General features: G+C 38.0%; 11 protein-coding genes across 19 annotated transcripts; 5 read left to right on the top strand and 6 right to left on the bottom strand.

Annotated features, from left to right (window-relative positions):
• The first annotated feature begins 8,085 nt into the window (after nt 1-8,085).
• On the top strand, nt 8,086-26,524 carry LOC145787159 (neuroligin-4, X-linked-like). The gene is made up of 13 exons (XM_082598888.1): nt 8,086-8,425; nt 9,336-9,530; nt 15,135-15,296; nt 16,397-16,582; nt 17,630-17,795; nt 17,985-18,117; nt 19,253-19,497; nt 19,994-20,133; nt 20,364-20,538; nt 21,828-22,023; nt 22,659-22,753; nt 25,176-25,350; nt 25,472-26,524. The coding sequence occupies exons 1-13, from the start codon at nt 8,086-8,088 to the stop codon at nt 26,522-26,524; spliced, it is 3,261 nt and encodes a 1,086-aa protein (XP_082455014.1).
• An 18,252-nt stretch (nt 26,525-44,776) lies between these two features.
• Nucleotides 44,777-49,014, bottom strand: LOC145787158 (uncharacterized). Its single transcript, XM_082598887.1, has 5 exons — nt 48,876-49,014; nt 47,487-48,559; nt 46,978-47,142; nt 45,538-45,714; nt 44,777-45,162 (listed from the first exon to the last, which is right to left on the bottom strand). Exons 1-5 carry the CDS (start codon nt 48,976-48,978, stop codon nt 44,800-44,802), a joined length of 1,881 nt encoding a protein of 626 aa, XP_082455013.1. The 5' UTR covers nt 48,979-49,014; the 3' UTR covers nt 44,777-44,799.
• Nucleotides 49,015-58,102: 9,088 nt separating this feature from the next.
• On the bottom strand, nt 58,103-63,089 carry LOC145787848 (paired box protein Pax-3-A-like). The gene is made up of 4 exons (XM_082599682.1): nt 62,952-63,089; nt 62,569-62,712; nt 58,993-59,050; nt 58,103-58,737 (listed from the first exon to the last, which is right to left on the bottom strand). Exons 1-4 carry the CDS (start codon nt 63,087-63,089, stop codon nt 58,103-58,105), a joined length of 975 nt encoding a protein of 324 aa, XP_082455808.1.
• Nucleotides 63,090-69,597: 6,508 nt separating this feature from the next.
• LOC145787759 (serine/Arginine-related protein 53-like) lies at nt 69,598-78,945 on the top strand. 2 transcript variants are annotated; one of them, XM_082599579.1, is made up of 9 exons: nt 69,598-69,721; nt 74,034-74,132; nt 75,053-75,253; nt 75,332-75,368; nt 76,106-76,157; nt 76,231-76,287; nt 76,859-77,016; nt 77,806-77,979; nt 78,635-78,945. In XM_082599579.1, the coding sequence occupies exons 1-9, from the start codon at nt 69,687-69,689 to the stop codon at nt 78,734-78,736; spliced, it is 915 nt and encodes a 304-aa protein (XP_082455705.1). In that variant the 5' UTR covers nt 69,598-69,686; the 3' UTR covers nt 78,737-78,945. The 2 variants fall into 2 exon arrangements, with proteins under 2 accessions (XP_082455705.1, XP_082455704.1); XM_082599578.1 differs by having other exon boundaries at nt 76,231-76,290.
• Nucleotides 78,946-80,222: 1,277 nt separating this feature from the next.
• LOC145787650 (uncharacterized) lies at nt 80,223-101,606 on the bottom strand. Of its 5 annotated transcripts, none has more exons than XM_082599441.1 (4): nt 101,467-101,606; nt 92,099-92,418; nt 83,791-83,877; nt 80,223-81,004 (listed from the first exon to the last, which is right to left on the bottom strand). In XM_082599441.1, the coding sequence occupies exons 2-4, from the start codon at nt 92,362-92,364 to the stop codon at nt 80,887-80,889; spliced, it is 471 nt and encodes a 156-aa protein (XP_082455567.1). In that variant the 5' UTR covers nt 92,365-92,418; nt 101,467-101,606; the 3' UTR covers nt 80,223-80,886. The 5 variants fall into 5 exon arrangements, with proteins under 5 accessions (XP_082455567.1, XP_082455565.1, XP_082455564.1 ...); XM_082599439.1 differs by having other exon boundaries at nt 101,542-101,576; XM_082599438.1 differs by lacking the exon at nt 101,467-101,606 and adding an exon at nt 100,406-100,782 and having other exon boundaries at nt 92,099-92,518.
• A 3,263-nt stretch (nt 101,607-104,869) lies between these two features.
• Nucleotides 104,870-114,629, bottom strand: LOC145787073 (uncharacterized). Its single transcript, XM_082598788.1, has 3 exons — nt 114,526-114,629; nt 108,140-108,226; nt 104,870-105,197 (listed from the first exon to the last, which is right to left on the bottom strand). The coding sequence occupies exons 1-3, from the start codon at nt 114,546-114,548 to the stop codon at nt 104,999-105,001; spliced, it is 309 nt and encodes a 102-aa protein (XP_082454914.1). The 5' UTR covers nt 114,549-114,629; the 3' UTR covers nt 104,870-104,998.
• Nucleotides 114,630-127,904: 13,275 nt separating this feature from the next.
• On the bottom strand, nt 127,905-152,199 carry LOC145787157 (uncharacterized). Its single transcript, XM_082598886.1, has 7 exons — nt 151,808-152,199; nt 150,661-150,750; nt 147,764-147,841; nt 141,704-141,802; nt 140,080-140,160; nt 137,943-138,023; nt 127,905-130,001 (listed from the first exon to the last, which is right to left on the bottom strand). The coding sequence occupies exons 1-7, from the start codon at nt 152,197-152,199 to the stop codon at nt 129,797-129,799; spliced, it is 1,026 nt and encodes a 341-aa protein (XP_082455012.1). The 3' UTR covers nt 127,905-129,796.
• Nucleotides 152,200-169,237: 17,038 nt separating this feature from the next.
• LOC145787519 (uncharacterized) lies at nt 169,238-172,388 on the top strand. Its single transcript, XM_082599277.1, has 3 exons — nt 169,238-169,947; nt 170,244-170,385; nt 170,472-172,388. The coding sequence occupies exons 1-3, from the start codon at nt 169,554-169,556 to the stop codon at nt 171,994-171,996; spliced, it is 2,061 nt and encodes a 686-aa protein (XP_082455403.1). The 5' UTR covers nt 169,238-169,553; the 3' UTR covers nt 171,997-172,388.
• Nucleotides 172,389-173,326: 938 nt separating this feature from the next.
• LOC145788005 (alpha-(1,3)-fucosyltransferase 4-like) lies at nt 173,327-176,828 on the top strand. Its single transcript, XM_082599848.1, has 4 exons — nt 173,327-173,430; nt 174,262-174,447; nt 175,279-175,510; nt 175,808-176,828. The coding sequence occupies exons 1-4, from the start codon at nt 173,387-173,389 to the stop codon at nt 176,387-176,389; spliced, it is 1,044 nt and encodes a 347-aa protein (XP_082455974.1). The 5' UTR covers nt 173,327-173,386; the 3' UTR covers nt 176,390-176,828.
• Nucleotides 176,829-210,813: 33,985 nt separating this feature from the next.
• Nucleotides 210,814-230,381, top strand: LOC145787069 (uncharacterized). 4 transcript variants are annotated; one of them, XM_082598781.1, is made up of 22 exons: nt 210,814-210,996; nt 218,733-218,859; nt 219,015-219,091; nt 219,523-219,600; nt 219,708-219,833; nt 221,017-221,194; nt 221,280-221,327; nt 221,436-221,459; nt 221,841-221,870; nt 222,257-222,271; nt 222,657-222,677; nt 222,913-222,966; nt 223,092-223,136; nt 223,347-223,388; nt 223,778-223,816; nt 224,527-224,841; nt 225,088-225,135; nt 225,527-225,623; nt 225,915-226,012; nt 226,165-226,266; nt 226,577-226,664; nt 229,260-230,381. In XM_082598781.1, exons 1-21 carry the CDS (start codon nt 210,994-210,996, stop codon nt 226,645-226,647), a joined length of 1,638 nt encoding a protein of 545 aa, XP_082454907.1. In that variant the 5' UTR covers nt 210,814-210,993; the 3' UTR covers nt 226,648-226,664; nt 229,260-230,381. The 4 variants fall into 4 exon arrangements, with proteins under 4 accessions (XP_082454907.1, XP_082454908.1, XP_082454910.1 ...); XM_082598782.1 differs by having other exon boundaries at nt 226,577-226,674; XM_082598784.1 differs by lacking the exon at nt 224,527-224,841 and having other exon boundaries at nt 225,091-225,135.
• A 7,702-nt stretch (nt 230,382-238,083) lies between these two features.
• LOC145787363 (G2/mitotic-specific cyclin-B3-like) lies at nt 238,084-244,775 on the bottom strand. Its single transcript, XM_082599093.1, has 8 exons — nt 244,683-244,775; nt 244,132-244,233; nt 243,655-243,833; nt 242,992-243,298; nt 241,194-241,337; nt 240,486-240,794; nt 239,950-240,057; nt 238,084-239,531 (listed from the first exon to the last, which is right to left on the bottom strand). Exons 1-8 carry the CDS (start codon nt 244,722-244,724, stop codon nt 239,385-239,387), a joined length of 1,338 nt encoding a protein of 445 aa, XP_082455219.1. The 5' UTR covers nt 244,725-244,775; the 3' UTR covers nt 238,084-239,384.
• Between the last annotated feature and the right edge of the window lie 9,305 nt (nt 244,776-254,080).

Genomic DNA, 254,080 nt, shown 5'->3' with positions numbered 1-254,080 from the left:
TGTCGCCTTTGGCAAAGATGCCGTCCGGCTTCGCCGGCCGTCAACCCCCCCCCTTTTACAATTCCTGGCTACGCCACTGCTTTGAGAACTTTGAGGATGCGGTCGCGCGCTTTCAAAATGTTCACTATTTTGAGAGAAAAAATCTGGCAACCCTAAGTGCGGGTCGACTTTCAACTCTGCGCTTCAAATGCTTTGAACCTTAGGGAACGTTGAAATATTATGTAACGCTTTTTTTCCGAATTTTTGACCCCCCCCCCTCCCACATGTAACGCCAACGTAACGTTTTTTCAACCCCTCCCCATGTAACGCTTTTTCACTACGAATTCACAAAAAACTACCATTCCGTGCTCGAAAACGTTACATAACGTTTTGCTTGAACCCCTCCCCCCCCGATGTGACGCTAACGTAACGCTTTGCATAAACCCCCCTCGAAGGAGTTACGTAATATTTAAACGTTCCCTTACGGGGATGTGGATCAAAATGTGTTATTCTAATCCACTTTTAATGCATCCTGCTGTGTTGGCTTTGAAAGCTATACAAATCGCCGAAGTTGCTCAAGTAAAATCAATATCACATTAACTTGTAGCATCCAATGCTTTTCAAATCAATAGAGGAAAAGCAGTTTTCTATGACTCAGACTTTTATCTAGGCGTAGGTTATTTTATTTTGATTAACCTCTTAAGTGCGTATAACGACAATTGTCGTCCGAGACAGTCGCTCTTGCTGTGCGTAAGACGACAATTGTCGTTTTCGTGATCGCAGCTATTCATGGCACTTTTTATTTCGCTTTCCTCTATTCGCTTTGTCTGGAAGCGCAATTGTGACGTGTGAAGAAACATAGATGCATTGTTTACACTACAATAATGATTGCAGCCTGATGGAATTCATTAATCCCTAAATCACTCTATTACAATATTAGGTAGCTTCTGCACTCACCTACAATATAACCACAATTGCAAGAATAATAAGATTTCGTCCTAAATATTTTTTTTTTCTGAAATGGCTTCCTTCCAGTGTATAAAATTCGAACCACATCATGCGCGTTCATAATAAACGATAGTGTCAGTCAGTGTGAATTCATTTTGATGTAGCCTAATGTTGCAAGCAGTTTCAGAAATATTTTGTTGTGTTCGAAAACATATTTTCTAACATATATTCAACAAAACAATAGGATTTTGTGTTGCTGCTAATGTTAGAACAAGCGTCAGAAAATGGTAAGCTACAGTTTGAATATTTCCAAACTAAATTTATGTGTACTTTGTTTAGTAACCTATAAATGCTTAGAAATTATTCTGTTCTGTGAATTGATGTATTTTTTTCTTCGTAATAAACAACTAGTTAAATAATTTCAAATTGGTGAAAGGTATAATCACTTGAGAGTAATGCGATTACACCAGAAAACAATAGTCCTGCCGGAGACTTCTTCGCAATAGTCGATGAAAAAGTAAAGCAATGGACACAAAAGGAAATCGAACAAAAGCGTATTGTGCTGCGTCATGGGGGTTCCCCAATATCCTAGCAAGCAATACTGCGACGAAAAATACTGCGAGTGATCAAATTAAATACGCACAGTAAGGAGAGTTTCGAAAATTTAATTACGCACTTAACGGGTTAATAGTTTTTAGCGTATAATTTTTTATTTTCATTTTTCCGCAAGAACGATGTTATAGTGTTTTGCACATATCGTAAGGGAACGTTCAAATATTACGTAACGCTTTTTTCCGAATTTTTGACCCCCCCCTCCCCCATGTAACGCCAACGTAACGCTTTTTTCAATCACCCCCTCCCCCATGTAACGCTTTTTCACTACAAATTCAGCACAAAAAACTACCATTCCGTACTCGAAAGCGTTGCGTAACGTTTTGCTTGAACCCCCTCCCCCCCGATGTGACGCTAACGTAACGCTTTGCATAAACCCCCCTCCCCCTCGAAGGCGTTACGTAATATTTGAACGTTCCCTAAGAAGTGGTGTGGCCTTGTTGTGTTTTTGGTTTTGTGTATTAATATCATGGTCCATAGCGATTTGTATAAAAGTCGCCATGTCATCAACTTACTTTTTACATCAGTTTTCCCATTTTCAATCTACATAAAACTTGTAGCCATTAATATCCAACATCCATTTGTAATGATCACATGTTGTGATTTAACGCAAATGCTCTTTTAAAATTGCATTGATTGAAGTGTAGCTGCTGTTTAGAAAAGTTTCGCTATTTCTCTATAAATATTAATCATGCTGTAATTTGCAGGCAGTGTTGGGCTTTAGCGACAAGTAAAATTCTAATTACGCACCAGCTTTCTTATATTCTGCTAACGATTTATTTTCAAATGCAACTCTTCCGATATTTCCATCCTTAGGCCTATAAATCATTAATAATACATCAAGGTTGCCCAGTCTCAACAGAGATAGAAAAAAGGCTGAAATTACTTCTTCAGTCCTCAAAACATCTGAACAAATAGGTCCACAAGAACTGTTGATAACATATTATGCAAAAACAGACGAGCAGTGAGGACCTCGAAAGAAGAAGAAGAAGAAGTTCTTTTATTTTGCATCATCAGCACATGCGAAAAAACAAAACAATACAAGATTACAATGTGAGCTAGGTTGTTTGCTGATGACGATGGGAGTGACAGAAGGACCGAACTGGTCATCGAGTCTTTCACACCCGAGTGGTGTCATGGCTTATTTAAAATGGAACGGTGTCGAAGTTGAACGCAAATATTGATTGATTGATATATTGATTGATTTGATTGATAGATATATTGATTGATTTGATTGATAGAAAGACTTTTTTGATAACGCGATATTGTGATAGAGAAAAGATCCCGTTAAAGTGGCTGCAGGTTGTTATTGATGCTAGAAACTTCATTTTAGAACTACAAAAAATGACTGTTTTGAAGAGAAAGGTTTTGTATAAAAAAAAAAGTACTGTAGTAAATTTGACTTTTGAAGCTACTTATCAAAAGCTTTTTACAGTATTTTTTTTTAAGTTTAGTCTGAATAAATCGAATAAACATTTAACCTGAATGAACTGGTCGATAACAGGGTATCATTTGATCTCAGACAAACATTAGGCGTCCCTTCATTTTGAGTTTTTTTTTTTTATTCGTACTGAAATATAGGCTACACGACATCACATTTGGAGGGTGGACAAACCTCATGGGCTTGATCCGGCCTGTGGAGCGTAGTTTGATTTCCCCTGCTTTTAATTAATCGTTTGAGGATTTAATTTGCTTTAACATAGCTTTTGCATAGTCTACAGTAGGATTCAAGTAACCATAAGCCCTGGACAGGGTACATGGCATGGAATGGAATGGAAGACGTTTTTTCCATCTTCCATTCCATCTTAGAAATGTTCCATTTCATCTCAGAAATCTCTTCCATCCTCCATTCCATCTTCACATTTTGTGATATCCGCGTTGAATATGCCACAAATAAACCTAAAAACCATAGCTTTCTGATTGGTCAATTCTGCCTAACGACAGTAGGTTTGACAAATACGCGTCAGGCAACAGTCCCGTTGGTTTAATACGAACCGAAAATCAAACTATTTCAGCAAGCAACGTAATAGTTTGCATGTCTTGATAAAGCGTTAGAAAGTTAATGATGGAATTGGGATGGATTGATGGAAGATGGCGTGGATGGATTGATGGAAGATCTTCCATCCCATCATCAAGATCCTCTATTCTTTTTCATCCTTGACATTTTCCATCTTCCATCCCAAAATTTGTCTTCCATTCTATTCCATCTTCCATCCCATTCCCTGGCCCTGGATAAGCAACAATAATTGGACTTGTTTTCTCAAAAGACTGAAGAAGCTCATTTTTGCTTTATAAAATACAGCAAAAAGTTGCAGTTTCTGTGTTTTTGTTATTTAGGCCAACTTGATCGCTAGTTAGTTTCTTTTGCCTGCTATAAAGCGTCCCGTCAAATCCGCAGGAGATGATCGTCTTCATTCGCCTAGCAAAGTGGTTCTCATCCTGTGGTACTCGTACCAGGGAGGATGAGAAACTGTTGCTGAGTTATTTGAGCCAACTCAACAGTGAAAGGAAATTGGTTGAACGGCGTTCATTACATTACTATTGCTGTACAATGTGCAACCACATCACTATTGCTGGAGAAGAACTTGTAGATCACCTGAGATCAGTTAGAACGGAACTGATGCATTATTTTCCAGGCACACAATGTTGTTCATACATACAGTGTTAATCCTTTCTCCGTCGACCCAGCACTTCTACCTTATACAAACTGGTGAACAAGTAGAGATAATTGACATCCAAGCTGACGAGACAGCGAAAACATAGCACAAAGAATCTTCACCAATCAATGCTTGGCTAAGCATAGCCTCTGCTTATCCGACACTGGCCGGGAATACTGTTCCTCAGCAATACTGGTTTTTCCCTACACATGGGAGTGTGAGCAGGAGCTCTCAGCCATGATGACAATTAAAACCAAAAGCCGGAATCGTCTTGATGAGCAGGGACATGAATTCCGTTTACACGGCGTATACAGGAGCAGCTTGTAGAGAAAAACAATTGCAGCACTCGCATTCAATTTTTTTTTTTTTATTTGTTTGTGGTGTTTTGTAATAATCAGTAGCCTACATTTGAGAAAATTAACTCTTTCTTAGACTAGGTGGTATATGCAGCGATAGTAAAAGTGGCTAGGTGGTACGCAATCAATAAAAGGTTGAGAACCATTATAGCCGATTTGGCTTGAGGCCACTTTAAAAAGTCCGTGTTCAACAGGGGGCGTACTTACGAACTAAATTGTGAACTATACAAAAAAAATAAAGCATATAAAAAAATTGCTAGAATTGTTCTTGTACAGTAAGTTCACTTTTCAGCCCAATCAATTCAATGAGACAAATTGTGTTTCCTGACACTTCTCAAAGAGGCTCAAATTTGAAATTAGTAAAGAGTCTGCTTGTTGGCGTCTTCATCAACGCTTTCAACTTTACGTGGGTCAGAGAAGAGATTCTTTTTGTAGTTTTCATGTAGCCTAAAAAAACGTTTGTGTACAGATGTAGGCTACATAGAGAAGGAAAACACTTAGGCTACCTTATAAAAAAAGCGAACCGTCAGTTTTAAATTTTGAACTTTTGAAACTTATAAATATTGCTTTCATTATTCTTACAACCATTTTTTTTCTAAATTTTACTCGGATTCGGTTGCAATTGCTTACTGCGCTGACGTTGCAATTTAAAAAAATCAAACGACTAGTTTTGACCTTGTATGGGAAGTGAACAAAGCCCTTGAACGCGTTTCTAATTTCCAGTCTAGATTGTCGTAAGCACTTTACAAGCCTTGTCTATTTCTTGCTTCTGGTAAATTGAACAAGGAAAGTTGGTCGCGTTCAACCTAAATGGACTTATAAAATCAATTTTTCAGAAACATGTAAAGTATTAAACTTAAATATCTATGAGACAAACAGAACAAGCGGCAGCACAAATGTTTAGGGAGTTCTTTCTGCTCAGCCTCTTGTAATTTAAAAGTTTTCCAAAGCTTAAATTGTGGAAGGAACAGCAGAAAACTTTCCCTAAAAACAATCTGAGAAAAATAAAATTCTCGAACACTCACAGTAGGCCTATACGATAAAATTTGCCAGTTTAAAAGGCTGACAGTTTTGGTTTTACAAGGTGCCTACCCGTTTTCAGCATCGTTTTTATTTATCGTTCAAGCGTCGTGTAATTAAAAGCATGTTATTAGTCCCAAAGTGACTTGCTGCTTTGCAATGACGTCATCGGGTGTCTTGTTTTCAGCAAAAATTGCGTCACTTTCCTGCAACAAGTCAAGACTTGTGTTTGTGAAAAGATCGATGCGGGATTTTTCTGCGTTGTTTGAAGCTTGGGGACATTTTATTGACTTTTGAGACAATAATTTATTTATTAAGTTCTGCACAATCTCCGCTAGTATTCCCAAGAGTCCAAAAGAAGTGACAAAACAGTTGTACATAATTTTTAATTGGGATGGCATTAAATTTAGCCCGTGTCCCCCCTGCATCTAGCAGTTGTACGAAAGTCTTTTCTGGAAACGGGTAAAGCGAAGCTGAACAACATTTTCCAGCTCATTCACACAATGAAACATAAGCAGTGAGATAGCGTTAGATAGAGATAAAGAGTTTCAGTATTGTCTGACTATGCCTACCTGGAGGTAGGCTGTCTTATACATGAAGCCCTGGTCTGATCAAGACATACACAATTACACATGAGCAGTGTAATTAAAGATTTGTGTCACTTTTGTAAAATAAATTGGAGAAATTTAGCTTTTTTTGTTTCTTTGGCATGAAAATTTCAATTTGACATTATTTTATATTTGATCGGGTTCTCGGGTAAAAATTTCGAAATAAAAAAAAATTTCTTCCGGAACAGCGTGGATGCATGTGGAATTGAAAGCGCACAAAGTAATTAGCCAATCAACTTCCCAACTAGAAAGTCACGATGACTGCTTCATTTACCTGTATCTGAATACCTCGCTAACTATTGCTTGACCATGTGAGAGGCAAATTTGCATTTTTATCAGATAATCTGAAAAAAATTAAGAATTTTTTAACGTCGTTGGTGTGAAATTCTAAATTTGATATTGTTTTGGCTTGATCAAGATATTTGCTACAAATTGCGTTAAAAGGAAAAAAAAACTTGATTTAAACTATCCTGAATACACGCAAAATTGAGAACTCCTAAATTGAATAGGAGGAGGCTTTAAGAGAGGAAGCAGGAGAATGCCTCATTCTCTTCTTCCTAAATCCGCCACTATGGACAGCTAAAATAAGCAGATTGGCCGCGTTGCTGTTACAAAATAATAAAAACATAAAAGCTTATTGTGTGTGTATGTTGAGCTTGCTAGAAAACAGTTTCCCTTTATTTGCTTATTCTTTGTCACAACTGACATCCTGTTTCGCACCCATGGGTTTCTACAAGCAGATGTGGACAGCTTATCCGTGTTTATGAGTTTACGGCACAGGCAGCTTCAGACACTTTATATCTAAATGCTGGTAAAATCAGCGCCTTGAGAAGTAATGTTGCCTCTTTGATAACCAATAACTTTGGAATTTATTTCTTAATGTTTTTTTTGTTTGTCGTATCCAGGCTTACACCTGGTGGTTGAAAATTTAAATTAAGTGGACGGGAAGGCAAGGAAGCAAATGTTCATGTCCACCTTCAGGCACGCTTTTAAGTGTCCTGCCAAAGACACAACCGCATGCCCTTGAGCGGTGTCGAACCTGCTCCTTTTCCCTTTTCTATTGCCGTTTCAGGGCTCTTACCACTCCGCTATACAGCCGACATAGCCATACATGATAGCGAACTATCTTTTATTGAAGATTAGTGTTGGTTTTGATGTTGCAAAAGTTGAGTTCAATTTCAGTCGGAACATACTGGAGCTTGATTAGAAATTTCTAATTTTGTGTGCGAAACTACTGTACAAATCGGGATCCGAAAGCTTTCGAAACGTTTAACCTTTAAGTTTGAAAATTTGGATGAAATACCTCGAATCGACAAGTGACTAGCATTCCGTAAGCTACCGGTTTTGAAACTGATGATAGTGGGATAAAACTTTCTTCAAGAATTTTCTGAGGTTAAGCTGGTGACGTACTACACCCGTGGTACGGCATGCTTGATTAAATTCTGAAAGCCATTTTAATGACTTGAATGTTTTGTTACCCGGAATAGTTTAAAAATCGATTGCAAGCAGATACTCGCCAATAAATTATCGTAAACTAAAATTAATTACTAACGAACGGGTGGCTGACATTCGTTTAATCAGCGACATAGCCTAGATTCCTAGAACGTGATTAAAAAAAGAACAAGGTCACGAACTCTTTGATTGTGCTGCAATTTGGTAACATTAAAAAGATAGAATGCATTTCAAAAGCAGACTATACAAAAACAATAAGAACGCTTTTTTTAGTTTTGTGTCGGAAGTAACATCTTATTGTTTACAAGAACTCAAGAAGGATAAGATAACTAGGACTACAATTCTTGAACAGTTGTAACAATATCAAGGCAAGTCCTTAGGAAATACAATCAATCAATACTTAGAAGTCAAGTTCAGTGGTTTGGTGTCTTCAACAGGTTAAAGTTTGACAAAATGGTATTGTTTAAAATTGTTTATACCTCCATCTGTTTGGTAAGTATCCTCTCACTTCTTCGAAGCACTGAAGCTCAGTCAAAGAATATACAGGATCATATTTCTTCTCAAGATTCCAATCCACTGAGAAATAGAGGACGTTTAAAAGTAGACACATCAAATCTTCTTCCTCCAGTAATAACAATACCCTTCCTTGGATCCATTATAGGCAAAAAAGCTCCAGTAGATGTAGACAATGAAGAATATGGTCCAGTCATACAGTACCTGGGTATTCCGTATGCAAAACCACCCATTGACAACATGAGATGGAAGAAGCCGGAACCAATGAATTCTTGGAAAAGTAAATGTTTTTAAGCTAAAGTTTAATTTTTCAAAGGCAGTAACCTACCTGTAGTTAAAACTAAGATTCTCTCTTTTCACAAAAACACGCTTTCTACTAACTTGAAAAATGTTTGCCCTCGATAAGCAGCCTAACTAAAAAAAAACATGAAACTTTCTTCCAGATTATAATCCAGGCGAGTGAATTTTATATACGGTACGCTGCAATTAAATTTATAAGGTCATTTACTTTTTATATTACTGTAAAACAGCTGTGCCCAGCCTTTTTGGCCTAAAATCTAAAGTAACCAACCTCTTGAGATCTACCAGATCAGCGTCAACATCGCAAAGTGACGCAGATCGTAATTATATTTATGGTAACGAGTAATTATGGTAAATTAATTATGGTAACGAGGTAATTTTCTTAAGCCATGACACAATCAAACTTAGCATCGAAACAAAAAAGTGCCATTAAAGACTATGAAAATGCTAAACTTGTTTAAACAACGAGTCATCTGCAAAATCCTTTAGAACTACACACAAATGTTTCACCGAACTTGATATTAAAATCCACGAGGCTTTGCTCATAAAATCCTGAAATCTTCGCCTCAGCAAGCAGTTGTTTACCGTAGGTACCTCCTATTTACAAGGCGTTTTTACTTAATTAACCGTCATGTGATGTGCCTCATCTCCTCTGCCTTGTTAGTTTCATTCTTGTGCATTTCTTTTTCAATTCAAGCATGTATCAGTGGAGGGCTAGCATGTTGCATCGCCAAAAAGGTTTGCAATTTATAGTTTATTTTCACTTTATTTTGTTGTGTTAAATGTCGTGTCGTTGCTAAGTTTTAGGCTATCGTCGTATGGTACGAAATAGTTTATACGAAAATCTTTTATATAATTTATAATTATCAGCATTGACAATCTTGTTTTAGATAGCGGAAACAGCATTTTGAACGCCACAACCTTCAAAAATGTTTGTCCTCAAGCAAGGGAGGGTCCTCTCCCAAGTGTTCTCCTCCCGGTTTGGTACCGTCCTAACAGCAACTTCATGCGGAGTAAAACAAATTTGATGGATGAAGATTGTTTATATCTCAATGTTTATGTTCCAGCTACATTTTACGCGAAAGGTAATCAACTTTTATCCAAATAGAGTTAAGTTGACTGGATAGGTATCGTGCGGCTTCTTTTGATATGTTCTTTCGTTTCACTTAACTTTAGTAGCTACTTTACGCATAGCAGCAGTGGCCGAGTGGTTAGCGCGTTGGGCTCGCAGCGAGAGCCTGCCTGTTCGACTCCAGCCAACCGCACTTGCTAGTGTTTCTCTGGGCAAGAAACTTTGCGATAATTGCCTTTACCCAGTGATCGATTTCGAGTAATGGGTAGTACCAAATTTAAGGCATAAGTAGAGTAGACAACAGGAAACAGACATTGCAGTCGGCTGCAGCGTGAGTCAGGTGTACGTCGGAAGGCGTATACCGATGCTAGGGATGGTAAAACATAGGGATGCGAAACTTCATCCGCTTTTGGCTTATCCACAACACTAGAAGGGTTAGGTTTTTTTCTAATTTACAAAATATTTTACTTTTTATGGGTCATATAAGAAGAGTTAAGTTGGTTTTAAAGTAATTTAAGGTTTTTAGTTGAAAGCAAGCCTGCAGTAAAGCGTAAAAAAAATGTCAAATTGGCAATTGACCCTTCTAATGTTGAAGGAACAACGGAGTTGCGCGTCCCGTAATATACCGTCCCTAACCGATGCATAGCGCTCATGTCCGCTTTTCCGCAATGCAGGATAAAGATATGAAAAACAAACAAAACAAATACTTTAGTAGGTGCCACACACCTAGGTCCGTTGAGAGGACAATCTGGGCCGGGCACCAATGAGATCTTTAGGCCCAAAATCAAGGCACTTCGTACAAAAACGATCTATACCTAAAGAATACGAGGTGAATTTGTCAAATTTCCAGGCTTCTTGGAAAAGTTAAAGTCTAGTAAAATCATCCCGGATCCAAAAGTACCCCCTGGACCCTCCTGTTAACTCTATTGCACACACATACGTTGGTGTATGGGCTGCCTACCGAGCAAGCATTTTGCAAATTACTGTGTGTTTAAAAAATACTCTACCTAAAAATTAATATGAATTGCTGTAGAAACGTGGATGCAGAAAATAAAAAAAAAACTTCAAAATAACTCATTTTTACAACAATGTTTTATGAAATTGTTTTCATTAGCCTACTAGTATTTTGTAGTTTAGTTATATTGTATTTTTGCTTTGTACGTAGTAGGCTAATCAACATTTTTCTAAAATTTCTTGTTTTTAAATTTCGTGAATTTGTTTTGCTAAAGAATAATATTTTGGTAGGTTTCTTAATGGAAAGTAAAAAATTTTACTGAAAGATCAAACACAACAATACGCACTGGTTATGACGAAAATTATCGATTACATCTCTTGCAATCGAACCATTTTTCCGCAAGCACGCATACAATATTAATAAGCCCCCTTAAATCAATTATTACGGAACCAAGCAAGTTTATTTCTGGGAAAGCTCGCAGCTTTTTGGAAACAATCACTTCCCCTTGGCGTAAAATTGGTTATTCCCAAGGGATTGTCTAATGGATTGATAAATGTGGGGCTCTTGAGTTTGAATATAAACACATCTAGCATGTTGAACTACCCTCCTTTTGTCTCATATGCACATTGCACAGTACAGACGAAGCAAATCTCTGTCAGCACCAAATCACTGGGGAGATAATATCATAAAAACAAATTAAAAATAAATTTAAAAACATTTTCAAGGCACTTTTTTAACGCACCAGTAAATACGGTAGGCCTATTTGTTCTCATTTGAAAATAACCTTGTAGCCTACAAACTCGCAGGGCAGTAGTAACACTTAAGTCTACTCCGAAGCGAGGAAATTTACTATTCGTACCAAATCTTTCAAAAGCTTTTTTTAGCCATATCATGAGGAAGGAAAAATTGGAACACACTGCTTTTTGAAGAAGAATAAAAAAAACGAGCACGTGGAAAACGGCGTCTCACTTTTCTTAACAACTTCAAGGACCACCTTCACGTTACAACCAAAACAATTTTAAATGCAGTCAAATACCTGGATATATGTAAAAAACTATATGGACGTTCTAGGTCTGGGACATGGTACACAATGAAGACACTTGATTTTACCCAACCAGTAGATCAGTCCTTTTTAACATTGATTGGATGTTTGCAGATAAAAGTAATAAAGGACTGAACTGCTAACTGGGTAATTTGGCATTGTAATTCTTAACCGAAACAGCGTTGGTGTGTTTACTTGTTTCATTTACAAGAATGGTCAACATTGATTGATTAAGCTTGGCCGAAAATTCTGATTTTTTTCGTCATTATCTCTAAATACAGTATATTAACTGCAGTGGGGTTAGTCGATATTCAGACTAATGTGCGACTTGGCTAAAAATAGATTTGATATTAATGTAATCTGTGTTTTTTTGTACCATGCTGGTTGAACAAAAAGCTTTTTTCATCAGAACACGTCAGCACGTCATATCAGAATCCACATCAGCCATACAAGAATTTGTTTATTCTAAAACAGGGACACTGCACTACACCCCTCAGGACCTAGGATCCGGCCCAGGAGATTCGTCCGCCTACTGCTCTATGCAAAGAAAGTTTTATAGTACTATACAAAAATGATCATCAAACGTTTAAACTGATTAATTATATGCTATGAAGGCGAAGTGGGCAAAATGTGTTGAGTATGCCGTTTCATGACCCATGCATGACCTCATTTTTTTCAAAACGTTTTGAAAATAGTCTTGCGAGATTAATAATCGAATCTATAAATTGTTGCATACAGCTGGATATTTCACGCGGTGAACAAAATAGTAATATACGCTCTCGAGCATCTTTTCTCGCAGTTATCCGGCCCTGTCAAAAAGTCGAGTGACTCTTGTTCTAATCTAGAGTCTTTAGATTCTAGACTGTTATTTATTCATTCAACATTTGTAATGCTTCTCAAAAACTGTAAAATGAGCTTAGTCCTATGAAAAATCGACCGTCTGACATGACAAAAAATTTTGTATTTTATTATCTTTTTTTTTGGGTTACAGTAGGATGGCGTAACGGATAAGGCGTTGGCTTTCCAATTATGCAAACCTGGTTCGACTCCCGGGTTCAGCTGGTTGTTGAAAACACCGCTCACCCTTACTCAGGGTGTAATAAATTGGGCGGGCGTAGTTGCTGAAGGAAAGGAGGCTGAGAAAAAGGAACTGGCCACCCTACTCTCCTTAGTGCGAAGGCTTATTACAACGAGAACTTTATCTTCTCATACCCGACACTTGAATCAAGTATGGGACCCTCTTTACAATTTTACAGAAGACAAATAAATATTTACTTTCCATTTGGGCAGTTCATCCATGGAGTAGGACTATTTCAAATCAAATTTCAAGGTCAAACATATGACGCCTTTATGAGTTTTTTTTTGTGATGCATTTGTGCTTTAGACAGATTCAAACGATCTTTAACGTTAAAAGGTAATCAAGATTAATTAAGATAAATTTTGTTACAAACAACACAAGCTAGTGCTTGGACCAACGATATTACAGTAGATAGGCTTACACTCAACTTAGCCTGGGGAAAGGTCACCACGGGGAAGTGGTGGAACAAAAGGCCTTGGATCGAAAACGCTCAAGCAACGACACGGCCAAAAGTGGTTTGATCAATTGTAGCAAAATCTTTCCGTTAACACAAATAACAGAGGAGGCTATAGCCGCTATAGATAGTGTTTACCATGGCTACCTCTAGTGATACGGTACATAAACTGTAACACAACGACTGCGAATATTTTAAGCACCATTTCAAAAACCTCAGTGGCAACTTTATGATGACGATTGTTGTATTTACTCATGAAAGAAGAAGTATAGACATTGACTGACATGTCAGGCAAGCTGTCGTGTTGAAACAGTTTTTGTAGCCATATAAACATAGAATTTGGAAAAATACAGTAAAATGCATGGTTTGAAGATAGAGTTAATTCTTCACAAAATCAGCACACTTTCTTACAATACATTCGTTTGCTTCTCGTGAGACTACTTCTTGTGATAATCTGTTATTCATTTTTTTTTTGCTTAACTTCTATTTACAGCCACAGCTCTTCGGTAATTTAAATTTATGCGACAAAGTTCGGTCAAAAATGCATCCCAACCAGCAAATAAGTCTTTTTTACATTGATTTAACGTCTAATGATGTTGAAGCATTGTAGCAAAGAATTGATTTTCTGGCATAGATGGCACTTCAACTGACATTGCTGTCCATTCATTTTTGATGCAAAATTTGAGCTGTGGTAAAATTGTTAATTTATCATAAAATAATAATGCTTAAAACTCGATAATTATCGAATCAACCCATTTAGCTTTTATAAAAGCATTATAAAATGTTGGCAATATTTTTAGAAGTAATTGCATGCATAATTAATCAATAATAAATTTAAAATTTCCAACTATATTTTGAAGATAGGAGCTTTCTTCCTGGCCATCAGCACAAGGCTGAGCACTCACTAGTACAGCGAGCAGTTGCGATTCGCTAACCATAACGGTGTAGCTTCCACGCTAGCCGTTTAGACCATCCAATCAAATATAAATCTCCCTCGGCGGTCGAATACCCTTGTGGTGTGGTGCGATACTAACGAGCCCGGCCTTTTTGGCGAAACATGGTGTCTACCAATGTCAATTCTTGCTACAATCGGCTGCCGAGAAACATTTCTAATTATATTGCAATTTTTGCCTTCCTAACTGATGCATTATCTTGCCAGTAAGATGTAACGTTGCACAAAAAAATTCAAAATTAGAGCCAACCTATCCAGAAGTTTCCTATTAGTGTACTTAGAGCATTTTAAGGGACTCGTTGAAATTTATAAAAATTTCTGCAGCTTTTTTGTTAGAATTTCCTTGTCAGGACACAGTCCGCGCTCAAGTGTTGAACCAGGCGCGGATCTAGGAGTTTTTTTTGGAGGGGCCAGAAAATTTGAAAATCAACTAAAAAGTAAGAAAAAGAAAAAACAGATATGAACAACCAGTGGCGTAGCCAGGAATTTGGGGGGTTTGACGGCCGGCGGGCGAAGCCCGACGGCGTGTTCGCCAAAGGCGACACCCAGCGGCGGGGGTCTGGGGTGCCTCCCCCAGAAAATTTTGAAAAATTACTTTGAATTTGGTGCATTCTGAGAGCATTTTCAACAAAAATATGGGTATAAATATTCCTGTGAAATAGTGCTGTCCGGTGGCATAGCAAAAGGATAAGATCATGTTTTCTTCGGCATTTTTTCGGTAATAAAGCTAAGTCTCTATGTTTTCTTGTTGCTAATTCCTGGCTGAGATGTTTGAATGTGGTTTGGTATTGGCAAAACTCGCTCTTTTAATGCAGTTTCGCTTAAAATTAGGCAAGCTTTGTTTTAGAGACATGGAGACTGAAAGCACCATTCTCAATATCGTGACGTCACACGCGTGCCAAAGGGGGGTTGTAAGTCCGCTGTGGGACTAATATCAGCTGTTTAGAAGCATATCAAACCATGCAACAATTTCTCACAAAATTTCGGGGGGGCCCGGGCCCCTTGGGCCCCCCCCCCATAAATCCGCGCCTGTGTTGAACCAACTACTTTTAGAACGTCGTGCCAGAGCTCTCACCACTCGGCCAACCAGCTACTTTTCACGACTTACAACTGAATTTCTTTTTACTTTACTTCAGAGACCAAACACCCGGATTACTATAAGAAGCGACTCCCGGTTTTGATTTATTTTCACGGTCACACCTTTTCAGAAGGGTCTGGTAACTTTTATGATGGAAGTGTCTTGGCAAGTTTCGGGGAAGTCATTGTGATTACATTCAATTACCGACTCGGAGCTCTTGGTGAGTTCAGTATTTTTTTTACTTTTTCAATGTTTTTTTAGTGTGAGGCTACAACGCTTTCTCTATGACGTCAATTTAATATTTGTTGTCAAGTCTTTCCTGTAGGCTATTCCATAACAGCTTGCTGGATTAACTTTGTTTCGATTAATTGCCGGCTAAAAGTTGTTTTCGATGAGATTTTGCTAGGAATGAAATCTTATTTGATGAAGCGTTGGATCAAGTTTGCGATATTTTATTCTGTACTGCTTGTTTATCTGCCTTTGTAGTGATGAGAAATTTATGCTTTTAAGTGCAAACATTTTTAATATGAAACGCAGATCTATTTATTGATTGTAACTGAAATCAGGTACTGCTATTTTGCATTTATTAGTCATTGCGTCATACCTTTTACGGCAATTGTTTTGTTACCGTGAAATGTGACACTCGGATTGTAAAAAATGGCTAAATACATCAGATAAATTGCGATAGCTAAACAAGTCACTAAATACATCATTTGTTTAAGGCAAATGTACTATAAATGCATCCGAAGCAGAGTAAGTATTGATTATACGTATCAACAGTGCCATATTTTGTTTCAGAGGGCTTCAAAACTTGAAATGGAAAAGTGTCATCACATTTTTGATTCAGAATTCTACAAATGTGAAAACATTTTTATTCAATCGAAACAAATGCATATAGGCTAAGAGCCTAGACCAGGGACAGGGCGAGATGTAAAAAATAATATTAATAGAATATAAAACGAGCAGTTGTGAAATCACTTTCAATCGATTGCTTGCGAGCAGATTGAAATGAAGGTATAGATTTTGGCGTCATCTTGGCGACTTTCTCCTGGAAAAGAATTCAAAGTTTTATTTATATCTTTTAGGGTTTTTAACTTTTTTTGATTCAATTTGGTTGTAAAGCTGCAATAAAAACCATTCAACAGTAGCCTGCGTAGGTTACACCACAAAAAGATATGCGTTTGAATAAGGATGCATACATCATAAGAAGACATCTGTACACTTTTACGTTTGATTGCATTGTTTATGGTGCCTCTCAAAACCCATACAGACTTTGCTTCGCATTGAAACTAAATTCACTTTTTGTAATTTCTTTGCAAGGTTTTATGAGCACTATGAATGACGCAGCGAGGGGAAACTACGGTCTGTGGGACCAGCGTATGCTGCTGCTGTGGGTCTCTGAAAACATCCAATATTTTGGTGGAGACAAGCAGCGGGTAACAGTGTTTGGATCGGGGTCAGGTGCTGCCAGCATAGGCTTGCTAATGCTCTCAGTACATACGGAAGGTAATCGTCAAGGAAACATCACAGGAGGTACATCAATCACTGATTGTATGTACGGTGTTCAGACTTGTTTGTTCAGAAATTGTACCATTCAATGTTAAATGTAACAGTGCTGCACTTTAGCAGTTTTGTGCTACTGTTGTAACAACTGCCGTTTGCATTGTTCCTTAGCTAAAAGCGAAGGCAATAACTGCCCATCCATGATATACTCACTGAAAAAGGTGCAATTGTGAATTTTGATGACAGCAATGTAAATAGACTTCGAACACTTCATATTTTGTTTTTCACAAACTTTAACTTTGTTTTTGATAATAATTAAGAAGAATTTATCGACTAATCGAAACTTGTTTTCCTTTTAGGTTTGCAAATTTGAATGTTGGGTAGTTCGATGACTGGTTGTGTTACGTAGCCTGTATGTTGTTTATTACGCTGCTTGGTATGCGCTCGATAACGTTCAAAAAATAATCGTCCTCTACTGGTGATAACGTCAGCCTATACCAAGTTTTGTTGATGCACGCAATTTAACTTAAACTTACATTTTGAAAACGAGCACTTGTTGTTTATTCGTTGTTTTGTACATAAAATTCATTTTTAAGTTGGTTTTGTTGTGACAGTTTACTGCTATAATGCTAAAATGTGATTTAATGAAAACTATTTGTCATGACTTAAAGCGCAAAACGATATCTCAATTTGAATTAAATGCACATCTATAGTTGATCACTGTTTTTAAAGCAACTGAAAATTAAACTTATAATTCTTTTTCATCACTTTTGCTACAAATTAGAACGTTTCTGAATAAGTGTGTCAGTTGAGTGATGACTACACTGGGTAGGCTACTGTTGTTGCAATGCCACTCTTCACCAAACTATTAACATTTGGTCGCCTTCGGTAATGCTCACCAAAGCTTATAGTTTCATTGAGACGAAAAAGAGAATATTTTCCCTGACTAAGTAATCCTGTTTTGTTTGTTTAATATATTCACACTTATGGGCATGACGTAAGCTACATCTTGCAAGCTAATGTTTAATGTTAGAAAATGTTGTTTTTCAGGATATTTTCAAAGGGCTATTTTGCAAAGTGGGTCTGCTCTTGCTCCATGGAGCATTGTTAAAGAGCCAAGACAATACGCAAGGTCTTTGGCTGGACATAGTTCCATAAGATGTCCTACTAATCTATCTGCTAAAATGTTAGAATGTCTTCGCTCAAAAACCTGGAGGTATTGCAGTTTGTGCACTTTATAGTTTAGTGTGCATTCAAATTGTTGGCAATAAGCTAAACAGTTAATACGATGATTGATACCATAATCTGTTTAACATATTGATAACAAGTAATTTTATCTACACTCTTATTGAGGCCTGCCGTGATATACCCTTCTATCCTTTTGCAATACTCATTTGTGTTTCAGAGAAATAATTTCAGTTCCAGTGACCCCGCAGCAATATGATTTAGCTTTTGGTCCCGTGGTTGACGGAGGAAGCATGTTTTTGAGCGATGAACCTTCTAAGATTTTGGAGGGAGGGGAATTTCTCGACTATGCTGTGAGTTATTCTGTTTCTTTTTAATTTCTTTTCAATATTTTTTAAACATCTTCTTTATATCCGAACATTTGTTTTTTTACCAAATCTTGAACGTTAAAAGAAGCCAATGAAATACATGCAAATCCTCAATATGAATCAGTTCATTGCAAAAGAGTTTTCTTTTTCCAAGAGATAATAAAAAAAAGTCTAATATGAAATAATTAATCGATATTGACTTGTGGCATAATCGATATATGGTAATATAAAACTGGGCTACTTTAAAGTTTAAATATTGATGTTTTGAAAACAATACGATCAAAACAATAATTAAGCTTAGTCTTTACACTGGTTGTAGAAGATTTCTTCCGTGCGGTGATGTCGCATTCAGAAATCCATCTCTTTTTGTGTTACTTTAACACCTGTAAAGGTTAAAGCAATGTAAATAAAAACTGATTAGCTGACTGGAATAGCACTGAAACTTAAACACAAAAAGTTGAGAAATATTTAAAATAGGCTACATAGTAGCCTATATAGCCTACGCGTTTTTGGCACTTGAAAACATTTTAAAATAAATCTGTTTAAGTAGCAATGATCGTTTCTTTGTCCCTTAATAGTAACTAAATAAAATTAAATAATAGGAGACATACTGCTTATGTTTCCTCACACTTCTTAATAGCCAACAAGACACAACCGTGAACGTTAGACTTGCAGCTCATATAGTGCACAGACAGGCATTAGATGTTAGGCTTGTGAAGGCAGGTGAAGTAACTATTTTAGGCCTACAGCTGCTCCTTTCGTGTGTTCGACAGCTTGTAATTATTTCTCTTTTCAGTAATGCCAAAAGATTGTTACAGTTTCATTTGCATCAGTAAATTTCCGTGGGCAGTCGTTAGACAAGTGGCATAAGTTAATCGACTTTGCAACTTAAGGCTTATATGTCATTACGTTATTTTGTATTAGTTTTAATTTCACTGTAAAATAACTCAATTCAGCAAAAAGCTACTTTATGCTAATAAGTCAAGCTCAGCTGAATTTTCCAAAAGTTTGTTACAAATTCATTACGAAAAAGTAACGTATGTTGCAAGCGAAAAATTGCTTTCACATGATCGATTTGCCAATTATGCTTTCCGTATTTTGCCAATTTCTTTTATTGCAGGTAATTATTGGTGTTTCGCAAGGAGACGGATTTGGTTACGTTCGCAATTCCTTGAAGGCTGCGTCTTCTCGCAAAGGTTTTAACGATGATAACTTTTCCTACTTTGCATCGAAAGCTCTGTACAAGAGAAAGAATTTCGATGTGGACATTGCGTCTTTCATAGACACGTTTTACAGCGACAGCATCCCATCCACTTCTTATGTCAGAGAGATTGTAAAGTTTATGTACACGGACTGGACCGATCAGTACGTTCCTACTAAGAAAATTTGTTTCAAGTGGCTACTTTCTAGCAATTAACAACTCAACAAGGCTAACATCGTGTGTTCATCTAAGACCCAAATCTATACAATAAACTCATTGCACGATAGGGCACAGCTTTAATGAAGAAAGCATTTCGATGAAGGTAGTGCATTTTTGAATTGCTTTATCCCGATGCAATTTGTAGTTTAGCGTGCAATCAATGCCAGTAATACCCTAACACTTTTAGTTATTGCGCTTCCAGATTGTAGATAGATTAGGCCTACTTGTAGACATTGAGTGCCAAAACAAGTGTATTCCTGCGTTTTCAATTAAAGCTACGCGCAAAATATTTCAGGCCTCTACAAACAATGCATTTGCAATTAATTGTAAAGCTTCTAATATCATATAAATATTTCAAGTGGTAGCGATGGAAAAAAGCAATAGTTTAAAATACAGTAGAAATTGAAAATCTAACGTAAAAATTGCTTTATATCATTCTAGAAATGATCCATCACGGCTGAAAAAATCCTTGATGGATCTTTATTCAGACAGACAATGGGTAGAACCTGCTATAAAGAAAGCTGACGTCCAAGTCTCATATCACCATCCAACTTATTTCTATATGTTCAATCACCATCCAGGTAGGCCATGTTAGGCCTAATATTTCTATTTTAATATGACGCCCGTCTACAAACAGTACACGCAGACTGTGCAGTAACAGACTACCGAGGTGCAGGGAAAAGTGACTTTTTGAAAAAGAGAAAGAGAAACCTTTGTTTGCTGAACATAAGTTTAGTATTTTACATTTGAGGCTCCTTATTTTTCAAGTAATATTGATTGATCTTTAACATTAAGTTTCTTGACTTTTCAGGTATTGATACCGATAGACCTTGGATTAATTCTGCACACGGCGAAGAAATTCCATTTGTTTTTGGTGCTCCGTTGTTAACAAAACCGTACGGATTGTTTCCTTACAATTACACAAAGACAGACTCCATGATGAGCGAAGCTGTGATGACGTACTGGACTAACTTTGTTAAAAATGGGTACGGTATGTAAAAAGATGGAAAACTTTCGGGTTAAAAGAATCATGCAGTTTAGAATGCCATAGCCTCAACGATGGCCGCAGGCATTTCTCTCCAGATCTGCTTTCCTTGCTAGGTCGAGCATCTCTCCAATCGAGAACTTTGTCGTTCCATTCTGGTCGTCTTCCAGGTGTTTTTTGTCAGGAACCTTTTCTTCGGTGGTAGCCAAAACCAATTTATTTCTCCTTCATTTCTAAAGGCCATATTTATGAAACTTCCTCTCTTTGATACCAATCAACATGACTTCATTTTCCTGAACTCCGACCTTGTTTCTCACTCATTCATTTGTGCATCTTTCAGTCCAACTGACTTTTAGAACTAATTTCCATAGTTACCTCTCAAAAGCATTGATCGTATAGCCTCTTCCGATTTTCTTAGTGTTCATGTTTACTTTCCGAAAAACGCATTTAAAAGAGCAGATATATCAAGCAACCTTTGGATTTATTGAAAGGGTTCCGTGCATTGACCACCTGCTTTAACAGCCAGATTAAGTGTTGAAATATATTCAACTCCGCTAATATAAACCATAGTTTGTAATCGTTCCTTGTCGTAGTAATCTTTTCCTTGTAGGAAATATCTCTGTTGGGCGTCTTTCATGGGGAAGGCACTTTAACATGCAGATATCCAATCCAACTACAAACCAATGAGATGCTGCGTTGTCTGTCCAATTGTGACCATTCCAGCATTCAGCCAGAGAATTAATTATTACTTTGAACTTTGTTTGGTAATTACAGAAGAAAAAAGAGCTATAGCAGAGGTGGGAATCAAACCCACGTCAGTGTAATGACTACCACCCTAACCTAATGCGCCAAGTCAACCGATGGCAAAGCGATGATTTAATTTAGCTAGGATTTGCGTTTTTCCTTTATTCTTCCTAAACGCAACCTTGATGACGTCATGAACAGCGTAGCTTCTGATTGGTTCGTGGTTTATTAGAAATCTGCTTGTTAAAGTGCCTACCCTTTTATGGCAAGACCCAGCTTTGCTATAGCCTACTGTATATGTTTTTGCTTATTTTGTTGATGATGCGATAAATCGTCTTTGTGTCACTCACATTGTTTGCCGCCTGGCCTTTAATAGTTCTATCTCTGCACCATTTCTTTTTTACTGGTCTTATGCAGCCTTAACTTTGTTTGATGAATTGCTGTGTTCGTGGATATTAGAATCCGGATGTTGTTTAAATGAAGCAAAATAAATACCGGTACCAGTTTCTATAAAAAGAATGTAGCCTACAATTGTCAATTTTTCAGGGATCCAATGGAAGGAATGCAACAGGATTCCAGTTATGTTGGGAAAACACCAAACTCATTTAACAAGATATTTTGGCCGCGATATGATTTGGACACCCGTCCATATTTAGAAATTGCACCAATCCCTAAAATTGGGAATCACTATCGTGCAGAAAAAGTTGCATTTTGGAACACATTTTTGCCAAGACTAGCCTACGTAAGTTAAAATTCGACCAAGTATCCATGTAGTCTAATTGCAATCATAGACCAATATCAAATCAACATTAATATAAACTATTATAAAATTAATAATTTCTATATTGCGTCCATTACGACAACATGCAGTATAGTCTGCGAATCACAGCGACAGCACAATAGATAGCTGAAAGCAAAGAGCATATGGTCATCGAGTCTGCTATTCCCATTTTTTGACATGTCATTAAGCGTCTTGCCAAAATACAACCTCGTGCTGATACGGTGTCGAACCGATGCCCTTTCGAGTGCCACTCAAGCGTTTTTACCATCTTTCGTTGTGTTGCACAAGATTTATAATAGAGGTTTATTTATTGTCGCTCTGCAACAGTTCTCTAAAATCAACCGTCATATTTCTTTACTAAATTAGCAATATACACTCCTGTGTAGCTGCCGTAGGCTACCTATTTCTTGTAGAACATTTTTGGAGTTTTATTGCTTTACACGGTTGTCTTATACAGTATTATTATACATCACACTAAATTACAGTTTTATTGTGGTGCGAAAGATAAATCTGTGCTGTTGTACTGTATTAATCAAAATTCTAAAGCTGCTTATAAATAAAAGTAGCCTATTGTCAACTTATTTATATCTTTCTAGGGCTTAGTTAAAGAAAAATCTTCTCCAATTGAGCCAGCAACACCTGTGCCGACTGACTACTATGCTTCAACAACTCCAAAACGTACACTCAACCCGTACGCATTACTCCTGGTTTTTATTACGTAATTACTCACATATAAATCCATTATACATTTACTTACATGCTTACCTATTTACATGCATTTACGCTCAGCTATTACTATATATAATAATAATTACGGCAAATTGTGAAGGGTGAGCTGATGATTAATTATTAAAAGTTTAAATATCTGAAGTTCTAGTCCATTGGTTCCCAACCGGGTGGAATTCCCCACTGGGGGGAACTTTGCAATTTTCAGGGGGGAATTTGGTTTTAGGATTGTAAAGCTTTTTAAGCCCAGTAAGTTGGCCGAGACCAGAGCTTCAAAGCGTTAAGAAGGAGCCCTTAACTTCCAATTATTATTTAAGCAACTGTGCACTGACATGGATGCATACAATCACGTAGGCCAGTAGGCCTACTTCTTTTTCATGCAAATACTCAATGGCTTTCAAGAGGAAACGTAACCAAGCGAGTGTTTGAGCTCAGAGACGAGCTTAAATTATTTTTTGATCTTTAAATAAAATTGAAATTTGTTTCATTGCTGAATGATGACAGATGGATTAGATTCTTTGCTTATTTGGTTGATATGTTTGGTCCATTGAATAAACTGAATCTGGAAATGTAACGGAAAAAACCAATATACGGTATATATATTCAATCGCCATCTCCGTTTGAAGCAGATTGCGCATCAACATGGGTTATCTGTATCCATGCGCCATTGACATATTGATATTACAGTGAATTTACAAACTGTAGCCTACTGCTTCCATGCTGGCTCAAGGAAGGTTGTAAAAAAGTGATTGATTGATTTGGCCATTAACGTGTAATTCCTATCCCAAAGTGGCAGAGAAAGCTATTCGAAGTATCCTACCGTTTGCTTTCACTTATCTATGTAAATATGGTTTTCCAACTCTTGCAGATGAAAATAAAACACAGAAACAGATTAGACGTGGAGAATGTTATTCGTTATGCTCTTTCCAATACTCTTCCACCACATTCATGAGTGGTCGAAACAAAAAAATCACAGCTTCACACAGACTGTTAAATGTCTTGACTCTTGTATTTTGAATGTCGTTAGCTCCAGCTCGTGTCCGATCGAATTTGGCTTTGGATGGTGATGTCATATGTGGCTTTGGAGGCCCAGTCTATGATGAGAAGGACGTAGGAAAAATCACATTGTATTGATGGTGGGGGACTTGGTAGTTTTAGCTTTTCTTTTCTAGTGTTTCGTTTTTCATGGGCTTTTTGTATCCTGTTTCTTCGAAAATTTTCGTGCTTTTCCTAATTCTTTTTCTGCAGAGTGATCTGTCACTAGCAAGTTGTTCCCATGAATCCAGATCAATGATTGCATTGTTGAGGGAGACTTTCAGCTGGTCTTTGCATCTCATTTTTCTTTTTTTTTTGAATAAAATACTTTTCAGCAACGTTCTTCATTAATTAAGTTAGGCTATTCCTAGTGAAAGTTTAGTTTATCTTACAAGACTTAGATTAAAATATTAATTATATTAACGTAAACGAGTTTTTAACAAACTAAATTTATAGGGGGGAATTTAGATTTAAATATTGACTAAAAGGGTCCACCGGATAAAAAAGGTTGGGAACCACTGTTCTAGTCTAACCTTTAATGACAGATGTACCATCTGTCCGAGATCGTGGAACAATTAGCTCCAATAACATGCTGGGTTTCGAAAATCTGACAACACCAAGACAAAATTCAGCCTAAATTCAATGATTAAAATATCGAATGTAGGAGACGAGAACGTTTATCTTGATGATTAGGTTTTTCTTGCTGGACACAGCCGCGTACTTTTAAGCGGCTTCAAACCGGCGCTCTTTTGAGCGGTGCTTGAGTACCCTCATTTCTCGGCTGTGTAGCCAACATAAACACGGTGATGATCAGCCTTCAATTAAGTTGCTCATTCACGGTGTAATTTGCCTTTGCCTCTATGGTAAATAAAAAGTCCTTATATGCAGTAAACGCGCAGGTAAAGGTGTTTTTCATACTTCATTCCAAGGATCGGAGGACGAAAAAATTCTCGTTTTAGCACTGGTACGAACCAGAATAGGCTCAGAATTAGCTCCGTTCTTTTATGCACCTTCAGCAACTATTCCTTTCCAAATTATTAGTATTACACACTGGGTAGGCGTGAGCGGTGTTTTTCAACCACCAGCTTAAGGCGGGATTCGAACCAGATTGATCGGCTGATTGAAAAGTGAGCGCCTTATTTGCTACGCCAATCCATCGCAAATCCGTGGAGCAAAAGAGTAGGTCACAACATTAATTTATAACCAAATTCACAAACTTTAAAGTACGGTAACTCAAAAGGTGCTATCCAGCTCAGTCCTACCTGAAATGGATAAATGAAACGGTTTTTCTTCGGTAATTAGTTTCATTTTCACGAAATATCATTTTTGTAATGTGTGTATTACCTTTTCAGTAACCTGTCCAAAAAATGGCAAGGAGCTAACAAATCGACAGAAGCAAATGAAACGAACACAGTTGGCCTCCAGCTCATCATAACATTGGCTGTTGGCTTTGTGCTGTTGCTCGTCAATATTATAGCCTTTGCGGTTGTGTCTTATCAAAACGAAAAGGACAAGTACAAGATTAAGGTGAGAGGCTTCTTTTTGACAAACTATGGCTTTTTTCGTGAAATGAACTTTTCTACTCTAAGAACGTAGGCAGATAAGAGACAACTACCATGCTACCTGATACCACATACTTTATATGCAGAAACTTCAATCGGAGCTTAAATTGTTTCGGAAGTCTAAGAAGGCAAACACGAAAAAGGAAAACCAGAAAATACCATCTGAAGAAGTTGACTTGGGTATGACGTCAAATCAACAACCGGAACTTAATCATGTCACACCAGAAGGTGTTATTAATGGACCAAATGTGGGGCAAGATCATCCTTCTGCGTTACCTATACCGAAAGACGACTTTAGAACTAAAAATGACTCGATGTCTCCTCAAAGTGATCCGTCCTCTCGGACCTTGGATTTTGCTTCCCCTAATAGAGGATTCAATGGAGACCAACCAACGTCATCATCTAACGCGTATTCTAAATCTTCCAAAGACTTTGATTTATTGGCAGCAGGTTTTCTTAGTCCAGAAAAAAATGGAATTGGGCCATTTACAAACACGAAGCAAGAAGATTCAATAGGAGAAGTTGGATTACTCTCTCCGAAAATTGGAACCAATTGCAATGAAAGCGACATAAACTACTGGTCTCGGAGTGAGTTTGGAGACGATAGCGGAGCTAGTGGAAGTGGAAATTTGGATCAGGCGGAAAAATCTTTTTCTGATAAATATTCTAGCACTTTGCCATTTAAAAAATCAAGTGTGTTTTCGCCAAGCAGGCCCATTGCTAATAACATTGACAGAAGAGGGCCCAGATGTAGATCTGCCTTGGGAATATTTTCTCGTGCCGACAACGAATTTTATGCACCTGATAACAGCACCAGGGGTACTTATTCTCTGCATCGCAACGATAATACAGCAAATGCTGATTTGAGACAAAACAACAGTAGAGATGACATACAACAATATCAAACAATTTCTCAGACCCGTTACCACAGTTCTGTACATAATTTACCACCTAATCACGATGGAGACGTGCTGTCTTTCCGTGGACCATTCAGTGTCCCAAGACCTTGTATAAAGGAGACCAAGTTTCCAAGACCTCAAAGTTTAGTTTCACCAACCAGCAACACATTCACTGCAGCAAGGAATGGCCGACAGTATGTGCCAACTGGCACTTTGAGTTCTGTCACAACTAAGCTGTAAATAAATTAATTGTTGTTTTCCAAAAGCAAAGAACACAGTGTGACTATCTGTGTAAAACATTTTGATATTTTTGCAAGCTTTATTTGTTGTTCTTATTAGTCTAACGCAGAAACATGTTCTTAGTTTTGCTTCCTTTAAAAAAACCAAACAACAACAAGTTGCTTATTTATAATGATGTCAATCATCAATATAAAACATTGACTGTCGTCTGATTCAGCAATCAGTTCCAACAACTGACAATGGCGACACATATAGCCTACTAACTGAGGAATAGTGGCGTATGGCGACCATTTTTGTGTGCGGACACTTTTTTTTAGAAAGTTTCAATAAACCTAGTGTGTGTTTAAAGCCTGCTGAATAAAACGACATCCAAAAAATTGTCACCGTAGGCCACTGCTGAGGAATAGGCTACTTTTTTGTTTTTGATACTTTATGTGAGTGTAGGCTACATGCCTAAAGAGAGAATTTGCTAGTAAATCGTGTTATATTTGAGTAAAATGTGCAAAAAAGTTAAAAACCTCTGATGAAATCCATGGGCGTGTGACGTTTTCGTCTCGAACCAACAACGAGAAGCTACTGAAAAGGCTCGGATTTTGTTCGTGTGCGGCCCACATGAAACCAGTTTAAATGATTGCAGAGCCATTCACAACGCGATGTCTATCCATTTTGCGTCTACAGAAACTAGGGCGTTGCAGGCACAAGACTCGAAGTTGTCGTCTGAACGCAGCTTAACAATGCTATTGGGAACGAAAAGTAGATGATGCAGGCCTACTATAAATGCGTAGCTAGGCTATAGCTCAAGTTGAAAACTCTCCATTGTACTTTGTGTGCATTATCACACCAACAAAGTTTCTTTGCAAACTATTTAAAAAGCATGAAGATGATTGTTCCTGTCATAAAAAAAAAAAAAAAAAACGTTGAGAATCAGAGAAGAACGATCAGCAGTTTCGAGAGCGATCTTAGCAGGTCAAACTCCAATAAACCTATACCTTATACTTTCTAGACTTAATACGTCGGCCAAACACAGAGGCCTCGTAGACTTTAGCAGTTTAGGCTAACACAATATTTTTATGAACTATTTACTCACAAATCGTTTGAAAAAAAGTAAGCGATTGTTGAAATAAAAAAGATTGACGAACTCTACTGAATTATGTAATGTCGGTTTGACACCGCTCCAAAGTTTGCGGCTGTATCTCGGCAAAGACACTTGGCAATTGGCATGCTAAAATAGGAGTAGCACCTGACTCGAAGACTGGGCTATAAGTTATAACTTATCCCTTCGCTGCTTCCTATAGTGTTGCATGTTTAATTGCAGTGAAGGCTACGTACTCTATATTATATTGTCGCAACGGGAGCAAAAAAAACGTTATCAGGCTAGCCTATTACTGCATTGGACCCAGGGGCGGGTTTAGCTGATGGGGCCCAGTAGGGGCACTTTTAGATTGGGGGGCCCCCGTGCAAAAAAATTTTCGCGTCAAGAATCACTACGTCTACACATCATAAACTGTGTAATAGGCTACACTTAGCAAATAGGAATAATCCAGTAGGCTACTGCACTGAAATGAATTTGAGACCATAGGCCTACAAGGCAATATTATGTCATAGGCTGTTAGGCTATATAAGTTAATAGATTAAGTTTCGCTATTAACAGCATGATCGTTGCTTACTTCACAATGTAGCGACGACCTGTTCTATGTCAATCTCGGTGACCGGGCCTGCGTCAGTGATTCAAAGCCTCTACAAGCAGTGATGTACGCGCATACAAAAAATATTGACGCCGTCAGCGTAAACGCAAACGTTCGAAAAAACATAGGCTACGCCGCAGTGGCGTATCCTGATTGATTTTCGTAGGCATGCAATGGAAGGAGGGTCATAGCCAGTGTAGGGGGTCTGGGGGCATGCCCCCCCCCCAGAAAAATTTTGCAAATTTGCCTTAGGTTTTATAGCTTTTCTTGCAATCTGAGCCTTACTTAGCTGATAATTGTTTGAACTGTTTTGCAAAAAATGAGGTTTGGAACGCACCATGAATCCAATGTCTTAATTTTATATCTTTATCCTGCATTGCAGGAAAGCGGACTTGAAGCGCTATGCAGCGGTGTATTGCCTTCAGCATAGCCTACACCCGACCCGTTTTTTTGATCTTTTAAACTACTGCTGTGCTTAGGTTTCAAGTATATCTTACTTATCTACAGTAGAAAACCGCAATGATTTAAACTATGAGGACCAAAAGAAAAAAGGCCAAACAAATGCCAATGGGAAAACTAAAAAACACCAAACGTCCAAACAAAAATAGTCTGGCCAAACACTTTTTAAAAACCCCGAATTTCTGAAATTTGGCCTTAAAAAGACCAATCTGGCAACTCTGTCTCGAGATCGTGATTTTTGTTTTGCATGCAATTTCAAATCTGCATGCCTTAATTGGTTCCATTTGCGCCACGCTGTTGTAAAAGAGCGGCGAATAGGCAAATTGTAGCATCAACGCATGCTGAGCTCGTCTCAGCATGCAGAGTTGCCAGGTCAGCAAAGTTTCCAAATTTTGAACACGAATATTGAAATTAAGAGAAGCGAGGTGGTTCTGCTATTAACATTTTCAATTTCTACGCATAAATTCGTTGTTTCTGAAAGATTTCTGATTTCATCAGAATTGTAAGGCATGCAGTGCATGCCTTGCATGCATGGAGAATACGCCACTGATACGCCGTATGCGTCAACGCAACTTGTAAAAACAGTTGGCGGCGTCAACGTCAGCGCATACACTAGCGTAAACTAATTTTGTTCGCTAGGTGCAAAACATTCACACGGTATAAACCACTCGAAACAAACAAGTTTTATTTTGAATTTCCACGAAGAAACACAAGCATCTGAAAGTGTTCATCTGACATTTTGCTGTGTTTTGGTTCCAATATGTCTTTGTCCATTGAAAACATTTTTTCAACTGCAGCGCTGGAAGGTATTGGCGTGTTGTAGCGAAAAAAATACATTAAAAAGTATGCGTTGACGCTAGGCGCTAAAAAACCGCGAAAACTTTACGGCGTAGCCGCGCAAACTATCCAAAAAATGTGGCCGCAAGCGTTAGCGCAAACAAAAAGTCTATGCCGCAAGTATGCGGCGTAGAATTTGCGGCGTATACGTACATCTCTGTCTACAAGTATGCGAAACTGCCAGGATTAAGCTCTGCAAGAAGCTTTCCCAGTCCGAGGATAAAGATTCAATCAATCAATTCGCTGTAGTAGACCAACGAGATATAACACAATGAGTGGAAACTCCTCTTTTTGCTCCGTTTTACGTGTCGGCCGTCACGCTTCACTACAGACACTTGCGCAGTAGATTAAACGGACATCACAAGAGTTTTAGATGGGATGTTCCTTCGATTTTATGTGCGTTGAGCTCTACCACTGAGCTATCTCACCGCCTAAGGTGCTTGGCTAATTAGTAATATAGTTTTGTACCATGGGTAAGGTGCTATCCACATGTTAGGCTATTTTCAACCTATTATTTAACATTATGTTATTGTCAGAAGCCTAAAATTAAACTCTAGTGCAGCCCTAAAGTTAACCCAGCCAGGCTACTGTTAGCCTGTCAGCAACTTAATCAATTTTGAAGGACCTGAATTTCTAATAAGCCGTCTAGACTAGCGTCGTAAGTCTTACAATGTTTTTAAAACCTTAGGCTATAGTCTTGCACTGTTGCTAGTTGAATCGTGAAATTATAATAATAATAATAATGATAGCATTTATATCCCGCTCAGATTTACTCAGCATTTATCTCCCGCTCAAAGTACTTTCATTTACATTTTATTGTAAAACAACGAGCAATATTCCGTACATTAGTGTCTTTACTGTAACGCTTTACGCAGACTGATGTTGTTTTTCTGAACATCACCAATGACTTTGAGCTTTAAAATCTTCGTTTTTTGATAGGTACGAATTTTAAAATATAGCTTGCAAATGTGGTTTACAATATATGACACAATGTCCCAGTCGTTGGTTAATAAATACAAACTGTTTATATCAATCTCCTTAAACACAGTCTGCATTGTATTACAAAAGCTGAAATGTTTTCGAAAATCCACTTCCAGCCTCAGCAAAATTTTCATCAGAGTAGGACTTGGCTTCAGTAATGTTCCGTATTCGTCGTTTTGTAGTGTGTCAATCATAGATGAACCCGCTGTGCAACTGGTGTCACTTTCTAGTTTAGACAAAATGCCTTGTTGTTCATCTGTGGCACTGCGCTTCAATTTTCGTAACACGTATCCCCCAATATATTCTATTATGTGTATTTCATCAGTTGTAAGCACCGTATTAGTCGTTTGTTGTTGTTGTGAAACTTTACTATTTTCATCTCTGAAATGTAAATTTCAAAACGTTAATGTTTGTGTATTGAACATAGATGCTGGCAAGAGTATTTAATGGTATACAAATCGTAAATTCGTGCTATTTTTTACGGTAATGTAGGCAAAGTTAAAATATGCATCTTGCCCCGTTTTATGCATCTTGAGTATGTCTCATTTACTGGCTGGTATAGACAATTGCGTTATCTATTTGGCGACTTTATATGAAGTTTTTGGATATCAACCAATAAATACAGACTGAATTAAGACAAGTTTCGTACTTGAAGATAAGACGGAGAGATTGGGATTGGCTCAGTCAACAGCAATTCCACGAGATCACTGGATAAGCATATTAATCATTGAAGGCAGTTTCTGAAATCTGGCAGAACTGTCGTTCGTCGTACCAGACATGATTGAAATAAATGTAAATCACTGTTGATAAGCTACATTGGTTAAACAAGCTATAGCATCGGTATAGAATGAAAATGCCACTATATGTTTGGTTTTTACCTCAGAAACACATCAAACAATTTTCTTGTTTGCTCCACTGCTTCCATACGTTGAAGTTTTCCGTGAAATAAACCTGGGATCACTTCAATTGCATCACAGCTAAACTTGTGAAAAAGTTCGCTCCCATTTGTGGTGGATTCGAATGCTGTTCCCGAAATTTTGTTCACCAAATCAAACGTCATATAAAAACCGTTATGGTCTACTTAACCTAGCTGGCATCTTACGTCATGGAAATTGCTAGAAAATGTCCAAATATTGCACCATCGGTCGTAAGACCTGATGAAATATTGCATCACTACCTTTGAACACCGGTTTGAATTGCGTGACAATGTCTTTCACTATTGCGTCACAGTAGCCTACTGCGTACGTGCATTTGAGATATTGCTATCTATTCTGGTCATTCGTAAAATTGTTTGTTGGAAGTCAGTCGCAAGTTTAACTGTTTGCTTGGTGCTTGCTAGCTGGACAAATTTTCCGTCTTTTATCTAAGTAATCTGTTCTGTAGTGACAAGTTTTAGTGGTGTACGGCGTTGCATCCAATTTCGACAGCTTTGAGGCTATTTTTACGGAAATACAATTTTGAATAGACGTTTCGAAGGAGTGTTTCTTTTTCGGTCATTACATACAGACGAACGGATCCGGGAACTTCATGTTACAATTTTCCCACGAAGAGATTATGGTTTACCGCTGTGACCAAATGCACGAATGTAATATTGAAGAGCTGCATCAGTGAAGTTATCAAGTGAACCACCAATTTGTAACCACATCTTCTGTACTGTTGATTCAGACACTAAAAACATATAAAGTGTGTAATGAATACTACATGTAGTGGCGGACGTCCCGGTAGCACCTACGGTCGCAGTCTGTAGCCTTCCATGTGCAAGCAGTGAACCATGAAATGAACGACGTAGAGAAACGAGAGAGATAAAAGAGAAACACTAAGAGAAGAGTGAGTTTCCACTCATTGTGTTATATCTCGTTGAGTAGACTTAATAGCGAATTGCACTAGCTTTCGGAACACAGTTCTCTGATCACATGACTATAGTCTGTGGGTAACTATATAATCACATGACATTGTGAAGTAGCCTAAGTCGTATTAATCATAAACAGTACAATAACACGAATAAAAAATGAAATCAGCAAACCAAACAATCTCTACGTAATCTAAATAACTTAGTAACACACAGCTGACGGGAATCCTACAACTACATCTATGCAGGAATATCTAGAGAAGGGGATATGAAGGCTTTTATTACGTCTGACAATAAAAGGGCTTCTATTTATCTTAAATAATCTCTGTTTATGGTAAAATGACAATTTGCACATAAATTCGATGTCATCAGATAGCCGAGACAAAGACGTGTTATCCCAAGTTGTGTCAATTTGAAAAGGACGAATATTGCCATGCTAGTGTGTTTTATCACCAAAATATTCATACGCCGGTGCTGCCAGGCGCATTGGAAATGAATTAATAAAACTTGAAACAGTTGAATTATGCTAATAATATTAAAACTTGAAAGTAGGCTAAACAGTAGAATTATGAGAACGTTGGACTGCACTGCAGAATAATGGCTGGTGACGAATATAAGACAGCAGTCGGTACAAGCTTACAACTAGGTATGGACATTCAGTGAATGCTCATAATCACTTTTTAATTCAACTACACGTAGCCTATACTTGCTTTACACCTCGCCAACTGCAAAGGTTTTGTCAAAAAACAGCTAAACTGGTTACCTTTCAACTGTCTTTTCAAACACTTGCTAACTGTCTTGTGTAGTTAAGTGTAGGCTAAGCCTACCACCTGCACTACAAAACTTTCTGCAATTTTAAAAAGAACCGCATGTTTAACGCGGTACCAACTACCGCCTTTCTAGTGTCATGAGAATCAGCAATCGCTCTGAACCTTCGTATCCCCTTCTTTAGATATCCCTGATTTATGTTCAACTAATCAACAACAAAAATACATCTATGGGCAGGGCCTGATTAAGGCTCACGGGGGCCCGAGGCACAGCTAAGTTTAGGGGCCCCTATTGGCAATCGCTTTCGATGCAGAGTGCTCAACTGTTACTGCAAAATCGTTCCACAGTTTGAAATTGTTACTCAAAAATAACAAGTGTGCACACACTGGCACAACAACTTTCACTACCTACGCCTACAGTAGGGGAAAGTGCTATAAAGTGGACCGGCTGATAATTTGAACCACTGCTGTTTTTTCAATGACTGAAGTAAACAATTTCATGGTTTGTGAACAGCTTGAATTAACCTTTCTTACTGACCTAGTTTTTACTATTTCAGATTCAAAGGATTCTTCTTCTCTCGTGTTGTCTTTATTTTAGCGTTGGTGATGCCTTCAACATTTAGTTGCAGAATGGTCACTCCTTGACCTACAACAGCTGGTGCTGTTCGCCCTGACAAGGGCGCTGTGCTTGGTCTGGGGGTACCATTCTGATGATTGTTCTTCCGCATGTTGACTTTTATAGCGACAGTTGTAGCAAGTTTAGTTTCCCAGAGTAGGTACTTGCGGGGACGACCACGTGGAGGTACTTGCTTTCGTCCCCATTCAAAGGATTGAGCTGGTTCTTTGTTGTTACTAGAGGTTTGCAATGTTATTTTGCTGGTCTAAACTATTGAGGATTTTTCAAATATTGCTACAGTTACAAAAGATTATTATATATACAAAAGTAATCTGCAGGAGAGGAATTGCTAATGACTATCTGCCAAAATCTTGAAGAAATGTCCACTGTCTAATCTAATTCTAAATGACACCAAGCATTGAAGCAACATAAAATTATGCTAACTGTAATATGGACCACATAACTGTTTGGTAATATGGACCAGTGGTCCAGGTTATGGTCAATTGGTAAAAATTTGTTTCTCAGTAATGAAGACAGGCATAGAAATGAAGTTCCATGAGATTTATGCATTTTTTTCAAACTTTCTAGAGTGCATCATAAAATATACTTGTAACTTGCTTTCTTATAGTGATAAAAGCTACCACCAGTAATTTGCATAATCACTTTGACATTATAAACAATTTGATTAAGTTCTGACGACATGTCTAAGCATGGAAATTGGATTTAAAATGGATTTAAAAAAGCAGGAATTTACCCCATTAATCCTCTTGAATTTGATGAAAGGGGCATTACACGTCAATCCACCAGGCCATGTAACCCACCATCTCATTTTTCTATATAAAGTTTACAAGCAGGTAGAACATTCTATTCTGAATCCAAAAATGCTTGTTGGAATGAAATTGGTCAAGCAGAACAGAAGTTACAGTCATTTGAAAATTGATTGTTTTTGTGACCGTTCATCCGTGACGAGACGCTCTTTAATTTTAGTGTATTTTTAAATGCTTGGTATATACATTCTACTCAATGAAATAAGTTGCAACTATGTAAGATTGATGAATTTGTTGTTGTGACTCCAAATGTACACCTAATTTGTTTTTATCCACATGGGGGCAGTATGTATGGGGGAATTTATAGCTGGATGCACTAAAAATCACTCAGGCGTAACGGTATTTTCAAAAGGTTGTAACTCAAAAGGGACAGCACTTATGAACTTAAATTTAGTGTTGTTGGAAAGCCCTGAACCAGGAGATTTAGCTGTGAAAAACTTGTTTTGTATATTTGATGATATGGAGTGTATATAATGTGATGGGTAAAAATTCTAAAATACTGATAAATTGAACTGATAGCCACTCCTATTAGAAGTGGTCTATACTGTACATGGGTCAAAAATACTTTTTTTGTTATTTTTTACTGCAGGGACAGTTTTTTTCTATTCTATTTAACCTATCTCAACATAAAATGACAAAAGTTTTGATCTTGTATCCAAGTAAAAGTGCGCAGAGCAAAAATCCAAAATGGCCGCTATTTTCTATGAAAAATCACATTTTTGGCCATAACTTCACTATTTTGGGGTTGTTTTCACTGGTTCTGGTGCCCAACCCTATGTTTGTGGGGTTAGGCAATATATTAGTGCATATCAGAAAAAGCCACTGACGATTGGAGGTTGACTTAATACTAATTTTTACCAAATTTGTTGTTTATTTCACCTTTGTTGAGTTATTTCTTTAAACACACTTTCAATCTCCAGCCCCAGGGCATTGTTAAAAATGTAACATGGTTTTCTCCGAGAAAAGATCCAAGTTCCTGAAACTGTCACAGGGACAATCTGTTGCTTTATAGTGCCCTGAATGTCATCAGTGCCAGGTGGTCGCTGCCAAGTTTCATCTTCTGTGGAAGCACGCGTCAGATGATCTACTTGAAATGTTGCATCCCCATTATCGTCAAGGTAAAACCCAATGACCAACGTACCATCTTTTGTTTTCTCCCACATCCCATATGACAGCAATTAACTGGTTTGGCTGGAACACTTCCTTATCCTGACCCTCTGTCTCTTTAGCTACTGAAAGTGTTTGCACTATTTCCTCTTCACAAGGGAAGACCACTACTTCCCCAACTTGGAAATCATCTCCAGGGAGTGCATTGAGATTCTTAATAATCTCCTCTTGGGATACCTTGTTGACCCGGTAAAGATCTCTGGGGACATCTGCATCATGTTGGTGGGTGACTCTTTGCTTTCTCTTCTTTTTCTGCTTGTTGCTCCAGATCACCTCCATTTAATCTAGTTGTTTGAGAATAGTAGTGGCTGACCGCTCAACTTCATTGATTTGTCTTTCTGGCAGCATAAAGTCATCTTTGATCCTCTTAAATTTACCTTGAACATCCTGTTTGAGTGTTTGGCCGATTGTGAAGAAAAATAACCAAACTTGGCCAAGTACCTCTCTTCAGTCAAGTTGTTTTTCAGCAGGTTTTCCGTTGGTCTGATACCAGTGTATGGAGAGGATTTGCTCGAACAGCATTAAGATCAACATCCCAATACTCAAGCTTGTACTACAGTTCTACTCCTTTTCCAGCCTGGGTACACATTTCTCCAGGAAGAAGATGATTGATCGCTTTGTGAAACATTGTCTTCCATTTTCACATGCCACAGTCCATTCTATATGGTAGTCCTGGAAGGTGTGTGTCTTTTTTCAGCAAGGTCACTGCAGGGCTGAGGAAGGATGTCAATTAACAAATCGTGGTTTGCTTGTTCCACACAGACAAAAAAAGGGCATTGTCACTTGGTATGTAAAATTTGCAAGAGCTTTGAATCCTGCTATGATGAAATCATTCTCAAGGTAAATTTTACAAGCTAGAACAAGATTATTAAGCGGCGTCTTGGCAAGTAACTGCTTCATGTACGGAATGCAATCATAGACTGCACCTGGTTATGTCATCTCAGTCTCTGTTTTTATCTGAGGATATGCAGCATGATGTTCCAATGGTATTCCAAACCCAAAAGCAAATCATCGAATACCTAAAAATGAAAATTCCTAATGTCCAAACAGTTGAGTATTTCACTGGTCATGGGTGTGCACTGTGCAGCCCAATATAAAAATTGCAAATCCTTCCACAATCTTTGCCTCCACAAGGATGACTGTGGGATTGATGCTTCGTGGTCATTTTTGTCACAAGTCACAGTAAATCTCCGTACGATGTCATTGACGGAACTGTTAAAAGATCGACAGCAATGGAGAGTTTGAAATCAAATTACTGACACACATAAAATGTTAGAACATTGCCAAACAAATATTCCCAGCATTCATTTTCAGATAATATCTACAGATGTCCTTGCTGACACAAGAGAGCAATTGAAGGAAAGATTTGCAATTGCAAGCACAATCAAAGGAACATGAGGGCTCCATTATTTCAACCCACTGCAAGGATTGTCATAGATTGGGATAAAGCGCGTGAGCTGTGATTCAGAATATTCACTGGTGGTTAATCTGCATTGTAAAGAAGCGCAACAATCTCAAAGAATTGAATGAAGGGAAGTTTGTTTGTGTGGTTTACAATCATAATTGGTGCATCGGGATAGTTAGCACAACAGACCAAGATAATGAGGATGCAAGCATAGATTTCATGCATTCACATGGTCCATCGACCTCTTTTCGTTGAGAAAGGAAATACAACTGTTGGGTTCCTTTTGATCACATCTTATGTGTCATTGATGTACCAAACTTGATATCCATACATGTACAGTACAATTGGTCACTCGGCTCATTCACAAAGATTCTAGAAGAATGGGCAAAGCATTCAAATCATAATTAAATTTGTCACTGTTGAACTCCTGAAAACATTCCCTTTTCTCATGCTTTATTCATTCACATTTGTTGCTTTGTCTGCTTGCTGGAGGCTACACAATTTAGGATTTGTGCTGCTTACAGTAGGATACTCTCTCATAATTCTCCAAGTTCGCAAAATGTCTATGGTCTAGTCAGACTCTCCTGGCTTAAGTTATAAAGGGTTAAGAAGTATGTATAATGGAATTGAGAGCAAAGTATTGCCAGTGAGTCATTGAAATACATTTATTCTTGTAACTTTTCATATTGTGAGGGACATGGTCGAATTAAATTATTACGAAGGGTCTTATTTCTTCTGAATTACCCTTATTTGGGCATATTTTTTTTCGATTTTTAAAGCGCTGAATTGAGACTCTCAATGTGTAATATACAAAACAATATTTTACTAAGTAATTGATCTGTTTCAGAGCTTTCAAATGAGATATTACACAACTTTTTTCGATTTGTCCCTTTAAAGTTATTATCATTTCAAGTATGCGTCATGCTTGAGTGACTTCGATAGTGTATCGTATGTGATGACCCCTTATGACCTCAACAGAAATGACAATTGATTTTTTTCGACCATAAATTAATTATTGATACCTAATGAGTATGTGCTTCAAATTAGACTATTGTACATAATCAATTGTGCAAGTGAAAGCTATTACAAAATTTGACTGTGATTTAATCGATTTGGATACGCTTGAATGACCACGAAATGCATATATTTTAAATTGGCATAACTCGACTTCCACTCGACCGATTTTCTTCAAACTAACTTTATTGGAATCAGAATTGATTGGTCTTCCAGAATACCAAGTTTCAACAAAATCTGCCACCATGGGTTACATTTGGAATTATTTTGGGTGGCTTGACGTGGAATGACCCGAAAGTGATTTTCACTCAGCTGAAGTTACTGACAAGCCTCATGAAGTAGACACCTCTCCAAACAATGTATCACCACTGATAATTGATGATCAAGATATGTCTACTCAAGATGTAATTTCTCGAAACATTTCACCTTTGTCACAAGATGTGGTAAACATTGAGAAAGTGGCAAAAAATTCTATCATGTCAACAGAATTAAATGCTGGAACTTTAGCTGATGCATCGTATGAAGCAATTTCACAAGCAACAGGACCATCGTCATTGAGTGTTAAGAACTTACAACCTTGTTTAGTTAGCATTTCATGCAGGGTATCTGTCGAGGACACAAGCCCACTTCCAAAACAAGTTACAAAGGAAAGAAAACGTAAAAAAACTACAAAGGCTACTGTGCTGACAGGTACGCCACACAAACATAAAATCAAGTTCACAGAAAAAGCTAAACCAGCAAAACAAGTGAGAAAAGGCTTTAACCTTTAACTCTTCAAAAAAGAGTTATTCCAAGCAATGCTGCTTCTGCATGCACTTGTCTTGTGTATGACGAGTCCACTGATGAGGATTGGATTCAGTGTTGTCAGTGCAAGAAATTGGCCCATGAAAGTTGTGCTGATATATTAAATGCTCATTTTTACTATTGTGACAACTGTGCCAACGATCATTGATTTGAAACTTGTTTGAGATGACTATCATGAACGTTTCAGACTATTTTTATTTATTGAGTGTTTGTGTTCTATTTCATGTCTTTGAAGTTTGACTTCCTTGATATATTTACTTTCACATGACAACGGTCCATATTACAGTATGGTGGTCCATATTATGAAACAGGGTGGTCCATTTTAGAAACTGAGTTGATAATATGGACCACTATAATAAAAAAAATAATAATGTTGTTTTCTTTGTTTGTGTTATGTTTTTTTGATTGGAATTGTTTTTGCAAACCAACTAGCCTGTAACTAATCAAATAAAGTTAGTTGCACCCCAATGTTGTGGATTTTGTTAAAAATATTAAGATTTTTCATTAGGTGGTCCAAATTATAGTACTTTCCCTACTAATGTAAAAAAAAATGGGGGCCCCCAAAGCCAAGGGGCCTGAGGCCTGTGCCTCGTGTGCCTCATGGTTAATCGGGCCCTGTCTATGGGTAAGAAAGCACACATTAGTTTCAGGAACTTAGTAGGTTATCTGGGATGGAATTGGTGTCCATTATACAACTGGAAAAGAGTCCTAGCATATTCATTTCGCCATAAAGTCCCGGCTTAAGATGACGCGGCGCTGCGGTTCGACTCTCAGAGTATGCTCTTGAGCAACGCATTTCAGGACTGCTCTCCATTCAGCGGCACCTAGTGAATGGACTAATTCCCCGGTAGCAACACTTCAACAGTCAGACAACTTCACTCTGCAAATCTCAGTAACCGGCCCTGCGCCAAAAGCCTGTAGAAGTATGCGAAATTACCAGGGATAACCTATTAAGGCTTCGTCAGTCCGAGGATAAAGATTCAGAAACCAAAACCTTTTCATCACCAAAGAAGAGGGATAATCACCTGGTCGGGTGTGTTTAATTCACTATGTTTTTTTTGTTTTAAACGCGTCTAAACGTATGTGTTTTATTGCTTTTACCTTTTTCTAGACCTTTGCCATGTTGGCATGTATCGTTTTCATATGATGGTCAGAAAAAAAACAAGCAGGGCATATCTGAACTGAACCCACAAAAAAGCAAAAAATTTTAAACGTTTACTGAACTATAGGGATTTTCCCTAAAGTGAGCTCATCATTTTTGTAAAATAATTTTTGGTTCGGCCTGCCGACAAGGGCTCTCACTTCTCACTTAGTTTTAAGCTTTTCAATTTAAGGAATTACCTTTAATTTAAAACTATATTATGTCCATTTTTAAGATTGAAGGAATTTTGAGAAATGTTTGTATTTTTCAGGCAGGGAGTTTTCCACAATGTGGTGTTGTTGTCATAGGCCTACCATATTTACATCGCCTAAAAAGAGGACACATTTCGACAGCAAGTAGAATTTTACGCTTGAAGAATCTTTAACATGTTTTTAGATCATTACAGTATAGGCCTACGCAGCAAAAGTTACCAGAAAAAAAACAAGTAAACAGATTGACTGAACGTTTAACTTATTTTTTCTCATTTCTAGTGCTTCCTTAACACAACAAATGATTTTAGGCTATATTTTCAAGAGTCAGCAAAAAGTGAAAAAATACCAAATTTTTTTAAGGCAGTGGCTATTTGACCGGCTTCGGTCTTTGAATCTGAAACACTATTTGACCGGTCATGACGTCACTACGTCACTACTTTTTCTCTTTCAGAGCAAAACACGAGAAGCGCCTATATAAGTTCTAAATTTGACAGTTTTAATCAACACGTTCTGTGGCGCGTGCGATACGTCTCCTGCTCCCACTCTAGAGGGAATGAGTTCGATACTACGCGGAAGCGTTCTTTTTCTTTTTTTTCTTTTAACTAAATTTTGTACAGCGCAATTTTTTATGTCTTTTCAAATGTGAGTAATAAAGTTAGAGTTTTTTTAATTTGCTTAAATTTGAGAATTTCTCTGGGTAATTTTCCGTTCGTCATAAGAGGATGTGACTGTGTTTGCCGAACGACGCATTACATTCACATACCATTACCATTATTAACATCCTCTTATGACGAATGGAAAATTACCCAGAGAAATTCTGAAATTCAAGAAAATTAAAAAACTCTAACTTTATTACTCACATTTGAAAAGACATAAAAAATTGCGCTGTAGGCAACTCAAATTAAAAATTGACTACAAAAATGCACTTCCAGTCGAAATTTAGTTAAAAGAAAAAAAAAGAATGCTTCCGGGTAGTATCGAACTCAATCCCCCTAGAGTGGGAGCCGCAGACGTAGCGCACGCGCCACAGAACGTGTTGTTTAAGACTGCCAAATTTAAAACTTATATAGGCGCTTCTCGTCTTTTGCTCTGAAAGAGAAAAAGAAAAAATAGTGACGTATAGTGACGTCATGACCGGTCAAATAGTTTTTCAGATTTAAAGACCGGAGCCGGTCAAATAGCCACTGCCTTTTTTTAACAGTTTCAGTCAGACAGCCATGATTGCAAAATCTGGAAAATGTGACAAATCAGGTACGACCTCCAGGTCAAACCTTAATATTTTTCAACAAAGAATGGTCAGCCTTAACGAAATTGTTAAATTATTTGCAAGAAGTATGACTTGGCTGCACAATACCGTTAAAATGCTAAAAATGGCATGAACTAAAAAGCTGTACCTTTCCTTGCAAAGCTGTAGGCCTATCCATGCCACGATTTCTTTGGGTCCACGTCTTTTAGGCGCAGACAGTTAGACGCCGGTCAAATAGGCGCGCACACTGTGGCGTCTGGATGTTTAGGTGCGGAGCACTGTGGCGCCCGTTCATTTAGGTGCTATTTCTAGTAAAGTCTGCAGACTGTATCAGCTTGGCAGGTAGAGCAATGCTTTTCACACAAAATGTTATATTGAACAGAAAAACATGTTTTGTTAATGCGCGTGTGGAGATGAGGTGCGAGACAACGCTCTACTACTCTTGATATTAGTACATTTCTACAGGACATTTGCTATGCATCCTGAACACAGGTTGCAGCCAGATGGAACCTTACTTAATCTGTTATCTTTCGCAATTACTTCTACTGGGGATGGATTGGTCGTGTGGCGAGTACGTATGAGACAACGCTCTACTATATGAATACACTTCTATGGGGCGTATGAACCCTGGCTACAAGTTGCAAGCATAATGGTGCGACTTTGCTCGTTATTGAACCTAGTCGGGGTTTTGACGGAAAACTAAGTTACTCTTCACTCAAGCATACCACCCGCTTGAATATAGGCTACGATATATTTTTACTGATGTTTAGTGTAGTTATTATTTGACTCACTAAAAGTGAACTCAGTCATGTTCTTAAACTTGAATAATTTATTGATAAAGTTTTCGCCGACGCAAACCTGGACTAACAACAAATAAATACCGAACACGCGCATTAAAATACAATATATTTTTCTGTTCAATATAACATTTTGTGTGAAAAGCATTGCTCTACCTGCCAAGCTGTTACAATCTGCAGACTTTACTAGGAATAGCACCTAAATGCACGGGCGCCACAGTGCTCCGGACCTAAATATCCAGACGCCACAGTGTGCGTGCCTATTTGACCGGCGCCTAACTGTCTGCGCCTAAAAGACTTGCTCCCATTTCTGTTGCTTTGGTTAGGTGTTATATGTATATAATACATTGCACTTTTAGACATTCGTTTTGACTTGTTTCAAGTAACAAACGAACCAAACTGAGTTGGTAATCAACAACGTCTACCAGCGTTCGGAGCTGGTATACAAGTCCCACCCCTCCCCCCTTGGTAAGTCATGACAAAGAGGAATTGACCAAAACATGTGCATTGAAGTGTGTGAGCAGTAAAGCAAAGGTAAAGTAGTTTCACCCTATATGTTTGGTCGAGTCCTGTCATTGTCATGAGTTACCAAGGGGGTGGGGGGACTTGTATACCAGCTCCCACCATTTTATCAATATAAAGCATATGTAGGTAAAAGAATAATTTTTGTGAAAGTGTGAGCATGGTCTTTGAAATGTCATTTAGCCTAATATCTTACAGTGAACCAAGGAATGAACGTTCAACAACAGTTCCATAAAATGCGCCAATTTCTTAAAGAATTTATAAAACAGCATGTTACATTGGTATACAAAATGTTTAGAAAACAAATAGCCTGCAAGCCGTCGTTGAAACATCATCAAGCAATATAATCCCATTGAAAATATAAGTATGAAAACCCAAACTGTCAAAAAAGAGGATATTTGAGCATTTTTAGTGTACTCGGAGGACAAGTGTTTTTTCTTGAAAAAAGAGGACGTATGGTAGCTCTATGTTGTCAGCCATACAAGGTCAAGAGACACTGACCAGACAATAAAACAGAATTCAAAAGTCATTTTCTTGGTGTTAATCAAGTTCGAAATCATATCAAAAAGTCGTTTATTCTATATTTTTTATACCTATACTGTAGTAACAAAACTTAGCTCTGTGAGATTGAACCATTAGACAAAAGTAACAGCAGAAAAATGATTTTCTGTCTTAAAAGACACACTTTGATTTTGTATTGTTTTTCGAAATCGATACGTAATGCAACAAATACTTAAATCATGCTAAGTCGAGAAGAAATAAGCTGATCAATATAAATACCTGATAACTATGTTACTGTTAAAACACTGCAAAATTTACTATTCAAATATCTTGATAGTATTGTAGCTGGAATAATTCGGCTGTTCAATCTATTTTTCGAAAAGTTAAAATGTCAATGAAAAGATGAAAAACCACCATCAAAGCTTTGAATTTACTTCATTTTGCCCATCATGTCCAAACCTTTTTTGACATGTACAGTAGTTGCAAATGTACTCAAGAGATACAGACAGACATTAGGTATATCATTAAAGGTTATTTATATTGATTCGGCGATAGTCACAAATAAAAGATCTCAACAGGTCAATATATAATATATATATTTAAGTGATTAAAATTAGCTGGCATATATATATATCCTCAATTAATTTTTTATTTTGTTTAGGACAATTGTGGAATCATAGTGTTTGGTGGTTCTTTACGGAATGGCCCGTTTCGGCGAGTCCGATTCGGCGAGTCCAATTCAGCTAGTCCGATTCGGCGAGTGCCCTATTCGGCAAGAGCCCTTTTCGGCGAGTTCCCTATTCAGCAATTTTTTGAATTTTTTTTTAAATTATCAGGTACCGTAGTCTAATTATCATTGCCGTTTTAGGGGTAAGGGTTAAGGTTGGGGTTATAGTTACCGTAGAGGTTAAGGTTAGGGGTTAGGGTCTTATTTCAACGTTTAGCGACGTTAAAACGATGGAAAAGTGGCAATGATAATTAGGCTACGGTACCCGATAATTAAAAAAAAAATTGCCGAATAGGGAACTCGCCGAAAAGGGCTCTCGCCAAATAGGGCACTAGCCGAATTGGACTCGCCGAATAGTAGCAGACCCGGTTCTTTAATCTGCAGTGCTGTTTAACATTTCTTCAGATTTGCTTTATTTGTGTGATTAGGAAATTTAGCAAGTTTGCCACTGTTGAAATCATATTTGAAAATGGTTGTTTACTTATCTATATAATATGGAACTGGAAATACAGTATATATCATAATATATATACCATATTTATTCGAGTATATATATATATAAAAAATTTATATCAAATGTTTAACAAAAATTTTATATCAAAGTCATAGTGTAACTTATATATACACGAATTAATGTTTAAAAATTTTTGCAACTGGCCTGAGTTAAGGGTGACATAGCCTACTCAAATAAATACATTACATTATAATTATTTTACGATTAATTTAGATACTGTTTTTTTGTACTTAAATCAGGTACATTGGTAACTTTATCTCCATTTTTAAAAGTTGTTACTTTTGAAGTTGGTGACTGTATGATTGGAGGCGGTGTTTTTTCGCTGGTTGTTACTTGGTTTTTACTATCAGTGTTTTTCAAAAAAGGAGTTGAAACTGTTGGCATAGATTTTTCTGTGGTTTCTTGGATTGCCATAAATGTGCTCATTTTTGGACTGTTGAGACTGTCAGTAAATACGGAAGATGTCGATGAGTTGTCATCCTCTGCAAAGTCTGTTATTTCATCCAAAGTACTTCCACTTCGCTTGTAACCTTCATAGATGTTTTGTGCAAAAGAAGGACTTCCCATCTGTTTTAAGAAGCAAAACTTACCACATGAAAATCCTTGCTAGAAATTACATAGGCCTACTATACAATTCTTTTCATTTAGTTTTTTAGGCAAAGTGCTTCTATTTTGCATATTGCAACTTCGCAAAATATGTCTAGTTTTTAAGTCATAATTTGAATCTATGTAAAGTTGTATAATGTATATATATATGCTAAGTGATAAACCAAGTCCAAGGGTGGCAAAACTTTTTACACTACACTAATAGTACAAGCATTGATTATTAATTGTCCATCTCTTTAACAGATTAACTGTGAAAACTATTGCTTTTTATTAAAAAAAAGAACAATAAATACATTTTCAACTAATTTTGTTTACTTAAGACATTATTAGACCCACCTGGCTGTGAGGTTTCTTTATCTTTGAGGTTTTAAACATGCTTGTAGCATCAGTGCTGGTACTTTTAAAAGAATGGTGCAAACCCTTGCTGCTAGTTGACGTTTTGGTGCTGTGTCTGGTGAGATGTTTTTTCGGACTTTTTGTATAGCCTTCATTGTCCATTGCAAACACATTGACCTGACAATTACATGTGTCATCGACTCACTGTATATACCATTTTTTCACCATTTCAATATTTTTGTTGCAAAATGTAAATTGTAAAATGTCAACTTTTTAAGCTTGGTATTTCAGATAATATAATAATAGTTGTTGTGTTTTTTATTGTATTGTATCCAACTCATGTATATTGTTGTTAGCACTTTACACTTAGTGTTAGCACATCTGTGTGGTGATGCAACTAAGTGCCACTGCCTTAAATCAAGTGAAGTTGGCTCCAAGTCAAATTAGTCCCATCAAAATGGTGTCAGTTGAGGTATTCAAACATATTATGGTGCCCTTAATGGGGGTGTCTGGCACTCTGGCTATATGTACGTTTATGAGTGACCAATATGTTATTTGGCATGATATGATGGTGATGCAAGCGAGGCAATAGTATTCTATGGTATTTGAACAGTTCTCAAACTCTGAAGTAACATGCAATTTATGTTTAAAAATTTGATTTTATTCTTGGCTTATCAACACTATTGAGGCACGCGGTGTTAATTTGTGAGGATTTCTCTGCATTCAACAACACCTGGTGGATGGAATAATTTACTAACAATAATACTTCAACAAGTGAAAATTTATCCCTGGTCAATCTTGGTGACAGAGCCTGCATTAGTGGTTCAAAGCCTCTAGTCTACAAGTATGTGAAACTTTCAGGATTAAGCTTTTAAATAAGCTTTTTCAGTCCGAGTATAAAGATTGCCGCAATTAATCAGCATGTGCATCAAACATTTAAATTCAGATTTATCAGAAGCAGTAGCCTTATCCAGGTAAAATAGTCATTGTAAAGCTATTTGTGTGGTGAATTATTTTCCTTTCAAAAACCCATGAGCAAAGCTTGCTACAATTCCAGAATCCTTTTTGTGCTGTTTAATTAACAAAAACTATTATGCAAGTGTAGAAGTTTTTTATTCAGGTTAACAAAATATTTATATATATACATTTGCAAATTCTTGTTTTATATTTATGTTTGATGACTTTAACTTTGTTTGTGATGTTTTTCATACAAGAAACACATTTTTAAGTTTATCTTATTAATCCCCACTATCTTCTTTGTTGGCAGCCACTCTAAACTATTGTATTTTATTTAGTTTTACTTCCTTTCCAAACTATGTGCCCTTGGTAGATTTATGTTTTACTTTGAGTTTAGATATTTTTACTTATCAGTCATTGCAAAGACTATTTAGTTTAATTTTTCACGGCTTCAGTAACACAGCAGCTAGACATCTTTCTTACCTCTGCAGGTTCTACAACGTCTACTGATAAGTTGGTCTTCTCTAGATTGTTTGATGAGTGCCATGTTTGGTCTGCAGTCTTCATGCAAATTGATTCGACATTGGCCTCTTCAGGCGTCACAAACCAAAGATCCCTCACATTCTTCAACTTCATTTTTTTCTTTTTCTGCAGAAACAAACCGCATTATTATGAATTATTTTTATAGCAACGTCGCTTATTCATCAAACACACTTTGTGCTATGTATGAGTATAATTTGATACTGAGTAGCGGCAGTAGCCATTAAAATATATTTTAACATCACTTTTTAGTCAAGATTCTTCTTACATAATTTCCTATACCGAAAATAAATTGCAGAAATTTGAAAACAATAGTGTTTAGTGTTTCCCAATATCACAACTACCAATATTCTTTCTCAGTTGAATAAAAGTGCAAAGTTTTCTCACGTCCGTAAAGGTGCATGGTTGAAAACATAATTAATAACATTTTAAAACAATAAAATCTCTATTACCCTTTTTCTGCAGCACAGTACCAAACATATTATGAATGCAATGACGAACGCGGATGGTGCTCCAATCCAAAGGCCGAGTTGTGCAGTAGAGCTTAGAAACGAGCCTGGCTGTGTAATATCTGATGCTGTATTGCTATAGAAAAATGCACTGGTTGTCATCGGTTGGGAGTTCATGGAAAAGTTTGTTACAGTGGTAAACTGTGTGGGAACATACGGAATTGAAGTAGTGTCATTGGGAGTGCTACTAGTTGCGGTTTGGACGGTAAAACTACCCTGTGAAGTCATACTAATGTTGGTAACCTCTTTTACAGTCGTGTTTTGTGATGGTGTTGGAAGGGGAGATTTAGCAAAATCTTTTGTTGTGCTTCCTTCAATAGTGGCATTTGTCGTAGGAAATGTCAGCTCTTTCGTCAATGTAGTTTGTTTGGTGGCGAGATCAGTTGTAACGTTTAAAGAAGTCACCGTCTGCTCATCACCAGTGATTGCTGTCTGATTGGAAGTTGCAACATTCGGCTCTGTGAACACCTGAGTTGCTTCAGACCCTGTTGTGGTGATATTTAAGTTTTCTGTTGAAATTGCAGTCGTTTGAAAGGATAAATCGGTTATCATATTTCGAAAAGTGACAGCCATGCCACTGCCAGAATACGTTGATTGGTGTGGAGTATTGATGCCACTTGTAGTAATATTGTCTGTTTTTGGAACTAATTGCGTTGTTGTATCCGAAGAAGTAGTAACTTCGCCATCTCCAGAAAAGAGCGACTGGTAAGTTGAGTTACTTAATTTTGTAGATGCCTGTGTGGTTGCTTCAGAAGTATCTGTATCTTCTGAGTAAGTTTCTTCTGAAGTCAAAATTATTTGAGGGGCAACATTCGTTGTATCCGCAAAAGTACTAGCCTCGCCATCTCCAGAAAACAGAGACTGGTGAGAGGTTGTATTGTTAGATGTTGGAAAACTTTGTGTCGTCCACACTTCAGAATTGGCTGTATTCGTTGTCATCTGTTCTTTCTCCGATTCATTAACTCGAGGGGCAACACTGGTTGTCCTGTCCGTAGAAGTTGCATATTCATCATCGCCTGAAAATAATAACTGTTGACTGGTGCTGATTATGTACCCGGTTGTCGTGTCATTCAACCTTGTGCAAGACTGTATCGTTTGCACGAAAGAAGTCAAATATTCTGTTACAGCTGCACGCCTGCACTTGACTCTAATTCCGAAGTTGTAACTTCAGAACCAGATGTTGCAAAAGAAAATGAACACTAGTTTTTCGGTTTTTTTTTAAGCATGATAAATTATACTGCTATGATGAGATCAATCGTATATTCTTTGCTGACTTGATAAATCTGACGCGAGCTGGTATAATATTTTTATTTAGATCATATAATATCTTACCTTCATAACTACTGGATGAAGTGTTTGAGTCCAAAGTTATGACATTAGTTTCTTGTGTGCCAAAGGACGCCACCATGGTGGAGAAGATTCCACTTGCATTCATTTGTTAAGTTGTTAGATTTTTTATCACTGGCTTGATCATTCAAACACAGTTAATTTACAGGTTTGCGGTGGTATCACGAAAAATCGTGTTAGTTTACAGCTTGCTTGTAGCAATCAATCGTTAAACTGCAACGTTGAATGGTGCGAAATAATTCGCTTTAGAAAATGGTGCTCAACTGCTCATACAATATATATAATACACTTTCAGTTTTAATAAGTTATTGCAAGAAGCACTCGCCTTGATACTATTTCTTAGGTTTTTTATTGCCAAGCTACTCTCAATTTGCTTGCCTCAGTTATGTCTTCTTTGTCTTGTGATCATGCTGGAAATTGCGTTGTTTCCCACGCATGACATACAGTTTTGCGACGTTTAAATTGCTCATTATTTTTTAGTATCCTTATGCTCCACCTCTGCATGTACAAACTTGTACAGCTCTGTCAAAAAACACAAAGGATACGCCCAGCAAGAGCTTGAAAATGGACCGTTTAGCTATTTGCAGCATACATGTCAGTCCAAACATTATTTTGTTCATTTCAATTCTTTTTAAACAATTATATACCTACATTTTTCTCGAGTTTTACCGCTGTCTTTACGTGTTTTTTGTATTATTTTTGCAACCATATCAAAAATGTTGGCTCAGTTTTATCTTTATATCTTAAACGGTTTTAAGGAGAAAAAACACAAATTGCACTGTTTTGCAGAGCTGCGCTATGACCCAGTCTGACTGTGTTTTTACTTGGGTTTACGTAAAAAACGCCATAGCTTTGGTCTTTGGAAGTTGTCATAACGGCTTATCAAATTAAAGGTTTCCACAGTTACATCCAGAGTAAAACAAATTTAACAACGATCCAGCGGAAGATAAAGAAACAATAACATGAGTATTTCCGTTGATAATGCGGAGGTTTGATTGTGTATTTATGCCTTTGTTTCTACAGGGACGTAATTAGCTCCAATAACATTGGAATGTTTATTCTATTCATTGCGTGATGAAGTTCGCACGGCAAAAATGAAATTCAGTATAATATATGCTTTTTGTTGTACTGTACAGTATTCACTTTCCTGCAGTTATAAACATACTTTTATACTCACCAACTATATATACATAATTTAGGTAGTGCTGACGTCAGGAAGATCGCTCCTTCTCAACAACATACTTTTTGTTAACAAGTCGACGTCCTTTCAAAACAAAACATCGACGTCCAGCAGTTCTATTTAAAAGATTTTTATTTTAAATAACATTAAAATGATGTAAACGCTGTACGGTATATTAAGCATAAGCTTGACAAGGGGCACTCCTGTCAATACTTCTGGTAATCGCAACTCCTGTTTTCCAAACTCAACCCCTGATTTACATACAGTCTATTCCTTAGTACCGAAACACTGCCCTGTGTTGTATTTGATCGGCCTGTTTGCTTGGCTGACGTGATCATCCTGAAACTACTTGTTTCATGTTCTTGGTATTGCAATGAAATTACCAAAGCATTATTAACGAATTCTTTTGTTTGGAAACTTATGTTGCGTAGATGTTTTGCAATATGTAGCGTAACTGCCACAAAGTATGAGTTATCGTTTACCACAAGTTTGGTTTACGATGGCAGATCTGTTCACTCCCACACTGGCTTTGTGCAACGTTGCAATACTTGTTGATCTAAGTGTGGTATTATCACTGCATGTCATTTTCCTTTTATGGATTGTAAAAGAACTTTCCTTAATGTTAGTGTCTCTTTTTATCCTCTCGTTTTCATAAACTACACCCGTGGTTTTCTCTCTTACTGCTATTTTTTCTTAAATCTATGACCATGTTTTAGCTTTTACCAGATTTTGCAAGGTGTTACACCATTTTGTGGTGAAAAGAGGATGGGATATTTCCCGCGTGGTGGTGTTAGAGTTGCGTCCCTTCAGCGTTTCGTTGTCCACCTTTCGTACAATGCAAAAGCCTAATTTGTACTTTTACGAAAATGAATGCGTTGAGGAGGTACAAAAGTGATTTTCACTGCGACAGCTAAAATACAAGAAACAGCAAAAAATACTGATGCAAGTTATGACGCAACTACGCGTGCGGCAGACAATATCACACCGGAACTCTGAAACAAGGTATGTTTTGTAGGGTTGTTCATAATGACAATCTTTGCTTCTTCGTACAATTTTAATGCTACCGAGTCCTGTTGAGTTTGATTTTAATCAGAAGATATGTTGGTCGCTCAAGTTTTGTTTAAGTTTTGGTCTAATTCATACGAAACTGTCCAGTTGAAAGCAAAAAAAAAACGTGTGGATGGTGATGCCCTTACTTAAAGTTTTGCACACTCCATTGTTACCGCAGTACAAGTATTTTTGCTACTAGCTTACGGTAACTGAAAATAGTGTTATTCTATATCAAGTTGTCGAGCTAACCCGTGCGAGATAAATTATATTAAAATGACTGACGATCAATGCCGTACAACTTGTTCGGTTTTGTGCTTTCTTCAATGCTTAAAACAGTGCTTCTCAACCTTTTTCTGTTTGCGACCCACTTTGATTTTTTTTTTATGCCACCCACAATGAGATGTTATAACCAAACGAATAATGATGATGAGAAAACACGACGTATTCTGAAAACAACGAACAGTTAATGCGTAAATCTTGAGCTTGTATATTGGATATCTTCAGATGTAGAGCAAGTTGAAGCTTGATAGGAGACAAGCTCACACACACTCAATAAATATTAAGAGTGCCCATTTTCAGGCCTTTCCAAGCATTTGATTTAGTTTAGCTACAGCCAAGTGAAATTTGGTGGCGCGCTCTTGAAGTAAACTGAAGGGTATTCCTTGCTTGCATGGAGCCAAATGAAGTAAGAACTGCTTTTTGATATTTAAACTTGAGTGTGCTGTTCAGAAAGTTTGATGAGTATATATAGTGTTACGTTCTACGGGCGCAGATACAACTCTGACTTTGCCTGTAAAAACTTGAAAATAAATGAATGGTGAAAACTCAGTGTGCTGCGTAGCTCCTGCAGGGTTTCCGTATGTTGTTTTTACCTTCTCTGACATCGCTTCCCATGCTTATTGTTGTAGAATGTAGAGCCTGTTCATCCCCCCTGCAGGCTCTCCATAGGTTAGTTTTTTGCGTTCTTTGCGGCCTCTTTCTTTCCTGCCATTTTTAGAATTCGAAATACTATCGTGTGACTAGTCACGTTCTTGGCATCGCTATCCAATATCCATACGTATTTTTGCATCTCGATTGTGTCGTACATCCGTTACATGTCGCACTACAATCAATGTATTGTGAGTAGAACGCTCTGAACGGTACACTTATATCAAAATAGGATTCTTTTAAGTCGAGGTATATATATACTGTATATAACCAGCGTTTAACAGTAGTATGTTTTAGCATTCTTGGTATTATTATTACTGTTAGTTTCAAGTATGGTTCTTTGCTTTGATGTTTTCTACAGCCTTGCCCCTCGTTCTGTGCAAAACAATTGATGGCTTAATTTCGGTGTTGGACCTTCTTTTAGTTACCTACACTGTGATAGTGATGATTTTTTCCACGGTTTCTTAATTCTGGTTGAAGTCGTGTTAAATCTGGTTGTGTAGGGTGGAGTGAAAAAAATAAAAATCACTAATTCAAAAAACGTCCCCTCTCAATAGTTGCCTTTGGTCCCAAAACTAAGTTTAAAAGTGGTTTTGGGAAGTTGCCTCGAATACTCAGGTGACAACCTTGACGCAAAGGTCATGCGGGGGTCAAATCCCATAAAAATGCCATAACTCTGTGAGCGGTGATGCTAGGGAGCTAATTTTGATGCCAAAAGAAGCAGAATGTGCACTTTCCTATCTGTCTCAAAAGAAGTTTTTTTCGAAATTTCACTAGATATATGGTTATTTTCACAAAATGTAATTTTCGGGTCAAATATGAATAACACATAACATTATGCACAGTTTAACATCACCATAACATAATCACTCCACAAGAAATCAGCACAATGAGTATGATATATCTCTAACCAATGAAACACACATTTGAGTGGTTTTAGAGCAAGCACAAGCACAGGATGGTAACAACAAACAAATATAAAATTGGGTTTCATAATATTACAATAGCCTAGAGCCCTAGACGACAGACGTTAAATGCCAGTTTTATGCAGGGGGAAATGGTATTGGCAGGAGGACCTAAGATTGAAATTGCTTTTTAGTATTGTATTGCTTCATCAGTTTTCGTGACCGAATCTTTAGCCTGATCAGACCGTCACGTCTGTTGAAGCCAGCTACTGCTCACGAAGCTTCGGTTACAAGCTTTATGTGGCGCTCCACAGCTTAATTATGACATGGGTCGCGCATAATGAGCTTTTCTTCTCTGATTTTTTCGATGTCGCAGTTACTCAGGTGTCGAATTTCTGGTGGTTTGTTGGTTTGGTCAGAATTTAAGTTCACAAGTTTTTAGTAAGATTTAGCATGAACGTTGATTGCTGGAACATTGAATTTTCTCACATGGACAGAAGCTACGGATTCTTCCCCATCGGCTGGCTCGTTTTGGACTGGTGCTGCTTCGCTTTCAGGCACTTCATTTTCGATTGAAAATTGTTCAATGACCCTCTCAAACTAAGGATTTTGTTTACAGCTAAATGACAAACTGTCTCATCATCATCTGCCAACATCCCCAAGAGAATGTTTTCTTGGTGCGCAAAGAATGCATTTCGCTTAAGGACATCCAGTGCAATCTTCTTGATTTTATTGTTCAGAAATTTGACGACTCTTTGTAGCATGTTGAAGAAGTTTTTCGGTCCATCTGTGATCGAGTAGTAGTGCTTGATTTCAAACCATGCCGGAAAGTAAACTCTAATGCAAAGTTCTACGATTGTTGTCAATGTTGTGGTCGTTGTACAGAAACATAGAAACGGGGTAAGTGACAGGCCAAGGTCAGCCACCTTGCATGGGAAAGTCCTCCAACTTCGAGAAGCTCGAGATCTTCATCAACAGTGCCCAACATTACGGCCATGCAGATTCTGTACCCATAATATTCGTCATTTAGCTGTGAACAAAATCCTTAGTTTGAGAGAGGTCATTGAACAATTTTCAATCGAAAATGAAGTGCCTGAAAGCGAAGCAGCACCAGTCCAAAACGAGCCATCCGATGGGGAAGAATCCGTAGCTTCTGTCCATGTGAGAAAATTCAATCATGCTAAATCTTACTACAAACTTGTGAACTTAAATTCTGACCAAACCAACGAACCACCAGAAATTCGACACCTGAGTAACTGCGACATCGAAAAAATCAGAGAAGAAAAGCTCATTATTCGCCACCCCTGCCACAATCAAGCTGTGAAGCGCCACATAAAGCTTGTAACCGAAGCTTCATCAGCAATAGCTAGCTTCAACAGACGTGACGGTCTGATCAGGCTAAAGATTCGGTCACGAAAACTGATGAAGCAATACAATACCAAAAAGCAATTTCAATCTTAGGTCCTCCTGCCGATACCATTTCCCCCTGCATAAAACTGGCATTTAACGTCTGTCGTCTAGGGCTCTAGGCTATTGTAATATTATGAAACCCAATTTTATATTTGTTTGTTGTTACCATCCTGTGCTTGTGCTTGCTCTAAAACCACTCAAATGTGTGTTTCATTGGTTAGAGATATATCATACTCATTAGTCATTATGCTGATTTCTTGTGGAGTGATTATGTTATGGTGATGTTAAACTGTGCATAATGTTATGTGTTATTCATATTTGACCCGAAAATTACATTTTGTGAAAATAACCATATATCTAGTGAAATTTCGAAAAAAACTTCTTTTGAGACAGATAGGAAAGTGCACATTTTGCTTCTTTTGGCATCAAAATTAGCTCCCTAGCATCACCGCTCACAGAGTTATGGCATTTTTATGGGATTTGACCCCTGCATGACCTTTGCGTCAAGGTTGTCACCTGAGTATTCGAGGCAACTTCCCAAAACCACTTTTAAACTTAGTTTTGGGACCAAAGGCAACTATTTAGAGGGGACGTTTTTTGAATTAGTGATTTTTATTTTTTTCACTCCACCCTACAGTGGTTGGATCTGCAATAAAGTGGTATACATCATCAAGGAACATAGGCCTCGTTTTTGGATCATTCTCACCCGTGCTCGGATGTCGCTGTCATGTTAACAACTATATATGAGCGGATTGCTAGTCATCGCGTCGCTGCAGATGTTTTAAAGTTGGGTGTGTAACACTCAGAAGGAATTAGTTAACTCTGCGGTCACGTGTTATTCTGAAAAGTTTTCAAAGAAAATAACAAATTTGTAAAGATATATAATAATGCAAAACACCAAGAACGCTCTTCAGCATGAACATTAGTGAACTTAGCAACGACATCGTTGTATTTATATTAACATTTCTAATTTATTAACTTTAAAAAATTAATTCTCAATTTTTTTTTTATAGCGTTAGCAGCAGTGTTCATCCAATAAATACGAAAATAAACGGAGAAACACATCAATATAACGTTTTGTTCCAACCCTATTTGCAACTGACTTCAGTTTAACCCTTTATCCTCCACATAGCCTTGTGTTGACCTCGAATCGTTACGTCGTATTTGATCACGGTAATTGCAATATGAATATTCTATTCATGACTTGGTCCTTACTCGACAGCAATAGGACATGTAGCGTTAACTTTGACAGCTGTAGGGACATTGTGGTTGTTTGCTTCCAGCAATAAAGGTTGTTATTTCTTGTTAACTTCTCATGACAACAAAGTATCATTGTTTATTGTAATAAACAAAACTATGTATTGACTCAGACACATCTTTAAGTTTTGTAGCAGCCTAAAGTAATACGTGTCCTAAATTAAAAAGTTAATATGTGTTCGAACTGCTTTGTCATTAATATACTGCGATATAGCTATGTTTTCTCTAATTCTGGCCAAAAAATTTGCCTTATGTTTATGTGTTTGTTGAATACTATTTCAAGAGACAGATACCTCGTATTCGTTACTTTAAGACAGGCATGTGCAACCTTTATCACTGGCGGGCCAAATACGAAACTTTGAATGATAACGCGGGCCCCATCAATTTTTTTTTTTTTTGGAAGAAAATTTGCTATTATTTTCTTATGAAAGTAGTTTATGTCGTGAAACAGATTTGGCGCAGTCCACGACAATGTGCACGACAACTGTTGTGAAGAAATCTATACAAATGAAAGAACTGCATGTCTTCGCCGTCAGGGCAGGTTTTTTTTATACACCCTGCCTTGTTATTACAATTTTTTCCCAAAGACCTGTAGCTAAACTCCTGAAACGGTGATGGCATATGCTCTCTGCACTGTATGTATACTGTAACATATTTTCATGCAACCATTATTTAAAAAAAAAAAAGAGAAATGGCGGAATATCAACTACAGTAAAACATTTTCAATTTTAGTCACAAAATCAAGCTCGAAAACTAAAATAACTAGTTGAAAAAAATCAAGCCCACAAAAAAGCAACCTGCAAATCTAGAAAAATGCACCAACTTAAAAATTACAAGCCCAAGTTTTGGATAAAACCGAAAGGTTGGCAACACTGTTCATCACACTTCTGAGAGTTAAACCAACGTTAAACTCGCATTGTGAAATCGCAAGGCAGCATTATTGTATCACGTAGCTTCAACGCAACATTACACAGCGCGCAGAAATTAACACTTGGTTTGATGTGAACCACATCAGAAGTGCGCTCAGCTATTCACAAAGTTTTTACGATTCATTTGCTCGTCTCCCTCAATCCGATTTTACCTCCAAAGCTGAAAACATTGAGATAAGATTTGTGATGGCTGGTATGCAATATACACTTTCAGGGGCTCTATCCACTTTCAAAATTCGGGGGTGGGGGGTGATTTTTAGACAGTGGGCTAAAATCGTCTTAGTTATTCCAAACCACTCCAATAAGTGGTGGGTGATCACCCCCCTTGGATACAGCCCATGTACACTTTCATTATTATGCTACCACGCGGGCTGCTGGCATGCCTGCTCTAAAATATTACCATTTACTCAGACTAGTAGCAATGGTTGCAAGTGAGAAATATCTTGCTATGTTAATTATGGAGCTGCTCTTAAAGTTGGTTATTCAATTGGGAAAAGTTGATGAACCTATTGTTTTCTTAAGCTGTCTGCAATCTTAATTTTGTTCGGCAGCCACAAAAACTATCGACCCCATTGTCAGAGTCATTGGATAAATATGGCATAATGGACGAAGGACGACGCCTATGCGTTAATATAGTGACAAAATTAGATAAGATAGTACTTTATATGAAATTTCCATGAGTCAATAAAGTTTGCTTCTCCATAAGTTTCTACGTTTTTGCCACTGAGTAATTAAAAAGCATTTTTTCTACTTGAGCGTTTTGTTACTTTATTTAGTTCTTTGACTTGGGTCAATTTATTGATGTTCTTACAGACTTGATTATATCAAGAAGCAATTTCAAAATCAGTGCATTATTTTATATCGACAATCCACTATCGTGGTTTATCCGGTAGAAAACTAATCACTGTCGCATGATAATATTTTTATCATAAACGTAAGATAATTACACTAAGTTCCGCGGCATCAGCCATAACATTGTTGGCAAGATAAGGGCTTATCCACTACATTGAAAATTTATTGCCTATTGTTAAGATAGTTATCCTAATAGTTACACAAAAGCAATGTTGTTTGCATGCCGCTTTACGTTCAATAAGAACCACATATGGTGAGTACTTGGCTGTGCTATCATGCCATGTGCGTGTTTATTGTTTTGTACATTATGTGCTGTAGTGTGTAGTGGTTATGAAACATCACCATTACCAAAGATATCTCATGGGTTATGAGACATTACGTTTTTTATCAATACTCAATAACAATTTCTTGGGTAAATTTTTTCTCGTTGTATTAGTCTTTCAGATAGAGTGATAGACAGTAGTTTAAACAGTTTCTTGATGATTGCCAATTAATCTTAGAACATAGACCAAATTACCGAACAACGTCCACGTGCCAATGACACAAGTTTCAACACGGGGCTACTTTCATTCTCATGCTGAACTGCAGTGTTGATCTGTTCAACAATTGTTTGTCTCGATGACCCTTCAAATTGTAATCGCTTTCTTACACCGCTCGATTTTGATTCAGCATTTAATTCTTTTTTTTTTTGCTTCTGGAATATTATTCGCTGCATTCTTTCTTTGGTTTGTCGAAGTTGCTACTCAAAGAACTGCTTCTCCGTCCACAAGATATAGTAGACAAAGATCTTAAATCATCATGGTTGTCTGTAAAAGTGTTTGGTGTTCTTCTCGTATTATATGCCGATGCCAACTTGGAAAAATACATGAGTTTTTCAAGGTCCTGCATTTGCCAACTTGCTTCTCTTGCTACGTCTCGAAGAACTGCTTTCCCATCATAAGGATTAAGAAGAGGCGTTTGATTCTGCAAGTGCATGTTACCCATTCCTAATGAATAGCTAAGAGTTTGTCGTTGGCGTATCATAGACAAAAATGGGTTCATAGGAATAGACCCCACCGTAGGGGAAGGGCAAATTGTGGTGAGGTTGAAAGGATTTACCAACAAATTGTCCGATGAACTCAGTTGAGGATATAAGGCCGGCATGACAGGCATACACAGAGTTGGGTCGATTCTGGGATTGAGGCTGCCTGTATAAACGGTTAGTGCGTCGGCCTTTGGTTGTTTAGAAAGATGTGTTGATGGAACTGATGATGTTTGTGGTCTTAGTCCTCCTATGTTGATATACGGAGCCACTCTGCACCCTCCTATCCCCACTGCGTTGCCTGCAAATAGCATACCTAAAAAAAAAAAACGGTTTCGTTTGTCAGTCGGACCCGGTATATATTAACATAAAAAGAATAAAAGCAGATTGTCACTGTATACATCTTGTGATAGTTTAGCTTAATTTGCACCAGTAGAACATCTCATATTATTTAATTTAATGCCTGGTGAACAGCCTCATTTAATTTTCAATAAAACATCGTATCGGTTAATTTTCTTTTACCAATGCAAATCAGTTGTTAGTTATGCTGCTATGAAAAGTCATTTTTTACCTTTTTGAAGTTGATTTTCCTGTTTTCTGCACTTTGCTCTTCGATTCTGAAACCAAACCTGCAACAAATGGTTGACATTACTGACAGAAATTAAAGGATTTTATATCAAGTGCTAAATAATGTGAATTAGTTTATGCCATTGTCAACTTGCATATATTTTATGGCCGTAAATTCTGTCATAGTGCTGTCGAAAACATTTTTTCAATGCGAATTTAATCGCGAATACTTCTGTTCATATCGAATCCCATTATGTTTGTTCTACGTCGGCTGATCTCTTATTTGTATGTGTATACAGCGAATTGACATCGCAGCAGCAAATAACGGATCAATATCAAAATGAAAATTTATCTGAACACATCAATCCGAACTCGGAGAGAAAATCGAAATCTAAACGCATTTAACGCTGATCTCTTGCAATAACCGATTACAAATTTATGACAGCTACAAAATCAAAATGAAGCCTTTAGTGCGCTATTTCGATTTGGCTCAGCGTAATGGAATTAACTGTCGTTCCTTTGCAGATGAAGCTGGCCCGTGGGGCATCCGAATATAATTAACAGACAACTTCGTGTGTATAATACATCCATGTATCTTCCGTCTATTAGCGTTATATCATGTTTTTGTAACAGAACGTGCGCTAAAATTATTGCTCTTTGTTTGGAAATGCATTGCTTTCGGGTGTGTTTTGTGACTGCCTCTTGCAAGACTTTGGCTGAGCAATGAAAAAAAGAACAATAATAGGTTGTGTCTTTACAGTTCGTGAAAACCTGTTGTCAATCATGCTGCTGTGTGAAGTCTGTAACATGTTTCCAATCATGACTATCGATTTCGACAAACCATAGCAGGCTATTCCCTTTGCATATCATCACTGACAGCAGTTCAAAGACGTATGTATGTTCGTTTTGTTACACTTGATTTATGATATGTAATCAAGTCGACCACGCCTTGCATGCAGGGGATGATGGATTTTTTTCTTTACCCTGTGGCAAGTATTCTCTTTTGGGACGTTTTTGCATTCGTATTGCCATCGAGGTAGGAAATTCGGTGCTGATTTGCATAAGAGATTATTCAAAAACCTTTCGGATGTTTCGGTTAATGAAGAATAAGCTTGTCAGCAGTTTTGTAAGCAAACACCAAAACCTTTATGCATCTTTTTAATTGTGCATTGGCCGACAGTTTTAATTTCATTTTACACAAAATTGAGTTTTACTGAAAAACATTGAACATGATTGGTGAGTTAAAAGTTTTGTCAAAGCAATAACAGCTACAACAGAAGCCTGGATCTCGTCTGAAACGATTAATGTGTTGATTTTCCATGTTAAAACGACCATTTTTCCATTATTATTGTATTGTCGTTAGCTATTCAACACCAAGATTCGTCTATCTGGCACAGGGGCATTCTACCATCGCAATAGGCCACAAAGTATGATTCTTGGGACAAAAAAATCCAACAACGTATAAAAAACAAATTTTAATTAATATTTATTGTTGGACATTCTATCAGTCTGCTTATTGAAAACGGAATAAGTGAGATGTCTGAAAATATTTCTTTGTAGATAGCCTGTCTTGCCAATGTGAGCTTTTGTAGAAGTGGCAACAACAATGAGCCACAGAAATAGGTACCTCCGGTCGCATGGTGCCCGCCGCTGATGTAGCACAAACATTTTCTCAATTCTAAAGCTTACTAGCAAAGTGGGTCTGCTACTATTCGGTGAGTTCCTAACCCCTAACCCTAAAACGGCAATGATAATTAGGCTACGGTACCCGATAATTAAAAAAAAACATTGAAAAAATCACCGAATAGGGATCGGACTCCTCACCGAAACCGCCATTCCGAGCAAAGTAACACTACAGTGTTAATTGTTTAGTTGCTCCTTTATTTTTAGAGCTTGTCTAAAGTGATTGGGTTGTTTTTACGGATAACCTTTTCATCAGAAATGCAGGACTGGCCCTTTTGCTTATCTTACCGTGTGGTCGAGATATTTAGTAGTCGCCTAGGTTTTAAAATTTTGATTTTATCGAAAGTCCGCGTTGCTTTTGCTTTTAGATTTTGTCAAAAATAATTTCACTTCACAAATCTCCTTATTATGCGATAATGTGTCTTTATGGGTAGTTTACTTCTATATTTATATGTATTAGTGATTAAATTTAAAAGCTTCGATTTTCTATCCTTTTATTTCCATCTATATTTCCAACATCGATCTGATGATCCCAATCTCTTTTTTACATTTTGTTTTCAATCAGTCATATTTAAGATACTAGCTGTTTTAATTAGCCCATTCTGAAAATAAACCCGATAAAAAATACTTTTACAAAGTTAAGAAATGCGTAAGATCTCCTTAAAGTAGGCTACTCTGCAATCGTCGAAAAGTCTCAATTGACTAATATATTTCTATTTGTTTCGTTGCTCATGTCAGGTGCCAAGTATTTTTTCAGAGTTGCTGATCAATTTCCTGAAAATATTCCACAAGCTCGATTTTGAGATGACACTTTTTGATAACGCCTTACCGCCGAATGTACAGTTTACATTTGTCAGTCCTTTATTTAAAAGAAACTTAATTTTTTCTTTGATTTTCCTTATTCTACTACCGGGTTTTTGCTGCAAGAAAAATGTATTAAATTTTATTAGCGCTACATTAAAATACTTAATCCGTCGAAGTTTCACCAAAAAACTTTTCTGCAAATTAATTCGATTAGTGCGGCTGTCAGTGAAATTTTTAAAACATTTTGCTGACTATATTCCCCATAGAGTCTTTCGACTGCATTTGTAAGTGTTCCAAAAGATTACGCACACTGTTAGCTCAGTTTCAGATAAACACGTGCTTTGATCGAGAGTCTATTTTTCAACGCGACCTGTATTTGAAGTTTTACTCTACTTATGTTATCGTTTTGCATGGTATCGTCAACGGTTGATGCTTATTGCACCATACACACCAGTTTGTGAGTAGGTTTTATGTCTTAAAATGCCTATCGTCCGGTTTTTGAGTTGTTTATGATAGCCCAATTTTTTATTTCAAATTTTCGTATGCTTTATTGAACAAAATCATCGTCTGTAGCCTATAGATAGTTTTTTTTTTTTTTTCAGAAAAGGTTGTTAGTGTGAATCTAGTCCGTGAATTACGACTGTTGGAAGGAACAAGATTTCGTTTTGACGCTAAATAGCCTATGTTCTTAGTTAGAATTTTTTTTTCGAAACGAAATCAAATTTCTTTTGTTGTCAATTAAAAATAAATTGTTTTTCAAAAACCGAGTGTTTTACTACACGAGCAGTAAAAACAAAAATTTTGCAGCTCGATAAAATTCGATATGTCATAAAATGTTACGTCATAGTCTACTGATGGTGCGAGAATATATTGGACGAAATTCATAAATTTTCTCCATTCCTTTGCTTCATTTCAGCGCAACAATTTGAAAAATTAATTACCAAGAAGTAAAACTTGCATAAAAATGTATCATATTGTCTCTGGTAAAGTAATGTAACTTCAACTCAAGGCTGGTCGTTTTCATGAAGCGTAGAAATATTGCATTTAATCATTACACTCTTTTTTAATTTTTGAAAACACATTATGCAATGACCTGAACCCTTCCTTCAGATAGGCGGAGTCTCTTGCTTAAATCTTCACGCATGAATGCGTCTGGATAATGTGTTTCTTCGAATAGCTGCTCGAGCTCATTCAATTGCTCCATTGTGAAGTTGGTGCGACTGCGTCTTTGCTTGTTCTGCCCAGAAAATTTTACACTATGTCGTTGACTGATGCTTTAAAACCGCTTTCATCTCACATTTAAAACTGGTAGACTGAAATCCAACTGTTAAATACCGTTTTTAATTAACTATTGATTGTGTTCTCTTTAAAATGTATTCACATTAATTTGCAAATGAAAAACTCTTTGAGACGACATACGTTACTGTTAAATTTCAAGCACAAAGGGTAATAATTCACGCTCTGTTAGTTTCGTACCTTGCAGTCTTCCGTAGGACTCGAACTTCTTTCTGATCCTTCATCCGCATTGATGTATTTCATTTCCGGTGTCATTTCCGCATTGATTGCACTTTCTGCGTGGTAAATGCTTGATTGTTTTATTTCAATACCAATCATTATCTTTTGTCGGTATAAATAAGAATTTTTCATGTAACGTCATTTTGGTTTTAACAGAAATCTTTTTGTACAAATTACTCCAACGCTTTCATTATTGACATTCAAATTACTAAATACAGTATAAGCGTTTTGGTTTGCCAAAATGGTAGCACACTAAAGTGCTACATATGTTTGAGTAGAAAAAGTATCAGTATTCGTTTTTTTTAATATTTACTCGTCATGTTGCTATTACACTACAAGACCTTGTACGCTACTTTTTGTTTTTGGCTTACGTTGGGCAATAGTTTGCTCTTGATTTTGGTCCTTTGGTTGATGTCTTTTCTCTGACTTCAATTTACTGGAGTTCTTTCCAGGTACAAAAGGAAAGGGAAGAACATCGTTACTGAGGAAAGTTTGCCTTGTGGGGGAAGAAACGCTTCGGTCTCTCAACCGTGTTCGACTTTCACTATTCTGTTTGGACTTGATCGCTTTTTCTCCCGGGCTAGCAAAGGTTAAGTTGTCGTTCTTGTTTGATAGAGTTGGAAAAAAATTGGTTTCCATGTTTTCTCCGACTAAGTGAAATGTGTCTCTTGAAAAGGTCTCATTCAAACGATCCAGGATTCTACTTTGCAAAAGATTAAGTGGATGCTGATGCTTTGTAGTTTCTATGTCCGCTGTGGATGATTCTTCTTTGTTTGCATCTGGCTCGGTTGTTTTTCCAGCATTGTCGGCTATTTTGCAATTCACAGATGAGCTATTTTTATTTTCTTTGAATAGTTTTATTGCTTTGTTTTCATGTGAAGACGAAATCTTTCTCTTACGCTGCGGTGGCCGACTTTTCCATGATGTATCAAGAGTTTTCATCGAAACCATCGCTTGGACAGAAAAGGGATGAAGAGTTTTATTTGATTCACGATTTTTTTCTGAGTTTTCCATAACATTTTTCAAGCTATGAGCATCTTCAAAGTTATTTTTTTGAAGTTGTTCCTGTGTTAAATTTATGTCAACAACGTGTTTCTGCTTATGTAAACTTTTGCCTTTATTCTTACTTCTCGCATTTTTGTCTTTTTCTTGTGAATTCTTCTCTCCATTGATTGTTTTTGAGGAGTCAGACAAAGGGCAACACTGCTCTATCTCCTTAACCCCTCCTTGCAGGTCTTGGTGGGGTTGATGTACTGCATTGAGTGTTTGGGGTTTGTGTACAGACATCATTTTCATTTTTTTATATATTGACTTTGTATAAAAAACCAGTGAACTTCTACTTTCACCCATTCATAAAAAAATACTTAATATATTTCAAATTTTCTATTTCTGTTGGGCAACACTGCTCGTGCGGAATTGTTTATGAAATCTTCTGAACGTGCTGATAACCTTGCTTCTCTGCGCATCGCTTTGATTCTGATTCACATCTGCCTTCTCCTCTTGGTTATAAATGGGAATTTAGTATCGATTTTTTATTTTCTGTCCAATCTTATACGGCGTTTTCAATAGATTACACTGATCACTCTATTCATTCGTAATTAAATATCCCCACAGGACTAGGAGACAGCATGAACTCCGCTTTGTTGCTGCCTACGAGCGGGGCCTATTTTGTCACCTTTAATCGGTGTTTCTCTTCCCTTTTCCCCTGGGATCATCATTCAAGTGACGTCCGACGTAGTTATGATCTCCGCCAGTTATTATCTCCCTAACTGCTCTGTAAATATGCATTCAGGAACTGATTAATTGATTACCGCAGGAACGTTTCTGGCATGCTTTATTTGAACGTTTTGCATTGTTATAACGTCGCAGAACGTTACATCAACAAAAACAGGTCTCGATCAACGACAATTAGGTCAAACTTCTCGTTGTAGTTATTTTTGTTCAATATACAATTTTCACTATTATTTTTATCTTTTTCTTTGAGTAATCGAATAGGCTGGCACGGTTACTGACTGCCAGATTCCATTATGTCCGAATTAAACACGCTGGCATGGTTGCAAAACCAAAACAAAGCTCCATAAAATAAATTAAGCGTTATCACAACCATCAAACATTATTTGATTTTGCTTCTATAAATTTAAGAACTTGGCGCGTCTTGGCTTAACAAAGTTAAATGCGTACAAAATTATTAATCATTGTAAATTAAAATGGATTCCTCGCATTTTTGGATTAATTGATGCCACATATGAAGTATTATTGTTGTTGATAAATGGGTTTTTTTTTTTCCTATATTGGGTTTGAATCGTAAATGTACTATCTAAAAACTATAAATTAGAGTGCAATCGAAACTGGAGTTTATATAATGATATTAGTGGATTCAGATTAATGTGATTATCTAGCGACTGATGTCATCAAACTTAAAGAAACTGTATTTGATGCTGTGAATATTCTAGTGCAGTGGTTCTCAAAGTGGGGTCCGCGAAGCAATATTCTGGGACAGTGAAGCACTTTCGAAAAAATTATGTAAGTTTTTCTTGAGCAAACTTTCAGACGTCATTACAATATTCAAGCTAGCAAGCTTCTTACTAGTCGCCTTGTCACGTTGTTTTTATTACGGCAGGTTGAACGGTGGACAGCCTTTTTTGCTGATAAGTGATGTCATAGCCCTAAGAGATTATTGGAATCTGCTTTAGCATTCTCAGAGACAAGCCACCACACGTTTCCATATAATATGGACATGAAATTTGCCATCACTTTCCCAACCTACAGGACACAGGTTCTTCAAAGATAGTTTCATCAACAATCCATTTGGAACTTATAATAGCAATCTTCTTTTGGAAGATAATTTAGTTCAAGAACAGTTTATTGGTTTGCTGAATGACTGGAATGCAAAACCTATTTTCTGGGGCCATGTCTTGCGACTTTTTTGGGTTGAAATGGCGCAGTTTATCCTGATATCGCAAAGATAACTCTAAAATTGCTGACTCCATTTCCAACAACTTATGAATGTAAAACAGCATTTTCAACAGTACTTGCGCTATCAAAGCAAAAACTCCAAACAGGTTGGATGTGATGCAAATGAAGGTCGCATTGTGCAAAACTATGGGTGCAAAATACAACCTAACATAGAACTGATAACACCCAAGCGTGTGCACCCATCTCATTGACGAGTGAATTTCTAATTGCATGTAAAAAATGAATGATTAGGCTATTTACCGTTTTTGTGCAAATGTGCCTTAATTTTATGGTGGGCCGTAAGTCAATGAAAAAATTGCAAGGGGACCTTCAAACAAAATTTTTACAAATGTTTGAGAACTACTGTTTTAGTGAATGCGGTTCATTTAAAAAAATCGAATATCAGTAGTTTTGAAGGTGTTTTTTAATCACTATAGAGTTAATTCGCATAAAACATAACAGCAAAAAATACGAAAGCTATGATCATTCCAAGTTCTTCATCCACCTTTGACTTGAACGTAATTCTTCTACCCAGACCTTGAGTTCGGAGGGCAAGAAAACCCATAGCGCTGACCCCAAGTAAAAACTAGTTGATTTCCGTTTGATACAAAGTATCTGAAAAGTTTTATTATCAACACGTTCGATTTTCAGCTGGTGTCGTGTGCGAAATTCAATCCGGCAATGTATATCCAGTATCCACATGATCAAGCAATCAAACGTTGTCTTTACCATCTTGCTTGTTTATTCATCATGCAATTAGCAATGATACCAGCGCCGTGAAGCATAAATTGATTGATTTTGTTTGTTCATTCTTTTTCAACATCTCTGCCTGTTTCTGATTAGATGTAATTCTGTTGAACTTGCTCGTAAATTAAAATTTTAACGCTGTTGTGTAGTTGTGTGACAAATTTTTGTTAATTTTCAAACTTGCTTCATTTCTTTTTGCATTTTTAAAAAGGTCTTGCTCACCGTGTTGTGAAATAGTTCAAATTTTTATAAATTTCAATTGAAAAAATGCATTCCAGCTGTTATGTAAATCCATCTTCCTTATGAGAAATCTAACGTTAAATGCTTCTTCTGTCAAAACTTCGTCAGGAGACATGGCACTGATGCAATAATGGAATTCATTCGTTTTGATCTGTAAAAAAAAATAATTAAAAAAAAATCTTTCCTGTTTCAGTTTTAGCGGAAAAATGTCACTCTCCCCCACTCGGCCGCGAATTTCTTGCATTTTGCGTGAACGTGTTGTTTTCTGTGACGAATTTGACTTTTATAACTGCTGTTATTTCTTCAGTTTTCCTTTGAATCTTTGTTTCGCCCGTGTCAAATACTAGGGCCAAAATGCATTAGCTTAAATATCGTCTATGTGTCGACTACCACATTTTTCGCGAGACAATTCCGTCAATTATGTGTCATTTTGCAATCGATTTTCTTAAAAGTATGAAGAAATACTACACGAATTGGGCTTTGCTGCAGAGCTTTTACAACTTAGAATCTTCTGTATAATCTTTTCCTTAACTGCAACACATGTTTTTCTATTAATTACACTGAATTACGACAAGAGTTACAGATGTACGGTAAAATCCGCAGATCTCAATTGACTTTAGCGTTTTTAAGTGAGTTAGTTGTACTTCTATTTCAAACATGTCATTCTTAATCTATTTACTGCTTTCTTGTTGCTCCACACATGTAGATTTAAACTTGTTTTGTTGTTCATTTGATCAGGACATGATCGATTGGTAGAATGATTTGTTCAGGTGTCCCCAATAGCGTTGCCGGCTTCGTTTTCAATTTCCTTTAATTTTTTTTCATTCTTTGGTCTTTTCCATTTTAATTGCAAGCCGCCGGGGCAATTTAGCCGGTCACTTTGCTCAAGACTTAATTAAATTTCCTTCATTTCGTTTTGTTAGAGTGGGAAACCGAGATAAAAATGCGGTCCATTTTTACGTTAATTTAATGTATTCGGATGTTGATAAAGGAAAAATGCTTTTATTGTATCGTATTCGCTTCAAAATATGTCTATTAATTTATAAAGTTTTCCATGGTTTTGCTCCGAACTATCTGGACACTTTGCTTGTTCATTATAAACCTGCCAGAACTTTGCGTTCTCAGCATCAATTGCTCTTGTGCAACCCTTCATGTAAGACACAATATGGAAATCGTACCTTCCCAGTTGTTGCTGCCAGTTGCTGGAACTGTTTGCCTATTTGTGTGAAAGAAGCTGAAAATTTAAATGAATTCAAAGCTCGCTTGAAAACGTTCTATTTCAATGAACATTATGACTGAATGTACCGTATTAATTATCACCATTGTCATGTACAGTGCCAAAGAGCATAGTTTGACTGTGGATGTGGCGCTATATAAATATTGTTATTATTATTATATATTTGGCAAATTTTCATTTCTCTCTCATTTGAATACCATGGTTTACAATTTACATATCCCATCCAGATTTTAGTTTACTTCCACAGTTTTTTCTTCATTTCAATGAAAAATCGCTTAATCTAAAGCTTGTAGTGATATCAAGTTTTTTTATTCGATTTTCGTTCCTTTCTTTTAATCCAATCAAAACGTATTAAAAGCGTGTTTTACGATACATTGGTTCATCTTGATTTCGGGGTGTGTTTGAGTTTGTAAAGAAAAAGGAACTTTTATTCACTGCACATGTTTTTTAATTAACGTTTATTACAAAGCGCTGTTTAAACAAATTATTATCGGCTTGATTTTTAAATATCCCATTAAACGCGAAGTGTTTTTCCTGAATAAAATAATCTTATTCCTCAAGTATTTACAGTGTCTCAAGCGTGTATTTCAAAATTAAATAAACTTCGCAGGATGTAGTTTTCTAGATTTGTGCGCTTTAAGCTTTGTGTAATTTTAAACTTCAGGTAAGTTTTAAACTGACAAGCTTTTGGCGACCACTACTTTAAAAATGCCATAAAAATATTTCTTCTAAAAATATCTGGCAGCACTTTTGCCTCCACTTGTCAGATATCGCAGTTAAGTTGGTCATCCCATTAGTATGAATCCCTGCCTCTACACTTCTAAAGATATTTTTAATCTTTCAAAGAGACTATTCATCTTTTCCCTGCAGACGATTTGACACATCCATATGAAGACATCCATAATCCCATATGTCTCAACCTATTTTCAAATTTCTTAGCCAAAATTTGCCTCTATTGAAAGCTTTGCGCTCAGAATATTTCCATAAATAAAAATAAAAAACTGCAGTACATTGTTAAAATGGGTGTCCGACGTTTTCTTCGTAAAACAATTCTTCGTAAAATTAATTCTTTGTAAAACAATTCTTCCCAAAGCATCATTTCTTCGTGCATGCAATTGAGATTTGATGTATACGAAGAAATGCTTTATACGAAGAATTGTTTTACGGATTTCATTTCACCAACCACTGTTTACGAACAATTGTTTTACGAACAACTGTTTACGAAGAATTGTTTTACGAACAACTGTTTACGAACAATTTGCCTATAACCGTTAAAATGATAGAAGTGTAGTCGTAATAATTTTTGAAAGTTCAAGGGTTAAGTTCATGCGATTTTTCAAGCGAAGATTGCTTCTCAATTTTTTTTTTTTCGAAACTCGTAAGGTAAGCTTACAATAGTCATCATTTTTCCACTCTTTATTTTTTCAGATTAAATGTAATTTAGTAATCCAATTAAAGAGATAAATATATACTCAAAGGAAAGTGTTTGGTAAATTCATTTCAAAGGATCTGTGAAGATGGGAAGAACTTCCAGCTCCGATTCAGATTACAGGTAAATCGAATCATGTCATTGAAAAAATTATACTATTTTTTTTTCACTTGATGAGCTTCACCGAATCTCAGCTACCTTGAGCATGCGTCACTGCACGAATTTCGTTGCAAAAATATTTTTAATTTTAAAACAGAGAATAATGCATGACAATAAATTTATAAAAAATTAGCCAAAGTTTATAAGTCAATTAAAATTGATCGTTAAAAATTAAACGACTATTTCTTTTTTGACTTTTTAATCAGTGAACAGTAAAAGCCAAATATTTGTGAAAACTTTTTCCAATGCAATATAATTACGCAACCAGTTACGTCTTTAACTGTGAAGACGACGGCGAAAATATATTTAATTCAAATCGCTAATCAGTCCTGTTTCTTCTCAGGCACTGAAGAGGCCAAATTTATTTTTATAGGACGTACTTTACCATATAGGTGCTGTTTTATATAGAGATGTACCGATATATCGGCATCGGTATCGGTGATATCGGCCATTTTTTGAGTATCGGTATCGGCAAAATTTGGCCGATACTGTGGCCGATACTAAACATGTAATAAAAAGGCGTTTGCTGTGAATTTTCTGCAGAAGCAAAGATATAGATTTTTTAAAGTAGTAACTAACGTCACATTGATGTAGAAAAATAAAAACCTGTTCAAATTTTTGATACCTCACACTCCCAGGCCTCGAAATTCACGGCGGACATGTCCGCCGTCACAGCATGTGATGTCCGCGGGAAGTACCCTCTAGATCGGTCATATTTGTCCGCCGAGAAATAACGCAGGAACTAGCGATGCAAATCGTCATTCATAGCACGAGCAACTGTTGCAAGAATATAATTTGCACCGGGAATGCGAAATTATCGCATTCTCAGCGCGCATCTAGAAAAAGTTAATACTGTATCTGTATCCCTTAGCTTCCATTCAAGTAGGAAAACTTTCGATTTTTACGTTGCTTCTACGATTGATGACATTGAATCAGCGTAACAAAGGTGAATTCTTCGCTAAGAATCGATGGGAGTACCGACCGCTACTTCTACACTAATCACGCCCAACTTAATTCAAGTCTTATGTCACAATGTCTGGCTTTGATCTCCGACTAATATTGATAAGGCAATGTTGGTTACAAAGTTAGATAATACGAGTAGGTTACTACAGCAAGATGCAGCAAAACTTAAGTTTTGGTATTACAGTAAGAAAGAAAAGACCCAGAAAAAATTCTGAAAGTGAGAATGAGGGCAATGAACCTACTACTAGGAAATTTAGTGGTGATAGGAACATATATTAAAGGAACAACGAATGTAAGGATTAGCTCTGTCAAAGATCACAACACATCATTACCTCATATGGCTGCAGCTTCAACATATCTGGCCGACAATACCCCAAGCCATCAATTTCCGATCACCAAGGCCCTCGACAATATGAGTGACAACGAAAATAATCAAAATGAAGAGGTTGTTTGAAATCGCATATTTTATCGCTAAACAAGATCGCGCATTTACGCTTTTCCCTCAATTAGCCAGTCTGGAGAGAAGACACGGAGTAGATCTCGGTATTACGTATCTTAACGACAAGCAATGATCGCGTGGAGATTGGCGCACGTTTTTGAAGATCGATACTATTGAAGCTCTCATGCGCATATGCCTGGACGGCCCTGACTGCGCTGATTATAGCCCCAAGCCTGTCGTGATCTCGTGGAATACTGATACTATTTTGGAGAAGCAACCGCAAAAAATAATTGCGCTTTTTCTAATGTTTTGTTTGTTCTTTTTGTCACTTTCGCTCACATGACACGCAAAAATAAACCTAAAGAAAAAAGGCTAGTGAAGCTTCGCACAGTAGAAAATAGCGTTAGTGTAGAAGTTTTCCGACTCGTGCCCAGAGCATTGTGACGCAAGAAGCCATACGACCTCAGAGGTGGAAGTTAATCAGTTATGCGGCGTATTATTTTTTATTATTTATTTGCATCAGACACAAAGTCCATAAAATTCAAAATTTTAACAATCATCATCATCATATTTAGCAGCTACACGGCGCTTTGACTCTTCAAGCGCACCTCGTTGGTTTGATGAAAGCCTTTTAGACTGACTTCGCTGAAATTTTAAAAAGCCTAAACCGTAACTATGGTTCTCAAATGGCGAAGACTTATCAAGATAATGTGATTAAGTATGACGATCGACGTTAAAACTGGTGTGTCCGCCGTGAGACTTAATTTGTCCGCCGAGATAGCTGCTCAGACCGGACACGTTTGTCCGCCGTCAACAAAAACGAATTTCGAGGCCTGCACTCCCATGACTTCATGCGCACACCTTTTGGCATTGTTTGCTTACAGTGATTCTTTCACTCAAACAAAACGTTTTGTTTCAGAAGTTTTGCGTTGTTCGACTCTTAAGTTGTGAAGGAGACTCAATTTCTCCAATATTTATCATTTATATATATATGTTTCTTTTTTACTCTCAACAGAGGATAAAACCAGGCCAGGACTGCCCAGGTGGCGGAAATGTGTATAATTTTGCATCGTTTTTGCGTTGCTGGACGTTTGGGAGACCCGTGTAACTTGGTTCTTTTTGGTGGGCTGGTTCTGTCGGTTTATGATTTGGTTTCCGCATTTAGTTATGGTGGACTCGCCAAGCTTGGGCAATGTCGTGGCGGAGTGGGTGGGAGCGGTGAGACTGCGAGTTCTCGCTGGGCTGGTCAATAAGTGGTCTTGTTGCACCTGGGATGGCGGCCTCGTTGTGGGGGGAGCGTTCTTCTCGGCTGTCGGCGCGGTGCTGGGCACTCACTGGTGTGGCGGGCTATTGCAATTCGCTGGCCATAGCGGTGTGGCTTCCACGCTAGCCATTTAGACCATCCAATCAACTATATGTTTCTCGGCAGCCGCTTTGCAGCAAGAATTGACATCGACAAGAATTGAAATGGCTAGTGTGGAAGCTGCACCGTTGTGGTTGGCGGGTCGCAGCTGCTCGCTGTGCTGGTGGGTGCTCGGCCTTGTGCTGGTGGCCGGGAGGGGCGCTCCTTTCTTCGCAGTGGGGTTGTCGTCTTGGGCGCGGCAGGACCGTTTTGATTGGTTTGGTGAGGATTCGTGGTCCCATTGCTTTCGTGTTGGGCCTGCTAGTTCTGCCGTGGAATTGTTTGGGCTTGGTGGGTATGTTGCAGCGAGGGGTGGAAGTTGGGTCGCGGACTGGTGGAGCCGGCTTGCTGGGGGCAGCCGGGTTGCATAGTTTTTTTGGACGTTTAGCAGCGTGGGGGCGATGCGGGATTGTGCATTTTTGCTGCCTGGGTGGTCTTGGCCTGGCAAAAGCTTTTCAACCAAACGACAAGCGCCCTTAGGTTGCATATTACTTGTCGAATAGTTTTTGTACGACTACACAAATCATTTGGTTTACATTTTACATCTTATTATCAATTATGATAGCCTATTTGGAGAGTTTGCGCAAATACTTTATTTAATTTTTCAGAAACCCCAATTATGATGTAATGTTTCTTCCCTTATACCCTAGTCCTCAATTATGGTGGCCTTTCATTACTAAAACCTACTATTATGACACAAAAATGCGGTTGAGATTGGATTCTTGAATCTTTAATAAATTATACCAATTGAAAGCTTTTTTTAATAGTTTTATGCAAATAAGGTAAAACTTAGCATTTGATATAATACCTTGCAAATACCAAAATTGCATCTTTTTGTAACACCAAAGTATCGGCCAAAATATCGGTATCAGTATCGGTATCGGCCTAAAAAAGTGATATCGGTATCGGGATCGGTATCGGCCACAATATTGGTATCGGTACATCTCTAGTTTTATATTTGGTTATAGTCGCAATCTTAGCTGTTGTATTTGAATGAAAGCTGTTTCTGATATTGGTATCTACAGTACATACGCATTTTCATATTTACCGCCATCAAGTGCTCTTTTGAAGTGTAACATGTAAGAAAAAGAGTGTTGTCTGCTTTGTTTTTTATTCTCACGAGTTTAGTACAAACACTTCACATTTTAAGCAAACCGCAGTATTGTTTGCCTCTGGTAGTAGTAGCTGCTATGGTGACCGTCTAAAACTCTAAAGTCGTGTTATGTAACTGACGGTCCGTGAGCCTGTGTGAAAATCACATTATGTTGATCAAACTAACTTGTTTGTGGTTCGCTGTATCACCCCGTACTCACTATTGTTCCTGATTTATTAAAAATCCCATGTTGTGGATTCACGAAGAGAGTATCATGCCAGACAGCAAACTCTGTCATTTTCAACGTCTGCACACGTTGAATCAACGTTAAAATGACAGATTTTGCTGCCTGGGATGCACTCACAGACGTACATTGCAGCTCGTCGTCAAAGCGTAAACGGAAGAGCCGAAGACGAAGATCACGAAGCAGCAGTTACGAAAGATCAAGAAGAAAACGTGGAAAATCGGGCCGCAAAAAGTACTTGTTCTTACACTTTGCGTATTGCTAAATTCTCCACTTTTTACCATGTATTTTTCTTTTTCAATACTAGGTTGTTTTTTTTCCGTTACTAGGTTTGTGAAACCAAACTTACGTTTTTGCTCATTAGCTTAAAGTTGCAATCACCAGTTTCAACCAAACTGTTGTGCTGTATGAAACAATGACGATTGTGTTATCACATTTTTTTTAATTTTTTTTGTTGAGTCATGTTGCTTTACACCACAAATGATACTACTAAGCTGCCCTCTATTGTTGCGGCCCACAGGAATAAAATTCGCACGTGACAATTTCGCTACTTCACACCATGAAACGGTACCCGTGGTTATAATAAGTGCACGCCTCTTTTTTAAGCCTTTCATAGTTTTTTTGTTCTCCCTGTCATGTTTTATTGTCGTATCCGAATTTGGGTAATGATTTTAATTAAGTGGACGGGAAGGCAAGGAAGCCAATCTTCGTGTCCACCTTCAGTCATATATTTAAGTGTCTTACTAAAATCACAGCCGCATGCTTTTGACCAATGTCGAACCGACGCCCTTTCCAGTGTCGTACCCACCACTCAGCTATGCACCATGCAGCCAGCAGTTTTGGTTCATTACTGGGAGCGTATATTACAACTAGTGTCTTTCTTATTTTAAAACCAATCAAGTTAACCAAAGATACAAACAAGTGGGTTTATACAGGCAACAGTGAAAAGCCAAATGCAAGACCATCCTCAGTAAACCAATCTTTTTTTATGAATAAAGAAATGACTGATTTGCTGATTGGAAAATGTTCCCTAAGATCTAGAAATCGGAACTGTTCCGTTTATTTAGTTAGCTACGACAACTAGACTAGAACTCCAACGCTTTTTTAGCAACGGCATTTTCTCTTTCACGCATTATCATTGAGATATTGCACAGACGAAGCCGGAGCAGAAGTTACAGTTCTGACCGGAGCAACAGTGCTTCCAAGCGAAAGCGGTCACGTTCCCGATCACGTGATCGATCTCGTCACTTCGAGTCGAAACCAAGAACCAAAAAGTCACGTGACAAATCAAAAAGCCCCATCAGGCGAAAAAAGCATGTGGACGCGGTGTTGGGGATTGGAACAGGAACGCTCAAGTAAGATTGACGTCATGCTGTGCTGAGTCGCTTTCTGATGAGTTCTTATTTAAGCTTCGTAACTTCTTTTTTTTGCAGAGATGTGATGGATATCTTACCTGGATTTTCAAAAATGGTAGGTGCTGCTGAGGATGAGTGAGTTACAGATCCGGTGATGTGGTTTTCTAATGTAGCTGTACAAAACGCATAGCTTTGTTCTGACGATACAAAAATTTGTATGTAATTGAAAATACTTTTAAAGGAGCAATCTACCTGGCGTCAGCACAACCTGACTACTCACTATGTAGAAATGTTTTCGGAAAACAAAAACACTAAACTATTGTATTGGAAGTAAAAAAAAAAAAACGATGTCTTTTGCTTGGAAGATTTTTTTACGTGGCTAAATTTACCGCGCCTTTCAACATGATTGTTGCCAAATAAGGAATTTGATCCTTATTTGAGAAAACTTCAAAGTCGTTGAATACAAAAATTTGTCAAAAAATAAAGAGCCCAAAATGTAGATACTAAACTCATGTTCAGCAAACAAGCAAACAAATCATGTTCAGCAAACAATTGTTTGCTGAACATGAGTTTAGTATCTACATTTTGGGCTCTTTATTTTTTGATTAGATTAACCAGACGTTCCAACAAAAATTTGTAATTTGGGAAATTTTGAAGTCCTGGGCAGAGAGTAAAATCCTAACCCAGGCAACACTGTCACGAATCAAAACTCTTTGATCGCAGACAAGGGCGAAAAGGCGCTGTATATACGCTATCCAGTCAGTGAAATCCGTCATTTTTACATTGATTCAACGTCTGCTCGAACAAGCATTGTAATTTCTACGTTGCTAAATGTCCTGTGTTTGTTTCAAGACCCCAGCCGAGCAAAGTCGCATTCGGATTCAACGAGCTTTAAACGCTGCAGGTGAGAATATTGACGTCACAATGCATGGTCCCTGTCAGAGTTGGCAATCGTTAACGATCCCTTTATCTTTCAGTTGAAACTTCAAAGAACGAAGAAAACACAGATTCCGATGAAGACAGTGTCACTGCAGGTGGTAAATATTTTCACTGTGTTTTTTTTGTTTAGTGTTTGGTTGGTTTTTTTTTTTGACGTTTCCCAACAATTAAAAATGCAGTTGGCTAAACTAACTTATCTTGAAAATATTTCCATCACCGGCAATGAAGATCATAAAGCGGGGTTTGCACTTCAGCGGCAAAAATGTATTTTGCCAAAATCGCTTTTGTTTTGTCATTTACAACCATGCACGGAAAATGAGACTGATGCTATTTTAATACCTAACTATCCTACCAACTCACATTTTTATTGCATTGAAGCAAATGTCACTTCATTAGTAGAAAGTGGATCGTTTTAAGCCGCAAGTTGTGTACAAGGCTGGGCAGTGGGCTATTCGAATCAAAAAATATTACGAAACCTTTTATACAATTTCTTCATTTGATTTTCTTTTCCAAATGTTTCCTAAATTAACGGAGAACACTCGATCGTGTCCCATAACACTTGAAAGGCTCGTTTTGCTCTGTAAATACTGCAAGCAAAAGATAGTGCGGGCAAGTATGATCCTCTACTCAGACATTAACTTTAACGTTGTTGCATTCACAACGTAGAGGAGAGCTCAATGAAGCTACAGGTGGATAGAGCCAAAGCTATCCAGGCCATTGGAGACGATGAGGATGACGATGATGGTGACTTTCTACCTTCTCATTTCCGATCTTCAACAAAAGCGAAGAAAAAGGCTGAAAAAGCAAATGAAACCGCCAAAAAGGTATTTTTTTATTCGAAGTTTTATATATTTGACAGTGTGGCCAGATAAAGTAAAGGTGGTCCCATACTTGATTCAAGTGTTTGGTGTGAGAAGATAAGGTTCTTATTATACTAAGCCTTCGGCACTAACGAGAGTAGGGTGGCCAGTTCCTTTCTCTCGGCCGCCTTTACTTCAGCAACTATGCCCACCCAATTTATTACACCCTGGGTAGAGTTGAGCGGTGTTTTCAACAACCAGCTGAAGCCGGGAGTCGAACCAAGTTTGCATGATTGGAAAGCCAACGCATTATCCGTTGCGCCATCCCACCACCCAGCGGCCAGATATGTTTCCTAAATAGTTTCAAGCGCTGTCTGTTGAGTTTGAGAGCTGTTTTTGGAAAAAGTTTACAACAATATTTTCTTTAATGCAATGCAAGGTTAAAATAAATCCCTTTTAGAAGCTATGTTTCCATTGCAAGAAGTGGATGCCATTTTAAAACCCCAACCTAAATTTGATTATGGTGACGTTGTTCGACCAGTTCCATTAGTTAGTTGCTCCTTCTCATCAGTACGTATGTTGACTTCATCCTTTTTTGCTTGATTAAACACCTGACCAGTAGGCCTATTTCAACTACGCTTGCCTCTCAGGTGCAAAACTTATACCAGTCATCAAATCAGTTCATTTTTACCTTGATTCAACCTCCGAAGACGTTGAATCAATAAAAAATCGGGGCAGTTGATCACTCTTCGCGGTTTTGCTTTTTTTACTCAACCGTGAAACATAAAGTGTGGTTACATTTTCATTGATCAGTCTTACATGGAACGGGAAAGTACACATGAAGCCGCCATATTCGGTTACGGGAGCGCTCTCAGCTTAGATCAAGCTCTCAACAAGAAGCAAGAAATTGACGAAGATGCTTTATTCAAGGCCAAAAAGATCATTGACTACATGCAACGTGACCCGAAAACCTTGGTTGCCGATCAAGTGAGTCAACTCCTGTCCATTCCAACGCATCGTTGTTGTTCAGTTTATTTTTACTTGATTTAAGTAAAACTAACGTGGTCCCATACTCAGTTATTGAGCTTTAAGGAATGAGAAGACAAGGTTCTCATTACACTGGGCTTTCGACACAAACGAGAGTTAATTGGCCAGTTCCTTTCTCCGGCCACCTTTCCTTCAGCAATTACGCCCACCCGAAGCATTACACCCTGATGGTAGAGGTGAGCGGTGTATTCCACAACTAGCTTAAGCCGGGTGTCGAACCAAGTGCGCCTTATCATCTACGTCATCCCACCGCTTATTTATTTAATTAAATTTGTGTTGTTAAGTACTTAACTAAAATCGTAATGGTATCACAGCCGGCTCTGTCTTTAGTTTCACCATCGCCACCTGGATACTTAGGTAGCCATGGTTTCACTGATTTTAATGCCGTTTATCTGAAGAGAAGATTTTTAAACTAAGTTATTTGTGTTCACTCAAAGGTTTCAAACGACTTGTGTTTAGGTTAGATGTCCAAGAATGGATAGACTTAAATCATGACAGTACACGAATTTCTCTTTCGTGAAATTTTTATGCGAAAAAAAAGAGATGTCAGCTATTACATTTGCACTGACTCAACTTTGGCAATTGTGTTCTACAGTTGCTTGTCACACCCGAAGAAGCAGCCGCAAGGTGGCGCTCAAAGTTGCTTTCGCTCCATCGTCGCTTTGCACAAGATTTGTCATCAGTTGAAGACACTTGATCTCACAAGAGGTGATAATAACACAAGGAAGGCAGGCTTCGAGGTCCAACGAAGCATGACGTCGGTAAAGGACAGAGCCAAGCTCTCATATTACGTTGTTGTTGTTCAGTGAATGGATGCTTTGTCTAAGCATGATGTGAATGAAAGATTTTTCGTGGCCAGTACCTCTGCTATGCGAAGTAGCGGTATTTCAAATGTAAACCAAATAAAAGGATTTACATCTACTCAGTGTGGAGCTTTTATGATTCCGAAAAATAAGAAATATTCATACTAAAATTTTAACTTGTAGTTCAGCAAACATTTCGAATTTAACTGTTTTCATCTTTAAACTTGAATGCCATTCGAGTTTACAAACGGAGATGGTCTGTTTTCGAAATGTTTGCTAAATCATGAATTTAACTTTCGGATTTCGGAGTTTGTGGTTTTCTTCAGACTTATCAGGCTCAATCCATTGTGAATGACCTGATAACTTAAATCGCCATGAAAATCCCTCATGTAGGCTAACCTATAGCCTAGGCCCTAGGCTACATGCGAGTCTCTGAAATTAGGGACATTTGATATACTGCAATAGGCTATATGCAAACATGTATGTTGCGATTCATCTTCCCATGAGGCGATCTGGTTGTTCTCGAAATCAGACATTTGGCTCCGTCATCACATTGATGAAATACATCACATGACACGCAGGGCCGTTGGCAGGATTTCTCGGTCCCGGTACCAATTTATTTTCGGGCCCCTTTCATCGACAATGTTATGAATATAAAGGTTGCTGTTAAAATGAGGATGACACATGCCGTTCATAGTTGAAAATTAAGAGGAATAGAGCAAACCCGATGTGCCAAAAGCATGGTTGTTTAACAAATCTTGCGCAATCATAAAATTTTCCGAACCGCAAAACTTACTATCTCTATCTAGCGGTTGCATTTTTGAACTTTTATTTGTCACATGGCGCTAGAGTATTACTTCCCGATTCCATTGATGTTTCACTGGTCATTCTAGGCTCACCAGAAGATAATTTACAGCAGACGGTCAGAAAGTTTTCAATTTGATTTGGGAAAGGTTTTTGGGCCTAGGTCAAACATTTGATGATTGCTGCAATCTAAAAAGTGTTTTCGTCGAATTTTTAGTCCAGAAATAGGGATAGCAATCTTCTTACCTGTGCCATTTCAGTTTTTGAGTTTAAACAAACATTAGCTTGTTTATTTTGAAATTCGTGTTTCGGGTTATATTTCACTAAATATTCGTGGTTAGGGAAATAACTATACTAGATTTTTATTTTACTGTTTGGTGGCTGAAGGGGGCCCGGTATTTTACCATCTGATCGCTGAAGTGGCTGTTTTAACCTCTGATGGCAATTCCTTTAGATCTGATTATATTAAGATCTTGATAATGTTTGAAATCTCGGGGAATCTTTTAAATCCGGGCCCCTTAAATATTCTGGGTCCAAAAATACCACCTAGACCCCCCTGATGACACGCGGTACATTGCATTTACGTTTATTGAAGTCGAGGTGTCAACTAGTTACTCAAGTTGTCTCTCATTCTGCGTTGTATGGAAGCATGTAGAAAGGTTATAAAACGACACAATACTGCAAGTAAGTTAGGTAGCTGTAGGCTATAATGTAAGAAAAACATAAAATATGCCACTGCACTTTGATTTGAATAGCAAAAACATCTTGTTAGGCTATAATAAAAAGTTGCTTGGTTTGATATAATACGCTGATGAGAAAAGATTTTTTCGACAAAACATTCACTTATGATTGAAATTGCATCAAACAATAACGAGTATTTCGTTTTACAATTGTATCATTATAACAAACGCAATACTATGAATCAACAAACTAAACGCGCACAAGCAATATGAAAAGACAGACACTGCATAACGTACACTGTGGACTTACTGTAGGCATGGACCACCTTCAACTTTAAGCTGCAGGCTACAATCGAATTCAGACCTTAGTTGTTTTGCTCAAGCCCTCGATGGAAATTAGGCTATCCAGAAAAACTTTTCATTTAATTGGCATGTAGACTAGCTTAAATAATTCTGTGCAATTTCTGGTGCCGCAGCTTACTTTAAAATTGTTGTTTGTCAAGAGCGTTTCAAGAACTTGATTGACCAATGTAGTTCAACAGTAACTTGCTCACTGTAAGCTACAAGATGTTACACCATGAGTTACATTTACACACGGGTTCTTCTTGTATTTCTGGGATAGGGATTATCACTGGCTCTTTAGATGGGGACCATGTTCTCTGGACTTTTTTCTCTGGCCTTCAAACATAAAAGGGTTGAAGCTTTTACTGTTGACTTTATAGTCTAACAAATTGCATTTAGGTATGAGCTATTAAAAAGGTTTTTATTCACGATAAAGTAATTAGGTATGAGCTATTAAATAAATAAAATAGTAGTTGTTGAAATAAATAATAGTTTTAATGGATTGACTCAACAAAACTCTCAAACTTACAAAACAAACTTTACTGAAAACAAACTAGAATACACAATAATGGAGTTATTTCACTGTCTAAAAACTTTTTTGAAAATAAGAATTTGTCAACACCATCACACTGTGTTAGGGAACGTTCAAATATTACGTAACGCCTTCGAGGGGGAGGGGGGGGTTATGCAAAGCGTTACGTTGGCGTCACATCGGGGGGGAGGGGGTTCAAGCAAAACGTTACGTAACGCTTTCGAGCACAGAATGGTAGTTTTTTGTGCTGATTTCGTAGTGAAAAAGCGTTACATGGGGGAGGGGGGAGTTGAAAAAACGTTACGTTGGCGTTACATTGGGGAGGGGGGGGGGGTCAAAAATTCGGAAAAAAAGCGTTACGTAATATTTGAACGTTCCCTTATATAGGCCTACATGTTGCACGTCCCAGGTGGACAAACAAATACGGCCCGAGACAATTTTCTATGCGGCCCGCGAAAGCCTGAATCAATTATATAAAAAAAAAAAAAATTGCTTGAAAGTTTTAATTACAACAATGACTTTATTAAACTTATTATTCATATATTTCCTCTTGATAAAGAATAAAGATACTCCATAGACTTTTTATCGCATTATAGTGGTTTGTTACCGCAGCCACGTTGTGTTCTTTAGTGATGGGCAGTTTTAGGAATATGCATCTTGTCATTTGTGTACTCAGCCATCTTGCATGGCGAATAGTCTTAAAGCATCCGATTACTAAACAGCCGATTACGTTACAATAAATATTTCTGATTTCGGCTTGCCGCATCACGAGACTTTTTTTTCGTTTTAGTCTTGTATCAAGGCTAAGACTCTTAGTAGAGAGGAGCGACGATTGCGACAGTTTTTCTGATTTTGTTAATTCGCTCAAAGTGCGTCTGGCAACGTGTGATCTTGATGTGGGTTGTATTCAAATAAATAATTGAGATAAACGTTTTGTATATTTTTTATGTAGGCTGCTGTCTAACATTGCCATTTTTTGGTCACTTTACAATTAAATAAAAGCCTGTGGTTTGACTATTTTAGATTTTATGTTTTAGCTTATAATCTTAATTAAACTATAACTTAGTGCGGCCCTCGAAAAATTCAGATTCTAAATGCAGCCCCCGAGATGTTTGCCCACCCTTGTTTTACGTCTATGAATAATTGTAGGCTATAGCACGTTTATACTGTCCCACAGGTCCTTGAACAAAATGTCCCACTGGTACCTAAACCCTATTTTGAAATATTTTTGCCTCTTAGTCCAAAACTTGAAAAAAATTATCTTTTCAGCTGTTGCTTTTGTTTTGTTTTATTATCTTTATCCTGCATTGCGGGAAAGCGGACTTGAGCGCTATGCATCGGTGTACGCCTTCCGTCGTACACCTGACCCACGCTGCAGCCGACGGCAATGTCTGTTTCCGGTTGTCTACTTTACTTATGACTTAAATTTGGTACTACCCATTACTCGAAATCGATCACTGGGTAGAGGCAATTATCGTAAAGTTTCTTGCCCAGAGAAACAACAGCAAGTGCGGGTGGCTGGAGTCGAACATGCAGGCTTTCGACTGTGAGCCCAACGCGCTAACCACTCGCCATTGCCAGATACTAAAGGTAAAACCTGACTTGGCTATTTTCCACGTTCTTTGTGTTTAACATGCCACCTTAAAACAATTTTCAATAAAATTTTGCCCCATTGCGGTCTAATCAGCATTCCGCGCGTGCTTTTGTCAGAGCTTTCAAAACGGGACTGGGCGTGAGCAGCGAAGCGTGCGACTGTACAGCCTACGTCACTATAGACTAGCAATCAGCTAATCGCAATAGTTGTTACTGCGGGCGATTTAACTGTAGGCTATGTATGTATGTACATCAAAACATCACACAATTTGCTCAAAACATCAGATCTGATGTTAAAACATCAGATGTGGTAACGTGGCTTTGTTATTGCTGTCGATAGTGACGTATTCTCGAACAGTTTTCCACTTTTTGGTCATTTTAAAAAAATGAAAAATAAATAAAACGTTGGACTTTAAGCCTTGCTAGTGCCATTGAAAACAAATTTTATTCGGTAAGTTGTTTTTTTTAATGTGTTCTTGAATGTTCAGTTTACGCATCTTAATGCTTCATTTAAATCAAAAACACGAAAAAATCTGATTAGGCCTACTCCAGTTTACTTCAACAAGTGAAAGAACTCTTTTTGATGTCAACCTTGAGCTACAAAAAATTTCGCCATGTATAGGCCTATATAGTGGCTCTGATTTAGCTATACGCTAATCAACATTAACCAGTAGGCTACGGTAGCCTATCTCGCTTCTACAGGCAAAATTTCAGTCTTTTGCGTTCATCAGGGTTCAAAAAACGGTAGTGTCCTACACTAGTAAAGCGTCCCACTTGGTCACTGATCTCTTCTAGCGTACCGTATGTATTGTTACCGTGATTGTTATCTTAGGCTATAATATCTTCCAGCCGGAATTGGGCACCAGATAAAAATATAGGCTATGGGCAGCCTAAATTGTTTAGGCTAATGTGAAATATACTACGTCTTTCTTGAACTTGTAGAATGGTGCAAAGTAAACTGTAGACAACTTGTAAGCCTATGCAGCCCATAGCTTACAATGATTCATTGACAGGTGTATGGGTTGCTGGTATTTCAATCGGCCTGATAAGTTTTGGTTTCGGATTTCGATATTCCGTCAGATCTCTGCAACAATGTAGCCTATTTGTTAAATTACACATTATGTAGGTGTTAGGCTATAGACCAGGGCTACTCAACTGGCTGACCGCGGTCCGAATCCGGACCTTCTTGGTTATGATGGTGGACCTTGAGCTTTTGGAAAAATAACCTCATTGCCACGTTTCAGGGCTTCATTAATCAAATTTCTACTGGGAGGAAGCAATTTTTACTGTGATTATCCCAGTTGCTGCGAGGCTTCGCGCCTTCGCCCCCCAGACTATCCAACATTTTCTCAGAAATCCAAGTCGAGTTACATTTTACTTAAAAAATTGGTTTGGTGAAGATAATTTAACTTTCGTGGTTGCGTGTGAAATAACCTATTCACGGAACCGCTAAAAATATTCAACTTGTGAAACTGGACCTTTGTTAACATTAGTTGAGTAACCCTGCTATAGACTCAGACTAATAAAAAGTAAAGTAGGCTTAAGTAGCCTATCACGCTCGCAAAACAATGGTTTGGTTTTTGAAGTTAGTAGCCTATAGCCTGTGTCCAGAGGTGGACAGTAACTAGTTACTTTTTGAGTAACTGTAACGGTAACTTCGTTACTATTTTCCCAAAGTAACGAAACGCGGTAACTAGTTCCTATTTTAGCACTTTTTCAACAGTTACAGTTAGGCTACCAGTTACTTTTGTATTGAAATTTCAGTTTTTAATTGCCATTGATTTCTCTGCACGTGGTTGTGTCTTGCTTAGTGCGTGTTTGCTGAGTTTTGCGCAATAATGCATTTTTCTCGCAGATATATCGGCGATGCACTGCGCATGCGCGGTTCTACTTTTGTTTGGTTGTCTGATGGAGAAGGGTTGCCATATTGGCGAATTTATCGCCAAAGTCCAGAAATCTGGCAATTTTTTAAGACGTTTAGCTTCATATTTGTAATTTGGCTTTTTTTTGGCGATTTTTGATAACTAATTTGGCTAAATTAGGCTAATTGTTTTTGGCGATTAATCAATATGTACCAAAGACAGGCAAGACACAACAATACAACAGGGTTGAGCATTATAATAATATATTTTACATATTTACAAAAGAGTTTAACAGTCAAACGTTTTCGGTTTAAGTTAAGCCCTCATCAGGAACCTGAAAATATTTATAAAAATGCAGTAAATTTCAACTTTTTGAAGGTAACTATAACTAACTGTCTATAAGCATCAAGAAACATGCAGCGATTAAAAGCAATTTGTTGATGCATATAGTCAGTTAGTTAGTTACCTTCAAGAAGTTGAAATTTATTGCATTTAGTGTAACGCTTGCAATGCCTCTAAAAAGATTGTCTGACATTAAAACCAGCAACAGCATTGCTGTTTGCTTGCCGTTGGTAGACGTTCTTGTGGAAGCAATACAAACCAGATTTGGTCATTGGTTCGAGGACAGCGACTTTCAGCTTGCGAGTGCATTCCACCCACAATTTAGACTTAGGCCTATCTGTGTTTAATGCCTGATCATTAAGCGACACTGCTGAATTGAAGACCAAAATAAAACAGAACATGCTTCAAGCAATTGAAGAAGCAAACTGCTCTGCTGAAGAGGGGAGTAGCAGCGACACTGAAGTGGATGGTGGTAGGTAGAGCCACGGAAGACTTTTTGCACCACTTTACGCAAAAACCAAGAAAAGAAAGTAATGCGCGTTGAATCTGTTACAGGAGTATTTGGAAGCGGACGCAGAGGACAAGTTAAGCGGATCCAGATTCACAATTGAACCGATAAAAAAACTGTTTTAAAAAGATAACACTCCCATTCCGTCAAGTGATGCAGTAGAAATATTGTTTTCATTGCAGCACTTGTTCATCACCAGACTTTATTCGTTCATCCCCGACGTCGACACACACTCCATCGACCTGACACTACCAAGACAGGCATGGGTGCGCCTCAATCGTCTCCGTACGGGCGTCAGGCTTTTCCGCTCAACCATTCACCAATGGGAAATGGCCTCTTCCTCCTCCTGTGAATGTGGTGCCGAGGAACAGACCGCAGACCACATCATTGATTGATTAAATCTTTATCCTCGGACTGGGAAAGCTTCTTGCAGAACTTAATCCTGGCAGTTTCGCATACTTGTAGACTAAAGCTTTAAATCACTGACGCAGGCCCGGTCACCGAGATTGACAGAGTGAAGTTTCTGATTGTTGAAGTCTTGTTGCCGGGAAATTATTCCATCTATTAGATGCCGCTAGATGGAGAGCAGTCCTTAACGTACGTTGCTCAAGCGCATGACCTGAGAGTCGAACTAGTGCCGCTTGATCTTGAAGCTTCTTCGTTCCAGAAGTGACGCACTAACCAATTGAACTATCGGGGCGGACATCATCAATGACTGTAACATCTTCAAGCCACCTAACGGAGTGGAAGGTCTGCGTGTCATGAATGATGAAACCAAAGACTGGCTGCTCTCTAGTAGCCTTCCAGTGTAGTCCGGAAACATTGTGAATCTGGGGCGGTAAAAGGATAGACTCTCGGCCCCAGAGGCTCACACGACGACGACGATTGGGCAAGGACATTTTAAAGCCCAAAAGGGCAGGCCTGAGTGACGAGCACTTTGAAATGCTCGTATTTCTTAACGAAAATAAACATATAAGCCACTGATTATTTTTTTTAAAATAAAACCTTGTTGGTTTTGTACTTGTGCTGTTATGTTAGCATGGATGGCTCTAACACTATATATCAAACATTGCGGTTAAACTGGACTTGCACGCAGAGCTGGCCAGGTGCAGAATTTTATGTTCAGATTTGTGAGTAACTGAAAGTAACTAGTAACTGTAACTAGTAACGGTAACTAGTTACTTTTTAAAGTCGGTAACTGTAACGGTAACTCAGTTACTATTTTGGCCAAGTAACTGTAACTGTAACCAGTGTTGTACGTTGACGGCGTCAACTTTTTATTGACGCTGAGGCTAGCGCCGTCAATTTATTTTTCAGTTGACGGAAGTGATAGCGCCGTCAACTATTTCGCCGATTTTAAGCGTCAAGCGCTAAGCGTCATTTTTTGTTTTCATGGAAAATCTCGTTTCACAATAAGAGTTTCACAATGTATTCTGGCCAGCGCGACTCATCCGAATTACCGACTTTTGCGTTGGTTGGAATGGCTCCCTGGAATACATGCGGAAGAAGTTCGCCAAATGGTGATCACCCATGTAGGGGAGATGCAGGACCTATTATACATTTTTTTCTTTTTTGCTCTCATTTTTTCAGCTCATATCAAAATTAGACAATTTTTTTACAGAATACGGCCAAGGTCAATGGTTATTGACTGTATAAATATCTTGATAATCGGATTTATTTTTGTGAAGTTAGAGCTTATACAAACTTTTTTGAAGAGTGTATAATAGGTCCTGCCCCTGCAGGACCTATTATACACAAGCGAACATTGAAAAACAAAACATGTTTTTTCACTTTCACAGTAAAAACAAGAACATAAAAATGTGAAATAATAATACTTAGTGTTTATAAACACTTTAATTGCCAAAGTAAGATTGATTAGCATTACATCAATAGCTCTTAATTGGGGGAGAGGCGTCTTCATAAGGGGGGTGTTAAACTCTTTTCCGCCACGGCCAAAATTCACTATTTTTGTTGAAATGACTTTTGGAGCTTACGTGTAATATAATGTTGCTAGAAAAGTAAGGCTTAATTTTAAAACATACAAAAGTTAATTCTTCAAGTGCCTTAACTCATTGTATAATAGGTCCTGGACGTTACTGTATAATAGGTCCTTCAAGGAATCATTTTTATTTCTTAGTTAATACAAAAGTATCTACACAAGCAATCACTCTGAAATTTTGTGACAACCTAGGTTAATCACCACACAACCGTAAATAAATGCAAACTTTTGCAAAGAGCTTTAATAACAAAATTTATCGCGTTATTGCTGAACTTCCAAAAATTTACATTTTGACCCAAAAATGGAAAAGCCTGTGTTTCTCTTGAACCGAAAGCTTTTATCACACGAAACTTCATATAACTAAGTTGGACTAAAATCTCGATCCAAAACCATAAAAACCGAAAACATTCATTTTGAAGTAAAGAAAATACAGCGCTGTATAATAGGTCCTTCTGTATAATAGGTCCTGCATCTCCCCTATTGAGAACGATGGATTTGAAACAGAAAGCGAAAAATGTATGAATGGCATCGCAGACGTTGAATATACTTTATTTCAAGAGCTCTATGCCCCTGAAAAGAGCGATGTTGGTGCAGTGGACCTCGTTAAAAGATTTATACATGCTAAACTATCACAGCACGCTTGGAACAATGATACCTTTCCACTAAACGTTTTCAACTTGTTTTTGAAATACAACACACCAATACCAACCAGCGCTGCTGTGGAACGCATGTTTTCACTTGGAAAGGAAATATGCGCAGGGGCGCCGGAAGCGGGGGGGAGCGGATGTTTCCCTGCCCTCAAATTTCTGTGGATGGGGAGGGAAGAGGGGGCAATGGCGCCCTTTTAAGGTCATATAAGCTACTGCACACTTTGCAATATAACAATTTATGCTATTCGCTTTTAGCCTAATTATAATGTTCTATTTTTGCCTCAAAATATTATTCACGACACAAAATTCTCCATCACAGTAAGTTACATTACATCATTATAAAATAGCATGATGCCTTTCCGTGCCATTGTTCTTTGTATAGCGGACACTTGTATCATTACTCGATAATGAGCTGATACATGGCCACCTGGAGATGCGGCCTGATTTGTCACATTTTGCAGATTTTGATTACAGTTACTGCTAGTGCTTGACTGACATTTTTTGAGATGTTTTTACTTTTTGCGGTTTCCTAATGACATAAAACTTTTTAGTTGCCTTGGGGAAGCAGTAGCAAACGAGAAAAAGTAAGTTGAAAAACGCAAAATCAGACTGTTATTGAAAATTAACAGTCTGACTAAAATCTTCGAAATCAAATTTACTTTGCTCTTCAACATGTGAGGATGTTAAAACCTATTGTGTCATCTGGGGAAAAGAGTAAAGAAAGCGTAAAAATCTAATTCTTAGAAAAATTTATTTAAACGTTCGCTCAAAGTTAGAAAAACCTGGAAATTTTTGCAAAATGTGACAAATCAGGCCGTAGCTTTAGGTGGCCATGGCTGATAGATGAGCATTATCGCTATATATTATCTTAAAACTTACAAAAAAAATTGGCCTTTCAGCAACAAAAGTGCCCTTTTTTCATACTCCTGCCCTACCAGTCAAAAATCGCTCCGGCGCCCCTGAATATGCGTCCCAAACGAAGCAGATTGTCAGACAAACGTTTTGAAATGCTTGTTTTTCTGCAAGGAAATAACTAATAGTCTGAGCAGCTAATTACAATACAGTCTCAAAACATAATACCTGCTCTTCATTTATAGCTATTGTTAGCCTGAACTTGGTTGAAATATTTCCGTTTTATGAGACGCTGGCAAAAAATAGCGCTAGAAATTAGCGCTGACGCTGACGTCGTCAATTTCTTTAAGAGCTTACGCAGTCCTTTACGCCGTAAAGTTTTTAGGCAATTCGCGCTGACGCTGACGCCGTCAAATTATTTCAATGACGCGTACAACACTGACTGTAACTCAGTTACTTTTGAAAGTAACTTTGCCCACCTATGCCTGTGTCATAGTTGGATCAATTGCAATTGAATGTAAATTAACTACACACTTTCATGTAATTATAATTGAAACTTTTTGTTGCTGTGTGATTGTAATTTCAAAAGATTTTGCTCTAAATTACAATTAGCCTACATTTGGTCAGTAGGCCTATAATATAGTAGGCCTACTTTTTGTTGAGCTGCTAGTTGTGGTTCAAAAGGGATTTCTCGCCTACATTGCAAACTAATCTTTATCAAATGCAATTCTACTTGTTTTTGATAACATGAAACTACAAAATATCTTCGATGAAAATAAATGCTGAAACATGTAATTTATTACATTTGGAAGTAGGCTAATGGTAATTTAAAAATTTCAGAACAATATATTTGTAAAAAGCCAATTAAAAATTTTGATGGTTGGCCTACCGTAATTGTAATCAAATTGAACTGAAAATTGTGTAATTGATCCAACTCTGGCCTGCATATTATGTTACTCTTTAAAATTGTGTAAGCCTAAGCAAAATACATCCATAGGCTGCATGTGTAGGCTAATTGTAAATTTATCCCGACACTAAAAAGATTAACTCGAACCAGGCATGGAGGAACCATTTTAAAAGTAGGTGGGCCCAAAAGGCACAGCAGTTAAAGTCAATCCGACCTCTGGGGGGCTTTTCTCCCATACACCCCATAACATTGTTGCATTCCTAATACTTGAAATCGCTTATGCATTGTTTTTCATGATTGCCTTTCGTGCCAACAAGCGAAAATTTTCAATTTTTGGGCCCAATTTGGCCAAAAAAATTACAAAAGTGTTAAATTGCTCCTTAGCGCTGTAGGCTACAAAATATGGCGATGTACACACAAACAGGTGCTCCGGAAGCGGGGGGAAGGGGGGCGGATGCCTCCTTTCGCATCCTCAATTTTTCTGCAGATGGAGGGGCAGGGGGGCAATGGTGCCCTTTTAAAGTCATGTAAGCTATACTGCACATTTTACAATATAACAATTTCTGATATTCACTTTTAGCCTAATTATAATCTTTCATGTTTGCCTCAAAATAATATATACGGCACAAAATTTTGCAACACAGTACAGGTCTTAAAACTAGTTTTTTTTTTCGGCAGCCATCGTGGCCTACCGGGAGCTCATTCTCGGCGGCCAAATCTGCGTGCTTGGAGGCTAATATACAAAATAAAAATAACGATAGCACAAGTAGGCCTAAATAGAATTAGGCTAAACTTGCAACAATGCTAAAATGATCACTTAGCGTTGTTGAAGTCTGGGCCTGGGCGACGTCCTACAATAGAATCGTTGCACCACGCAATAACTGCTTTATCGGGATTGTAATCCAGTACTGCGGGACCATCTAACGACACTCGCACGAGTGTCTCCAATGTGACTGATTTTAAAGAAGTACGCCACTCCCCTAGACTTCTGTTTAGCAACGAAAAACAACGTTCGACATGTGTTGACAATGACGGCAAGGTAATAAAATAAGTATTTCAATGATGTGACGGACATTAGGCTACTAAAAGAAGCATAATTTTTGCAAAATATGATCAAAAAATTTTTTCCCCTCGGATGTCAACTAACCTAGTTCTCCTTTTTAACAACGATTCAATGTCCGACAACATCGAATCGACATAAACACGACAATATTGCCAGCCAATGTAAATTAGCACTTCGGATTAACACTTTGTTAAAATAAACGTCGAGAATTACAAACAAGACTTACAGCGCTGGTGATCGCAGCTGGATATATTCCATCAATAACAAATATTCCCGCACAATGCAACAGTGGCGATTATGACGCGCTGACCTAATTTTTCGTCACTCTTTGATACTACATATTTTTAACAGTTAATCCACGATCATTTAAATAATTGGCTAGAAGAGACCGGCGGCCAAACTTGGCCGATTGAGGAGGTAGCACCGGCGGTCGTTCAAGCACTACTTAGCGGCCATGGCCGCAGGCTGCTTTAAGGCTTGACAGTAGGTTACATCATTATAACATAGCATGATGCCCTTCTTTGTATACCGGACACTTGTAAGCTATCATTACTCAATACATAGTGAGCTGATAGATTAGCATTGTCGCTATATCTTAAGTGAGTGAAGACGTTTTTTTTTGAACTCCTTCTCTGATTTGCCATTTTCACTGCCTTTTCAAAAAAATTTAGCTTTCAAAAGTGGGTGGGCCAGGTCCACCGAAAAAATAAATTAGTTGGGCCCAGGCCCACGTGGTTCCTCCATGCCTGCCTTGAAATCAGAATAAAATGAATGAACAAACAATAAGATTCTGGGAGGTCGGACAAAAGGACAGTAAATTTCATCTTGTCTATTTTCAACATTAAACTTTTAAAAAAAGAAAATCAAAGTCTTTGGACATATAATTTTATGCTTGCAAAATGCACTCAGACTTGTCATTCTCAAAAATTCTACGGTTTTAGCCTATTGCTGTAACGATGATTTTCATCAGTCATTGTGTTGACAGTCATGAACCTTTCCAAACACAGAATTAAAAATTGTGAACCCCATATCTGGTTGTCAGCCAACAATCCAACATAAAGTGACAAATAAATTTTTAAAAGTAAGTTAATAAAGTAGCCTAAACTTAGGCGAAACACGTACTTAGCCAGAGTGCTCTTCTTCGTAATCAAAGCAGCTTTAGCATGGAGCCTAGTACTGTCGCGTCGTACTTCAATGGATCTTCCATAGTTTTCTGTTGTGCATTTGTTCAGTGCAAGAGAGGAAAGTGGGACTTCACGAACTTGAATTCTTTTTCGAACACCTTGATACTCCAGCACGCGAAACACATAGAGTCTCCGATTGTTAAGACTGTAAACCTGATTGTCAAATCTCACAACTTCTAAAGGCAAAAGAACATCTCCATCCATTCTTCCTCGTATAATGTCATCAATCGTGCGGTTGACCCATTTTCTATTTCGGAACTGAGGATGAATTGTGTCATGAATAAAACGTACATCCGAAGGTGTCACATCATAAGTGTTGTAATAAGACATGTCAAAACGCGTTTCCTAATTCCACGTTCTGCAATGAATCAAACTGTGCACTGTGCAGTAGGGTGGAGTGAAAACACTTTTTATAAAATTTTTATTAGTTTGGGGTTGGAAAACTTGCCAATTACTAATAAAAACAGTTGTGCAAAATTAGAATGTAATCTGACGACATCTTGATCTGCCACCAGCCACTTGAAAATTTACTATTTCCTTCTACATTAGGGTGGATCAATTTAGGGGGGTGTAAAACTTTTTTCCTCATTTTGCTTAGCTTGGGTAGCCAAAACTTGCCATTGGGCATATAGAACACTGTGCTAAAAGTATATTTCGATCGAGCAAATTTTTCATGTGCAACCAGGCCATTACTTATCGACGAAAAACGCAAAAATACAAAATTACATGCAAATGTATTTGAATTGGACGTTAGCATAGAGATTTATTGCAATGCAACGGAAATGGTAATATGCATCAAACTTCCTCGCTTTAGATGAAATAGTCACGTTTCGATTCGAACTTGGGCATTTCTTGTCGTGATTCAATGCGTGAGCGTATAAATCTATCTTGTGAATTAACCTCGCACACCGCCGCTGAAGCTTCCGTCACCAACTTGACGCACCTTTCTACCACCTGTGTGTGACATGGAAATCCAGGGAATAAAAGTTTGGAGTGTCCTTAGCTGCAATCATCTTTCGCAGTTCTTTGTCCCCCATGTTTCTTGTTACAGGAGGCTCGGTGAGATCGAGAGCCTGCCAGTCAACCATATCGTAGTATTCGTTGGCGTCAAACTTTAAGGGCGGAATGCAGAATCGTCGCATTGTTCTCTATTCGTGATGGCTTGATCGAGCTTTCTAAATTCGCTTAAGTCCAAGCTCACGGATATCACTACCAATGGCAAATTTAAAGTGGTAAATAAGAAGCACGCCCATGCAGTGAAGCAGAAATGCAGGTGGCTCTGGAACGCCACAAGCGTAGATAGTCATTTGTTAGCCCCCTTCAGCAACAGAGAACTTGCATTTGTCATTAAACAAGTTAAAAGTGGGAAAGCGCAAGGGCCCGATAATACCCCTCCAGATTGCTTAAGGCACTGTGATCTCAAATGTTCGGCATGGTTGAAAAGCTTCTATTCTGCTTGCCAGACCCTCCAGGCCATACCTAAAATCTGGCGAAAAGCAACTGTAGTAGCACTAGGCTACTTAAACCAAACAAGCCAGCTGATGATCCTAAGAGCTATTGTCCAATATCACTACTCTGCGTTCGATATAAGATCCTGGTACGGCTCCTGCTAACTAGACTCGAGCCAGTTGTTGATTCCCAGCTACCAAAAGAACAAGCTGGACTTCGGCGCGGACGCTATACGACTCATCAAGCAGTCAAGCTGACCAAGGATATTGAGGAAAGTTTCGAGAAGGGCAACGAAGCAGGAGTTATCTTGGTAGACCTCACTGCTGCCTATGATACTGTGTGGCATCAAGGGCTAACCCTAACGCTTCTCCGCATGATCCCAGACAAAAAGGTAGTGCGATTTCTCGCCAACATTCTGGCAAATCGGACCTTTTTGCTGAAGACGAGTGATGGGAAGTGCAGCCGGCCCAGCCGCTTAAGAAATGGTATTCCACAAGGATCATGCTTATCACTTCTACTATTTAACATCTACATCAGTGACATGCCAGAGACTACGTCACGCCAGTACGGCTATGCTGATGATCTGGTACTACTCCATTCTGACAAGTACACTGGCATGTGGTAGAGGAAGCACTTACAGATGACATGGCCCAAATCGCAGACTACCTGAAGCTTTGAATGCTAAAACTGAGCCTGGCAAAGATCACTGTCACACCTTTTCACCTTTGCAAATGGAATCTACGCGCCAATTGTCAGTCTCTCTCAACGGAAACCCACTTCCACACAACCCATGCCCCACCGACAAAGGAGTGAATCTCGACCGACAATTAATCTACAAACACCATGCTGAAGCCCTCCATGCTAAGCTATTAGCACGCAAAAACTTGCTGAGATGTTTAGCTGGAACATCTTGGGGTTCTAGTACATCTGCACTCGGTACAAGTGCTTTTGCACTTGCTTACAGCACCTCGGAATATGCTTTCCCCACTTGGTGCCGCAGTGCACACACTAGCAAAATTGACACTGCCCCCAACACCACCATGAGAATAATCACTGGTTGCCTGCTTCCAACTCCCACCGACTTTTTGCCGGTGCTATCCGGCATCGCCCCAGGTAGACTGAGTGGGGAAAATCACGTACACAGTCTAGTTTTACAAGCTATGTCAAGGGATGACCACCTCCTCAACCAGATTGTCCTAAATTCGCGCCCTCAAAAGCCCCAGCGCTTGAAATCTCGACGCCCCTTTTCCCGACATGCTGCAGAAATCTGCAAGTCTTAGTTCCACTTTACCGAAGTTTGGAACAGTGAATGGAGAGAAGTTGCGAGACCAACCCAATTCACAGTCCCTCCCAATACTAACACACTACCCGGAGCAGAACTACCTCGGAAGGAATGGGTGAAGCTCAATCGCTTGCTGACTGGGGTGGGCCGTTTCAACAGCAAAATGTTTCAATGGGGCCTCATCGACTCACCATCTTGTGCATGTGCCTCAGAATCTCAGACTCCAAAACGCATTATCTAACAATGTCCTGTATATCGACCCCAGGACAGATAATATATTATATGGAATGTGGACCTCACAACGCTCGATGAACACACAATCCATTGGCTGCTGTGCCTGGATGTAACAACGTGATCTGCGGCGGTCTCAAACGCAAGGAGAAGAATCTTCTCGAACTTTTTGGGAAGATGCTCTATACACGAAGCAAGAGATTTTCCAAGAAGACCGGAAAATTCACACGGTCCAGTTGTTAGTCCATCCAGATGTGCAAATACATGTCTCATGAGAAACGAGTTCTCCAGAGAAATGGATACTTAGCACACTTAAAAAACATTACGTTGGCCATGATCACAGATGAGAGGCAAATAATCCGTGAGCTTGGACTTAAGTGAATTCAGAAAATCCGATCAAGACATCGCGAACAGAAAGCAATGTGACGATTCTGCACTCCGCCCTTAAAGTTTGACGTCAACAAAATAATACTACGATATTAGGGCGTGTTGATTTAAATTATTTTGAAACTTTGCTAGGGAACGTATACAAAAACATGTGTATAGATATCAATAATTGAAATCCAAAATTATTATTCAATTAAACAAGATTTAGCTTGGTAAATTTAGGTTTATTTAAAATACAACAAATAAAAAAAATTTGTTGCGATTATGGTCATTTTTTCGTCATAAGTTCTTCAATTCCATATAAATATGACTTTAAATTGTTTCTAACTTGTTATAGTCTTCATTTAAAGATACTTTTTCAGCTTTCAAGATTTTTTTTATATCAGATGCCAGGCGCGGATTTATGAGGGGAGGGGCGGGTCCCCCCCGAAATTTTGTGAGAAATTGTATGTTTCAGCATCAAATGGTTTGATATGCTTCTAAACACCTGATATTAGTCCCACGGCGGACTTAACTTATCCCGGGGGGGAATAATTTCTTGTTATTCTTATGGTTGAAATTATCCATCGATCAGACTCCGTTATATTCTTTCATACAACTTTTCAACATGGACAAACCAAAATTTTGAAAACCTAATAAGAGCTATGGACAATCGATCGTTGTGGAGACTCACGGTAGCCGACGCTTTATTCAGGCATGGCCGATGATGATGATTGATGAAAATTGCTGTTTTAATGTCTATTTTATAGCATATCGTATATGTCGCAGTATCATTGTTCATATCTGTTTAGCATTTTGTTTCTTTTTAACTGATTTTCAAATTTTCTGCCCCCCCCCCCCTGAAAAAAACTCCTAGATCCGCGCCTATCAGATGCCTATTTTTGTAAATCTATATCGTTGTTTTGTACTGTTGTTACCACGCTATTATCACGTTGTTATCACGCTGTATTTTACTTTATTTTCAAGTTTAAAATATTTCGATGGCTTCTAAGAAGAGGACAAGAGAAGGGACTTTGACGCATATGAGCAATCTTATTGGAACAGGTCAAGAGATGTTGCCTTCTGAGCTTCCCACTCTGCGATGTCTTCTGAGATATGGGCTACTGTTGAGAGAACGAAGCTGTGAGGAAGTGAGAAACTACCCTCTATCCGATCTGGCAATGGACATATACCCTGAACTATTGAAAAGATGGGGCCGAGCAAGTTTTTGTTTTGTATACCTAATTATTACGTGCCGACCTGCAATCTTAAAAAAGATTCGTTTGAGCTGGGAACAGGCAAAAGATATATCTCTTGAAAGAGGAAAGATTCAAGTCAAAGAGGCATTTATTGCAAAACTTGACAGGCTTTTTGATATCCTAAATTGTAAATGCAACATTATTCCGTGTTCCGAGTTTGGTTGCTCAGCAGATATTTGCAAAATACAAATTCACATAATATGTGCGTGCCCAAAGGAAAAGAAGATTCCATGGAAAGAGCTTGCTTTTATCAACGGCCAGAGAAATAAGATCGGATCAATTGGGCCACATCAGATTGCCTTGCCAGATATACCTGAGCACAACAGGCAGGTCGAAAGACAGAAACGACAAGAAGATGAGAGAAGACTGATTGTGGAGTATTTTGAAACAATTAGGGAAGAGGTTTCAATATCATCTAACGAAACCATGTCCTCCGATGATGAAAACATTGATGATGTTCAATATGTGACATCAAGCACAGAAATGCCAAGCAAATCTTGTAATAAATTACAATACAATATATTAGAAATACGTAATGTGGCTATGACGAGCATTAGATATGGTCTTGGCCTACATGCAGCGGCTGCTATGACCACTGCTGCCTTTATGGATGGTGGATTGATCACACAAGAAGACAAGAGACTTGTAGTTGATCATAGTAAAGTCAAAAGAGCCCAATTAAAAGTCATGAACGCTTTGGATGCAGAGTTTGATGAGTTTTGCAAGGATGGTAACATTAAATGCATCTTCTTTGACGGCCGCCAAAACATGACAAAGGTTCTAATAAAAGCAGACAATTCAGACAGACAATTCCCGAGCATCATCAAAGAAGAGCACTATTCAGTATGCAGTGAACCAGGAGGAAGTTATCTTCATCATTACACTCCTGTGAAAGGATCTTCCAACAAAAAACTGGCTGAAGTGATTGCAGATAACCTCGTGGATTTTTTCGTTTATAAAGAGATTGACAAAAGTCTGCAGGTAATTGGAACGATTGCACGAACGCTAATACTGGCTGGGCGGGTGGTGTTATCCATTGGGTAGAAGTGAAGCTCAGACGCAAGCTGATATGGTTGATTTGTGCCCTCCACACCAACGAGTTACCTTTAAGGCATTTAATGAAAACAATCGATGGAAAGACCTTGTCTAACAACAAGTGGACAGGTGACATTGGGAAGATGTTAGACATTGCCACAACACTTGAAGTGGATACTTCATTTGTTCGGAATGGCCCGTTTCGGCTAGTCCGATTCGGCTAGTTCGATTCGGCTGGTCCGATTCGGCTAGTTCCCTATTCGGGTACAGTCTTTCTCAGCTAGTTCCCTATTTGTCAAATTTCTAAAAATCCAACCATAATCCTTCTGTACTCCAACAAAATTCTTCCGTAAATCCAACAAACCAGCCGAAAAAGACTGCAGCCGAATCGGACTAGCCGAATCCGACCAGCCGAATCGGACTAGCCGAATAGTAGCAGACCCTCATTTGTTAAACTTCCCATTGGAGAACCCCTTATTGTTTTATCTCAAAATGTTATAACGGATCTGTCTACTGATCAAGCTCACAGATATAAAATTACCGAGGCCATTAAAACAGGAAAGCTTCCTGATGATTTGACTCTCCTTGAGATTAGTCCTGTGAGCCATTCCAGGTGACTGGCAACAGCAAATAGGGTTTGCAGAATATGGATCTCAAACCATGGCCTTGAAGGCAATACTCTTCATAATTTAAGAATGTTGATAGAATTTATCATCGGGGTATATTATCCCTGTTGGTTCAATATTAAAATTAAGCATTCTTGGGTCGAAGGGCCACGTCACAAGTCGTCACATTCTGCGCCAACTCTGGATGCAAAACAAGACAGTAGTGGATGCTGTCATGCCAACCATCAAACGTTCAGCATGGTATGCATTCAGGGAAAACATCATCCAGACTCTTTTGTGCTCAGAAGACATTGAGAAGAGAAAAGCTGGAGTACAAAAGATTATAGATCTGAGGGGAGGAGATGATGACAAACTCGGAGATATTTCAGTACAACCCAGAAAGACACCTTTCATTAACCCAGATGCTTCATCTCTAATTGAGCTAATCGACTGGTCCGACAGAGTGTTTGGACGAGCCCCCAGTACGAACCACCTTTGACTTGCAAACTTACAATAGCGCAAGTTAAGTGCTTGATTAACGAACCTATGAAAGTTCCACAGTGGCCTTGTCATGGTCAGTCCATTGAAAGGTGCGTTAAGCAAGTCACTGAGGCAGCTGGAAAAGTGTACACGCATGAAAGACGTGAGGGTTGCATCAGGGGCCAAGTAGCAAGTCGGCGCATGACGTCAAGGAATGAATCAAAACAAGACTTGATGAAAATTGTTGGTCAAGAAAATACCATTATTTTGTGTTTTGTATTGTCATTTTATCGTTGGTTATTGCTGTTGGTAATCGTTAATGTTAGTTGATTTGTTAGTTGATTTGATAGACGACTTAATTTTGGTCTACATGTTTTTACATTAGTTCATGGAAAAAATTACATTCGCAAATTACAATAGCATGCTTATCTTCATGCTATAACACTAACGATTATAATGTTAAATATTGAGAAACAACTGTAAAAATTTTCAAAAATGTGAATCTGGGAAAAAAATAGCTTGTGGAACCTGAAAAATGAACTTTAAAGGGAAAAAAAGTTCCTAGCAATTAATAAACACCGTATTATTATGGAATTAAAGAACACATGTCTCATTAGAAACAATAATCAGGGAAAAAAATAAAATGTTTTTATATTTGTGGGTTTTTTATCACTATTTAAAACAAACAAAGATTTACCAAGCAAAATTTTGTTCAATCAAAAAAAAAATTTGGATTTGGCTTATTCACGGCCATACACATACTTTTAAATAAGTTCCCATCTGAAATTCAAAATAATCATTTTTTCTCTTCAAATTGACACACCTTACTACGATATGGTTAACTGGCAGCTTCTCAATCTCACCGAGCCTACTGTGACAAGAAATATGAGGGACCAAAAATTACAAGACATGATTGCAGCTAAGGACACTCCAAAACTTTTATTCCCTCGATTTCCGTGTCACACACAGGTGGTGGAAAGGTGCGTCAAGTTGGTGACGGAATCTTCAGCGGCGGTGTGCGGGATCAATTCGCAAGATGGATTTATACGCTCACGCATTGAATCACGACAAGAAATGCCGAAGTTCGAATCGAAACGTGACTATTTCATCTAAAGCGAGGAAGTTTGATGCATATTACCATTTCCATTGCATTGCAATAAATCTCTATGCTAACGTCCAATTCAAATACATTTGCATGTAATTTTGTATTTTTGCGTTTTTAGTCGATAAGTAGCCTAATGGCCTGGTTGCACATCAAAAATTTGTTTGATCGAAATATGCTTTTAGCACAGTGTTCTATATATGTACCCTATGGCAAGTTTTGGCTACCCAAGCTAAGCAAAATGAGAAAAAAAGTTTTACACCCCCCTAAATTGATCCACCCTAATGTAGAAGGAAATAGTAAATTTTCAAGTGGCTGGTGGCAGATCAAGATGTCGTCAGATTACATTCTAATTTTGCACAATTGTTTTTATTAGTAATTGGCAAGTTTTCCAACCCCAAGTTAAGCAAAATGAGGAAAAAAGTGTTTTACCCACCTAAATCGATCCACCCTACTGTGCAGGTCACACTTCAAAAGTATTGAAGTTCTTCTACTCAAATATTCCTCTTTTCTCGAAACTAGTTTTTATAATAGCTAAGCTTATTTTCTCTCTAATAAATTCTGAAGTTTAAGACAATTGCAGCTGGTTGTAATGCTGATCATGCAAACTTCAAGTTCAAGATAATTGAAGAAACTGCAGCTTTCAATTGCTTTGCAAAGAATGAACTTAAACGTTTCGTGGACAGCAAAAAAGATTTGGTTGTCAATTAATCGTGGAAAACTCAAAAATTATCTTCAAAAACTTGCAAATTACTTTCAAATTTGATATTGAATTTAAACTCAAATAAAAATTGATCGAATTTGCAACCTTGGTAGACATGTACCCTGTTATCAGAAAAAAGCAATAGTAAATAAGCTTCATAATACAATAATAAGCATAGGAATTACATTATTATAGTTATCGAAGTCAGTTGCTCTTGCAGGCCCGGATTTAGGGGGGGGCAGAGGGGGCAGTTGCCCCAGGCCCCCCGACTTTTGAAGGGCCCCCCGACTTTTGAAGGGCCCCCCTATGTGGAAAAAAATGTGATTTTGTGTTATTTTTTTCCTTTTGGCCTTTAAAGTTTTCTGCAAAATGCTATGCAGTACTGGACTGATACTACTGTAGACGTAGAGATGGTTTTTCGCGCCGTAGGCTTGAAAAAATTTTTTGCACGGGGGCCCCCGATCTAAAAGCGCCCCGGGCCCCCCATCAGCTAAATCCGGCCCTGTGCTCTTGCGAAGACAACAACTGATTTAAGTCTACGTCTTTAGAGAAACACAAGCACAACTATTCGAAAAGACGAATATCTTTAGTCTACAGTTGACTAGTGATGAGACTCTGTAGCATACACGGTAATTTTTAGCTAATTCAGTTTAGCTTTTTATTAAAACTGGAATTTCAATGTTGAATACCGTTAAATATTCATTTTGTACTCTGGTCTAATTACACTTTAATAAACATTTGAATTAAACTATATACGATAATCTTAACTTGAAACTTCTTGCTCATAAGCTTACATCTTATAGCCTACGCAGCATAGGCTACTGTCCATTTCAAAATTGGCTTTTCCTGGTTTAACTCGGCATTGTTACCTTGCTAGCCAATCCGACTTTTTGCATTGATCCAAGTTTTCTATGTGGACAAAGGCAGATTTCGTGCATGGTTGGTTTGATTCACACTTCACAGGTTGCACGGAAACATGAACTTTTGGAAATTACGTCATGTATCACATGATGCTAGTTGCCACCGAAGGGGAATCACTGCACAACCGCATTTGGGAAACTCCCTAAAGCAAAAGTAAAATCTTGATTTCATGCAGCAGACAAGATGTGTGTTTAACTCGCTTTACTTTCTTGGCAATGAACCCACACGCAACTATGAGTTGACTTACGATTTTAACAAACTTGGTCTGGTACATTTTCAAAATTTCATTTTGTTTCGCTTGGAATCGCTTTTCATAGAGTGAAAGTTCATTTTTGTCCAAAAATCATTTTTTATAGCCTTAATCGTTGAACTTATTTTAGCTGTCTAGGTTGATGATACACAAACCTGTAATTAGATTACACTACTCTAATTATCGTAACGAATACCTTCGATTGACGTAGAGAAGCCGAAATTTTATTGTAATATGGCGTAGTGTAAGAACGAAATATATTATTAGGCCCTATAATAAACTTAAACACCTTCAAAGTACATGTAATCAGTAGCGTTGGCATAGGGGTCCAGGCAGGGGCGGCGCCAGCCAAAAATGAGTGGGGTGGACAAACATATTTCGAGGTAATATACTACTGTAAAGTATGGTCGCTAAGATTACCGATTGCGATGTGACTCACTGCAGCTCGGTTGCGAAATTTATTGAAAAATAAACAAAGGAAATTTAAAGGAGGCAAAAGCTGGTTTTCCATTGAGCGCCCTCTAAATTATGAACAAAATAATAGAATGGGACCAAACGCTCCCATACATTTCATCTGCGGTCCATAGAATTGCCCACTACGATCTTGATGTTAGCAAGCTTGTCGTTATTTTATGTCATGGAGGTGCTGCAATGATAGGCGGCTTCATAAAAATTTATTGGGTTGTCCCTTTAAACATAATTTTTAAAAACCTAGCTGTTACCCGATATTACCCATAGCCATAGGTTAAGAAACACTGCACTAAAGTTTTTATTTTGAGCTCGCAGGTCAGTTTAAAAGCTTTCACCAATTTTTGAGGACCAGTGTTATCGGCAATGTCTCGCTCACTGCTGATCTGCAGCAGATGTTCAAGTCTTTGTGATGACATGGCAGGCCGCAGATAATAGTTTATTGTCTTAACTTTGCTGTGGATACGTTCACAAGATGCCACAGTCATGGGCAAAGTAGCAACAGTAGCAATAATGTAAAAAAAATTGCTGTAGCCTACAAATGATTTAAGATCGTTTTGTCCACACAATTTCAAAAGTAAAGGCGAACACAACCACGCTGTCTTGGTCAATCCACTTTGGTGCTTTTCAAATTCTAGTTTCCACTTGTGACAATTAGCTGACCTCAAAAAAGGAAGATCCTATTGCTGCCCAACCTGATTTTCGTCGAAATTATAAAATTTGACTAAATATTCAACTTTAGGCAAATTTGATGGAGACATGTGCGTGAAATAAAATGCAGTTGCATTTGACATTAATTCACATGCTTGATCCGAGTAACGCTTTTTAAGTTCATTTAGCATTCTGTCAAAGGATGAAAAAAAATCTCTTCATAACTTTTCTGTAATGGATTCAGATTCACTCCAAGGAAGACTCTTGTAATCTATCAATAATATCTTACCATCTCGGAAATGGCTTATAGTGGGTAGCGGCATCGCTTAGCCGGGGTGGTGGTTTCACTAGTAATTTGATTTCTATCCGCAAACAGCGATAAGTTGAAAACCAATTTGTTAATATCTTTCTCTGAACGCAGTGAGTCAAATGCTCTTGTCAAGTCGTTGATAGCAATAACCCCAGTGGTGAGATCCATTTTTTCACTTTTTAAATAATCTGAAGCCTGTTTACTTAACGAAAAGCATTTATGAAGAATTAGACTAGCAGTAACAAATTCAGATTGCTTGATGCGGAACAACAAACCAGTAGCTACATCATTACCTTCGTTTGACATTTGTTGGAGCATTGACAGCAGTGCTGGATAGAGGCTACATTAATAACCCCATCCAGATAATCTGAACGTGCAGACCATCTAGTAGCCTATCAGATAACGAGTGCAATGCAATTTTTTCAGACGTGATTCCCTGCTTTTTCAAATGTTTTTCATACAAAAAATCTCTCTTGGTAGAACAGTCCATAAAGTGGTAGATGTTACCAATTGTTTTAAAAATTGTTTTGACTGTAGCTACGTTTTTAACACTGCGCCCAAGCACAAGATTTAATCGGTGTGCAAAACAATGAAAATATACCGACAGTTTTTGGCACTCGCTGCAACTAGGTGTTGCTATACACCTTCATCCTTGCCTGAAATGTTGGTGGCCCCATCAAAACCTTTGCCTATTAGGTCTTATAAAGCTTGTGTTTCAGCTGTGATAAAAGCCATCACCTCAAAATGGTAAAATTAGACTACAATCAATCAATACAACAGAGCGATAACAACTGAAGATTCTTCATTTCTTCGTATGTCAATGCTGCAAAAGTAATTCATACGTAAGAAGTTGAAATTAATTTATGACGCAGTCACTAGACCCCCCTAACCCCCTGCATACACCCCCCAAGTTTTTTCATCGGATCTCGACGAATTACAAAATTGACCCTAAATAGGAGTGGAGTGGACATGTCCACCCCGTGGCGCCGCTACTGGGTCCAGGGGTACTTTTGGACCTGTATTGTTTACAAACTATTGTTTATTTTACTAACAAACTATTATTTATTTTACTACTTAGCCTAAAATTTTACAATAACAAATCGTTCAAGGTGACACGTCACGATGGTAGGCTATTAGATTATTTTCTACTGACATGTTATCGTCATTGCGAATTAAGCCTTTTGCTTTTTGCGAATGTAAAACAAATTGCGGAAACAGAAAGAAATGAAAAATAGCAAGCTAGTAATAACAGAAATAGAAAATAGCAGGCTAGTACACACAGAAATATAAAATAGCAGGCTAGTACAAAGAGAAATGGAAAATAGTAAGCTATTAGAAATAGAAAAATCACACAGACTATCCCCTTTGTTAGGCTACATGAAAGTAAGAAATCTTCAGGCAACACGGCACATGCGATAACAACAACAATAGGCTAATTTGTCACTAGTGGTAGCAATAGATTGAAGAAACATGTTCGAAAATAATGAAAAACAATCAGAAATGATCGAAGCGAATTTGTTGTCGAAATGAAATAAAATGTTTTAAAAATATTCAACATTTAAGAATGAACTTGCGCGACCCAAAGTATAATCACTAGAAGGTTAGAGCCTCAAAGAAGAACTAGGATAGTTTTATTTAGAATTTTCGTTTAAAATCAATAAAACTAAGATGACTTTCAATCATCTATGGTCCAGAGAAGCATGAAGCCCCATCAAAGAAAAAAGCTTTAATACTGGAAGTGTTGCCAGATTTGACCGAATATTCTTGAAAAGAGGGTGCCACACCACAAAGACGACGTTTCTACTTCTTCTGCGGAAGTGGTTGTTGTTTTTTCTGGATGAGGCGAACTTGATGTTTCTAAATTCCCAGGAATAGATATGTTAACATCTTCAGGTTCAGGTGGTATCTGAGAATTGTGAGCTGTCCTGTAAACAAATAGATGTCAGGAGTCACATTTTCATCTCACCGCACTGCGTTACGTTGTTATGCAATCGTTTGAAACATAAGCATTTTTTGTAAAGTAAAAAGGACCAAGGTCGATTGATTCATTTAAAATCGTCAGGGTTTTCTTAACCAACAAGAACAAGGTGTGCGTCACAATAGGCCACACCAGGCAATTTCAAGTCGCTAGCAGGGTTGTCAGATTGGAATAATTGATTCCAGATCTGGAATCAAAACGAACTGTCTAGTAGGGAAAAAAAATGTCTGGAATCTGGAATAATTTTTAGAAGCAAATTGGGATTGTTTAGACAAGTCTAGATTGTTTCGGTAATTGCCTTTTTTTCATTGCATTTAGTAGCTGCAATGCGTGCGCGTAACTTTCTGCCTTAGTTCCGTCTCTTTGATTGAAACTGTGTTGCTGAATTGCACGCTATCTGGCACGAAAGCCTGTGTGTGAGAAGTGTGACGCAACCTAGTTAGCTGACAGGACTTTCCGCTCACTTAACACTGGGTTGTATTTCCATGTATGTTAAGTTTAGGCTACTTTTAATCTGTTATGTTTTTAGGTTGTTACAGAATGCAGTACCGTAGTTACTGTTAAGTACCGGTACGATATTTATTGATTTTCATATTTTGTTGCATCGAAGCAGTTAGATAAGAAGTTCAAAAATCCAAGCGTATGTGAAGTTTATTGTAGGAAGAATATGGCTCTACGCAGTGGCGTATCCTGGTGGGTTGAGCAAGGGATTGAAGGGAAGCAATAAAACTCGTAGGGGGTAAGAACGTTCCGAAGGCATGCGTATTCTAGGGGGTCCGAGGGCATGCCCCCTGGAAAAATTTTGCAAATTTACACTCAAATAATGGATTATATGTAGTGCTTTCTGGAAACACTTTTAGGGTAGGCTAATATTTGTATGTACGTACGGTATGAAATTTTTTAGCAGATATACAGCGATTACCTTATTAAAGGTAGCTCTTACACAAACGGGCAAAAACTGGGCAAGGCTTCTCAGCAGGAGGCAACCCTACGTACATTTTTCAAGAATTCTAATGATATAAAGAAAAAACAGTTGCTCTTTCGCTTGCTGTGTTCATTTGTCAGCATACATCGTTTACACTGCCAATCATTTGACAAACTTAATTTTTCAACAAGCACGCAGGCACAGACATAAAATTGGGGTGAACAAAGGCTACAAAACTTGATAAAAAATGTGCTGGCATCATCTTATCTTAGGGATATTTTTATTTCAACATGAAGATTCTCACCACTACATATTGTAAGTTATATCATATTTACAATATACACTGCGTATTTAATGGTATTTTGTTTTAGACTTGAAATGAAATGTCTAGAATAAATTTAGAATAATTTAGAATCAAACTGGCATGCAATCTGGAAGGGAAGGCTACAACTAATCTGACAACCCTGGTCGCTAGTGCGCCAGTTTTCGAGCAAAACTTCGAAGAAGCCAACTAAGCGCAACAGTGGTTGGAAATCGTACAAAAACCCTTCATTCTCGCCCTTCCTTATAATTAGGGCAATTTTTTGTCACTAAAAGTTCCTTTTTTTGGTTGTACCAATTAACAAAAGGAATGTAGAACCAAAATTTCATGGTTGTGGTGTCAATATTTAAGAAGTTATAAAGTTACTAAAAGTCACTTTTTGTGCATTTAGGTTACTTTTCATTTGTTAGGTCACTTTATTTTGCTTACTTTTTGCCTAATTCCCCTATTTATTCATCTTTCATTGCTACTGAAGAGATGAATTTACATTCTATGTAGCCTAATGCCAAGACTTTTAATATATCTTCTACTATGGTGCGGATTTTAGGTTTGCACAAGCCCATGCTTGTTCAATGTTCATATCACGTTTCACGTTTCATGTTCATAACCGTTTGCTCACTGGTGTTGGACGCTATGGTGCAGACATGTTGCGTTGGGGCTTGGCAGAGAGTGCTGCTTGTGAGTGTGGCGAAATGCAGACGGCAGCCCACATTATCAAGGATTGCCGGCTATATAGATCACCTCATGGTATGGAAGGCCTAATTTCCATCGATGACGACACCAGGCAGTGGCTAACCAACGGATGCCCTGACATATAGCGACAATACGAGAGAAGAAGATCACGTGTATTCCCGAAAATTCGTAAACGTTAAGTAATTTTTTTTTTTGATAAAATAAATTGTGTTAACTATATTTAGCCACTTGTTTTCTCTGCAACCGCTAAAGTGTTTGATTGACAGAAACTTCCTGCCAGAGAATGTAAAACATTACATAATTACGGTATGTCTAATTTGAATGCGTAATTATAATTTGAGCACAAATTGAAACTACTTTAGATGCTTTTTATGTTGAATTGCTGCTATTTCTTTCGCTTTCTTGTTTTCGTTGAATAAAGTTACTTTTTGGTTACTTTTTTGCAAAATTAAAGTCACCTTTTTGAGTTTTTTAGGTTACAAAAAAATCGCCCTACTTATAATTCAGATGGTAGGCTACAGCCCCCGACTTTGTAGAAAAACAAACGTCCAAATCAAGCGGCACTGGTCAGATCTACAGATCAGGCTATAATATCTTCCAGCGGGAATCAGGAACCAGATGAAAATATAGGCTATAGGCAGCCTAAATTGTTTAGGCTAATGTGAGACATACTACGTCTTTCTCAGTGCTGTATTCGTAGGGTAGGCCTATACGGCGGTATACTCTCTGCTTTTTCGAGCAACTATAGTATACCCTCTGGGTTTCCCAATAGAGTGCCTATGCTATTCTTAGGCTACTGATTCTTGACAACTATCCTACTAACTAACTACTTAAGCAGAGAGTATACTGCGTATACCGCCGTATACCCTACGAATACAGCACTTCTTTCTTGAACTTGTAGAATAGTGTAGAGTAGACAACTTGTAAGCCTATGCAGCCCACAGCTTACAATGATTCATTGACAGGTGTATGGGTTGCTGGTATTTCAATCGGCCTGATAGGTTTTGGTTTCGGATTTCGATATTCCGTCAGATCTCTGCAACAATGTAGCCTATTTGTTAAATTATACATTATGTAGGTGTTAGGCTACAGACTTAGACTAACATAAAGTAAGGTAGGCTTAAGTAGCCTATCAAGAAAAACAATAGTTTGATTTTTGAAATTAGTAGCATATACAGGGCCGTAGCCAGACCGCAGAGCAAGGGAAGCCAAGTTTTTTTAGAGGGGCGGAAAAAATTGAATCATTATAATTGTAGCTGTTGCTCGAGAATGTTGGGGCCCCCGGCTGGCTATGGGCCTGAGCATATAGCCTGCGTCAGAGTCGGATCAATTGCAATTGAACGTAAATTAACTTAACATTTTCATGTAATTACCAGTAGGCCAATAATTGAGACTTTTGTTGCTGTGTAATTGCAATTTCAAAAGATTTTGCTCCAAATTACAATTAGCCTACATTTGGTCAGTTGCACGCATGATAAGCAGGGTCCACAAAAGTCAATAAAGTCAAAGATTTTTAAGGACCTCGTCTATCCACGAATCAAAGAATAAAGTTGTTTTCAGCACCTAGGGGACTGTTTTTAAGAAGTTTATAGGTCAAATGAAGTCAAAATTGACAATAAAGTCAAAATTTTCAATAAACTCAAAATTTGTCAAATTATCGCTTTTGACAAACTTTTTGTGTTACTTGAGAGTAATTTTTGTCAAAATCCTCGAGGAAGCATTGTAAATCAGGAACTGCGATACAGTTAAACCATATTAACCCATAAAAGCAGGAAATATATCACAATGCCCAGTGCCCACTTGGATTATCAGTAACTTTTATCGCAAATTGTCCATTGTTTATTCATTGTTACGTCTTTAAATATTTTTTATAAAATATTCCCTCTTCACAAACGTGATCTTTTCGAAGATCAACCGTTTGGATTTTAGGAATAGCCTATTCATTCACTTATAGCTTGTCACGCCAGTGTCGGAGCCAGGTAAGAGCATTGTTTGTGATGTTTTTGAGGTCGTTGTCATCACATGAAGGGCTAAGGGGGCAGTTGGTGAGGATGTGCTTCATCGTCTGATTGTCTAGGCCGCAATCACACGTTGGGTCAGGAATCATCTTCCATCGGAAAAGATTGCTTTTATTTCTCCTAACTCCGCAGCGGGCTCTATTTAGGGATTTTAGGCACACAGCACCAAATAGCCTACTGACATTCTGTAATACAAAAATGCCTTTCAAGCAAGCTAAATCATCTTCAGCAAAAGTTAGACAGATTTGTCGAGATTTTCCTATCGCCAAAAAACACGACACACTTCTTATAATCCATAAAACAATTGACTTTTCGACAAAATATTACGTTTAGGTCTGAAATCGACAAAATATTATGTTTGAGTAACTGGTATCAATTCAAGGAAGAACTGTGCCCTCTGCAAATAAACAAGTTCGTTAGGTCAAAATAAAGTCAAAATTTGATAAAAATAAAGTCAAAAAAAATTTTTAGATCAAAATAAAAATGGCCCTAAATCAGTGGTTCTCAACCGGGGGTCTGCGGACCCCAAGGGGTCCGTAAAAGTTTCCGAGTTTGCAGCATGATTGATGAATTACTAAATTTAAAAATTGGTTGATTGTGCTTTATTTGTGTATTACCGTGATTTCCAAACTGTACTTCCCAACGAACTGATGCGATCTCCTTTGAAAATTCAAAGGTTTGGTTTCTCAACTAAAAAAAATATCATATAAATGAATTAATTTTTTAACAAGGCTATGTTCAACTTAATTATTTTGAGACAGCAGTCTATCTATTGATCAATGCTTAACTTAGAAATGCAAACGTTAGTCAGCAGTCTATCACCACTTACAGTTTTGCAATGACAAAGATTATAACGAATTAAGAAAATGAAGTATCTTCTGACAGGTGTTCTTTGCATTATAACGAATTAATATTGATTAGAAATGAAAAAAGGGAGAAATTATTTGTAACGGGCGCAAAATTCTACTGATTTTTGATAAAAGATTACTGATTTTTGATGTTGTGTGCCAACATAATGCTCATAACATAATTTTGTCAATGCCATCAATAGTCATAAGTGCGTCGCGAATTCAGCAAATTCTTCTAAGTGTGTCGTTTCGAAACTTATGTAAAATTTGATTCCATTATAGGAGAAGCGATATACCAAAATTTCACATAAATTTTTTTAAGGGTCCGCGATCGCTTCGAAGGTACCAAAAAGGGTCCGCCAAAACAAAAAAGTTGAGAACCACTGCCCTAAATTGATAAGCTATCGGTGCTTTTTGTTGAGCAGCTAGTTGGGGTTCAAAGGAGACTTCTAGCCTACATTGCAACCTAATCTTTATCATATGCAATTTTACTTGTTATTGATAAAACCGTAAAAAAATTTCGATGAACATTACATTTGGAAGTAGGCTAATCGTAATTTGAAAATTTCAGAACAATGTATAGGCCTATTTGTAAAAAAGCAATTAAAAGTTTTGATGGTTGGCCTACCGTAATTGTAATCAAATTGAACTGAAAATTGTGTAACTGATTCAACTCTGGCCTGCATATTTTGTTACTCTTTAAAATTGTGTAAGCCTAAGCAAAATACATCCATAAGCTGCATGTGTCCTAATTGTAAACTTAACCCGTCACTAAAAAGATTACCTCGAACTCAAAATAAAATGAATCAACAAACAATAAGATTCAGGGAGTTAGGACAATAAACTTCATGTTGTGTATTTTCGATATTAAACGTTTTAAAAAAGAACATCAAGTCTTTGGGCATATAATTTCATGCAGTGGCCGAGTGGTTAGCGCGTTGGGCTCGCAGTCGAGAGCCTGCAGGTTCGACTCCAGCCACCCGCACTTGCTGTTGTTTCTCTGGGCAAGAAACTTTACGATAATTGCCTCTACTCAGTGATCGATTTCGAGTAATGGGTAGTACCAAATTTAAGTCATATAAGTAGAGTAGACAACAGGAAACAGACATTGCCGTCGGCTGCAGCGTGGGTCAGGTGTAAGGTACCCTTCCCTAATAAGGCCTTTTTGATTTTGTCGCAAATTTATCATGAAATGGAAAAAGCGTGTACCAATGTGTGTTTTATTGTGTTTTAGCATCTTTAAAGCACCTCTCTAGAATAATTTTAATAACATATTGACCACGGTTTTAAAATTATAGTTGATTTGCTAATTACTTCTGAGTGGGCCTTAAAAGGGCACCATTGCCTTAATAAGGCCAGCCATCTAAACTCAATTTTTTAAACCATAAAGTGCGGAAAAAAAACAATACACAACATCAAAACCGCGAAAAATCCCAAAAACAATTTCGTTACCATAGTTTATTACAAAAAGAAATGTTAAACTTCACGTAATGAGTTCAAGTAAGTTCTTTTCCAATCAATCGTAAGTTCGTGCAAACAAGGTTTTTTTCAATCACAAGTTCAAATAAATTTCTTCAAAGAAATTCTTTTTCAACAATAAAACATTTACATGTCACAATCAGGACATGCAAATTCATCATCACCTTTTGTTAAACCAATGCAGTCTTCATGGTTGCCTACCACATTTTGCAACTTTCACGTTGCCTCATGTCGGAGACTGTATTTTCTAAACATAGGCTACTGGGCAACACCAATTTCCTACACTTGGACGTCTTTTCATAATTACTGTTTTCCCCTTTCGTTTTGCCTTTTCTCTCCCTTTTCCATACGTGTCAAACAGAGACTTCGATACAGTTGTTGCGCGATAATTAATGCTCCTTTTTCTCTGCCCCCGCTTCTTGCTTAGAGTATTTTCTGACGGTGTAGCCATAATGCTATGACATGGTGTTGATATGGGGGGCTGTGTTGAGATCCCATGACTTGTTGATGGTTGAGGAGAGATCCCATGACTTGTTTATATTTGTGGAGACATCTCATGACTTGTTAATGGTTGTTGAGACATCTTATTACTTGTTGATATTTGTGGAGACATCTCATGACTTGTTAACGATTGTGGAGACATCCCATACCTTGTTGATATTTGTGGAGACAACTCATGACTTGTTGACGGTTGGGGAGACATCCCACAACTTGTTGGTGGCTATGAAAACATTTCATGATTCGGTGATGGCAGCTGAGATTGGTCACCGACTGTATGGTCAATGTTGGTGACATCAATGAAGCAAAGACATGGTCAGCAGTAGACATGCTAGCAAATGGAAAAATTCCAAATCCTAATAAAAGCGAAACCCAATTTTCGCAAAACTGGAAACAGGTAAGTTATTTTGTGCCCTAACCACATGGTGGTGGTGTTTTGATCTGAGGTTGTACTTGTTAGCTGCCAGTAAGGGAGTATCAACTGCACTGTCTTTCTCCTAACAGCCCTTACAAGCCCACAATTGAATGCCAGGGGTACCTACCCTAATAAGGCCCATGGCTGATTTTGATGGGCCTTGTTAGGGCAAGTCTTCACAATCAGTTTAACATGAACTACCTAAATACAGGGTGACCCAAAAAAAGCGGGTCCCGCGTACACTTTATGTCATATCTCCTTTATTTATTCACCGACTGCCCTTCTTTTATAGGACATGGCAGAATCAACAGCGGTGAGTGCACCAAGACCCCAGTGGGAGCTGGGACAAAGAATACACTGTGTTAAATTTTACTACAAAACAAGCTCGTTTAAGAAAACCCAGCACAATTTCATGCATCAGTTCGAATGTGAAAAGGCTCCATCCAAAAGCAGAATTCAGAACTGGGTGAATCCCTTCGAAAAGTATGGGACCGTGGAGAACCTCAACGCTGCCAGTAAGAACCGTCCAGGCCACTCGGGACGTCCCAAAAAGTGGACAGCCAAGCTGGTCGAAAGTGTGAGAGAGTCTCTCCAGCAGAGTCCGAAACGCTTTGTGCGTAAACGAAGTCAGTCTCTCGGTATGTCCGGTGAGACTTGCAGGAGAGTGCTGGTGAACGATATCAGGGCTTACCCATACAGAATACAGACGATGCAGACCCTTACAGCCTCAGAAAAGAAGCAGAGGAGCGCTATGGCAGTCAAGATGCTCGAGAAGATCGAGGAGACACCAGGTTTCCTTAACCTCCTTTGGACCTCAGATGAAGCCCACTTCCATCTTGACGGAAAGGCGAACTCCAAGACAAATGTCTCCTGAGGGTCCTCCAGACCCACTGAAGTAGCCACCAAGCCCCTGCACTCTCCTAAGTGCACGGTATGGGCTGCAATCTTGGCCAGAGGCATCATCGGACCAATCTTCATCGAAGAATCTGGCGCAGCAGTAAACTTCGGGGGCCGAGTGATCAGTCTCAAGACTGATTTTGACTGGGCACCCCATAGCCCGGACCTGAGCCCCCCAGATTTTTTCCTTTGGGACTATCTTAAGGACAGAGTGTACGCAGGGAAACCCAGAACCATCACGGAACTCAAGGAAGCCATCAGGGAGGACATGAGAGCCATTCCCAAGTCAGTCTGTAAGAACGTCATGGACAACTTCGTGCTGAGCCTCAAAAAATGCACGGAGGTAAATGGAGGCCATCTAGAACATATGCTGTAGAACGGAGCAAAAAAGGCCTAAGACCCTAGTGTTTTGATGTGATGTTTTGAACATAATAAACTAGTTATAACCAAAGTTTCATTTCATTCAGACAAAACACTAAGAAACGGGGCCTAATTAGAGTTGGGGCCCGTTTTTTTTGGGTCACCCTGTACACTATCCAAGAAGGGTCAATATGTCAATACATGTTGAAACTTTAGACCCTTTAGCATATCCTGAAACTCTAACAAAGGTAGAAAACAAACACCACTTACGAAAAACGCCGATAGATTAAGAACTGAACAAAATTTTACTCCTGCAAGATAGCTTTCAGAAATTTACAACTAACTCTGCTGGCATGTGGTTTATTCTAGGAAACCAAATTACTTTTCTGTTCATTCACATGATTATCGCAGCCAATTAGATTACAACAGATGTTCCGTGCTTGCTTTGGTTTTCCAGATATGAAAGGGTGGGCCTTATTTAGGCACGGGCCTTATTTGGGCAGGGTACCTTACGTCGGAAGGCGTACACCGATGCATAGCGCTCAAGTCCGCTTTCCCGCAATGCAGGGTAAAGATATAACAAACAAACAAACAAATGCACTCAGACTTATCATTTTCAAAAGTTCTAGACAACAGTAGAAGCGTTTAGCTTTTAGCCTTTTTCTGTAACGATGATTTTCATCAGTCATTTTGTTGACAGTCATAGACCTTATCCATACACAGAATTAAAAATTGTGAACCCCATATCTGGTTGTTAGCCAACAATCCAACATAAATTGATAAATAAATTTTTAAAAGTAAACTTAGGCGAAGCACATACTTTGCCAGAGTGCTCTCCTTCATAATCAAAGCGGCTTTAACATGATGGGGTCTAGTACTGTCGCTTCGTACTTCAATAGATCTTCCATAGTTTTTTGTTGTGCATTTGTTCAGTTTAAGACGGGAAAGTGGGACTTCACGAACTTGAATTGTGTTTTGAACACCTTTGCTTTCGAGAACGCGAAACACATAGAGTCTCCGATTGCTGTAAACCTGATTGTCAAATCTCAGAACTTCCAAAGGCGGAAACCTATCTCCATCCATTCTTCCCAGTATAATGTCATCAATCGTGCGGTTGACCGGGTTGCCATTTTGGAACTTAGGCTTAATTGTGTCATGAGTAAATCGTACATCAGAAGGTGTCACGTCATAAGTGTTGTAGGACATGTCGAAAGGCGTTTCCTAATTTCACGTTCTGCAATGAACCAAACTGTGCAGGTCACACTTCAAAAGTATTGAAGTTCTTCCACTCAAATATTTTTTTTTTCGAAACTAATTTTTATAGTAGTTTATTTTCTCTCTCATAAATTCTGAAGTACGAGAATAATTGCAGCTGGGTCTAATGCTGATCATGCAAACTTCAAAATATTAGAAGAAACAGCAGCTTTCAATTGCTTTGCAAAGAATGAACTTAAAAGTTTTGTGGACAGCAAAAAAGGTTTGGTTACCAGTTCATCTCGGAAAATTCAAAAATTACCTTCAAAAAGCTAACTGAGCCAGTAATCTACCGAAAAGAGGTTGACCGGTGATAACAAATTTATATTGATCTTGCGTGATTGTTTACTTTTGTATATGGCATTTTTTAATACTGCTGTCTATAATGGATGTGTAGTAACTGAATTTTATGTAACGTTATAGTATGTAGCCTACAATATATGCAACATCAGTGGCGGCTCGTCTATAGAAACTGCAGAACTGCAGCACCCCCCTGCACATTTCAGAATTTATTTTTTTTATTAATTTTACGTTTTTTTTATTTTCTCAATAGATCCTACCGACTAGAAGTTTCATAATTTCTGAATTTTAAAAATTATTATGATTTTTCAAGTTTTATATTTGGAAGCTCTGAACTGCAAGCTCTGCAGTTGCCATCTTATAAAAAAAGAACGGTAGGTACTTTAACATTACCCACTCGTCGAAAAGATACGCCATCATGCGTGACATGTTCATTCGCGATTCAGCTGATTTCAGTCATGTGACTCGACACGTGATATTCTGATCGAAAAATTTTGATACAAAGAAATTTAACTTAATGCTTCACCACAACCACCGTTGCCTAATGGTTAGGGCAGAGGAGTAGTAATTTCGATTTCGTGGGTTCGATTCCCACCTTCTGCTAATACTATTTTTTCTTCTGCAACTGAACTGAGTGCAAGAAGGATCTTAATGGTAGCCACTTTAACAAGTCGAAATTGTGACTAAAACACAAAGCAATTTCACATTGAAAAGCAGGCAGTCTTCGACGAGTGGGTGATGTAAAAGTGCCTACCAAAAAGAACAAACAGGAATGGTGACGTCATGTTTGGCTGAGGTTGCTTTCAGCGCTTCCACTTTTGTGGTAATTACCACAATTGTGGAATTTTCATCATGCTTGTGGTAAAAATGTGGTAATGAAAAATTTGTGGTAAAAATGTGGTAATATGGAAATTTTGTGTGGAAATGTTGCCAAAATGTGGAAATTATAAATTTTGAAAATTTGACATAAAATACTATCAATAAATAAGAGCATTTAAACTGTTGTCCTCCAAAATCGAACAGATATGCAAAAAACTACTTATAATAGCATGTGACTAGCATGTTCCGCTGTTTTCGGTTTGATTTTGGAATGCGTCCTGACTTTTAACTTTGAAGGTAGGGTGACCATGTGATCATATTCATAGTCAATATGTCTTTCAGATTCTAGCTGCGGTGTCAAGTACAGTACTTTGCAGTGGCGTAGCCAGGGGTGAGGTTACAACCCCCCTTTGGCACGCGTGTGACGTCAAGATATTGAGAATGATGCTTTCAGTCTCTATGTCTCTAAAACAAAGTTTGCCTAATTTTAAACAAAACTGCATTAAAAGAGCGAGTTTTTCGAATGCTAAACATTCAAATATCTCAGCCAGGAATTAGCAACAAGAAAACATAGAGACTTAGCTTTATTAAGTTACCGAAAAATGCCCAAGAAAACATGATCTTATTCTTTTGCTATGCCACCAGACAGGGGCGTCTTTAAATGTAGCAAACCTAGCAAACCTCGCAAACCTAGCAATCGTAGCAAACCTAGCAAACCTCGCAAACCTAGCAAACGTAGCAAACCTAGCAAACCACAAGGTTGCCAGATAGTATTTTTATAATTGTATTTTTTTTAGTTTCTTGGCGTTTTATTTATCGGGTGCATGTCTTTTGTTAATTCTTGCAACAGTCGACTGCTGAGAAACCTTTTTAATATGTTATTTGTTTAGTGTTGATGTTCTATTCTAAAAGATATTATAAAAGATATGTTCTATTCTCAAAGATATCAAAATCTCTTCTTTGTTGGTTATGGTTAGTTTTGATATAAATACGTTTAAAGCAATGCCTTTGCGAACATTTGTGAGATATTAAAAGGTAATATTAACGCAATATTTGGTAGTCAGACATTCGGGAATCAGTATTCAATCTCTTAGACCATGATTGGGTGAGTTCACCAATCACTGGTTCTCTTAAAACCGAGCTGCGGACGATTAATAAAACTTAACTTTTGCAGGCAACCGTAGTTCCTGCCCTGGGCTGCGCCGTGTGACACACAACGAAGTTTCTAATGACAAAGTTTTTGTGTGTGTTTAGAAAGTAAGGGATATTTTGTGAACGAAACCGGTTTTTCCAAAAGTCTTTGTTATCTGAAGTGTGTTTAAAATACCTATATGCTTTGGCTCCTTTTTGGGCTACTTGCAAAAAAAATTGGCTTGTTTTTGGGATTGGTTTGAAACGTGTTTTTGGCTGGGTAATTTTGTAGTATCTGGCAACTCTGCAAAGCTTGCTTCTTTAAATGTAGCAAACCTAGCAAACCTCGCAAATCTTGAGAAAGGTTTCTACAATTGATGGCCGATGAGGTTTTCAACTGTTTATAGTTTGCATAAAATAGATAGGCCTAGACTAAAGACAACCTTACCATTACTTGCTGCTAATCTAAATCTATCTTCTTTTGAGAGACTATGAAAACCTATTGGGATAGGCTTTCAAATGCAGAAACCTTCTCAAGCTTTGCGAGGAATTTGGAGTTCGCGACATTTAAAGACACCCGCTGAGAAAACCTCATAACTATCAATTGACAAATGCACAAACCTTTCTCAAAGTCATAGCCTAGATCAGGGCTTCTCAAACTATGGGTCGCGACCCCAAATGGGGTCGCGTAATGAAATTTTGGGGTCGTAATGAAATTCTAGTGCCGGTGGGTTGTAGTCTTGCCATGATGTCAATTGAGCGCAACCGTCGGTGCGAACTGTCAAACGATAAAATATAATCAATCGTAACAATTGATGCATTGTTACGCTATCGTTGCTGTAACGTGCTGACCAAAAGTAACCTTAACGCTCGCATTATGATTTCAGAGTAGCTTATCAACTAGTTTCTGAAGGAACCAGTTACAAGATTAATTGTCTATGGATCAGTGGTTAGGTTTCGTAGATTCATGCGGTAACAATTGCAAGCACAAAGAAAACAATTGATAAGTCAGAAAGAAAATATAATGATCAAAATGATCCGTTTTAATGTCATTAACGTGGATGTCCCCATAATGCAACAAAACTTTAATTGCAACAAAACTGTTGGTGTTTTATTTAAATCCAAGATGTTGAAACTTGACTTTAATCCGATCATATATTTAAATGAAAAACGTATCTGCTTTGAGACCTAGTGAAATATTTAGGAGTAATAATTAACGACTTGCTATCCGATGATGAAGACACGAAACGACAATTACGGTCGTTGTATTGTGCTGGAAACATGTTAAAAGCAAGGTTTTCCAAATGTTCGATTGCTGTTAAAAATGTGTTGTTTCGTTCCTATTGTATGCCTTTATATGCCTGTCAACTATGGTGCAACTACCTTTCATCCAGTAGTAATCGCTTACGTGTTGGATACAATAATTGTTGCAGAATGTTGTTTAATCTGCGGAGACGACGCAGCATCACCTCTGCATTCGTTGATAACAATACCACAACTTTTCAAGCTCTCATTCGTAAAAATTATACCAGTTTGTAACACGATGTAACTTGTTTTCCAATCAATGAATTAATGAAATAATGCCAACAGACTGTTACTATCAATCTTTGTATGTGGTACAATGCAACTCAGCTCTCCACAACTTTTCAAGCTCTCATTCGTAAAAATTATACCAGTTTGTAACACGATGTAACTTGTTTTCCAATCAATGAATTTATGAAATAATGCCAACAGACTGTTACTATCAATCTTTGTATGTGGTACAATGCAACTCAGCTCTTCGGAGTTGAGTATCTGCTTTGTTTCTACATTTTATGTTTGATTGTAAAATGGACCATGTTGAGTCTGATGTAAATAAATAAATAAATAAATAAATGGGGTCGCATAGAAATATATTTTTCAAAATGGGGTCGCAGAGCAAAAAAGTTTGAGAAGCCCTGGCCTAGATAGTAAAACCTTGTCAGGTTTGCGAGGTTTGCTAGGTTTGCTACATTTAAATAAGCAAGCTTTGCAGAGTTGCCAGATACTACAAAATTACCCAGCCAAAAACACGTTTCAAACCAATCCCAAAAACAAACCAATTTTTTTTGCAAGTAGCCTAAAAAGGAGCCAAAGCATATAGGTATTTTAAACACACTTCAAATGCCCAAAACTTGGAAAAACCGGTTTCGTTCACAAAAGATTCCTTACTTTCTAAACACACACAAAAACTTGTCATTAGGAACTTCTTCGTTGTGTGTCACACGGCGTAGCCAAGGGCAGGAACTACGGTTGCCTGCAAAAGTTAAGTTTTGTTTATCGTCTGCAGCTCGGTTTTTAGAGAACCAGTGATTAGTGAACTCACCCAACCATGGTTTAAGGGAGGGAATACTGATTCCCGAATGTCTGACTACCAAATATTGCGTTAATATTAACTTTCAATAATATTAACTTTCAATATCTCACAAATGTTGATCGCAAAGGCATTGCTTTAAACGTATTTATATCAAAACTAACCATAACCAACAAAGCAGAGATTTTGATATTTTTTTATAGATGATAATAGAACATCAATACTAAACAAATAACATACTTAAAAGGGTTTTAAAAAACAGGCACCAGACAAATTAAACGCCAAGAAATTAAAAAAAATACAATTAATAAAATACTATCTGGCAACTTTGTGGTTTGCGAGGTTTGCTAGGTTTGCTACGTTTGCTAGGTTTGCGAGGTTTGCTACATTTAAAGACGCCCAGTAATTTTTCAAAATTTTCTGGAGAGCCCCCCCAGACCCCCCGCCGCTGGGTGTCGCCTTTGGCGAAGAGGCCGGCGGGCGTCAAAACCCCCCCTTTCAAAATTCCTGGCTTAGCTACTGGTACTTTGCTTTCTTAATTCGGACGTTCTGTTAATAAACTGAGTACGGTAGTTGTTTTAGGCCTTATTTTACACTATATAGTGTAAATATAACCAAATAATAGCGTTGCCGGATAAGGAATTCTGTTGTAATTTGAGAAAAGTTTAAAGCTGTTGAAAGCAAAAACTTGCATTTTAGAAATTTTTTTAGTTCTGGGTAAAGATCAAAACCCTAACCTTATTCCTAAGTCTTACCTTAACCCTTACTAACTTTAATCCTAACTCTGACAACACCTGATAGTAACTATGGCAACAAGTGGGTAAAAATAGCCACTGTGTTAATGTAAAAGTAAGTCGAAATACAGTTAAGATCGGGTAAAAAATCACAGTAAAAAATGTGGTAATCTGAGGACAAATGTGGTAATACAAGTGGTAATCTAGCTTTGTAAAAGTGGAAGCACTGGTTGCTTTAAAACTGCACAATTCCGAACTGCAAATTTTGCAGTTGCCTGTCAGGCTAGCTTTTGTTGCAAGTATACTTGATCGTTTTCAAACACAATGTTAGGTGGCTGCGACTGATGCTGTTACATTGTTAGACTAATGTGCTTTGCTTTCTGCACTAAAAGATAAAGCTTAGACTAGGTTATCATTATCGTTCTTACTTAATTAAATTTAAGCTAGGTTCATTGTTTATTTGTGATAATAAGTTAAGGTGAAAAATCTAGGGGTGTAACTGTAAGAACAACGCAACTTCTTAATTGGCTAGATTTTTTATCAGCATTTTGCTGAGCAGGGTCTGCCATATTTACATTAATTCCACATCGCATTGTTATTTTCAGGCTGTGTGTTGATGGTTTATAAGTGCTAGTCTACTTGTGCAGCAAGTTGTAGATTGGTAGAAGGATAGGTTATGACATGGGAGGCTGCAACGTGGTGTTGTCAATGTGAACTTTCATATACGAACAGTTAATAAAGTTCACAAACATTTGGAACCCTTAAAATTCTGCCTTGATGAAATACAGTCTACATCAACCACTGATCATACCATTTCAGAAGCAACAGGTATTTTGCATTAACTTACCAACAAAAAATTGCTCTGTTGGTTGCAGCTGTTTCATCAATCAACCAAATGCAATCTCGAGATATTGATGTGTTGAAAGTACATGAATATATAAGCAATTTCAAAAGTGCAATTTCTGTGATAAGAAACTCAAAAGTACTGTGAGAATTCTTCAAAAACACTTATGGCTGAAGCGAAGGAGGTGTGTGACTGCATATATATGCGTTGACATAATGGCTAGATATTCCTTCACCAAACAATTAGTAGCTGCAAAATTGTTCAACAAGAGAAGCTTCAATAGCTTTAAGAATAAACTGCCCATAGGCTACATGAGGTGGCAGTAACTATTGAAGCATATCCCATCAACATCATAGAAAAAGAAAAGTTTGAAACTGAACTTGCAGTATTCTGCAGCAGGTCGGACATGCATGAATATTCCGCGTTATTTGAATTGTTGACATTTATTCAGAAAAGTAATTTAAATGATGCTCTCAGTGAAATTTCCAAACTGGTAAAATTCCCCCTGACCATTCCTATGACCACAGCAGAACCTGAACGCTGCTTTTCAACATTAAAAAGAATCAAAACTTTTCTGAGGAGTACCATCGATCAAGAAAGGCTTTAATCACTAAATGCTCTTGCCGTCATTTCAATGGAGAACAATTTTTTCATCTCCCAGACATTAACGACAAAGTCATTTACCTTTTTGCTCAAAAGAAAACAAGAAGAATGGATTTTGTCTATAAATAAGCTTGGTTCCAGTTGATATGGAGCAGTTTATTTGTAAGTAACTTATGTTTTGTAGTTTATCCCACTGTTTACCTAAGTTGTATCCACTATCCACCCTAGTTATAGTGCATGTGCAGCGTCCACTGTAGGAACTTTGTGTCTTTTGTTTATTTGTTATTCATAGTGATGAAATAACCCATCATAATAAAATTTGTCAGACAACCCACGAGAAATCTTGTATTTCAGCAAAAAAAAAACTTTGCTGGATCATCCATGGCCTTGACTGAGTAACTCACTACTTAGCGGAGAGTTCAACTTGTCAATGATGCAAAACACCAATTTGGGAAAAGAAATGTCTGGACAATCAATGGCAACAGTTTTGTATTTATTTCTTCACAGACACACATAATCAAATCTTCAGAAGACATCCTAAAGTTAAGTATGTACTGATTAATTAATCTTTTAATGTTTCGGGTTAGGCCTATTAATAGCCTATCTAATTTGTTAAAACTGGTAACTATTTACAAAACAGTGCTTAATGTATATTATATATATGATACTGCAAATAATTTTAACCAATGTATATTGTATATATAGGCTAGATTGTCACTCTCATGTTGGACACTTCCTTGTTACTTGTTAATTAGGAGAAAAAGTCTGCTTTGAATTCATCGTATTTTTTGCCCCAACAATGATAGTTGTAGCAAGATCCCGATATCAATTGGGCAATTGTGTTTAAACTGGAAAATGGTGTTTTTGTGTTTAAATTTCACAACAATTTACTACCAGATTGCTTCTCCAACTGTTTTAAATATGTCAAAGAGGTTCACAGCCTGTGTACAAGAAACCATGATAATGATGCTCTAAACATTCCATACTTCTCAAAAACGCTTGTAACTCAGCATTCAATAGAATTCACAGGTGCAAAAACATGGAACGAATTTCCTTCTTCAATTAGAAAGAGTGATACAAAGTCACTTTTTGTCCACTAACTAAAGCAATGTTCATTTAAGCAAACAAAACGGATCGGATACACAATAGAAAGACAACGTAGAAAGGCTGTTTTTGCATTCTTATGAAAATTCCAGTTGAAATCCGAAATACTTTACAAAAGATTAGGCCTACCTAACAATAATGTTGACTGCTTGTGCTGTACTTTTATGTTTGTAGATATTAACAGCAAACGCAACACTCCATAACTAACACGACACCAAAGGAGATGAGAGCTTCATCAACACCATCAGGACATCATCATCTACCAGCTCATCCATTCCATCACCCACCAGGACAAGAAACAATAACTTAAACTGGATCTCAAACCTCAATCGTCGTAGGCTACTGTGTGGTGTGCAGTTTGACCATAGAAAGAGCTCAACATCTGCTCTCCTGGGCCATATCGAAACAGGCTTTTGCCTGAGGATGGGTTTCTTTTATGTCCGGTTTTCTTTCTCCATCTTATTATTATTATGATTACTGCTGAGTGCTCATCCACATCAATATTGGAACTGACAAGTTCAATCCACAACACTTTTCATTAGGATGTCATTCATTACTACATTTGTGCTTGTTTATGTTTTATTGTTTAATGTTTGTTTTTTGGGTTTTGTGGCCGTGCTAACTAGACATAGCCTACTACATGATTTTCTATTCAGGCACGTTTTAAACTTTTCAAGGTTATGCCACCTTTTCCCATTCATTAACGTGCTGGTAGGCCTATAGGCTATCGACTATTGTAGTTAGTAGTATCTTTTTGGTCTCGGATGCGTTAATGACAAAAATTAAAATGATTTACTGATTTTCATGTTATGAGCAAAATGTTCTCATTTATTACTTCAGATTTCCTATTTTGCACCAACCTTTAAGAAAACGCAATTTTTTTTATTTCAAAGTTCTAAAAGTCCACATTTTCAATTGCTTAAAATTTTCATTTTTTGTCCTGAAAACACCAGGAATGGCATTTTAGAGCATATAAAAGTGCAAAATTTTCTGGGGGGGCATGCCCCCAGACCCCCCTAGAAGGCTCGCGCCTTCGGCGCTCGTCTGTTCCTGTTGCATTATGATGTCATACTTGCCATCTAAATTTGCAGCACCCCCATCACCAAAGGCCACGAGCCGCCACTGTGCAACATTACTTTATATACAATACGAATATTTCATTTGAACTAAATATGTCACATTGGTGTATTTATTACTGAATTAGAACGTCGTTGTCAATCGGTAGTGACAACACACTCCATTGTTTAAAATTGATGGTATTGTGCTCGCTGTGACTGTGTACCCTATGTATCTACATTGAGCAGTGACTCTTTCTTGTGTTGGCGTAAAAGCGGAGTTTCGCGTCTCGTACTTCAAAGTTCCTAGGCCAGGGCTTCCCAAACTGGGGGTCGCGTAACGAACTTCAGGGGTCGCAGAGAGTATACCAATTTTACATAAAGTAGTGCATATTATCCTATGGTACTTTTCAGACGTTTATTTTATAACGCAGTTGTTAAAACTGATGTAACTGTTCAAAGCATTGTTCTTAACTGAGTTGTAGACTCTGCGTAAATAAGCCTAGCCCTGATAATGGGCTAGCTTGAGGACTGCATGACAGGACATACAGCTGGGCTTCATGCAAAAGTGCGATTTGCGAGTGATAGGCCTGCGCATATTGCATTTACACACCATGGGCTATGAGTCATTGCGAGACCTTAATAGCTAAAAAGAATATATCCTCATCGAAATGCTATTGTGCAAGATTCTGTGAAAATATTAACTTTATTAAGAGTCGCGCACTCAATACCCATATTTTTGCAAGTTTATACAGTAGGCTATGGTGAAATGTAATGAGAGTTCAGTTTAAATCCCTTTTACTGCATTGTGAAGTAAGATGGCTCTCAAAAACAAAACTTTAAAAGTGCTATTAACGTTGAAAAATGAAATCGTGGTTTTTCAAACGGAAAAAATTCAAACTTGATCCATTATTTCTGCAATGACATCTGACTTTCAAAATTATGCTATTTGTGAGATTTGCTTGAAAAATGGAAAGAACCTAAAATTTATCCATCTAAGGAAAAAAACACCAATGTTTTTACATTGAAATTAAGAAATCAAAAACTTGAAGCGTTCGTTAAAAATTTAAACATTTAGAAAGAAGAAGTTGAAAATAATTCATTTGAAACTTTTTCATCTACTGTAGAGTTTTTGACTAACAGTGATGTGGAACGAAATGTTTAAGCCTGCGGTCATCGACCACTTGTCAAATCTGTTGAAGCAGTTTTAACAGTATTTTCTTCCAGAATTAAACAATGCCGATTAGATTGGATCCAAAACCTATTTGTAATACAAAAACAAAATACCGAGCACCTCTCTTCCAAATCTCAGGAATAACATTCTGATCTATTTTCTAACTCTACATTGCGACTTGAATTTTCTGGAAAAAGTTTGACACTTTTTGGCTGGTTAAAGCGGAATGTCTATAGGCCTAATTATCTCACTCAGTAGTGACTGCACTCCTGCCGTTTGTGTTCACGCGTCTGTGCGAGTCAACGTTACCAAAGTTGACGACAATCGCAAGAAAATACCGTTCCAGACTAAGCAAGATTGAAACCGCCTTGAGACCAGCAGTAACAAACATTGAGCAACGACTGGATTTGCTTTGCAGCAGAAAGCAGTCGCACTCATCACACTGAATAAGTGTGTTTTCGGTTTTGTTTTGTTTCGTGTAAAGTAGCAGGTTTCGAGTATAGGTAGCTTGATGCTACTTTAGTTTCGTTCGAATTAAGCCTTTTAATAAATACCACAAATGTATATTTCGCACTGTTTATCATGTCAACCGTAAAGGGTCGCGGAAAATTTTAGGAGATTAAAAGGGGTTGCGAGCAAAAAAGTTTGGGAAGCCCTGTCCTAGGCTATAAGAGCCTAATGCGGTTAAAAAATATTTCTTGATCCGCTTTTAATTTTGCATCAAAATCAGCTCTGCCAGATTTGAATACTGATCTCACATTCACCAACCAAATACCGTAATAGAGTTGAATTTCTCCGGTTCGATTCGCCCAGCTTACTTATAAAATTTCTGATTAACCGCTTAAAATCAACATTGAAATAAAGTGCAAAAAACATTTAACGTATTATAGAGAACAACTACACGCCCAGTCCAGCCGGTTTAAGAGAGAAGCCCATTTACGGATCCATACAATGCGTGGTAAAAATTAATTTCAATTCGTTCGCCAATTCTATCCAGGCATTGTATTCTTGGATCCGTAATTGGGCTTCTTTCTTGCACCGCTTTGACTGGATGTGTAGTTGTTCTCTAATATGTTAAATTGCCTATACCTCATTTTTTTGTATATTAATTAATAGTGACTGTATCATTTTGTGGATCATGTTATAGGGTGATTTTGAATCACTTTAGTGCAAGAATGGTTTGCCGACCTCGGAACCCCTCTCTGACGTGTGTCACTCCGCCTCACTAATGTATCACCTAGTATGTAATCAGTTACCTTCATAATTTGTTTAAAAATTGTCATTATTAGGCCTAATCTATTTGTTTCTTTGCAACCGCATGACATTTCTAAATAACAACTTATTTGCCTTTTTCTAAACTGAATTACAGTAGGCTGCTGCGCTAACTGAACTGCTGTAAGTTTTACTGCACTATCAATCTATCATGGTTATAAAGTTGCAATGAAGAGGGTTCAATAGCCTACCCAAAATCACGATATGTAACATGATGATTTGTTAGTTGGGCTTTGTCATACATTTATCTCGAACACTCCAATAAAACCTCTACAGTTTGCATGTCTACAAGTATGCGAAACTGCCAGGATTAGGCTAAGCTCTGCAAGAAGCTTTTTCAGTCCGAGGATAAAAATTCAAACAATCAATCAAAGTGTGGTCAAAAATGTACTCGTGGTGAACATGCAAAAATTTGAAAATAAAATACATTAACTTGAGCTTGCAAATTACTTTCAAATTTGATAATGAATTTAAACTCAAATAAAAATTGATCGAATTTGCAACCTTGTTTAGATATGGATACTGTTTTCATAAAAAAAGCAATAGTAACTTAAATCAGCTTCGTAATAGGCTAGCCTACAATAATAAGTAGGCTATAGGAATTATATTATTATAATGTTATTACTGTTATAGTCATCGAAGTCAGTTGCTCTTGCGAAGACAACAACTGATTTAAGTCTACGTCTTTTGAGAAGCACATGAACAACTATCTTTTAGTCTACAGTTGACTAGTGACGAGACTCTGTAGCATACGGTAATTTTTAGCTAATTCAGTTTAGCTTTCTTTAAACAAACTGGAATTTCAATGTTAAATACCGTTAAATATTCCTGTTATACTCTTGTCTAATTAGACTCTAATAAACATTTGAATTAAACTAACAGTAGTCTTAGCTTGAAACTTCTTGCCCATAAGCTTACATCTTATAGCCCACGCACGGAAACATGAACCTCTGCAAATTACGCCATGTGTCACATGATGCTGGTTGTCACCGAAGGAGAGTCACTGCATACTGCACTATTGGGAAACTCTCTAAAGCAAAATTAAAATTTTGATTTCACGCAGCAGAACCCACACGCAACTATGAATTGACTTACGATTTTAACAAACTTGGTCTGGTACATTTTCAAAATTTCATTTCGTTTCGCTTAGAATCGCTTTTCAAAGAGTGAAAGTTAATTTTTGTCCATAAATCATTTTTGATAGCCTAAGTAGGCTACATGTAGGCCTAATCAGTAGCGTTGACATGGAGGTCCAGGGGGTACTTTTGAACCCCCGATGATTTTAGGAGCCCGTAATTTTTCCAAGGGGCCCGAGAACTTGAAGAAACCACAGCGTATTCTTTGCATATAGACTAATCTACTTTCTTAGAAATGTTTTGATTTGTGGGCCTGAAAATCTCATTGGTACCGGCTCCAAAATTCTCAATGGTCCTGCATGTATTTATTTGGGTACATATTTGCAACAATGATAGTAGCCTACTGTATATTGCAGATTCTCTATTTCTACTTGAGGTTAGTTTCTTCTTTGAATGATTCCAACAAAACGATCAACAACCAAACAAAACAAAAAGTTGAAACAGCAAACTATTGTTTATTCTACAACTTACAATTTCACAAAAACAAGTCGTTCAAGGTGACACGTCACGATGGTAGGCTATTAGATTATTTTCTACTGACATGTTATCGTCATTGCAAATCAAGCCTTTTGCTTTTTGCGAATGTAAAACAAATTGTGGAAACAGAAAGAAATAGAAATTAGCAGGCTAGTACAAACAGAAATAGAAAATAGTAGGCTAGTAGAAATAAAAGAAATAGAAAATAGTAGTAGAAATAGGAAAATCACACGGATTATCCCCTTTTTTAGCTGAAAGTAAGATATCTTCTCAGAAGAAATAGTAAAATCATCGAAAATGAAATTAATGAAACTCAAAGTGGTTTTATACCTGGAAAGGGAACACGGGAAGGAATTTTCAATATGAGAACTATACGTGAACGTTACAACCAAATCAATAAAGATGTTTATACTTGCTTTATAGACTATGAAAAGGCCTTTGACCGAGTTAAACACGAAAAATTGATGCAATGTTTGGCTGATATAGGTTTAAATGGAAAAGATCTGCGACTGATAGCTAATCTATATTGGACGCAAAAGGCGTAGCCTATATTCAGATGGAAGATGGTTTATCTGGTGCAATGGACATATAACGTGGAGTTCGCCAGAGATGTATACTATCTCCATGTCTATTCAACCTGTATACTGAAATGATTTTCAGACAGATTGATGGAATGGAAGGTATCAGCATAGGAGGTATGAATATATCCAACCTACGGTATGCAGACGATAGCCTACTGTTTTATTGGCGGAATCAGCAGAAGCTCTCCAAACAATAATAGAAAAGTGAACAATATTGGAAAGGAATATAACATGAAAATCAACACAAACAAGACGAAAACGCTGATGATTACAAGAAAAGAAAATGTACCAAGTTTAAATATTACTATTGACCGAATGCTGGTCGAGCAAGTCAAAAGCTTTACCTATCTGGGACACACAATAATTGAAAATGGCAGATGCGATACGGAAATATTGAGAAGAATAGAAATAGCAAGAAATAACTTCGTAAAAATGAAAAAGACATTAACAACACGCAAAATTAACATCAATACTCGAAAACAAATTATGAAATGCTATATAATATTATGGACTGAGTTAGGCTACTTTACAATGCAGAAACATGGACACTGTCATCACAAATGGTTAAACGACTTGAGGCATTTGAAATGTGGATTTATAAAAGAATGCTTAAAATTTCATGGAAGGATAAAATCACAAACAAAGATGTACTATCTAGAATAAAAACCAACATGGAAATTCTACAAACAATTAAATCAAGAAAATTGAAATATTTTGGCCACATGATTCGCAATAATTCTATTCAAAGACAACTATAGAAGGAAAAATGAACGGCAAACGAAATAGAGGCAAACCACCAAGAATTTGGACTAATGATATTGAAGACTGGTCAGGACTTAATTACAGTACAAAATTAGAAAAATCTCACAACAGAGAAACTTGGCGCCTCATTGCCTCTAACCCTCGACGAGAGGAAGGAACTTAATGATGATGAGGATATCTTCAGGCAACACGGCACATGCGATAACAACAATAATAGGCTAATTTGTCACTAGTGATAGCAATGGATTGAAGAAACATGTTCCAAAATAATGAAAAACGACCAGAAATGATCGAAGCGAATTTGTTGTCAAAATGAAATAAAATGTTTTAAAAATATTCAACATTTAAGAATGGACTCGCGCGACCCAAAGTATAATCACTAGAAGGTTAGAGCCTCAAAGAAGAACTAGGCTAGTTTTATTCAGAGCTTCCGTTTAAAATCAATAAAACTAAGATGACTTTCAATCATCTACGGTCCAGAGAAGCATGAAGCACCAGCAAAGAAAAAAAGCTTCAATGCCGAAAGTGTTGCCAGATTTGACCGAACATGCTTGATGAGAAGCAAAGCGTACCACACCACAAAGACGACGTTTCTACTTTTTCTGCGGAAGTGGTTGATGTGTTTTCTGGAAGAGGTGAACTTGATGTTTCTAAATCCTCTGGAATAGATATGTTAACATCTTCAAGTTCAGGTGGTATCTGAGCATTGTGAGCTGTCCTGTAAACAAATAGATCTCAGGAGTCACATTTTTATCTCACCGCACTGCGTTACGTTGTTATGCAATCGTTTGAAACATAAGTATTTTTTGTAAAGTAAAAAGGACCAAGGTCGATTAATTCATTTACAATAGCCAACAAGGTGTGCGTCACAATAGGCCACACCAGGCAATTTCAAGCGACTAATGTGCCAGTTTTCGAGCAAAACTTTGAAGAAGTCAATTAAGCACAACAGTGGTTGGAAGTCGTAGGGAAACTCTTCATCCTCATCCTTCCTTATAGTTCAGTTGGTAGACTACAGCCCCGACTTTGTAGAAAAACAAACCTCCATATCAAGCGGCACTGGTTCAACTCTCGGAGTGTGCGCTTGGGCAACCCATATAAGAACAGCTCACCATTCAGGGTAGGCCTACTTAGTGAGCGGAAATAATTTACAAACAACAAGCGAAAACGGCACTCGGTGCTTGCGTCAGTGGTTCAAAGACTCACTACGCAAAACTGCAAAGATTAAGCTCTCAAAGAAGCTTTCTCACTTCAACGATAAAGATTAACGCGATTAATCAATCTTTTTTCTAACTAAAACTTTGTAAGATTGTAAATTGACCCCATTAATTTGACACTCTGTCACACAGATTTTGTTTAGAACTGCAACACTACATGATCTTTTAACGCCTGCATTTCAATTTTTGTCAAAAAGATAAAATTTAATGAAAGTTCATCAACATCTCTCTATTCTGCTGACTCCTAAATGCTATAACCATTGACCAGCAGTTCTACAGTTGTCGTGATCATGCAGCCGCGTCACAGGACTCACAGCACAACGCTTGAAGACACTTTTGAAGGTGGACAAGAAGATTGGATTCTTTGCTTTTTTGTTCACAACTAGATCTTAGATTTTCGCTTGATTAGCTACTTCGCGCTCTTACAAAACTATTTGCAGTAATTGTCAATTAGACCTATATAAATTCGCAACCATGACCTTAAATTAAGCGGTATTATAAGTGAGATGACAGAAAATCTCTCACAAGAATCTTCCTTACTTCTTAATGATTGATTGAGGGAATCTTTATCTTCTTTTTTTTATCTTCGGACTGAGAAAACTTCTTTGAGAACCAGGGCCGTAACGACAGTTGTGGCCCCAGTGCAAACATGCCGCATAATGAGCGGAGCTTTCACGACCTCGAATTAACTGTGATAAATGTCTCCAGTCCTTTGAACCTGTTGTACCCAGTGCCGGTCTTTGGGGTGTGCGAACCGTGCGATCGCACAGGGCCCGCAAATTAGGGGGCCCGCAATTTACTCAGAAAATGCGGTAATATTTGTCATGTCCAATGGAAAAAATTCAATTCGATTCCCAAGCAAGTACCGGTATCCTTGAAGTCAGTTGCGGCTTTAGGGTGAGGCAAGTGCTGAAATTGTCGCGTCGGGCCACCTTTGCATGCTTTTAGGCCACCCACGACATTTCACCATGTGCCAAATAGTTAACATGGCAGTGTGACAACAGAATTTCGTTTTGTGACAATTGCATTTAAATAGAATACATGTTAGTTTCTATACAAAACCATTGTTATTATGCCATATATATGATATGTAGTTTTAAAACTAATCATTTAAAGGGCCCGGATTTTTAAAACACCATGTATCAAATCACTTAATATTCTATGAATTCAGGAAACTTCACTCTTGTGAAAATTTAAATGCATGTTACTTCCAGTATTAAACTATCATTATTATGCCCTATGCATGTAATTTTTAAAATCTAATATTGAAGGGCCCAGGTTTTTTCAAAGCGCCATGTAGGCTACCAAATGTTTAACATTGCTCAGTGACAACAGAAACCAAAATTTTCAATCTTGTGGCAACTGTGTTTAGATACATTTTACTTCCAGTACAGTACGGTACTAAAATGTCATTGTTATGCCATGGATTGAAAAATAACATTTAAGGGGCCCGGATCTTTTCAAATTGTTTCAAATTGATTACTCTGTAGTACCCAACCTAAACAATTTTTAAATCTTAATATAGGCTACTTGTTATTGTATTTAGATATGTATAATACAGTTTGTGCAGTAGGCTACATTGTACACTTATTCATTGCTTAGATTTTTTTCACTGAATAGTAATATAATCCTGTGATTGATTGATGATATATGAAGACACTGCTCTGGTTGCAACAATTGGGAGATGTTACCCGAATTGCTGCCTCATAAGCAAGAAGAAGAAGATTGATGATATACCAATGTCATTTTTGTACCAGCAAAGGTTGTTGAACTCAATAATAGAGTACCATTAGTGATTTATCCATTAGCTATACCTAATCATTGTAAAAGTGGAGCAAAGAAAAAAAGGATTTAAAAAAAAGTTGTTGAGCAATTATAATATACAAAGCATTCTTCAATTTCTAAATTTTTAAAATATACTAGTTGCAGTAAATGCAGTAATGACACCAGTGAATCTACTTCTTTGACAACATCTTAAATGATGTCACTACTGGTGGTAACAGATTAATTCCACTAAATTCTGAGGTCAGCTTTGCCTTATTCAAACTCCAGCTGCTTGCAATGATGTTAGATCAATAGCAGAAATGCTCGATTTCCTCTAAATGTGATGTGCTGGCTAATTTTTACCCAAATGACCTAAACGCCAAGTCTTTGCTCGAAGAGCTAGTGTGCGTACAAAATGTCTATTCAGTTAAATTTGGTGTTGATGATAAGAAATCCCAGATAAATATTTTCTCAAACGGCCTTAGCCATAGCATTTTTGCATGTATTTTACATCATTCACTATATAGCCCTAATGAACTACATGCAGTGGCTCCGAGAGGGGGGGGAAGTCGGGCCAGTTTCCCCCCTAGCAAAACATTGTAAAGGAAAAACGAGTAGTTTTTTGTTTTTGCACTTTTGAGGGGGGCCCATTTTTAGTACTAAAGTAAAAATGTACCAACTAAATAATCAACAAATTCTTAAATGAAGTGCGTAGTTCCCAGTATTTCTCAATCATTGTAAATGTCACTCTCGATTCTTCTCATCAAGAACAAATCATTTTCGTGTTATAGTAGGCGATGTTGAACAGCTTCAAGACGTAAAATCTGAAGCTGAAATGATTTCTGTATCACTGAACGGTTTCGATTGTATTGATAGTTTCAACTTGAAAACTTGCGCTGTGTTAGCTAATCTGGAACTATTTTTGCTTGACAACTGAACCTTAACTTCAAAATCTGCGTTGGCCAGGCATAGGATAAGTTAAAGGTATCAGTCCAAGCACGATTAAAGAAAGTAAATCCTGTATATTTTTTGTTTATGGATCATCATCATCATCAGTCATTATCTCCGCCTGCATCAGATTGCGCATCAACATGAGTTATTTGCTTCCAAGAGTGACGATTTTGAGCCAGCTCGCCCAGTGTCGCCAAGTTGAGTCCGGTCCATGATTGGATGTTGTCTTGCCATCGTTTTGGTTGTCTGCCACGTTTTCTTTTTCCTTCTATTTATCCTTCTGTGCAAACTTTGCTGATTCCGAATTGTGATCTTTTAATGTGGCCGAACAGGTTTAAAACTTTTGATTTTATTAACTTATTGCTGGAATTGGATGTAATTTTGTCATAGTTAAAAGATCTTCTGTTTTCGTGTGGTCAAGTAGCCTTTTGTTGGTCATGCTTCTCATGATGTGATTTGGAAGGTAGTGAGTTTTTTTCTTTATTTGAGTTTTTTGTTTATGGATGTTGTTGCTTAAATCTAGTTGGAATTCATAATGTTGCCTACAGACAGCGTTGTTCAAATGTCTTATCCTTTTTGGAGTAGGCCTAATTGATTATCTGTAAGCTTGTTGTAGCATCTTTAAAGTTATAGACCAGTCACAGAAGAATTTCTGAAAAATCTAAAGAAAGCTGTCCTATCATCTTGCAAAGAAAATTGACTTCGAGAATGTAATCAAGGCGGGGTGCAGTCAAACCCAATGCTTTACATTACCCTTTTGCAATTGGAGCTCTAAAGACGTTTCTTAAATGCATCAAGTTAGAACCAACAAGAGCTTGATCGGAAGCTGAGTCAATGCTAAAGTAGCCTGCAACTAGCAGTTTTAAATTTGTGACTGCTTTGCATTATGTGGATTACGGTCCTAAGCAAGATTCACTGATGAATTTAATGAAATTAAAGGAAGAAGTAATCTAAGTAAGAGAAAGCTGATTATAAATCTTAGCAATTATAAATTTAAAAGAAAATGACTTTGTTTTCCTGAGTACAGAACGCTTTTATAACTCCACTTAACTAGCTGAATCATTCGAACGAAATGTATTCTACCGTACATTGCAAAGGATTCGATCGTTGTTGGAATTGACAAATGCATCAACAAACTTAAACATATCGTCGATGAGTTTGAAGTTCCATGAAAATTTCATCGTATGTCTGTTGTGCAGTTGCGGGCATGTGGGACAAATTTAAACCATTTGTAGGCTACAACAATGACATTTTTCAAGACATTTTGGATGAGTTGGTACTTTTGACAGAAAGCCACACAGCAAACTTCAGCTGCAAACCAGAACGAACCACCCCATAATCTCTACACAAGGAATCATTGATTGCAACTTTCGAAAGGTTTTTCCATATAATTTTGTTATGAGTGTTCCGGTAGCTACCTCCAACGGTTATGCTTTGAGAACGTGGTTTTAGCAATTACTGAAATTTGTAAAGAATTGTTTGCGCTCCAGTATAGGTCTATGACTCGAAACCGATTGAAAAGCCTAACTAGACATGTTGTGCATCAATTCAGACGTCGCAATAATTTATCATCTGATGCTGTGATCCGTAACTTTGCATTGCAAAAAGTCCAGAAAGGGTTGAATTAAATCAGGGATGTCCAAAGTCCGGCCCGCGGGCCAACTCCGGCCCACGAAACGTTTTTGTATGGCCCGCGCCTGTTGTACAATGTGTTATTTTTGGCCTGCAGCAGGCACACAAAAATCATATAAATTCAACTTGCAGTTTTCAGAAAAATTATTGTGGCTGTTGGCCCGCGAACACTTATTATCAAGACTGGCTCGCGTGGGGAAAAGTTTGGACACTCCTGAATTAAATGCTTGGTTGAACTATTTTCGTTGCCTGTCGGCCTATTGTGTGTTTACAAGCTTTCTAGACAAAATAGTTTGCCTCAATGGCATTTTTGCTGCAAGTGTAATCCAGTGATTATATACAGTATTGATGATTTTTACATTGAACGAAGTTCTTTTCATGCTGAGGAAAGTAGGCTAATTTCAGCTTAACACGAACATGCAATGCAATATTTGCTAAAAAATATTATGGGGCCCATTTTTCGTGTTGTTTCCCGACTAGTGCTGATTTCTCTCGGAGGCCCTGACTACATGGCATGCTTAGTGTGCGCTATACCATAACCTTAAAATTGTTTTACAACATGTCTTTACTCTGAGCTACTAGATGTGGCATGCAAATAGCAAGTGCAGTGGTTTTCATTTTTTTATTATGTTATATATGATACTTCATATTTAACTTATTGAGATATACACCTCAATGTGCTTTTTTCCTTGGATTGAGTAGCTGTATTTATTTTTCAATATGTTTGTATAACATGAGGTATTTCACCGCAAAGTATTAAGATGCATGATTGCATGGTTTACGTACTTGATGCATGATGTCTTCAATAATAACACCTTCACTCGTCTTCAAAATTTCCCTTTGTTGTCTTGCCTGTTGTGGCTTAGTTTCATGTACGAATCCATTTCTAGCCTGCTTGATTATGTTTTAACTTGCATTTGCAGGAATGAGGCAAACAATTTAATTAAATGCTGCTCTGCCACTGTATAGAAACTGACTCTGACAGAGAATATTGCCCATCTTCAGTTGCGGGGTTACTTTGAGTTTGGCAGCCAGCAGTTTTAGTAAAAACTTTTTCTGAAGTGAACCTGCTGGACATTTTGCAAGCATTTCAAACAACTTCAATCTAGGTACCTACTTCTGAGTTCAGATGGATTCCGACCAATTTAAGCATAATAAGGAGTCCTTGCTGGTTGCTGCACAGGTACATTTGGTTGGGTTTGTTTCTTTTGCATTGTTATATTTCATGCTTAAATATTCCCATAAAACAATATGCACACATTTCATGAAAGTTGAGCATTGTGTTTTTGATGTATTTTCATTCATGCTTTGTATGCATATTTATGCAACCAAGTAAAAGTAAACCGATTTTCTTAAATCAAATTGGATCAGTAGCATAGCCAAGTGAGAGTTTGGGAGTTACACCCCCAGTTTTTTGTCTGATACTCATCGAGATGTATGACGTCTGTTTACATTTTCTAAACTTTGGGTTAACTTTAAAGCATAAAAGTTAGTGGCTTACCGGAATAAGATCGTTTTTTGATCAACCAAAGACAAAATTAATCAATAATAAAACTGTAATAATCTGGCAAAAAAGCGATCAACCTATGTCTCTAAAACAAAGTTTGCCTAATTTTAAATGAAACTACATTAAAAGAGCTAGTTACCAAACATTCAAATATCTCAGCCAGGAATTAGCAACAAGAAAACATAGAGACTTAGCTTTATTTCTGAAAAATGCCCAAGAAAACATGATCTTATCCTTTTGCTATGCCACCGGACAGCACCATTTTACAGTAATATTCATACCCAAATTTTTGTTGAACATGCTCTCAGAATGCACCAAATTCAAAGTAGTTTTTCAAAATTTTCTTGGGGAGGCCCCCCAGTCCCCCCGCCGCTGGGTGTCGCCTCCAGCGTGCACGCCGTCAGGCTTCGCCTGCCGGCCGTCAACACCCCCCTCCCGTTTCTAAATACGTTACTGAATTGGATCATTGTCCTTGAGGCCCGCAAAACATATTCCGCACATGGCCCGCAATACCCTAAGACCGGCACTGGTTGTACTTCACGGGTTTTGAAGTGTGTTTACTGCCATCCCTGCTAGTTATTTTATCATGAGAATGCCTCTCCAGGGTTTCTACTTTAAAACAACTATAATATCTTCGTAGTTTTAGACCTGATTGTGTCAGTTTTGGAAAAACACAAGAATTTTCACCCATTATATCCACTTCTAACAACACACGTTTCCAATTCTCTTGATTAGATCAATAAAATGTGCTTGAGCGAGTGAAAAAATTTAATAACCGAGAAAAATTGCGTGTTTTTTCTCTGTTCTGGAGTGAGCTGCGTGACCAGGTGCCTTCCCCCTCTGGCCCCAAGTTAGCTACGACAAAAACCTCAAGTAATAAAAAAAATCATGCACGAAAAAAGTACAGGCTACGTGTAGATCCGTGTAGATTCATAACACAATAACAACAACTTTTTCTTTAGTGTTTAACTTAAATGTTAAATCCGTTAACGTTGCTGAGTGTTATATGTAGGCTAGGCTATCTGGTACAACAAGTCAAGCTCTCTACCAAGGCTCAAACAGAACATCTTGTTAAAACATAATCAAATTAATCATCTGACTAATAACCTTTCTTCATTAACTTTTGCATTCACTACATGCCTAGCAGAGGTGAACGAAGTTACTTTTTTTTACTCCGTCTGCGCTTCTGCTCCGAAAGTATTGACTCCGGCTCCTGCTCCAAAATTCATTTTGAAGAAGTGAAATAAGCGTGAAACTACGGTACCTTTTTCAAATAGTTTTTAAAAAACACAAAAAAAACAAAAACACCCGACTAGCGAGTTGGTTTTTTTTTTGAAAAGCCCGGGTTTTTCTCAACCCTGCTTTTGCTACACTATGCCCCTACACTATGCCCCTACACTATGCCCCCTATCCTACACTATGCTTTTGCTACACTATGCTACCTTACAATAAAATAGTAAACTGCTTTGTTTTGTTAAACACGATTGACTTCAGTTGGTTATTCTGAAGGGCTGCGCGTCCATTGCGGGTGTTCAGAGTTTCTACTTTACTAAAACTATTTTGCTAAACACAAATCAAGTCAACCAACCTGTTTTCTTCCACATCACGTTTGAAAGTCGAAGTTTCATCATTTCTTGTGGCTGGTTGGATATTGACAATCGTCGAGCTTCTGTCAAATCGAATAAATCAAAAATGAAACGGCCGTTCATCGCCATCGGTTTAGTAGACTGTAGGCTACTTATTACAGTACGCAGACGATTGTTTTCCGAAAAACGGGACAGCCGATTGAAAGCCTAGTGGATTCTCTTGTTTTATACCAGTGGTTTCCAACCTGGGGTTCGCGGACCCCTTGGGGGTCCACGAGAAAGCATTTGGGGGTCCGTGATTACCTTAATGAATTTTGGAGAAAAAAAAAACTTTTTTATATGCACGGATGGAGCACCAGGTAGATGCTCGGGAACAAATGGATTTGCTGTTTTAGTAAAAAACGAAGCTCCTCGCGTGGTGTTGTTACCCATTGCTTCTTGTACAGGTACGCCTTAGCAGCAAAAACTTTACTAGCAAGTCTCAAAGAAATTCTGATACATTGCGTGAAAGTCGTTAATTTCATCCTGTCAAGAGGTAGGGTCAGATGACGGAGTAGGCTACTTTTGTACCATTCTGAGGTACGTTGGTTATCTAGAGAAGTTTTAAAACGACTGCAGCAGCTAAAAAATGATTTATCAACTTTTTTGAAAGCAAAAGGAAGTCCCCTCTCAAAATTGTTCGAGAGTAAAAGTTTTGTATACGTCATGGCCTACTTAGCCGATATTTCGGTCATATTAACAATCGTGGCATTTAAGGACCAGGAGCGTTTTTAGCCAAGTTGCCGGTTTGGAAACACAGATTGGCAGCAGGTAATTACGCTAACTTTCCAATGTTAAATCTTATCTTGATGGATGAAACTCAAAGAAAATGTACTCTTTTGATCTCCATGAGAGAAAAATTTTGCGCACATTTGAAACCCTGCAAGTCTCATTTCAACGTTATTTTAATTTAGAACACCTGCCAAACGAAGTTAAAGCATGGATTCGAAATCCTTTTCTTTTTGATTTGAACAACATTAGCGATGATAATGATCTCAGTAAAGATGACCTAATTGATTTGAGATCAAAAGAGTTATTACGCATTGAGTTTCATTCAAAAACTGTGGAAGAATTCTGGTGCTCACAACTGCAAACCTACCCATTCTTGGCAAAGCAAGCGATTATTGTTTTGTTACCATTCATAACCACTTAACCTTTGCGAGGCAGGATTCTCAGCTCTTGTTACAATAAAAACTAAACATCAAAATCGCCTGGACGTTGAAGATGACATGCGTGTTGCATTGTCAAAAACTCAACCACAGTTCAGTCGTTTAGTTCAGGAAAGGTAACAACAACCATTTCATTAAATTTGCTTACGTTGAAAAAGTTTCGACATGGCACTTTGGGTCCCTCAATGTTCAAATACTGCTGACATTTCTTGAACAATCCATTCATTTTCTTATTTGAGCAACTGTTTAACCTGATATTTGCCGCAGGATTCACACAGGGATATCTAGAACAACTAGTTGTTCTAGATATCCCTGGAGTCACAGCGGCAATGCAATATATGACACCGTACAGTAGTTGAGTAGCATAATTATTACAATAGTCAATAGTACTGTGATTGAACTGACTCGTGTGAAAATAAATTTCTTTGCAATAGTCAATAGTTATGTTAATTGAGTTTCAGGCAAAATTTAGGTAGGGGTCAGCAGAATTAACAATTTGTCTAAAGGGGTTCGTGACAACAAAAAGGTTGGGAACCACTGTTTTATACGGATCAGCGTTTACCGTGTATTGTAAAATACAGCTATTTGTGTTAACCTATTTTCTGTAGCTTATGCTCCGGTAGCAGCTTTGTTATATTTAGGTTAGCTTAGTAGGCGTAGCTACTTATGCGAACCAAAACAAATCTGCAGTAAAACTGTAATGTGTAATTAAAGGACTATAGGGAAGGCTTAATTTCAGCAGCGAGCCGAATAAATCAAGACTCAGCGACTATCAGAAGTGCAGGGATTCTTTCAAAGTTTTTACTCCAGTAATCCTTTTTTGTCGTTTTTACTAGAAAAAAATACAAAAACGATCTTTTTGTATATGTTTTACATTTATACCTCACCAAACGAAGGTTATTTCGCCAAGACAAAAATCAACATACTCTACCTGTCTTCCTCTGCATCGGTTATCAAAGTCAGCGTTTTGTCATTGCCTTTGTCTGTTTGAGTGTTGACAATGGTCAAGTCACTGTAAAATCCAATGAATCAAACTTTCAGTAATCATTCATCAACATTAATTTTGGCTTTGCGGGATACAATTATCAAACAACATGTTACAGGTAAGCCTACGGTATACCATATAGTTAACGGGGCGTATGGCTACTTTCTGTGTAGCCTATATGATATAGGCTACACAGAACATCGAGACCGAAGGCACACAATTTCTATTGTAGGTTACAAGGTGTCACCTAGCGCAGTGCTTCCCAACCTTTTTTAGTTCGGGACCCACTTTTAATGCAAGTTTTATTGTGCGACCCACAATGAGATATGACATCTTTATTATGGCATCTTTACTACTGGCGCACGCACTGAAATAGTTAATGCGACACAACCATGGCGATCTATAGCCTACTATCTATACTACTGGCCTTCCCAACGTACGTGATATAACAGCCAAATAATGTGGGGGCCTATACGAAAATTCAATTTACCAACTGACATAACTGTTACAACGTATAATCAGCAATTTTCGTTGGTCAAGTAATGTTTTTTAGACTAAAAATTGTAAATACAGTGCCAAAACGTAATTAAGATGTAATATTATTAAATAAGTGGCAAGAAAGCAGGACAATAGCTACATGTTAAGAATACCATGAGAATCAAGATATCAACAGAATCAAGGTACACGAAATCAAGAGTGACCCAACTTTCAAACCACTCAGTATGTTAAAAAATTCGTTTTCTAATCCAGAAACATTTGTTTGTTTGTAATAATTCATGCAAAGACGCCTTTTTTACGCCTAATACCTGTTAGTTGCCAAAACTTAATAGGCCCCCACATTATTTGGCTGTTGCCACGTTGGGAATGGGAAGGCCAGTAGTATAGATCGCCATGGACACAACACATCTAATTGTTACTTATTTATTACATTGTTGCATAATTGTTACGTAATGATAATGAAATAATTTTCCGATCTAATAGAAAACAGGGCGCACAATTCATGAAAATGGAAAGTAAGCAAATGAAGATAAGATAAGAGTAGCGATGGCGAAAGCGCAGTAGGCTACTATTCAAGACCAAATTCAAGATGTGAGATCCATAGAAATGTCGGTATATTTTAGAAAATTTTAACATTTAGAAATGCTTCGTGACCCATCTGAAATAGCTTCGCGACCCACCAGTGGGTCGCGACCCACCGGTTGGGAAGCACTGACCTAGCGCAAAGGAATATCATGAAAGGCACTGATCAGCCTACGATGTAAAGTAGCCTTTCAGAAATTTTAAAGTAGAACCTAGCCTATTTGGTGTAGAGGGGACTGCGCGACGTAACTATACAGTGCCAGACACCAACGAATATCTCATAGCAAAGTTTGGTAAAGATAGCCTATACGTTGAAATGAAGTTTTTTCAACAAATAAAATGTTTGTGACCATGCTGAGCCTATATTCTTAACTCAATTTCCTGCATATACCGTAACTGTCAAGTATAGAAAGATTAGAAACTTCTTCAGTCCTGAAGCAATAAAATAACTGTTGAAGTAAAATGTGATTTTGTTTATAAAATAACTTACGTGACATGCTTTTCTTCATCGTCTGCTAAATCCAACTCTTCGATCTCTATGATACTCTCATCCAAAGAATCTTCGTTTGTCGTCGCCGTCGCCAGGTCACTGATGAAAGTGGTTAAAACAAAGAAAAACTTTTGTTTTCAGTCAAACTCAAATGCGCCCCGCCCGGGGTAAAAATTAAAAAATCAGTACAAGTCGCGGGCCAGACTAGTTCAATATTTATTGCAAAATATATTTCAAGGAACTTTTGACTTTGCAACAATAATAGGTGGTTTTGCCAGCAATTTTGAGCATATTGGTTGCGCATTTACCGAAACATGATTAAAGTTTTAAAAAAGTAAACTTTGAATCTACCAGGAATGCCCGATCCAAAATAATTCTGTAGCCAAACTTTTGTCAAAAATCGTTAAACGCAGTCAAAAATCGCCAAATTTACACATTACAAGGATTTCAAGTCTTTCGGTGGAATGTTTAACTCAATCCCTCAACTGAAAAAAAAAAATTCGCAACTCCGACACAAAACTATACCTAAACTCCGCGGAAATTACGCAGAAAAATCAGGTCTTTCCAACACTGTGGGCAATTGTGACTAAAAATTTAAAAAAAGGTCAGTAGGTGAGTTAACATAATTTTAGGTTCAAGTGTCAAATTCCCGAGCATTCAAGCACGTTTTAGCATATTGATTAATCGCCAAACGGAATTAATTTAGCCAAATCAGTTCTCAAAATTCGCCAAAAAAAAGCCAAATTGTCAAACCATAAATATGAAGCCAAACGTTTTCAAAAATCGCCAGAATTCTGGATTTTGGCGCTAAATTTGTTAATATGGCAACATTTGAATCTACCCAGAATGTCGGTAACGCCTAGAACATCACACAACTAAGGCGAAAGAGAAAATTGAATTGAGTCCTGTCTTTGTCATGAGTTACCATGAAGGGTGGGGGAGAGTTGTATACCTGGGACTGGTATATAAGTCCCCCCCCCCCCACCCCCCTTGGTAACTCATGACAAACACAGGACTCAATTCAATTTTCTCTTTCGCCTTAGTTGTGTGATGTTCTAGTCTTTACCCAGAATGTCCTTTGATTGATTATTACAACATTAATTTGATAAAGCATATTGAGGACTGTGGCTCGAGCAAATATGCATTGCACAGCAGTAGCATAGCATCTTTTCACATATAAACTAGGTGGGCACTTGCCCACCTAGTCCCTTTGCTTGCCCCCCTAGCCCTTTCTTTGCCCCCCTAGTTTGAAACTAGGTGGGCAATTTTTAAGAGTTAATTTTTGTTTAAATTAGATCCAAGTTAAAGAATGTAGCCTACAGCTAATCAGTGGTTCTCAACCTTTTTTGGCTGTTACCCTAATCTCCGCCCTGAAGTGAGCCAATTACCCCAAGATCAATTTTCAAAAACAAAGTGTTTATTGCTATATGTATTTCAAAGGGCTAACTATGACAATCAAAATGCAATACAATGCTGAATACAAGATGACAATGCGTGGTAAACATTCAATGCGAAGGTTGGACCTGGACTTCAGCCGCCAGCTTTGTGATCCTGGGCTTTGTGGTACGATGAGGCTATCTTGTGTCGCTTTCGACATCCATGTGATTGCGCTTCTTTGTCTTCATTCCCAAGACAGTTGAAAACCTTTATTCACAGCGATACGTTGTTGAAAAAGATGTCAGGATATTTAATACAGTGTCGCTAATGTTGGTGCGTCCTGGAGTCTGCCAAACCAGGGTTCCAATCCAAGCCTAAATCAAGTTTCAACGCTTCGTTCATTCGGAGAGTGATAAATTCTTCTTTGGCCGGAAAGTCGTCATCATCCACCTGGCTGTCATCACATGTGAAGGGCTCAGCGCAACATTGGAGACTAGCCGTGTCCAAATTCGGAAAGTAGTTGGCCAAATATCCATCTTCTTGGCTTGCTGGCCTAAACGGTCAGCTATGTCCTCCTTCAACGCCGCTGTCAACTCAAGTCCATTGCCTTCGAAGTACATGTCAAGCGTCTGAAACTGCACTACTGTGCCTCTTCCAACTCGGTCGTTCCACAATTTAACCTCCGCGATAAATGCAGCTACGGCTACTTTGGTGTCGATCACAGTTACATTCTTGCCTTGAATTAAAAGATTGTTTTTGTTCAATTCACCAAAGATATCAGCCAGGTAGCACAGCTGGGAAATCCACTGTTGGTTAGGAAAATATTGAGCCAAGTCGGACTTCTTTTCTATCAGAAAAACATGGACAGCCTCACGAAGTTTGACCAGGCGGGTTATCACCTTGCCACGAGACAGCCATCGTACTTGTGTGTGGTACAGTAATGCTTCGTATCTTTCTCCCATCTTCTTGCACAGTTCCTTGAAAAGACGGCTATTCAATTCCTTTGCTTTTATAAAGTTCACAACCTTCACTTGCTTCATTGTTTCCAAATCAGGTCTCGTTACTCCCCAAAAATAGGTAAATTAGCCCCCGGGGCGGGGGTAATTTACCCTCAGGTTGGGAACCACTGAGCTAAATGAAAAGCTTTAGCATACATTTAGAATTTATGAGCCTACCTTTGACCTTACTTATAATATCCTTAGTGTTCAATTCAAGCAGATTAATTATCAATTTGTGTTGTGAGTAGGCAACCTCAAATTTTGTGTGAGATTCTAAATGTCTGAATTACCGAGGTTTGTTTCCTGATTTTCATCAAAATAAAATACCAGCTCTTTAGAAACATTTAATTCTGCAAAGATTCAACTCATTACAGTATCTTAGCAGTTATAGGCTATTATACCATAGTTCAGTGGTTCCCAACCTTTTTGTTGTCCTGACCCCTTTAAAAAAAATTATTAATTCTGCGGACCCCTTCCTAAATTTTACCTGAAGCTCAATTAACATACTATTAACTATTGTAATAATTATGCTACTCAACTACTGTACTGTGTCATATTGCATTGACGCTATGACTCCTGCAGCAAATATCAGGTTAAACAGTTGCTCAAATAAGAAAATGAATGAATTGTTCAAGAAATGTCACCGGTATTTGAATACTAAGGTGACCCAAAGTGCCATGCCGAAACTATTTCAACGTAAGCAAATTCAATGAGAAATGAAAGTTAAAAGGATCGCTTTTCCTTTTTTTTTCCAAAATTTATCAAGGTAATCACGGCCCCCCAAATGCTTTCTCACGGACCCCAGGTTGGGAACCACTGCGGCATAATTGTTTCTTTTTACTTTAGTACAAGAGACCTCTGCCCCTACTAAATGTTGCTAGATTAAATTTTATTACATTATTATTTACAAAATATTGTGGGCGGGGATGAATATAGGAATCAATTATGATACCAGTATGGGTCTCAAAAGTTTAGTCTAGTTATAATATGACTTTTCACCCACAATTTGCCTGAGAAATCTACTAGCCTACATGGTTTACGCTCGGGAAAAAAATGCCCTTTTTCCCGTCATTTACGCGCGAAAAGTGCCCTTTTTAACATAATTCTCGCGCTAAAAGTGCCCTTTTTTGAAAATTTGCCCACCTAGTCCCAATTTGTGAAAAGATGCTATGAGTAGTAGGCTACTTATAAACTAAACATTTTTAAGTTTTAATCACGTATAACTTCATTATTGTTTATTTTGTAAGTTTATTATTGAACCATAGGCATACGAAGCCGAGCAACGTGATCAAGTTTAACATCTTTAAGTTTAGAGTGGTGGGCACTAGTCGGAATTGTGGGTGAAACGCAGCAGCTAGCTGGCAGTCACTATCATCAAAAACATGGCCAAATCTGTTTTCCAAAGATTCCGCCAATCGGGTAAGTAATGGCAGGCACACAGCCACCTTGTTGCTGTTTCGAAGCTCTTATAGCCTTTTCCTCGTCATACCCATATAGGCCTTCTCTTCTGATTGCAGAATGTCCAGAGATTGGCATATTGGTCGCATTACTAGTGGGGTTTGTTTCAGTCTCACATACTTTAGACAGAAACTTATCCATTTCGACGTTCGACTACTGAGTCCTCGTCTACCTGTGTTCAAAGCTATGTAACCACAATCTACAAAAAAAAGAATCGCTTTACAAAAAAGAAGAACCTGAAATTTCTAAAAACAGGCAGCTAAGTGGGGAACAAACAAAGGATTGTGGCGTCACAGACATCAACCCTTATAGAACACTGCGAAATCCTATCTCGCAGTTTACGCGACCTCCTTTCTGTCGCTGGTAGGCTACACCGCAAAATCCTATCTCGCAGTTTACACAGCTCCTTTCTGTACCCAACCTCGCTTCTTGTCGCCAAATGCCTATAATCTCTTCCAAACAAATAATTTGACCATTACAAATAAACTGATTAACAAACGCCCAATTTTTGTTTGGGAAATTAAGTAACTGTAACTAGTAAATGTTGAAAAACGCTAAAATAGTAGCTAGTTACTGCTTATCGTTACTTTTTCAAAAAAGTAACAAAGTTACAGTTACAGTTACTCAAAAAGTAACTAGTTATGTAACTAGTTACTTTTTTAACTAGTTACTGCCCACCTTTGCAAGTTTATTACATTTACATAAACATAAAACTACGCAACAAATTAAGTATCAAACGTTTTCGACATCATAAGATGTCCTCTTCAGGAATAACATATATACAACTTTACTACATCTGAATAAAATACAATGGTTATTATAACTATAAGCAGGAAAAAACAAAAACTGTACAGTATACTTCTGACTAGCTCAAACTCAACGATATAGGCTCTGCGAGAATCAAAGGTAACTGCATCAAAAGGTGTTGAACAGATCACATGATGTGGTAGAAAGGCAAAGTGCGAAAAAAAGTAATTTTAAAATACAGAGAGCAAGAAAGATGAGCTGCAAGTATACAATTATTGTCTGTTCAAATGTGGATTGTTACGTTTTATGTACAAGGCTTCTAAGATTTTAGTTTGATACTCAGACCTGCCTCTGGATATGATCTTAAATTGTTTGATGGAAACGTTGTTTTTACATTCTGTACACGAGAAAATGTGATCTTTAATAGCACTTTTCTGTATGGAATTCAAATTCAAGTGTTCCCCAGATCTAGTCGATAAATGTCTTGTTGACATACCGATGTATGTATGTCAGGCTTGCATTGCAAGTTTATTATTGATTAAAACTTGAAGTTGTTTAAGATGCAGCATATCGGCGGGCCAGATTAAAAAAGAATTTAATACCATCCTGCGGGCCAAAAAATGATGCATCGCGGCCGGGAGTTTGACACATATGGTTTACACTGTAACCATAGGCGTAGCCAGGGGGGTGAAAGGGGCCATGCCCCCCCCCCAAAATTTTCAAAGTTTGGATTCCGAAGTTGAACCCATTGTTGAAAATATAATAAAATTTGTAGAAATTTATATCGTTTCCCAAGACATCTGGCTATTAACACTCCCCAGGACTTGTTTTAGACACACAGAAAGACACCAATAAACTTTGCAAATTGTAAATCGCGCAACGTTTACGCGATTTACGCTTCTTTTAACTAATCTGTGGAAGCAATTTCAGAATCGCTTACTCTGTTGGGTTTTTGTGTAGCTGAGTTTTTGGTGTTCTCTAATTTTAGCCGCAGTTTATGCCCGTTCGTGTGTAAAAGCTACCTTCAATAAGTTAATAGTTGTTTATCTGCTAATAAATTTTATACAAATATTACCCTGAAAGTGTTTCCAGAAAGCGCTATAATCCATTATTTGAGTATAATTTTGCACAAATTTTCCGGGGGAGCATGCCCCCGGACCCCCCTAGAATACGCGTGCCTTCGGCACGCCACTTCTCACCAGCTTTATTTTCTTCCCTTGCTCAACCCACCAGGATACGCCACTGCACATCAGGTGGCGATGTCTTAAATCAAACACTTTGTTGTTCTCTTCAAATCATCAACTATTTGCCCCCCCCCCCAATTTTTTTCTGGCTACGCCACTGACTGTAACTCATGAGTTGATCAGCTTGTTTCAATGCGACGCACATAGAAAACTGTAGCCTACTTGGTGGTTTGGCGACGCAACAATAATGAATTTGTAAGACTCGTGCCCATACATTACCAACGTTTGAAATTCACCTTTCTTCCACGACTTCTGTTGTTGAGCTCGACGCTTCGTCGTTTTCAGGTTGGTCGTTGTTGATGACAATAAGGTTTCTGCAAAGAGTACACTTTTAGGCTGCTTATAATAGTGTTTGCATTGAACTGCAGTACGGTAAACTATGAGTTTTAGAGGGTGGTAACAAGCGGCAAGGGGTTACGTCAGCCACATTCACCTAGTATTAAATCGTTGGGGCGTATCAAAAGTAACAGCTTACATACGATTTTAAAGCACTAACGAAGTAGGCTACTCTCTTTCTATAGGTATGCAAATTTTCCTGTGGTAAAAAAAGCTTGATCATCATGAATGAGAACACTTAGTATACGGTAGCCCAAGAGTTAATAGAAGGGTGTTCGGATACATGATGCGATAATAATGAGGCCCACCGGCTCCCTCTTAAAACAGCACTGATTGTTCAGGCTAGCTTTATATACAGGGTGTTTCAAAAAATTTGACATCATTGTACAGCCTTGTAACTTTGCTAATTATTGCTTATACGATCTCAAATTTTAACAGTAGGCTATATACAGATATAACATAAAAAAATTTTCAGACGTTTTTCGTTTTAGATGCAGAAATGCCATCATGATGCCATACAATAGCGTAGAAAAAGCATTTTGTGTACTGGAGTATGCTATAACACAGTCGAATAAGACTGTGCAGCGTGCATTTGCGCAACGATTTGGAATAAATGGGCCAGATGGAAAGCATATTTGGATATGACATAAAAATTTCGAACAAGAAGGTTACTTGTGCAGAGTAAAAGGATCTGGGCGGAAGTCCACGCCAGTAGAGAAGATTCGCAGAAAACTTGTGAGCAGTCCAGCAAAGTCCATAAGAAGAGCGAGTTTTGAAGTTCAAATTTTTGCAACAACAGTTTGGCGTGTTCTAAGGAAACGATTGCACATGAGACCTTACAAGCTGCAATTCGTCCAAGCGTTAACAGGCGACAAGGTAAAACGTAAGCAGTTCTGTATTGAGATGCACCACAAACTGGAAGAAGACCAGTTTGATGAAAAACTGGTTTTCAGTGATTCCACTTTTCACACAAGTGGTAAAGTGAACAGGCACAATGTTCGAATTTGGGGTGAAGAGAACCCCCATGCCAGAGTGGAGTACGTGAGGGATTCTTCAAAAGTGAATGTTTTTTGTGCAAATTCCAAGAAACATGTTCGTGGCCCGTTTTTCTTCGAGGCTAATGTGAATGGCGATAATTATCAGCACATGTTGCATACCTGGCTTATGGATGAACTCACTGCAAATGAAGCTGAGGACTTCATTTCCAGCAGCACGGTGCTCCACCTCACTGGAATCTTTCGGTACGAGCTTACTTGAATGAGAATCTACCAAGAGGGATTGGGCGTGCCGGTAATGATGAAAGTGTGCTGCTAAAATGGCCCCCGCGCTCACCCGACCTGACCCCCTGTGAATTCTTTCTTTAGGGATATGTGAAAGGTTTAGTGTACGACTGGACGTACCCCCTTTGCCCGCAAACTTAGTAGAAGTAAAGCAGAGAATCACTACTGCGTTGAAGACAATTACAGAAGACATGTTGCAACTAGTTTGAAACGAACTCGATTACCGACTTGACGTGTGCCGTGTTGCTGGCGGAGCACACATTGAAAATTTGTGAACATTTTTGAAAACCGATAACACATGTGTTGTGCCATTGATAGCGTGCAAAGGACAAGTGATTTGAAAATTTGACATGAAATTTAATATGTTTACCCTTGTACCTGTCAAGTTTCATTGGCTTGGAGTAGCCTACATAGTAGGCTACATACTTTTTGAGATAAGCTATTTAAGTCTCAAATGATGTCAAATTTTTTGAAACACCCTGTATTTTATATTGGCTATTTTATACGTCCTTAAAAGATATTACAAGCTAAGTTGCGTTGCTTATTTTGTATCAAATTATATTTACGTGTTAAATCTATTACCACATAGCCTACAGCAGTGGTTCTTAACCGGGGGCGGCGCGCCCCCCCAGGGGGGCGTGAAGCATCTCTCAGGGGGGGCACGAGCTCAAGAACAATTTCAGTTTTTTTTAATTACTTTAATGTTCTAGGACCTATGCTGTTTGTCATATTTTGTATTTTATCTTATTTTATATTGTATTTAGTAATTCTGGCTGTATTAGTTAGACCAGAACTTTACAAAACTATTTTGCGCTGAACTTCTTCAGATTTATCAAATTTTCTCGACGCTGCTTCATTTTTACTTTTTAGTTCAAATTGCTTTTTTACAGTTTTATTTACTTAATGCTCGATCACCTTACTTAATATTACCGGTACTAATGGCCTGTTTTATTTTCTTAATGCTCGATTGCTTTTTTACAGTTTAATTTAATGCTCGATCACCTTATCAGGTCACATGAGTGCTTAGCTCAGTGGCCTATCCCCAGACTAGTTGCAGTTACGTGGTACTATTCTTTATTCCTTTTCTTTGTTTGCTGCAGAGCATCGTAGGCTTCAGCGATTCAATGTTCTGGTTCTGGGCCAATTACCGCCCTGTTTACCCTCTTATCGCAACTCGGGCTCTTCGAATTCTAACAACGTTTGGATCCACGTATCTTTGTAAAGTTGCACTTTATGCTCTCGTTGCTATCAAGACCAAGTACAAAAACAGGCTGAGAGTTGAAGGAGACTTACGTTGTTCACTCTCTGGAGTTAAAACTCGCATTAAAAATCTAATCGCTAAGAAGCAGTGTCAAGTATCTCACTGATGTGTTGTACAATAAACAGTCAAAAATGCAATTTTTTTGGTATGATACTTATAGGGGGGCGCGACGCACATGACCATTACTGAAAGGGGACTTGATAGAAAAAAGGTTAAGAACCACTGGCCTACAGTCTATCGTAGCCTATGTAGTTACATCGACTCTTGCTTAACTTTGGTGACAGCCAGTATTTCATTTTCTATCTGGACGAATTTTGACTTCGGGTATCGATATGCTATTAGATCACTGTAACACAAAAAGACTAAATTGAAATAAGTGAAAATTAATGAAAGTAAAGAGATAACTGAAGGGTTAGAAAAATTCACAAACAGATGGCGATTTCTATTTAGCTTTTACACAAAAAAAAGGCAAAGAGCACAACGCAATAATGATAAACATTACTTATACAGTATGTATAAGTAGGCTACCCTACATCAAATTCGGTTACTTCGCACTAAAATCCTTAACAGCCTGTTTCACCTCATTAGTATATCATCCTAAGAGACTTATTCATAAAGAATATACAATTACAGTACCCTATAATAAAAAGTAAAAATATGATCATTACAATGACTAAAGTAGCCTATAGGCTAAATTTTAAACTTATTTTATATCGACACCAGCACTTTTCATACTGCACAAGATTTTGTCAACAAAAACGTTCTTTACGGCAAGCTGTAATATTAACTTCAGGCTTGGACCATAGACCTAGATTTTACAAGAAGGCAGATAACTTCAGTATCTTTTTCATGTAAGTACCAAAGTAGGTTTTGCTATCGGTGAATATAGCGTCATTTTCTGGGTTATAGAGGTATTGAAGATTAAAGCTACCAATTTTGCATGTATGACAAATAAAAACCACAAAACAAATACTGTATGCTGACTGTTTGAGTTAGTGTAAAAGGTGAGTCCCATACTTGATCCAAGCATCGGGGGATGAGAAGATAAGGTTTCCATTGTACTAAGCCTTCGGCACTAACGAGAGTAGGGTGGCCAGTTCCTTTCTCTCGGCAGCCTCTGCTTCAGCAACTACGCCCACCCAATTTATTACACCCTGGGTAGAAGTGAGCGGCGTTTTTCAACAACCAACTTAAGCTGCTGGGAGTCGAACCAGGATTGCATGATTGGAAGCGAGCGCCTTATCTGCTGCGTCATCCCATCGCTCTGAGTTAGTGTAAACTTAGTGAGTTAGTGTAAACTTACATAAATATTCCTACTAAGTTTTTTACAGTAATTTCGGCAATTATATGTTCTGCAGAATAATTGTCAAAGGTATTAGAGTAAACTTAGAATACATCCATACTTTTCTAGCGTGCTGTTCTTCGCAATCAAAGTGGCTTTAGCATGGGGTCTAGTACCACCGCGTCGTACTTCAATGGATCTTCCATAGTTTTCTGTTGTGCATTTGTCCAGAGTCAGAAAGTCAAGTGAGATTTTGGTAACTTTAATTGTTCTTAGATCGCCAAGGTATTCAAGGACGCGAAACACATAAAGTCTCCGATTGTTAAGACTGTAAATTTGTTTGTTAAATGTCACAACTTCTAAAGGAAGAAGAACATCTCGCTCTATTCTCCTCCATCTGATATCATCAATTGTGTCGTTGACCGAGTTTCCATTTCGGAACTGAGGATGAATTGTGTCATGAACAAAACGGACATCCGAAGGTGTCACGTCATAGGTGTCGTCGTAAAACATTTTGAAATTTGTCACTGATAGCTTTTTGTACGGTATGATTTCTGATAAACAAAATTTTGAAGATAATAAGCCAATTGTATACTACAGGGGGGCCAACACGTAGATCGCGATCGACCGGTCGATCGCCAAGTCCCAACTGGTCAATCGCGTCGGATTTGGGTTGTCAAGATTTTTAAAAGCGCGTTTTTCAATCAATATCGGTAGTCCTGAGAGGAAAATTGTCTATCAACTCGGACAATTTATTTGGTTGGATAAATTTAATCAGGGCTTCAATTGGTATAAAAAAATTCCTTGTTATACAGGCCTATTGAAGTAGATTATCATGTAAAAAGCAGGTGCCTTGGCAAAGATATAGCAGTAACTTTTCAATTTGATTGCTGCTTGAATTAAAAGAAGAGGCTAGTTATTCTTACAACTTACAAGGGTTGTTACGTGCGTTTATTGTAGCCTTACCCTCACCTAATCATCTCTACTAAATGAGCTAAAACACAAACAGAGCCTATTCTGCTTAGTAGCCTACTGACTATGGTCTGTAGGTTACTAGGCACTCGCTGGGCAGCTAGTTTCACCAACGGTGCAATCCTCGATCGTGTTAAGTTACTCAGCCCAGAAGTCACCCTACTGCAACACTGCTTCCGCTGGACAGGACATGTCGTACGGATGGAGTCGAGGCTTCCTCAAATAATGCTCCCTAGAAAACTGAAGACAAGAAAAAAAACCTTGGAAGACCAAAACTTCGTTATAAAAATAAGCTAGAATTTTCCTTGAACTAAGCCAGCATTGATCTGGAATCGTGGGAACAACTTGCCAGTGACAGGTCAATCTGGAGAAACAAAACTAGGGCTGGCACGAAATGTTTTGAAAAAAAAAAGGAAACAAAAGTGTTAGAATAAACAAAACATCTGAAAAAAAAAGCAAAAAACACTTTCCACTCTCTCCATCTACAATATGGCTTTTGCTCACGTCTATTCCATCACAGACTTCTGGGCATTCAGACCCTCCCCCGATAGCTTGAAAACAAAACCAATGCTTAGACACGAGCTTGAGCCAACGACGACGACTGATAAAGGTAAATGTGTGATAAATGTTAATCCATTTACAGTAAAGATGTTACAGGAAAAAGTTGCTTAGTGACTTCATGACCGACCGGTCGATCGCTAGTGGTTAAAAAAATTTCTAGTCGATCTCAAGCAATGAGAAGTTGGCCACCCCTGCTTGCATTATGCAAGTTACTATAAGTTTTGACAGCAAACATCCTCTGTAGCTAATGCAAGCAAAAGTTGCATTACAACCAGCAAAAAATTCCTCTACAGATTCTACTTCCATTCAAAAGCAACTTAGCCTACATCCTGCCATGAACCAAAACGTTAGTGCTGTGTCCAAACGTTCTTCTACACAAAAAGTTTGACACATCTTTATACGCCTAAGGAGCACGAACCATTTTTGCATTACCAGGAGAAACGCGTTTATTCCAAGATAAATTACTTTTCTTCGAATACGTTTAGCCTACTATATTCTGATTGGTCAAATTGTAGGCTACTTGCATTCTGTATAGCAGTGGTTCTCAACCTTTTTGTTTTGGCGGACCCCTTTTGATACCTTCGAAGCGGTCGCGGACCCTTAAAAAATATTTTATCTGAAATTTTAGTATATTGCTTCTCCTATAAATGCAATCAAATGTCTCATAAGCCTCGAAGCGACACACTTAGAAGAATTTTCTGAACTTGCGACGCACTTATGACGATTGATGACATTGACAGCTTTTTTATAAATTATATCAAAAATCAAGATAATTTTGCGAACGTTACAAAGAATTTCTCTCTTTTTTCATTTCAAATCAATATTAATTCGTTATAATCTTTGTCATTGCAAAACTGTGAGCGGTAAGATACTGCTGACTAACGTTTGGCTTTCGAAGTTAGGCCTAAGCATTGATCAATAGTCTGCTGTTACAAAAGAATATTAAATTGAACATAGCCTTATTAAAAAAGTAACTCATTAATATGATGTTTTTTTAGTTGGGAAACCAAACCTTTGTGCAAGGTCCTTTGAAAGTTCAAAAGACATCGCATCAGTTCGTTGGGAAGAACAGTTTGAAAGTCACGGTAATACACAAATAAAGCACAATCAACCAATTTTTAAATTTCGTAATTTATCAATCATGCTGCAAACTCGGAAACTTTCACGGACCCCTGAAATCGCTTCCCGGACCCCTTGGCAGTGGCGTAGCTAGGGAATGTGAAGGAATGTGCCGCCCGGGGCGGATTCAGATTTTGCCGCCCCTTCAAGAAAAAGCATGTGAAAATGAAATGCGTTTTTTATCAGATTATAATCAAAATCAAAAATCGTACTCTGAAAGTGCCGCTCCCAGACGTGCCGCCCGGGGCGGTCCGCCCCCACCTACGCCAGTGCCCCTTGGGGTCCGCGGACTCCCGCTTGAGAACCACTGCTGTATAGGCTATCTGCCTTCTTTTTTGTTAAGCAACACACCATACATTCTCCGTCTCAATATACAGCATACCCAGTGAACAATTGCTTGAACAATTACTTGAACAATTGCTTGCAGTAGCGTTGACATGGGGGTTCAAGGGTATTTTTGGACCCGGGCCCGGGATGATTTTAGAGGCCCAGAACTTTTTTAAGGGCTCGCAAATTGACGAAACCACCTCCCATTCTTTGGATATAGCGCATCTTTTTTTTAAAAGTGACTTAATTTGGTGCTCGAGGATTTCATCGGTACCGGGCCTAAATCATACTCTCAACGGCCCTGATTGCTTGGCCTTGGCCCATCCAGCCGAATAGTGATCGTTTGAATCAGGTGAAAGGAAAACTACAGGTTGCTTTGCGCACCCAATTAGGCTATTCTTATCCACATAGTCTGTTACGTAACTTTTCTACGCAAATGCTTCTGAATCTTCCTGCAAAATCTTACTTCAGTTTCTTTTTGCTTCTGACTATCACTACACTTATTAAGCTACAATAAATAGGCTACAGAACACAGCAAGAATGAAGTAAAACCTAAATGAAAACAGCGTAATATCAGGGTGAAAGGTTGACTTCGATGAATACCTTCATACAATTCTTCCAGCCTACGAGTTTCACATTTCTTATTGTTGTTTCTCTTATTCAAAGCAAGAAAGAACATACCGGGAAAGACCCGACTGAGAAATTACTGTTCTGCTTCAGGGTTACCAGATTGGCCTTTTTTAAGGCCAAATTTCTCGAATTTGGCTTTTTTTAGAGTCTAGTGGCCTTAGAAATTTTACATTTGGCCTTTTTCTAGATTTGGCCTTTTTTAAATTATTCTTCAAAATATATAGGCCTAATAATCAATATTTCCCATATATCGTAACCTTACCAGATGAAAACCATATTCACCATTGTTCAATGCATGTTCTATAGGCCTACTGTCTTGTTCAATACTCGTAATGTGACGCCGGCGGCGAGTCAGACTGCGCTCACCCTCTAAGCCAGATAGTGGTGCCAGATGTCACCACTGTAGCGGATTAAAACTCATCCTCTACAGCAGTGGTTCTCAACCTTTTTGTCTTGGTGGACCCCTTTTGGTGTCTTCAAAGCGGTCGCGGACCCCTAAAAATTTCAATTTGAAATTTTGGTACGGTATATCGCGTTTCCTTATGGAATCATATGTTACATAAGTTTCAAAGCAACACACTTAAAAGAATTTGTTGAATTCGCAACGCACTTGACGATTGATGAGATTGACGAAATTATGTTATGACTTATGAGCTATATGTTGGCACACAGGATCAAACATCGGTAAGCTATATGCTCATTTGATGTTTTTCTATAACTTTTATCAAAAGTTAATAGAATACTTGCGACTGTTACAAAGAATTTCTCCCTTTTTTCATTTGAAATCAATATTAATTCGTTATAATCACAATCATTGCAAAACTGTGAGTGGTGATAGACTGCTGACTAACGTTTGTATTTCTAAATTAATCATTGATCAACAATCTGTTGTCTTAAAAGAAATTAGTTGAACATAGCCAACATAGCCTTATTAAAAGGTTTAAGTAATTTATATGATATTTTAGTTAAGAAACCAAACCTTTGTGCAATGTCCTTTGCAATTTCAAACGACGCACCAGTGCGTTGCTACTTACAGTTTAAGAATCACTGTAGGCTAATAGGCTACATAAACAAAGCACAAACAATTTTTAAATTTCTTAATTTATCCGTGATGTTGAAAACTCGGAAACTTTTGCGGACCCCCGGAAATCGCTTCACCGACCCCTTGGGGTCCGCGGACCCCCGGTTGAGAACCACTGCTCTACAGTTCTTTTATACAATTGTTATTCTTTGGGCTACTTTCAGAAATATTTTTTCTACAATTTAATAAAATCCGCTATCAATAAATATGAATAGCCTATTATAGATATTACTTTGATAGAAACAGGTAAATATCCATTTGGCCTTTTTTACCGTTCCATCGCTTTAAAAAAAATGTCAAAAACCAACCGTTAGGCTACATGGATATACATGCGTACCGGTACCTTAAGTGCTCATTACAAAGGATAACCTACCTTTACAGTACGGTACTGTATAACATCGTATCGTACTTCTTAATCTTTGTTCTCTTCAGTAGTATCAAATTGTCCTGTTTTTGTATGTTCTAAGGTACCGTACATAATAATTGTTGCAATTCGGTGGTGGTATTCAAGTTTATTCCCGTTATTTCAGGAAAGCTTTCGCAAGTGCTGTAGCCTATTCTAGCACACAATCACATATTGGTCGTTGGTTAATTGTTGGTCGCTGGTTTGAGTCTTCATCCTTGGCTTACTCAGTCTGAGAATGGAGATTCAAACCAAAAGCAGAACTTTGTTTCTCAATCTCAGTGGCGAACCTTTTTTATTCATTGAAGTAGTGTGCCTGCCTCTGCACACTATAGTGTGTATGAATGAATGTGTAGTTAGATTTCCTGTTATGGAGTGGTGGCTGACTAGATAACTACTTATGGTCTTTCACTACCATCCGGATTGCGCCATAATGTAACCAACAGTTGTACAATGCATTGTTCTGGCAATTACATTTACTTTGCTTGTTTGTAATACATGGCGCTGTTGAAACAAAATAACTTGACTTGGCTTATCTAATCTTTTTCTTGTTTGGCCCTTTTTTGTATTGCTGATATTCAAAAAAAAAATCCAAGCTCGGATTCTGGCACATTGAGTCACGACTTACAATGGTTATTGGAAGTGGCTATTTTTCCACACTTAATGCAATGACTACAATCAGGTGTTGCCAAAGTTAGGATTAAAATTAGGAAGGGTTAAGGTAAGGGTTAGAGTTAGGAATAAGATTAGGATTTTGATCTTTGCCCAGGACTAAAAAAAATTTCCAAAATACAAGTTTTTGTTATCAACAGCTTTAAAGTTTTTTCAAATTTGGGCAAAATTCCTTATCTGGCAACACTGTTGAGGCTATTATTACACTATATAGCGTAAATAGCCACAGCCATGCTTATTTTATCTTGTTTGAGTTTGGCTTATTTTTGGCCTTTTTTCCACTTATTTGGCCTCAAGTTGGCCTTTTTTTTTGGTAAATTTGGCCTTTTTTTTTGGTAAATTTGGCCTTTTTTGCAAATTTCAGTCTGGCAACTCTGTTCTGCTTTTCAAGGCTGAATTGCTTGGAAACACATATAAAGGATTATAGCCTATTGTTTTCATATCACAAATATAAATTTAGAGCATCTTTGTACTCTGTCGTAGTTAAAGTCATTGTCGAATACTTGGCCTACGCCATTCATTTTGCAATTGTGTAAAAATTTGTTACCTTTAATTCAGCCTACATATATTCAATGTACCGGTAGCATATTTACAAAAGGTTCCCTATTTTGTGCCTATCTCGAAAACTGACCAATCAGAAGCCGTATCGCTTTCTTACGTCATTGCGTCATTTACGTTTTCTTTCTTTGGTCTTCTGCTAGTTGTCTTAATGTCTGGTACAGGAGCAGGCTGGTAGGTTAAAGTTCGCAAGTTAGTCAGTTAATTGAAATGAATGAAAGCGCGCATAAAATAATTATCAATGGAAAATGAGTTAGTGTAATTTTCTTGACACTCGATGTAGCAGTTATAGCATAACTGTAGCCTACTGGTGCAAGTGAAATTGAGCCTGACAAATTGGCAATGTTAATTTTATTTTTTTTGGTAGCCTAACCTAGGCAATTGCTGGCATCATGGCTTCTCAGGTAGCCTACCACCTGTGCAATTGGTAAAGCGGTTAGAACGTTGCAAACTTGAGAAAGCCTGTGCAATTAATATCTTTCTCCAAGCTGGCTAGTAAAACCACAGATAGTCTAGGCTGGTTGCCAGGGTCAGCAAAGTTTAAAAATGAACAGCTGTTTCGAATATTGAAATTAAGAGAGCGAGTAGGTTCTGCTATCAACATTTTCTATTTCTACGCATAAATTCGTTGTCCTTAAAAGATATCTGATTTCATCAGAATTGTAAGGCATGCAGTGCATGTATGGAGAATACGCCACTGAATTAAGCAATGTTTTATTAAAATTGCACACATTTTGCCCCCTTAAGTGGTTCTGTACGGTTATAGCTGTAGGCCTAGGCTATAATAGGAAGTAAATCAATATTGGCTAACTAAAAGGCTAGCTTGTTAGTAGTCCAGAAAATTTTTTATAAACAAAAGTATCTACATACATATGTTAAATTTTAGTAGCAATCCAAGGTTTTAATCGGATCTTTCATTTAGGTTTTATTGTGATTAATTCAGTGCTTTAATAATCTATATTTGTGAAATGGGGTTTGTGTGTTGTGTAACAAGCTGTAAAAGTGGGTACAAGTCTTGCAAGACTACAGTGAAAGTACCAATGTTTTAATTTCCGAAAGATGAAGAAATGAAAAAAAGATGCTGCCTGTTTCATAAATTTAATTGCAAATGTGTGGTGTGGAAAATCATGTCTGTTACAACACCTACAAAAGGTAAGAATAAGATCAAAAGAATGGCTTTAGTTTGATTGTTAAATTTAATTAATTAGATTGAAATTGTGTAGAGGGACAACAGTAGGCCTACTTATTATGGCCCAGCAAATAAGTTTTGCTCATTTATTCACCGTCTTCTGACTTTAATTCGAGGCAAAAAAGGTTCGTTTTGGCGAGGATAGTAGGTCTAAATTGTATGTTGTGTACCAATGGGTGTACACTACTCAGAAATTGCTAATGTGCACTGTATTTTTTCAGCTTTTCGAAAAAGAGATGAGATGTGTTCTCTAATTGAAGCTGATGGAATCAAACAACAACCGAGTTTGACCTTCTTGGGAAAAGCTAGAGATCTATTTATACTTTGGAAAAAAAGAAACCTTTCTGGGCTCACTTCACAGACATTTACTGCATGCATTCAGACCATGGGTGCGGTTCCAGAGTTCGCGCAACATTGATAACCAACCATCATTTCACCTATGTTATTTGTTATACCTCACAGCCAATGGAGTTGCTACTCTCATATAACTTACACCTTAGCCTAACAGTTTTTTCAAGCGTGTTTGGTATTGTACTGTAATGTTTATTGTATGCTTACTTCACATTTATTTACAACCAATCGTATAAAGTGAGTATTGGTGAAGTTGCTGTTGTATTCTTATTGAATAAGATCAAATTTTCATTGATTAGCAATACCTTATTGTGGCAGGGTAGATTGTCTATCAGTGTGTTGTGATTTGACTACATAATCTCCTGGTCATTCCGGACTATTTTTGATGGCCATATCTCGAAGAAGTATTTGCTTATTTTTTATTTCTTTTATTTAACATGTGATATATTTTATTAAATACAGGTCATCTTTACGAAGCAGACACAAAATGCTGACTTTTAATAAGTAATCACCCTATCTACGAAGGGATAGGCCTATAGCTGTTTGCATGATTAACTGTCTTAGTCATTGATTAAGTATATTTACGTCTACTTGTGTATATCACGAAACATAGTGTAATCTAAATGGCGATATAAAGTAGATATTTACACTATAGAATATTTGACTTGGGTAAATTTGATCAAAGTGTTGGAAGCATTAATTACGTTGTTCAAATTGCTTGTATCATCAATCTTATCATTTACTTGCTTCCTTGATTGTCACTATTGCATGGTATTGTGCTCTGTCATGTTACACCATCTGATGTATCTTCTTAAAGAAGTAAATTGTAGTAAATGAATTTTATGCATAACGTTTATGTTTTCATCTTACTAATAAAGTATCCTTAAAGATGACAATCATATTCCAATCATATGCAGGACATATTTAAGCAGAATGAAAAGCAGCTGTTTACATTTGAATCATGCCAGGTGGTAAGATTATTGGTAGCCTATCAACGAGCTCCTGCAGAGCGTGCTCTTTGTGACCATAGATCAATATAACCTGTTTAAAGGTATGAACACTGATCCTCTAGACAAGTTCCATGCAACGCACTTCTCTGCAGTGGCATAGCAGCCACTTGGCGGTTCTGGCTCTGCGCCAGGGGCGGCAAAATGAGGCTGCACCGTGCACACAGCACGAGAAATGAAGTAATGCAAAAATAAATAAAAAGTAAAACAAGAAAATGATTTACAAAGAGACAGCTAGTACACCTTAAAAAATTTAAGGATATAACAACAGCTAAAAAGCTCGAGTTGCTTCTTGCGTGATGTTGGATAGCTGTAGCCTGTACTTCGTCTGTTGTTCAATCTTTAGTAACATTTATTACGTCATAAATCTAGAGGAGTTTCTCAAAGCTCAAAATGATAAAGTCGTATTTACGTTCTACCATGAATGATGATCGGCTATCAGCTCTATCGATTCTTTCTATAGAAAGAGATTACGTTCAAAAACTTGATTTTGAAGATATTATCGCTGATTTTGCTTCGGCGAAAGCTCGAAAAATTCAATTTTGAGGCGGCTATTGATCTATTATTTGCCTAATACATTTGTTGTCCATTTTTTGTCTTTTATTTTGTCGTTGAGTCTTCCACATTTTTCTTTTATTTCATTAGAAAAACAAAGATATCCTTACTTAACGCCAACGGTTTGATTTCTAATATGCTTTGTATTTTGCATTTGGGTTGCAAACGCAGAAAGTTATGAGTCAAAATTTCAAGATTTCAACTTCAGTGAAATGTTTGCAACATATATAGGAATGAGATGTAGAGGTGAAATGCTTTCTTTTTATCCGATAGTCCAAATCTAAAATTGCAGATGGTTTGGTTTGGTTTTGAATCTTTATCCTCGGACTGACAAAGCCTTGATAGGTTATTCCTGGTACTTGTTCGCATACTTGTAGAGGCACTTGACGCAGGGCCGGTTACCGAGATTGGCAGAGTGAAGTTTTCCGATTGTTGAAGTCTTGTTGCCGAGAAATTATTCCATTCACTAGGTGCCGCTGAATGGAGAGCAGTCCTGAAATGCGTTGCTCAAGCGCACACCCCGAGAGTCGAACCAGCGCCGTGTGATCTTGAGCCCGGCGCGTAACCACTGAGCTATCGGGTTGGATAATCATCACGGTTCATTACTGCACATTGTATATTTGATATATACAAAAATATTACGAGATATAGCCTGCCACAGTACTAGCCTAGCGATTAGCCTGCCAGACAGCAGAGCAGACACGAACAGCGAGCAAACTAAGGTTGCCAGATGTTTTTAAAATTTATAGCCCAACTGCTACTGAAAAGTAACCCAGTCGTCGAAAGTGATGAAACAAGTCCAGAATATAGTCAAAGCTTTTTTTATGAATATAAAACAAAACAAGAAGAAACGCCACTGCTAACATTTTTCCGCGACTTTGAAATAAAACTAGCCTAACTCCAGAGGAAAACCGTAGAACTGGCAATCCTGGAGAAAACCTACGAACTCGACGCAATCACGCAAAGAAACTTTGCAAATGAGTTGACGTAAGAAAGCGATACGGCTTCTGATTGGTCAGTTTTCGAGATAGGCACAAAATAGGGAACCTTTTGTAAATATGCGTACCGGTAGCCTACAAAGTAAATGACTGAGTTATATTTGTTTACTCTTCTAACTTTTTTCTACTTTGCTCCTAATACTGTATTACTTCCTACTCCCACTAGGCTATATTGTCTCATTCTTTCATATGTTTCACAACAAGTTGGATTGGCGGTCTGCGAAAAGTTAACTGCTTTCATAAGCATTGCAATAAAAAAATGAACCCATGTATGAACCGCCTGGATGCAGGATTGAGACTGCCATATATACCCATGCCATACCTGGGCCTCTGACAGGTAGGCCTACTACTGCTCTGGGCCAGAGCAGACCTGGGAGTCATGATAATAAAGGGGTAACTCCACATTCCCTAAAGCACTACATACTCTAAATAAGTGGTGTCTCCTCAACGGTTTCAGTTTTGTATCGGTACCCAGGACGGGCTTTGCTTAATGCTTTCATGATCATTGCAATAAAAAATTGAACCCATGTCGGCCAAGCCCTAAGCTTATTACGATTGTCCGGGAAGAGCCTCTTGGCTACGCAGCCGTGTGGTGTGAGTCTTTGTTCGATGCTTGAAAGAATGTCTGTTCAAAACCTAATACTGTATGAGCAGTCCGTTGTGTCTTTGGCAAGACACTCAACGCTTGCTTGAAGGTAGATACAAACACTGGCATCCTTATTGTCTTCAAGTTTACTTGATCTAAATTTTCAACCTGAGGGCAATAGCCTGAATACAACAACAAAAGCATGTAAGTTGGGTATACATAAGGAGTTGAATTTCACATAAATTGCTTGAACAAAATTTCAAAGATAGGCTACTTTATTGTAGGCTAGTAACCAAAAGTTTACTGTGAACTGCATCTATCGAATCGCGCAGAAATTTTGCTTTCGGTTAGGCTACAAGCATTTATGTTCTACAAAGCAAAATAAGATGAACTGTAATTTTTAGTGACTGCTTGCACCCTTTGGTATGATTGAAAATCGAGTGGTTTCTTATATTGAAGCCTACTGAGAATTGTTTCAATCCTGATAGAACTGCTGGATATGCTTTCTGGAAGCATTCACACTACCACTGCTGAATTACAAAAGTTGTGGAATGCAGCAGAATGTTTCTCATTGGCAGGTTATTGACAGCTTTTATTTTAATTCAAAGTACAAATCATTGATTGCATTGCACGAAAACTCTTAGGCCTATAGCCTACAGGTTACATAATATTATGTGCTCTGTGAACAAAACTCAATTTGATACACACCGAACAAGTCTGCTACTTAAAATGCAAAGCACTACCGCAGGCCCAGATAGGTCTATTACGTTAAAAAAATCATTATTACCAATAAACTACGATTGTTAATCAGTTTCGTGTCTCGTTTTATTTCCGATCATTAAAGCAAAAAATATATCACTTGTCATAACATTGTAGGGGTCTGGAAGAATGATTTGTACTGTCTTGCTGCTCAGGGCCGTGTGAGCACCATCTTGCCCCCCTCCCCCCCGAAATCCACTAGTGGACTCATTCGTTTAATGATCTTAAAAATAGGACCAGAAAGCACTCGGAGCCGTAAGCTCTTTCAAGGTGGGGAAAAATGTACATTCATCATTTTAGCAAAGAGTAAACAACAACATAGTTAATATAGGGCCTATATTAACTATTTTTTTAACTCAACTAGGCTATATTAACTCAATAGGCATAGCCTGTATTAGTTGAGAAGGAGCGATCTTCCTGATGTCAGCACTACCTGACTACTCACTATAGCACAGCGAGCATTGTGTTTCGCTAACTACACCAGTGTACAGGGCCGAATTTAGTTGATTGGGGGCCCGGGGCACTTTTAGATCGGGGGGCCCCCGAGCCAAAAAATTTTTGCGTCTAGGCGTGAAAAAACACTTCTACGTCTACAGTACCATTAATCCAGCACTGTAGCCTACAGCATTTTGCAGAAACTTTAAAGACTGAAAGGAAAAATAACAACACAAAACCACATTTTTTCCACGTAGGGGGGCCCTTCAAAAGTCGGGGAGCCTGGGGCACCTGCACCCTCTGTCCCCCCTAAATCCGGGCCTGCCAGTGTAGCCTCCACTAGCCATCAAGACTTCTCCAAAAACATGCCGACAATGCAGTAGCGGATCAAGAAAAAAGTTAGCGGAAAACCAGACTTTTAAAAAGTTAGCAAATTTTATAACATGAATAAACAATGCAAGTTTTAGTGTCTAACAAAGAAAAACTGAAAGAAGTTGTAGGGGGTTTGCCCCCTAGAAAATTTTGACAAATGTAATCTTGTTTTCGTCAGTTTTAGGTATTTTTATGAGCAATAATCTTTTTTTTATCGAGTTGCATACTTTGTAGCCTATGTAATCAAATTTATCAAAATAAAATTAGATGGGTTAGAAAGGGTTCGGTTTAAAATTTAAGTTAGCCTAACATTTAAAAAAATCATTCACGACTACTGAAAAATTTCAATAATTTGTGTCTTGAAAGTTTGTATAGCCTTGAAAATGAAGTAGCCTTTCAGAAGGCTAGAACTTCGAAAATTTATCTGAGGTGGTATCCCCACACCCACATTCACCTATAACATGTTCACTTCATGAGCTATCTCGATTAACACTGGAATTTATCAATTTAATTTTAATTCACTGGGCGAATTGAGTAAGCAGTGTTTACTTTGAAATATTGCATCATTTTGTTGTTTTTTTTTGGGACACAAAAGCTTTTCACTTACTTGCTTAATCCCCAACTATGCATACTCACTACTCAGTATCGCCGAGGTGAACGAAATCCGACGAAATGTGGTTGAGAGAGCAAAGCAAGCGAGAAAAATTTTCAAAAATGGAAAAAAAATACATATTAAATGTAACCGGTAGGCTACATGTGAAATTACAAGTCGAAAAACGCTGCACAAACTAAATATGAGGGGGCCCCTAGGCAGGGATAGGTCCCCAGTCAGGGGTTTGGAAAGCATTAAATAATAAGACCTTGCATGATTTAAACTATTGAATTTCGAGTTTCTGTAGCTTATTTTTTTTTTTTAAACAGTCAAAAAACATTACGGACAAAAATGAGTGGGCTCCTAATTAGCCGTAGGCCTTCTCCCCAGCCGGGGCGTACGGACTGCCCTGTTGCTGCTACAACATAAATTATATTTTTGTGAGCTTTGGTGTTACGCAGTGTTTTTAATACAAAAAGTGTTCATTTGCAGAAAAAAGGTTAAATCACACTGTTTCATAAACACTCAATTATAATGTTTCAATACAGCCTACTCACAGTGGACAACTAGGCCTATCGTATGCAGAGGTCTATTGATTGAACATGCTAGGTGTCGCAATAAAACTCAGACTATAATAGGGGTAGGCTATACATATATGGGGTATCTCAAAGTCAATTGGTGACACCTTCAGGTTATTCAGTATGCTCAGCTGATTGTTTTAAGACCACAACTGGGTCATTTGAGTTATTTTCCAGGCAGTGCCGGCAAAAACAGTGTTTCGGATTGTACACTATGAATAATCCCAGATTTCAGGCCAAAAAGCCAAATGCAGTCTTGAGAAAAGTACACACGCATATGCAAAGTTCGCAATTTCACTTCAGATATTAAATCGGTACTTGCAACCACATGTAGCAAAGCGGGCATCACAATTAAGCAATCACGACAAGCTTTCAAAACCATCTCAAGGACTTTTTACAACCATACATATTAACCTCCAGGTCGATGATGTTCCAGGATATGTGCCTCCAACAGATGGAACTATGTCAAAAACATCCTGTCTGTCAATGGACTATGAATCCTACAAGCATGTGTTGCTTTCTCTACGAGTCATTGATCGTATAAAACATTTACAAGCGATTCAAAGCAAGAAAAATTGTGCCCTTGCAATATTGAATGCGCATGACGAAAAAACAATAGCAATATGTACAATATGATAGTAACACAAGAAGAAGAATTACAGAAGAATGGACATCCATAATAATAGAGTTCAGTGGTGGTAAACCATTTTGATCGAGACCTCTATCTTTTGCGGTGGAAACCAGAGAAAATGTCATAAGATTATTTGTGGAACAGTTGCATCGATTGTCTTTGGCAAGCAATAGACATTTCACTAATTGATCTACGGTAAAAAGGTTACTTCAATAACGACAGATTATGTCAGCAAAAATCTTGGCATCGAGGAATCCATTGCAGCTACGCTAGGGTCAAACCATATACCTTTGCATTTGCTTTACGTTAGTCATAATTGCAAAGTCTTCGATCGTGGTAATTTAAATGTAATGTTGAAATACGAGCAAAAACTCCACATGCGGGAGATTTTGATTGCTCACACACCCGCATTAAAATTATTTCTCTCCTCCAGCAAGGGTGTTGTATTTGCTGCTTTGGAAGCTCTATCTAAACTGGCAGTGAATGATGGTCATAAGTCATCATAATTCGAATTGTTTGACAAGGTCGTTGCTGAATCTTGAAATTCGAAGAAGCATAGCCAATGCAAGGAGACGAGATTTGGAAGCTTGGATCCACAGCAGCAACGATCTTGTATCACATTCCGGAATATAAGTCATTGCTCGAAAGCACAAAGTCGAATTATCAATTGGTGCAAGCTTGCCGCATATATTTGCAGAGTGACTTTGTTGTGTTGGGATTGAAAGTGCATGGTTTTCTTACCGTTTTACACTTCCAATTTTAAATATGGTTAAAAAAAACACTCAAACAGAGCTTGTACAAATATTAGCCTACTGGACTTGCACACTGCCTTGGCTAATATTCAATATTCTCTATTTAATATTCAGCAATGCTAATATTTTCCATGTCTACCACGTTCCGTATTCATTCTCTGTTGAAGAACCCGTTTTGGTGGTTGAAAAGCATTTGTATAAAAATTGTTGTTGCGGGCAGCTAAAGACCTTGCCATACAACGCGGCAGAGAAGATGGATTCGGTTCGCAGACCAGTGCCTCTTCACGTGCAACTGAAGTACACAAACTGGCTTCTTCATAGCTACAAGGTTTGACCAGCAATAATTTTGATTGTGAGCGTGACTTAGCCAAATTCGATCATTGGCCAAAAGATCAGCAAGCTGCTCCAACAAAATATTCACTGCCGCAGGAATCCGAGTGACCCGGCCAAATTTGTTCAAAGTAAATTCCATTAACACGGAAGAACAAGGCGAAGTTGAACCTGACCTTGATTCTAACTAAACAGTGTGACTCCGTGAGTGACCTTCCAAAAATTCCATCAGTAGAAGACATATTGACTGCATTGCATCTTACATATGACAACAATATAATTAATCAAGAACTGGGAGATGCTGATCTACAACGATCCAGGAACGAAGATGTTGAGGTAAATGAGCCGTGCATTGTAATTTGGGATGCTGAGAACAAAAGAAATTGGCATCTTGGAATTTGTATAAAGAACAATGGTCATACAACTTACACAATTGAGCATTTAGAAAGGGTAAGTCATCCCAATGAAAGTGGGAATCAGAGGTGGAGATATCCAAGCAAACCTGATGTCCAATGTGATGCGTCTATACAGATAATACCATGTAATATACTTGGTTCATGGGATATGTCAGGAAGGAATATGACATTTCTCTTGGATAACTGCCACATCATTGAGGGATTATTCAAAGCATTTTACTACAAGTAGTTTGCTACGTAGTACTATTATCATGAATCAGTATAACTAGTACACAGAACAGTATACTTATTAAATACTACCACATACATTGATTGCTTGCAGAAGCACAGTGGGCATTGCTAGTAGTGAATCCGATGTTTTTACTATGTTAACCAGGCTTGCAAATTCGTCTTCAGTGGGGCAAGAGTCAAGCGTGCTTTAAATAATGGCGAGAGTCTATATTTGTTTATTTAAGTAAAAAATATCACTTTTGCATAAGTCTAGTTGGACTCCGGCAGAGTAATTGCGTGACTGCCGGCGAAAGTGCGGCTCTAATACTCTCCTCGAGTTTACAAGACTGTAAACAATGACTATCTTGAATGTCACCACTGTAAACAGTAAGGAGAATTGCTGGCTTATGGCGACCTTATTGTTACAGACGGTTGTTCGCCTGGTCAAACGTCATGTAGAAACCGTTCGGGTCTACTGAATATTACGTCATGGAAATTCCTAAAACATGAGCCAAAATTGCACCATCGTCCGTAAGACTCGTGTCAGACCGGTTTAAACCTGTTTCAGTTTGAGACCTGTTTGGACATGAAATATTGCGTCACGAACTGCTCTCGTGCCTTTGAGTTATCACAAATTTTTCTGATTCATTCTCGAAGTTGTTTGTTGGAAGTCGGTCGCACATTTAACTGGTTTATTTGGTGCTTGCTAGCTGGACAAATTCTCCGTCTTTTATCCAAGTAATCTGTATCGTAGTGACAGTTTTAGAGGTGTAGGCATTGCATACCCATTTCGATAGCCGCGGGCTAATTTTACAGAAATACACTGTTTGAAAAGAAGTTCAAGTGTGTGTTTCTTCGGTCATTATATACAGACGAACGGATTTGGGAATCTTATGTTACAATTTTCCCACGAAGAGATTATGGTTTACCGCTGTGACCATTTATATACTTAACTGCATTATTAACGTTAAAAGCGTCATTTTCGATTTTATGCATTCCGGACACCGTTTTTGCCGGCACTGCCTGAGTTTTTCTCCAAATTTATTGAATTATGTCTTAAAATGCTCAGGAGACAATATACTTCAAAATAGGGGTGTCACGAAAATGATCCAGAATGATAACTTTTTTAACCATATGTAGGGGAGAGTGGGGAGGTTTGAGCCACTGGGAGGTTTGAACCATGGCTGTTATTGCGGATACTATAAAAGTAGAAATGACGTAACTATGTCTGTAGACAGAGGAAGTAAAGTGATTCCAAAGCATGTCTACGTTAGAGCGATAGCAGCAGCGATTTTAGCGCAAGCAGGTTAGAACTTGTTTTCCTTGCAAAAAGTAAATTTTAGGAATTTCAGTTTGTAGCTGCATGCCATCTTCGCTGTTTTACTTAGGCAATAGTTAATACTACCATGAGTAGTCCTATCTAAAAGGTGTTTAATGATGCTGGCAAATGCTCTGTAAGTGAAAGATTTAATAGCTGATTAGACAAGTTTCTTAAAATGGTGGCAACAGGGAGGTTTGAACCAGTTGATTCGGGAGGTTTGAACCGGTGGCTCAAACCTCCCAGAAGAAAATAAGTTTTAGTAGCTTCTTCTGAAATAGTTTGCGGTCTGTAGTAGTCAATGTATTGTAAGTCTAGTGCTTTAGTATGCATTTGGCTACTTATAAATAGGCTATACAGTCTATGTTAACTGTAGTAATATTGCGAATTGCTTACACAGGGTATTCCTATTGGCCACAGTAAATTACAAGCATTAGTTGAATTTAAGTTTTTATTTCCATCACTATGCCTCGCAAACATGTTAGAACTACAAGCCACGCATCAGCCACTCGTGAGGAGATGTTGCTTGCTTTGGAGGAAATAAAGAATGGAATGTCGATCAGAGAAGTTGCCAAAAGAAGACATATTAACAGGACCACTTTAGGTCGCTATTACAAAGAGTGCAATCGTCCTGGATCTGATAATGGTAGACTCTCAGAAAACATTGGCTATAATAGAACGAAGGTAAAAAGTCTGGTGTTTCCTTGGGAGTTGGAAAGTCTGCTCGCACAGCACATAAAAGACCTGGACGATAGATTTCACGGACTCACACGCACCAAATGCCGTGAGTTGGCTTTCAGTTTGGCTGACAAGAACAACATTCAGATGCCAAGTAACTGGGTGGTTTCTAAGATGGCAGGTTTGTTTTATTTTAAGCCTATGTTGTTTAAAAATTGAATGAGACTGTTCACCAGGCATTTAATTCAATAACATGATACGCTCTTCTGGTGTAAAATAAGCAAAACTATCACAAGGTGTTTTTAGTGATAATCTGCATTTATTTTCCGACGTTTCGTTAATCAGACACGATTAACTTGTTTATTAATTCTGTGTGGAAAATTGTGTACGGTAGCACATTGTAGATCACATTGGTTTGTTTTTTCGACATTACTCAACACACACCACCTCTCAATTCTTTCCCATAAACTTTTGCAGGAATTGACTGGTTTGAAGGTTTCAAGGAGAGACACCATCTGACATGTCGTAAACCAGAAGCGACGTCTTTAGGAAGAGCGACAGCTTTCAACAAAACAACTGTTGGGGAGTTTTTCGACAACCTTGGAAGAGTTATGGACAGGTCTCGTAACAATAGCCTAACATTGCTTTGTACTTAGCAATTCTTATGATCTGAAAAAGGCTTCATTGTATCGTTTTGTGTTTTAGGTACAACTTTGCTGCAAGTAGAATATACAACCTTGATGAAACAGGTGTCACAACCGTGCAAAGACCAAATCATATCGTGACAACGAAAGGAAAAAAACAAGTTGGTTCTGTGACATCTGCAGAGAGAGGAGAACTTGTAACAGTTGTATGTGCTGTCAGTGCTTCAGGTGTTGCCATTCCCCCCATGTTTATCTTTCCAAGAGTAAGATATAAGGAGGAATTTGTTAGACATGGACCAGCAGAATCCATTGGAGAAGGTACCAAATCTGGGTGGATTAACGAAGAAAAATTTTTGGTCTACTTGAAACATTTTGTGAAGCATAGTGGTTGTTCCCCCTCTCAACCTGTCCTCTTAATTCTCGACAACCATGAGTCTCACGTTTCTTGGGAGGCTGTGGAGTTTGCTGATAAAAGTGGCATTGAATTGCTGACTTTGCCTCCTCACACTTCTCACAAACTTCAACCGCTTGATAAATCAGTGTTTGGGCCATTTAAAGGCTATTACAACCAGGCTGTAGATGGATGGATGCGAACCTACAACAACAAAACTTTTCGGATTTATGACATTCCACAATGCGTTAAGGAGGCTTTTTTAAACGCTATGACGCCAAGGAACATCACTTCTGGCTTTGCCTCTACAGGAATATATCCTTTTAACAAAAGTATATTCACAGACACAGATTTTGCCCCATCACTTCTGAGTGATAGACCAAATCCCCAAACAAGTACCTCCCATCAACCTGAAGTGAATGAAGCTAATGTTATGGCCGCAGTTCCCAACACTATTGCTAACCGATCAACTGATAATGCTTATTTCTTTGAAGGTGCGACACATTTACCCGTATCTTCATTGCAAGATCTCGAGGAATATCACGCCTCAGAAAGCTTCATACCACCCAACGAAGTTATTCCATTACCATCAAGCAAAACCCCAAGAGTTCAACGCAAAAGGAAACGAGTAAAAAGTCGGGTTCTCACAGAGACTCCAGAAAAACAGGCAATAAAAATTCAGCACGAAGAAAGACGTGCAAAGCAGGAAAAATTGCTCAGAAGAAAACAAAAAATTATTAGACCAAAGCCAAAGAAACCCCCCACAAAACGTGTGCTAGCTCTTAATGAAAGCTCAAGTTCTGATGAGGATGATGCAGTTCCTTTGGACGATATGTCAGACACAGCATCAGAGAGTGGAAGTAGTGTAAATGAAGAGCAAAATCCCAAAGAACTTGCTGTAGGAGATTTTGTTGTTGTTAAATTTAATACCAAAGAGAACACACGTCATTACATTGGCAAGATAGATGACGTGGGCACAATCGACGAGGAGCCTGAAGCTCGCTTCTTGCAAAAGGTTCCATCTACAAATAAGAGTGGAAAGCCATCATTTACATTCAAAGAAAATGATGAAGGGTCTTTTCCACGAAGCGACATAGTAAAAGTTTTACCCAATCCACAAAAAGCGGGAGGAACTGCAAGAAGGGAGAGCCATTTTATATTCAATTGTTGCCTGAAAGAGTTCAATTTGGAATGATAACATATTGATGTTGACAATGCTTAATTACTCTTACGAGACAGTTGATTGACAGTTACTGGTCGTTGTTTGTGTTGCATGTTTTTTATTATTTTTGTACTTATACCGCTGTAAATGTTTGAGACATCTTTTTCATTGATTATTTGTGAAACAATGTGTATTTATCCAACTTTGAAAAGGTGGGTTAAATTACCCCAGTGTGGTTCAAATCACCCTTTTGAGTGGTTCAAATCACCCCAACCCAAGGGTGATTTGAACCACTTGAGAACTTTCTGAAAATACTTTATATTTTTCGTTGTAATAAATTTCATTTGCAAATTCACTTTGGGCTTGCTCAAGTACATCCTAGACTTGGATGTCATGCAAAAAAATTGCTGAAAAATTGAATCCTGAAGCAGACATTAGGAATATTGAGAAAAGTGGTTCAAACCACCCCACCCTCCCCTACAGCCTACCCCTAACTATAATAACTTAGTTGGGACAAAGTATTCTGATAGCTAAAAGTGTGTTGAAACAACCAGTGTAATTTAATACACCTTTTATATTATCTGAGCTAGGAACAGATAGCCTATTTTGATCATTTCTTTTGTTCTTGACGCGACGTTTCCTAAGCACAACCCAGATTAAAGAAATGTCATCTTTTACCAAAGTGGTTAGTTAACGCTCAAGCTTTATAAACCTTAGATTACTGTAGCTTGCAGTAGGCTAGAACCTACAATTTTAGAATACCATAACAAGTTAAGCAAGAACTATGCGAAAACAAGTCAAATGTAACATGCAGTAGGCCTAGTAAGGCTATAGCTTCAGAGTTAGAAGCTTTAAGAATAAATGGAGCTTAGTTATTTATGAAAGAAACATACCAGTAGGCCTATGTTTGTTTTTGCTTCTATGCAAGCGTAACCGAAAAAAAATCCAAATGAAATGCATTCTTCGAGGGAAGAATTTGATGGAGCTGAGCAAGCTTTAAACTTTCAACTGTGGTTTGCCAGGAAAACTTGTTGCATCTACTCAATTAAACTGAACAAATCCTTTCATGTCTTTGGCACAGTCTCAGCCAACGTAAACTTGGTTCGTGCCCTTTTGACAAAGAAATAAGACAAAGAATTATTGCTTTTAGACTGATTTACAGTCCAGTAGGCTAAATTATTTCTGCAAAGCGTGTTTCCTGATTGAGCCTATATTATTTTTGTTAAAGCTCTTGCTCATGATCTTATTGTTCAGCCTATTGTAGTAATTCAAAATTCTAAAGCCTATTTCAACCATGCGTGTTACTTTGAAAGTATGCATTTCGTTTTGCTGCTTATCCATATTTTCATTGATCTTTAGTCGAATAGAATGGGCCTGGATCTCCAACCAAAAGAGAGCTATTAGAAAGCTGGCAAACGTTCGAATGGCCTTAAACAATCATCGTGTTTTAGAGTCTCCAATGCACAAGTAAGTTGGTGGCTGTTATAAAAAATTAGACAAGTGGTTGGTTGGTTTTGAATCTTTATCCTCGGACTGACAAAGCCTTGATAGGTTATTCCTGGTAGTTTCGCATACTTGTAGAGGCTCTTCTTGACGCAGGGCAGGTCACCGATATTGGCAGAGTGAAGTGTTCCGATTGTTGAAGTATTGTTGCCGGGGAATTAATCCGTTCACTAGGTGCCGCTGAATGGAGAGCAGTCCGGAAATGCGTTGCTCAAGCGCACACCCCGAGAGTTCCTAAACTTTTGTGCATTCCTCCCATTGGCCACTTTGTAACTTTTCATATCTCCCTTAAGTAGTCTACAAAAACTAAGCAGAATGGTTGAAATGGTGGATTTTTTTTAGATGATTCGGTGCCTTACTAAAACGCCATTCTGCACTTGCAAGGTAGGCTACTAATAGATTTACGGCGAATTTTCACAGTCTGCAGATAGCAAGTTTCAATTCGCTTCTTTGTGAAAAGCCAATTTACCATTAACACATAAGGCCGCTGCAAATTACAACTTTCGACAATGTTATAAAAAAATTAGAAATAAAATGTTCAATTTTGTTTCATTTTGAAAATCACAACATTGTACGAAACTTTAGAGATTGCTTAATCTTATCCCAACGCTTTATCTAACTCGACGGTCATTTCAATCTTGCTTCCGGTGTCAAATTAGGCGACTTCACTGTAGATTAAAGCTTGACTGAGGGAAGTTAAATCTAGTTTTTAACGCCTTATAAAGGCTCTAGATTAGACGAATGAATATGGAGCCAGCAGTGATGTAAACTTCGATTAAAAATATTTGTTTTTAGGAACAAGTCAATTGTTTTGATGTGGCGACACCCTTGGGGAATAGAAAGCGAAGGTATCAGAGAAGGTAGTGTTAGAGGAAAATGCCTTTTTACGTACCAAAAAAAATACCTTGATAAAGCACTTGCTATTGTATTTCATTACACGGCATTTGACGACGATAATCAAATAACTTGGTCACACCCCAGGTTGGTTTAATCAATGAAAGTGTGTTGTAGGCCTACTGTAGTGGGCAAAGCGATTAATTTAAGTTAAGGTATTTTAAAAGGTTCTTAGAAGAAGTAGAGGTAGGCTACCTACCTGTATTGTAGAGAAATATAGAAAAGTTGCTGTTGCACTGCAAAACTGTTTGCTATTTTATTATAATGTTCACGTGTGTTATTTTGACATTTTCAAGTGACGTCAAAAAAGCTATTCACCAAACAACACTTTGGGAGTTGTAGACTATTTCCATTTCTGTGTAGGCTATCAATTAAATTCCAAATTTTTCGATAAAAAGTTGCCAGAACTGTCTCCTCGTTAAGCTAACTGAAAAAAATACAAACATACTCATATTATCTTGTCAAACTTGTACTAAATTTGTTAGCTACGGTTACCCCCCGATCCCCAACGGTTAGTTTGGTTTTTGAATGTTTATCCTCAGACTGACAAAGCCTTTGTAAGTTATTCCTGGTAGTTTCGCATACTTGTAGTGGCTCTTGACGCAGGGCCGGTTCCCGAGATTGGCAAAGTGAAGCCGGTTCCCGAGATTCCCTATTCCTGAGATTGGCAAAGTTTTCCGATTGTTGAAGTGTTGTTGCTGGGAAATTATTCCATTCACTAGGTGCCGCTGATCGGAGAGCAGTCCTGAAAGTGCGTTGCTCAAGCGCACACCCCGACAGTCGAACCAGCGCCACGTGATCTTGAGCCGGGCGCGTAACCACTGAGCTAACGGGGCGTAACCACTGAGCTAGTTACACCTTGGATGATAAGATAGACACGACATTCAAATTTCCTCAAAATGTAATGTTTATTTGCAGACACCCAGATCAAATATACGTTTGGTATAACCTAGAGAGTCCTTGGTATCTAAAACATGTTGAACATCGAAGCCTGAATGAATTTTATGGGGATTTTATCAATTGGACAATGACATATCGCATGGATTCCGATGTTTTTTATCCCTACGTTCAGCCGTCGCTGCTTAAAGGTGCATTGAAAGGAGGGAAAAGAGTCGTAGACTTTATCATATCTAAAAAAAAGAAAACAGCGGTAAGCTTTGAGAAATTTTAAGAAGGTGAGAGTTTGACAATAAAGACAAATCAAAGTATGGCACAGGCCTTCACAAAACAAAATAGTAGGTTACGTTTGGTCTACATTACAAGCACCAGTAAGCTAGGCCTATACACTATTTTATAGCAGCCTATCCTATTTCATGGTTGCTTTTACATTCAGTTAAAATTAGGCATTGTTAGGCTATAAATAAGAAAACGACTCAGTTGTGTCACAAAAACGGTTAGTTTCGTGTTGCAGACAAACGGATTTTTCAATCTGTTTTTTGTCTTTCAGTTGTGGGTTGTCAGTAACTGCGACCGAACCAAGGCGGCTTTGGATCGCTTTAAACTTGTGAACGAATTAATGGCTGCTGGTGTTCCAGTTGAGCGTTTTGGTGCATGCTTCAACAACTCAAAAGAGTATCACGAAATGTCAAAAGATCCACAGAAGATTTATGCGTATAAGTTTTATCTTTCGTTTGAAAATGCTCGCAACTGCCAAAGTTACATTACAGAAAAGTTTTGGGATAACGGCCTTATGTCAGGAAGGGTTCCAGTCGTGTGGGGGCCCAACAAGAAAGATATTGAAGCATTGGTACCTCCTGGGTCATACATCCATGCAGATGATTTTTCCTCTGTCGAAAACCTAGCAGCATACTTAATGTACTTAAACCAAAACGATGTAGCTTATCGATCGTACTTCAAGTGGAGAGAAGACCCTGACAATCCAGCCATAAAATCATTACTTCAACTTTACAAAGTTACCAGAGAAGAACAGCTTTGTGAAAAAGCTCGAAATAATCAAATGCACAGAAGCATTACCAATGTTGCGCAATATTTTTTTGAAAAAGATAGAAAAGAGTGTCTGCAAAAGTGAAAAAAATCAAAATAGGCTAATGTTGTGATTAGCTACTGTTTTTCGCATTCGTCGCATCACGGGCACTGCTTTGTTGCGTCGAACTCTCTTTGAAACAAGGACTAATATTGTATTTGCTTGCTTACATTTACAAATATTGAACTTTCGAAGCTTTTGAAGATATCATCTACTCCAGGGGTCACCAAATGGCGGCCCGCGGGCCGCATGCGGCCCGCCACGCCATATCGCTGCGGCCCGCGGAAGGTATCAGCGTACAAGTATAATCAAAAATACTTTTCTTGAGGAGTCAATGAGCATGAAGGTAAAAAATACTTTCCGGGAAGCATATTTTTGCTGTGCATACGATTCCACCGACCGACCATTCAGATTGTAGTTCTAGGTGGGGGTCGCTCAACGTTATTTCAATGCGATGTCCAGCCACACTGTCCCAGTGGTTGATTAAAACGTCTGTTTTCGAATTTCGAAATTGTCTGTGAGCATAGGGTTGCTTATTTTAAGTTTGTAAGTGTCATGTAAACACTAGTGTGCGTTTCACCGTTATTGTGTTTCACAAGCATTGTTCCCTTTAAGCAAGTTTTTGTTAGCAAAATAGGCCGGTGTGCCAACTCATTTTATAATAAATTGGCAAAGTAAGCTTATTATATATAAATTTAAAGACATTTTCTGGTTGTATCAAGAAAATGAAATATCTTCTCACAGGTATTGGTTGTAGGCCTATTATTTCTGGTTGTATTTTCATAAGACAACTTCTGCTTGTATTATGAAAATATTTAGTTCGGTACTGCAAAATTTTGTTAATCAACAATTCTTGCCATGCTGATAAGCACTGCAAGTGACAGTTGTCTAATAATCAAGAAATACGGTTTTATAGACTCTCACAAAAAGATGAAAAACCAACTCATTGCTTTTTTAGAGGGAACACCGTTCATGAGTTACGATAGAACGTTTTTTAGGTGATTTCTACAAGCGTTTGTTTCATGGTGCCTAGTTTCTTTCTCCCTGTTATTGGAGCCTATTTTTCGCTGATATGTTAGCAGCATAGCAGGTCACTGTTGTTGCCTGTATTGCGATGTGTCAAACATTTCTTTGGTTACTGAAACTGTTAATTGCAAGATATCTTTTGCAAAGCGAAGTGGCATCACTCTTGCTTGGCGATGAATATTCTAATGAAACCATTCGCCTCGCTACAAGTGCGCAAAACAAGTGGCCTTGTTTATTAGACATTGTTAAGAAAGTCAAAAGTGTTGTTAAAGGAGCTTGGCCTGGCGGTAGCGTTGTTCGACTAATTTTGTTGCTGCGGTATTCTAAGATAAATAGTAACAACATGTAACGCTGAATACTGGGTACGAAATGCGTTCATTTCTAGCATAAGAGTCAACCTACCTAAAATTTTATTAGTGCGGCCCGCCACAGCTCTCCTTAGTGCCAAAGTGGCTCGCATGCAAAAAAGGTTGGTGACCCCTGATCTACTCCAAATTTTACCCCAGATTGTCGCAATTGTGTTTTCGCGCTTCAATCATCCCGCCTTAAGGCTGCTTGCAAAATCCGCTCCTTGGTCCGTAGATTAACTTTAACTTCAATTAATTTTAATTTCAAGTTTAGCCTTGATTTTACAATAAGCCTACAACAAAATATTTTAAGACCTTGTCCTCTGGTGTAATTTTTTTGAAAGTTTTATCCATGGCTCCTCAGACTATCTCGCGGGCTCGAGTTCAATAGTATCACCTGAACCATTTGCCTACGCCACTTCTTGCAGCAGAAGCATGACAAAGAGAAATCAATCTACGTGATTTTATTGAAGTAAAGCTGTGGCAGGAAGTCTTCCATTGTGGCAATTGAAAGGAAAAGCATAAGATAAAAGTGATCTATTACTTTTGTTGTCCTACTAAGATCCACTTATTTCTGATTTGACATTCTGATTGACATATCTGATTCACTGAGCAGATCGCCCATAAACACGGCACAAAAAGCCAACATTTCACTTAGTCACACTATGGCATCGGGAAAATATAATTTAGAATGTTGTAGCTTACTGTACTTGTATCTAGGGGCCCCGAGAGGGGGGAAGTCGCGCAATTTTTCCCCTAGCATAACATTGTAAAGGAAAAACGAGTAGTTTTTCCTTTTTTTCACTTTTGAGGGGGCGTATTTGTTCGCAACTAAAACAAAGTGTACCAACTTAAAAATAAATAAATTTTTGAGGGAAATGGGAAGACTAGTTTCAAGTATTTTTCCAGCATTGTACTGTAGATGCTACTTCATATATTTGTCATCAAAAACAATCCGTTGTCGTAGTTTCAACAGCCTTGAATGCTCACACTGCGAATCCAACATTCAGGACGTCGACCACCAGGTCAAGGAAAGCCCATCCACGAACATCAGAAGAGGATATTGAGCAGTAGCTTACACGCATGTGACGATGTTTTTAAACACTGGTCAAAGCGTCAAAAGCACCGCATATGCCACGTAGCCTACACACCATACGACTATAGGCCTACTACAATTTTCCTAAACTAAATAGTGAGGAACAATGGTAAGTTTGCTGCAAGTCTAGTCGAGTGGTTTTGGTTGATTTTCTTATCAAAAGAAGTTGTTTTTTATAACGATACACTGTAAAACTCTAATCTTCAAAGAAATTCAGGTTCACACTAAGGTAAGTAGGCCAAGTTCAGCATAAGAGATATGATGCATCGCATGATACAAATTTGTTGCTTTTATTTTTTTTTTTTTTTGAATTTGTTTTTGGAGCCCATTTTTCGTATTGTTTCCGGACCAATTCTGATTTCTCTCGGAGACCCTGCTTGCATCAACACTTGGCATTATAGGTTAATAACTTTACTGGTCATAACGTTTCCTATTAAAGACCGTTAAAAAATGCTAACCTACGAAATGTCACTCCTGCTTGGCAGCATGCATAGGCTAATAGTAGGTTTAGTGTAGGTCTCCCAACGTAGGCTACAAGCTACTTCTCCGAAGTTTTTTGAAGCCTTTGAGCACTCTGTTCTCGGTGTCAGGGGCAAAGCTTGCGCTCCCCTGCGGGTAACACGAATTCTGTTCGGCCAACAAAAATGACTTAAAAAAAAAAACAGGCAGTACGATTGCGATTCAAGACAGTCTCAATGTTTATGTTAGGCTATTTTTAGGAAGAAGCGCAAATTACGTAACAAACAGAAACTCCAGCCTTGTCCATTTGACTGCCATCGCACTGGTCTGGTAGCCTACAGCAGTGCATGCAACCCCGTCAATAACTAGCCTATAGGACTACCAGTATCTATAATGTCTTAGCCAAGGCTACTCTACATAGCCTACGCAACTGACTCCAAAGCTCCGTTTGTGCCAGTTGAGATGTATCTGCAGAACTCACTCACAAGCAAAAGTAGACAAATTTGAGAGCATCATATTTTCGCCAAACAAAAACAAAATGCAAAAGTAGCCTAAATACGTTTGAGATTTGAAGACTAAAATGGGAGAGTGGGGCTAGTCGGAAAGTTTTTTTGAAAGTGAAATTTAAGACAATTGGTGCATAACCTGACAACTTGAAGAACGGTAACTTAAACTATCATCTATGGTGTCCTCTATCATACAACCAAAAAGAAGTATTGAGTCAATTCAGCTTTTAATCAAAATTTAAAATAAACAAACATAGGCCTACAATTGATTTTTCAACTAACCCCATTCCTGGTGTTAGTTGAAAAACGTCAGTTTAATGCCCACTAATGAACTGGATACTCTTTTTTCAACCAACAAACATTTACATGGGGTTGTAAGCAAATATGTTTAGCCTACCTGCTTTAAAATCAAAATGCAATGAATTCTACACCCAGTGGCGCCGCCAGACCTTCAACAATGGGGGGGCAAAATATTGACAGTGCAAGACAGTAGTGTAGCCAAAAATTTTGAAAGGGGGAGTGTTGACGACAGCCGGCGGGCGCAGCCCGATGGCGTGTTTGCCAAAGGCGACACTTAGCAGCGGGGGTCTGGGGGGCCTCCCCCAGAAAATTTTGAAAAATTACTTTCAGTTTGGTGCATTCTGAGAGCATTTTCAACAAAATTGTGGGTATGAATATTTCTGTAAAATGGTGCTGTCCGGTGGCATAGCAAAAGGATAAGATCATGTTTTCTTCGGCATTTTTCGGAAATAAAGCTACGTCTCTATGTTTTCTTGTTGCAAATTCCAGATTGAGATATTTGAATGTTTGGTATTGGCAAAACTCGCTCTTTTAATACAGTTTCGTTTAAAATTAGGCAAACTTTGTTTTAGAGACATAGGTTGATTTCCTTTTTTTTGCGAGATTATTACAGTTTTATTATTTATTAATTTTCTCCTTGGTTGATTCAAAAAGCGATCTTATTCCGGTAAGTCACTAACTTTTATGCTCTGAAGTCAACCCAAAGTTTAAAAAATGTAACGTCATAGACGTCATACATCTTGATGAGTGTCAAACAAAAAGCTTTGAGACAATGAAGTTACTTTAGGCTATTTCTGATATATTCAAGTTTTGCATAACGAATAGCTGTTTAGATGTTAATCTAGATCGAACAAGCGATCTCAGCAGTTGCAGATGGCTTGCATCCTTGCACAGTTTGACGAGAAATTACATCATAGGCTAAAGCTTTTCTTGTAAACAATGTATTAACATCTGTAAATTCAATTTGAAAGGTTGAAACCCCCCTCCCTTGGCTACGCCACTGGTGCAAGACATGCAAGACAGTGGTATATTGTTTAATTTCTCTTGTTTTCTACCAGGGCTGGAAAAAATGTTTAGCTTCCCGGGAATCTGTTTTTTAGAGAAAAAATTTCCCGCGGCTTACAATCACGATAATGAGAACCCTATATTTTACTGATTTCGGGGGCTGACGTAAACCTTAAAAGTCATGTCGACATATTCTTGATGCCCTCCTTATCGAAAATTGTTCTTTGTAATACCGCTTTGAAGGAGGATTACGAGTTACGACTATGAACAAAAAAATAAATTTTAAACTTCATTTTGAATTGAAAAGACATGACGTAATGTTTTCCAACCTTAGTTATATATTTTTTCATTACGTAACGTCTTGTAGGAATAAATTGAAAATCAGTATGATCACTCAAAATGAAAGCAATGGGACTACGAATCCTCACTAAACCAATCAATCAATGGTCTTGTTGCACCGAAGATGACACCTTATATTTTACTGATCTCCAGAGCTGACGTAAACCTTAAGGCATAGATCTGTTGACTCAAAGCAAACCCTTTGAAGGTTGGGGGGAGGGGGCTGTCAATTCAACTTTTTTGTGTCAACAGTTGTATCTCTAAAACCACTGAGGCTGCGACTACGAGATTTCTTGACTTTTTCTAACTTTTATGTGCTTTTATCCACCTCTATTGAGCTGAAATTTTGAGCGAATAAAGGTTATAAATTGAAAGATATAAGGCATTTCTCAGCACATCCTCTGAAATATCTCATATTCTATTGTGAAACATTTTCCCACCAGCTGGATGAAAGTAATTAATTTGTCCCATGTCTCGTTAATCCTAACTGTTTCACAGCGTGAAGGGCATTGACTGTATGTAAAATAATGTAAAAAAAAATTAATCACAACATTACAATGCACGTTCTTCATTACTCTACCAAAAAATAATGTGTAAACTCACGCTACAAATTACACTCATAAGTGACCTCAACATTTCAACGTAGGCTATATGAGCAGTTCTAAAATTCACATAGTTTTAATTTTCGGATATGCTCAGCGTGAATAATTTTACAAAGTGAATCTCAAATTTTGAAACTTTGCCAAAATAACAGAGATATCACTCCTAAAGCATAAGAAGAATCGACAGCCCCCCCCCCCCCCAAACTGAGCAAGACTCCAGGAGCCCAACCTTCTAAGGGTTAAAAGTCATGTCGACTTATTCTTGATGCCCCCCTTATCGAAAATTGTTCTTTGTAGTACCGCTTTGAAAGTGGATTACGAGTTACGACTATGAACAAAAGAATAAATTTTAAACTTCAATTTGTATTGAAAATACATGACGTAATGTCTTCCAACCTTATCACATTTTTTTCATTACGTAATATTTACCACCACCAAACCACTTTGACGATCGAATTTGTTAATTTATTATTCGGTAAAATGTTTAGATCAGGGGCGTGCAACTGTTTATCTCAATGGGCCACAACGTACAATTATAATGAAGCTGAGGGCCAGTCTATTGAATAACACATGAATTTATATGAAAAATTTATTTAATGGAAACGTACACACAATCGTTACACATTGAGTGAGTGATTAATGAGATGTCTGATATCTTCTCTGTCCAGAGATCTTGCCAATGTCAGCTTTGACGGAGGGAAGTGGCAACTCGAAGTTGACTTGACAAGTGCTCATCTGTAAGCTGATTCCTGCATTTTGTCTTGAACAGCTTCATTTTTAAAAAGAACTGCTCTCATAATGCAATGCTATCATGCTATAATAATTAGCAGAGTGTTTTGCACAGTAGTGTCGCTTGATATTGTACTCTTTCATTAGGCTACTGCTATAGTGTTTTGACAAATCAGGCAAACAACATCTAGATTGTGTTGAACAACGAAGTAATTTATACACCACTCATTGTTGAACTTCCGGCTTTCATAATCAACCTTCCTTTTCTTACTTGTAGACATTTTTACTATGCTAAGCTTTTTGTAGAATAAATATTAATATATTCACCACACTGCACCCATAAAGTAAGATTTATGTTAGGGAACGTTCAAATATTACGTAACGCTTTTTTTTCCGAATTTTTGACCCCCCTCCCCCATGTAACGCCAAAGTAACGCTTTTTCAATCCCCCCTCCCCCAGGTAACGCTTTTTCACTACGAATTCAGCACAAAAAACTACCATTCCGTACTCGAAAGCGTTACGTAACGTTTTGCTTGAACCCCCTCCCCCCCGATGTAACGCTAACGTAACGCTTTGCATAAACCCCCCCCCTCCCCCTCGAAGGCGTTACGTAATATTTGAACGTTCCCTTGCTGAATCATTGCCAGAAGAACAAGGCGGTTTTCTACAACGCTTACTAATGACGCAACAATAATGCTAATGATGTAATAATGCTAAAAGTCAATACCGTAACGCTAATGATGATGTTACAAATAACAACATCTTCCGATCTAACAGTGAAAAGCATTTAAAAATAATGGGCTACTTGATGAAGAATGTGCGGGCCACGTAAATGGGTACCGCGGGCCGTTCTCTGGCCTGCGGGCCGTATGTTGCACACCTCTGGTTTAGATGATGTCACGTCATTACGCCGAATTGAGATATAATTTCATTTATGACGTCGTATGGATGAAAAACTTTTACAAGTTTTATACTCTGCTGAGATAAAAAAAAGAAACATAATTAATGATAAATATTGGAGAAATTGAGTCTCCTTTTACAACGTAAGAATTGAACAACTCAAAACTGCTAAAACAAAACGTTTTGTTTAAGTGAATGAATCACTGCAAGCAACCAATGCCAAAATGCGCGCGGAAGAAGTTATGGGAGTGTGAGGTATCAAAAATTTAACAGGTTGTTATTTTTCTACATCAATGTGACGTTAGTTAAAACTTTAAAAAGTCTATATCTTTGCTTCCGCAGAAAATCTTTTTATCTACTGTACAATTTAGTCATCAAGGTTTTCCATACTTTTTTTTAAAGAGAGAGCTTTTACCCCCCCCCCCCCCCTGCAACTTGAGTTGACTTACTTGAGGTTGGGATCCAAATATTAAAAAAATATATACTAATATGTATTAATAAAAAAAAAAATTAAAAAGATGATGCCCAAAACATTGGGGGGGCAGCTGCCCCGCCTGCCCCCCCCCCTGCCGGCGCCACTGTCTACACCAGGGGTTCTTAACCTTTTTTCCCTTATTACCCATTTCTGTTCAGATCAAAGTCCCATTACCCAAAATCTAATTTTATCTATTTTACCATATTAAAAATATAAAACAGCGTTATTCAACAAAAACAACATTTAATGTAAAGAACGGCATCAATAGTTTCAGTGAGACATTTGTGCTTTTTTGTGTACAATAGATGCAATATTGGGTGCGATTTTGGATACTGCACAAAGCAAGTCTGACTTCAGATCTAACAGCTTGTTTCATAATTTTGACTTCAAAGCAACAACACTTGAAAATTCTGATTCACAGAGATAATTGGAAGGGAACATAGTCAACAATGTTAGTGGTTTTGCACAACTTTTGGATATGCTTTCCCCATCATTTTCCCAAGCTTTCATCTTCAAAAGAATATAGCTCGCTCATCTCAACACTAACTCTAAATGTACACTTAGCTATATAAACTACTTCAAACAGCAACGCAGCCATCAAGCTTGCTCATAAAACAACTGTAACTGAACTGATTATACAAGAAAAATCTTACTATTAGACCGAGAGCCTACGACAGAAGATTTCACCCCATAAGGTACAAAAGGTTTGAGCCCTTGAAGTTACTGGGGTCAACCATGTCACTCACAAAAAGTATGGAAGATTGACCGCACCGGGTGGATCTGGACCCTAGAGCCCCCTAAAAAGCCCAAAAAGGGGGTTAATTTCACCCCATAAGGTACATGGACCAAACTTGGTGAAAACGAAGTTCTATGTCAGGACATCACAAAAATATCAAATCTAACAATATTTTCGAGTGGAAAGGTGATGTAAGACTCCCCCCAAAGTGACCCCCCAGGGGGTTAATTTCACCCCATAAGGTACATGGACCAAAGTTGGTCAAAACGAAGTCTTATGTCAGGACATCACAAAAATATCAAATCTAACAATATTTTCGGGTGGAAAGGTGATGTAAGATGCCTTCAAAGTGACTTCCCTTAATGTGACCCCCTCGGAAGGTTTATTTCACCCCATAAGGTACATGGACCAAACTTGGTCAAAACGAAGTCTTATGTCAGGACATCACAAAAATATCAAATCTAACAATATTTTCGGGTGGAAAGGTGATGTAAGATGCCTTCAAAGTGACTTCCCTTAATGTGACCCCCTCGGAAGGTTTATTCCACCCCATAAGGTACATGGACCAAACTTGGTCAAAATGAAGTCTTATGTCAGGACATCACAAAAATATCAAATCTAACAATATTTTCGGGTGGAAAGGTGGTGTAAGATGACTTCAAAGTGACTTTCCTTAATGTGACCCCCTCGGAAGGTGTATTTCACCCCGTAAAGTACATGGACCAAAGTTGGTCAAAACGAAGTCTTATGTCAGGACATCACAAAAATATCAAATCTAACAATATTTTCGGGTGGAAAGGTGATGTAAGATGTCATCAAAGTGACCCCCAGAGGGTTTATTTCACCATAGAGTACATGGACCAAACGTGGTCAAAACGAAGTCTTCTAGGGCACCACAAAATATCAAATCTAACAATACTCTCAGTTGGAAAGGTGATAAAAGACCTACCCAAAAGTGAATCTCCTCCTATAGTTTAATTTACTTCATCCCTTTCTCGAACCAACCTTGGTGTAACGAAAGTGCTATGCCAGGACAGTACGAATGGATTAAATTTAAAAATATTTTTATATAGGTTTTGATGAAATACATTCACAAGCTGTCCCATGATGCATGAAATGGAACTATAGCCTACTTTACAAAAAGTTTTTGTATAAATCATATTAAGTCAATCGAAAAAAGGCAACAGGACATGACAATACATGGCTTTGTAACACCAAAAACAGAAAGTACGTAAGAAGCATATAGGCTACAGTAGCCAGAAAATTGATCCAAGATCTTGATACCACCACTAAATGTGGACTTAATCGAACAACTGACTATCCAAATCAAAACGTTTCGAAATGAATCATTTGGAACGTTAATTTAGGCAGTAATGAACATTTTCCAGCTGCTACAATAAATAACCCAATAAACCCAATGTAGTAAATTTTTGTTTAATGCCATTTGCTTCATGTCTCCAATCAGTTATTGTAACTGTTCATTCATAAACAGAGATTGTTTGTGTAAATGTAAACGGTAACTCAATTGGTTAGCGCGTCACTTCTGGAACGAAGAAGCTTCAAGATCAATAGCGGCGCTGGTTCGACTCTCGGGGTGTGCGCTTGAGCAACGCACGTTAAGGGCTGCTCTCCATTCAGCGGCATCTAATGGATGGAATAATTCCCCGACAACAAGCCTTCAACAATCGGAAACTTCACTCTGTCAATCTCGGTGACCGGGCCTGCGCCAGTGATTCAAAGCCTCTACTAGTATGCGAAACTGCCAGGATTAAGCTCTGCAAGAAGCTTTCCCAGTCCGAGGATAAAGATTCAATCAATCAATCAATCACTGGTGTCGCTTTTACTTTCTTCGTCTTATTCTTCAGATTCATACAATTCTCCTGTTATATACAGAGAAATAAAGACTGTACGAAACAATTGCTATTATGCACTACAGATATGCGTAACATACAATAGTAATTTTATTATCTTTTACAGACGTCTATTTTTCTTCGAATAATGCAACATTGCAACTTACTATTAACTGGAAAAAGTTCAACATTTATTTGTTATTTAGTGCACCCAGGCATTTTTCTCAAGATTGCAGAAACTATTGGTTATAGGTTCCTAAAACGAAACTTTACAGCCAGTTATTGGCTAATGTTTACAGTAAGAAAGTAAACGACTGATAGACCAGGAGAAAGTTTTATATTTATAAAGGGTAACCCAAGCGACATCCAATGCTGTTTACCTTCTTCTTGACTTTCCTGGATGAGATCAGATTCCACGCAGAGACATCTAAAGATGCTTTATACCTTTACCTTCAAACCACACCACTTTATAAGAACCTCCTTCTTCTTTCCAGCCATACTCTAGCAGCAACGTTGCTGCTTGTTCACTTCTAGTTGAAGATAACCACCATCTTGTGATGAGATGTGTGCGCCTTGTCTTCTGGAGAAGTACTCGTAAACAAAGTGGTAGAGTACTACTATCTACAGTAGCTTCTGGTATGCATGATATCCTTTCATTTTCTTTTTTGGGTTTGTAGCCGTCTAAAAACATTTGTAAACGGACTTCGTTGACATAATTAATTTTCTTGTTTTTGTACATGTTACACACAAAGTTCTCTATGGCGATGATAGTGTCTTCACTAATTTCTTTGTCGTGTCCGAGTTGGCTAAAAGCTGCCTGCGCTTCGTGGTTTCCTTGGAGTAATTTCAGCGGCCGCACTTTCCCTTTCCTGCTAAATGACGAGGTGTAATCAGAATCTGTAAAGGCATGATATGCAGGTAAACACTTGCAAATCGTCACTCCAAGTGCGGTAGGCCTATGCAGCTGGTTGATGTTGATGTACCGCTGCGTGTTATTGCTTTGCAAGCCAGCTTCTATCCATATCTTTAATGAAGGATCAAAAGTTCCATAGCAACCTAAGCCAATTACAAGACAGTCAGTGTCAGACGTGCGGATAACCACATTGCTTGGGGCTGGTACATCGCAGACAGCTTGCTTTATCTCTGTATATAACAGGAGAATTGTATGAATCTGAAGAATAAGATGAAGAAAGTGAAAGCGACAGCAGTGACAATGAAGAATAAAGAAACGACCGTTTACATTTACACGAACAATCTCTGTTTATGAATGAACAGTTACGATAACTGATTGGAGACATGAAGCAAATGGCATTAAATAAAAATTTACTGCATTGGGTTTATTGGGTTATTTATTGTAGCAGCTGGAAAATGTTCATTACTGCCTAAATTAACGTTCCAAATGATTCATTTCGAAACGTTTTGATTTGGATAGTCAGCTGTTCGATTAAGTCCACATTTAGTGGTGGTATCAAGATCTTGGATCAATTTTCTGGCTACTGTAGCCTATATGCTTCTTGTGTACTTTCTGTTTTTGGTGTTACAAAGCCATGTATTGTCATGTCCTGTTGCCTTTTTTCGATTGACTTAATATGATTTATACAAAAACTTTTTGTAAAGTAGGCTATAGTTCCATTTCATGCATCATGGGACAGCTTGTGAATGTATTTCATCAAAACCTATATAAAAATATTTTTAAATTTAATCCATTCGTACTGTCCTGGCATAGCACTTTCGTTACACCAAGGTTGGTTCGAGAAAGGGATGAAGTAAATTAAACTATAGGAGGAGATTCACTTTTGGGTAGGTCTTTTATCACCTTTCCAACTGAGAGTATTGTTAGATTTGATATTTTGTGGTGCCCTAGAAGACTTCGTTTTGACCACGTTTGGTCCATGTACTCTATGGTGAAATAAACCCTCTGGGGGTCACTTTGATGACATCTTACATCACCTTTCCACCCGAAAATATTGTTAGATTTGATATTTTTGTGATGTCCTGACATAAGACTTCGTTTTGACCAACTTTGGTCCATGTACTTTACGGGGTGAAATACACCTTCCGAGGGGGTCACATTAAGGAAAGTCACTTTGAAGTCATCTTACACCACCTTTCCACCCGAAAATATTGTTAGATTTGATATTTTTGTGATGTCCTGACATAAGACTTCATTTTGACCAAGTTTGGTCCATGTACCTTATGGGGTGGAATAAACCTTCCGAGGGGGTCACATTAAGGGAAGTCACTTTGAAGGCATCTTACATCACCTTTCCACTCGAAAATATTGTTAGATTTGATATTTTTGTGATGTCCTGACATAAGACTTCGTTTTGACCAACTTTGGTCCATGTACTTTATGGGGTGAAATTAACCCCCTGGGGGGTCACTTTGGGGGGAGTCTTACATCACCTTTCCACTCGAAAATATTGTTAGATTTGATATTTTTGTGATGTCCTGACATAGAACTTCGTTTTCACCAAGTTTGGTCCATGTACCTTATGGGGTGAAATTAACCCCCTTTTTGGGCTTTTTAGGGGGCTCTAGGGTCCAGATCCACCCGGTGCGGTCAATCTTCCATACTTTTTGTGAGTGACATGGTTGACCCCAGTAACTTCAAGGGGTCAAACCTTTTGTACCTTATGGGGTGAAATCTTCTGTCGTAGGCTCCCAGACTATATCATGTCACAAATATGAAATACATAAAACCGGCAACAAAAATAATGCGAAAAATAAATCACTATGACGAAACAATTCTAAAAATGATAAAATATCACTGTGCTTGTTTGGTTGTTTTGAACGGACTCAAAACATCAAAAAAAGTATAAGTAATAAAGCAACTTTACCACTTACAGCTGTGACATTGTTTGTTACATCTATAATTTTAAATATTCTGGTTCAGCTGATTACCCACCTGCTATCCTGAAATTACCCACAGGTGGGTAATTACCCATAGGTTAAGAACCACTGGTCTACACCTAATCATCGTAAAAACATTTTTTAATAAACGCATTGTTAAAACTTGTGATGCCGCATATATAGCACTTTCCAAGTTATTCAAATTAAAATTTTACAATGTATGTCTGCTTAAAACAAGTACATTGGAGCTTATACCAAAAAACTTCTGCCTATCTTTAACGATATCAACGCATAAGATGTTTTTTAATACGCCAAAAAATTTACTTCGAAAACAAAAAAATACAAAATTGTCAGCCAAACCGGTATATCTTAAATTGACTCAACAAATCGAAACTAACATGGATTATGTATTTTTATAAACTACTTCACATGTTGGTAGTAAATATTTAAAAAAGTTATCGAGAGTTAAAAAAATGATCATTTTTCAACTAACCCCGCCTTCCAACTAACCCCATTCTCCCCTAAGTTTTTCTGGTTTTGCCCCCCAAAAATGTGACGAAAATAATTGTCATAGGCTATCAAAGTGTGGACATAGTGGTTGAGCTTGTAGCAGGCGTGATATGTTGTAGTCCAAGCAGGCCCGGATTTAGGGGGGGCAGAGGGGGCAGTTTCCCCGGGCCTCCCGACTTTTGAAGGGGCCCCCTATGTGCAGGGGGGTCTAGGTGGTACTTTTGGACTCGAGCCCGGAATATTTAGGGGGCCCGGATTTATAAGATTCCCCGCGACTTCAAACATTATCAAGATCTTGATATAATCAGATCAAGGAATTGCCACCAGAGGTTAAAACAGCCACTTCAGCAGTCAGATGGTACAGTACCGGGCCCTCTTCCGGGTATAGTGATTTCCCTAATCACAATTTTTTTTTCAAAAACACGAAATATTTTTCTGCACCCACTCTTTAATTCTGAATATATATATTTTTTGGTGGTAATCACTTCTAGCTACTTGCATCTACAATTCATAGCCGTAGGAGATGGGAGAACAGGGGGGGCGGTCGCTCCCCCGCTGAAAAACAATATTGCAAATTTGGGCAAAAATGTCCAGTTGTTTGGGCAAATCAATCTTACCACAATGTTTCGACGCCTCACCAGTTTAGAAACTTTACATAATTGTTGTAATTTATGAGATACATTATTATTTTTTAATGACTGTAAATGTATTATCACCGACTTTGAAAACTGTGGCATGTGATCTTGCAATCTGGGCAGAATGATAAGTTTCGATTTGACAACTGTAAAAAAACACAATTGGGAAACAGAGGTAAGCTTATTACTGACATTCACTAACATGTAGGCTGCATTTCTTCATGGGTAAGATTTAAAAGCCTACTGGATACTGGTAACTTTATGAGTTTTTTTGTTTTTTCTCGATATCCTACTAATGTAGTTGTTTATAAAAATCATTTCCAGGGCAAAAATGTCTAGTTATTTGGACAATTCAATTCTTACCATAAGTTTTCAACATTCTACCAGTTTAGTAACTTTATAGTGTTGCATTTTGTATAAAAAACATTTTGCTTTGAATGTAAAACAGAGTATCAACAATTTTGAAAACTTTTATATTTGGTATTAAAATTTGGGCAGAATGTTAAGTTTCGATTCAGTATTTGCAGAAAAAAATGCAAAATAATGCTTCGACAAGCTGAAATAAGCTTATTATAGATGTTCATTAGAATATCACACTAGCCTACATTCCTTCATTGGTAGAATTTTGAAACCCTGCTGGGTTCTGGTGACCTTATGAAGTTTTTGTTTTTTCTCTATATCCCACTATTGTAGTTGTTTCTAAAAATATTTGGGCAAAAATATCCAATTATTGGATAAGTCAATTTTACCATGAGTTAAGCTATGCTCGCAAAACTTGACTTAAATACTACAAAGATAGCATATCATTTTTAGATATGGTCAAACAAAATAAGCATTTGTTATAAACTTTAATAATCAACAGTTGTGAGGCCACATATACACACCACTTTTGTGAGCATTGATCCCGGCCACTAACTATAGTTATGTACAAAGTGAAAAAGTATATTAAATGAAAACAACTTGTGAATTTTCCTGTATTTAATTTCATGTTTTTGTGAGCTATGGTTTAACTGTTTTCTATTGTGAATTTCTTTGTATAAACTGCTGTTTGTCTTTGCCAGTCCCGGGGTTATTATGCTCAGCTATTTACTATCTATGACACAGTATTAGAGCAACAACAATCAAATATAAAGACAATGACACATGTTATGTTGTTTTGTCATCCAATTCATGCAGTTAATATATCAGGCAATATAAACAGTGCTATTTTTGTGTCATGTTTTGGTAATGTGGTCTGTAGCCTATTTTGTGGCAACGATTGAGTTTGAAGTTATTATCTGGGAAGTCATTTTTCTTCAGTGCTTGTGATATGAGTAGGCCTAGCTGCTTCATTGTGAAGTAAGATTATCTTTGTAATAATCTTCTGAAAAAACATTTTAGACAAAATTTGGGCAAGTTTTGAAAAATTTGGGCAAATTATGTTCGCCCCCACAAAATGTTTTGCTCTCCTACGGCTACTCTACTTTACAAAGAATTAATTTCAGCCGAAAACTCCAACAATTTTAAACATATTGATGAAGATCGTGATTGAGAGCAAGAATTTTGTGGTTTATGGAGAAATCCTTAATGCTTAATAGCACAGTTGGGGAAATTCGTGGATACAACAAATCTTTTAGAATATATAAATGATATTCCTCTTAATTTTCTACTTTGAACGGCATGTGTCATCCTCATTTTAACAGCACATCAGTAAAAGTTTGTACACAACCTTTATATTCATAACATTGTCGATGAAGGGGGCCCGAAAATAAATGGGTACCGGCAGGGCCGGATTTAGATCATGAGAGGCCCTAGGCTATTCCATTTGTGAGGCCCCTCCCTATTTTTGAGCTCAGAAATTCTCTTTAAACAACATCACATGTCATTGCTTAATGTTAAAAATATGAGTGCATTAAACTCTTCGTTCTTTTCATTTTCCACATTCATGGGTGCAAATTTTTAATTAAAAGAATAAAAATTTAGTTAAGGCAGTTTTGCTTTTAATTTCTCTGATCAAACAACCGTTACAACGATTGTAAACTTTATTTACGAGCAGTGGCGTAGCCAGGAATTTTGAAATAGGGGGGGGGGGTTTGACGGCGTATTCGCCTAAAGGCGTAACCCGGCAGCGGGGTTCTGGGGGGCCACCCCCAGAAATTTTTGAAAAATTACTTTGAATTTGATGCATTCTGAGAGCATTTTCAACAAAATTGTGGGCATGAATATTCCTGTAAAGTGGTACCATCCGGTGGCATAGTAAAAGGATAAGATAATGTTTTCTTGGACATTTTTCGAAAATAAAGCTAAGTCTCTATGTTTTCTTGTTGCCAATTCCTGGCTGAGATATTTGAATGTTTGGTGTTGGCAAAACTCGCTCTTTTAATGCAGTTTCTTTTAAAATTAGGCAAGCTTTGTTTTAGAGATATAAAGAGACTGAAAGCATCATACTCAATATCGTGACGTCACACGCGTGCCAAAGGGGGGGTTGAAACCCCCAACCTCCCCCCCGGCTACGCCACTGTTTACGAGGACATAAGAAGTAGTTACAGCCATCAAATAGAGTAAGACTAGGCTACCAAATTTTTTTTCTAGCTTTCGCCAAAGCAAAATCATACAACTTGAGACATTGTCGATCTCAGTCATTTTTGAGCCTTGAGAAAGATCTCTCTCCTGAGCAGTTAGTGACCATTAAGCTTAGAAACAGTCTTAATATTGCTTCCACATATTAAAAGGCAGTGTTAATTTTTTCCTTGCGCATAGAAGTTCATCAGTAAGTTTCGGGACTCGGGTCAACATCTTCCGGATACGCTTCCTTTAAAAGTTTTAAACCTTGGTTGTCAATTTTCAGTTTTAGCCAAAACTTTGGTGGGCTAAGGTTGTCACTATCATGCATAGCATTGCACGCTTGAGGCAAGGCTCCCTTTTCTTCTTGCAAATTATCTAAATCTTCTTTGTTAACAACAGAAGAAAAGTTGATGCTGCCACTCTCAACATTAAAAAAAAAAACACTACAGATTCTCCAAGAAAACCACTAGACTATTTCATACCGTTTTTTTTGCAGAGAAGACTGCGGCACTTTAACATAGAAGCTTCCAGCAGAAAGCGCTCAATAATTGCCTTTATTATGATGTAAACGAATAACGACGTAATAATGACTGTTTGCAACCATAGGCGTAGCCAGGGGGGGACAAAAGAGGCCATGCCCCCCCCAAATTTTCAAACTTTGGATTTCGAAGTTGAACCCTTTGTTGAAAATATAATAAAATTTGTAGAAATTTATAACGTTTTCCAAGACATCTGGCTATAACACCCCTAAGGACTTGTTTTAGACACACAGAAAGACTCCAATGAATTTTGCAAATCGTAAATCGCGCAAAATTTACGCGATTTACGTTTCTTTTAACTAATTTGTGAAAGCAATTTCAGAATGGCGTACTCTGTTGGGTTTTTGTGTAGTTATTGAGTTTTTGTGTAGCTGAGTTTTTGGTGTTCTTTAAGTTTAACCGCAGTTTTTGTCCGTTCGTGTGTAAGAGCTACCTTTAATAAGTTAATAGCTGTTTATCTGCTAATAAATTTCATACAAATATTACCCTAAAAGTGTTTCCAGAAAGCAATATAATCCATTATTTGAGTGTAATTTTGCAAAATTTTCCGGGAGAGCATGCCCCCGGACTCCCCTAGAATACGCGTGCCTTCGGCGCGCTCTAACCCCCACCACTTTTATTGCTTCCCTTGCTCAACCCACCAGGATACGTCATTGCACATCAGGTGGCGATGGCTTAAATCAAACACTTTGTCGTCCTCTTCAATTCATCAAATATTTGGCCCCCCAAAAAATTTTTTTCTGGCTACGCCACTGTTTGCAACTTGTGTATAGAATTTTCTACTCTGAAAAGCTTGATATATATAGGTACTTTAGGTAGGGTTTAAACTTGTCAAGTTTTTAAAAGATTTACAAACTTTGAAATCGAATTTCGAGGCCCCTGGACGTTGAGGCCCTAGGCTTCAGCCTGCCTAGCCTATTGGTAAATCCGGCCCTGGGTACCGGGCCCGAGAAATCCTGTCAACAGCCCTGCCTATGTGGAAAAAATGTGATTTTGTGTTATTTTTTTCCTTTTGGCCTTTAAAGTTTCTGCAAAATGCTGTGCAGTACTATGGACTGATGCTACTGTAGACGTAGAGATGGTTTTTCGCGCCGTAGGCTTGAAAAAATTTTTGCACGGAGGCCCCCCGATCTAAAAGTGCCCCGGGCCCCCCATCAACTAAATCCGGCCCTGAGTCCAAGCCACGCACTCATGAGTCTCCTACCAGTCAGCAGTTGTGAACTGAGCATGTGGCAGTTGAGCAAGTGACAACTGAAGTAACAATATTTCAGCAAATGGTTGAAGTTGAAAACAATGAAACTAAGCAAGTACGGTAGGCTAACAACTGAGCAAGCCACAGCTCGGGATGTCACAAGGCATTGTCCCCCCCCCCCCCCCCCGTTAGCTCAGTGGTTACGCGCCCGGCTTAAGATCACGCGGCGCTGGTTCGACTCTCGGGGTGTGCGCTTGAGCAACACATTTCAGGACTGCTCTCCATTCTGTGGCACCTATTAGTCGGCACAGTAGCTGAAATGTAGCCTACTTGCTGAGTTGAAGCACTTGCTGAGTTGTCGCATGCGAGTGATCTGACGACCCCCAGTCGTATACGATTAATAGCCGTCAGTGTGACACCGACACCCCTGGACACAATGGTGATGAGGGGTGATGAAGCACGTCTTCAAGTCTTTATGTAGGCCTACGAGTGACATTTGTTTCGATCAGAAGCAAAACATAGCACCATTTCAACAAGAACGAACTGAATTCAAAATGAACAGAATACTACAACCAAAAGTGTCACCGGATGAACAGAAAAGATCAAACGTCTGTGATAACACCAAAACTGGAACAATAGCCTAATAATAATGCCATGGTGTTATTTATTGTCGCTCTAGACTGCCATGGTCTTTTAGCAACAGGGCGAATATTTAATTTTATATCAGGTTTACGATGTCATCACATTTTTCTTCGAGTTCTCCTCACTGCATTATGCAAGAAGAACACAATCGGTACTGTTTTTAAAGTCATAGATTTGATTCGACCTGAAATTGAACTCAGATCTACCGCATTAGAGCCGAAAGCAATAACCCCTCGGTCACTGAGCAGGAACCAAACTAGAATTCCCGTTCGCTAACTGAACATAGCAAAGAATGCCTTAAAATAGGGGTTCGTTAGGTTAAAACAGATTAAAAAAACGTTCGATTTCACTGAACATTATGACTGAAAGTAGGCTACCGTTATCACCATTGTCATGTACATCGACAAGGAGCATAGTTTGCATTGGAATGTGGCGCTATATAAATGTTGTTAATATTATTATTATTAATTGCTATTTTCAAGAAAAAAACGTAAAGCAACCCCAGAAGCCTACAGACACCCTAGCCTGTACTAAATTCCAAGATGAAAGTAAAAAAAAAATTCCCTTGTGTTATGACTATGATTAGGCTAAAACTCTGTCAACCTTGGTGACTGGGCCTACGCCAGTCAGGCCCGGTGCTAGGAACCGCGGGGCCCAATTAGAAATGTGATGACGGGGCCCCTACTCTTCATAGCAAAATTTATGGGTGTTTATATATCATAAAATACATACCAGTACATACAAACTACAAAGATAGACATTTATTACTTGCTATAAAACAAATTAAAGGTAATGTGGATGTTTATTTACGATATGTTGTTTTACTTTTAATAGCAAAAAAGGAAAATTAGGCAATTAACCTTTAGTTTTTCAGAAAAAAACTTTTCTTGCCTTTTTATTAGCAAAGTCATTCAAAATAACTTCAAAGTCAATGGCTTTAGCAATCTCGCATTCTATAGAAAGCATTGACAAACTGTTAAGTCTTACTTGCGCGATTGTAGATCTCAAGTACGTTTTAATTAGTTTCAGCTTTGAAAAGCTTCTTTCCCCTGATGCAACAGTTATTGGCATCGTCAAATAAATCCTCAATGCAATGAAAACATTTAGGAAATGTTGTAAATCTATTGTTTTCTATCAAGTGTTCAAAGAGGGCATACGGCTTAATTCTGGGTTGAAGGAAAGTTTTTAGAGCTTCAAGTTCTTCAGCTAGCATATACCCATCAATATCTTTGTTTTTTTCTGTAACAATCTTTTCTTCAGCGTCCTGTCTTCTTGTGGTAATTGTTAAAGCAGCTTCAAGGTTTGATGTGTGCTCCCCTTATTTCCTCCTTTCGCATATCTTGAAAGCTATTTATAAATCCAAATAATTTTGCATGATCTTTAAGTTGTTTAAATCTACTTTCCATTGACTGAATAGCTTGATCGAGGACTAAGTTGAAGCATTGAACTCTGTACATTTCTTTTGGATCATCATTAGGTTGATCCTCTGCTTCATACAAAAACATCCGCTTCCTTCGACGTATCTTTTTTTCATGAAATTTTCTAGACTCCGGTGGTAATTCAATCAATTCAGCCAATTCATTTGCACCTATTAGAACATCATTAAAGCCTTCTTCTCTATAATTTCTTAGCCATGACAAGAGTGTTTTAAATGACTCTATACCTTCATTAATATCTTTTGTTTCACTATATTTTTATTTTACGTTTCAGTAGTATTTTAAACCTCGTAATACAGAAAGACCCCCACTAGCGTGGGGCCCCTTCAAGGTGCGGGGCCCAATTTGATCTAATCGGTCAAATCGGCCTAAAACCGTCCCTGACGCCAGTAGTTCAAAGTTTCTACAACTAAGTTAAGTTTCAAGTGTGTAGCCTAAACTTGCCAAGAATAACTTCTAAAAGTTTTTCGGACATAGAATGAAGATTCAATCAACCATACAAACAGTGTTGTACGCGTCAATGAAAAAAATTGACGGCGTCAGCGTTAGCGCGAATTGTCTAAAAACTTTACGGCGTAAAGTAGGCTACTGCGTCAGCTCTTAAGAAAATTGACGGCGTCAGCGTTAATTTCTAGCGCTATTTTAGCCAGGGTCTCACAAAACAGAAGTATTTCGCTTTACTAAGATTGTACGGCTCAATGGAAGTGAGATCAAATTCGTAGACAGTGTCAAATATTTGGGTGTTTTTCTTGACACGGCAATGTGTGACGACAAGGATATAAATCGACAAGTGCGATCAATCTACTGTTCTGCCAACAAATTAAAATCAAAATTTTACAAGTGCTCCAGTGATATTAAAAATGTTCTATTCCGTTCTTATTGTACTCCAATGTATGCATGTCATCTGTGGGAAAATTATCATCAACGTGACATTAATCGTCTGCGTGTTGCCTTCAATAATGCGTTTAGAATTATACACAATTTGCCTAAACACTATAGCGTACGTGAACATCAAGTCTTGTGTAACATCATAACATTTGATGCATTACTTCGTAAATATGTTTTTTCTTTTGTTGGAAGATGCGAAGTATCGTCTAACTCTATTGTTGCCTCCCTGATGAGGTCTGATTGCCATCGTATATCAAATTACCGTCTTCATTATAATAATTCTATGTATGCTATTATCTAGTTTTGATGGCTGCCATGTCATCTGATTGTTTTTATCGTTCTCAATACTTTCAGTTCTTGTAACGCTACCGTACCATTGTCTATAAACTTGTAACAGTAGATAGGCCTAGCCTATTTATTGAGATTTTGTGCATTTGCAGTTTGTGTATTATTTTGTTATTTTTTGATGTTATTTCGTTGTTGTTGTTCGTTATTTGTGCATTTGCAGTTTGTGTATTATTTTGTTGTTTTGTTTTGGATATGGACAGCTTTGTCTGATGCAAATAAATTATTATTATTATTATTACTAAGTTTAGGCTAACATTTGCTATAAATAAAGAGCAGGTATTATGTTTTGAGACTGTATTGTAGGCTAATTACCGTCATAGGTGGGCAAAGTTACTTTCAAAAGTAACTGAGTTACAGTTACAGTTACTTGGCCAAAATAGTAACTGAGTTACCGTTACAGTTACCGATTTTAAAAAGTAACTAGTTACCGTTACTAGTTACAGTTACTAGTTACTTTCAGTTACTCACAAATCTGAACATAAAATTCTGCACCTGGCCAGCTCTGCGTGCAAGTCCAGTTTAACCGCAATGTTTGATATATAGTGTTAGAGCCATCCATGCTAACATAACAGCACAAATACAAAACCAACAAGATTTTATTTAAAAAAAAATAATCACTGGCTTATATGTTTATTTCCTTTAAGAAATACGAGCATTTCAAAGTGCTGGTCACTCAGGCCTGCCCTTTTGGGCTTTAAAATGTCCTTGCCCAATCGTCGTCGTCGTGTGAGCCTCTGGGGCCGAGAGTCTATCCTTTTACCGCCCCAGATTCACGATGTTTTCGGACTACACTGGAAGGCTACTAGAGAGCAACCAGTCTTTGGTTTCATCATTCATGACACGCAGACCTTCCACTCCGTTAGGTGGCTTGAAGATGTTACAGTCATTGATGATGCACGCCCCGATAGTTCAATTGGTTAGCGCGTCACTTTTGGAACGAAAAAGCTTCAAGATCAAGCGGCACTAGTTCGACTCTCAGGTCATGCGCTTGAGCAACGTACGTTAAGGACTGCTCTTCATCTAGCGGCATCTAATAGATGGAATAATTTCCCGGCAACAAGACTTCAACAAGCGGAAACTTCACTCTGTCAATCTCGGTGACCGGGCCTGCGTCAGTGATTTAAAGCCTTTAGTCTACAAGTATGCAAAACTGCCAGGATTAAGTTCTGCAAGAAGCTTTCCCAGTCCGAGGATAAAGATTTAATCAATCAATCAATGATGTGGTCTGCGGTCTGTTCCTCGGCACCACATTCACAGGAGGAGGAAGAGGCCTTTTCCCATTGGTGCATGGTTGAGCGGAAAGGTCCGACGCCCATACGGAGACGATTGAGGCGCACCCATGCCTGTCTTAATTGGTAGTGTCAGGTCGATGGAGTGTGTGTCGGCGTCGGGGATGAACGAATAAAGTCTGGTGATGAACAAGTGCTGCAATGAAAACAGTATTTCTACTGCATCACTTGACGGAATGGGAGTGTTATGTTTTTAAAACAGTTTTTTTATCGGTCCAATTGTGAATCTGGATCCGCTTAACTTGTCCTCAGGGTCCGCTTCCAAATACTCCTGTAACAGATTCAACGCGCATTGCTTTCTTTTCTTGGTTTTTGCGTAAAGTGGTGCAAAAAGTCTTCCGTGGCTTTACCTAGGCTACCACCATCCACTTCAGTGTCGCTGCTACTCCCCTCTTCAGCAGAGCAGTTTGCTTCTTCAATTGCTTGAAGCATGTTCTGTTTTATTTTGGTCTTCAATTCAGCAGTGTCGCTTAATGATCAGGCATTAAACACAGATAGGCCTAAGTCTAAATTGTGGGTGGAATGCACTCGCAAGCTGAAAGTCGCTGTCCTCGAACCAATGACCAAATCTGGTTTGTATAGCTTCCACAAGAACGTCTACCAACGGCAAGCAAACAGCAATGCTGTTGCTGGTTTAAATCTCAGACAATCTTTTTAGAGGCATTGCAAGCGTTACACTAAATGCAATAAATTTCAACTTCTTGAAGGTAACTAACAAACTGACTATAAGCATCAACAAATTGCTTTTAATCGCTGCGTGTTTCTTGATGCTAATAGTCAGTTAGTTATACAGTAGAATTCGCCTATAGTGACACCTGAAGGGACCGCGGAAAAAGTGTCACTATAAACGAAGTGTCACTATAGACGAATGATGACGTCGTTGATAACGTCACTTGTGCAGTATCTGCGCATGCGCATCCCATGTTGGTTTAATTCAAACCCAGTCAGCAAATCAATCCTTTATGGTTCAACCTCTGCATACGTTAAATCAATGTAAAAAGATGGATTTGCTGGCTGGGAACTGGCGAATGCCGATAAGGACAAAATATGATTCCAACTTAAACTGGAAATACACCGTAAAGTGTCCTTATACGAAAATTTTTGAGCCCAAGGGACAGAAATGTGGTGTCACTGTAAGCAAAGTGTTCTTATACACGAAGTCACTATAGGCGAAGTCATTTCTATGCAAAACATATGGTTTGCAAACGGGACTTTGCAACAGGTGGCACTATAGGCGAAGTGTCACTATAGCCAAAGTCACTATAGGCGAATTCTACTGTAGTTACCTTCAAGAAGTTGAAATTTACTGCATTTTTATAAATATTTTCAGGTTCCTGATGAGGGCTTAAGTTAAATCGAAAACGTTTGACTGTTAAACTCATTTGTAAATATGTAAAATATATTATTATAATGCTCAAACCTGTTGTATTGTTGTGTCTTGCCTGTCTTTGGTACATATTGATTAATCGCCAAAAACAATTAGCCTAATTTAGCCAAATCAGTTATCAAAAATCGCCAAAAAAAAGCCAAATCATAAATATGAAGCTAAACGTCTTAAAAAATTGCCAGATTTCTGGACTTTGGCGATAAATTCGCCAATATGGCAACCCTTCTCCAACAGACAACAAAACAAAAGTAAAACCGCGCATGCGCAGTGCAGCGCCGATATATCTGCGAGAAAAGTGCATTATTGCGCAAAACTCAGCAAACACGCACTAAGCAAGACACAACCACGTGCAGAGAAATCAACGGCAATTAAAAACTTAAATTTCAATACAAAAGTAACTTGTAACTGTAACTGTTGAAAAAGTGCTAAAATAGGAACTAGTTACCGCGTTTCGTTACTTTTGGAAAATAGTAACGAAGTTACCGTTACAGTTACTCAAAAAGTAACTAGTTACAGTAACTAGTTACTTTTGTAACTAGTTACTGCCCACCTCTGATTACCGTAGCTGCTTAGCTTATTAGTTATTTCCTTGTAGAAACACAAACATTTCAAAATCTGCTGACAATCTGCTGCATTTGGGACGCATAATGTTCTTTCCAAGTGAAAACATGCGTTCCACAGCAGCGCTGAATGGTAGGCCTATTGGTGTGTTGTATTTCAAAATCAAGTTTTGAGAACGTTTACTTGCAAAAGTATGACTTAGTAGGCTATCACTGTGCCAGGCGTGCTGTGTTGGTTTAGCATATTATATAAATCTTTTTAGGAGGTCCACTGCACTGACATCGCTCTTTTTAGGGGCATAGGCTACGGTAGTGCTCTTGAAATAAAGTATCTTCAACCTCCGCGATGACATTCATTGATTTTTCGCTTTCTTTCTCTGATCCCTCGTTTTCGGTAGCCTACTGCTCACGATATGAGTGATCACTGATCACCATTTGGCGAACTCCTTTCGCTTGTATTCCAAGGAGCCATTCCAACCAACATGAAAGCCAGTAATTCGGATGAGTTGTGTTGGCCAGAATAGGCTACATTGTGAAACTCTCATTGTGAAACGAAATTTTTCATGAATGAAAACAAAAAATGACGCATAGCGCGTGACGCTTAAAATCGGAAAAATAGTTGACGGCGCTATTACTTCCGTCAACTAAAAAATCAACTGGCGGCGCTAGCCTCAGCGTCAACAAAAAACTGACGCCCACAATTTGACGGCGTCAACGTACAACACGGCATACAAACCAATATTATTTTTCACCGTTTAGCAGTAATGACAAAAAATGGATGATATTATGAGACATAAGCAAAAAATACATAACTAAAAGAGTGACAATATCTAAAACTTTTATCACACGTTGCTTCTTCTTCTTTATCACATGTTGACCACCTTTATTACTTCTTTATCACATGGCACGAGAGCTTTTCAAAAAAATAACTTTCACTTACGTACCCGCACAGCAAACAATGTCGGCTGATCGTTGGCCAACGGTCGCGAACGTCGCGGTCGGCTTTTCGTCGCAAAACAACCATTTGCCAACTAACATTATTTCTTTAACTGAACAAAGAATCAGTAAAAAAGGGTACAACATGTTATAATTTGGTGATATAAACCACATAAAACATTTTTTTTACCAAATATATATTGTGTAAAACTTGGTTGTTGACACAATGCTAAGGCAATGGTGGGCCAACGTCGCATTTGTTGTCGTGGGCATTCAGTTGAAAACCAACCTCCAGCCACCGATTGTTTATTTGGATATTCCGGGTGAAATAATGTTACATAATGAAAAGTACCCATTACAATTCTGTGAATTGAAGCTTTTATAAATTTTTATTTCAACAAACGTCAATATCATAAATAGGTTGTTAACACAACGTTGAACCAACGAAGAACCAACGTCACGTACGTCACCGTGGGCATTCGGTTGTCAGCCAACCTTTTGAGCATAAATTTCACTTTTGGTGTTTTTGGCAAACGAATTAAGAAATATGGCAAGTATGTATTATAAGTCTGTGAAATGAAGAATTTTTAAAGCTTATTTCAACAAAAATTCAATATGACTAATATAGTTGTTGACGCGACGTTGTGCCAATGGTGGACCCCACAGCGCGTTCGTCGCCGTATAGGCATTCGGTTGTAAACCAACCTTTCTACAACAAATATCATTTTTCGTATTCACAACAAAATAATTCGAAGCATTGGCCAGTATATGTTACAATTTGACGAAATTAAAGTGAACAAAGGTTTATTCTAACAAAAACGCTATATAAAAAATAGTTCGTTGAAGCGACGTTGAGCCAATGGTGGGCCCCACAGCGCGTTCGGCGCCGTATAGGCATTCGGTTGTGAACCAACCTTTCTACAACAAATATCATTTTTCGTATTCACAACAAAATAATTCGAAGCATTGGCCAGTATATGTTACAATTTGACGAAATTAAAGTGAACAAAGGTTTATTCTAACAAAAACGCTATATAAAAAATAGTTTGTTGACGTGACGTTGAGCCAATGGTGGGCCCCACAGCGCGTTCGTCGCCGTGGGCATTCGGTTGTGAACCAACCTTTTTACAACAAATATCATTTTTCGTATTCACAACAAAATAATTCGAAGCATTGGCCAGTATATGTTACAATTTGACGAAATTAAAGTGAACAAAGGTTTATTCTAACAAAAACGCTATATAAAAAATAGTTTGTTGAAGCGACGTTGAGCCAATGGTGGGCCCCACAGCGCGTGCGTCGCCGTGGGCATTCGGTTGTAAACCAACCTTTCTACAACAATATCATTTTTCGTATTCACAACAAAATAATTCTAAGTATTGGCCAGTATGTGTTACAATTTGACGAAATTAAAGTGAACAAAGGTTTATTCTAACAAAAACGCTATATAAAAAATAGTTTGTTGACGTGACGTTGAGCCAATGGTGGGCCCCACAGCGTGTTCGTCGCCGTGGGCATTCGGTTGTAAGAAAACCTTTTGCCAACAAAGCTTCATTTTATTTTATTTATTTATTTGCAATCAGACTCAAAGTCCATAGAATTGAAAATGCTTATGCAATTGAATCAAATAGTTTTCAATTAGAGAAAACACAAGTCTCACGAAACAAAATGTTACAATCACTCATACAAATAGCCTATATTAAAATGTTGCTTGACCAAATGCTGCATAAATTTGATTAAAGAAATTCATCTTCTTTTGATAAACGTTTTTACAGCTTTTCAATAGTTTATAAGTCAGTAAATCGGTTGCATGTCGGAAATTTTTGGAAATGAAATATAAGCCGTCGCCAAAAATTCATACAAAAATAATATTTTGTTGAAAATATAACCAAGAAAACTCAAAATGCAAAATTTTTGTCTTGTTTGAGGATAAGGAATTTCATTAGCCTACATCTGCCGTATTTAACGTTTGACTAGAATTAACTACATCAAAATAAAATAATTTAATTTGGACCAAAAAAATGATTTCATCATGTTTTTACAATAACCGCAAATATCCCCCATAAAGTAGCCTACAAATGATCATATCAATGTTTGTGGTGGGCAAAAACTATTTCTCAACCATTCAGACTTTCGAGTGTTCAATACAAATTACTTCCTTTAGCCACAAAACTTGTTGTTCTCATCTCGTTTGCTTCGAATTTTCGAAGTATTTCGTTTCGACCTAAAAGTTTCTTTTGAAAAGCAAAGTCCAATTTTTTCACATTCATCCAATGTTTGAAGATGTTGAATCAATGTAAAATGCCTGATTTTGTTTGCCAGTGATTTAACCCAAATAGAATTGTGGTTTAATTAAATCCAAAGTTTGATTGAATTGAATTTCAATCGGTTTGGACCAGCTATTGGCAATTTATCCCATTGACATTACTATTTTTAGATGGAGTACGAAGAACCCATAACTTGTCCACAGCAACAAGTTCAAATATCCATACCGCTATTTCAGACTGGCTGAAATACGCAAGAGATAGGGATTGAAAAGTTTGAGAAGAGGAAGACAGGAAATTTGATTTTAATTTGCCTCATGCCCTTTCTGGACCGCTGTTATATTTAGCATGTTCTTTGTTTTTGCTGTAATAGTTAGAAATAAAAACAAACTTAACTGCCATCTGTTAAGTTTGTTTTTGTTTTTGTCATCTTTGTAAGTTTGTTTTTGTAAGTTTGTTTTTGTCATCTGTTAAGTTTGTCCGGGTGAATTACTAGATTCACCCGGACAACAGAGCAGAAATTGATTTTCATTGATTCAACGTTCACAGATGTTGATACAAAAGCATGCTTTGCTGGCTGGCCATAAACAGCTCTTTGTTAATTAGGTCATGCATTGGTGTTAATTAGGTCATCCTCTTCTTTTTTCATTTTTTCCTATGCTGCCCTGCTTTCAAATTTATTCACAGTGAGTTGTGACGGCTTGAGGGCTTGTACGAATTACAAAGATAATATTACGGTGCTTTGGTATGTCAGCAAGGTCCAACCAATGAAATTGCGAAAGATTTTAAGCCTACAAGCTCCAGCCTCGAATAATATCATTAGTCGCCTGGAAAAGCATTGGTGAGTGCATAGGTACTGCATATCGCTGTTTTTATTGTTGTTAGCATTTTTGATAAAGCATGAGATGGTTCAATTAGTTCAATGTAGTACTATAGTTAATTATAATGCAATACCGATACATAATTATTCATAAATTTAGATTTTAGGACACACCTGGGTGTGTATTGTGCAGTGCATTGATTTTTGTGTTAGTTTCGATAATACTAAGTAGCTTATCTCTTGTTTTTTCAATGAAGTCAACTTTTTGTAGCAAGCTTGCGCGGTGCATTTTTTGTAAGGATTCTGAAAGTAAGGAAAAGGTTTCAGATGCTTATTTAATAGATCAATAAAAAGTCAATTCAACACCATTACTTATTTCAACTCAGTTTGTTTTAAATGGACACTGGTAAACAAAGTGTTTCCTCCTACATTGATAAAAAAAGCTCACCCTCAATAATTTGTTTATTTTTATGTCGCCAGTTTTGTGGCTCAGACTACTGTGTTGTATCGCAATTTTGCAATTTTGGTACGATCTAATTGATTAAAAGCAATTAGTTTTAACATAAAATCTAAAAAAACACTAAATTATTTGGTCAAGTTTTTGTTAGGTCATTAAGGTCATTTTCACATTTTTAAAGCAAATTGTTTTGAATATTCAGGTCGATAAAAACTTGCTCTATTTGTGAGGAATAGGCTGATGATGATGGATGATGGTGATGACGGATGATGATGAGGCTACATCAGATTTCGATAATCCTTTTTTACTCCAAGCACAAGGATGGTCGGCTTAAGCATTTACCCCTTTAGCCTACCTTATGTTTCTTTTTCAACAAACTCTCAGTTTTTAATGAATAATAACTACAGACAAAGCTTCTGTAGTTAATTTAATGCAAGGTTGCATGAAAAAGGTGTTTATTACAGTGACGAAAAATCATAATTTTTTATCTGTAATAGAAGTAATTCGCAAAATCTTTGAAGAAATGGCTTCAAAGTTTATTTGTAGCAGGATAATTCTCATTTTCTTTTCCAGGCTGTTGTAATCAATGTAATTCTGAGTTTATCCATGGGAGATACTTTCAGAGCTTTTTCAGTGTGATTAGTTCATTGCTTTATGGGAAAAAGTTGCTTGTTGGAGTTAGTTACGTGGCTTCAGCAACCAACCTTTTCCACTAGACATATTGGTTTGGACCAGCTATTGGCAATTTATCCCATTGACATTACTATTTTTAGATGGAGTACGAAGAACCCATAACTTGTCCACAGCAACAAGTTCAAATATCCATACCGCTATTTCAGACTGGCTGAAATACGCAAGAGATAGGGATTGAAAAGTTTGAGAAGAGGAAGACAGGAAATTTGATTTTAATTTGCCTCATGCCCTTTCTGGACCGCTGTTATATTTAGCATGTTCTTTGTTTTTGCTGTAATAGTTAGAAATAAAAACAAACTTAACTGCCATCTGTCCTACTATTTGCTTGTATGAATGCCTTTTCTAGCAATGTTGTACCGAGTGGAATGCTAGTACGATAGGTGATAAGGTTTACTGCGAATTGAGGCCTCGATCCCACGTCTTCGTGGTCATCATTTTCAGCACAGATTAACTCGAAAAAAGTGAGTTAACAACACGCCACCATGTGGTCAAAGTTAAGAAACGTTTTTGGTTTGGTGAAGTCGTAATGTCTAACCCTTGTCAGAGCAAAACGTGAGCGTTTGGTCGTAGATTAGCAAATGATGGCCAAGACTAGGCCCACGAGTAACCAAATCGTTTTCGCCACAGAGGGGATGATTGTAAATTGCGTCTTCCACGTCGACCCAACGAAAGCGTTTAGTCGTAGGTTGGCCAACAGTGCACTAACGTTGGTTCTACGATTAAACAACTCTTTTTTGCCACAGTGAGGATAGTTGTAAATTGCGTCGTGGATCCCACGTCGAACCAACGAAAGCGTTTGGTCGTCAGGTTGGCCAACAGTGCATCAACGTTGGGTCTACGATTAGCCAAGCATTTTTTTTGCCACACTGAGGATAGTTGTAAATTGCGTCGTGGATTCCACGTCGAACCGACGAAAGCGTTTGGTCGTAGGTGACAAATGGTCGGGAAAGGGTTGGCCAACAGTGCATCAACGTTGGGTCTACGATTAGCCAAGCCTTTTTTCGCCACAGTGAGGATAGTTGTAAATTGCGCCGTGGATTCCACGTCGAACCGACGAAAGCGTTTGGTCGTCAGGTTGGTGGCAGGTGGCAAATGGTCGGAAAAGGGTTGGCCAACAGTGCATCAACGTTGGGTCTACAATTAGCCAAGCCTTTTTTTGCCACAGTGAGGACAGTTGTAAATTGCGTCGTGGATCCCACGTCGAACCAACGAAAGCGTTTGGTCGTCAGGTTGGTGGCAGGTGGCAAATGGTCGGAAAAGGGTTGGCCAACAGTGCATCAACGTTGGGTCTACAATTAGCCAAGCCTTTTTTTGCCACAGTGAGGACAGTTGTAAATTGCGTCGTGGATCCCACGTCGAACCAACGAAAGCGTTTGGTCGCAGGTTGGTGGCAGGTGGCAAATGGTCGGAAAAGGGTTGGCCAACAGTGCATCAACGTTGGGTCTACAATTAGCCAAGCCTTTTTTTGCCACAGTGAGGACAGTTGTAAATTGCGTCGTGGATCCCACGTCGAACCAACGAAAGCGTTTGGTCGCAGGTTGGTCGCAAGTGGCAAATGGTTGGGAAAGGGTTGGCCAACAGTGTGCCACCGGGGGATCGACGTTTAACCAACCGATTTTTGTGACTGACGATTCGCCCAAGGTGGCCCGCTGGCCAAATTTGTTACGCGCCAACGTCGGAAACCAACGGAGGGCCCACGGAACGTTTCCGATGGTCTAACGTTGGACCAACGACACGTTGTTGTGCGGGTAGTGTCAGCTCAAGAAAGGGTCAAGGCAGTTTGAAATTCTTAGGCCCAAAAATATGGAATGATTTACCATGATTTACCTTCAAAACTAACTGGGGCTACGAGTATTTAAACTTTCACGAAAAAACTAACAATTTATTATATGAATGAACTTGGTCCGTGACTGTTTTTATTGTTACAACATTGACGATTACTTCGGATTGAACATTGTTAGTACTATAGGCTACGTATAGGCTTACTACTCACGAACTTGTGCTACGTACTAGCCTACTTATTAACGACTGCAATCTTATTAACTGTACTCAAGTCGGTCTATAAACTGACTGATTTTGTTAAAGCATGAATTTATAAAGATAGGCCTACCGTACTTTTAGTGTTTTTGCTTCGTCCTTTATGCTAGCAGTTAACAGTTGTTGTTTTTGCATAGGTGTTTTTTTCTTCTTAAACTAACTTAATTTTGTAGGACATGATATTTTTTCATGATGATGATATTTTTTGATGTTACAATGAAACCACAGAAATCCACTTTTTGGTTTACATTTTTGCGGAACTTATGCTTATCTTAGGAGCAAAATGGTTGGAACGCCTGGTTAATCTAATCAAAAAATAAAGAGCCCAAAATGTAGATACTAAACTCATGTTCAGCAAACAAACGTTTCGAAAACTATACTGTCTTCATCTTCATTGTTATAAATGTAAGCAATCCCTGATGCCGCATAGATTTAAATTGAATTGCGGCTGACGTCACAAAGACTCATCAACAAGCTATTATGAAAGTAAAAAACGTAATAGAAGTCAGGTTTTTTCATGAAATGATGCGTAACAGAAGTCAGTATTTTACGATAAGACTTTACGAAAAAACAAATTACAATTTACTGGATCAACGAAATGGGTTTGACAAGTCAGAATAAGTGCTATACGGTATATCAGTTCAACGATTAAATAAATATAATGGTGCAGATGCCAAGTCCAAGTTCAATTGCGGAGATTTTTCTTTGATGAATAACGTTTCCAGAATTTTCAATTTCCTTAAGTCCTCCACTCTCCCTATAGTATTTCAACTTCTTCAAAATTAATCTTGTGGTCTGCATTGGTGCGCAAATGGTTTGCAACCTCAGATTCTTTTGAATTTTGATGATCCGGTTTGTGTTCTAAAATTCTTGTGTATTTATTCCTTTTTGTTTCTCCAATATAATTTGCTCCACACGAACAAGACAGTTGGTAGCCTACACTATTTGTGTTCTAAAATTCTTGTGTATAGATTCCTTTTTGTTTCTCCAATATAATTTGCTCCACACGAACAAGACAGTTGGTACACTAACTGTCTTGTGTAGTGTTTAGTGTACCAACTGTGTTTAGTGTACCAACTGTCTTGTTCGTGTGGAGCAAATTATATTGGAGAAACAAAAAGGAATCTATACACAAGAATTTTAGAACACAAACCGGATCATCAAAATTCAAAAGAATCTGAGGTTGCAAACCATTTGCGCACCAATGCAGACCACAAGATTAATTTTGAAGAAGTTGAAATACTAGGGAGAGTGGAGGACTCAAGGAAATTGAAAATTCTGGAAACGTTATTCATCAAAGAAAAATCTCCGCAATTGAACTTGGACTTGGCATCTGCACCATTATATTTATTTAATTGTTGAACTGATATACCGTATAGCACTTATTCTGACTTGTCCAACCCATTTCGTTGATCCAGTAAATCGTAATTTGTTTTTTCGTAAAGTCTTATCGTAAAATACTGACTTCTGTTACGCATCATTTCATGAAAAAACCTGACTTCTATTACGTTTTTTACTTTCATAATAGCTTGTTGATGAGTCTTTGTGACGTCAGCCGCAATTCAATTTAAATCTATGCGGCATCAGGGATTGCTTACATTTATAACACTGAAGATGAAGACAGTATAGTTTTCGAAACGTTTGTTTGCTGAACATGAGTTTAGTATCTACATTTTGGGCTCTTTATTTTTTGATTATGCTTATCTTGTTTGCAACGTTATGCCGATGCTTTACATTTGTCACATTAAAAACACGAGAAGCAGCTGACTCGATGACTAATATAGTCTTTCGCTGCTTCCTGTCTGTTGTTGAATATATTTGTACCGATTATATTTGTTGCTGAAAAAAACCCTTACAGTTATTTCAAAAAATGTTATAAATTCATCCCGTTTCATGTATTTCTTGTGGACACGAGATTCCTGTGGTCACGTGAGTCTTTTCAACTTCGATAAAATGGAGCTGGTTTCTTTGAGTGTCAAAATCTGTGTTTGCATTATTGCATATTGTTAGTATTCATTTAATCTAAATCCATGGTGGTCTTTTACACAATTGTCACTTTTCAGAAGAACTGAATAGAACATCTTGTGATATTTAACTTAGTAGCGTAATTGATGTAACTGATAGTGTGACTTCAATTAAAAAAAAAACAAGTCTAGTTGTCACATACTATTATTTTCGTTTGTTGGCCATAAAAGCAATCAGCTGGATTGATACAGAAGGTTTCAAGCAGTCATCATAAAGTACTATTATGGTAAGTGCGACTTATATGTTTTTATGCTTCATACAGGTGGATGTTGCTAGATATAAATGGTGCGGTATTCATGTTATTTGTGGGCGAGAAATATATGTACAAACACAAATGGCAAACAGTTTGCACAACAGGGATGGCAGCATGATACAAAAAGGTCTCCAAAGTCAGCCACCAATGTGTTAATATTTTTGTTTGGTTTTATACATTGCAGTGATTAATTTTCCAGTACTTACTGAGTGTTATCAGAGGGTACGGATGCAACGTAATTCGTACCCTGAAAAAATGGAGAAAAAAATTAAAAAAGCCAAAATAGCATACAGATTAGTGATGCAAGCCGCGCCGCGTACGCGGCCGCTTTTGACTTTTTCGCCGCGTGCCGCGCCGCGTGGAAGGTTGAAATGACAAAGCCGCGCCGCTTGCCGCGTAAACTTTCAAGAAATTAATTTTTCGTAAACGTAAACTTTCAAGAAATTAAACTTTCGTAAACGTAAACTTTCAACTTTTCAAGAATCAGCTATGAAACTTCAAATTTAAATTGGAAACACGGATCAGTTATTTTTCCCTTCGGAAACCCTAAGATGGAAAGCTATGCAAATGCAAATTGCAAATGGCTTGCAGTTGACAGGGTTTTAGGGCTTGCTTGTCAGGGAAGCTGTACGAATGTTTTTGGTTAGTAGCCTAGCTGATAAGCTCAGTTACCAGGCTATAGGCCTAGCGCAACTACCGCATTATTTACTATATCAGTTAGCCCAGTGAGTTCAGGCTATAAGTTTTACTCTTGTGTGTGTAGTTCATATAGCCACTGGCATTATAATTGCATTATTGTTTACAAAAAGTGTTCAAAAGTCCTGATACTGGATCCAGGAACATTCTATTTGTCTTAGTTTGTATTATGTCTTAGAACTTAGATGCATTGCTGATAAGAGAATATGATCTGGTTAGCCTGGCCAATTAGTGCACAACTGTATTGGTACCGTACTAGGTTACCAGTTATATGCCATGGATGCTTTTTCCTACAATTGACTTTCTAAATAATAACTCGTTAAAATATTTTTTTTTAATTTTGTAATTTGCGGTGTGCGGTGCGGTGCAGTGTCAAAGTTCCAGATAAATTGCGGTGTGCGGTGCGGTGCGCGGATAGATGAGTCAGTTGCGGTGCGGATAAAAATTTTGGGTTCGCTGCATCTCTAATACAGATCGGGGTTTCTGCTTAAACCTAACTTTTAAAATTTAATCGCATAAAAAGCCGAAGTCGCTAATCAGAGTTTCCGCAAGAATTTAAAAGTTAGGGTTAAGCAGAAACTCCGTTTCGTGATTTAAGAAAAGTGTATAGCCCAGCTGTTAAAGACAAAAACTTGTGATTTAAGACATTGAAATCCAGGCCGAAGGAAAAATACATGTTGTAGAAAGCAGCGGCGCAACTAGAAAAAATCAAAGGGGGTCGGCAACAAGAGAAAAATTAACAAATTATTTGTAGAAGTGGATATATCACAATTAGATTGTTAAAATATTAGCCTAGTGTAAATTAACAGCGCAATGATCCAATTGTGTGACGGGCAAAGCGAACCTTTTCGCTCTGTCTGCGCTTGCTACTCACTTTCAAAAAAAGTTTTCTGCGCTTTCAAAAGTAGGCAGCAAATTGTTTGCTCTCCAGACCCATATTTTAAAAAGTAATCCACACAAGCTTAGGGCCTAAATACACTACACGTCAAGATTGTAAAGAAAATTTAATGGCCGTCATTTTGATACCAAAATTATAAAATTGTTTAAGAATGTGTGAAGTTGCGACCATATGAAGATTATAAATCAGACTAGCCTAAAGCCAGCTGCAGTTTCGTTTTGTGGGTTAATAAGGTTGCATCCTAAGTACGGATACCCAAAGTAGAATTTTGAATCCTTACCGTAAGATTCGAATCCATCCAGAATCGAATCTAAAAACTGCTTTTTATTGGGTAATTGATGGCTTTGTAAAGCTTCTTTTTCATGCCGTTGTAAGCGTAAAGCTGAGCCGGTTTCCCGCACTTTAAGTTTACTACCCTGGAAAGTTAGCTATTTTGTTTTTGTGCCAGCATATTGCGTGAATAACAGTCTGTTAATATTTTGTACAGTGGTTTCACCAGCCTGCGGACACCGACAGTTTTTCATTAATAAATGTTTCCATCTGATTTTTTGCAAGTACTCAGCGGTGCTTCAGTCACTCACAAAAAATGAAATGTTTTTGTCAAAAAGCAATCATTATAAGACGACTTAACCAAATTTTCTGATAACGCTTGCATCTTTTTTTCTTGAGATCAATTTTTACTCATTTTCGCATATATTATATTATTAACATTAGGATGCAACCTAGTTAGTACCCTGAACAGTTCGTACCCTGAAAAGATTGAGAGAAATGATTTAAAAAAAGCCGAAGTCGCTAATCGCAGTTTCCGCAAACATTTTAAAATTTTCCCTCTGAAAAGAGCAAGAGAAAAAATAGCACAAAGCCGAAGTCGCTTATCGCAGTTTTCGCAAACAAACGTAAACTCTCAGGATCATTACCTGAAATTTTAAAATGTTTGCGGAAACTCCGATCTCAACCCTAACCCTTTTAAATGTTTGCTGAATCAGCGACTTCGGCAAACTCTTATGATTATTACCAAAAATTTTAAAATGTTTGCAGAAACTGCGGAAAAAAGGAAACTGCGATCAGCGAGTTAGGCTTTGTTCTATTTTTTTCTCTTGATCTTTTCTGTTTGTTTGCGAAAACTCCGATTAGCAACTTTGGCTTTTTTAATTTTTTCTTTCGATCTTTTCCTAACCCTCACCCTTTTAAAATGTTTGTGAAAACTGCGATCAGCAACTTTGTTTTTTTTTTCATTTTTTCTCTCGATCTTATTCTAACAATAAACTCTAACCCTTTTAAAATGTTTGCGGAAACTGCGATCAGTGACTTCGGCAAACTCTTAGGATCATTACCAGAAATTTTAAAATGCTTGCAGAAAAACAGAAACTGCAATCAGCGACTTCGGCTTTTTTAAATTTTTCTCTCTCAATCTTTTCAGGGTACGAACTAGGTTGCACCCCTACGGAATGGCTCGTTTCGGTGAGTCCGATCCCTTAACGGAGGATTTTTTCAATTTTTTTTTTAATTATTGGGTACTGTAGCCTAATTATCATTGCCGTTTTAGGGTTAGAGGTTAGGAACTCACCGAATCAGACTTACCGAATAGTAGCAGACCCGCACCCCTAACTTTACACAAAATCCTCTTGGCAAAGAACACTTCATATCCCGATTTCAGGATTTGAAATGGGGTACGAAGTGTTCAGGGGGCAAAATAGATTGCATCCGGCCTCAATTATACACTTAGGCATGTCAACATATTATGTAGGCATCGCATCTTTTTATGCATCCATAGCACCAAGTGCGAAACGAAGTTGTGCATGGTTTAATTAACGTATGAAGGTGGCCTCATTCAGAAAACGGCAAAATTAAGCTCTCAAATAATTCATGTAATAAAACTATTTTTTTTTAATAAATTATTGTTAATTTCTTCACTCCAAACTTACTCATTAGTTAACAGTAAAAATAGAGTGCATAAAATCGAATGCCACAAATGTCGTCCCTTGAAAGTAGTGCTGCCAGATGTTCAAGTTTTATTGTCCATTTAAATGTAGGTAAAATTAGGTTTGTTTTTTAGCAGGATATTTAGTTGTAAAATAACGCTTCTGGTAGGGATGGGCAAAATAGAATAATTAGCTATTCTAGAATACTGAAACCGAATATAGAATACAGATACCTATCTATTCTAGAATAATTGACAGTTTTTTTACCATCGACACATTTTTATGAGTTTGCAAAAACAATGAACATCACCAAAATTGCTTATTGCAGTGTAACAAATTTAGGCTTTCAAAATTTTCACCAGTCAAATGGGATCTCAACTTGATGGCAGTTAAACCTGCACTTAAAAACACCTCTCTGAAGAAGCAGATGTGGCAGGTACACAAAAATATTTTGAAACTAACTGATATAAACAAGAAAATTGGTTTGTGTTTGCTTTCAAACCAATTTACCAAACAAGCGTTTTCAACAGATGTAGTGGATGCTTTTAACAACCTGATGTACGGTACTGAGATAGGTAGCTATTTCTGAAGGTGGGGAAGCTAAATTTGCTGATTCATCTTCAGCTAAGACAAAGCTAACTACCCGACGGATACGCACCCGTAAGTACTTCCGCAAGATTGTGAGGACTACAAAGCGCTTGACAAGAAAGATCTCTTTAAACCCATTTGTGCCGAAAGTGAAAGTACTTAAACAAAAATTTAAAAATTTAAGTATTGCATAATCATAACAGGCCTCGAAATTCGTTTTTGTTAACGGCTGACAAACGTGTCCGGTCTGAGCAGCTATCTCGGCGGACAAATTAAGTCTCACGGCGGACACACCAGTTTTAACGTCGATCGTCATACTTAAATACTTAAAACTTCTACACTAACGCGTAACGCTACTATTTTTTGATGTGCAAAGCTTCACTACGCTTTTTTCTTTAGGTTTATTTTTGCGTGTCATGTGAGCGAAAGTGACGAAAAGAATAAACAAAACATTAGAAAAAGCGCAATTATTTTTTGCCCTCTCCGTGATGCGGTTGCCTCTCCAAAATAGCATCAGTATTTCACGAGATCACGGCAGGCTCGGGATTATAATCAGCGCAGTCGGGGCCTTCCAGGCATATGCGCATGAGAGCTTCTATAGTATCGCCCTTCAAAGACGTGCGCCAATCTCCACGCGGTCATTGCTTGCCGTTAAAATACGTAATACCGAGATCTACTCCATGTCTTTTCTCCAGACTGGTTAATTGAGGGAAGAGCGTAAATGCGCACTCTTGTTTAGCGATAAAATATGCAATTTCAAACAACCTCTTCATTTTGATTTTTTTTTTGTCACTCATATTGTCGAGGGCCTTGATGATCGGAAATTAATGGCTTGTGGGGTAAACGATGTGTTGTGATTATTGACAGAACTAATCCTTACATTCGTTGTTCCTTTAATATGTTATATGCGTCTATCACCACTAAATTTCCTAGTAGTAGATTCATCGCCCTCATTCTCACTTTCAGAATTTTCCCTGGGCCGTTTCATTCTTACTGTAATACCAAAACTTAAGTTTTGCTGCATCTTGCTGTAGTAGCCTTCTCGTATAATCTAACTTTGTAACCAACCTTGCCTTATCAATATTACTCGGTCAGAGATCAAAGCCAGACATTGTGACATAAGACTTGAACTGTTGCGCGTGATTAGTGTAGAAGTACCGGTACTCCCACCCGTTCTTAGGGAAGAATCCACCTTTGTTACGCTGATTCAATGTCATCAATCGTTAAAGCAACGTAAAAATCGAAAGTTTTTCTTCTCGAATGAAAGCTAAGGGATTCACCGATACAGTATTAACTTTTTCTAGATGTGCGCTATGGCAATGCGATAATTTCGCATTCCCAGCGCAAATTATATTCTTGCAACAATTGTTAGTGCTATGCAATGACGATTTGTATCGCTAGTTCCTGTGTTATTTCTCGGCGGACAAATATGACCGATCTAGATGGTGCTTCCCGCGGACATTACATGCTGTGACGGCGGACATGTCCGCCGTGAATTTCGAGGCCTGCATAACCTAAAAATACATTTCACAATTAAATTTTTCTTAATTATGTTAGTACTGGTCAAGAAAAAGACCGTCCTACATATAGGACGCTAGGCAAATCCGATATCAAATTTTGCAAGTTTCTTGTGCGTAATGCGTAGGCCTAATCGTTATTGCTCAAAGTGATAAATGGGAAATCTCTTGTCATCGAGCATTTTATTGAAATGAAAGTTCACAAAATACGAAGATGAGAATTAACAAAGCAACACATCACTGAAATAAGTCATTTAGCGGATCGAAATCGCTTTGAGGCCGAATTCGCCTACGTCAAGATGACCTCCATGTAAAAACGCCAAGAGAAAACTAAAATATTATCAAAAATTTCAGTAAATTACGATAATTATGTTATTGTTCTAAAAACAAACACAACTACTTTGTTATACAGCGTAGAAATCATAGGGAATCTTTGTTTGATACCACTTGATGCTTGGGAATTGATTGTCGCTTTTGCTTCATTTTGCTAACATGTGTGCCTGGCGACCTATATATAGGACACCAATCTTTTGAATCAATTTTCTCGAAAATTTTGCTGCTAATTAAATTTAAACATTTGCTGTAAAATATGTTGATACATAACAAATAAAGACAATGACAAATATTTTTGGAAGCTTATTTGCATATGCGGATTTATTGATATAATTTGACATGTACCTTCAAAATTTCAGAATAAGCAAAATCCGGAAAATTGAAAATAATGTCAAGTCTGAACAAAACAAGCAATTTTTAAAAAAAAGTTGTGATATAGGCTGCAAAAACACTCATAAACGTATTTTGACTTCATCTAAATCTAAAAACTGAACGTGTGAAGAAAAATTTTAATTTGAGTAGGTGTCCTACATATAGGACGCTAGGCATAAATGGGTTAATGCGAACAATGAAACTCATCCATTTTTCCTACGCCATGTCGCACTAAATTGATAAACAATTCTACTTTCGCTGCAGCGAATTCGTTGCGAACAAACGGAGTAGTACAAAGTCGATCGTTAAAGCAGTTTCAATTATCCGATTTTATATGCATTTTAAAACCGGTTAGGCTTCACAACCGGTTATTCAGTATTCTATTTTGCCCATCATTAGCTTCCGATAGTATCGAACCGACTCCTTTTGAAATTTGAGACCAATGCAGTCTCACAGACATTCGTGTGAAAGTTTCTCGAGTTCAGAGGTTTTAAATGTAGCTTTTTTTGCTAAAACAAGAAAAAGCAAGAAAAAATATGTCGTGCTTTAGTGAACAAGTGGGATGCAACCTATTTTGTCTTTTTCTGACTATTTTTGTGGCACAGGATATATGTATATATGAATAATAAATAGGGCATAACAGACACTACATAAAAGCATATCTTGGCAATAGGCTATAGCAGGGGTCACTAAACTTTTTTTCTGAGAGCCGGATTGCTGCGAGATTAACAGCTGCAGGCCGGATGCAAATTGCGAAAAGATATAAATTAGGCTACAACTATTTAAAATCTCCATTGACTTGAATTGAGCACAATAAATAACAAAGTCAGCAGTGGAATAGCAAAGCTATGATGAAAATCGAATAGTTGCTGGAAAAGTTATCCCCTGCTGTGGTACACAGCTACAGGGCACCGTGCTCTTGAAAAAACATTACATCTTTCCAAATTTTCTCAACACAACGTCAGTCCTTTACAAAAAGTTGTTAACTTTTTTTTCCTTAACAGTTGTAGTGCAGCTGTTATTTCCGCAGCACGTGGCGGGCCGGATAAAATCAGTTTGCGGGCAGGTTCCGGCCGCGGGCTGTAGTTTGGTGACCTCTGGGCTATAGTTATCATAAAAATCTTTTATACTGCACCCTACTTTAAAATGTTATTTCAGCTAGAAGCCCAAGTTAAAAGAGGTTATTTAACTTCAGTTTAATGCTGATAAAATTATAACAAATCTTTGTACTATGTGTGAAACATTACTTCAACGTTGTATATAGGTGTAGCAGGCTATAAAAAATTCAACCTGTCTGAAATTGGCATGTGTGTATTGTAAATCCAATGACCTTAAGTTATATGTCTGTCGTGCAAACATAAGATGCGGTGTCTTGATTTTCAGGATGCAAATGGTAGTGAAGCTGCTCATGAACCAGAGCAACAGAGGAAGCTTTTCATTGGTGGTCTTAGTTTTGACACAACCGATGAAAGTTTGCGGGAATATTTTGGTCAATATGGTGAAGTTACTGGTAAGACACACTGTGCTTTACATCGGTTAATTTAAAGTTTTGCAAAGTGTGATTAGTTAATTGTCCCTGCTAATTTTAAAGGCTTTTTTGAAATTGAATTGTTTTATAGTACTGGTAGCTGTACTATTTCATAAAGATCATGCTATTGTTTTCAGACTGCATTGTCATGAAAGATCCAAAAACTAAAAAATCCAGAGGTTTTGGCTTTGTAACTTTTCAAAAGATATATATGGTAAGTGTTGTGTAAAACTTTTGCTTTGGCTAACTTAATTTCCTCTGACACATTGTTGGATGCAATGATTCTGTTTCGTCAGCTTAATTTTGTCTTGGTTGCAAGGTACCCTGGGAGGAGATGAACGCTTTCCGGCTCTGCCTGTGCGGCGTAGGAGCGTCCTTCATTGGCGTAGTCTGAGCTGCAGCATCAAACAATAACCTTGTATAGTTTCATTCCACATGTACATCAATGATGAACTGTGATTGAAATTATCGACCTGGCCAATGCATATTCCATCACTTCATGTAGTCACTAGTTGGCAATTACCAAGGAGTGAAGCCGTGTATAGGACAATATAATTAACATAACTTTTTGTTTATGAAGGCATTTAAATTTTCTTTTCGGCTTGCCTAAAAAGTGCATGTGCCAAATTATTTATGATTTTGCAGGTTGACAAAGTAATGAATGAAAGGCCTCATAAGTTGGATGGACGAACAGTTACTCCAAAACGTGCTGTTTCTAGAGAGGTATGATATAATATTACCAATGAGGTTGTTTTTCTGGGAACTTAGTTGTGTGTTGCATTTAACTGACATCTTAGTCTTACATGCATTGTGATTGGTCTTTTTTCTAGGATTCGGAAAAGCCTGGTGCTCATGCCACTGTCAAAAAGATATTTGTTGGTGGTATCAAAGAGGACACAGAAGACACACATCTTCGTGAATATTTCAAAAAGTTTGGAGCTGTTGACATGGTTGAAGTGAGTTATTTCGTCCAAGCAGTTTTTATATATTTTAATGGCATAGACATTGTGCTTATTTAAAATATAAATTATCTATTTATTTCAGATTTGAAAGTGCTTTTTATCATCGGAATGGCCCGTTTCAGCTAGTCCGATTCGGCTAATTCCCTATTCGGGTACAGTCTTTCTCGGCTAGTTCCTTATTCGTCAAATTTTTGAAAATCCAACCATAATCCTTAAGTAAATCCAACGAACCAGCCGAAGACTGCAGCCGAATCGGACTAGCCGAATAGTAGCAGACCCTTTAATCATAGGGCTGCTAAAATGTCATGTGACACAAGTTTAGTAAAGAGTGTAAAAAAGCAGGGTCTGCTACTATTCGGCTACAGTTATGAATTGTATTTTATTCCACAATATTGTTTCTTTTGCATTCCGACAAAGAAAAATAAATTAAAATGTTTGAACTATTAAATTGAAATGTTTGCTCACATAAAATCGACATGTACGGTATCCTACATCACCGTCTGTATGCAAACTTAGAATATATTAGAATCCTCAACTATTATAAAATTCCAAATCCAACGATACCTTCTGTTTATTTAGAGAATTTTGTATTTTATTCCGCAATATCGTTTTTTTTTATAGTTGAAATTATCGAAGCTTTAGATGCGTGGGGTTTAGACCTAACCACTAAGATCTTAAATCATATTTATGACACCGGAAACATCCCTAGTGATATGGTACGTTCTATATTATAACTTCTAACGGAGGAAGTAACCAAATGAATTCCAGGTCATGTAACGCCGAAACCCAGGTTTATTCTAAACTGCCACTTAGGTTTTAACTTCATCTATTATGTCAAACGGTATTTGGCAACTGTCTTTTTTCGTTGAGACTTTATCTCATTAACCTCTATTGTTAATCATGAAAAATGTTGTTTTGATGTAAAACACTTATTTTGAACGAACCCAGACAACAAAATTCGTCATTTTTACATTGATTCAAGTTCAACGTCTGCAGACGTTGAATCAATGTACAAATAACAGATTTTGTCGTCTGGCAAGCTATAGGCTATTCAAATAAGTAGATACATTGCTTCATGGTCAGCATCCATTTTAAAAGAACATGTGATTGCCAGTTGAAAATATGACATTTTTTATTTGTTGTTTAGTCTGATAGTCTGATTTCATGTTTTTCGTAGGTTATGGAGGATCGTGAAACGAGGAAGAAGCGTGGTTTTGCATTTGTCACATTTGCCGATCATGATCCAGTCGATAAGATCGTTAATCAAAGATACCACAACATTAACAATCACAATTGTGAAGTTCGCAAAGCTTTGCCGAAAAATGAATTAGACAAGTACAAACCAAAGCCTGCCGGTAATGAGCAGTTTCACTAAGTTGCAGAACTTTCTTTCCTGTGGTTAAATATCTCGTTAATTTTTTTTTGTGTATTTATTTTCAGGAGACAGAGGCCCACCACCACCTGAGTATGGAAGAGATCGCGACCGAGGTATTGCGCTGCTTTTTATTAATGTATCGCTTTCAGCGTAGTCGATAGTTTATTCGTTTTTCAAACGTGTTCTTGCAAACTTTACTTATCCTTTTCTTTTGTTTACAGAGTACAGAAGGTCTCCCCCACCTGGTGAGTACCTGAGCATGACTTAAACTCGCGTACTTCATTTTCTACAACTTATTGCTGTGCAACTTTTCACATGTAACCCTCTCAGTCTGGCTGGTTCCTTGTCATGTCGAAAATCGCCATGTTTGTGCCAACTCAGTGGCCGCCTTACGCTGTCCACGCCACCTACATCCAAACATCTTCAGATTTTTGTATGTTTTTATGATGCTATATGGGACTTTTCTTAAATGAGAGATAATAATTGAATAGCTCTGGACAACACTTTCACTCCTACTCCAAGGGGACGTCGAGTGTGTTCATTTTAAGTTCAAGATTGATTGTCAAGTTTTGGTGCGTGGTGGAATGGTGCTTAGCACATTTTTGACATGAATATTTTTCTTGCAGCACACATGTACGATCGCTACCCTCCTCCAAGTAAGTTGCTCATGATGTGACATGTTTTAATAGCACGTTTTCAATTTGATGCAAGGTATCCTGGGAGGAGATGAACGCTTCCCGGCTCTGTCTGTGTGGCGTAGGAGCGTCCTTCATTGGCGTAGTCTGAGCTGCAGCATCAAACAATAACCTTGTATAGTTTCATTCCACATGTACATCAATGATGAACTGTGATTGAAATTATCGACCTGGCCAATGCATATTCCATCACTTCATGTAGTCACTAGTTGGCAATTACCAAAGAGTGAAGCCGTGTATGGGACATTTCATTATTCTAAAAGATTTTCAAACTTTGTGTTTATATTGCAATTAAAATTTGTAAGTTAAATTCAAAAATAACCATAGACCGATTTTTTATTTTGCAGTGATGGATCGTCATTGTGAGTATGAATTGTATTGTTAGGTGGAGAAATTTTAATTTTTCCGCTTAAAGTTAACGTTACCCATCCAACTTGATAGTCTACAACTTTCGGCTCTGTAAATCAATCTAGATAATTTTGATATTATTGTTGTGCAAGTAAAATCATTGTCTAAAATTTAAGAAGTAGACATATGTAATTGTGAGGGTTACGTTCATCTGGATATCAGTAGTGTTGACAGGGGGTTCATTGGACACGTTTCTGTTCGTCTGATAAAAACTGGCTTTTACTACTTGTGTTGAAGATCTGGGCACCTTATTTGCCTCAGTCCCAAATTCTTTTCTCATTGGTTCTGCTTGATATTCTGGTGGTTTATTCCCCTAACTTGGACTATTTATTGTTGCAGACGATCGTTATCCGCCGAGCAGTAAGTTTATTCGATTTTGACTAGTGAATGCAAAACTACAAATGCAACTTATGATAAATCTAGACTAATCTGAAAAAAATAATTAAATTTTTACGTAAAAAAAAAGTTTGAGGCACTAATTTCCTTGTGTTCAGATTATTTAAATCAACTTTACATTTTGTTAAAATGTGACTTCAGTGTATGATAGTGACTAGGTTAGTTATGGCAACCCTTTGAGTTCGCTTTTCTGCTGCAGGTTACGACCGGTACCCGCCAAGCTATGATCGATACCCACCTCCTTCAAGTCGAGGTAACATTGCTAGAAAACGTTTGTGGTGCTTTTGCTGTTAATTTAAGTTTGGAAATTTGTATAAGGAAGCTTGGGTGAAATGAAAAGGCTTCGTTTTGTTTATCATGTTCAATTCATTGTTTTAGATTACGACCGATATCCACCACCCCGTGAATACGCCAGCGAATACGGTGAGTTGTTAATTGCAGACTTTATTTGCTCAATTTGTTGCTCATTGTTACTGCTAGGTTACTGCTATAATAGCACATGATATGTATTTTTAGGCTGCATAATGTTATTAGGCTTTTTTGTTTGACAGTTTTACGTTGCGGCACGTCATGTGGTTTTGAAGTTGCGTGTTCGTAGATGTTTTGCGTAAAAATTTATCATGTGTTTTACAGATCGGTACCGCGAATACAGGGACTATAGCTCTCGATCTGCTGGTATGTATCCGCTATTTGACAATTTTTATGCAGTATTGCTATGTAATGCTCAACGATTTCATTTCCATTGTGATGCAAGGTACCCTGGGAGGAGATGAACGCTTCCCGGCTCTGCCTGTGTGGCGTAGGAGCGTCCTTCATTGGCGTAGTCTGAGCTGCAGCATCAAACAATAACCTTGTATAGTTTCATTCCACATGTACATCAATGATGAACTGTGATTGGAATTATCGACCTGGCCAATGCATATTCCATCACTTCATGTAGTCACTAGTTGGCAATTACCAAGGAGTGAAGCCGTGTATGGGACATTTCATACAGCACAAAGAATTTGCATTGTAATACTTCCTCTTTTTGTGATCTCTTAATCGTCATGTCTTCTGCTTTTCAGATTATTCTCGAAGCTCGTCAGATTATTATCGACGTGAAGGTACGTGTTATATATGATGTTATATTGTCGATTTTAGCCTAATTGCATTTTAACTGAGGAGGTATAGTTAGTTTAAGAAAAACAGAAAGCAGTATAGTATGGAAGTCTTGAATATTCGCATTAATTTATGTCAAGTGATGTGCTTTGGCATAAGATATTGAGTTGCAGATATTAAAGTGTAAACTGCTAGCTCTAAATATAAACAAGCTACCAAGTTGTGAGACTGAGTTGCTCGGAAACAGACGGTAGGAATTTTTACGTGTCATGTGTCGTAAACAAATAGAGCACTCTCGACATGTCAAAACCCAATGCACAGCGCTTAGATCATGTTCAAATTAAAAGCAAACTGTCCACTTTACTGAGTATTGCAACTGATATCTCAAACCCGCTCTCTCTGCTTGTCTGTCGACTGTTCACGTAATTTTTTTCATGGCAATATTTCTCAACAATTCTTGAGTTTTAATGAAAACTTGCAACTACAGTTGGTCAACTCAATTTTTCTGACACAGTTGATAAATAAAATAATTTATTGTGATTAAACGCTGAATCCGCATCTCAGCTTAGATGTCTTCCATCAAATCAGGTCTTTATAATTAACTCACAAAGGCAAAATAGGATGATTAAAACTCGAGCATTCGTGTATTTATCCACGGAAGGCATTTCATACTTACCTAAGTTAAACAAGCTTACTTTTGATGGTTTTATTTTAGGCAGTAGCAGAAGTTGTAGCAGCTACAGATCAATGGTCGCTCCGTATAGAAAGAGAAGTAGTGACATGAGTTATTACTCGTTCTACCCGTATCGCTGCAGCTATGGACAGGGCTCTTATAGCAGTAAATCCTCCACGCCGGAACCCGTTCCAGGGAGACTTGCTCTGCCAGCACCAGACAGCTTTAGTAGACAGCAACAGCATTCCACCAGCAATGGCACATCTCCAATTGTTTCCTATAAGGAACCCGTGTTGATCAGTACAACAGAATGCAGATCTAGAGTTTATATCGCGCCCGGTTCCAGACAAACTCCAGGTTGGTTAGTTGGAGAAAGCATTTCAGGCTAGTAAAATTTTTGTAATTGACTTTTAGACTTATATATAAATAGTTTTTGTACAGAGCAGGCAATCATGATTTATTTTCAATCTATCACAGTTCGGCTTGTGGTTTTCCAAGTTACTTGTAATTGTTGCACTAATTTTGTGTAATCTCTACTGTAATTTTTGCTGTGATTGTATTTCAGACTAGCAACATGTGATCATCTGTGGCTTTATTTTGCAGCAGCTTACAGTGACAGACCGGCGTATGACAGCTATCCACCCAGAGAAGGTAATGCTTTAAAATTGTATTGATAAACTGCATTATGATGCAGGGTACTCTGGGAGGAGATGAACGCTTCCCGGCTCTGCCTGTGCGGCGTAGGAGCGTCCTTCATTGGCGTAGTCTGAGCTGCAGCATCAAACAATAACCTTGTATAGTTTCATACCACATGTACATCAATGATGAACTGTGATTGAAATTATCGACCTGGCCAATGCATATTCCATCACTTCATGTAGTCACTAGTTGGCAATTACCAAGGAGTGAAGCCGTGTATGGGACATTTCAATCTAAAGCAATAAAACGTGTTGCCTGAACTACTTTGTTTGACGAAGAAAATTCTTAGTTCAGACACGCTAAATATAGTTTTCGTTTGAACAGAATTCATGTGTTCTTTTAGGAGAAAGAGACCGGGCAACAGCATTACCACCAAGCTCATCTGACAGAGAACGAGCATATGCAAGCTCACATTTGCCATCTAGCGCTTCTCATGAGAGGTAAGGTTTCGGCTATGTTGACTGTTTTTACCTAAAGCTCGCCGGTCACATGGCCAAGTGGTGAGAGCCCTGAAACGGCACTCGAAAGGGCGCCGGCTCAACACCGCTCATGAGCATGTGGCTGTGTCTTTGGCAGGACACTTAGCGGCATACCTGAAGGTGGACTTAAACATTGGCTTCCTTGCCTTCTTGTCCGCTTATTCTAAATATACAACCACTTGGCGCAAGCCTGGATTCGACCTTAAGTTCAAGATAATCAATTAAATAAATGATAACACCCTTTGTCTTCAGGGATGTTCGTGACAGTCGCGACGTTCGCGATCCATACCAAAGAAGTTCGGCAGCCACTGCTCCCGAGTATGACTCTTATGCACGACCCAAAACTGAAGGTACTTTTAGTTTGTTAGTTTTGCTTACTGGACTAACTTAATCACAGCAGCCATCTTGAGCCGCCTCGTTACTTTAATTTGTTTTACAACATCAAATTTTCAGAAATTTCGAACGCAATCCTAATGACGTAATACCCTTTTGTTTCTGACAGGCAGCAATGGCTACGAATATTCATCGTACATGAACAGCAGCAGTAGCTATGGTCCGATGAAAAGCAGCTCGTACAGTTCATCAAGATCAGCAGCCCCGTATGGTAAGTTAGATTGATAGTTAACTAACAGATACTTCTTCAACCGCGCTCAAAAGGGCGTTGGTAAGAGCTCACGTTTTTGCTTTCGGTAAACTTGTCGTACAAGGACGTGGACACGAAGGCTTATTGTACAGTATATAAACTTTATTAAATTAAATACATTGAAATCTTCTGTGAAATATTTCACCAGTGTAGATACAAACGACCTGTTGTAGCCTGATGCTGTAGGTTCGCTGTGGTAGTAGCGGTTTGTCAAGAGATGTTTATTAAAGTGAGATTTCTGGCTTTGCTCATTGTTTTTATTTTTGCGCAGGATCCTACCAGAGTTCCAGCTCAGCGCCTACCGGAAGCTCCGGGGCTTATACCTCAAGTTCGCGCTACTAATCGGGCGGTTCGGTCTTGTAAGTATAAGTGAGTTGCATCGCAAGCAAGGAGGAGCGTTAGAGAGACTTGTGTCATCATGTTCTTGCAAAAAGCAGGATTCCGTTTTTTCTTTCAAGTTTTGTCAGAGAGGAAAACGCAGAATGCTCGTCAGAAAAACATTGCACTTTGTTTGTTCTGAGGTGTGGTCGCGATGAGGGTGGCGAGGAACGCTGGACTTGTTATAGATGCAGCGTCTTCTGGTTTGATAGTACACCAGTTGTTTTGAACTCTCTTTCTTTGTGCCCGGTTTTATATGAGAGTTTGCAGGGTAGGTTTGAAGCATAATTTGAAGTTTGTTGATTTGAATATACTGTAACTTGAAAGTCTAAACGAAATCCTGTCACATTCATGTTTCGAACAACTAATATAAATCTAAAGAACGTGACGCAACAACATGATGATGCGCATCGCTGTCTATCACAGTTTGATCAGTAGTTTCATTGCAAGTGCATTATGTGGTTAGACTAAGATTTTATCTTCTAGAAAATTAGTTCTGTAAGAAAAAAGTTTTCTTGTGCATAGTTGCACCGTATTTTCATAATTAGCTGCCCTCTCACAGTTGATTAAGTAGTTTGTGTTTTTTGCACTTTTCAGACTTTAAAACAGCGCAGTGCGTTGGTAAGGTGAAGTATTTGAGCATAAATGTTTTTTTGATTTTCTTGCAATAAGTGATAACGCAGCAAATGCGCAATTCAAGCATTTACAGTTGATTGTCATCTCTCAGTTCAACAGCTATGTTCCTTCCCCAGAGCATTTCCCATCTTCCCCAATGTTCTGCCTTCGGAAATCATTTGATTAAACATCACTTATAAAAGTATTCTGGAATTGAAATTCACTTACCACGTCATAGTTTTGAAAATTCAAGAAAATTGTTTCTATGATGAGTGGAGAAATCACTAGGATCAATGGATCATACCAATGTCATTTGCTTATGAACGTGGTTGGAAAATTTCAACAGCCTGAGATTTATACATGTTAGTCAAATGATTTCGTTTTTTTTTGTTTTGTTTTTTTCTCGGATCGTTCGCAAGCTGTCGGGAAGGAACATCTTGTAAAGAAAGGCTACAGAATTTAACAATGACTGGCAGCCTTCAGGGTTGAAAACCTAGCCCAGATAGCTTTGCAAGTTCACACAATGTAGCTCTGCCATCAAGATGTGAACCATAATTTCGAAATTGGACAAACAAAAATTTTTTGCCACTGTTTGCATAAACAGTAATCTACCATACCAATTAATGCTTGATTTAGGGTTGTTCAAATCAGGGCTTTAGAGCCGGCAGAAAAATGAAACTGCTCCAGCTCCGGAGCTCTTTTATACTACTGCTCCAGCTCCTCTGTTACCGTATTTTCTCGAACAATATAATATGACAGATAAAACCAAGCAACCACACGGCATTTAACATCATACAATTAGAGTGAACATAAAACTATAAACTACGAACGTTTTCGGCCATACAAGCTAGCCCTTTTCAGGTAACGAAAATAACTGAGTTTGCAATAACATCTACACTACATTGAAAATAACTGATTTACACAATGAATTGAAAAAACGAAATGCACAAGAATGAAAGTGAGTGGCCGTATGGCCGAAAACGTTCGTAGTTTATAGTTTTATGTTCACTCTAATTGTATGATGTTAAATGCCGTGTGGTTGCTTGGTTTTATCTGTCTATGGTTAAAGAAAGTCACCTCTCTACCAAAATTGTAATATAATATGGCTTCATTAATTGTCGCCCTTGATCAATAATCACCCTCAATTTAAGTCTTACGGAATAGCAGGAGCACATCAATTATCCAACAATTAAAAATTACCTGCCAACAAGTAACCCTATCAATTTGCTGTTAAATCATGTGAAAACTTTAGCATGAAGATATTCAATTCAATCACGAACCAATCAGATGTTACGTTGTCCGTGATGTATGAATCAGAACCGTTCAATTGTGACCATTCCAGCATTCGGCCAGAGAGTTGATTATTACTTTGAACTTTGGTAGTTACAGAAGAAGAGCAATAGCAGTGAATGAAATGATTCCATTACCCTAACTCTCTGCGCCAAGTCAGACTTAATTTAGCTACGATTTGCGTTTTTCTTTGTTTTTCCTAGAAACGCAACCTTGACGACATCATGAATAGCGTAGCTTCGTGGTTGAATTGGATATCTTCATGTTAAAGTGCTTACCAAATTTTACTTACAGCTCCTAATCTGTATGTTGTTTAAACTATTCCCTTTATAAGTTTGTAAAGGTCTGCAAACAAAATTGAAAAAGAGAAAAGCTCAAGTTATTTCTGCATGAGTGCGAATATGGTGTCAAACTTTGGCGTTTTTCAATCCAATTTCATTTTTTGATCTATTCTTGCTCTTGTCCACTACAGTGCAACAGTCCACTATTTTTTAATGAAACAACTGAACTTGCGTGTCGTAGCTACATGTGTGAGCTTTGCAAAGTTTTTATCAACAGCGCCATTTGTAGCCCCCCCCCCCCCCCCCCCCCCCCTTACCCAAATAAGTAGCTGAAGGCAGTTGCCTCCCAATCACGCAAGTAATTTTCAACCCCCTCACTTATTTTTGCAGGCAGTCAGACGAGCAATCACCCGAAACCATGTAAATATGTGTCATATCATGAACTATTGAGACTTTTGAGTCAGAGTGTGCGCTTGCTTACCATCGGTAATTGATCAGAGAAGAGCAAAAGCATCACAGAAAGATCGATCAAGTTAAAATTTTCCCGTCAATTAAAGCCGGTCACAGTGAGGAAGTGATAACAATGATGACGATTCAACTCGAAACACAGACGCGACAGCTGACGTTTTAAACAGATTGAAAGCAATGGTTTAGTAAGAAGACACGTTCAAGATTTCCTGTGGAAAATGTAGGTTTGCAGGATTTCTCTTTAACAATTCAGTTCGATCTCAAATCACTGACCGTTGTCAACAGCTTCATGCATTGTGTAGCCTAAGTGTGTCCCCAATTTATGTTAAGATTCGTGGACGTGTGGTAAAACGTCCAGGTGTAGCTGTCGTTTAAATTTTCTGTTCTGAAAGTCAATTAATCTTTACAGCTCAGCAAGGACGCGGCAGGAAAGCAGCTCGCATTCAGCTCATAGAATATTAATGAATTTTTGGTGTAGGTTTTCAGGTTGTGCAGCTTATATTTTTCTGCATGTACACTGTACAGTAACCACCGGCCGTTTCGTTTATCCCAATTTGATACCGCATTTAACTTATCGTCACTTGTATGTGCTTTTGCCTAGCAACATGAACTGCCGGTGAAGACGTCATTTTGCTTCGACCTTTTGGAGGAACTGTCGAGAAGAAGCTGTACTTGCACCCTAATAGAGGATGGCAGAGCATTGTTAAACACGATCGTGTATTTCCGTTGTGTTATCGTGTTTGTTGAACATAACCAGATTCCTTGCAGGTATGCCTCAATGATTCACAGCTAACCTTTTTATGTGAAAAAAATTCATTTGCATTCAATGTTTTATTTGCCATCAATGAAATCTGGCACCCGGTTTGGAATCAATAAACATCAAGTTTTGTAGGACTTGCTATTTCCTCTTGGAAGAAAAGAAAGACCAATATTGGTGAAGTAGTTTCAGCAAAGACGAGGCATTCCCAAAGAAATAGATTGGAGCAGTAACTTACTGTTTATTGAGGTCAAGATGCTTGAGTGTATGAAAGTGAAGCAGTTCAAAAAGACAGTGACTTGACAGTTCTTGTGTAATAAATTTTAGTTCATTTGTTCAGACAGTTGCTTTGATGTACAGTGCAGGTTCAAGAGGCAGTTTGTGTTCACATTCGCACGCTTTTTTCTTAAGTTTCAGTTAGAAAATTACTTGAGGCGATCTCGATGTGATACTTATATGAAATGATTTACAATGAAGTTCAACAATATGACCGCAGGGTTAAAGCAGAAATGTTAAAAATGTGCATTTTTCTAAAAATGCCGGTCACGCATCGGACTTCTTCAGGTACCTGTAGGAAAGTTGTCATAAAGTAGCGCGCTATTCGCTCGCAGTCCACGGAAAGAAGCTCATTTGGCATACAAAAGCAGCGTTTGAGATCAATTAGTGGTGCGAAACACGTGTTTTTAATAAAAGTCTTGATGGCTGCACTAGTATAATTAGCCAAACAAAATGCTCGCTGTTCTATAGTAAGTGCGGTACCGTAGTGCTGGCGGCGCCAGAAAGACCGCTCATTAACAGAAAAGGACCTTAGTGTAGGTTTCATGAGTGCGGAGATGGCTGATGAGGCCTATCTGTGCGGTGAAGCTTCTACTGCAGGATGGTTGGCTAGAGCCAGGGTTGTTTGAGGCTCTGGTCTTGCGATGGTCTCGTTTTTGATACCGTAATATGGGGTAAGGGAACGTTCAAATATTACGTAACGCCTTCGAGGGGGGGTTTATGCAAAGCGTTACGTTAGCGTCACATCGGGGGGAGGGGGTTCAAGCAAAACGTTACGTAACGCTTTCGAGTACGGAATGGTAGTTTTTTGTGCTGAATTCGTAGTGAAAAAGCGTTACATGGGGGAGGGGGGGATTGAAAAAAGCGTTACATGGGGGAGGGGGGTGTCAAAAATTCGGAAAAAAAGCGTTGCGTAATATTTGAACGTTCCCTAACTTTGCCACATCTGATTTTTTTTTTTTGCAACTTAGGCAACTAAGTTTATAACTTTTTGTTTCTGATTTTACATCACATTATAGCGTATTTTTAGCTGTTAACTTTGTATTTGCGATATCTGCTGCTGAATAATTCCAACAGAAAAAGGATAGAAATTTAAAGCCAAATTTCTGAGCTGTCTACTTTCACTTCTGCAGTGAAACTGAGTCAGTGTGGTAAGTTATTTTTTTCAACCAAAAAGAAGTGTTATTGATAATATTAAAGCAATATTATGTTTGCGTTACATTAAAAAGCAGTCTATTGGGTGGCCAAAGTTCCCCCACTAAATCACATTATTTTGGGGTAACTTTGGCCAGTGGCCAAATATATGTTTGATGCAGTATAAAGGATGTTTGCGTAAATTTAAAACCTTTTCAACATGCCGGTGTCAGAAGTGCTTCGCTCCCATCTTCAAAAATGGTAGTGTAGAACAAGTAAGGAAACAGCTTCGCGAAGAAGCGTCGATTGGATGTTGATTGTTGAGCCAAGGAAAAGCTTTCGTGGGCCTGTTGACGAGCAAGACACAAGTGATTCTGGTGCCGAGGAAGGCGGAATAGAGTCTCCAAAAGATGATGAACGGCATGATCTCCTGGATATAAATGGTTCTGTTTCCGAAGCAGTAGAAGTGGAGCCTCCAAATGCAGATGAACGGCATGATTTCGTTTCAGGGCAAGCCGAGACCGACTACGATGATGGTTTCATCTGAGGAAGAATTATGCTATTTCGGATCTGATCCTGAGTGGGATAACAGGAACCAACCCTCTCACTCCCGTAGGCTACTAATATTTTCGAAGAGTTTGAGGATTAAAGTGTGTCAACCGGCCATGCTAATATCTTTCATTGTGTCTTCAAATTGTATTGTTTTTGAAAAAAAAAACATTTCCCGCGTATGTCGTACCGGTGTGATTATCAGAGACCTAGCAGTCTTTAAACGCTTTTTTAAAACTTGGATGGTGGCCAATGTTACCCCAAGGCGGCTTAACATTGACATTCAAGGCATTTCATTTACATGGCCAAAGTTATTTTTAAAAAACTCCTTTTGTTACGTTGAATTTTCAGTTTCAACATATGTAGCGCTTGTGTCAGTTCATAAGCCTATGTTTTGAAATAAAATTCCACTTCTTAAAGATTAAGCATTCTGTGATAGCATTCAAGAAACAAAAAAGTGGACCAAAGTTACCCCATATTACGGTAGCCGATAACGTACGATGTTGCTCGGCTGATTCTGCGCCATGTTGGTCGTTCTGCGGTTAGCCTAAGTCTTCCCACGAATCTACGTCAATAGCGAATTCTTTTGTGGAAGCTTTTAAAGTGTCTTTAAAACGTTTTCTTTGACCACCTACATGGCGTTTGGACCTCGCTTGGCCTCGTTGCTTACCGTATCAAGAATGGAGCGCACTACTGATCATAAGGGCATGATCAGTGTCGGTCTTTGGGGTGTGCAAACCGTGCGATCGCACAGGGCCTGCAAATTAGGGGGCCGCAATTTACTAGAAAATGCAGTAATTTCCAATGGAAAAATTCAACAAAGGAATTAGCAACAAGAAAACCGAGACTCAAACAATACCCTCAGAATGGTCCCAAGTTCAAAGTAATTATTCACAATTATCTGGGGGAGGCCTCCAAACCACCCCCTCTCCTTTCAAAATACTTAGCTACGCCACTGAATTGGATCATTGTCATTGGGGCCCGCAAAGCATATTCCGTACAGGGCCCGAAATACCCTAAGACCAGCACTAGCATGATAATATGTATTGAACTGCAGTACTGTAGGCTACTGGTTTAGGACAGGAACTAACTAGGCTATGTTATGCTATGCAACATTTGATTGAGGAAGTTGGCAATAATCCGTACTTCAACAACTGACTTAGATAGTCACCGAAAAAGTTGGAGAGTTGCTTGTAGATTATTTCATCCACTGAGTGCCCTTACACAAAAAAAACCTACATGAAGAAATATGCTTAGGAGCGCATCAAGGGTGAACCGTTTTTTCTTGAAATTGCCGATAAATAACACTGGGCAACATCAAAATTATACCTCAAATAAAAATATGTTACCTAGACTAACTTTGGGATGCTGATTCCAAATCAGAATTGGTCTATCACGTTAGGATTTAAAGATATGAAAATTCACGAAATTCGAATTTTGCATTGATTGGCACCATATTATATTAAGGTAGCCTACTAAAGTAGGCTAGTATTGCGCAATTTTCTTTTCCAGCGATTTGTTGGTCTACAATGCATATTGTGTACGGTTTTGGTTTGGTTTTGAATCTTTATCCTCGGACTGACAAAGCCTTGATAGGTTATTCCTGGTACTTGTTCGCATACTTGTAGAGGCACTTGACGCAGGGCCGGTTACCGAGATTGGCAGAGTGAAGTTTTCCGATTGTTGAAGTCTTGTTGCCGAGAAATTATTCCATTCACTAGGTGCCGCTGAATGGAGAGCAGTCCTGAAATGCGTTGCTCAAGCGCACACCCCGAGAGTCGAACTTGCGCCGTGTGATCTTGAGCCCGGAGCGTAACCACTGAGCTATCGGGGCGGTTAATAGCCTATAGACATTATTTTGTAAATGCAATGTTCTACCTGATAATTAATGCGTTCTTGGCGATAACTATTGACTATGCGCACTTGGGCAAGGCTAGGGGAGACCGGGCAAGTTGTGCAAGTCCCCGTTTGGAAGGAAATAAAGAGCGTAATGAATCTTGAACGCCATTATTATATTTTACCTATAATGCCTTTAAAGCACGTAAATTGCAGTTATCAGTTTTTTGGGCAGGTTAGGCTTGATCAACGATATAAGGTGTTTAGGATCTAAATTCGGATGCAAACAAAATTTTGATTTTTTGGATGCACAATAGAACTAGTCAAACTTTAGCAGTAGGGGTCAATAGACACGTGATGTAGTTGTATTTTCGCAGGTAAATTTTTTTTGTACATTTGTTAGTTTTCTTGAAATTTTTTCTTTAAAAAAAGTGTGAATGAGGCAAGTTGTGCAACTATAATATGATCGTAATATGTTGCTCAACTTGCCCCTGGCACTAGTGTTGCTCAACTTACCCCATGGTGCTACACAGCTTGCCCACCATGGTGTTGCACAACTTGTTGCGCAATCGTTACTTAAACTTGAATACAGTGCAAAATAATAAATAAAACCCACCAGTTTTTGTCTTAAAACTTGGCTTATTAGCATGTTTTTGAAATGCAATACTTGAGTCTTGAAAAAGTTAGTAAAATAAAAAAAAAATTAGATTTAAAAAAAAACCTGCTCAACTTGCCCCGGTCTCCCCTATAGGGACTTGCCGAGTGGATGGTAATTGGTAAGGCTGTATCGATAAACCAACAACATCACTGTTTTGCAGAATTGTACTAACCAACTATTCAACTAACCAAACCTTTCCCTATAAAGCACTTTTGAGGGGATGCAATGCTATTTTGGTTTAGTTTAATCATCCTGGGTTGTGTTATGTTGTGCAATATGATACCTAATGCTGTTATTTTCACTACCAATTACTGTGTTGATTACATGTAATGTTTTGTTCTGCACAGCCAAAATTAGCTAAAATGACAATTAAGGGTTGTCGTGTGCATATATCATATCTCAAAAACGTAATGTGTTAGAAAAAATCTAAGGCCAGATTTGGATTCAGCATGGCCACATTAGTCTAAATAAACTTGAAACGAGCAAGGAATAAAAAATAAGTTAAAAAATGTTGCTCAGTGTAATGCCCTACTTACAAACTCCTTGTCAATTATATCTACGGTAACTTGAATATCTCTGGTGATCAGAAACAGTAGGTATGTTATAAAAATTGCATGTGCCTGTATATTTTCAGAAACACATAATAGGAACTAGCTAGCAAGCTGCAACTCTGTTGAGGGCCAGTTGGAGTTTGTCTTCAGAGCGGGACCTATACTTTCTTGTTCCTGATTTTCTTGACATATGCTATTGATTGATATTATTTTAAACAAGCACAGACTTAAGCAGTATAACAATTTTAAAAAGAAACAAAAACCAGTATTATTGATAGCCGAAGTTGTTGGCCAAAATTACCCTAAATTCATCTCGGTTGTATGTGGTAACTTTATCCACCCTGCTATTTCATGCAACTTTAAATAATACAGTAACTTATGTAGACCTATGTCCAAAAACACATCTTTTTAGATGAAAAAAAAACGGGAAAAGGTGTTAACTAAAATCGTTCAGCGTTGACATGAAAGTTGACATCGTACAGCAGAACTATCAAAATGGCTAGCCTTCTTTCGTGCAAAATTTCGCAATAACGAGTAGGCCTATTTCAGAATACCGTACATAAATAATTATGAATGAATATAAGCTATAGGCTACATATGCTTCTAAATAGGCTACAGAATAAAAGGTTTTAGATCTCTCTGTACAGGGTGAACAGAAAGTCCTTGAACCAACTTATAAACGATTTAATAATAAAAAATAATTAAAAGATATCACAACGAGAGCTTACAATAATATAAATAAATTTTTTCATTTACTTTCAATGTGCACGCCCTTCACTTGGATAACTCTCAATTTTTTGTTGAAAGTTTTCGACCGAGGTACGCAGCTCCTCCTGTGATGTTTTGGCCCGTTCCCGCATGAGTGATTGCTTCAGAGCATCAACACTTGGATGAGCAACGGAACAGGCCTTTGCCTCCAATAACGACCATACACGCAAAATCCACGGGATTCAAATCAAGCGATGAGGGAGGCCAAATTTCCTTGCTCCAGAATCTTGGAGGTTGACGTGAGCACCAGTTCTGACTCTTTCATGAGGTGTGAGATGGTGCACCATGTTGTAATAATTTAAAAAGGCTGATTTTTGTAGTGTTTCTTCATCTCTTCAAAGACTGGAACCAAAATATGTTTGATTAGCGATATGAATTGATCTTGACCCCTTGTTTTACGAAAATCAGAGGAGACTTCCACGTTTTGGGGATGGCAACCTACACCATGACAGAAGGTAGCTTTTGACGGCGGTAAGCTGTTCTCACAAAATCTTTAATATCTGATGAAGACTTTGCATAAATCCTATCATTCTGATTATCGAACTGAGTTTCAATTGTGAAGTCTGAAAAAGTGATCTTTTGCCATGCCTGCCTTCACTTCTCTGAAAAGAATCTGTACTCTTTTATGTCTTTTGGAGTTTTCTCATCTTGCAAGAAGACAATTAAAGATCCTTTTCCACAATGGTTCTCATTGAAGTGTTGCTCACATTCATGTCTTTAGCCGTTTGACGGATGGATCTGTTTGGGTTTCTTCTCACTCTTTCTCGGAAAACCTCAACCATTTTATTTGTTCGAGCAGTGCGAGGTCTTCCCGATCTTCAGATGTAAGTTACCAAGTTCCTTAAATCTATTCACAACATGGTAAACGATGGATTTGGCAACTTTTAAGAGCTTAATGATCTCAGAGTTGGTTTTCTTCGCACGGTGAAGCTGAATGATGCTTCTCTATGGCTCCTTTTAGACCTAACAATTAGACCTAAATTTTAACAAGATATTTAGCATATTAAAAGACGTAGGCCTACAAGTGACATTCAAATGTTTAATCATAAAATGAAAAAGTCCAAGATTCTCTATTCACCCTGTAGACTGTGTAGAGAGTGAAAAAAAAAATAGAACAAATTTTAAATATCCCAGCTCTTTGTCCAAAATTACTCTGTTAAACGTAAACGACATTTTAGCAACACTCACCGAATTATTTTTATATAATAACAGACTTAAATATTGGCCAATGGAGTGTCAGGATCTTACAATGATGCAAATAACAAATCAGTAATCCCAAGCAAACAAGTAAGTTAGGCTACGGTGGCCTTCACCTCAGGCTTAGTATGAAAATTACATGCCCTAAGTGCAGTACTGTATTTTGTGCAAAAGGTATTGATTGATAAATTGGAGCCTACCACTGAACCAAACACAGCTGTTTTGGTACTCTACCCAAACCTTTACCGTCTGTTGCAGCATCACTTGACAGTATTGAACAACATAAATCAAAAATTTGTAGTCCACTCTGCAACAACTTTTTCAACAGCAAAATTAAGCAACGGCCCAACTTGCTTCAAGAAAGTTCATTTTAAATTTGCAAAACAACACCGGTACGGTATGCATAGCCTATTTGTAATCTGCAGCGGATGAGGTTAATAACCAATCACAAGGCAAGCTTTAAATCAGCTGATTTCAGTCATTAAAGGAACGTTTCACCGTGGCCGAGCAGTTTGAGGATAATTACTTTAATTAGTCATTTCGATGAAGTAGATTCGACTTCCACCCTTGCTTATTTTTCTACTTTAATTGCTCAGCAACGTTCAAAGCAAAAATCAACTCTCCAGCTGAGTGCTGGAAGGATCACAATGACTGCACTCAGCTGGTTCATAAAGAAAATTGTCCTACGTTAAAGTGTCTACCGGTTAAAACCCCATCTGCTGCAGCCAACATAGGCTATTGCAAGCACTACTTGTACAAATAAGTCATTTCATGGCACATCCAGCTAGCTGTTGGGGCTGACGTTTAATAAAAAGTCCTTTAAATAATTAAACTGCCTTGCAATCGCGACTTCTGTGCTTAAAAAAAGTATGCTCCCATTAACAGCTATCCCGCGCTACATGCTGATGAACACTGGTCTAGTGATATCTTAAAGTTTAACTTTTATATAAACTCACCGAAATTGTGATGTAAGAGAAATCAAATGCTCAATTTAGGTCGAAAACTTCAAGAAAATACGTCCATAGTTACCTTTATTAGATTTAGCGTAACAGAAGGAAAATCGTATCATTGAACATCAGAAACAATTCGATACACTGAGCACTCTGTGTCTGGGATGTGCATGACGTCATGAGGGAAAGCACCCGATGGAGATTTGCAACCAACAGATGCGTATCCGCTTGATTGTTGTGTAAAGTCATTGCGAATGCAGTGAACTTGTGCAAAAAATGTAGTTGAATTTGAAGCTTTATTTTTTGCATAAGGTCGTCTTCCTCTGCAACAACCATTCAATGAGTTGAATATGTTTGTTGTTTGAGAAAATAAATTGAAAAGTGTTTGTGCGAACATGAATGATGATTGAAACTTTAGCGTTGATCTTTAAAAAGAGGGCAGTTCATGAGATGGGGGCAGTGACTTGAGGAACATACTGTAGTTTATAGTAATGGCGTGATAATATTCATAAAAAAATGGCAGCGTTATGTTATGAAAGTGAAGAGCCACATGACTAGCACGTCGCATATAGGCCAGCAAAATTCTTCATTTTTGCACTGATTCAACGTCTGTAGACATTGAATCAATGTAAAAATGACGGATTTTGTTGTCCGGGATGATCGATGTATGATTGTATGTCAGTTACATCATGCACTGTGCTAGTTAAGGCGCCCAGTAGGTAACACACAGCACAATAGTTTGCGTCAAACAAAAAACAATGTAACAAAACACGTACGATATACTGACCACATTGGTCGGGTCTTTAATGCTTAGGCTAATAGATTTATGGTTTAAAATTCATTAAGAAATTACTAAAAGAGACACGTGCAGTGAGAGACAGACCAATTAATATTTGTTAAAACTGAAACGAGCTGGCCAGATATCAGACGGCCGGATGTGTTTTGAACTGTTTCTTTCTGTGGCTCGAATGACGATGTGAGTTTTGTGTGACGTCACTCGAGGTGAGAAGAGGAAGTCGTTAAGTACAATTTAAAGATTCACGGTTGCAGTTATGTTGTTCGGATTGTCCACATACAAGTCACACAAACACGGCGAAAGATCATTATCAGCAGTTCATAAAATCAGTATAAAAGCACATATAAGCCGTCGAAGGAGGTGGATATACTTTATGCTGGTACTCAGTAGTGGCAGCTATGCGATGCATACTTTAAATGGCAGCGGTCTTGCGCAAAACCAAAAAGGAATTAAAATTAGGTCCGGCAAAAATATTTCACACCTTGTCCTAACCACCGCTACATGGCGCAACGCGACGCGATCATGCAAAGGAAATCGAAACTGGAACTTTGAATACACCACAAATTCATTACTGCTTAAAGGTCGAGCATAATCATGCCTTCAGTATTCGAGACGTTTGATTCAGGAAAGACGCGACGTCTTTCAGCCTCAATCTCTTGCTCGGTCAGAGTCGACGTTTTAGCGACTTCATAGAAAATCGCATGCGAATATTTTTGCCAAATCTGCAAAAGTTTGAATAAAAGCAGTCAATAGATTGCCACTACAAGTTAGCATTGTGAGTAATCTAACTCAAGAGCATCAAGAGAGCTCGTTAACGATAATACGAGTAGCTTCGAATATACGACTTAACATACGGTACAGTGCAAACATAGCAGGGTTGTTTCAAACTTAAACTTTATTATTTTTCTACCCAAGGTTATGGAGTGGGATCAGATGTACCAGAATCTGATTTCACAATATCTTAAAGGGTCTACCCAGTAACCAGGATACGCAAAACCTTTTTGTTTCCAGTCTCAGCTGAGCAAAAAAATACGGATCCCAAAAAGTAGAAATTAAATCCAACTAAATTTTTTTATTGTCAGTTCTACAAACCGAATAAGTATTAACTAACAGAAAGATCAACAAAACTTTAATTCTTACCGTTTTTAATTTCTTCTGTTTGGACTCGTCAACCATGGCATTGAGCTCGCAAGCAAGGTGAAAGATCTCCTGTTCTGTCCTTGTTGTGTAATATACCATTGTGTCGGTCTGAGGGCGGACGTGAAGAAATTGGTTAAATAGCAGCCTCGTCGTCGTCGTCTGAGCTTCTGGGGCCGAGGGTCTATCCTTTTACCACCCCAGATTCACGATGTTCCGCGTCATGGATGATGAAACTAAAGACTGGCTGCTCTCTAGCAGCCTTCCAGTGTAGTCCGGGAACATCGTGAATCTGGGGTGGTAAATAGCAGCCTGACCGGTACTCATGGATCCTCACATACGCATAAAATGTACCGGTCCTATTTCGAGCTGCATCGGGCTTATTTTAGCACAGTAGATGTTCATACACAAATGCCGCAATTCTCTGTTTACATAAAAAAGTTAATTATTGAAAGAATGGACAAAAAAGTTTACACGGCTACTACGGAGCAACCAATTCAATTAAAAACCGCGGCGTCAAAATTTCACAAGCGTCTTACCCATTGATGAGATAACTTTTTCATTTTAATGGACAGCCATAAGGACGCCGCTGCAATCAAGGAAGCCGATTGGTCCACCATGGCGTAACACTGCAGGGACAATTCAAGCACAAAACGAGCTAGCGTTAAGACTTCCATGTTCGATTTTAAGCATTTCGCGTATCGACGTAGAAAACGATAGGGTATTGGAATGTTGATGTCAAACCCAACTAGCGTCAAAACAGAACGCTCCATTGCAAGCATGTCCCGTCTCTGGTAGGCGTCGTCGCATATGTAAAGGAAATCGTCCACGTATGGAGGGTGACGCTCCTAAACAACACGATAGGATCAGTAAAAACTTCATCTGGTGTTTCTAAGGAGTGCAGATTCAATCATGATAGGGACAAAGTTATCTAAAAAAAACATTTTTTTATGTGCTGGTATAATGTTAGTCTCATAATCTTTAATCCAAGTGTTTGTCAGTCATTCTCACCATTCGATTGTGCAATGGACCGAAGTTTCAAGGAGCAACCGCAATTATACAACAAATGGTGGAAACACAATTGGTGTTGATTTTTTATTAATTTCAATCGAGGACAAATGCTTTGGTTGTTTGAGATGTAAGTTGTGAGCATCACTTCACATAAAAACGACCCAAACATTTTAACATTTATAGAATCATAATGGATTCGTTGAATTGCATTGATATGCATGTAACCTAGTGCTTACATCAAATTTAGCGGCAATAAGCAATGCAGTTGCACCAACAAGTTGCAAGCGTTCACGAACAATATTCTCCTTCTGGAGGTAGTGGTCAACCAATTTGACGGCAAGATACAAAGTTTCGTGATTTAATTCGAAGTTTTCTTGCACCTAAAGATACAATCAAACGATTTATGGGTTTAACTTTATAAAGTACCACTCACTGACCACTGACCAGTTATACCAGAAAGATATTTGACATAAAAAAGTAGATTCAAGTCGACATTGTCAAATGACGACAATGCAAAGGCTATTCACTTTCAATTTTGTCCTAGTTTTTATTTCAGGTTTCTCTTTCACAACGATTTTTTCATGCTGCCGCTGGTATAAGTGAGCACAACTAATATCAAAATTGAACGGGCCTGTTAATAAGAATAAGATACAATTGTGCCTTGGGAAGTCAGTGTGCTTGCCCACTGTGTAATAGACCCATGCCACCACTCACCAGTTAAAAACGGATAACTCGTTCTTTCTAATCTCTACTGAAAAGTTTCTAACGATACAAGCCTACAAGCTTACCAAACTTGTGAATGGACTCAATACAAATACGCATACTAGCCTAACTAACCAATTAAGAAAGCGTTTCCTTTATCAAGTTTAGACAGGTGTCAAACTAAGATTGCACTGCCAGTCTGCCATCATTCTTTTACCATCATATCGAGAAATTGGAAAATGGCTATAAAAATGTTATTTTAAGTAAGAAAACATATTCGTTTATATCAGAGGTGACGAACCTGCGGCCCGTCAAAGAATTTCGTGCGGCCCGCAAAACAATTTGACAATCGCTCATGCATTAAAGACAAAAGACATCTCAAAGCTGTTTTATGCCTTCACTGGTACACCGTTTCTTTGCTATTTTCTTGCCCTAAACCCTTTGCCTAAAAAAGTCGTTACAGGTCGAGGCTGACAGATGAAAATCTTAGTAGGCCCATGCAGTTGAGAGTTGCCACATTGTCTGTTCAACCTAATATTGAACGCTTAGTCAAGCAAAAAACTTTCCAAAAATTCTATTAAGCAAAAACATTCAATGCTTCAATGTTATTTTTTAATATTTTATACTTCAACTTCAATGCTGCATTAGATAGCTTCAGCTGTATGATTCGCATGGGCTTTTGTTTGTTGTTTGAAAGAGATTTCATTAATTGATTTGTTGTTTCGGAGCATAGGCTAATGGTCGAAACATTTAGTCAACTTGAGCAAAAAGGATAGAGCCAAAAAAGAAATCATGCTAATATGAAAGCAAATACTTCGAAAATTAAACTGTCTTCATTACTGTCAGTGCAAGTAGCCTGTTGCACTGTTGCTCTATCCTTTTTGCTCAAGTTGATTTGTTTTTATTTTTTACTGTTGTATGTTTCGATTCTGCGTAAAATAATTTCAACTGTATGGGTTTATTACTTTCATCTGCTACATCTGTTACTTTTCATGTTGCTACATCTGTTACTTTTCATGTTACTTCATCTGTTACTTTTCATGAATAATATCTTGAGTCGCTTCTAAAAGATTTCATAGTAGGTTGCGATTAAAAAAGTTGTGTGGCCCGATAACTCATGTGTAATTGACAAAGTGGCACGCGACCGCAAAAAGGTTTGTCACCCCTGGTTTATATGGTATTTAAGTTTACTTGATGATAAATTAAAAATAAAAAGGTAGTTACATGGCATCGATATTACAGTATAACATTTCTAGAGTCTCTTTACTTGTTAGCTAGAATCTGAACAACATACATGAAAATGGTCATAACACACTATTATATGTAGTGTACCTCAACCATCCAATCCACTAGAATCGCTCTCATGTCTGACGTCAGCTCTTTCTGGCAAGTGGATAAATACTCGGATTGAATAACAAAACTGCTCTCCCTCATCCTCATGTATTCAAATATCGTAAAAGCGTATTCAGGAGCCTCGTTGACATTGCCATTGTTAGCAGCGTCCACATCATCGTATTTCAACAAGCTTCGTTGCGGTGACACATCATATTCATAATACGAATTTGGTGTTGGTAGTGACTCAAGAATATCTTCGAAGGCAACTACACCACTAATTGCAGATGAGGTACTTTCTTGTGAACTGCAAGCATTACATGGGTTGTGTTACTGGTCTGGTGCATTTGCTAGTGCAATGTATACTTATTCCTTACAAGGCGGTTGGTAGTATAAAAGCTCAAGAAACACCTTTTGGGTATTTCACTGTATTTCTAATCTTGATTAAACTCATTTTATTTCACAATTATAAAACTATTGATTTCAAGACATTCTAACAAAAAGTATTGTGCTTATTTAATCAGGAAGATTGGCTTCCTTGACTTTCTGTCAGCTTATTCTAAATCGTCGGGCTTAAGCCTGGATACGACAAACAAAAATTCCATTCATTTCAACATTGAAAGTTAGCGCTGAGAATCTACGATTCAACCGATCAAAACTTACCTGGTACTAGTACTATCATCATTAGGCGCGGTGTGAACATCTGCTATCAGGTTTGGTACTGGTTTGCTTGAAACTACTTTTGCCTGCAGTCGAAGAGACCTTCTTTTTGGTTTATCTTTTTGCTGCTGCTGAGATATTATAGGCTTTTGTGGAGCATTCTTTGTATTTATAATAGCAGCCTAAAAATAGGATAAAAGATCAATAGATAAATAGTTTTGCACCTAAATTAGGCAATAACCAAATTTAACATATTATAATATATATTTAGCCTTAACATATAAAAACAGCAGACACATTTGGCTATTCGAGGTATTAATTCGATATACACAGTGTCTGCCACATTACTTTAACCACAGAATATCCAATTACGCGCCACATGACATTGATTGTTAGTTAGTCAAAAGCTGCAAGATATGACAATTCGTAACATACACACTTACACAATTAGTATACACAAATGCTATAACTGCAACTCACATTGGTGATATTTCCAAATGCAGAACGTTTGTAAATTGCTCCCTTAGCTGGTGAAGTCGCTGATCTTTTTGAAGCTGGGTTGGCTTCATTTGTGCTCTTTTTCTAAAAACAAACTCATGTTAAAAACTTTTCCACAAAACTAAATGTATTATATATTTGCTTTTTTCACACTTATTCATTGGTTGGTAGACAAAAAGAATCACTTCAATGAGAACAAAGAACACTTATTAATGCCTGTTCAAAACGGCATAATTTTATTTCTGTAATATTGATACCATGTCTAACATAACAATGGGGCTCAAGTTGTCAACCTCCCAGTGGTGAGCCCTGGTAATTGATTCTTGCAATCAAGCGAATGACAACAAATCGAGACAGTCTCATAAGCAAGAAGAAAAACATAACAATGAAGCACAGATGATAGCCCTGAAGAGTGAAGATGAAGACAGTATAGTTTTCAAAACGTCTGACATTTTCTTGCGATATAAACTTCACTTACCTGAAAGATCAGCCTACAAACAAAAGTAAAAAAGAATAATATAAATCATATTTACTTGTGGATTATTCGATGATTGAAATAAACTGTGATGTGGCATACTGAATGTTAAAATACATTAAAATTTTGAAAGCAAGGATTAAAAATTTCTGAAAAAGTGTGTTAAAGTTACAAGCTTTAGGTTAAAAATTTTATGGTGACTATTGCTACCACAAAAATGTAACTATAACCTCTGAGGCTATTCTTACGAGATCAATCAAACATGATTTTGTGCTAAATATATGAAAAGTTTAGCAAAAGGTTTGCACATCCACAATGACTCAACACAATTATGCAGTCCTCGAAATTAGCGGTGGCACACGGCAAATGGTCATTCTGCTACGGCAATAAAAATGCCGTCGCAAAATGAGCACTTAATTAAGACAAAAATTGTTTCACATTTCTTTCTGTGTTATTCACTCGCAGAGGGATTTTATTCAGCAGAAACATCGCACCAAGATGTAGCTTGGACTATTTTACTTGCTGTGAACACTCAGTGCCCCAGACACGTAACTTTTTCATGTTAAATCAACATATGACGATGTTGAATTGATGTAAAATTGACAAGCTGTCCAAACTTCTTAACAACTAATGACTAACCAAAAAATAATAACTCCTTAAAATTTCCGTTACAAACAAATAACAATCCTAATGAATACGCCACTTTGTACAGTAGTAGATAAAGTTTGCAGAGGTAACGAAAACAAGTAGAGAACTGGATCGGTAGAACTAAAGTGATCAAAAATCCAAAGCGTCTGATCATGCAGAAACACGCATCCATTAACGGGCACTTCTTTGTGTAAAAGAAAGAACCTTAGGAAATAACGATTTAACTTCAGCGGAAAGGGCAGTGCTTTCTATTCCCACAAGCCAAACAAGCATAGTTCAGCATGCTCAAACACTCAATGAAAAACAGCGGCAAAAGCATACGGCAATTGCCGCCGCAATCCAAGGTTTGTTGATTTGGCAACGGTAATGTTTTTGCCGTAGTAGATGGAAGCTAGTTTCGAGGACTGATTATGTGATCACTGATCAGGTAACCAGGTTTAATGAAAGCATGGCAAATTGGTTAGACGTCATGTTGTTGATCAAAAACCAATCTTTGTTCGAGTAGTCTTGTCAACATAAACAAAGTGCACAAATTAATCAGTCAAACAAGCTAATTTTAGCTTTCGGAGCTGGTATACAAGTCCCCCCCCCTTGGCAACTCATGACAAAGACAGGACTCAACCAAACATATAGGGTGAAACTACTTTAGCTTTGCTATACTGTTCACACACTTCAATCCACATGTTTTGGTCAATTTCTCTTTGTCATGAGTTGCCAAGGGGGGAACTTGTATACCAGCTCCAAGCTTTCATTTTAACCCATTAAAAGCCGCTACAAGTTCCCGTTGTTCTTTTTAGGTGATCTTTCAGCCACAAAGTTGTATTGTCATGACTTTTTGATTAGATCAAAAAAAAATGGTGATTTTGCTTTTTTGATGCACTTTTTTGTTTGCCTTTTAAAAGGACACCGGCCACATGGTCAAATATAAATCTCGCCATACCTTAACAGAAGCAGGTATTTGTTTTGGTAGAATTTTGTCAGATCTTTCTTGAAGGACGTTTTAAAATTATTGTATAAACATATTATATTCACGGTAACCATCGGCGTAGCTAGTGGGAGGGCGGTAGCGGTACCCCCAGTAGGCAGTTCCCCTCTCCCCGGTCGGCAGCTTGTGCGCGGCAGAATTTTTAATTGTAAACGAAAAATCATAGTAATAATCCTTTTTGAAACGGATTTGGCTCGAATTCTATTTGATGGCTCCTACTTAACGCGATCAGGGGTAGAAAAATCATGGTCCGCCCCAGCGGCACAAACCCTAGCTATAAGCTACGCCACTGACACTCGTTGTTGTCGGCTCCAGCTCGTGTCCGAGCATTGATTTCGTCTTCAAATCGAATTTGGCTTTGGATGGTGATTTCGTTATATGGCTTTGGAGGCCCAGTTTATGATGGAAAGACGTGGGCAAAAGTCACATTGTATTGAGGGTGGGGCTGGGGGACGTGGTAGTTTTAGCTTTTCTAGTGTTTCGTTTTTCTATGGCTTTTTGTACCCTGTTTTTTTTTTCGAAAATTTTCGTGCCTTTCCTAGATCTTTTTCTTTAGAGTGATCTGTCACTAGCAAGTTGTTCCCATGAATCCAGATCAATGTTTGCATGGTTGAGAGAGACTTTCAGCTGATCTTTGTGTCTCATTTTTGGTCTTGCGGGGGGCTCTAGTTCACCATAAAGCATTAATCGTGGAAGCCTTGTTGGGTCCATTCGCATGACATGTCTAGCGGAGGCGGTGTTGCAATAAAGTGGCTTCTGAACTGGGTAACCTAGCACGATCAAGGATTGCATCGTTGGTGAGACAATCTTCCCAACAAGTGCCTAGCATTTGCCTCAGTTTCCTCTTCCGGAAATTTTTAAGACGTTTGATTTCACGACGGTATAGGCTAATGTCCAGGTTTCACAAGCATAGAAAAGGGTGGATAGAACGGTACCCGGTCAATTGGTCGAAAGACATTTGGTCGACAGTCATTTGGTCGACATGACGTTTGGTCGACAGACAATTGGTCGACAAGACATTTGGTCGACAGGACATTTGGTCGACAGACATTTGGTCGACAGGGCATTTGGTCGACAGACATTTGGTCGACAGGACGTTTGGTCGACAGACATTTGGTTGACAGGACATTTGGTCGACAGGACATTTGGTCGAAAGAACGATTCATTTTAGAGTTAACTAACCCTAATCCTAACCCTAACCTAACCCTAACTCTAACCCAAATGTCCTGTCGACCAAATGTCTTGTCGACCAAATGTCTTGTCGACCAAATGTCTGTCGACCAAATGTCTTGTCGACCAAATGTCTTGTCGACCAAATGTCCTGTCGACCAAATGTCTGTCGACCAATTGTCTGTCGACCAAACGTCCTGTCGACCAAATGTCTGTCGACCAATTGACTGTCGACCAAATGTCTTTTGACCAATCGACCGGCCACCGATAGAACAACTGCCCAGAGGACCATAATTTTTGTGCGGATAGATATAGCATGGTTGTTGAAAACACGATGGTTAAGTTTTCCATAGGCACAATGTACTGCTTTTATGCGATGTTCAATATCATTTGACAGTGTAACAAACAGCCAAAAAAATTTGGCTATGTGGCCGGTGTCCTTTTAAAAGGGAACCATAAATATAAATCAAAATAAACAAACAAAAGAAGCAAAACCTTACACAAATTAGAGTGTAGTAGGAAGCACAATATTATAGAGTGTTAAACTATGAAGAGACATAATTCATATATTACTAATAGGCAATAAAACGTGTATGTTCCTCCTCACTTCACCTCTTCCGGCTCTTCTCATTTTTCAACAATCTTTAAACCTTTACAAAATCCAGAAAAAGTACGCTGTTCTCAAATATTTATCAGCACCTTCCAAAACAGACCTTAAACAACTACTAGCAAGTTCAAAATGATTCAATCAAAATAAGATGATGCAATACTGAGCCATTCAAAACGATGTCCTTTTAAAAGGACACCAGCCATGAATGGGTTAAATGCAAAATGTTTCTTGTCCTTGGCTATGTAACTTTCCCGTTCTTCTCCAGAGAACTAACAAAAGAACACAGGGGAGAATTAATTTGTAACTTAGGCTACAGCTTTAAACAACACATCGTTAACGAATAAGGTTGACCACCCCTGGCCTAGGCTATTTATCCAATGGCTAAAACAGCCTGTAACATGTTCATTCCAGGATGCAATTTCGTATAACCAAGTTAAGTTTATTTCTGACCGGTAAAGCAAAAAATAGTAGCCTACTTTCTATCACAAGTCTAATAAAAGTAGAGGTGACAAAATGTGACCATTTATTTGAAGTTGGAGGAAAAAATTGGCCAATGTATATAGCTGATACACGCTAGTGCAGCTTTGTACTAGTTCAAGAAAAGAGAATTCGGCACATTTATAACACTTGAAAAAATTAAAAATTGAAGAATACATATTTAATAAATACATAGGCTATAAAAATTTAACAATTGTTATGGTGGTGCGCTAATATTAAGTGTTCTCCTTCTTCGCTACTCCAGGGGTCGAGAAGCTCTGCTTTTTACCACTCTTGGGCAGTAGTAGCGACTCAGTCTAGATGTTTTGGCAGGTGTTAAGCAGCCACTGAATAGATTTGTCATCCAGTTCACGCAGACCACACACACCAATTGGCGCATGGTAAATGGCACCATTGCAGATGGTGTGTTCTGCAGTTTGTTCCTCCTTGCCACACTCACAGATCGCGGATGGAGCCATTCCCCATTTGTGCATGTTGGAGCAGAATAGTTCGATGCCAGTGCGCAGGTGGTTGAGCCGCACTCAGGCCTTCCTTGGCAAAAGCATTCCAGTTGGATGGGGGCCGATGTTGATGTCTTAAAGGAGGGCAGTGGTAAAATGCATGAAACCACTGACACTAGCCTAGTCAATGATATATCTCATCAATTCAAAACATCTTCAAACTAAGCAGCAGGGCAGAGAAACTTTAGTCTAAATCTGCAACTTCTTAACAAAAACACCTGCCTTTGTTGCTTTGTAGCAACCATGCCCAAAACGTAACTTCAGTCTTCAACTGCTTTCAAATTTCGTGCCCACTTTTGTTTTGTTGCATCTTCACTGTGATTGGCTGAAATTGTTTTCAAAATTGTGACGTATTTTCTGAAATCCCCAAATCCCAGCCAACATGCCCTAACTGTACAAATCATAGCGAGGTTCAAATAAAATGATATATACACCAAAACCAGCGAAACTGCAACGTCTCTTATTCATTGTCAAAAAAATGAAATTCAGCTGCGGTCAAGAGTATATATTTATCTCACATTTTTATTTCTAGAGACTGGTTTTCACTGTGTCGATACCCTGCATTGTCTTCACTGCATTGTTGCCTACATATTTTCGACATAATTTTTGTGTTATTGAAGCCCACCTGTTTAAACGTAGGAAATTCCTGACAAATTGTAATCGCTAATTATTTTGAACTTTGTAAACCTATATAAGATGCGTGGATACCTTTCTTTGGACAGTCGTTTTGATAATATGCCCAAGAAACTTAGGCTACTTCAATTTCCCGTAGTCGCCCCGTTAGCTCAGTGGTTACGCGCCAGGCTCAAGATCACGTGGCGTTGGTTCGACTCTCGAGGTGTGCGCTTGAGCAACGCATTTCAGGACTGCTCTCCAATCAGCGGCACCTAGCGAATGGAATAATTTCCCGGCAACAACACTTCAACAATCGGAAAACTTGCCGAATCTCTGCCAATCTGGATAACCGGCCCTGCGTGGCTGCGTCAACAGCCTCTAATGCGAAACTACTAGGAATACCCAATCAAAGCTTTATCAGTCCGAGGATATAGATTCAAAACCAAACCAATCAATTAGTAATGCGGACTTAGGTCCAAGGCTACATTGCATAAAATATCTTGTCAGTAGGCTAACTGTTATTTCTACGTTGACTCAACGTCTGCGCACGTCAGGCCAAAATAAAAGAGGAATAGTAGGCTACGTGTGCTATATGGCTTACGTAAGACTTCACTGAACATGTGGATTTGACCTTGACCGATGGTTGGAACATGGCCACCTAAAGATACGGCCTGATTTGTCACATTTTGCAGAATTTTCCAGGTTTTTCTAACTTTGGGCGAACGTCTAAATAAATTCTTCTAAAAATTAGATTTTTACGCTATCTTTATTCTTTTTCCCAGATGACACAATAGGCTTTAACATCCTCACATGTTGAAAAACAAAGAAAATTTGATTTTGTAGATTTTAGTCAGACTGTTAATTTTCAATAACAGTCTGATTTTGCGTTTTTCAACTTACTTTTTCTCATTTAGGCTACTACTGCTTCCCCAAGGCAGCAAAAAAGTTTTTTGTCATTAGGAAACCGCAAAAAGTAAAAACATCTCAAAAAATGTCAGTCAAGCACTAGCAGTAGCTGTAATCAAAATCTGCAAAATGTGACAAATCAGGCCGCATCTCCAGGTGGCCAGGGTTGGAACTAATATTTTTAACTTCACTATATTAATAACCTGTTTTAGCCTGCTGCTGCAATTTTGCTGTGGTAATAGAGAATGTAGGCTACTATTTTTATTTTTAACTCCGGCGTTTGCTAATTTGGACTTTGAATTCGGCTGAAAGTCACCCCTTCAGTGGATTGTTCCTTTTTTTCATTAATGCAACGTCTGCGTGTGTACCGTCTGCGTGCCTACCTATGTGGAAGGGGATTAATTTGCTGCCTTTATGACCTTAGGTTTCACTTCTTAATCGTTTTGAACAAATCGCTGTAATCAGGTGTTAAATTCTGCTTTAATTTCTATATTTAGCCTATACACTTTCTGCTACAGCCGCAAACATAAAACCTAAGCATAAAACCTAAGACCCTGCAACTGCAACCTATATAGGCAACTGTAGGCTATGTATGGAGACTGTTAGCCTACAGTGTAATGTAATAGTTCTTTACAGTCCAGGCTCAGCATCTTCACCTGTTGAACCAACCACAGGCCGCATTTATGCTTTGGTCATTGGAAGGTTTTTCGCCCCGATAGCGCGTGACATCCTGAACGAAGAAGCTTCAAGATCAAGCGGTGCTGGTTCGACTCTTGAGGCAGGGATATCTAAATAAGGGGATACAAAGGCTTTTATTATGTCTGACAATAGAAGGGCTTCTGTTTATCGTAAATAATCTCTGCTTATATCGTTAAATAACAACTGGCACCGATAGTAGTTTAATGAATCATGTTATGATAACCTGCATTGCGCTATTAGCATCAGTCCTGGATCTTCACTGCATGCTCATGGTTATATTTCTAACAGGGATATCTATAACTACGGGATTGGAAACTCTATCCAGTGCTATACATCAGTAGGGTCATCACATTACTACGACTACAGAAAGATTAACAATATAAAATACCGACTAAAAGATATACAAAGTTCGATTTTACAATAATAATACAAAATGTACACTCACATTAAAACTTAATTGATGTATAAAAGCACATTTACGCTGCTAGAAAAAAAAATCGATGAATCCAAAAAAATGAATGAATGCAACGAGTCCAAAAACTGCCTACTGTTGTTCTTTAGCATTTTGCGTAGCCTACTGCAAATAGGATCAGAAGTAAATGAGGAGTGTTCAGCAATCAGTGAAATATGCTGTTGTATCCTCAACTTATTCACAGACCAATCCAGTACGAAACCAATACGTTTACGATGTCATCAGAACTGAAACCAATAGTCATTCTGAAAATTTTTTAAGCAGCAAACAAAATACAACATGACTGCACCAATGGAATAGGCCTACCAACAACTAAACAAACCAGGCAAGCGTAGACCATAGCCTACAGTTTACAGCAGGTGAATTGATTGTTACACTTTGGTTGTTCGTTTAGCCTACTACTTGCTGCCCTTTGAGGTCAATTTATGTGATTATTTATCACAGCAGCGCACACAGAAAAGTGACCCTACTGGTGTATAAAATGGTTTTCAGTTCCACAGAGTTTCCAATCCCGTAGTTATAGATATCCCTGATTTCTAAGTTCAACTAGGCTACCTGTACAATTGCTTTACATTTAGCCTACCGTACTGCAAAGGCTTTGTTAAGAAAAACAGCTTACTAGTAACGTTTCAACTATCTTTCCAAACAAGTATTCTTTATATATGCTCGACATAACCTTTGCTAACTCTCTTTTGTAGCTGACTGTACCAGTTGCATTACAAAACTTTCTACAATAAAACAACCGCATGTTTAACGGGTTACAAACTACCGCCCTGGTAGTGTCATGAGAATAAGGCAATCGGTGTGAGCCTTCGCGTCCCCTTCTTTAGATATCCCTGTCTCGAGGTGTGCGCTTGAGCAACGCATTTTCAGGACTGCTCTCCAATTAGCGGCATCTAATGAATGGAATAATTCCTCGGAAACAACACTTCAACAATCAGAAAACTTCACTCTGTCAATCTCGGTGACCGGGCATGTGTCAATGATTCAAAGCCTCTACAACTATGCGAAACTACCATGAATACCGTAGCGTAGCCTATCAAGTCTTTTCGAGGATAGCCTATAAATTTAAAAACCAAACAATTGAAACAACCATGATCTGGCTTATTTTATTTTGGTTCAGTAGTTAGCCTACTCTCGTTTTTACTCGGGAGCGCTCGATCTCGACAACTTTCCTGTGTTATCTGTTGGTGACCCAATTTTGCTTAAAACTGTTGAAAATTGGTTCCTTCACTCACAAAACAATTTTGGAAAAACATTTTACATTTTACCTTTTCGTTATTAATGAGTTCGGATTGTTGGTGCGTTGTTTTGTTAGTTGTGTTTGTTCCAGACGGTTGTTCGCCTGGTCAAACGTCATGTAGAAACCGTTCGGGTCTACTGAATATTACGTCATGGAAATTCCTAAAACATGAGCCAAAATTGCACCATCGTTCGTAAGACCTGTCAAACCTGTTGAAACCGGTTTAAACATGAAATATTGCGTCACACGAACTGCTCTCGTGCCTTTGAGTTATCACAAACTTTTCTGATTCATTCTCGAAGTTGTTTGTTGGAAGTCGGTCGCACATTTAACTGGTTTATTTGGTGCTTGCTAGCTGGACAAGTTCTCCGTCTTTTATCCAAGTAATCTGTATCGTAGTGACAGTTTTAGAGGTGTACGCATTGCATCTTAATTTCGATAGCCGCGGGCTAATTTTACAGGAATACACTTTAAGAATAGACGTTTCAAGAAGTGTTTCTTTTTCGGTCACTATATGCAGACAAACGGATCCGGGAACTTTATGTTACAATTTTCCCACGAAGAGATTATGGTTTACCGCTGTGACCAGTGTTCGATAGTGAAAAAAGGCAAAAAAGCTTTGAAAATTTAAACATGCGCATGAGCGTTAATTCAGTTTGTTTGGATTTTTGTTTCCAACCATAGGCTACAGCTAAAACATAAAAACAAACAAAGTATAAGATCGGCGATCAATACCAGTTGTTTTGGTGGTGACGTACATTGTCTGCGTATAGTTTGCTTCTGGTCACAGCGGTAAAAAATAATCTCTTCGTGGGAAAATTGTAACATAAGATTCCCGAATCCGTTCGTCTGTATGTAATGACCGAAAGAAACACTCCTTTGAAACGTCTATTCAAAATTGTATTTCTGTAAAATTAGCCACCTGGCTGTCGAAATTGGGATGCAACACCGTACACCACTAAAAACTTGTCACTACAGAACAGATTATTTGGATAAAGACGGAATTATCGTCCAGCTGGCAAGCACTAAGCAAACAGTTAAATATGCGACCAACTTTCAAGCAACCATTTTACGAATGACTAGAATACATTGCTATATCTCAAACTCACG

Source organism: Aplidium turbinatum, chromosome 18 (assembly GCF_918807975.1).
Source record: "Aplidium turbinatum chromosome 18, kaAplTurb1.1, whole genome shotgun sequence".
NCBI classification, from domain to species: Eukaryota; Metazoa; Chordata; class Ascidiacea; order Aplousobranchia; family Polyclinidae; genus Aplidium; species Aplidium turbinatum.
The sequence above is the reverse complement of the archived record's forward strand: the minus strand, read 5'-3'. Positions and strand labels throughout refer to the sequence as shown.

Bases quoted from the DNA above. Each gene is read 5' to 3' on its own strand.
- LOC145787069 (XM_082598781.1), top strand. The intron at 219,092-219,522 runs GTAAGTGTTGTG...ATGATTTTGCAG, and splicing joins CTTTTCAAAAGATATATATG to GTTGACAAAGTAATGAATGA. The intron at 225,136-225,526 runs GTAATGCTTTAA...GTGTTCTTTTAG, and splicing joins CAGCTATCCACCCAGAGAAG to GAGAAAGAGACCGGGCAACA.
- LOC145787848 (XM_082599682.1), bottom strand. From the start codon at position 63,089: ATGATTGGTATTGAAATAAAACAATCAAGCATTTACCACGCAGAAAGT. The intron at 62,713-62,951 runs GTACGAAACTAA...TTTTCTGGGCAG, and splicing joins GTCCTACGGAAGACTGCAAG to AACAAGCAAAGACGCAGTCG. The intron at 58,738-58,992 runs GTAAAAAATGAC...TTTTTTTTTTAG, and splicing joins GGAAAATCAACTTCAAAAAG to GTATGCTATTTGCAGGCAAC.
- LOC145787158 (XM_082598887.1), bottom strand. From the start codon at position 48,978: ATGAATGCAAGTGGAATCTTCTCCACCATGGTGGCGTCCTTTGGCACA. The intron at 47,143-47,486 runs GTAATAGAGATT...TTGTTTCTGCAG, and splicing joins TACTGTGCTGCAGAAAAAGG to AAAAAGAAAAAAATGAAGTT. The intron at 45,163-45,537 runs GTGGGTCTAATA...TTCTTAAAACAG, and splicing joins TAAAGAAACCTCACAGCCAG to ATGGGAAGTCCTTCTTTTGC.
- LOC145787159 (XM_082598888.1), top strand. From the start codon at position 8,086: ATGGTATTGTTTAAAATTGTTTATACCTCCATCTGTTTGGTAAGTATC. The intron at 19,498-19,993 runs GTACGTTCCTAC...ATATCATTCTAG, and splicing joins TACACGGACTGGACCGATCA to AAATGATCCATCACGGCTGA. The intron at 20,539-21,827 runs GTACGGTATGTA...TCAATTTTTCAG, and splicing joins ACTAACTTTGTTAAAAATGG to GGATCCAATGGAAGGAATGC.
- LOC145787157 (XM_082598886.1), bottom strand. From the start codon at position 152,199: ATGTTTTACGACGACACCTATGACGTGACACCTTCGGATGTCCGTTTT. The intron at 140,161-141,703 runs GTAAGTTATTTT...TGGATTTTACAG, and splicing joins GATGAAGAAAAGCATGTCAC to TGACTTGACCATTGTCAACA. The intron at 130,002-137,942 runs GTTGGTTGACTT...ATTTGTTTACAG, and splicing joins CGTGATGTGGAAGAAAACAG to GACAGCTCACAATGCTCAGA.
- LOC145787650 (XM_082599438.1), bottom strand. From the start codon at position 92,490: ATGTCTTATTACAACACTTATGATGTGACACCTTCGGATGTACGTTTT. The intron at 83,878-92,098 runs GTACGTGTTTCG...ACATTGTTGCAG, and splicing joins AAGAAGAGCACTCTGGCTAA to AGATCTGACGGAATATCGAA. The intron at 81,005-83,790 runs GTAAGCTATGGG...TTATGTTTGAAG, and splicing joins ACACCTGTCAATGAATCATT to GCCAGAGAAAAAAGTCCAGA.
- LOC145787073 (XM_082598788.1), bottom strand. From the start codon at position 114,548: ATGAAGGAGAGCACTCTGGCAAA. The intron at 108,227-114,525 runs GTATGTGCTTCG...ACATTGTTGCAG, and splicing joins AAGGAGAGCACTCTGGCAAA to AGATCTGACGGAATATCGAA. The intron at 105,198-108,139 runs GTAAGCTGTGGG...ATTTGTTTACAG, and splicing joins ACACCTGTCAATGAATCATT to GACAGCTCACAATTCTCAGA.
- LOC145788005 (XM_082599848.1), top strand. From the start codon at position 173,387: ATGGCCTTAAACAATCATCGTGTTTTAGAGTCTCCAATGCACAA. The intron at 173,431-174,261 runs GTAAGTTGGTGG...ATTTGTTTTTAG, and splicing joins TTAGAGTCTCCAATGCACAA to GAACAAGTCAATTGTTTTGA. The intron at 174,448-175,278 runs GTTGGTTTAATC...GTTTATTTGCAG, and splicing joins ATAACTTGGTCACACCCCAG to ACACCCAGATCAAATATACG.
- LOC145787519 (XM_082599277.1), top strand. From the start codon at position 169,554: ATGCCTCGCAAACATGTTAGAACTACAAGCCACGCATCAGCCACTCGT. The intron at 169,948-170,243 runs GTTTGTTTTATT...AAACTTTTGCAG, and splicing joins GGTGGTTTCTAAGATGGCAG to GAATTGACTGGTTTGAAGGT. The intron at 170,386-170,471 runs GTCTCGTAACAA...TTTGTGTTTTAG, and splicing joins CTTGGAAGAGTTATGGACAG to GTACAACTTTGCTGCAAGTA.
- LOC145787759 (XM_082599578.1), top strand. From the start codon at position 69,687: ATGGGAAGAACTTCCAGCTCCGATTCAGATTACAG. The intron at 69,722-74,033 runs GTAAATCGAATC...CGTACATTGCAG, and splicing joins AGCTCCGATTCAGATTACAG to CTCGTCGTCAAAGCGTAAAC. The intron at 77,017-77,805 runs GTATTTTTTTAT...TTCATTGATCAG, and splicing joins CAAATGAAACCGCCAAAAAG to TCTTACATGGAACGGGAAAG.
- LOC145787363 (XM_082599093.1), bottom strand. From the start codon at position 244,724: ATGCCACATCACAGTTTATTTCAATCATCGAATAATCCACAA. The intron at 243,834-244,131 runs GTGAGTTGCAGT...TCCTATTTTTAG, and splicing joins CATTTGGAAATATCACCAAT to GCTGCTATTATAAATACAAA. The intron at 239,532-239,949 runs GTAAGAATTAAA...AAACTTTTGCAG, and splicing joins AACAGAAGAAATTAAAAACG to ATTTGGCAAAAATATTCGCA.